This window comes from Archocentrus centrarchus, chromosome 12 (assembly GCF_007364275.1).
Source record: "Archocentrus centrarchus isolate MPI-CPG fArcCen1 chromosome 12, fArcCen1, whole genome shotgun sequence".
Lineage (NCBI taxonomy): Eukaryota > Metazoa > Chordata > Actinopteri > Cichliformes > Cichlidae > Archocentrus > Archocentrus centrarchus.
In genome coordinates, this window is record NC_044357.1 from 19,028,146 (window position 1) to 19,315,860 (window position 287,715).

At 40.4% G+C, this 287,715-nt stretch overlaps 14 protein-coding genes across 23 annotated transcripts; 7 read left to right on the forward strand and 7 right to left on the reverse strand.

The window, feature by feature from the left end:
* Positions 1-9,757: 9,757 nt before the first annotated feature.
* On the reverse strand, positions 9,758-11,462 carry LOC115789746 (heat shock protein 30-like). The gene is made up of 3 exons (XM_030743259.1): positions 11,458-11,462; positions 11,007-11,312; positions 9,758-10,037 (listed from the first exon to the last, which is right to left on the reverse strand). The coding sequence occupies exons 1-3, from the start codon at positions 11,460-11,462 to the stop codon at positions 9,758-9,760; spliced, it is 591 nt and encodes a 196-aa protein (XP_030599119.1).
* Positions 11,463-13,324: 1,862 nt separating this feature from the next.
* Positions 13,325-13,772, reverse strand: LOC115789611 (heat shock protein 30-like). The gene has a single exon (XM_030743092.1). The coding sequence runs from the start codon at positions 13,680-13,682 to the stop codon at positions 13,326-13,328; it is 357 nt and encodes a 118-aa protein (XP_030598952.1). The 5' UTR covers positions 13,683-13,772; the 3' UTR covers position 13,325.
* A 618-nt stretch (positions 13,773-14,390) lies between these two features.
* On the forward strand, positions 14,391-18,988 carry stbd1 (starch binding domain 1). Its single transcript, XM_030742709.1, has 4 exons — positions 14,391-14,557; positions 14,656-14,950; positions 16,137-16,420; positions 16,826-18,988. The coding sequence occupies exons 2-4, from the start codon at positions 14,662-14,664 to the stop codon at positions 18,755-18,757; spliced, it is 2,505 nt and encodes an 834-aa protein (XP_030598569.1). The 5' UTR covers positions 14,391-14,557; positions 14,656-14,661; the 3' UTR covers positions 18,758-18,988.
* A 6,107-nt stretch (positions 18,989-25,095) lies between these two features.
* LOC115789747 (phospholipid-transporting ATPase ID-like) lies at positions 25,096-32,843 on the reverse strand. The gene is made up of 16 exons (XM_030743261.1): positions 32,606-32,843; positions 32,463-32,506; positions 32,208-32,373; positions 31,694-31,882; positions 31,452-31,567; positions 31,232-31,364; positions 30,917-31,030; positions 30,530-30,635; positions 30,280-30,430; positions 29,019-29,202; positions 28,683-28,906; positions 26,450-26,533; positions 26,090-26,335; positions 25,812-25,950; positions 25,502-25,632; positions 25,096-25,353 (listed from the first exon to the last, which is right to left on the reverse strand). Exons 1-16 carry the CDS (start codon positions 32,841-32,843, stop codon positions 25,096-25,098), a joined length of 2,523 nt encoding a protein of 840 aa, XP_030599121.1.
* A 57-nt stretch (positions 32,844-32,900) lies between these two features.
* LOC115789421 (phospholipid-transporting ATPase ID-like) lies at positions 32,901-36,919 on the reverse strand. Its single transcript, XM_030742826.1, has 11 exons — positions 36,839-36,919; positions 36,581-36,636; positions 36,088-36,201; positions 35,727-35,825; positions 35,489-35,550; positions 35,312-35,384; positions 35,170-35,240; positions 34,977-35,059; positions 33,580-33,738; positions 33,215-33,303; positions 32,901-33,098 (listed from the first exon to the last, which is right to left on the reverse strand). Exons 1-11 carry the CDS (start codon positions 36,891-36,893, stop codon positions 32,901-32,903), a joined length of 1,059 nt encoding a protein of 352 aa, XP_030598686.1. The 5' UTR covers positions 36,894-36,919.
* Positions 36,920-42,278: 5,359 nt separating this feature from the next.
* On the reverse strand, positions 42,279-56,974 carry LOC115789528 (phospholipid-transporting ATPase ID-like). Of its 3 annotated transcripts, XM_030742977.1 has the most exons (28): positions 56,730-56,974; positions 54,144-54,228; positions 53,852-53,910; positions 53,323-53,436; positions 52,824-52,922; positions 51,719-51,780; positions 51,544-51,616; positions 51,362-51,432; positions 51,060-51,142; positions 50,780-50,938; positions 49,955-50,043; positions 49,620-49,813; positions 49,290-49,498; positions 49,148-49,191; positions 48,893-49,058; positions 48,541-48,729; positions 48,313-48,428; positions 48,039-48,203; positions 47,715-47,826; positions 47,264-47,369; positions 46,260-46,410; positions 45,857-46,040; positions 45,547-45,770; positions 45,267-45,350; positions 44,908-45,153; positions 43,735-43,873; positions 43,367-43,497; positions 42,279-43,194 (listed from the first exon to the last, which is right to left on the reverse strand). In XM_030742977.1, the coding sequence occupies exons 2-28, from the start codon at positions 54,196-54,198 to the stop codon at positions 42,937-42,939; spliced, it is 3,582 nt and encodes a 1,193-aa protein (XP_030598837.1). In that variant the 5' UTR covers positions 54,199-54,228; positions 56,730-56,974; the 3' UTR covers positions 42,279-42,936. The 3 variants fall into 3 exon arrangements, with proteins under 3 accessions (XP_030598837.1, XP_030598839.1, XP_030598840.1); XM_030742979.1 differs by lacking the exons at positions 54,144-54,228; positions 56,730-56,974 and having other exon boundaries at positions 53,852-53,929; XM_030742980.1 differs by lacking the exons at positions 42,279-43,194; positions 43,367-43,497; positions 43,735-43,873; ... (11 more) ...; positions 49,148-49,191; positions 49,290-49,498 and having other exon boundaries at positions 49,616-49,813.
* Positions 56,975-61,096: 4,122 nt separating this feature from the next.
* Positions 61,097-137,946, reverse strand: unc13bb (unc-13 homolog Bb (C. elegans)). Its single transcript, XM_030742976.1, has 48 exons — positions 137,603-137,946; positions 127,251-127,280; positions 113,823-113,922; positions 111,040-111,157; positions 110,443-110,566; positions 108,013-108,086; positions 107,793-107,850; positions 107,492-107,521; positions 105,671-105,884; positions 92,730-93,023; positions 92,545-92,635; positions 80,392-80,438; positions 80,130-80,208; positions 79,820-79,825; positions 79,140-79,214; positions 77,486-77,705; positions 77,057-77,284; positions 76,821-76,962; positions 76,356-76,525; positions 74,623-74,738; positions 74,012-74,175; positions 73,356-73,506; positions 73,112-73,180; positions 72,791-72,880; positions 72,492-72,629; positions 72,234-72,364; positions 71,895-71,980; positions 70,571-70,697; positions 70,328-70,424; positions 70,001-70,144; positions 69,413-69,490; positions 69,206-69,283; positions 69,026-69,046; positions 68,552-68,596; positions 68,380-68,412; positions 66,387-66,401; positions 66,204-66,224; positions 66,042-66,068; positions 65,001-65,089; positions 64,674-64,820; positions 63,850-63,973; positions 63,705-63,758; positions 63,470-63,547; positions 63,089-63,236; positions 62,752-62,808; positions 62,419-62,511; positions 62,148-62,307; positions 61,097-61,882 (listed from the first exon to the last, which is right to left on the reverse strand). The coding sequence occupies exons 1-48, from the start codon at positions 137,622-137,624 to the stop codon at positions 61,597-61,599; spliced, it is 4,989 nt and encodes a 1,662-aa protein (XP_030598836.1). The 5' UTR covers positions 137,625-137,946; the 3' UTR covers positions 61,097-61,596.
* Positions 137,947-139,640: 1,694 nt separating this feature from the next.
* On the forward strand, positions 139,641-143,522 carry stoml2 (stomatin (EPB72)-like 2). Of its 3 annotated transcripts, none has more exons than XM_030742573.1 (10): positions 139,641-139,810; positions 140,014-140,166; positions 140,490-140,589; positions 140,706-140,764; positions 140,857-140,958; positions 141,044-141,178; positions 141,559-141,703; positions 141,809-141,888; positions 141,995-142,123; positions 142,250-143,522. In XM_030742573.1, exons 1-10 carry the CDS (start codon positions 139,769-139,771, stop codon positions 142,373-142,375), a joined length of 1,071 nt encoding a protein of 356 aa, XP_030598433.1. In that variant the 5' UTR covers positions 139,641-139,768; the 3' UTR covers positions 142,376-143,522. The 3 variants fall into 3 exon arrangements, with proteins under 3 accessions (XP_030598433.1, XP_030598435.1, XP_030598434.1); XM_030742575.1 differs by having other exon boundaries at positions 141,995-142,097; XM_030742574.1 differs by having other exon boundaries at positions 141,559-141,637.
* Positions 143,523-152,109: 8,587 nt separating this feature from the next.
* Positions 152,110-155,463, forward strand: LOC115789405 (stomatin-like protein 2, mitochondrial). 2 transcript variants are annotated; one of them, XM_030742805.1, is made up of 10 exons: positions 152,110-152,275; positions 152,450-152,602; positions 152,926-153,025; positions 153,142-153,200; positions 153,292-153,393; positions 153,479-153,613; positions 153,994-154,072; positions 154,157-154,236; positions 154,343-154,471; positions 154,604-155,463. In XM_030742805.1, exons 1-10 carry the CDS (start codon positions 152,234-152,236, stop codon positions 154,727-154,729), a joined length of 1,005 nt encoding a protein of 334 aa, XP_030598665.1. In that variant the 5' UTR covers positions 152,110-152,233; the 3' UTR covers positions 154,730-155,463. The 2 variants fall into 2 exon arrangements, with proteins under 2 accessions (XP_030598665.1, XP_030598666.1); XM_030742806.1 differs by having other exon boundaries at positions 154,343-154,445.
* A 388-nt stretch (positions 155,464-155,851) lies between these two features.
* pigo (phosphatidylinositol glycan anchor biosynthesis, class O) lies at positions 155,852-163,389 on the forward strand. Of its 3 annotated transcripts, none has more exons than XM_030742655.1 (11): positions 155,852-155,934; positions 156,326-156,804; positions 156,964-157,107; positions 157,301-157,424; positions 157,737-157,896; positions 159,217-159,399; positions 159,539-161,135; positions 161,225-161,428; positions 161,678-161,859; positions 161,984-162,054; positions 162,378-163,389. In XM_030742655.1, exons 2-11 carry the CDS (start codon positions 156,327-156,329, stop codon positions 162,505-162,507), a joined length of 3,273 nt encoding a protein of 1,090 aa, XP_030598515.1. In that variant the 5' UTR covers positions 155,852-155,934; position 156,326; the 3' UTR covers positions 162,508-163,389. The 3 variants fall into 3 exon arrangements, with proteins under 3 accessions (XP_030598515.1, XP_030598513.1, XP_030598516.1); XM_030742653.1 differs by having other exon boundaries at positions 155,855-156,040; XM_030742656.1 differs by lacking the exon at positions 155,852-155,934 and adding an exon at positions 156,065-156,211.
* A 41,416-nt stretch (positions 163,390-204,805) lies between these two features.
* phf24 (PHD finger protein 24) lies at positions 204,806-233,779 on the forward strand. Of its 2 annotated transcripts, XM_030743056.1 has the most exons (9): positions 204,806-205,247; positions 214,618-215,039; positions 217,883-218,068; positions 222,779-222,857; positions 224,962-225,164; positions 226,039-226,205; positions 230,016-230,048; positions 231,320-231,397; positions 232,413-233,779. In XM_030743056.1, exons 2-9 carry the CDS (start codon positions 214,620-214,622, stop codon positions 232,507-232,509), a joined length of 1,263 nt encoding a protein of 420 aa, XP_030598916.1. In that variant the 5' UTR covers positions 204,806-205,247; positions 214,618-214,619; the 3' UTR covers positions 232,510-233,779. The 2 variants fall into 2 exon arrangements, with proteins under 2 accessions (XP_030598916.1, XP_030598917.1); XM_030743057.1 differs by lacking the exon at positions 230,016-230,048 and having other exon boundaries at positions 204,815-205,247.
* A 5,978-nt stretch (positions 233,780-239,757) lies between these two features.
* prkab1a (protein kinase, AMP-activated, beta 1 non-catalytic subunit, a) lies at positions 239,758-248,138 on the forward strand. Of its 2 annotated transcripts, XR_004020678.1 has the most exons (9): positions 239,758-239,861; positions 241,508-241,690; positions 241,789-241,958; positions 242,255-242,348; positions 242,901-243,015; positions 243,258-243,391; positions 243,529-243,597; positions 244,530-245,788; positions 245,819-248,138. XR_004020678.1 is itself a non-coding variant. In XM_030742430.1 (8 exons), the coding sequence occupies exons 2-8, from the start codon at positions 241,541-241,543 to the stop codon at positions 244,605-244,607; spliced, it is 810 nt and encodes a 269-aa protein (XP_030598290.1). In that variant the 5' UTR covers positions 239,758-239,861; positions 241,508-241,540; the 3' UTR covers positions 244,608-248,138. The 2 variants fall into 2 exon arrangements, 1 of the variants encoding a protein (XP_030598290.1); XM_030742430.1 differs by having other exon boundaries at positions 244,530-248,138.
* Positions 248,139-249,460: 1,322 nt separating this feature from the next.
* LOC115789601 (phospholipase A2-like) lies at positions 249,461-250,316 on the forward strand. The gene is made up of 4 exons (XM_030743082.1): positions 249,461-249,590; positions 249,677-249,824; positions 249,914-250,047; positions 250,147-250,316. The coding sequence occupies exons 1-4, from the start codon at positions 249,542-249,544 to the stop codon at positions 250,263-250,265; spliced, it is 450 nt and encodes a 149-aa protein (XP_030598942.1). The 5' UTR covers positions 249,461-249,541; the 3' UTR covers positions 250,266-250,316.
* Positions 250,317-254,567: 4,251 nt separating this feature from the next.
* Positions 254,568-256,285, reverse strand: ppp1r3c2a (protein phosphatase 1 regulatory subunit 3C2, duplicate a). Its single transcript, XM_030743043.1, has 3 exons — positions 256,120-256,285; positions 255,867-255,951; positions 254,568-255,725 (listed from the first exon to the last, which is right to left on the reverse strand). Exons 2-3 carry the CDS (start codon positions 255,878-255,880, stop codon positions 254,699-254,701), a joined length of 1,041 nt encoding a protein of 346 aa, XP_030598903.1. The 5' UTR covers positions 255,881-255,951; positions 256,120-256,285; the 3' UTR covers positions 254,568-254,698.
* Positions 256,286-287,715: the final 31,430 nt, after the last annotated feature.

The following is a 287,715-nucleotide window of genomic DNA, read 5'->3' on the forward strand; positions in this document are numbered from 1 at the left end:
TTCCTCTCTTCTCTTTCATTTTCCACTGCCACCTGCCCACCCTCACTCACAGTTTGTCTTTCTCAGAGAGAGCACCCCCATCTGTTTGAATCACCAGTATGACACAGTACCACTATGATATTATCCAAGTAACCGGTATGATAGGATAACCATTATATGGTGGAGTGATTGTAGGTCTGCCTAAGTTTCATTTCATAAATCAACTTTATGCACATTAGACTGTCTGAGGCTATAATGTCTGATGGTTATAGTTGTCAGTGTATCAGTTACTCTAGGCATGTCTTTCTTTCCTCTCTCTTTCATCTTCCTAGTCATATGTACCATGTAATATTACTCTTCCTCCATTAATGATTTGCTATTCTGCCAGAGATTATATAAAATGACTGATAATTAATAACCAAACAGAGCACAGTGGGGCTTTGTACCTAATTTTATAACAAATGGTAGCCAAAACTTTAATGTCCTCTATTAGCAGGCATATATGTAAAAAAAATAAAAAAAAATAAAAAAAATGACTTCACCTTTTCCGTAGGTGGGCCACATAACACTGGAAGATGTAATTAAACTGATTTAGGTCCCAGCTCCCAGTTGTAGTATCATGGGGGGGCAGAGAGAGACACAGAGAAACTTGAAAAGTGAGTTGTGTATGAGTTAGACTACAGAGTGGAAAACCGGGGTTTTGGAAACATGATTTCCTGTGGAAACAGTGATGTAATGTGTCTTTCACAGTCTCATATGGACACACACACAGACACACACACACAGGCCTTTTCTGTGTAAATCGGTTTCTTCTTGCAGACACTCTGTTAATGTCATTAACATAGCTGTTTTTGTCAACTGAGCTGTATAGTGCATTGGTTTATGGTGGGATTTTGGACTTTACTACAGTGGTTATGGAAAAAAGTTTGTCAGCACAATTCATTTGAGACTGATAAATCACAGCAGCAAATTCTCACTAATCTTATAAATCTGTTACGCGTTTTTTTTTTTTTTTGTGAAATACTTAACACAATTTTTTTATTCTTTTCTTAATTGTCGACCCTTCAGTTATTTTTATTTTTATTTATTTATTTTGGCTTGCATAGCTAATTGCTACTGTGTCACAAGGTGTGCAGTGAGATTGTGAGGACCCAAATGCGGGATGCATGAGGCAATGGCAATGTTATTTATATAGTACATTTCATTACATGTAAATTCAATGTGCTTTACATGAAAGATAAAAACATAAAAACCTATGTAATTCTACAATGAAGAATTAAAGCAAACTAGTACACACATACAAACACACATGCACACACACACACACACAAACAGAATAATTAAATGTAAGCCTGTGAAAATTAAACACGTTTTGTGTCTGTTTATGAATGTAGACAATTTTAATTGACCTGGGGTCAGCAGGCAGCTTGTTCCAAAGAACAGGACCACAGTAACTGAAAGCACCCTCAGCACACTGAGGTCAAATTCTAGGAATAGTTAAAAGATCTGCACCTGATGACCTGAGAGGTCTAATAGGGTTATAGACACCAAACAGTCAAACATGTATTGGAGGGCCAAACCAGTGAAAGCTTTATGAACTAATAGAAGGATTTTAAAGGTTACTGAAAACTGGGAGCCAATGAAGTGACTTCAGTACTGGGGTAATAAGTTCAAATTTCTATGTACATGCAAGGAATCTGCCTGCTGCATTCTGAAAAGTTAAAGTTGTCCTACTGATAATCTGGTTAATTCTGCAAATAGAACATTAAAGTAGTCTAACCTGCTTGATATGAATGCATGGACCAGTTTCTTAGACTGCATTTGAAATAAGAACTTTCTAATTTTTTATATATTTTTAAATAGTAGAGAGCGGTTCTGGTAACCTTGTTATGTCTATCAAATCTTAGAACACTGTCCAAAATAATGCCAAGATTACTGATTTCCTCACTATGTTTCAGAGAAAAGGATGATAGATATCAACAGATTTTCTGTCTCTGACATTTTGGCTCTGTTCAGTTTCAAGAAGTTTCTAGACAGCAGTTAATGTCATCAGTACAGCTCGTTAGTTTGTTAACAGGGGTTAGAGAACACTAGGTACAGATATGTATCATATGCATAAGAATGGTAGGCTATATAATTTTTTATAATAGTACCATTTCTGCAGATCTAAAACTACTAATTGAAACATGAAAACTCTTAAGTAATGATGAAAACTAAATAATGGTGGCTGGCCTCTCCCTTAGAGACAGGGTGTGGAGTGCAGCCATTTGGGAGGGGCTCAAAGTAGAGCCGCTGCTCCTCCATATCGAAAGGAGCCAGTTGAGGTGGTTTGGGCATCTGATTAGGATTCCTCCTGGGCACCTCTTGGGTGAGGTGATCCGGGCATGTCCTACCAAGGAGAGGTGCCGGGGCAGACCCAGGACATGCTGGAGAGATTATATCTCTCAGCTGGCCTGGGAACACCTTGGGTTCCCCCCAGATGAGCTGGAGGAGGTGGCTACAGATAGGGAGATCTGGGCGACCTGGCCCCGGATAAGCGGAAGAAAATGGTTGGATGGATGGATGGATGGATGGATGGATGGATGGACAACAATAAGAAACTGACCTGTTAAACCAGTGGTTCGCAAATCCAGGCCTCATGGCCCAGTGTCCTGCAGGTTTTAGATGTGTCCCTGATCCAACACACCTGAATCAAATGGCTGAATTACCTTCTCAGTATGCAGTCAAGTTCTCCAGAGTCCTGCTAATGACGTCTATATTTGACTCAGGTGTGTTGAAGCAGAGACACATCTAAAACCTGCAGGACACTGGGCCACGAGGCCTGGATTTGAGAACCACTGTGTTAAACCAACTGAATCATGTCACCTTTTAATTAAAAAACAGAAAACTTCAATAACAAAAAGGTGTATCTTTAAATATAAACAGAAAGTCTACAAGCTGCTGAAACAACAAGCCAAATCACAAGGGAGCTGAACAGCAATGCCCACAGGGAGCAGACATGGAGAACTTAACAAGGAATCATAACAGATGCCATGACAAAGGACAACTGAACACTGAGTTGATTACAGGAAACAGGAAGGAGAGAAACACAGGTGAGCACACTTAACCACAGGTGAAAACAACCAAAGAATATCACAAGGCAAGAAATAAAACTAAAACACTACATGAAGGACAAACAAACTTCAGAGTAAAACAGGAAATAACTGAAAGAGACTAAACTTAACCCTAATACCTATACTTGACAAGATGAACAGGATGAGGAAAGACAAAGAGACTGAGGCATCAATACAGAACAAAACAGAGGGAGGAACTAAACACAAATAACAAGCTCAATGTAGGCACTGAAACAAAATACATATCAAGAGTACAGAACTAACACCAATGTAAACAGGCATCCAAAACTCCATAAAAAATAGATAACAGAAATCAAAAATTCAAGCTCATCATTCTACAACAGCAATGGAAACATGAACCAAAACACAGGATCACAAAATGACAACTTATTACTAGGAAACCCAGAAATCAGCAACTCAACAATATCACAAGTAATCAAACTCTGAGAAAACCAAAATCAAACCAGGAATCCATAAACTAATGACTAGAACTTAAATACAAAAGCAAATGCTCAGGAGTGTAACTAAATATCCAAAACTCCAACAAGAGTCTAGAAAAACTGAGGATAAGGAGCCACAATGAGAAAAAAAAAAGCATCCACAGAATCTGATTCTTTCATCTCCTCTGATGTACTGGTGAAAAAAAAAAAAAAAAAGTTAATGTAGATTTCACAGTGGGTTGTCACAAAAGCAGGAAGGAGGATCTACTGAGACCAGGCACATAGGAACAGTTTTATGTGGGGGTTTACTGATGAATACAAAAACAGGAGCTCACAGACAACATAAAATGTTGGCAAGTTGACCAGTAGGCCTGCCAATAGAATTAGGACAAGCATAAAAAAAGAAGAAAAAAAAAAAAAACAGCCAAGCCAACAGCCAAAAAAAAACACGGCAAGAATTCTCAATTCTCAGCTGGAGTGGATCTGGAGAGCTCTTGTAAGGTTAATGAGGGAAAAGGTCAGCTTACTGGGTGACTGAGGGAACTGAGGCAGTTGAGGGCACACCTGGAGTCCCATTCTGACCACTTCACACCAACAACAGACTCCTCTCTGCAACACACATATGGCCATCATGCTATTGGTGATGTTGATGGATACAATGTCAGACATGCCAGACTGGCCTAAAACAATGCCTAAAACACTGTAGGTGCTGTTATAGAAGTACCTGGACTGAAGCCACAGTCTGCATGCTTTGACTATGTTCTTAGCCAAGAAGGTGAACTCAGTCAAATAGGTATTCTGCCTCCCAGACTGGGTTGGAAAAATAACTGCAGAGACACAATTACTTTTTAGTATATAATGATAGTACTGAATAATTGTGCACATTAAATGAAAGGAGCTGGGACCCAGGCCCTGGTTGCTTTTCCAACAACGTAAAACTTTAAACTAGATCAGCTTTCAACTGACCTAATTGAATAAACTGCATGTAGACAATGGATGTAGCTAACATGGCTTCACCCAGTAGTTTTAAAGACTTCAGTTTAGCATATTGCTTGTCACCATCTATTTTTTTTGTAGACAGCACAATGGTGGGTGGTTAGGACCTCACAGTGAGAAGGCCCTGGGTTCAAATCCACCGGCTGGCTTAAATCTTGTCCCCATGCTTCTGTGGGTTCTGTGGGTTCTCCTTGGTACTCTGGCTCCCCTGGTACTCTGGCTTGCTCCCACAGTACAAAGATGCCCGAGTTAATTGGCAATTCTAAATTGGTTGTAGGTGTGAATGGTTTTCTGTCTCTGTGTTGGCGCCATGACAGAATGGCAGCCTGTCCAGGGTGTAACCTGCCCCTCACTGGGATGACTGGGGTAGGCTGCCACAACTCCGAATTGGATAAGTGGAAGAAAATGAATGGATGGATAATGATGTAGCATATTTTATCCTGACAGGCCAGTGATGTTTCTATCAAATATTTCTCAAAATCTCAGTTGTGGAAATTTTTCAAAACAACAAATGCAAACAACACACTCAATCTTCCACAGCTGTTAGGCACTATAAATCCACCATGCTGAGAATGTTGAGATATTTTCAGTCTCAGTGAACATTTTGGAGCCAAATGTTATCATGGTTAGATGGTTATTCTACTAGTCTGAGGCTTTCTGCTGGTTTTTCTGACAATTTTCTTCTTCCTTTTGCCCCAAGGCAAATGCAGGTCTGCTACTGGAAACATGTTCATATGCTGTATGAAAAGATATTTTTTTTGGAAAAGATATTTGCTCTTGAGAACAACTAATGTAAAATCTTTTTATGACCTTATTATAGCTTTCAAACACATAGTTGATCCCTCTGCTGCAAGGTTAAAGAAAATGTTTGGCTTCAAATGGCCCCTGGACAGCTGTCTGTGGCTATGCTTTATTGATATCCCGTTTCAACCTCTGATCTGATCGAGTTCAAATTTAACCTGATTTGTATGTTTGAATGTCACATCAACTCGAGTGAAATAATTCCACATTTCATTGCCCATATTGTGCAGTTTTCCTTTTGCTAACTTGCCAAGCAGCAAAAAAATGACTCTTTCTTCCTGTTTTCAAATCCCAGGTCATTTATTTAAGCTTGATGGGTAGCTGTTCAGACCACATTTATGTAAGAAAAGGATAAAAATGGGTATTTTCATTTTGATGTCTGTGGGTGGTGTGAATAATTTATTCCTCCCCTACTCACACTGCCTCTAGCTTTCATTCTGCCTTACTGGCATAAATTCAGCTCACAGTCCATGACCTCTCCGTCTGTTTCTTTTCCTGCTCCCTGGTTTTTTTTTTTTTTTCACCAGTTTCTTTCCATATCACTGTACTTGCTGTCTCTCCACATACATTTCACACACTTCTTTTCTCTTCTGTTTATCCATTTCATATATATACTGATTTTATTTAATTTGTCTTAATTACAAATGTGCTTATCTTGGTCCTCGTGTTCCTCACTATATTTCATCTTAACTTATGACATCTTCTTCATTTCACTTTCCTCGTGTTTTTCGATGTAGTTCTCAAATTTCTTCTCTTCTGTTTTCATGTTTTCTCTCTTTCTGCTGCCCACCTCTCCTCGTGCTTTGACCTCAGCAATTCATCTCGCCTTTTATTTTCTTGATGTCTTACTGTTACTAAAACACACGCTTACAGACACACAGGGGAAAGTAAAGAATGTGAACTCTGAAGTGCTGCCACGATATGCTATAAGACAAAACATTTCCCATCTGAGAGCTGGCTCTTCACACTTCATGCACGAATATGATTTTCAAAACTCATTTCCACACTCATGTGTGACATGTTTTGCATAACAGAAGCTTCAAAAATGCCCTAGTTGTAGTTGATAAAATTAATGTATGTGTAGTGAATGTCCTGGGAGAGTAACACTAGTTCACTCTTACTTCCACCTCATCTGAAAACAACATACACTAACAGCTTTGTGACTGTGGGTTTTTATGTGTGTTTATGTGGCCTGGATGCTGACCACATATGTAACTGTGTGTGTGTGTGAGTGTTTGTGCTCTGTATATGTGTGTGCGCATGTGTTCAGAGTGTACAGACTATGATTGTTCTCCCTGGGTGTTAGCTTTCGGAGCAGGAAGTGCACATTCGGGTCAGAAGGGAGGATCTAGGCACGCTTAGCCTGCCCACATCTGTTCAAATACCAAAGACCCTTGATATACAGGAAATGTGTGTGACCGTGCGTGTGCGCACATGCTATAGAAGTCTTTCTTTGTGAGCTGAATTTATAGAATTATTTTGACCTTTCCCTGCATAACAGGTTTCCATAATAAGTAATTGAGGGAAATTTATCCAGATGATTTTTTTTTCAGAGAAGGCTATGCATATTTCAGCAAGACAATGCTGAACTGCACACTGCATATATGACAACAGCAAGGCTTCATAGTAGGAGAGGCCAGGTGCTGCACTGGCCTGCCTGCAATCCAGACCTTCAACCAACTGAGAACATTTGGTGCATCATATTCATAATATTTCAAATGATGAGGATCTTGATATGTCCCACATCAACATATAAGTTCTTCAGAATATTGGGTTACAAATACCAGCCCAACCATGACCATGGATGGATGGAAGATACTCATCATTTGAAAAACACAAAGCAAAGCCTTGTGGGAGGGGGGGGGGTTAAGCTACCTTATTGAAATCATTAACATTATCTCTTTTATTTTGGTTGTTTTAATGTTATTTATTGATATTTTTATGGATATTAACCATTTTGCTAGAATCATTGTATAGTGATTACCAGTATTTTTTCAGGGCTGTCAAGATACATATTTAAAAAGACTGGTCAAGGTCATTTCTCAAATGTGCGGGAGAACGCTAACACCTTCTGCCCATGCCCTGTTTTTGGGATTTTCCCCTCAGAAATTAGAGTCACTAAAACAGAAACTAAAGCGATAGCTTTTGCCTCTTTAATGGCTCGCAGACTCATTCTTCTCCAGTGGAAGTCTAATAAACCCCCTACTTTTGAAAGTTGGATTAAAGAGATGCTATCCATGCTGCAGCTAGGAAAAAATTAGGTACAGCAAAATGGGATGCCATGAAAAATTTACAGAGATCTGGTCTTTGTTTACTGAGTTTGTAAAAAACACAAACATTTCATAAATCTATAGAAACATTTCTAAGACGAATTAGTTGTCTTGACTAATTTAGTGGTTGCCCATACCTATGCATGCACTATGGAGGTACCTGCCCCTGCCCCTTCCCCTTTTCACCCTCCCCACCCTTTTTTTTTTCTCTCTGTTTAATCACAGCTACATATGTATACACATTCACGTATCTCATTAACTTTCTGTTTCTTCTGGTTTCTTCCTTTCTACTTGGGTTTCATTCTCTCTCGAAGAGTCTGAATATGGGATTGCTCTGTTTAAGTTCTGTAAATATGCTGATTGTATTCATCACATTTCTGTATGTTAAATCAAAATTATGCAAATAAAGTTATAAAAAAATAAAAATTAAAAACAAAGACTGGTCAAAATCCTTCTAGCCATTGCTTTCTGTCCAGCAGAAACTCTGCATTTCCCAGAATGCTCCTTGATAGCATCTTGCATTAGATACTGTCTCTTTGTTAAATGCACATCCTCAGTGCCTGCCAGTCCATCTTGTATCACTTTAAAAATCACAAAACACATTTAGGAAACTTATACAGCTCTTAAATATATATATTTTTTTATTTGTGTTTTAGGGAGCTGCAACATTACAATAAACACCCGCTTTTTAATGTGATTTTTTATTGAGGTACCTTGTTGTATTGAAGCTGTGTGGCGTGTTTCTGTTGTGGTGTTTGCATCACTTTTCCCATATAGACACAAAATGGATTCACTGGCTTTTGTCATGGCAATAAAAGCTGTCTGCTTCAAACACACCCAGTCAATTAAGAGTCAGTTAAAGTGTCGGCAACAAGAGGGAAAATAATGAAAGGGTTACAAGGGGAAAATATGGAATGTGAGAAAGAAAAGGAGGACAGGGATGATAGAGGAGTGTGGTGGGACTGGATGGGGGGAAAAGGAAGAAAAGAGAAAAGGGGAGAATTAATAAAGAGTTGGTAAAAGTTCTCATGTGCTGCCAAAGCTTTGTAAAGGAGAGTAAAAGGGTATAATGGATGTGCATCACCTGTCACAGAGGAGAGGAGAGGAAAGGAGGAGACCTGATCAGATGGAAGCGATAGTAAATCCTGAAGACCAGACGAGAAATGAGGATATAACTGGAGAAGAGATGAAAGAAACACGTAAGAAGGAATGATTATGAGAACAGACCCCTTGATATATAAAGATCTTTTGACTAAATATTATGTCAACACTGGCCTGAAAAACAAAGGGCAGCTCCACAAATAGAAAAGCTGAGTAAGTCCCCAAAGTATTTTCTCTGCTCCTCCACCCCTTTTTTGCCACGTTTATGGGGACTCAATCTAATCTTAGAAAAGAAAGGCCCTGACAGTCAGACTGGAGCCAGGGAGAGAGAAAATACCCAAGGTAATAGGTGACATTAACTAACAATACAAGGGAAAAGCACTAAAGTTACTTCATTGTTCTATGTTACTACTTTGGCTAAAATTAGGACGATGGGAGAGAAAACCAGGGAGGGTTGGACGATATGAAATTCAAACCTCTTGATAGTATAATTCTGCTCATGATTAACATGATTACAAGAATGAGAGCAGAAAATATCAGCATGTTATACTCTATACTGTGGGTGGACTTTTCAAGGTGACCTGTTTCTTGAGACTGGAGTCTTAAAAATGTGTTTTAAACAACCTGTTGGCATACTTTAAAACTCACAAAGAGGGGTCAAAAATGGGTGCTCCCATGCAGATCACCCTGTGGTCAACTCAACCATTTGTTTTGGAAGGAAACTTCATGTTGCGTACAGGGACAATTGCCCAGTGGTAATCATTGGTCTACATATGACATCTAGTGGATATTCCCTTATATCAATCTGTTTTAAAAAATATTCCATGTATTTATTTATTTATTACCAAAACATGGGCTATGTGCATTGAACGGTGTTTGTAGTTATCAATGAGACACAAATACAGAAAAAAATACAAAAGAGCATGTGATTGTACATGGAAACATGTATGTGAAGCTCTAAGACTAAGTTACAAAAATAAAAAAAAATAAAAAAATACATGTACTAGTATTGAACACATGTATTCAATTATCTTCTTCACATTGGCATAAACAATAATCAGTCCATGTTTTCAGGTTTGTCCTGTGTGCTGTTGTGTGTCTCTGTCCTGCTCTCTCCTGCCTGTGAACACACACTCTGCTGTGTTTCATCCTCTGAGCTCCTCTTGATAGTCAGCTCTCTCTCTGCCTCTTCAGCACATGGAGCTTTGGCTGCCTGGATGCGGAGCTTTCCGTCTGGGGACAAGTGGCAGGTGACGGCTTCAGGGTTCAGCCCTTCAGGCAGATCAAACTCCTGTCTGAACTCCTGCAGTCTGTAAGAGTAGGAGCTTTTCCTAAATCTTAATGAAAGCAAAACCGAGGTCATATGCTTTGGTAAATTTGACCCCTCAAGCTACTCCTCTGGCACTCTGAGTCATTTGGCTCCTCACTGTCGTGATGCTGTGAAAAATCTGGGTGTCATTTTAGATAGTAGTTTTAAAATGGAGAAGCAAGTAAGTGCTGTTACCAAAATCAGTTTTTACCAACTCAGAGTCATTGCCAAGGTAAAACCTTATCTCCCGCAGCAGGACCTGGAAAAAGTTATTCATGCTTTTATTACTTCCCGCCTGGACTACTGTAATTCTCTGTACTTTGGCATAGATCAATCATCTGTGCGCCGCCTGCAGGTAGTCCAGAATGCGGCAGCTCGTCTTTTAACCGGTTTAAAAAAGCATGAACACATTACCCCAGTCCTGTCATCCCTTCACTGGCTCCCTGTCCGTTTTAGAATCGATTTTAAGATTTTATTGCTTACTTTTAAAGCCTTAAATGGACTGGCACCTTTGTATCTGTCTGAGCTGCTTCACTGTCACACCCCTGTAAGAGCTCTGAGGTCATCGAACCAGCTGCTCTTACAGAGGCCTAAAACTAGACTAAAACAGAGAGGTGATCGAGCTTTTGCAGCAGCAGCACCAAAGCTATGGAACGATCTACCTCTCCATATCCGCACAGCTCAGACGATACACACATTTAAATCTCTATTAAAAACACATTTCTTTTCTTTGGCATTTGGCTGCAGTGCTACCTCCTTTTAGATGATTGTTTTATGGTATTTTATGGTACTTGTTTTAAACGTTTTAATTTTTAATTTTCTTATGTTATTTATTGTTCTTAATGTTTTTATTTATTTATTTTTATTTTATTATTTTATTTATTTATTTATATATTTTTATTTTTATTTAGTATAGTCCTTGGGGTTACAGATCTTGTACAGCACTTTGGTCAACGTCGTTGTTTTAAATGTGCTTTATAAATAAACTTGACTTGACTTGACTTGACTTTTCCCGTCCTCCTGCTTCTCCTCTGTCTTCCCACTGACTCTCAGCTTCCTGCCCACCTGCCTGACACACAGCTCCTCTGGGGAGAAGCCTCGAGTCTCCAGCGTCAGACCAAAGTTCTCTCTCTCTTTCTCCAGCTGGTAGGAGACTGGCTGCACAGCCTTGCTGGTTTGGAAAGGCTCTGTCTCCTCCAGGATCTTGTGTTGAAGTTTATCCATCAGCTTCAGACTGCTGCGCAGCTCGTGCAGGTTTCTCTGCACGGTGTCTGTTTTCTTCTCTTGTTGCTTGTCTTGCTTTCTGTCTCAGCAGTGAGAATGTCCCAGTTTATATACACTAACTGGAGAAGGTCCAGTCTTCAGGAACTTTCTGGTCTTTGCCACAGATCTCCACTGGGTGGAGCTGTTTCACAGGACTCATGACATCACTAACGAATTGTGAATACTTCATGTCTGACTTTCTTCTCTTAAAATATTTGATAAACTATTCACAGGTTGTTATAATGATCTATGTAGGCTGTGTTATTCAAAAAAAACTGTAATAAGCTTTGACTTCCGATCATAGGTGAATGTTTCTATTTTACTGCAATACTCAGGTGTGGATATCTGTAGATATTGCAGTAAAATAGAGTGATGACTTTACTGAATTATTCCTGTTTGATCTGAAGACTATATTATTTATAGTTATTACATTTAATTTATGCAGGTAATTGTAAGATATACAATGTATCCTCATCATTAAATTCTAAAAGTCAAATCATCTGGCTTAAAAAATGATATTTTCTCTCCCACCGATGGGTGGAGGGAGGTGATGTTTACAACCCTGTTTGTTTGTTTCTCTGTGTGACTGTTAGCAATGTAACTCAAAATGGTTTTGAACCAAAATTGATGAAACTTTGTGGAAATATTCCCGCGAGGCCCAAGATCTTATGATTTCATTTTGAGGCCAAAACTTTTAAGCAGTTAAAAAAATCCCTGTCTGAATATCAGCGAAATTCTCAAATTCACATCTCAGTGAATGTTTCTTCTATAGCGATGAAATTTGGTACTCAGGTAAAAACAGTTACTGTTGATTATTCATTGTCTTTTCCTATTTTAAACTTAAACACTTACAGTAATGCAAAATAAATTACAAACCCTGCAAAATATCACATACACAATTCAGAACTCAGCAAATGTTTTTCCTTTTGTTTCATTTGTTTTTCCTTTTTTGCGAATGCTATTATTTTACATAAACTGACTAAAATATATTGAGCAATATATCTGTCATTATCTCTTAATGTGGATCTAATTTTTCAAATTAAATATGAAATCATATTTTACAGTTTTTAAAAGGCAATAAAATAAATTTCTAATCTTTGTGATCTAGTAATTTATGATGGAGTTTGACAGCATTGGCTGGTTTCAATCACAGTATAGTATCAGCACATAGAAAATTTAGGATGGGGGAGGGATGCACTCTACTGAGTTCCTTTCTAGTATCAGCATTTTTTTATTCTTCATTTTTGCTTGAATGTTGCAGTAATTTAATTCTCCAACCAGCTTTTTAATTTCCAATAGCAAAATCCATACTGGGCCCTGCAACAGGCTGGCGACCTGTTCAGGGTGTACCCCGCCTCTCGCCCTATGACAGCTGGGATAGGTTCCAGCCCCCCCGCGACCCTGAACAGGATGAGCGGAAGCGAATGGATGGATGGATGGATGGAAAATCCATACTGATCTTTTATAAACTAATCAGTTTTTGGTTTCTTTTAATTGAACTGATGAGACTTCTTTTTTCGTGCATTCTCACTTTCATGACAAATAAGAGAACACAAACAATTAAAAGAAAAAGAAAAACTTTATCTGGACAGTGTTAAAAGAAATAATGTCACCAGTGCACTCAAAGAACCCATCAGGTGTTGACAGAAATTCCACTTTTGATGAATATTATTAAATTATGGAAATATTTATTCTGCTTTGACTCAGAAGAGAAAATAATCCTACAATATAAATTTCAGTGTATGGTCAATTTATGTGAAAGACCTGCATGAAAAAAGAAAACAAGAAAAAAATTGTATCATTTGACGATCCTTAATGATTCTATTTTTACTGAAATGTCCGTTCTACCCATTCAGGCAGGTCATTTTTCATATATGACTTCAATAAAATACAGACAAAACATAGTTTAGCTCTGAAAATATTTATTCTTCATCAGATGTAATAATTACAAAAGCACATAGATGATAAATTTTCATTTTAATAAAAAGTAGTATTTTTTGTTTTGCTTGTTTTATTACTGGCATCAACATATGTCTCAGTCCATGTTCTCAGGTTAGTCCTGTGTGCTGTTGTGTGTCTCTGTCCTGCTCTCTCCTGCCTGTGAACACACACTCTGCTGTGTTTCATCCTCTGAGCTCCTCTTGATAGTCAGCTCTCTCTCTGCCTCTTCAGCACATGGAGCTTTGGCTGCCTGGATGTGGAGCTTCCCGTCTGGAGACAGGTGGCAGGTGACGGCTTCAGGGTTCAGCCCCTCAGGCAGATCAAACTCCTGTCTGAACTCCTGCAGTCTGTAAGAGTAGGAGCCTTTCCCGTCCTCCTGCTTCTCCTCTGTCTTCCCACTGACTCTCAGCTTCCTGCCCACCTGCCTGACACACAGCTCCTTTGGGGAGAAGCCTCGACTGTCCAGCATCAGACCAAAGTCCTCTTCTTGTGAGATGGAACACGGTTCAGCTTTGTATTTTATTCTCTGTAGCTTGTGTTGCTTTCTGTCTCAGCAGTGAGACTGTATCAGCTTTTTTAGTCTCACAGGAGAAGATCCAGTCTTCAGGAAATCTCTTGTCATTCATACATTTTTCCAGTAGGTGTAGCTGTTACTCACGATTGTTCAGGCAATATAATTTTCTTTCTTTTCTTTTCTTTCTTTTTCTTTTTTTTTTTTTTTTTGATAGATCGCTTGGAATTACGTTTTCATATTTTTAGATACGTTTACTTCCTTTGTTATTTGATGAGCTAGCTCGTGTTTTTTCCCCCCTCACTCTAACAATGACACCCGCAGCATACATACAGAACATGGTAGATATTTTTGGTCACTGATGACATCATGTAAGAAGATTAATAACTTCGGCCTGTAAGTTCCACAGTTTTTACTGTATATCGATCAAGGAGCTCATGCACCCTCGCTCACATATGGAAGATTGAGGTAAAGCTCAACAAATGATATGTCATGTGTCTTTTAAAACGGTTAAATCACACTGCCGGTAAACATTTACATTGTTTATGAAAGAGCAATCTTATCAAATATAGACCATAGGCTTTCCCCAGTCTTATCAAACAATATTGACTTTTTTTTCCCCCCAGTGTCACTACATCCTATCACATCTAATTTTCAGCACGCAGGAATGACTGCGTGCAAATGGCTTTCAGAAACTAGTTCATCTTCCTTTTATCGATGATTTCTGCGTTCCCGTGATCCAATCAGCCAATGAGCAGCTCGCACCTGCAGCCGTTCACAGCTTGGTAGCTTCAAGAGGTCACAACACTTTGAAACGTGCAAGGGAGAGTGTGGTGAGTCTTCAGCAGCGACAGCTCGCAGCAGGGCCTTCACACGCAGATAGACATTATTATAGCAGAGGCTCTTGTTCTTTTTTTTTTTTTAACTACAGGTTGTAATGCCGTCAAAAAATAGCAACTCGGTGGCTCTGGAGAGACGCGTGGATCTGGCCTCGCTCTTCTGTATGATCGGGCGGCACGGGCCCGCCGTGGCTCTGGCCGTGATAGCGATGGTGTCAGTGGTCGCGGGTTTCATCATCTACCGAACCGTGAGGGGGAAGCGGAGGAAGGCCACAGCCGGAGCCGCCGACACCGACGGCAACGACGCCGGAGCAGAGACGCTGATACCGCCGGATGAGGAGCCGGAGCTGAGCCTGGAGGAATTACGCAGCTCGGCGGAGTCAACAGGTAACAGATGCGTATATAACGTTATCAGCCGCGAGCTCCTGCAGTTTACAGGTGCAGAAATTCACAGATAATATGGGTCTGTAATATATATATATATATAATATTACTTTGTAGCTTGGTGGTAGATTCAGCTTAAGGTGCGTGTGCACAGGCGTCAAAAGCGAGCATGCACAGAATTCTTTCCTCCTGTGTTTCTTTAGGGAATGCAATACTGTAAGCACCTCATAGTGGAGAACTGCTGACGGTATACTCGCGTCTAGCCGTGTTACAGTCTCAGCGTTGGAGACAAATGGGAGAGGGGGGGGGATGAATAAACGCTCGCACGATTAAAAGCCGATCTCCTTAATTTCCTGCTCTTTGCTAACTCAAAAATAAAGGGCTCCTCGCATTGTTGCATTTGTAGCCTGTCAAGTAAAACCCGAAAGGGACCATAGAAAGTCTTTCCTGCTATCCCCTAGGTATATTTTGCTTTTAAAACCTCCTACACCTCTGCAGGAGCACATTTTCAGTGCGGGAATTTTAACTTGTCTTGGAGTTTGTGTGTTTTTTGCTTGTGTGTCTTGTTTTGTTTTCCTGCATATACTTCGGAGTTAGTTTGTCTGCCACCACAAACTGGTGATGGTTTTTCTTGTCTGAGAAAGCACCGTGATAACACAAAATGAATGGGGTGCAATAAATTTATGGTTTAATTAGAACACTGCAGCGGTTTGCAACAACTGGTATTCAGAAACATTGATATTAGATTTAATGCACTGAGATAAAATTGACTAATGGCCTTTTGCAAAAAGGCTTTGGCCAGATAAAGAAACCTAACAATTATTGGCTGCTGCTTACTTTAAAGACTGTCATTTCATGAAGAGAGAAAAATGGTTGACTGATTAAGGTGCCAACTATTTATTTAAAAAAAAGCCTGGCCTTTGTGTGACCTTTTTAGAAAATGAGTGCACATAAGCTACTCATTCTGCCAAATATTAATTGACCATTTTAATGAAATGACTGCTGGTGATTAGTAAGCACTAAAATATTTGGAGTGCTATAGTGTGGGGCACTTCTCATTCACTCTGACTAAAATGTATGAAGTGCTTCAAGTTAAAGTGCTTTAGATTACGCAAGCCAGACTCAGTATATTCTGGAAATAAAATTTGATCTTCAAAATAATATATTTTGTCCTCTTCTGATGTTGTAGGTGTGAGTGATGGAGGCTCGTTGGAGGATACGACTCTCAAAATCAGGCATCGCCGTGCTGCTGCTGAGAGACAACCTCCACCTTGCCGTCACTCCAACAGTGACTCGTTACAAGAGAATGAGCACAAGACTTCAGTGGAGCAGGTAGCAGAGGCGCATGCAGAAGAGGAAGAAGACACAGGTGCTGAAATCGATGTGGAAACTAATTTGACAAATGGCACTATAAAGGATGCTGAAGATGAAAGTGAAAACGAGGTGATACAGAGCCATAAAGGGGAACTCAAGGTAAGTAGCCATTTGGACAATGTTATGCATATTTTGGCATGGTTAATGGCTTGCAAAGCATCCTGGCTTCATTAATGGATCGATCCAGGGTGTAAACATGAACAGCTATTCTTGCACAAGCCATGAGATGGGCACAAGACACTACGATGAGGAGTAGAAAGCTATGCTGAAACCCTGAATATGCTTTACCACAGCAACATGATTGCCTAATGTTTCCTGTTTGAGTTGCTGTTGGCTCTCTGGGAGCAGAGCCAGAGGTTAGCTTGGTACAAAGATTTACGTATTAGTTTGTATCTAGTGCCAGTTTAGTCATACTCGTGGAACATTAACTGTCTGACTGAAACATTTAGACCAAAGATTAAAAAAATACTTTTTTTTTTTTTTTTTTTTTTTTAATGCATCTAGGTGTTAGAGGAAAAATTCCAGCAAGATGATCCTGTGCCTACTGAAACAAATGTGTCAAATGAGGAAATCAGCCAAGAGGAGGAAAACCTTGTTTCAAAGAGCACAGAGTTCAGTTTGGAAGAGCCTATCATTCATATCGAAGGCATCTGCTATGCCAAAGATGTGAAATGTGAGGAAAAGGATCTCCATGCAGATGGCACTGATTTCTCTGATTACAGCAACAATCATCCCTTTCCAGAGGAAGGGAAGAAAAGTGGTGGTGAGGAGTCACTAGATGACCAACTGACTTCTCAACAGGCTGAGATCAGTTCCACAGGGTTTGATCAAGTAACAGATCTGCAGGGTCAGTGTCATGCTTTTGATGAAGTGATGCTGTCCTTTCAGCAAGATGCAGATGAAGGCCATTTGAGTGACTCTACAGACATCAAATTCAAAGGCCACCTGCTGCAGTTGGCTGAACAAAAAAATAATGGTCTTGCCTGCAATCAAGACAATGTTGTAAAAAGGGAAATGCCCACTGGTGAGGACATTGCTTCCTGTGGTGAAGAAAATAATGGTTCAGCTGTGGTCCTGGACTCCACCCTGCCCTGTTTGAACCAGATTGTTGAGCCAGAAAAGCTTGATGATGGTGATGCTAGCCTGAGCAGTATAACAAATAATGCAACAGCTCAAAGCTCAGATATTGTGCAAATTCCTGTCTTGTCATCGGGTCATCTGCAACCACAAAGCAACGTGGATGAAGATGACATTGCCCAATCTGTGGGAGTCATCAGTGGGGCTGCTCCTGTCACCTCTGAGGACAGTAAACCCCCCATGCTTCAGATTCACCTGCCATCCTTTGAGCAAGTTGAGCTGACTTGGTCATCCTGCGGTCTCGGTGGTGAGAGTGGAATTTCAAGCATGACTGTCAGCCCTGATTTGCCAGATGTTATTAATGAGTGTGACCAGCCAAGTGAAAATGTGGCACTCCCAGGAAAAGATAATGATGCACAGTTTGAAGAGCAGATTGAGGTTCAGAACATCCTCCTTGCTGGTGATGTGGCTCTATCTGCTATTAATGAAGATCTAGAAAAGGTGGTGTCCAGGTCTTGCCTTTTGCATCTTTCCCAGCAGTCCCTCGGTGAGCAAATGGACTGGGCTATTGACAGATCTTTTGCAGCTAATGAGGACGTATTAGGACATGAAATTGAGGATAGTTACTATAGAGAGTTGGACCAGATTATGGCACAGATGGCAGCTAATGTTACCAGCGTAACCGATGAGCTCACAGTGAAGGCTGACGTCAAGGCTGTTAAAATCAAGCAGAAGATGGAAGGAGCAGAGAAGGAGGAAGAGGACTATGAAAAGACTGAAATCAGTATAATGGAGGCAACCATGGACAATAATGAATGGATCACAGATGGAAACTACCAAGTTCTTCCCTGGATGAACCAGCCTGTCTCTTTATTTGCCCCAAACCACACACAGCCTGACTCAGTTTCCCCTGAAGACCATCAAAGTGCTTCTTTTGCAGATGCTACTTGTATAGATGCAGATGTATCTCCTTCCAGTGAAGTCAGACAGACTAGATCGCTTTCCCCAGTTAATGAAAATGTGGAAAATGGCAAAAAGGTTGTGGCAGTCCAGCCCATGCCTCAGAGTGTCAATGTGACTTTCCGCATCCATTATCTCACCCACTCACCATACCAGAAGGTGGCCATCACAGGGAACCAGCAGGAGCTGGGGAACTGGAAGGAATTCATCCCGCTCGAGAGAGCCAAGGATGGGCATTGGGCCGCTGTGGTCAGCCTGCCTGCGGAGAGCCTTGTGGAGTGGAAGTTTGTGGTGCTCGACAAGGGTGAGGTGTGTCGTTGGGAAGAATGTGGCAACCGCCTCCTGGATACTGGCTTTGGAGCCGACCTCCTTGTGCACAAATGGTGGGGATTCTTGTAAGAATATTTAATGAAAATGCTGAAGATTGTGAGCAGCAGGTGCACCAGGCTTTCAGACTGTGTACTCAACCAGGTAAAGCTGCGTTTATTGTTTCGTCAGTAAATCCTGTTAAACAGTGATTAAATTTGGGGCACTAAAATATTGGTTTAAACTGGGCAGAAACAATAAATAATAAAGAACTTTTAGTACTAAATTAATTTAGTCTGTTAAAAAAAAAAAAAAAAAAAAAAGTGAAACCCTCTTTGGTTTTTTTTTTTTTTTTTTTTTTTTAAATTAAAATTGTCCAAGTAGACACTTTTTTTGCTTGCAAAACTAACTTTAGCCTTTTTTGCATAGAACAAAACTCACTCTTCAGAAAAGAAATGGCTTTGAATTCTAAAGTTTTAATTCATTTAAAGATCTGTTTTTACTAAAAACAATATGTTATAGACTTGGAAACATTACATTTCACCCAGATTTATCCCTGTGTAAACTTAGATGGAGTGTACAGCTGATGAAACTTTCCAATAACACAAATCCCTAATATTCCAGCTGATAAAGAACATCTGATGGGATTGCCTCATAGCCAGTAATTAGGTGTTTTTCAGGGAACAGGAAAGATTTTGAATAAAACACAGAACCATTACACAGGATGACTTACTTTTTTTTTTTTTTCCTGTTGCGGTACCACTGATTATGCAAACTGCTCCTCCCTAAGAGGATGATTTAATGCAAGTGTAAATGGAGACAATATACTGTCTATATGCTGCTTGAATATGCTAATCTATAAGAATAAATGCACATAATTCACTTTCACTACAGCAATAATTAAAGCAATAATTGTTCTGTACAACCGATGTTACGTCAGGTACTCTTAATGTGTTTACCACTAAACTGTGATTAGATGTAACTTTGATGCTGCTTTTATCTCATGGGGCTCTTTGCATGCAAGACGGTCCCATCGTTGTTCAATAAATAAATGTGCCTTGTGAACATAATTTTCTATTGATGTTGTAATCCATCAAAAGTGTCTTTTGAATAACTCAAGTTTGCTAATTATCAGGTTCAGCATTTGGTTAATTGGTGTAGACTATAGCCTCTGTGTCTGAGATTCTCATTGTATTATGATATGCAATTTTGTGGTGATGATGCTACTGAATGTTATTAAAGTGGAGATGGTTATTGAATAAACTTAAGTCTGTCATAGTTGGGAATATGTTTTCTTAAACATTTTAATTTATTGAAAATCATTAAGCACCCCCCCCCCTGTATTAACTGTATTATTTAACTGTAATATTTGACTAGATGTACTCATTTGAAGACAGCTCTTGGATAAAAATATGGCTAACTGTTGGTATTTGGTTTTGAGTTGATGCACCAAAATGGCCCTCTTTCAACTTTCAACCCCCCCCCCCCCCAAACTTCTGTTGTTCTAACCAATAGCCAAGACTGTGACCTTGTTTTGAGTCCAGCTGGCGCAGAGGTGGCTCATGCAGGGAAAGCATCATTAGCGGGCATTTTTTCATGCCAGCTTGTCAGCTCCATTCAGCACTGAGCTGAAGGTGACTCTGCTCTACAGTATTTGGAGAGAAATGTTTTTGATCTTAGTGTAGGAGCTATCCTGTTAATGATGGATTGCACTGCAGAGGATGGGTATGTTTTGAGAAATAATTTAAGAGGATGAAACCAGATGAAAGTGCTTCCAAAAATGGAAGCTGAAAATGCAATGTTGCAGAAGCATTAAGTGTTTTTTTTGTTCTTTTTTGTTTGTTTTTTTTTTCCCTCCCCCAATCTGTCAATTAGATTTTAATTGCTTGTTTATCAACAAATAGAATTCAGATTAAGTCATGCATGAGAATAAGAGAACTTAAAACAATTATTCACATGGGTATAAAGAACTTAATGTGAAATAAAAGGAAGCTCTCAAAGTAATCGAATTCCAGCCTTGATCATCAGCAGATCTGATGTTGACCTGCTGCTGTGCGCCATTTCACATGTAAATGTGTCTGTGAAATGTGATTCCACATTTATAGGTATCTCTTGTCAGTACAAAATGACTAATACTTGGATATTAAACCCTTTTGTAGGGTTAACATCATGTTTTTCATATTTGAACAAGGCCTTCACTGACCCACTGAACACGAGATCAATAGGACTCTGCCCAGCTCCGAGTCACGTGATTTCTGTTGTCTTTTCTATTTCAAAACATAGTTCAGAGACCTTTTGACTCTATGACCCAAATTTATCAGAACATAACGGACAGAGACTGAGTTCACACTGATACAGGTGTGTAATAAATACAGCAGGGGGCAGGGTTGACCTTTAACTTAAACCTTTTGGAATTAAATGTGATACATTTTATAACAGTTTGGAATAAAGGACAGCTACTTTAATGTTGAACATGATCATGACACATCTAGACATTGTTTTGTAATTTAAACCTTGTTGGCTTACAGAACATTCCTTGGGAAAAACTGTACCGTTAATACAAAAGCTAGTTTGAAGAAAAATCATCCATGTAGGTTTTGTGGACTGTAATTACAGCACACGCTCCTCACTCATGCTAATGTGCCAGCTGGGGGTTGGAGCCCATTTTAAGGTTGAAGGTAATCCTTTATTTAGACACAAGGCTCGCATGCGACACCACTTAACTCTTATAGATAACTCATGTCTCATTTTCTGTCTTTTCATGACTCTATACTCACATACTGTACATAAATATGCCATTTGTCAAATATCTAAACAGTTAAGCTACCATTAAACTATTGTTTGATCTCCTGTAAGGCCAGAGTCTTAACACTGGGTCATCAGTCTAATCTGGAAACACCGTCAGGCTCTTAACATATTTAGACTGCCTAGATTGAACAAAGCCTTCAAATCAGCACCCTCAATGACTGCTCAGCTGTTCTTTTAATGTTCCCCAGTAAAATGTAGTCATGTGACTTAAGTAAACCCTTTCAATTGATGAGACTAGGTGGGTCTCACTCTGGAATAACAGAAGTAAATAAGTAAAGAACTGATGGAAAAGCTCAGCGATTTTAAAATAGGTCATAAGCATTTTGATATTTGAGTATGAAAGCACAGGTTACTCAAATTCTGTCTGAAGCTCAACGTTTCCATCCAAGAGACATGTTTGTGGTTAGAAAATGTATATAATGCCTAGTTTGTCTTGGGTGAATTTGTCTTCAGACACTTAAAAGTTGTTCTTACCATAAACCAGGGCACTGTCTCTGTGGCCCTGCTGCATAACAATCCCAGTCCAAGTTGAACAACCAAGTGTGAAATTCTTTCTCTTGAATATGAGACTGCTGTCTCTTCTTACAGAAGCCAACCAGTAAGACCCAGGTTCTGCTTTCCACTTGAACTTTGACACGGGGGGATTGCATGATAATATCAGAGTATCCCCATGTCTCTGTGGGCGTCTGTTCTCATTTATAACTGACTGTCTTTCCCAGATTGGTTGAATATATGTACTTGCCTTTCACTTCCATTCACTTGTTTTTGTTTTTTTCTCCATTGATGCCAGTTTCTGTGTTCAGCAGACCGTTTTAAATCAACACCGCTGGCTATTCCTAGCCCAATAAATATTAATGAAATAAAGGATTTACCCTGCTTCGTTTGATCCTTTACCACACGCTTCTACTCTCACTTCAATGTTTAAAGATATGGGCCAAAGGGCAGGTCTCTAAAATGTGTAACAATCTGGCTGTTAATCTGAAATACAATACAAGTTATTCCAGAATGAAAGAGAGAGCAAAATAACAGTCATAATGCTATGTCACGGTTAGGGTGTGCCACACATGCAGACTATTAATACAACATGCAAGCCCTTCTCCTTCTCCCATACAGTGAGATCATGCAATGACTTTCACCGGACTGTCAAGCATGCTGACTGCGCTGCATGGCCGTGAAAGAAGGAGCAGTGAGTGTGGGTTAAAGTGGAGGGCGAGGAAGCTACACGATCAGCTTAAAACATCTGATTTCCAGTGGTAAAATACAATTTAACATGACAAGTTTTAATAGATTTTTTTTTTTTAAAGTTTTTAATTCTTCTGTTTCATCTCTTCAGGCTTATTTTATAAGCCTGGGTTTTTTAAATCTACTTATATTTGCCTGTGCAGTCCCTCTGTGTTTATAAAAGCCACACAGTTCTGCACAAAGTCACAAAATGTGGTACAAACAGACCTGTTTCTTTATTTTGTGAATCAGCAAGCCAACTAAAAGCTCTTCTGGATCTGTGCCATACTAGGACAGGCCTGCAGCAGTGAGGTCATTGCTCGCTGGACCAGAAGACACTGCAGTTGAATTTGTGTACGATATGTATGAGAAGCATGAGTGGAGTAAGTGACTATGAGGGGCAAAATGCACAAATGCATGCAAACTGCAAAATAATCTGTGTTAAGGCTTGGTAGACGAGGTCAGGTTATGATTTTTTTTTATATAATGACACATTTTTTTCCCTCATGCAAATCCTGACAACTCTGTTCCATGATATAACTGTGTGGATAGGATTATATTGTATTGCATGTGTGTTTCAATAAATCTACAGTACCTGGGTACTTAAACAGCCTTTAGGTTGTCATTTTATTTTGAAAGATAAAACTGAACACGTTTGTAACTTTGTTCTTTGTTTTTTCCCCTCAGTTGATCTTTCAAATACAGATTGGTGAAATTCAGTCACAGGCAACAAAATTTGTAATATGCACCAAGAAATATGCAGTAATGGAGAGCTTTTGGATTTTAGGAGTCATATGTGTTCTTTGGTGACCCTTGATCTGTCCCCAGTATGACACTTTAACCTTTAATAGCCATATTTGAGATATTATGAAAATGTGAACAGTTACAGAAACAACACTGACCCCTGGCGGTACTTGGAAGACACTGAGCTTAAACTGGTACCTCCACAATCAGGGACTGAAAGTTAAACGAACAAATAGACTATTAGGAAAAGAATATTTAAAAAATGTTCAAATATCTTTATTTAAAAATGCACGTTAACTAAAACTGCCTGCAAAAGGAAAAAAAAAACAGAAGAGATTTCAACTTCAAGTAAAAGCACAAATTTATCATTTTTCAAACTGACCGCGGTGTGACCAATGACATTTCACCTGAGGAAAAAAAATCAATTAAAGATAAATGGAAAGCAGAATGATAATCCAGTTTTTCCAGGTAAGTTGGTGATAAGTTTCACCTTTTTTTTAATGTAACTGAAAAGAAAACAACATAGGACAGAAACAAAGAAAGTGCCATCTGTTCACATAAAGTGATTTCTTGTTGGCTTAACATGTTTAGTGTTCACAAAATCTGCTTTTTGGAATACATGACTAGATGTTTCTATTCATGATTACAATATTTCAAAATGCCACATTATTTCTTTGCTTCTCTTTTTAATACATTTTGGTTCACCAGTGACACATTTTCAAACATAAAGGTTTCTCACTCAACCAACAACGACCCAATTAAGCCCTTTTAATCAATCACATGGTGTGTTTCTCAATAAAAAAAAATAAAGAAAATCAACCATTATGTGGTACTGAACCAGTATGCCTTGAAAATTCTTTTAAGTAGTCTTGACCAATAATTCTCCAGGCTTTCTAAAGATTTTTAAAATTTTTTTTGTTTGGTTTTTGTTAAGTTATTTAACGCTAATTTAAAAATCTTTCAAGCTTAATTCAAGGCATGAACCAGTGTTGTGTCTACATATAACAGACAATTTAGCCAAGAACCAATTTTAACCAATTTTATGTCTTTGGGCACACTTCCAGCAACCTGTCACAAAACACAGAATTTGTTCCAGTTTTTTTATTTGAATCTATAAAATATGTAACACAGTTTGGAAATAGTATTTTTGCACCAACAAGGTGAACAAGAAGCCAGTCTTAAGTGGAGTGGAGCCTCTGTCATGGTTTGTGGCTGCATTTCAGCCAGTGGTGTAGAGGATCTTATGAAAACTGATGGAATTATGAACATACAGAAGTACTGCCAGATTTTGACCCTCCATGATCCACCATTGGTGACAGCTTCGTTTTTTTTAAGCATGACAGTGATCCCAAACACACTGTCCATGCAGTGTGAAGAGCTTTGGACTTGTCCCTCAAGAAGCCTGGAGAACTATTGGTGAAGTCTGCTTAAAGAAATTATAAGTAAGCTTGCTTAAGAGAGTTTACGTTATGTAGAAGAATAAAAGTGGTCATACAAAATACTGACTTTCAAGCTTGTACTGTAGAAACTTTGTTTTTGTCTTCTAGACTGTATTTCCATGTATTTTTGCACATGTTTCAAAAAAAAAAAAAATTGTTAGACCCATTTCCGATTTTGTGGAAATATCTTAAGCGTTTCAGTCCCTGTGAACCTCCAGGCTAGGAGCTCTGTAACTCTGGCTCCTCAGCAATAGTGCGGTAGTGCTGTGGCTGATTTTGAAATACAGGAGAGTCGGTTTGGGTAAACAGAGCTAGTCTCCTCAGGGGGGATTTCAGCAGGAACTTCTGAGACATTACCAGATCACCATAGCCCTGGGAGTGAGAGAAGGCATAGCCTGACCGCCTGCTGATACGCCTCTTCACTGTGCGACGAGGAGCGGGTGCTGGCAACGCTTCTTGTCGTGCCCTATATCTCACCTAGAAAAGAATACATTTCTTAGTAAATTCCTGGCACTATATAAGAATCACTTCACATCCTTCATTATGGTCCACCAATTCCTACATGCAACAACATAGTGCATAAAAGACTAAATGACTTTAATGTCTGTGTCAAATGTTTCCTTACTTTGTCATTGATGGTAGGACGAAGCTGCATGAGAATGAAACGGAAAGCTACCACAGGCAGGATACAGAGGAGGGAACTCAGGAATATGGTGAGCCACACGTTAGGCTGGCTCAGTGAGTTCCTTGCTGTGCCTGAAATCCAAACAAACGTTGGACCAGCAATCAGAAACACAAAGTAAAAAGAATTTATTTTAATCAACTTACAGCAATATATATGGAAATAAGAGGTAAACACTAAATTGACAAAGTTAAAAAATGGACGATAAGACTCATATATGGAAACTCTGAAAAAATCTGACACTTCAACTGACCAATGAAGGGGAAAGAAGATGTGAATATCAGAAACATGCCGCTGCTGTACATGGTGAATGTGATGGCAAAGTAGACAGCCATGCTTCCCCAAACAAAGAATTGGTTCACTGCTGTCCAGTAGTAGGTGTCGAGACACAGCTGACAAAAATAAATAAATAAAAAATATAATTTTAATGCTTTTAAATGTGTTCAGTGACTGAGTGTTCAGTGACTTAAAAAAAAAAAAAGGCAATTTTCTTTCCATGCATTTTTGCACATGGTGAGCTGTATTTCTCACCTGTGCAAACACCACAATGAGCAGACAGGTCTGTGCCAGTAAAGCAAAGGACTGATAGTCGGCGATGTCTTTTCCATCATCTCTGACTGTGTCACGCACGGCAGCCCATGGGATAAAGAAGAGGATTAAGGAGCTGTAGCAGCTGTGCATCACACAGCTCGCAAAAGCTTTCTTATTGAAGTACCGGTTCTTCTGGCCTGGAGAGTAGAGCTGAGGATGCTGTAAACTCCAGCGGTCATTTACATCCTGCAGAAAAAGAGGTTCAGAGAAAGAGATGGGAAAGCCTGGCAGACACGGGAAAGTGAGAATTACATCCATAGAATTGCAACTAAACATGATGAAGAATTTTCTCCTATATACCTGTTCAAAGATGCTTAAGCCGATGATAGGAAGAGCTGTGTAAATTGTGTTGTAGCAGGTGATGAACCATTCATCGTACACAGTCTGTAAACAACAACAACAAACATATAAACATAACTTAAGAAAATTATATGATTATTTATATACATTTGTCCTGGAACAATTGGTGAGAAACTGTTTTTCACTCATGGAGATAGAGATTGTGCCCCCCCCCCCCCCCCCCCCCCCCCCTAAAAAAAAAAAGAAAACTAAAACTTTATGTCTCAGCACATTAAACTACACCAGCTCGGAGATAAATTATTAATGCACTGTGACTACAGAGTTTGATGTTTGTTTGAAGATTGTGCATAAAAAGTGCAGTTGCAGCTTTGTTATATGTTTGTTTTTGTTTATTTTTTTGTTTTTCTTCTTTTAAATTTTATTTAATTACAAATTCTCTTGTGATGTTTTGGGTCATTTTATATTATATGCAAGCAGCAAACCTCCAAGGCTTTATCAGCCTTGAACGGGGAAAAAAAAAAGAATCTTGAAGCTGGCTGATAAAAGTAAATCCCCATAGACTACCTTATTAAAATGCATTATGATATGTTACAAATAAAGAATTTTGGTGTTTATACCCTATGTCCGTCTTCACTCATAACAGTGCAGGATAGCATGAATTATGATAAAAAAAATTTTTTTTAAATCACCCATTTAAATTATTCTCAGGCATTCTTGGCTTTGTGGGTGGATGCTCCAAATAATGTTCAAGATCACTAAATGACTACAGACCTGTGGCACTCACTTCACTTGTAAACATTTGAAAGAATTGCAAAAGAAGCACTCTTGACTGTATGAATATAACACACCTGGATGCTGCTAACACTATGGTATGACTGCTATTTATTGACTTCTCATCTGCTTTTAATTGTATCCAGCCTCATAACTTAGCAAAAAGGCTGAAGACCCATAACATTAGTCTCAGACTAATATGTTGGTTGCTGGAGTTCAGTTGCTGAACAAATAGGTCACAGTGTGTGAGGGTCAGTGGTATCTTATCAAATGTTCTTTTATCATCCACTGAATCCCCCAAGAGTTCTGTTTCATTACCTCTTTTATTTGTTTTATATACAAATGGTTGTCAGAGCCGGGCATCACACAGTGAAATTTGCTGATGACTTTGTTGTCTTCTCTTTAGTGGGCCATGGCCCACTGGCTGAAGGTGTTATACAGTGGTATAAGTGTGAGACGATTGTAAATTTTGGTAAAAGAATCCTGTCATCATTTCTCCTGTAACCATTAACAACAAATTAGTTGTGGTTAATCAGTATAAGTACCTTGGGACCCTGATTGATGACAAACTCACGTTTGAGCCACAGGTTAAAGCAGTGTGCAAGCACATCAGAGAATTGTTTTTTAATCGCAAGCTCCACAATTTTAATGTTGACCATACTTTTATGAGGATATTTTATCTTTGTTTTATAGAATCTGTGTTAACCTTCTCCTTTATGTGTTGTGTGGGCTTTTACATCTGAATAACAAATATCACCTCCAGGGAATTGTTAAGTTATTCTCTGAACAACCTGGTGAATGTGCAAAAGGTCAGGACCCCAAGAAAAGCCCACTCTGTCCTGGCTGACTCCAGCCACCCTCATCATGACCACTTAAGGTTGCCCCCCTCAGGCTGCAGAAGTGTGGATCAAAAACTCTTGTTACTCTTGTTAATCACCTACATTAGGTGATTTTTTTTTTTATTTTTTAGTGTCATACTGTTTTTTTAACGTTACTGCTAGCTACAAAACTATTTGCTCCCTTAGGGATAATAAAGATTTCTTTGACCTTTGACCTTTGCCAACACAGGTGGCTGCAGTTGACAGCTCTTTGTTAGAGGTCACTTCCACTAATTTAAGACTCTGAATTTGACCTCTCATCCATGTCTGCCTTGTTGATATCTTTTGGGGCATTTTTAATGCAAGTATAATATAAGTATGTGTGCAATGCATCTATACAGTCTGTGGTCACTTCTGGCTCAAATAAAACAAAGTGTCTTCAAAACAGAACTTTAACAGCCAATCGGTGACTGGCAGACACATCTGCCTTTCTCTACAGTCTATCATTGTGTGATCTCTGCTATCAATTTTTTCTTATATAATAGTACAATTGAAGCAGACTGAAATATGAAAAATGGATCAATTCCATAAGTGAATATGCCCCACTGCTGTTCCTTTTTACATTTCCAGTGCATGTGGCTCACCTGTGCTGAGAAACCGCAAAAGAAGGCATACCAGAAATGCACAAGGGTGAAGGTGAAGTTCTTGTAAAAGAAATATCCTAGGAACTTGCACATGCGTATGTAGGACCAGCGGCCATGCACCAGCAGGAGGCGCTGAAGGTAACGGAACTGGGCAAAGGAAAAGTCGCTGGAGAGGACTGCCTGCATGCCTTCCTGCCCACTGATACCTACGCCGATATGAGCAGCTGAATGCCAGGCAGAAAAGAAATACACAAAATCAGCAACAGTACATATTTCCCAGCTGGTTAGCTGTACTGAAAATACAGCTTTGAGTATTAGTGAATTGGCATAGGCTACCCTTTATCATGCTGACATCATTGGCTCCATCCCCAATGGCAAGAGTGACAGCTTGCTTGTATTTCTTGACCAGCTGAACTACTTGAGCCTTCTGCAAAGGTGTAACCCTGCAGCAAATCACTGTTTGACACATGCTCGCTGTCCTCAGCAGCTCCAGCCTCATGTTCTTCTCCAGTGCAAAGGCCTGATGATGAAGAGAAGAAGAGATTACAGGGTTGTAATATGGTCATCTGTCAAGCCTCCCCAGTGGGACCTTACCACCTCAAAACAGTTAAACAAGACACAACAAAGAAACTCCCTAAAGGAAGTTACATTTGAATAAACATCCATCCATCCATCCATTCACTTCCACTTATCCTGTTCAGGGTCACAGGGGGGCTGGAGCCTATCCCAGCTGACACAGGGCGTGATGCAGGGTACACCCATATTAGAATAAAACTATTAAATACCAATGTATATGTATTATATACTAGTCAAAAAAGAAATTGATGTTGTTGTTGTTGTTGTTTTTTTAATAATGAAATACATTTTCAATCTTTGTTTTAAAACTTTTTTTTTAAATTTTATTCTCCAAAACATATTCTGTGAGCAGTTTTTGGTTCTGGCTGAACACAAATGAACTTACACATCTCAGGCTTGGATTAGTGTTCTGCATTCTGAAACCAGTCATCTCAGAACACAAAAAACTGTGTATACACATGTTATAATATTCTTTGGTGGAAATCTGACTGGACAGAAGCACCAAGATGAGGTCTTCCAACTAGTGCATGCGTCATTCATGCAGCAGCACCCTGCTCTGTGGTTGGGTTAGCAAGACAATGCCCGCGCCCACATTGCGAATGTACCACAGGCTGCTCTGGATCACAAGCGCATCCAGAAAATTGCTTGGCCAGCATTTTATCCTGATATGTCACCTACTGAACATGCCTGGAACATGCTGGGTGGATGTTCATCAGAGGCAGCCACAACCAATCACAACTGCACAGCTGCAGGCTGCACTCATCCAGGCATGGAGAGCAATTCCTCAGCAGCAGATCCAGATACCATTCAGTCCATGTATAGACGGATAACTTACATCACATCCAGAAGAGGCCCTATTTCATATTAAACTTGTATATACATATAAAATCTATTTAAAATACATAATTGAGTTTCTTTTTATGATTAGTATATGTATGCAAGGACAAATGAGAAGGGGCAATATGAAAAACAATTCTTGAGGAGCTCCCAGAAATATTAATACCTAAAAATACCTTCTTACCAGACTGTGTCCATTTATAATTAGGCCATAATCTCCATCCACATTCTCATCCTGCATGGTCTCCATTTTCTTAAGCCAAAACAGGCCTGCTCGAGACTTGATCACAGATGGCTCCTCTGCTGCGTCTGGACACATTTTCCTTCGGGCATTCCTGAAAACATGAAGACAGAGGACTTATTAACATCACTTGATAAAAAACAACAAAAAGCCTCAAACGTGTGCCAGTTTGTGTTGCTTCTAAGAGACTCACTGTAGCTCCTCTTTGACTCCTTCAGCAGTGTTGGCTGACACAATGAAGACATCCTTCATCTCCTCTCTCAGCATGTTGCAGGAATAGCCGATGTTTTCTGCTGTCTCTGTTTAAAAAAAAAAAAAAAAAAAAAGGAAATAAATACTTTCACATGGGTGAAAATCACCTGACATTAGTCTTCTAGGGTTAAATAACTCTCAGCGCATTTACAGATTTTGACATTAGATCTGTCACTTAAAACCATGAAAACCCATTACTGACTGTTGGTATACTGAGACAGTTTATAGATTAATGAGTTCAGGAGTGTGGGCATGTATTACACGTTGTGTTGCAGTCTTCATGTATTCTGAAATGTGTATTTTAAAAAGAATGTAAAGCGATACAGACCTTGCTTATCTCCAGTTAACACCCAGATTTTGATGTCAGCTTTAGCCAGTTGCTCAATGGTCTGTGGCACACCATCTTGCAGCTTGTCCTCCACAGCTGTCGCTCCCAGCAGCTAAAACCACACATGTGATTTAAACTGATGCTGCATAAAACAAAGCAATGAAGCCATCCTATGCTTTCATCACAAGTGATGATTAAACAATGTTGATTTAATTGTAATTCTAGTGCAGGATGAAGTATAATTTGTCTGACCATCTGACAATTTTTTTTTTGGTGGACTAACCATCATGTCTTTCTCTATCTCTTCATAAATTTCATCAAGTTTTTCATCACGTCCCTCCATGGCAATGCTGGCCTCATGGTGGCGCTGTGTCCACTCCTTGACATATCTCTCGTCTAAGTCCTTGTAGGCCAGAGCCAGTGTACGGAGGCCATCACCTGCATACTCCTGATTTTGAGGGGAATAATTGAATGCAGTTAAAAAATAGTATTAACATGAGTTTCAGGCTGCAGGTATATGCTTTGGATCACTCACGTTGAGGTGATTAGTGGTCACTTCCATCAGTTTGTTACAGGAGGGATGTAGCCTTTCATAGATGATGGTGTCTGCACCTTTGCAGTATAGAGTCAGCTTGCCCTCTGGGCCACGCACTGGAAATCACAGGGAAAGTCACAAAAATGTTATGCAGAAATGAGAAGTTGCGGACCTTCTGAAGCATGGCCTCTGATAAAAAGCTATGATCACTGGGGAGGAAAAAAATCACTACTTCCTCTCACCTATCACTGACATCCTCTTCCGCACATTATTGAAGTCTAGAATAGCCAGAAGTTCATAGATGACTTGTCTGCCCATCTCTATGACTGTGATGGACTCTGGTGTGCGTGAACGGAACACAAATCCAAAGTTTCTTGCAGCGGTCACCAGAGCGCCCTCATCAGGAGACTGAGCCTGATAGTTGAGCTCCCCTGACACATAAACATTACAAGCCAGTGAAACAGTGGATGTGAAAATGTGAACATTTGAGCATCAGATTTCTTGCAATTCTTACACATTGTGACTTTACTAATGTGTACACAGGCCTACACATATAATTAGGAGTTTAATTTTACATAAGGATTCCTAAATGAAGTGAAGACTTAAAAAGAAGAAGAAAAAAAAGAAGTTAAAAAGGAGGGGATTCATTATTATTCAGGACTGAGGTCTATCAAGAAAACATATTTAATTATCAGGACATTAGCTGCAATGCAATTTCTGTGTTGAGTCCTCTGAAATGTTGTATTAAATAAAGACCTTCTTTCTTTTCCTCAGGCATGACTGTGTGACACAGGGATAGCAAGCGGAAGAACTCCTGGGCCTCAGGTTTTCCACTTCTCACCGTCTCCACCAGACTGTGGTCATGAAAGCTGAACTTTGGATCTGCCAGATGGTTCCAGGAGAAGTCCACTTTCTCTGTCCTCTGCAACAAAAAGGCAAAACAACAAACTTGGATTAACACAAACTTCAAACGATGTTCACGAACAGTGCAGTCATGTGTTTTCCTCTCACCTCTGTTATTTCCACCCTTTGTCCAGAGAAGTCATAGAGGTCCCCTGAATATTAAAAAAAAATGCAATGTTAAAATCAATCATTCAACCAATACTTGTGTTTCCATTTACAGCAATAATTTTTACAGAAGCAAAGCTGTTCACCGTAAGCTTTTCCATTAATGGAGCACTTGTTGAAAGTCATGATGTTCTGCGTCAGAGTGCCAGTCTTGTCACTGAAGATGTATTTAATCTGGCCAAGCTCCTCACTGAGTGTGGTGGTCCTTGCCTGTGCAGGAGTGTCATTCTTAGGATAATACATCTTTCTGTCCCAGTCTATGAAGAAGCTGTTCCCCAAACGGATGAGCTCCACACTGGCATTAAAGAACAAAGTATGGCACATAAGTATTCAAACAAACTTCTGATGCTTTCTGATTTTGTAATTTGCCTGTGCTGAAACTTACCTGACGTAGAGGGAAATCGGTACCACTGTGTTAAGGACGATGACATAAGACCAGAAGGTGAGGAACGAAGAGAGAGGAGCATCAATGCCCCGTTCACGAGGAAGAAACACAGTGAACACAGAGCCCTGTTTCACTTCCCAGACTGCATTGCAAATGGCCATAATGGCGCACATAGATGCCAGAAAACCAAAGATCTGGTAGAATAAACATATCACACATCTGCATCTGAGTAATGAATGTTTTTATGAAGGTAATATATATTATGAGTGATCTTGAAAGCCATTATAGCTGTGTGTGCGTATAAACTCACACATAGGACCAGGATATTCATCAGGTGATCAATGCTCGTCCGTTTGAACACTGACTTTCCGCTGTTCTGCATCAGTTTAGTGTCAGGACCTGGAGAGGTGAAATGTCATGTTGAGACACACTGACAATTATGCAAATACAGTTTTCAGTAGGTTTGCAGGCTGTCCAGTAGTATAATTTACAAAAATCTTTTACATGGACACTGTTGGTATCCCATTCATATGCAGTTTTTATTGCTTCTACACAACACACTTTAGGAGGAAGATACGCAAACATTATTATTGGAATACTTCATAAATTATAAACCCAGAGAGAATCTCACTCATTGCAAACCACACACAGTTTCAGTAGAAGCACCTAGCGTACCTCCAAAGATGACCAAACCGAAGCACCACTCAGTGTTCCTCAGAGTACAGCCTCTGAGCAGCATTTTGTCATTGTCCAAGGCGTAGATCTCACTGTTCACAGTCAGGGTCCCTTTGAACTTGTCCAGACGATTGTTGGGAGGTTCACATCGCACTTCACCTGAGACATAATGAGCAACATATTCTGAATGAACGTTCACAGGTTTCAGGAAGAACAAGATGGAGCATGGCTCACTCAAATCTGGTTGTTTGCAGAAATTTAAAAAATACTGTAAATATAGTACCTGTCAAATACTTGGACACACTGTCTAAATATCACAATACTTTGTACCTCTGACCTTTTCTTCAAGGTCAAACTTTCATAAAATGTATTTTATCTTTAAAACTACGCGTAAAGTTCTCCGGCCTTTGATTGTATTGGCAACATTTAGGAAATTATGCTGGGATATGGGGATTTGAAATATCACATTACAGTTTGCATCCAAGTATCATGTCATACTTGACCTCTGATTTCACTTTTACATTTCACATCTACCTTTCTTGCAAGGCAACTCAAAAATTTGTTATATCTTTAAAGAAAATAAAGCAAATGAATCCACATAAATAAACAATAATAAAAAAATAATTCAAAATTCTGTGAAGTTTATTAAAACAGGTTTCAAGAGGGCAAATAAAAGCCTGCACTTTGCACTTTTTTTTTTTTAACTTTACTGCAATCTCCTTAAAGTATGTTTAAGAAGAACAAAGAAAACAAAATGAATATATACAAAATAAAATAAATTCCCTTAAAAGACAGTGAGCTGCCTTTGCAGAGGTCTGTGCTCTCAGAGTGCTTCTTGTTTATTTATGCAATTCTGCATCTGTGCGTTAATAATTCCTAAATGCACTCAAAGCCATTGCTTGTAATTAATCAAAGGTTAGCGTAGCTGGTGTTTAATCATTAATGATCTTTTAGTCCAATGCTGGGACCTACATAATGAAATATACTAAGATACTGATGTAAATAAACAAAAGCAGAAATACAGAAATAATGAAAAGAACAAAAATAAAAATATAACCCCATTTCCAAAAAATGTTGGAGCAATAGAACATAGAAAACACCTCAGCAGTTTAAAATGAGAAAATGTACAATTTTAAGAAAAAAATAATGTCAATTTAAATTTGATGGCAGTTTAAACATTTGATATGTTTTCTGTGTTCTATTGGGACTAAAACATGGGTTTATGAGATTTGCAAATGATTGTATTCTGTTTTTATTTACATTTTACACAGTGCCACAGCTTTTGGGGGGAATTAGGGTTGTATAGATGTAGCCTTAAAACCTTTATTTATAGAAACATGCTCCATAGATTTCATTCAAGCCTTAATTTTGTGTGTTGTTTCATTTCAGCTTCTCACCTTTAAAGGCAGCCAGTGCCTCAATGTTGTCTTCCATCTCTCCAGTTGCAGTCAGAGCCTGTTTCACCTTCAGATTGGTTTCTCTGGGGGAGACCAAGAGGACAGGAAAGGTGTAGGGTAATGTAAGAAATTAACCATCAAACTAACATATATCAAAAGACACACAAGCTTTTACAGAGTAGTGCACACTCACCCGTCTAATTCAGCTGTTTCCACGTAAACTAAATTGAGAGGCTCACTGCTGGACAGCAACAGAAGGTCTGCCTAAGAGATGAAAGCATTATAAGTACAGCACAGTACACTTTTAATCTTTACTGTAACCTCCCCAGACTTACTGTGACAAACTCATTACTCTCCAGTTTGACTATGTCTCCAACCTGAACATTCATCCATTTTTCTTTTTTCAGTCTGTCAGAGAAAACAAAGGCAAGAAATACAGAAATGAATCCAAACACAGCAGTTCACAAAAAAGATGCTCAGTTTTTTTTTCATTTGTGTTTCCAAAGACTTACTGGCCATCGATGAGGACGTCCACCCTGCGGTTATTCACTTGTTTGTCACTTTTGTGTCTGTTCTGCACAGTCGACAGAGGAGAAAATATTGTTTGTTTACAAATATACTATTAATTCCTTATGTTTTGTTGTTTGCTTGTTTTTTTTGTTTTTTTTTTTTTTGTTTTTTTACATTGAGATTCCTATTTGCTTAGGTATGGGTTCAGTTCTCTTTTAAATTTTGAGAATTTCAGCTTACTATGTCATCGCTGGCATCTTTGGCAGCCGAAAGAGACAACACAAAAATCAAGGGGACAGCTGTGGTGAACCATGACAGAGAGGAGATTTGTGGGATTAACTGTCAATGCATACAAACACACACACACACACACACATACACACACACATACACACACACACACACACACACAGAGAGAGAGAGAGAGAGAGAGAGAGAAAGAGAGCGAGAGAGAGAGAGAGAGAGAGAAGAGTGTTAATACTTTGATCATTTAGCTTTTATGAATCTGGAAGCTAAATAAACCTAAAGCTCATTACTTATGGATATTTCATAGATATTTGAACAATGTGTAGTGAGGCATCTATGCTTTGTGTAGAGATACCTGAAGGATAAGGAGGAAGAGGAAGTAGGCATTAGCGAGCCTCCTGAACTGCTCAAAAAGATTAAGTGGCAGGAAAGTAACGATGTTGTATTTGGAGGTCTTGATGGCGTTGTTCTGAAGTGGAAGAAATTGACACATGTCAGTTGTACTTTAAAATGTAAATTTTTTCTAACCAAATCATCGAAACTCAGGTGACTTCGATGGGAGTGGGGGTGTCCTCACAACAGAAATCACCACACTGCCTGGTTTTGTTTCTCCTTTTTTATCCTTGTCTAAGTGTCTGGTTGCTGGGTTTCATTGAGATGGATTTTGCTGTCTTTGAAAGGTATGGATATTGGAGATACTGGATTTTTTAATTTAATTTTTTTTTTTTTTGAGGGGGGGGGTAAAATAAATAAATAAAGCAATCAAATAAAAGAAATTAAAATAACATAATGAGTTATATTCATGCTATCAGCTGAATGTTCACAGTGAGATTAGTTTATATACTTACAGCATAGCCATGAGATAGGTTGAAAGGTCTGTCATTTGCCCGCAAGCGTCTCTCCTCTTTATGAAAATAAAACATTGAGGGCAAGAAAGGGTTTATAATAAGTTACAGGAGCACTCTGTCTTACTCTAACTGATGCTTACGACTTACATTTACAAATGTTTCAATACCAGTAATCCAGCAATATTTTAAAATAAGAAAAATCTGATAGCAATACAGTTATTTAACATAAATATAAAGTCTGCATTCATCAGATCTCACCTTCGACTTTCCCTTTTCCACGGAACTGGTTGAAGTGTGACACCACAGAGCCCATCTTTAGCTCAGGTTTTCCATATTTTACAACCTGGGGAAAGCATGCATGTATTTTTATGACAGATACCTGGGCAAACCTGTTCCTTTGGAGCTAATATATATCGAGACAGCAACTGAAAGGGGAAAAGCAAGAGGGAAAAAGCAATAAATTAACTGGTTCCCTCTTGCTTTTGCAAGAGGGAACCAGTTAATTTATGGAAGATTGTGTTTGCATAGAATTGTGATTAAAAAAATAATTATATAGATATTTAAGAATCAGTAGAGAAAGACTAGAGTTGGTCAACATATAGACAACACCTGCTAAAACACATGAAATGAAATGAGATGAAGATAAAATAATAATTCAAAAGCTCTGACAACATGTGAACAAAGCTCAAATTTGTCCGCTCAGTCTGTTTACTGAGATTAGGTGAATGTTGCTGCTGACTGATGACAGAAACCATAATTTCACCAAAACAGCACAATGTTAGTGATGGTCGTAAAAAAAATTAGACTGACCATAATATGTAGAACTACTAGTATTAGTTCATTTTTATGTTATTTGGTTATTATCAAATAATACTACTAAATATAGAACTATAGTGGCAGGCAGTCACATACTGGACAACATTTACAGTACTGTGAAAAAGTATTTCCCTATCCTGATCTCTTAGATTTTTTGTTTGGTTTTTTGTTTGTTTGTTTTTTGTATATTTACAAATATATATATACACTTGCATGTTTCATATAATCAAATTATTATTTTTTTTTAATTAAAAAATGCAATTTTTAAATTATGAACCTTGCCATTAGTGGCTATCTCATCCAGGAAGACAAAAAAAAAAAAAAAAAAAAAAAAAAAAAAACCAGAACAACATGTAAAGAATTGCAGGTCTCAGCTGAGGTGAGGTTCATGATTCAACAGCAAGAACAAGAGTGGGCAAAAGTGGTATCCATGGGAAAGTTCCATGGAGAAAACCACTGCTGACCAAAGAGAACACAAAGGCTAATCTTGCATTTGTCAAAAAAAAGCATCTTAATGATCCCCAAGACTGTTGGCAAAATATTCTGTGGACTGGCAAGAAGTTCATCTTTTTTGGAAGCTTTGTGTCCCATTACATCTGGTGTAAAACTAGCACAGCATTTCATAAAAAGAGCATCATACCAATAGTCAAACAGCGTGGTGGCAACGTGATGTCTGGGGCTGCTTTGCTGTTTCAGAACCTAGACAACCTGCTGTAGCTGATGAAACACTAAATTCTGCTCTCTACCAGAAAACCTTGAAGGAGACTGTCCAGACATCAGTTTGTGCTTTGAAGCTCAAGTGCACTTAGGTTATGCAGCAGGAGAATCATCCAAGACACACCAGCATGTCCACCGCTGAATGATTTTGGAGCGGCCTGGTCAAAGTATGGACTTAAATCTGATTGAGGAGCTTTGGCATGACATTAAACAGGCCATTCATGCTCGAACACAATCAAGTGGTGCCGAATTAAAACAATAATGCAAAGAAGAGTGGGCTAAAATTCCTCCCAAGCAATGTAAAAGACTCACTGGCAGCTATCACAAATGGTTGATTGCAGTTCTCACTGCCAAGGGTGGCACAACCAGTTATTTACTGTAGGTTTAGGAGGCAATTACGTTTTCACACAGTGCCAGGTAGGTTTGGATAACTTTTTTTCCCTTAATAAATTAAATCATCATTTAAAAACTGCATTTTGTATTTACTTGGGTTATCTTTGTCCAAAATTCAAATTTGCTTGATGAGTTGAAACATATTAATGTGACAAATATACAAAAAATAGGAAGATATCATGAAGCAGACAAATACTTTTTCACAAAACTGTAAACCCGCTCTCTAGATTTTATTTGTGCAACGAAGCTGTAAAGATATAAAACCACCCCCATAAAATAATAATGAATGGACTCTGAGATGAATTAGACACTGAGCTCTAATGCTACCTAATTTGTGTATCGTTAAATGAATTTCAAGCATGAAAAGAAGTCAATAATCATTGTTTGGCAAGTTTCACTAAGTCCTTCTTGCCCTCAAAATATTATTAGGTCAGTCTGAACTATTCTAAAACAGAAATGATTAGGCGTGAAGTCATTAAAGTCTTTAACCTCCTGAGACCCTGCGTCCACATCTGAGGACATTTTTTTTTTTTTTTTTTTCACAAAAGTATGTAACAACCATGTAACAAAATACAGCTTCCTGTTCAAAGAGGAAGCTTAGTTTATATACATATCAGGTCCATCTAATCACAAATATCTAGGAGAAATTAAAAATGCATCGCAAACAGGAGCTCGGGTCTCAGGAGGTTAAAGGATTCAAAGCATGACTCCGTTTGTGATAACTGTTCATAAATTAAAGAACTCAAATACATTTCAAGAGTCTGAAATTAAAATGAGCCACATACCTCAAACAAAATTATGATTTCTTCTGTCGTCAAAGTCCTGCTCACACAGCGACACAGGCTGGAAAAAAGAGAGGGAAAATGCTACAGATTCCTTTTACCTTATATCTTTGATGCTAGGTACCAATCCAGGTACCAAGTGGTGGGAGAGGCGCCTGTAGTAGAGCTTTCAGATTCATCCAGGAAGAGCTCGGACACCCCCCCCCCCCCCCCCCCTCCCCCAACACACACCTAGCAACTCAGGGCTTGTTTGAACAGCACGTTGATCTTTGGACCCGGATGGTGAGTCAATATAGCAATAAATGTGAAGAAGTTCAGTCAGTCAGAGGTAACTTTATGGTTGTGGTTCTCAAGTCTACAACACACCCTGTGATGGATGCGCATGCTCAAACTGAGCAGTTGACTTAAATTCAGGTCATGTTTTGTCTCTTTCATGAGCATAATAAACACATATTGTTGTACTGAAAAAATATGAGCATGTTTTTACAGCAACTATAGCCTGCTAACATCAGACGTTTTTGAACTGTTGAGGCATTATACAGACTGAAAAGTGACTGTCAAGTTATGAGTAAAACTGAAGGGCCAGTTCTGTATGTGATCCAACATTTCCAGACAAAGAGGCTAATGATGAGGATGAAACCACATATGAGAAGCATTGTGATAAGGCTGATTTAATGGAAACCACAGGAGCAGAGAGATGATTCAGAACAGGTAGATGGGTTCTCAGTCAAGTCGTGTTTGCAGCCTATTTATTATGTCGCTCTGTACAGGCTAAAACACACCAAATAAAAAGAGGCTTCTCAAAGCAGCACCTAGCAGTTATTTCAAAGCAGGACATTTCTGTCTTAACATTTTCTCTGAAGCAGAACTAACTGTTCTTTGTGTAGTTTGTGACTCATATACAATTGGATATAGTATATAGTGGATAGAGTATAAAAGCGCTATAAGAATAAGAAAGTTACTGGTTTCACAGCTGTTCTCTATGATGGTTTCTGTTTTAATACCTTTTAATACAGATGGATGGATGAAACTGAGATGATTTTTTTTTTTTTTTTTTTGTTCCTGTGTTCAGGAGATTATTTTAAATCAAGTTGCTGGTTATTACTGACACAATATATATTAATACCGTAAATGATTTAACTGACTTGTTTTTCCAGTGTTTCTTTACCCCTTTTATTCTAATTTCTGTTTTTAAAGATAAGGTAATGTTACAGAGATAAGACTAATCCCTGGATGTACACCATGAACACTGACAGTTGCAGTATCAGGTTAAATTACACCTTCATTAAGGGTGGAATGTTAAAATATTACACTGTGTGCACAATTATTAGGGAAGTCTAATTTCTGAGGATTATCATTATTAATCACCAACTACAGTGCTCTTGGTTAATCCAAAATGTTAATAAACCTCAAACATGAATGTTTAAGAAAGTAAAAGTGAGGTTTTGGCTCTCTTAGGAGAATATCTATATGTGCACAATTACTGGGCAACTATTATTGTGCAGAATTATTATGCAGCTAAATGAAAAACACACATTTTCCCATCTCACTTTTTTATTTCATCTGTTCAAGTGAGAATTATAAACAAGCAACGCAAAACTTTCCAATAAACATTTCAAGTGACCAATGTAGCCACCCTTCTTTTCAATAACAGCGATAAGCCTCCATTCATGGAGTCTGTCAGTATTTTGATTTGTTGATGATCAACTTTTTGTGCAGCAGCAACCACAGCCTCCCAGACACTGTTCTGAGAGGTGTACTGTTTTCCTTCACTGTAAATCTCCCGTTTAAGAATTGGCCACAATTCTCAGTTGGGTTCAGGTCCAGTGAGGAAGGGGGCCATGTCATAAGTTTTTCCATCTTTAATACCTTTACTGGCTAGCCATGCAGAGGAGTACTTGGATGCATGTGATGGAGCATTGTCCTGCATGAAAATCATTGCCTTTTTGAAAGATGAAGACTTCTTCCTGTACCACTAAGTGTCTTCTAAAATTTGGCAGTAGGCTTGGGAGTTGAGTTTGAGTACATCTTCAACCCAAAAAGGTCCAACCAGCTCATCTTTAATAACATCAGCCCATAATATCAGGCCTTGCTGGCATCTGACTTGAAGTGGAGCTTTGTGCTCGTTACTGATCCAACCACAGGCCCATCCATCTGGTCCGCCAAGAGTCACTCTCATTTCATCAGTCCATAAAACCTTTGAAAAATCTGTCTTCAGATATTTCTTGGACCAGTCTAGACACTTCAGCTTATGTGTCTTGTTCAGTGGTGGTCGGGTTTCAGCCTTCCTTACCTTGGCCATGTATCTGAGCACTGAACATTTTGTACTTCTAGGTACTCCAGGTAGGTAGCAGTTCTGGAATATGACACACCAGGAAGATAATGGGTTCCTTGTAGCTTCATGCTTGATTCTTCTCAAATCCTTGGCAGTTAATTTGCCTCTTTTTTTTCTCAACACGTTTCCTGTGACCCTGTTGACTATTTGCAACAAAACGTTTGATGGTTCTGTGATCACGCCCCAATATCTTAGCAATTTCAAGAGTGCTGCATCCCTCTGAGAGACTTTTGGTAATTTTTGACTTTTCGTAGTGAGTTAAATCTCTTTTTTGGCCCATTTTGCCTAAAGATAATTATGATAATTATAATAATTATGCACACTTTAATATAGGGTGTTGACCTCCTTAGGCCACATCCTCCCTCATTACACAGATACACATCACTTGCTCTGCTTAAATCCATTAAGCATTCCAGTTTATCCAGCTTGGATTTAGAAAATATGCCTAAAAATGATAATATGGTCAAAATACTCACTCGCCTAATAATTGTGCACACAGTAGCCCCTTTACACTGTACAGAATTAATCTCATTGCAGCTGCATATTTTGTAAGTATAACTCATATAGTATCATGTGTCATTTCTCAAAGCTTTTTATTTTTATGTTTTCCCCTCCAGAATGATTCAGTTCTTTTCATCACTGCAGGAAACCATGTTGTGCAAAGTGATGAACCACTCATCGTACACAGGCTAAGAACAAGAGACAGATGTTTAATATGCAGATGTGAATATTGCCACCTTTATTTGGAGATGACTGTATGTAAGCTTTTTTAATCTCCTTAATGGTGTTCAGAGTTATATACTCCTCACATAACTTTGTATAAGATATATTTTGCATTACAATTTTAAGAATAATACTATTTTTTATAAGATAATACTTTTTTTTGGAATCAGAACCAGGCAATTAAACCAAGCATCCAAAACCAACATCATAACCTACAAGCTGATTACTGAAATCAAACCACCTGGCTCTATGTAAAAAAAACAAAACAAACAAACTTTAAGCCTGCTTGAAAATTGCAAGTAATAATTTAGACTGCAGGATATGAAAATTGTACTTATTAAGCACAAAAAATCAAAACCACCAATGCGCTCTCTGTTGCAAATTAAACATTTTTTGCAGAGATATCAAAATTATCATTATAAAATATCATTAGTTTTCATAATGATTCATTTTTCCACATAAAACCTTTAACTGGAAAGCACCCAGTAGTTAAATTCACCCTGTGTATCTTGTCTTCAGTGCCAGGTTGGCTCCAATGATATCAAAATAAAGTACAATCTGTTGTGTTTCAGTCTCTGTGTACTTCCAGGCTAGGGACTCGGTGACTCCTCTGACTCCTCGGTAATAGTGCGGTAGTGCTGTGGCTGATTTTGAAATATGGGAGAGTCTGTTTGGGGAAACAGAGGTGCTCTCTTCAGGGGGCGTTTCATCAGGAAGTTCTGAGACGTTATCAGCTCACCGTAGCCCTGGGAGTGTGAGAAGGCATAGCCTGACCGAGTACTACGTCTTCTCAGTAGGCGGCGAGGTGCAGGTGCTGGCAGCACCTCCTTTCGCATCTTATATCTCACCTAGAAAGCAAAAACAAGATTTTTTATTTAATGTAGTCTTCTTACTTTGGGTACATTTACTCATTTGAGGCAGTAAATTAAATTTAATTAACACCCTACTTTAGGGTGCACCTGACAAAAGAGCGCATAAAAGACCAGATGGCTTTAATGTCTGTCTCAGATGTTTCCTCACCTTATCATTGATGGTAGGACGAAGCTGTATGAGAATGAAACGGAAAGCTACCACAGGCAGAATACAGAGGAGGGAACTCAGGAATATGGTGAGCCACACATTAGGCTGGTTCAATGAGTTTCTTGCTGTGCCTGAAATCCAAAAAAAGGCAGAATCACAATTCACAAACTACAAAAATGAACAATGAAATTAATATATACAATCTCCAGATACAGCCATCACAAATCTAACCCATCTTGTGTTAATGTTAGCTTGCTTTCACCCTGTGTAAATCTAATCATGTCTCCTTAAGAGCACCAAAATTTTAGAATTAAAAAACAAAAAGATAAATTTAACATTAAAGTGGTCTCCTTACTAAATTTACTTACCAACGAAGGGGAAAGTAGACGTGAAGATGTAAAACATGCCGTTGCTGTACATGGTGAATGTGATGGCGAAGTAGGCAGCTATGCTTCCCCATACAAAAAAATGGTTCACTGCTGACCAGTAATAGGTGTCGAGACCCAGCTGAAAAACGGAAGATATTTTATTTACCTTGTGCACATGTTTATTTATACACATATTCAAATTTAATGAATGAGATGGGATGGAAATGTATTTGTTACAATAACAACAAGCGACAATAACTCAAATAACAACTCACAGTATGCAGAAGAGCACGTCTGAACACACAATGTGTCAAACCTTGGTGCAGATTAGCTAGAGCAGGAGAAGACCACACTGGGTGCCACTCCCCTTAGCTAAGAACAGGAACTTGAGGCTACAGTTTGAAGGGCTCACCAAAATTGGACAACAGAAGTTTGGAAAAATGTTGCCTGCTCTGATGAGTCTCAATTTCTGATGGAACATTTGGGTGGTAGGATCAGAATTTGGTGTAAACATGAAACCATGGATCCATCCTGGCTTGTATGAACAATTCAGGCTAGCGGTGGTGTAATGGTGCGGGGGATATTATATTGGCACACTTTGGGTCCCCGCATTGTTTAAATGCCACAGGTTACCTGACTACTGTTGCTGACCATGTCCATGCCTTCATGACCACAGTATACCTGTCTTCTGATGAGTGCTTCCAGCAGGATAAAGCACCAAAGCTCAAATCAACTTAAACTGGTTCTTTGAACATGACACTGACTGACACAATCACCAGATCTTAATCCAATAGATTCACATCGCAGCTGACAAATCTGCAGCAACTATGTGATGGGGTCACATATCAATATGGATCAAAATCTCTGAGGAGATTTCCATCACCTTGAATCTAATCAAAGAATAAAGGCAGTTCTGTAGGCAAAAATGGGTCCAAACTGATAGTAATAAGGTGTACCTAATGTAGTGTCCAGTGAGTGTACATGGTTTGTACTATAATATATGGTATAGATATGCATGAATAAAACTGTCAAATGAAATACTGCCAATACGACATTTTCACAAAACAGGGGATAAATAATGTAGCAAACTTCTGTCATTTTCTCTTTTCACAACAAAGATGTCATTACCAAACATGCTGTAACACCTCTGGTGACAAGAGCTGTATTTCTCACCTGTGTGAAGACCACAATGAGCAGACAGGTCTGCGTCAGTAAAGCAAAGGACTGATAGTTGGCAATGTCTTTTCCATCATCTCTGACGGTGTCACGCATGGCAGCCCATGGAATAAAGAAGAGGATTAAGGAGCTGTAGCAGCTGTGCATCACACAGCTCGCAAAAGCTTTCTTATTGAAGTACTGGTTCTTCTGGCCTGGACAGTAGAGCTGAGGATGCTGTAAACTCCAGCGGTCATTTACATCCTGCAGAAAAAGAGGTTCAGAGAAACAAAGAGAAAGCTCAGCAGACCTGGGTATGAAAATATCTGTCACATGTAAGAAAACCAAAAAATGAAGGCCCATTATAATCTATGTACCTGATCAAAGAGGCTCAAGCCAAGGACTGGAAGAGCTGTGTAAACCAAATTGTAGCAGGTGATGAACCACTCATCATACACAGTCTATGAACAACAACAAAATGCAGCATTAAGAAAATTATTTGAATTTATTTATATACGTATGTCCAAGATGATTTTGTTTTGCTTTTCACTCACTGAAATAGGGACTGCATAAAATTTTGGCAAACTAACACTTTATGTCCCACTACAACAGCTACTTACATTACATTATAGTATATTTACAATGCAAATGTCTCACCTGTGCAGAAAACCCACAAAAGAAGGAATACCAGAATTGCACAAGTGTGAATGTGAAGTTCTTGTAAAAGAAATATCCTAGGAACTTGCACATGCGTATGTAGGACCAGCGGCCATGCACCAGCAGGAGGCGCTGAAGGTAACGGAACTGGGCAAAGGAAAAGTCGCTGGAGAGGACTGCCTGCATGCCTTCCTGCCCACTGATACCTACGCCGATATGAGCAGCTGAATGCCAAGGCAGAAAAGAAATACACAAAATCAGTAACAGTACTTGTTTCTCAGTTGTGTGTTAGTGACTTGGCACAGGTTACCTTTTATCATGCTGACATCATTGGCGCCATCCCCAATAGCAAGAGTGACAGCCTGCTTGTATTTCTTTACCAGCTGAACCACTTGGGCCTTCTGCAAAGGGGTAACCCTGCAGCAAATCACCGTCTGACACATACATGCTGTCCTCAGCAGCTCCAGCCTCAAGTTCTTCTCCAGGGCAACAGCCTGATGATGAAGGGAAGAAGGGAGTACAGGGTTGCAGTGAGGTCATCTGTCAAGTCTCCCTCAGCAAAACTTTAAAATCTCAAAACAATTCCATTCATTTCTTTTTTGCTCTACATGCACATGCAAATCATGTTTTAAAAATATAATAAAATCAGTCTTTAAAGGACCAAAATTCAGCAGCTGCTGAAAATAGTCATATGTCTAAAGAAGCCTTCTTACCAGACTGTGTCCATTTATAATTAGGCCATAATCTCCATCCACCTTCTCATCCTGCACAGTTTTTGTTTTCTTAAGCCAAAACAGGCCTGCTCGAGACTTGATCACAGATGGCTCCTCTGCTGCTTCTGGACACATTTTCCTTCTGGCATTCCTGAAAACGTGAGGACAGAGGACTTACTAACATCACTTGATTAAAAGCTCACAATTTATTTGTTTACTACATTTTTTTTGTTAAAGACAGCAGTGAAGATACAAGATGAGCCCAGCACAGCCTAATCACTGATTTTAGACACATTTTTCCTTCACTGACCTCTCGCCTCTCTTTCTGAAAGGGTGTCAGAATAGCCTAATCAACCTTTTGAGGCTCTATTTGCACAAAAAGCGTGGTAGCTGGGATAGTGGTGGTGGTTTGGTTATATTTTAACCATCCATCCACAGCAGTCTAAGCAGAGATGTCCAAAGCTCCCTCTCCATAACCACCCGCTCCAGCTCTTCCAGGGGGATGCCAAAGCATTCACAAGCCAGCCAAGAGATGTAGCCTCTCCAGCATGTTCTGGGTTTCCCCAGGGCATCCTAGTCAAATGTCTGAACCACGTCAACTGGCTCCTTTTGATGTGGAGGAGTAGTGGTTGAACTGAGTCCCTCCCAAACTGACAGCGACAGTAGTCAGTTCATCTATGGTCACTAACTAGAAAAATGAAGACTGGTTGTTTTAGTTGATATAAGGACCAACTATTTCCAAAATGGCAATTACTGCAGATTAGTTTTATGCCAAGATAGTTGCAGTAAAAGTAAATAATGGGCAGGGCTTTGTGTAGGAAAAAAAAAGGAAAAGCATCAAAAATCATCTAATGTGTGTCAATTTCTGATTAGTTATTGGCTGCCTTTTTCTTGTTATTTTAAGTCATTATAAATTCATACTAACAAAATGTGTCTTTAATTCATGTCCTGAAACAGCCTTCAATCAGCAGACTGCAGTCATCTTCTGTTTCTAAGAGACTCACTGTAGCTCCTCTTTGACTCCTTCAGCAGTGTTGGCTGACACAATGAAGATATCCTTCATCTCCTCTCTCAGCATGTTGCAGGAATAGCCGATGTTTTCTGCTGTCTCTGATTTTTTTTAAAAAATAAATAAATAAACAATAATATTCTCAATTACCAGGGTGCAAAAAATCTTCAAAATCTGGGGGGGGGGGACACTAATGTGAGTTTTCATATGGGTGAAAATCACCTGACATTAGTGTTCTAGAGTTAAAGAACTCTCAGATCATTTGCAGATTTTGACATTAGATCTGTCACTTGAAACCATGGAAACCCATCACCCAAGACTGTTGACACACTGAGACAGTTTATAGATGAATGAGTTTAGGAACGTGGGCATGTATTACATGTCATGCTGCAGTCTCTATGCATTCTGAAATGTGTATTTTAAAAAGAATGTAAACTGATACAGACCTTGCTTATCTCCAGTTAACACCCAGATTTTGATGTCAGCTTTAGCCAGTTGCTCAATGGTCTGTGGCACACCATCTTGCAACTTGTCCTCCACAGCCGTCGCTCCCAGCAGCTAAAACCACACATGTGATTTAAACTGATGCTGCATAAAGCAAAGCAATGAAGCCATCCTATGCTTTTATCACAAGTGATGATTAAACAATGCTGGTTTCACTGTAACTTTAGTGTACAATATAAAGTATAATTTAAAGTATAATTTGGGTAGGCAATCAACCAGCAACTTGTTGACTCAGTCTGTCTGGCAATCTGAGCAACTGGACTAACCATCATGTCTTTCTCTATCTCTTCATAAAGTTCTTCAAGTTTTTCGTCACGTCCCTCCATGGCGATGCTAGCCTCATGGTGGCGCTGTGCCCACTTCATGACATATCTCTCATCTAAGTCCTTGTAGGCTAGAGCCAGTGTACGGAGGCCATCACCTGCATACTCCTGATTTTGAGGGGAATAATTGAAAGATTATTTTAAAAAGATTAAAAAAAAATAAAACATGTTGACATGTATTTGAATGCTTTACTTTCAAAGTGATATTATCACTCACATTGAGGTGATTAGTGGTTACTTCCATCAGTTTGTTACAGGAGGGATGTAGCCTTTCATAGATGATGGTGTCTGCACCTTTGCAGTATAGAGTCAGCTTGCCCTCTGGGCTACGCACTGGAAATCACAGGGAAAGTCACAATAATGTTATGCAGAAATGAGAAGTTGTTGACCTTCTGAAGTATGACCTCTGATAAAAAGCTATGATTATATTATTGCTTCCTCTCACCTATCACTGACATCCTCTTCCGCACATTATTGAAGTCCAGAACAGCCAGAAGTTCATAGATGACTTGTCTGCCCATCTCTATGACTGTGATGGACTCTGGTGTGCGTGATCGGAACACAAATCCAAAGTTTCTTGCAGCGATCACCAGAGCGCCCTCATCAGGAGACTGAGCCTGATAGTTGAGCTCCCCTACCAGATAAAACAGAGACGACAATTTAATTGCCATGTGAAATGTGAATGTCCCAAAATGTTAAAATTTGTATAGGGAAGCACATTACTGTGTACTATCATATTTTACTCATTGTGGTTAAACAAATAGATGATAATAAAGATGTCTTTTAGGGAGCCTCACCTTCTTTCTTTTCCTCAGGCATGACTGTGTGACACAGGGATAGCAAGCGGAAGAACTCCTGGGCCTCAGGTTTTCCACTTCTCACCGTCTCCACCAGACTGTGGTCATGAAAGCTGAACTTTGGATCTGCCAGATGGTTCCAGGAGAAGTCCACTTTCTCTGTCCTCTGCAACAAAAAGGCAAAACAACAAAGTTGGATTCATACAAGCTTTAAATAAAGTTCACGAACAGTGCAGTCATGTGTTTTCCTCTCACCTCTGTTACTTCCACCCTTTGTCCAGAGAAGTCATAGAGGTCCCCTGAATATAAAAAAAAATGCAATGTTAAAATCAATCATTCAACCAATACTTGTGTTTCCATTTACAGCAATAATTTTTACAGAAGCAAAGCTGTTCACCGTAAGCTTTTCCATTAATGGAGCACTTGTTGAAAGTCATGATGTTCTGCGTCAGAGTGCCAGTCTTGTCGCTGAAGATGTATTTAATCTGGCCTAGCTCCTCATTGAGTGTGGTGGTCCTTGCCTGTGCAGGAGTGTCATTCTTAGGATAATACATCTTTCTGTCCCAGTCTATGAAGAAGCTGTTCCCCAAACGGAAAATCTCCACACTGACGTTAAAACAAGAATAGGTAAAATGTCAAAATATGGCACATTCAAACACAAGTCTGAAGTGTTCAAACAAGCTTTTGATGCTTTCTGATTTTGTAATTTGTCTGTGCTGAAACTTACCTGACGTAGAGTGAAATCGGTACCACTGTGTTAAGGACGATGACATAAGACCAGAAGGTGAGGAACGAAGAGAGAGGAGCATCAATGCCCCGTTCACGAGGAAGAAACACAGTGAACACAGAGCCCTCGTTCGCTTCCCAGACTGCATTGCAAATGGCCATAATGGCGCACATAGATGCCAGAAAACCAAAGATCTGATGGAATAAACATATCATACATGATTATTTTTACCAATATTACTGTGATCATTAAGTTTAAAAACAAATCACCATCTATAAGTTATCTACAAAGTGAAAAAAATCCCTGAAATATACAGGTGACGTGTGTAAACTCACACACAGGACCAGGATATTCATCAGGTGATCAATGCTCGTCCGTTTGAACACTGACTTTCCGCTGTTCTGCATCAGTTTAGTGTCAGGACCTGGAAAGGTTCGATGTCATGTTGAGACACACTGATAATTATGCAAATACAGTTTTCAGAATGTTTACGGACTGTTTAGCCTTAGAAGGAGAATGGCCTAAATGAGACATCATTAATATGTCATTAGCATGAGATCCCTGTTTTAACAATTTCATACAATTATAGGTCTGAAATATGTAGCAATCTTCTGCACACCTTTGAATACTTTACTGCATCCCATATATGCTCTAGACTCTCATGTACAACTTCCCACATTATTGTCAGAGTAATCATCCATCCATCCATCCATCCATTCGCTTCCGCTTATCCTGGTCAGGGTCGCGGGGGGGCTGGAGCCTATCCCAGCTGTCACAGGGCGAGAGGCAGGGTACACCCTGAACAGGTCGCCAGCCTGTCACAGGGCCAACACAGAGAGACGAACAACCTTGCACACTCACATTCACACCTATGGGCAATTTAGAATAGCCAATTAACCTAACCCCAGTAAGTGCATGTCTTTGGAATGTGGGAGGAAACCGGAGTACCCGGAGGAAACCCACGCAAGCACGGGGAGAACATGCAAACTCCACACAGAGAGAGGGAGAGGCCTGGGCCAAGGTGGAATCGAACCCAGGCCTTCCAGATGGTATTCTATCTGTGAGGCAACAGCGCTAACCACTGCGCCACCGTGCTGCCCTGTCAGAGTAATCAATAAAGGCTAAATCCAACGTGTACACAGTTGCAATACACCAGGTACCTCCAAAGATGACAAGACCGAAGCACCAATCAGTGTTCCTCAGAGTACAGCCTCTGAGCAGCACTTTATCATTGTCCAAGGCGTAGCTTTGTCCATTTACAGACAGGATCCCTTTGAACTTGTCTAGACGGTTGTTGGGAGGTTCACATCGCACTTCACCTGAGAAACAGAGGTGGATGAAAGTTCAGAGGATAGATAGATAGATAGATAGATAGATAGATAGATAGATAGATAGATAGATAGATAGATAGATAGATAGATGTTTCATTCAGCTTCTCACCTTTAAAGGCAGCCAGTGCTTCAACGTTGTCTCCCATCGCTCCTGTTACAGTCAGAGCTTGTTTCACCTTTAGATTGGTTTCTCTGGGGCAGAAATTATGAAGTCCAAGACAGTGTGAGCAATTAGTTATTAACTTGTATTTTTGTTGTTGTTGTTGTTGTTGTTTGTTTTGTTTGGTTTGGTTTCTTTCCATTTACAATGCATTTTGTTTTATTTTATTTATATTTACATGCTTGAAATAAAAGAGTCAGACAGTCAGTCAACCTAATGTTCACACAAACACCACAGTAATGCACACTCACCCGTCTAATTCAGCTGTTTCCACGTAAACTAAATTGAGAGGCTCACTGCTGGACAGCAACAGAAGGTCTGCCTAAGAGATGAAAGCATTAAGTACAGCACAGTAGCCTGAAACTTCCTTTTTAATTGAATTGCTTTCCCTTGCATTCTCTTTTAATCTTTACTGTAGCCTCCCCAAACTTACTGTGACAAACTCATTATTCTCCAGTTTGACTATGTCTCCAACCTGAACATTCATCCATTTTTCATTTTTTAGTCTGTCAGAGAAAACAAATGCATAAAACACAGAAATGAATCCAAACACAACAGTTCACACAAAAGATGCTCTGTTTTTTTCATTTGTGTTTCCAAAGACTTACTGGCCATCGATGAGGACGTCCACCCTGCGGTTATTCACTTGTTTGTCACATTTGTGTCTGTTCTGCACAGTTGATACAAGAGAAAACATTGTTTGCTTACAATGTGTGATTCCTTCATTGTTATCTAAACTTCGCACAAAACATAAGAAAATTTGCGTTTGGGTGATTATTTCTTTGTTGTAACAATGCTTCTTGGAAATAAATCTCATACCACTGGAAAGCCTGTTTATTTCCCCTTAAATGGTCCTGGCTTTGTAAGGATAGCCACAGAATTTAGTATGTGGGTTGCGCCCATGAAAAGCTTGCCAAATGCCAGTGCCAAACAGCTTATTCTGCTATTGAATCTTGTTTGGTGTTGTTTGTTGGATTGGGTGATTGAAGTCTGAAGAAACAAGACAAATTTGCAATTTAACAATTTATTCATTTAACAAAAAGGGGCCTCAGTAGCATGTGGAAGAACCATACACAGCCTGGCACCTCCTCGTCCTTAGCTTGGTTACACACTGCTGTGGGATGGCATCCCATTCTTTAACCAGCATTTGCTGCAAGTCAGGCAGTGTGGCTGTGTTGGTCACTCTGGCACAAACAGCACACCCAAGCTGATCCCACAAGTGTTCAGTGGGGTTGAGGTCAGTGTTGCAGGCAGGCCATTCCATCATCCCCACTCCAAAATTCTGGAGGTAGTCTCTGATAAATCACATTCTGGTGGGGCGAGCATTGTGATCTTGGCGGATAGAGTTTGGTCCCAGACTGTGGAGATATGGGATTGTTGCTGGTTGCAGAATCTCATCTTGATAACTCTCTGCATTGAGATTGCCTTCAATGATGACAAGCCTGATTATTGGCACCTGGGGTACCAGAAGTTCAAAACAAGAGTGAATAGCAGAATAAGCTGTTTGGCATTGGCAGAGAAGATTTGGCTGTTTTTTTTATGGGCACAGCCCACAAACTCAACTCTGATGCTCAACCCACAAATACATTTTCCTTACAAATGTAGCACCATTTAAGGGAAATAAACAGGCTTTCCAACAGTATATAAATCATTGAGCATCACAAATTTCATTACTTTTTGTCTTTTTGTGCTAAATTTAGAATTTGATCTTACTATGTCATCACTGGCATCTTTGACTCCTGTCATAGACAGCACCAAAGCCAAGGGGACAGCTGTGGTGAACCATGCCAGAGAAGAGATTTGTGGGATTAACTGTCAACACACACACACACACACACACACACACACACACTGGTTTAATACATTGATCATGTAGCGTTTAAGAATCTGAAAGCTAAAAACTTCAAAGCTCATTTCAGTGTATGGTTTACATATTTGTTTTAAAAAAATATCTTTCAAATAAAAAAGCCAGAAAATAAAAAAAATCAAATTTTCCCATTTTCCCCCATCCTTTAATTTCTAATTTTGAAATTAAATTAAATTCTAAAAAATAGGTGTTCATCATTGAGATTGAACTCTTTTTGAAGCAGGTATTTGTGTTCCCATGATAATAGTAATGAAGACTAAATGTAAAATATTTTGCACCATGCAATTCATTCTGACAAGAATGGCAACATTAGATGCTGAGAAAAAAAAAAAGAATAATGTTTACCTGAAGGATAAGGAGGAAAAGGAAGTAGGCATTTGCGAGCCTCCTGAACTGCTCAAAAAGATTAAGTGGCAGAAAGGTGATGACATTGTATTTGGAGGTCTTGATGGTGTTGTTCTGAAGTAGAAGAAATTGACAGATATCAGTTGTGCTTTAATATGAATCAATATAATGTTTAAATTCATTTATTTTTTCAACGACAGAACATGGCAACACAAACTAAAAAGTTACAGTAGAAATCCTAAAAGCGTACATCTAAAATTTTGGGGATTGCACAAACATTAAAATGATCTGCTTTTCTCAACAAAAGTGTTCACTCAGCTACAATTTGTGTACAACTGCTGTTGTGTATCTCAAATACTTATAACATGCAAATATTTGCAACTTAATGTCCATTTAGTGGTAAGAGCAAACGGCTGTCTTTGTGGCATTTGACATTGTGACAGAGTAACCAGAGTGGCCTGGCCTGTAAAAGGATCTTTTTGTATTCTTGTTACCTGCTGAAAAGGCACAATAACATTTATCTACTCACAGCATAGCGGAAAGATAGGTTGAACGCTCTGTCATTAGCCCGCAAGCATCTATCCTTTTCTGTGAGAGAGTAAAACATTCATTACAAGAGTTTGTTTATGCTACTGTATACCAGAAACTATACTTCTACAATAATACTAAGACATGCTGACATTGCAGGCAAGCATACTTTATGCAAAAGTATCATTACCATTAGTCCTGTGAGATTCTGTAATATACTGTGCATATCACAAACATCAAGTAATTCAACAGTGCAGTGATGCACAGCAAAGTTTGCTTGCATGAGAGCTCACCTTCCTTTTTTCCTTGTCCACACAACTGGCCAAGGTATGACACTACAGATCCCATCTTTAGCACAGGTTCTCCATTCTTTACAACCTAGAAAAAGTCCACAGCTCAGTCCTAATTAGTGAGGCACAGAGTTTCATTTTAGGTGATCTATATCGAGATAGCAACTGAAAGGGGAAACTGTTGCAAAAGCAAGAGGGGACCGGTTAATTTCTGGAAGGTCGTGTTTGTGTAGAATTGTGATATAATATTTAAGAATGAAAGAAATGCAAAATATCCCAAAAATAATCACTCTGAGCTTTGACAAAGCCTAAAATATCTATCAGAACACCTTCACTACTCCACTCCAGTCAGGTAACATTAAATATTTAGACATAAATTTTTCTGCCAGACTCTCAGACTTGGTACAGTTGAATCACATCTCTCTACTAAAATCATGGCACACCATCACAAATAGATATAAAAACTCTACAAAAACCCAAACACAATGGTGATCTACAACTACCAAACCTTTATCACTATTTCTTAGCCAGTAGATTGCTGTATGTTTCAAAATGGATCAAACCCAGCTTGTTAGACAGCCCAAGGTTAGGCCTAGAACAAACACTCTGTGGAAGAGTAAAATGATCTGATCTGCCTTTCATTAGTTCCAATAATAGGCATTATGACTACTTTAAAACCTTAGCCCCTCCCTGACAACCTGGTGGGAATTTTTCAAAATGTCAAAAAAAAAAACTCTTCACTTATCCCATGTAAATTTATTACCCATTTTGAAACAATCCAGATATTTGTCAAAAGAAAATAATGAATTTTTCATCATGGCATGAGAAAGGGATAAAAAAATTAGAACATGTTATCCAAGACAGAAACTTTATTTCATTCAAAGAACAGATATCAAAATATTGAATCAGCAACAGTAAATTTCTTGAACGTCAGCTACTGAAGTCTATAATACAGGCAAGATTTGATCCCAATCAACAGAACTTATAAATACCTACATACTGTAGGTAACAGAATTTTTAAATTTCTGTCCCTCCAAATTGTTGTCAAATGTGTATAAGTTATTGTTAAAAACTGATGATTCTATCATGGGAAGGTTGTGCGGCACATGGGATAGGACCCCAGTGCAGGACTTGCAATACAAGACTGAACTCAAAACTCAGCTTTATTTTGCTGGTTAATTCAGGGAAACTGTACAGAATATATACTGGGCTGGTCAGGAGCTAGGAGTATGCAAACTATGAAGCAACTTGGAAACATGGAGCAAAGGAACATGCTGAACAGAAACCAATGAGGACACAACAAAGGACAAAACACAGATAACATATACACGCAGGGATAATTAGTGAAATGAGAAACACAAGGGTACAATGCTGGAAGCAATCAGGGAAAACAAGACAGAGGAAAAACTGAACACAAGAGACGAAAGACTAACAAAATAAAACAGGAAGTAACAGAACATGGGAGACACACAGATATGACTAAACACAGGAAACATAGGGAAGCCTGATTACTGTAACAACGCAAATGGCCGCAAACAATACCCAGATAACAAGAACTAAGAAGGCCTGATAAACTCAGTACTAAATACAAACAGAAACCAAACAAAGATATCAAGAAAGGACTGAACACAAAAGCACTGCCAGTCATGAGAACAAGGAGAACTGAATAGTAATGAAAACAACAAAGCTCGAAACTCAAACTCAAACTTAGATGCCAAAATACAAAATAAACATGAGTTCAAAAGTCCATACCCAAAACGCTGGGTTGCAGGCCCAGGATCATGACAGATTCAATTTACCTCCCAACTGCAAAATGGGAGGGAGATCTTCCCATCAACCAGAAAAAAACTTATGGACACAAATATGACTAAGGAGAGCAGTGCTTGCTGAGCCAGTTGGAGTCCGCCACCTCATGTCACATCTGTCCCCTAAATTTTAATTGCATTCTGGTTTTCACACAGTCATCATCAGAAACTCACATACACCAACACGTGCACCCAACACATCACCTTTAACACTGACTTTAAATCACTGGTGGTTCGAGGGCCAGGCTGGCTATCTTTGCTCCAAAGGTGTAAAGATATAGAGCCACTCCCTTTAAAGCCATTTGTACTAGAGTTAAATCTAAGGTGTAATAACATCTGACTACACAGATTATGATAATGATATACCCTTGACCATTTGGATTGTTCCATAATTTGCCTTTAGTCACAGTATAGTACGTGTATAGTGTATTTTCCTCACTTTTAGTGAGAAAATGTTTATTAATGGATCATGCAAAATAAGTAATGTCCACAAGGAAATCCATAACAATATAAAAATAATGAACTGCCCCCCTTTTCAAAGCTACACTCTACTGCTACTTAATTTGTCAAGAAGCAAAAACCCTCTTTTTTTGTATGCTTCATTTTATGCTTCTTCTTGCACTAAAAAATATGAAATTAGTCTGGATCATTGTAAACCTAAAGCAATTAGGCCATGTCAAATTTAAAGGGTCCAGAATGTGAGCTGGTTTGTGGTAACTTTTCATAACATTCAGGATTTCTAATAGTTTTTCAGTCTGAAAACAAATGAAAATCAGCCACATACCTCAAACAAAAATATGATTTCTTTTCTCCTCAGGCTCCTTCTTGCACACAGACACAGGTGTTCAAATAAAAACAGAGAGAAAATGCTAAAGGTTTGAACCCTCCTTTGATAAAGTTAATCCAGGTCTTTATCTATGCATTACATGGAAGCCCAGGTACAAGTTTAGTCCCAAACGGAGAAAGGTTCAACCGAGGCCTCCACCAGGATGAAAGACAACATGAACAAAAGGGGAAGTGTTGTAGTGGCCCCTACTGTAGAGAGTTCAGGTTCATGCAGGAAGAGCAGGGATCCCCCAGCACCTAACGGCTCAGAGCTTATCTAAACAGTGAAGTGATCTTTGGACTTGGATTGTGAGCAAGTGCAGGAGGGAAATGGCAGTAAAACAACAGCAAAGGTTAAAGGCTCCAGCCAATCAGAGGGAACAATATCACAGTCAGGTATGTAACACAACCTGTGGTGGCTGCACACTGTTCAGACTGAGCAGTTGTCCTCTCACATTTTTAATACCAGCTCCTTAAATTCAGTTAATTTGACCTCTTTTGCTGTCAAAAGAAAACCCCAGTTGGGTAGTTGTATTGATGAAAGATAAATATGTTTTTAGTTACTTACAACCAAGTTATTACAGCCTGAAATATAGTGATTTCATATCTGATGTGTGGATCCAGGTGCCTTCAGAAATAGAATTTAACACCTGGGCTTGGATACAAAAGAACACTCTTAATGAACCTGTGTGTGTGTGTGTATGCGCGCGCGCTTTCTCCTTGCAAACAGCAAACTGGATGAATGACAGGACATGCAAGCACATGTTTCTAAATGAGCAAGAACTGATGAATGATGTAAGAGGAAGTAATTTAAGCATGCCATGTGGGTGTGAAGAAACTTTACATTTCTGTGGCATGTTTGCGATAATACATTGCTTAGATTAAGTGGCAATTCCAACCTAATTAAGTATTTTTTGGCATGATTTATGGGCTTTTAATGATTTCTTATATGCACATTTGATATATATATAGAGAGACTAATATTTGGTTAAACGTCCCTTAGCAAGTTGCATCTTGACCAGATGCTTTGCTTTTGGTAGCCATCAACAAGCTCACATAATTTTGACTGGATATTTGACTACTCCTCTTGGCAGAGTTCCTTTAAATTGGTTGCTTTACTCACACAGACCCGGCTTGTGTGTAGTCCACAAATTTTCAATAGGTTTGAGGTTTGGGCTTTGGGAAGGCCATTCCAGAAGCCTAATTTTAGCCTGCTTGATCCACTTCAAAACCAGTTTTGTTGTGTGTTTGGGATCAACCATCTAGCTGTTGATTTCAGGTGAATTTGAATAATTTGGAGGTAGTCCTCTTTCATTATTCCATCCACTTTGTGCAGTGTACCAATACCACTGGCAGCAAAACAGCCCCAAAATGGTGTTCTTAGGTTTGAAAGCCTCACCTCCTCTGGGGTGTCTGGAGCTCAGGATGTAGCGCAAGTTATCTGCTAATTGGAATACCAGTGGTTCAGTTCCTGGCTGCTCTAGTCAGCATGCCAAGGTATCCTTGGGCAATATACTGAACCACAAGTTGGTCTTTGATATGTTCATTGAAGTGTGAACATTAGATAGAAAGCACTTGGGTGCAGAAAAAAGTGCTTGGGTAAATGAGGCGTGTTGCATAAAGTGCTTCGAGTGCTCAAGTAGAGTAGAAAAATGCTGTATCCTCAGTCCATTTACCAAACATATCTCTTGTCATTGTGGCCAAATAGTTCCATCTTTGTCTCTCTGACCATAAAACCTTTTGGCAGAAGCCATTTGGTTGTCCAAGTGGGCAGATGCAGATTTCAATCAAGCTTCAAGGTGCCAATTTTGGAGCGGGGGCTTCTTTCTTGGTCAGTACCCATCCATGGTGATGTAAAACTTGCTGTAAAACACCAGTGTCACTGTTGGCAGTGACACTGGTGTTCCTGCAATTTCCAGTTCATGCTAGGTTTGAGCCTTGGTGGTTCTTGAACATCCCAACCAATTTCCTCTCATCTAAGGGTGACAGTTTGGGTCTTCTTCCAGACCTTGGCAAAGTGGTGACACATTTGAATAACAGAAATGGCTCAAAGAGACCTTCCCAACTTGTGTAAATCTACAATTCTCCTTAGATCTTCTGTGCTGTCACACAAATGCTTTTTATGCTGGCAAAGAGAAACTACCAGTTGTAGTCAGTCATTATCATTGACAAAATAGACTTTGGCTTTGTCATGTTAAAATATTCATCTCTCAATTCTTGTTTTTTTTTTCTAAGTCATTATAGAGTATGCTGCACAATCATTCCACCCTGGAAAAAGAACAGTTAAAAGCAATCATTAAAAGCCCAACATTACCATCACATCCATGCTCATGATGACCACAACTGTACAACCCAAAGCTAAAACTACATGAAGAGATGAGCGTTACTACTCTGAGTTCAGCACTGATTCAAGAACAGGGGCCATTGTGTCCAGATGGTTTAAACAAGCCAGGTTAGACTTTATTCATGCATCTTGCAATGCTGTCATCATACACTTAAAGTGAAAACAAGTGTGTGTGTATGTGTGTGGTAATCAAAATTGCAGAGAACTTGCATGCTTGAATCCAACTGGGTAAAATGACAATACTGTTATATTGTAATGGGAGAAAAAGCAGGCAGGCACATTTATAGATAGTTATTCAATACTTTATACAAAATTCATTATTTGGAATGTTTACATGGCAACAACATTTTACAATAATGACAATACAAAGATAACACAAAATGTAATTACAGTGTGACATACCGCACTTGATAACTATAGAAGTGATTTACTGATAGCACAAGGGTTTAAAAATTTAGAAAACACAATAAAAAAATCAAAATAAACAGTAGCAACTTGGCACAAGGAACATATAGCTTAGAGAATGGCTGTGAAACATCTGCCCTTTTAAACCAATAATGTTAATTATTCACAGGTGTTATTACACTGTAACAAAAAGTAGCTTTGATTTGTGGTGTGCACAGAGTGTGACCAATTTCACAATGAGCACACACTTAAGTTTTTATAAATCAAGCAATACTCATCCTTTGTTTAGTCTAACATTCACATTTTTCCATCACTTAACAAGAAAGTCACTGACACACATCACTTCTGTTCACACAACTAAAAAAAAAAACAGCCTAATAAAATCAAGAGGATCAAGGGAAGCTTTTAGAAAACATCAGAAAAAAGAATGTAACACTAACTATAACATATTGCAAAGAAAACCTAACTGAGATGTGGTTACAATATTGCAACATCATATAAAAAAACAAAAAACAAAAAAAGAAATAAAATGATAAGGAAAATCACTTGGAAAATTTATTGTACATTTATATGGGCAAAAAAGTGGCTAGTCATCATTGCTGGAAGCCAAAGGAAATATAAAGTTTAAAAATTATTATTTAAAAAAAAAAAGATAAAAGAATATTGTCCTTTATTTAATTTGTTTTCATCAAAGTAAGGCCACTCCAAAGAGGAGAAGAAAACAGAGCAAGATGATATATGTAAACTTTCAATATTTGTCCAACTATTCAGATATTAGTTTTGGAAGAAAGTTCAACATCTACTATTTCTAAATGAACAATTCAACGTGATGGTTATCTCTTCAGTCAAGGACACACATGGTCATCAACTGCATGATAAACACTCGCTTATCACTTTAGTTTGAGGGTGTGCATTTCAACCCGTAATGAAGCTGCAATTTAGGCCCACAACTCTACATCAGCAGCTGAGACCAACCGCTGTGCAAATCCTCAGACACTGTTGTGGTAAATATGTCAATTGTCGTTGGTAAACAATATTTCCATCACAACATAAAAATAAATAAATAAATAAATAAAATGGTTACACCATCATGGTAACACTAGGTCATGTGAGCCAAATAGTTATGGCTCAAACAGGACTCTTGTTAAACACACACAGTGAATATTATGAGGTTTTGAGCTAAACTTTATTGTTGTTGATTTTATTCCTCAGGTTATGTATCAAGCTATTCCCTTTCCTGGGACTGGAAACTTGACATGGCAAGGCACACATGAAACTACTTAACCCTTCAAATCAGTCTCTGAAATTAGTAAAATTAAAGTTTATTACTTTAGGTACCTTCATTTGATAAAATATTTTAACATCTTCACTCCAGTAATTGACCAGGACTGTGCCCTAGCTAGCTGTCACTCATTCATCAAACAAAACACTCCTTTATGAGAGAAAACACATTTTCACATTTACCCAAACCATCACCAAGGACCTACAGAATATGGTATTAGAAGACCAATTTACATCACATATTCACAATTTGCAGAGTGTAAGGCATAAAAACACTTGGCCACGGTTTGGGGGGGGGGGGGGGGGGGGGGGGGTAAGGTGGGGTTATTGCACAATAACACAGGGAGGTGCAGAGACATGTTTGGCCCTTCAGCAGGACCTGGCATCATCTGTTCCCTTGAGGCGATGACAAAGGGGTGAAAAACAAAGTTAAATAGATGATCAAGTGGTTACTGACTTATGAAACAGCTGGTGAGTGTGAAGCTTGAGTGAGCCGGTGGCTATGCAGCTATTTGCTGAACAGTTATTATTAATAAAATAATAATATGATTGTTTGAGGAACACTGCAAAGTGACTGTTGGCCAAAATACCCAGAGTGAGAACATAACAGTGACATAAGAGAAATGGCAAGTCACCACCAAACAGTCAACAGCAGCTAAGACATATCAAAGAAAGAGTCCACATGGCCATCTACAATGAAAAATCTCTGCCTTCTGTCACATGCAATCCCTCCTTCATTCAGGAAATTAGAAGACGTCCCATCCTATTGCCTTTCCCTCTCGTTCTTCAGGTATCCTCATCTGCCCTCCTCTGCTGATCGAGTTTCTGACTTCAACCTCACAAACTCCTTGGCCACGTCATCATTGGACCTTTGAGAGAGGATTCGCAAGGCGGTGAGACCTGTGTCATCCATGTATATGCGTTGTCCCAGAGGGCACCACATGGCGCAGTTGCCTTTCTCCATGATGTCTCTTAACTGTATCACAACCAAACCCACCACTCGATCGGCACGGCCAAAACAATAATCTTTGACGCTGGCTTGCAACTCATAGCACTCAAAGCCATCTTGGTTACCCAGAACACTGTGGACAGAGAATAAAGAGTTGCATGCTTTGAGCAGCTTATTAGGATGTCTGTCAGCTTAAACCTGCAAAACACTTTCAGGTAGTGTCTCAACATCAGTGACATCACTGACCCAGTTTTGGATTTACTTTTCTAATAGAATTCTATTCAAACTGTAATGCGCAAGTTCCATAATGTACATATAAATTACATATATGCATTTGAATTAGATCTGACCTGCAGCCAAATAACTGTTAAATTCCAAACCAGCACTGCTACACTTACAAATGGAAGGTTTCGTTGAACTTGGGAGACCAGCTGTTGTTTTTGGACTTTGTCTGGAATTTCCGTTTCTTGTCGCCGAGGTGAGGACCGATCATGGTGATCTCCACAAAGGGTCTGAACATCCCAGACGTCTGCCATTTTACGTCACTGGCCCCCACAACTGTAGTAATAAATGTGTAAACCAGGTGATGTGGCCAACTGAAGAGTCAACAGTGCTTAAAATGCCACATTTTCAACATCGGTTTATTTAAAAAATTATCTAAAAACTGACCTTTAACAGTAACTTTCCGCTCTCCACTCTTTGGATGAGTGTAAAGCTCAACGTGGATACACACCTCTCCAATGGGCTTGTCCACACCTGAGCCTAGTTTCATGCAAACACAGATACATTAAGTGAGGCTACACATGGCTCTACACAGGCATTTAAAAGAAAAGAAAACCAGCTAATAAGGCAGGGTCAGGATGAGAGGAAAATGCAGGAGGAGAAGACGGGTTAGGAATGACCTACTAAAATGAGTTTCACAGAATGACAAAACCAAACTGTGCAAAGGGAGACTGTGTGGGGGAGAGAGGGAGGTTGGCAGATGATTTCAAAGAAACCTACCCCTGCTGGGTTGTATTTTTTCATTGGGAGTTAACCTAATACCCTTTCCATTGTGCACTGGCACAGAGGCAGCACAGGAGATAAAGAGAAGACAGGCATGATGTCAACAAGTTCCAGCATAAAAAAAAAAAAAAAAAACATTAAATACAAAAAGACAGAGCTGCAAAAAAAAAAAAAAACAACCCCTGCTCCCTCTAAAAAACAAACAAAAAGAAACAACAGGCAACAGTCAATGAAATGTCTTTCTTATCATTAGCACACAGCACCCTCTGCTGGTCTACATTTGGTAAGCCTTTTTTTTCTGTACATTTTACCATTACATAGCTTTATCAATTACCTTGTGCATGCTGTGTGGTCACAAACGTCTTGATAAGCGTGTCTGTTGTCTGAGTATAGAGGGAGAGAGCGTGGCGCAGTGAGGACAGCTCAGGACTCTTCTCCAGGAATGCCTTCTTAAGCCCGTTCCCTCCTGCATGGAAATATTGCTGCAAGGAAACAGAGGGTGAGTTAGGACATGAATATCTTTATGAACAATTGGAAGATTCCAATATTTTGTTCAGAATATTCTGAAATAATTTAGAGCAAAAAAAATTAAAAGAAGCTTTTAAATGTATGGCCACAAGCTTGCAGATACTTGATTAGTGGATAAATAGTTGATGAAGTTAATTTGAGCCATTTACCCTACATCCTGAAACCAGAACCTGCAGCACCAACTGACCTTAATTGTGTCCAGTGCCACATCCATGACAGCACACTGCCGGGGAGACAGGCTTTTAGCCTCCCCTGCCATGTGATCCTGCACAGCAAATGATGAGCAAGGAGGTGATTAAATCTCATAAAAATAGTTACACTAACTCTCAGTAAGAACTTTTTTGGTCCCTTCGTTAAATTAGGGTAACACCAAAGAACATTTCAGCACACTTATTGTAAAATATGTGAAGGCATTATGATACCTTGAGTTTGGAGAGCTGACCCAGTTCTTTTGCAGCTGAGAGAATCTGTGCTCCCTGGAAGATGAGAAAAATGAAGTTATTTATGTGTATAAAAAGTTAGGAATTTTGCAATAACCAGAAATAGGCAAAGACAATGCTGACTCACAAAGGTATCATTGCCCTGGGGCAGGACAATAGTTTTTTCCAGGCTGGTCATTACGATCCTCCAAAGCTCCTTGAGCACACGCTTCAATACGGTCTTCTCGCATACAGTGGCGAAGAGCGTCAGTCTGCAAAAACATGAATTCACACGCACGCAGAAATTCTTCACATACTCTCACAAAATGTTTTGCTGTATTTTGTTCAGTTTATTTTGAACATGTTAACAAAATACAGAAGTCATTTAGGAAAATAGAAAAGAAAAAATATATACAAAAATAAAACACTACAATATCACTTTACATTTGCTAAATTAGTTTACATATCTGAAAAGGATTGCAAAGAAGTGCAGACTTTTTTAATCCCAACCTTTCTCCATAAGTCATATTTACACAAAATTTATACACCATGTGAAATACAAAATAGCATCATCTATAGTTTTTATACTTCATAACTTTACATCCACACATCAACAACAAGTATCTCCAATTGCTTGAATGTTGACTGCAAAATCTGAATAAGCATGAGATAGCAATTAAATAAACAAACATTCAAACATCTTCCTCTTCTTTATACTGTACCACTTTTTTGAGCTGCTTTATGTTTGGACACATCTTCAGCCATTTCAGTTTCACTCCACACACAGAAACAAACTTTTTCCCCTAGTAATACGTTCATTAACAGCTTTGAAGCTGCAAAAACCCCTTCAATTATAATTTTGTTCTCTTACAGAAAACATACTTTGAATACTTCCCAGTTATAAAATCAGTCCAAAGGGAAGTGCAATGAATAAACAGAAAACACTGTAGTTTGGCTAACGCAACTACTCACTTTCCATCCAGGAAGTCCATGAGCGGCCGCAGCATGTTGTCAGAGTCAGCCTCGACCTGGTTTGTGTTGTTGGCATTGGCCGGTCCTTTGATCTGGTACAGCAAAGATGCCATCTGCCGCATACACTCATTGATGCGACTCTGAAAGCTGGAATGGAAAAAAAAAATATTATATATATATATATATATATATATATATATATATATATATATATATATATATATATATATATATATATATATATATATATATATATATATAAATCAGCACAAATGCGTGTGAGCTTTCAGTGTTGGCTGTATACATATATCAGTACAATGTACATACCTGTTCCCAAAGGTTCTGCTTAGATCATCCAGCACGTTGTTCAGCCTCACCTGCAGGTCATTCAGCAAGTCACAAGCTTCTGTGTCCATCTAAAGACAATCAAAGAGACACACGCCCAGGAAGGATAAAGAATCAGTTTGACTGAGGGTTATGTGTTGAATATAGGAGAGAGGAGGTTTAAAATACATTGTCAGAAAAAAATAAATAAATACAGACTCCTCAAAGATTTTCCAAACTTTGAAAATAAAGGAAAAAAAATGACAGTAGGTACCAGCTATCCCAGTGAACGGAGGTCGTGGAACCATTAAACAGCAGTTCAGAGTTTCAGTCTGATATTTGCAGCTTTTGGCCAAAATACCATGAATTACCTTTGAACTCCTAAAAGCTGCACTTCACAGTAAAAGCTTAAAAGCTGTGAATGGCAGCAAGATATTAACAAGAACTTCAATAGCATGTAGAGATGAAAAAAAAAATGTAGCTTCTCTTCAAATTGTAAAATGTCTGCATTCTATGCTCCTGCAGCAGAGTAATTTGAATCTGAGATGCCTTAAAAAGGAAGTAGAACAAATAATTACACATGCATAGATCACACTTTTTTCACAGCAGTCTCCAACTTTCAAGAGGTGGATGTTAAAAAAAATTGCAGTAGATATATTACAAGTAATAAGCCTTACAAGGACAATGATATGAGGGGGAAAAAGTAGGAAAAATCCATGAATTACTGTAACTCAAGTATACCTATCTCAGGTATACTGAGGCATCATCTAAATTAGCACAGCCTGGAGGGGAGCTAAGCCATATGGATGAAGCCATGGTGTGGCTCATTAAGTCAATGATTCAATGGCCTTTTGATTCATGGCCTGTCAGGGCTAGGTAGCACCATTAGTGAGAATAAACTGAGGGGTTTGTGCAGGGCACCATGAGAGGAGGCTGCAGGGAAGGAAAGGCAGCTAGGAATGAATTGATGCTGTGTGTGTTTTTTCAGCTTTTTGGTGCATATGGAAGCATTAATAATGGATGTGCCTGCGCACCTACACTCACCTTTTTGTCTTCAAATGAATTTTCAGTCTACATCAGCACAGAAAGGTGAAGATAACCACAGTTAACATTTCCCACTTGGAAATGGATTTTTATTTATATTAACTGGGAAACTACAAATACATTGACTTCACAAGGTGTTGCAGCAAAAGAACTGGTGCCTACCTTTTCTACTGGTGCATCCATCTTTGAATGATGGGAATGTTTGTTTGTTTTTTATTAGAGAAAAATAAAAATTGTCAAAAAAATTATTTTCAACAAGCCAACAACATGGTTTATTAAAATTTAAAGTAAATTATAAATACTGAAAGTTTTTCAATGTGAAAAATGTTTGATATTGATACCCACCTTCTCCACTTCAGACTATTGCATTAAAAAAAAAAAAAAAAAAAAATTATAAAGAAAAACACAAATTAAAGAAAGGGTATGGAAGAAGACTCAGAAATGCTTTAACGGGGAATGAGAGTAGGTTTGAGGAAGACCAGGTAAAATGCCACTGGAAGATGGTGGAAATTCCCACCCCAAATAATGACAAAGACGATCACAAGGAAGTGTTGTTTCAGTGGGACTGATTATGACTGCTGTTGTTCGGAGCAGGTACAATGCAATGGAGAAAAGGCGCGCAACAATGACTTCAAGTGAAGTTAAAACCATTCTGGACTGCAACAAACCTCAGCCTCTATTTTCTCCCCTAATTCCTCCTCCTCTTCCTCACTCTCCTCAAACTATGAGTGGTGGTAAAAAAGACAACACACAAAATATGTAAGGCTCATCATTACCAAAACCAACCATAATTTAAAAAAAACATTTGTCTTCCAAGTGAGAATATGCAGTCATGTGTTACTAAACATGTATGCATATACGCTGGACTTGCCTGCCAAGCTAGTGTAGAGTTGAGCTAGAAAAAAAAGAGGAAAACATCACTGTGACTTCACTCTGCCCTATGAAATATATAAATGAAGCTAACCAGTAAGAATGCAATGGGTAAAATAAGCTAAAACAAACAAACAAAGATTTATAATAAAATAAATGTATCTTTTTTCATACTGACTTTTGTGATCGTTTAGCTGCAAGCGAAACAGAAATACCTGTAATTTCTAGAAAAGATTGTGGATAATCATAATTCTGCTTATTATTGCTACCAAATGAAGTAGGCAAAGATGTTGAAAGGTCAGAGTTTGGTGGTAAATATGCATTAGAACAGGCAGTATCTGGAATATTAGGTCCCTCCCCTTCTCCCTGGATAGATATGATTTAAATATGATATATATTATATATATGGTGATTGGATTAAAGAACTAAGCAAAGTACAAAATGAAGGCACTACAACATTTTTGTCTGTAATACAGACAGGGAAAACTAAAAGGGGAAAAACCAAAACAAAAAATAAAAATCATACAACTAGTGTACATTAGATTGATAACAGGCAGCATACTATAACATGCACACTAGATACAGTATGCACCAAGCATTCTTGGTGTTGGCTGGCATGTCCTCCAATATGTCAGATTACAAGCCGGTCTGTGTTGTGCATGTGCAACACGCGCACAGCGGCACGGTCAAATAGTCAGGAACACACTCACAGCTACATGCTAACATGTTGTTTACATGGAGGATCTTGACTGTGAATAAAGACACAAAATTTTGCCGAGGGAATGAAAACATTCATAACAACAAACCTAATGAGACACCCAGATGAACAGGGACATTTTAAAGAAGCTAACAAAGGCAAGGTGGCTGAAGCTAAAGCTATCCAGAGCTCGGAGTCAGCCACAAACCTGCAGCCTCAGTATGACATTTGTTTTATTATATAAATCTGTTACATCTGTTTTTGTTTGGTAAGGTAAAATATGCCAAACAGTAGATGGACAGCAACTCATTTTCAGCTTATTATCTGTAACTCATTCCAGTGGTAGAGCACTCTATTTTCAGACTTGTTTAAAAGAGAGAAGATCCTGTAACATGCTGCAGTTTGGGGAAAACGGTAAAGTTTATTATTTTCTTTTATTATAAAAATAATATTCTGCATTGAAGAAAAGCTGGTTTTGATTTGTATATGCTGCCAATTATAGTTCTTAGCAAGAAAATAGGAATTGGGGCATCTAAATTTGGAAGCTAAACAAACTAAATCAAAACTACCACAGCTGACACACACAGAGGACACTACAGTAGCTCAGCTACCCAGCATGATAAATTAGAGTTGTTCACTACATTATGATGCTACTGGTCTTTAAGTGAATATTCCACAATGCGAGCTACAGAAGAGCAGACTATGATATACTACACTAAATTTTCCTATTGATTAGTTAGAGTCGTAACTGCTACTATCCACAATACCCACTGGAGGCTTGGCTTCATCCTCAGTTGCAACCTGCTATTCAAGCCACAGCAGAAAGGAAATAATCAATATGGAGCTCCACAGCGCACCATTAAATTAATTAAATTAGATTAGAACGATGTACATTTATATAGATAAATTATCCGCTCCTGAACAGACTCTGATGGAAACCTACCTCCTCTTCTGCCTCCTCCTCATCCTCTTCTATGATTTCATTTAGCTTTAATTGTAAAGTGAACACATTTGGTTGAAATGTTGAAATCATTCTACAATCACTACAATAATACCAAGAAAAGAAAAGGCTTCATTACAGCTAAAGTAGCTATGATACTGCACGCAGAAACGTAGTAGAGGATGAAAGCAGCGGGGAGGTCACAGCTGGGAGAAAAGTTATTGATTTTCAATGCTGTAGCTATGACTAAATCAAGTCTCTGCCTCAATACGTTCTATTAGGCAGCACTGGGCGAACCACTGTAACCACTGACCTATGGCTACACTATTATTGACAGCCTCACATCAAACATTAGGCATACAGACTTGAAACATTTACAGCATAAACAAATACCACTATGGCCCAATCTAAACAGATCCTAATCCAGTAATACCTGCCATCTACTATAAATGATCTAAATTGCTATACAGTACATACCTGCGCTTCTTCTGTTGCAATCTGACACGAGATACGTAAAATGCAACTGCTGCATAGCAAACTTTACAATTTCTGTTCGTCAATGACTTTTTTTCCCCTTCATATGAATGAAGCAACCAAGTTATTGACACTGGATACCATCATGCTGCATGTCTTCATATCCATCATCTTTAAACTCACCTGTTTGGCACCCATTGACTCAAACATCTTTTCCAGTTGGATCCTTAACTGCTGAACATTATTCATTAGGACACAGGGCTACAAGAAGACAAACAAAGAGGAAAGTTAAGAGTGCAAAAATGCCTTTTTTTTAATTATTGTGCATGGTGTCAGTTGTAACACATACTTTTACAAGATAAACTACTGCAGGATTAGCAAACAACTTACAATCTTCTCCTTGTCAATGTAAGAAGGAAAACTCTTGGTCAGAATGGCACTGTACTGCAGAAGAACTTTGGCAATTGTCTGCAAGAATGAGGCGAAGTCAAGGCATGCAGAAAAAAAAAAAAAGTTTAAAATCAAATTACTTGTGATAAAACTCTTCAATGCTTAGAGAGGGGATTATATTATACTTACAGGACTGCATCTATGGATTATTTCACAAACTAATATAAATATTCCAAAATGTTCCTTAATGTATTCTCTATCATGGAGACAAAACTCTGTGAAATTTTGTTCAGCCTCCTTTTCCACTGGGGGGGGAACTGTTAGACCTAATTCAACAATTCAATTTTAATGAGGCAATAAAAAATTCCTTTTTACAAAAAGTGTGAATATCCCTCAAGACAATGCTGTACGGTAGCAGTTCAGTAATTTTTTCCCTCATATGTCGTGGTGTTTCTAAGAAACTTTGGAAGTCAAAGACAAGTCAAGTCATTCACTCTAGAAATGTTATACAGAAATGCACACCGCATTTCAAGTAGGCCAATCAAGCTGGTTTTACTTTAGGTTTCAATATCCGGTGGAGCCGATTACCTTGGAAAAGCGGCGACTATACTGAGCCATGACGCTAGGATCAGGACATTCCAGTTTCTTGATGATCTCAAAGCTCTGGTTGAGCTGGGTGAAGATGTCCACCACAGAGCAGGAGAACAGAGCATGCTCAGATGTCTGCTGGAACTGAGATGAGTACACAAACAATATTTACTTTTTTATCGACACACTTATAGTAGATAAAACAACACCTACAAGCAACATGTAGGTGGTGAACAACAGGATATGAAGCAACTTTTTAATGTTTTTGTTAGAATTTTGATGGAATGGTAGCGGTTATATAAAAGGGGTAAATTCCAGTTTTCTTACTCCATCCTTTTTGTCTCTCTCCAGGGCTCCATGCATAAATTCCATAGAGACTTCCTCATTTTCGTCCAACCACTGCAGGACAAACTGCACAAACCATCTAAAAATGAGAAATAAAGATTAGCAAATGTCCCTTTTTATTTACAATGTTTCTTATTAGAGTTTTGATGCATAATCAAAGTCAAAAAATGGCAAAAACATTTGTCTTTACTTGCGCCTGTCACTGAACAAGTCAAATGCACTTACGATGGGTAGTCAGGAATAACGCCCTTAAAGACTGGCAGCTCCTTGACATATTCATTATAGAGCCACTTGACCTTGAAGTGCAGGTTCATGTAGTCTGTGCTCTTACATAGTCTGTGCTTCTCATGCTCTGCAGGTATAAAAACATAAGGAGGCGTGAGCCAAGTGAACCCCCCACCCCCCCTACAGGATTTGAGGATTAAACCCAAGGTCCCCATTTTAGCTAAACCTAATATTAGGGCTTTAGAGTCAAACGAATCAAATGAGTGCCTTTAAATGCTTTAAATTGCTGTTTATATTACAATTTACAGCCAGCCAAGTATAGAAAGGAGAAGCATTAATCGTACAAACAGTGATCATATGGTACATATGGGGATCTGGATATTGTGTCAAAACCTAAAAATCCCTTTTCTTAACTTAAATTCTAAGAATGAAGTTATGAAATAATTCTACAACATCCTCTTATTAAAAAAAAAAAAAATAGGCCTAATCCAAAGGCTTTCTTTGGGAAACATGTCCTCTGACAGTCTAATGCTCAACAAAGATGGAAGAACACACACACTAATCCCATCTCATAAATTTGCTCATTGTAGAATGTGGTGCAGCTGAATTTCCAGCTTGCTTTTGAAATTCTTTACTTTATTTATTTTAAATGTTTTTTTTTTCTTTTTTCATACTTTAACGAGATGCATTAAAGTCAAACAATGATCTGCTCAAACTGCTGCTATACTGATATAAGGTAGTAATACAATCATAAACAATGGTAACTTCTTTGTTTTTGCGTATTTATTGCTTAGCTTGAGAATTAGCAGATACTGGTTTCTTTTAATTGAACATAAGAGCAACAGAGTTAAACTGTAAGCACTGTAACTTTTCATATTAATTCTTCAAAAAAATGAAGGGGGCACCACACGTGTTTTGCTCTATTTTGTGAAACCGATATTTCACACTAGTCTCTGTAGGGGATTCATTTTGAGGACAAGGGCTAGAATAAAAGCCGAGTGCCCCCGAACACCAATAGCGCTGTGGAGTACAGTATAACAGAGAAAAAGTGCAGAGGGGCTCCAGGGACACATAAGCAGCTTTCAAATCCAGCCCATTTATTATATTTCCTCCAACTTCTTCAGTTCCATTGTGTCATTGCTACCCCAGTATTTCCTCTCCCCTTCTGGTCATTTCAAGTTTCCAGAGCCTCTTTTCTTATATACTTGTTACACTCTGACCCTCCAGCTTTTTCCTTTACTTCTAAGCAGACAAAATATACTGTACCGCCACAGTCTAACCCAGCAGAATAATCCTATATAGAGTGCAGAATACCAAGACCTACCTTCCATGGCATACTTCATATCCTGTGCAAACAGTGTCCACATGACCTCTGCTGACACCTTTCCTACACTGAGTTCTTGAGGGAACCTGAGAGAGATGAGACAAATGTGACAATGTGAAGCCTACTTTCTTCTGGGACCTAACAGACAAACAACAAATGCCTGAGTTTAATGAAGCACCCATACAAGTGTTCCAGACATCTGGAAAAAAAAAATCTCAAGACAGTGTTTAGCAAGTAAAACACTTTCTAAGCTCCTCTAGTTGAAGCAGAAACTAAAAGACCTGTGTGTTCCTTGCTATTTTAAGAGGGCAGAGATCAAGGAGTGGGGGAATGACTCACTGGTTCAGTACAGGTGTGTAGGAGTTTCTGTCCTCTTCAATGATGGAGACAATAAGCATGATGAGTTTGGGCCAGAAGTCCAAATTCTTGATGCTTGGACCTTGCTCCTCCAGAGGCAGCTCCTCCTTGTTCTGAATTAGAAAAAAAAAAAATGAACAGTTCACATCATAGTTGCCCCCTAATTAAAACATTTATTTACTTGCCTGCCGCTGCAAAGCACCAGTGTTGCACATTGCATGCTGCAGTTTTGTGACTCACTATGTCCACAGGCTGGTACTGTCTGCTGTATAACTCGTGGCAGTTATTGAAAATGTAGTCATATGTAGAGTTGAGACAAGCTTTGACACAATCCCTCACAACCTGACTGGCTCTGGGCGGAGACTGTAGCTCTTGGACCTGGACACAAGATGAAGATAGCAGCAGAGTCAGTCAATGACTGCACACAATCAGGGACATTTCATCAACCTGGCAATATCTGGCAACAACTTTAAAAAATAAAAATAAAAAAAAATCAAGTCGACAAAGTGATAAGCAGCATAAGAAAGTATGTTAGCTACCTTCATCCTGAAAAAGGTGATGCTGGTTAGAAGGTCCACAGTGGATTTCAGATCTTGCAGGCGATCCTTGCTGCTGGCAGGGAAGTGATTCTAAAGAGGAAAAACAAGTTTCATTTACAAGTTAATGTTATCACAGCATGGCGACATAATGCTTTGTACACTTTTAAAAACTGCTGTTACTGTTTGTACTTGCAGAAAAATGAATACTGAACAAAAAATGAAGAGAAGAGCTTTTTTTTTAACTGACACTAAATGTGTACAGTATAGCTATACATTCAAGAAAGACAGAATATTTAGATATGATAGTTATAGGAATCTTACCCTATAACTAGAAAGGTCAATGCGTAGGGAGTTGTGCAGCTGGTCTAAGAGCTTGACAAAACGTTCTTTCTGTATGGGGAGAAAAACAGGAAAAGTGTCAGATGGTATGTTTGTATTAGAAGGAAGAACGAGAAGATATGAGAATGCATTTGTGCATAAAATACAATACTGAAAAAAGGCAGAGAAACGAAGGGGAAAAAACAAGCCATTTTGCTGTGTGTGTGTGTGTTACAGTAGTACAAACCCCAAAATTGGAAGCGGCAAAGCGGTCGGAGGCGGACACATTGGTGGAGGCTGTTGTGTGGGCGTAGAAGGCATTGATATTGGCCAGCAGGGTACTCATCACCGCAGGAACTCCAGGACACATGTACTTAGAAGACAGACAAGCAAAGTGCCTGCAAAGAGAAGCAGATGCTAAGCTTGGTAAGTACTTGGGCAGAAAGCCACCTCTTTCCCAATGTGTACCTGCTCACACTTTGTTGCAGTAATGTCAGCATCCAGTGCTGACAATACTTTAAATGACCTTTATTTTGACATCCTATATCTTCTAAAGGCTCTTGTTTTCATGTGATAATTTCTATTAGAAATTGTCAGGCTACCTGCCCATCACCTACTTGACACATTTAGACTGAATAATAGCCCACTGAAGCATTCTTTCTGTGAATGATTGGCCTAGCTAATAGTCATCTGTATGGATGATGACATTGCATTGAGACAAATCCATCCTCAGCCTGTTTATAACTGACTCTCCTTCATCTGAAGGCCAGGGAATGACAATGGTATAAAGAGGCACTTTGATATGACTGCAAAAGGCAGAAAGACAGGGGAAGGAACAAGGGGATATAAGAGGTAACACACACTGACTGGTAAGCCCTATTCACTGTGACGTCTCAGACTCACGTCATGGCCTGGTAGATTGACTCAATCCCATAGCGCATGGCAAACTCATCCACTGTTTCTTGTCCCACATCATCGAAGTATACTTTCCAAGAATCGTCTCCACGAGCCTCTGGGATTTTTACCACACCTTGACCGAGCACATCGGTTGAATGGTGGAACACGTTCTGTAATGGATGGAAATGGACAGAGTTAATCTAATTCAAACAAACTTTAAAGTCTACTCTAAAGTTTGAGAAGTGATGGTGGGTTTTTAAAAATTTGAAACAAATATGATGGGGATGTTGCAATTTATGATTAATATTATTTTTACTGGATGTATGCTGGACACAGAATTTAAAACCTTTGGCTTTTCTGATTAAGGGATTTTCTGTTTCATAAGCACAGGTCCCTTAGGCCTGATTCAAAATTTGATTTGGTATTTCAGGAAAGAGGTTGGATTATGGAAGCATCACTGTGACTTTAATCCTGTTCAAATCTATCACATCTGCAGTCAATCTGTGCAACACACTGCAACAGCTACAATATTAGTTGCAAACATTGTTGCAAACCCTTTGTGTGCAGAATATCTGGTATTTTTAGATAATTAATTCAGTTTCTGTAGAATCATATACCTCATGCAAACAAGTGTATTGCATGTGATAAGGAGCCACTTTCTCCTCTCCTTTGATCTCCACATTGATTTGGAGGCGAATGGCACCTGAGACAGCTGATTTGTCTGTCCTCTTCTCTGTAATTAAGCACAAATACAGTCAATCAGACACACATCGGGACCATCTTGATTCATAGCTCTAGTACGCTAAACTAGGTCTGTCAACACAACACTAACGACAGACTATTAGCATGGCAGTTCTATTGAAAGGGCTTCTGTTTCTACGGCGTGATGGCAGTCCAGAGCCGGCAATGCTAATAAAGTCCTCCAGCTGATAGTGAGTGTAACAAAGGCAGTGGGCTGTATGGGTCTGTGTCTGATAACAGAAGACATTTGAGCTAGAGCTTTTCTGGAGGTGGAGTGCTTGGCGGCTCACCCCTGCTATTTGCCCTGACAGGCAAATCATTAGGGGTAATTTGTACATGTCGCTAGAGTGGTCGATTTCCGACTGGAGTGCTGCTACTTGATAATCACATATCAAGAGGTGAAAGGGGGAGAGTCAGAGAGGGAGGAAGACAGAGATAGTGAAAATGTTTTTCTTTTTTTCCCCCCTCTTTCTTATAAACTAGACATATTACAGCATTAATAATTAATTAAGCATTAAATTCTAATTAATAATAAAATCTCAGAACAAAAGAAATATTTAATGATATAGTTATGAGGGGGATATTAAACCAAGCAAGTCAAATCTTCCAGCTTAAAAAAATAAAAATAAACAAGCAAAAAAAAAAAACCCACTAGATTTATGGGCACATTCATATTCGGTGACATGCTGTTCCACTCGAAGATTTATTACTGCTGCCATTGAGTCAATTTTAGCAATTTAATCAAGCATGAACAAAAAATGTGCTTAAGAAGAGTGAACACCTCACCCTTACATGCAACACGAATGTGGAAATGTGACAGCGATTAAACCCATATGAAGAGATACTAAGATGCAAAGACAGTGATTCAGAAATATTATTCCAAAGACAATACTGTTTGTCCGAAAGACTGGGATTAGATTTGATCCTTAGAGGTATTCGGGCTACATTTATTCATGCAGTACAACTACTGTAGTGCTCATATAGACTAGAACAAGGGCCTGATAAATCACATCCTGTATACTTGTTAATTATTGTATTCAGGCATCATCCTACTAAAACACCCTGCATACACTGGGGGAGAGAACTGGGGGATTATGATGAAACTTTTTTTCCCCTTAAAATGTTCACAACCGCCTGCTAGAAGGCACAAACTCATTTAAAATGTAATCAAATAAGCCAGTATTGTCACGCAGCCCAACACAGGCCTTAGGGAAGCAACATGCCTGGATATAAATACGTTTGCTGCAGGGAAAGGAGATGTGACTAATGAGGTACAAACAACGGACTGGACTTGCTGAAAGCAGGACTCTTAGTGCCAAATAAAACAATATAGATGTGAAATTAATGTAAAAAGCAAATGAGATGCAGGTTATTGTGGAAGTTAGAGTTGGAGCATTAGACAAGAAGCCTAGCAAGTAAAACAGGCATGGTAACATGATACAAGGTGTTATCAAAAAGTTGGCCTTAAATCGTGAATTTTAGGGGAACTGGTCCATTTCAATTTGGCTGATCCACACTTCCTGTTATGACCACTTGCACTGTGCAGTCTTTCTTTCTCTGCATATACTGTACAGTTTTCTTCATAAAAAAGACAAGAAAGCCAACTGACCCAGGTTGTACCAGACATCCATTTCTCCGCTCAGCGTACGGACTTCAATGATACTCTGGCCCAGGAAATCATCAGACTCCCTCTTCAGACGCTGCTTCACCCTGGACTTGATGTCATCATCTTCGTCCCACACTCGCACTTTGATCCGGTCTGAAGAATTGTGGCACTCACTAACAAAGAAAAAGCAAAGGAACAACAACAACAACAAAAACATAAACTAAAAAATAATAAGCTACAAGATGATAGGTAATGTAGTAGAATGCAGTGAGGATTGAGGAAAGCGCTTGCAATGACAAGCCCTCAAAGAACATTTCACACTCTCTCTCTCTCTCACTCTCTCTCTCTCTCTCTCTCACACACACACACACACACACACACACACACACACACACACACACACACACACACACACACACACACACAAAGCGGTTTTGATTTCATAACCAAGAAATGTCGGTGACTCACAAGTGGAACTTTTCCTCCCAGACTGGATTGAGGTTGCCATAGATGGTCTTTGTTCTCTTTTTGGTCTTGCCCACCTGAACAGTGACATATGGATCACTGGATCCTGTCTTGTCTTTTGCCTGAAGTCCTTGGGCACAAACAACTAACAGAGATGCAAGAAACGATCAAAAATTACAATGTGTGCAGGTAACATACTGTAACTGCAAAGTTGTGGTTGACCTGTGAGGGTGGAATACCTGTGATGGTGATCTTGGCTGACCACTTTGAGGTCCCATCTAATACACTTTGTTTGATGGTCTTCATCTGCTGTGCATGAATGGCTTTGCTGATGGTAAACACTTCTCTGATCAGCTCAAAGATTTCTGGTTTGTTCCTCTCCCTGATCTTCATCCTGTCCTTCATGGCCATGATGATATTTTGAGTGCGGTCTTCAGCTCCATGTTTAGAGCTCTTTTCCGCAGCACCTAAATATTGTTTCCAAAATATATAAACAGCCTGAAATAAGTACTATGTCACTTCAGTGGTAACAGGTTCAAGCTTTTTCATGTGGGGAAATATGCTTAAACATTTGTGACAACATCGTGATGCATTAGCTGCCCATTAACATGAAAATGTTATTTTAGATCAATAGTGAAAACTTCCTTCAAAATTTCCCCAGTACTCACGCTGCAGACAGTCCGCATTGAGTAATTCTTGGCACTTTTCATGGCACTTGACCCCACACTCAGAGCAACGCATGCCTTGGCGTGCGATTCCCCACAGCAGCCCCTCACACTCGTAGCAGTATGTAGGTGTAGTTGCTGTCCACACCTCGAAGTTATGCGGTGTAGTGCAAGATATGGGGTAGATAAGAGCCTGCAGGGTCTTCTTGTACACATGATTTTTCTGCAGAGGTAAGAAGTTTTATTTATTTAATTGTTGATTCAGTTATAAGTAGAATGGCACTCAGCAGACTGCAGACCTCTCACACTCCAAATTTTCAATGCGCCGAAATACCACCCAATCTTGTCGTACTCCATCAAGTTCAGCTATATTTGGTGTTAGTTGCATGCCACTGGCTTTATTTCTTACTCTAGAGGAGTGAATTCTTTTTTTGACCCTATAATTTTCAGAATTGTGGATCATTAGATTTTATGGTCATGTTGCACCCTAATTCTTTTAGAGGATTCTGACTTATCATTATAAGATTAGATGTAAATATGTGAATGTTGTCCCTATCTCACAATAGTAAATAATCCATCCATCCATTTTCCTCCGTTTATCTGGGGCCAGGTCGCGGGGGCAGCAGCCTAAGCAGAAAAGCCCAGACTTCCCTCTCCCCAGCTACCTCCACTAGCTCATCCAGAGGGACACCAAGATGTTCCCAGGCTAGCCGTGGGATATTATATCTCCAGCGTGTCCTGGGTCTACCCTGGGGCTTCCTCCTGTTAGGACATGCCCAGAACACCTCACCCAGGAGGCGCCCAGGAGGCATCCTAGTCAGATGCCAAAACCACCTCAATTGGCTCCTTTTAAAGTGGAGGAGCAGCAGCCCTACTTTGAGCCCCTTGCAAACGGCTGCACTCCTCACCCTACCTCTTAAAGAGAGGCCAGCCACCCTTTGGAGGAAGCTCATTTCTGCTGCTTGTATTCCCGATCTTATTCTTTCGGTCACTATCCAAAGCTCATGACCACAGGTGAGGGTAGGGACGTAGAGCGACCTGTAAATCGACGGCTTTGCTTTCACGCTCAGCTCCCTCTTCACCACGACAGACTGGCGCAAGGTCCGCATCACTGCAGACGCAGCCCCAATCTGTCTGTCGATCTCTCGTTCCCTTCTCCTGTCACTCGGGAACAAGACCCCGAGATACTTAAACTCCTTCACCTGGGGGAGCAACTCGTCCCTGAGCCGGAGTGGGCACTCCACCCTTTTCTGGCTGAGGACTATGGCCTCAGACTTAGAGGTTGATTCTCATGCCAACCACTTCACACTCTGCTGCGAACCACTCCACTGCGAGCTGGGGGCAATGGGTCCGACTTATTGCCAGCTATACAGACCAAGCTCTTTTAAAAATCCTGTATCCAGATAGTGATCCAGATCACCACCATTTTAACAATTGTTCTGTGTACCAGCCCCAACAACACAGGAAATTTTCATTGAAACTTGTTCATAATTCATAACTTCCCTCCACCTATTGGTGGGCGAAGTAATGCCACGCTTTAGCTGGATTATAAACCGAAGGAGTCACAAACATGAAAAGTGTGTCACTGGACTTTTTTGCAACTGATATCATTATTCAAAATGCAAAGCAGAAGACTTTTTAAGAGTTTCATACTAACCAGTTCCTCGTCCTTGATTGATGATCGAGCAGCCATCGCAGATGCGATCCCTGCCTTCCTGGCTTGGACAAGGGACTGAACAACACATAACAAATACAAAGAAAAAAATTAGCAAACTTTGTATACAAAGTCAATACGACCCACAACCAAGCACAAGGGCAAAATATTACTGTAAAGGTAAGGTCAATATGGTTCAAAGGTTTGTGGGGTTGGTTATAAGGGTAGAGTTAGTAGAGTTACCGTTGTTTTGTTTTTTGTTTTTTTACTATGAACACGTACCATATGATAACAAACCCGTGTGAGTATTATTAGTATCAAGCCAGGTAGCCCAGTGCCAACATTATAAAACACCAACAGGCCTTTGTTAGTAGTGTATTCTATATGTTCTATCAGGTCAGTGTTATCACTCATTTGTTAATGGCTCAGCAAAGAATGAAAAAAAAAAAATAGCCCAAAAATAAAAGGTGAGGGAATGATTTCTTGTCAATGTATTTTAATGGGAATGTTAAGCAGGAAGAAAAGTAACCCAAGCCCAAAAGGATGCATGCATGTTTTCTTTGTAATTAACAGGAAGTATGGGAGAGATCAACATGCTATGATTGGTAACTACTGTTTTATCTGTCCTAATTTATTTTATACTTCAGCAGAAAAGGGAGTGTCAACTAGGTTCTATAACTTACCATAGCCTGACCAAGGAGAGTGAATGCATTCAAGAGAGTTGTGGGGAATAGTTTTGGGTTTAAAAGAGGAGGGAGAGAGAGATTAGCCGACTGATTTCATATTTTTCTCCATTCTGTGATAACAATCTCATCCCAAATTCAATGTAAAGAAAAAAAAAGAAAAAAAGAAAACTGACTTAGAGGGTGGGCTCACATACACAAAGATTCACAAAGACTCAGAGAAAGAACAAAACAAACACAATAAGATATGAAATACAGCATGTAGAGCAAAAAAAAGAAAAAAGAAAAGAAAAGATAAGTGAGTACTGACCACATCGCTGACCAATGGGATAGGCTTCTTTTTACGCAGATCTGGCATACTGTCAATTCCATACAGACCAGATCCTCCACTATGCACCAAGCAAAACAGTGTTGAAGTGAATACAGAGGCCCCAAATGGAATAACACAGCTGTATATAACACAAATTTTTCAGCAGAATCAAATTATTACAATTTTACACTAGTTTTAAAATACCAGTTTTTTGATGTAAATCTATCCAAACTTCACCAATACAACATTATGCATAACTTACCCTGCTTTGACCCACGCCTGTCGAGTACTGGGTTCGACATCTCGAACCTGAAAGTATTTGAAAGTATTCAAATGTGAGAATTTAGGCTGGTGGCTTACAAAGGCTGACATAAAGGACTATGTCATGAGAGGAGGAGGGGTTCATGGAAACGGACTTGGTTGAGTTTCACCTCTCTGATGTCACAGAACATGCAAAGTCAAAAAAAAAAAAAAGATAAGTCTTTAAAAGACAGGCTAAAATGAACTCTTTAATTATATATTATGTGAAATGAAACTGTTGATCAAGATTACAATATGCAGATGCAAACCCTCATAATGCATTTTAGTTCCAAATAGGACAAAAGCATTAATGGCAAAATTTTGTCTGGGAAACTACACATGCACATTAAAAATATAACCATCACTCATTTGTGAGTTGACAGTAGGGTTCCCTCTGGGGTTTGCTCTAATAGATAGATATTGTAGTATTTGAAAACATTATGGGGGGAAACATAAAGCAACAGCACAAAAACTAATACCGCAAACATTGGAAAGCTACAAAAAGCCCCTGATAAACTATTACATAACAGAATATGAAACAAATGTCTTACCAGAATAACAAAAATGCTTTCTGATCAAATATTACAAATCTGCACATATAATACAGTATATAATGTGTATTCAGTGCAATAAGCTTTGGAAACGGAGCATTTTTGTTGACAAAAAAAAAGCAAGAAAGGTATTATGTGGGGGGATGAACACAATTATCCCACAACAATAAAAAATAAATAAATAAAATATATGAAGCTAATATTGTTCAAGAACCTGATTATCTTCTCTCCAATAGTCTGCAAAGAAAAAAAAATGAGAGTATTTTAAATCAGGCTAAATAGCTGTAAATGAGCAAACACACACAGCACACTCAGAAAGCACAGCACCTAAGATAGACCACAAATCAGGGAATCACTCACAAATAAACGACAGTTTCGACATTACAATTATATAACTATATGAAATGCATTAGATCACTGTTAAAATACAAATTGAACAAATAAAATTACTGAAAAATACCTGATATAAACTCGTCTTGAGATTGAGATCCTTGGGATCCCTGGGATCCTTGAGAACCATGGGATCCCTGTGCCGATCTGGACAGTCTATGATGGGTTTGCCTCTTTTCCCTCAGAATACGTCGGAAATTCTCTATACGTTCTCTGTGACCGGCATCAGTCAGCCTGCCTTGATTTTCTTCATAAAGAATATGGTTTTCCTTTATGGGACTTAAGCGCACCTCATCTGGGTTACAAACTGGACCCAGTGGACTTTCACCCTGCTTTGCAGGACAGTGGTCTGGTGTTAGGTCAAAGTTGGACATTTCCTCATCTGTTGATTCTCCTTTTCCTTGTGACACCTCTACAGAGTGATACTCTGTTTGAGTGCCAGGAGAGGGGCTTGCTTTATGTGGAGATACTTGAAGGGAGCATGATAGATTCTCATGCATCTCAAGACAATCCATGTAGACTGAAGACTCACTGTCCTCCTTCAGAGTGGCAAAGTGAGGATAATTCTCCGTCAGGCTAACCTTTCTCTCTGTATAACCTACACTGCTCTGCTCATCCTTAGGTTCAGAGATTTGTCTAGCTAGGGGCGGCAATGCCTCAGATTCACTATCATCTTTTTCATCTTCAGTATTTGATCCTTCCAACTTTTTGAAAGCCCCTTTCAAAGCTGACCTGACGGTGAGTACAGCCTTGCTAAAACTTGTTGCATCAAAACCTACGTCAGCAGTCCTGGGTGTGTTCTCAGAATCTATTTCAGAAGACTCCACTGATAAAGTCTCTCCTAAATCCTCCCTGGAAATACTGTGATCTGTCCACTCCCTGTCCAAACTTTCGACAGAACCCAGATCAAGAGTGTCCCCAGATGATGGACAGTCATCACATGGTGAATGAGGCTCTAGGTAACCATCATCACAGTCTGTCAACAACACAGTGGAACAGCTCAGGCTCCTAGAGGGCCCACTCTCATGTTCATTTGCGCAGGCATCTGTGGTGTGGTATCCAGAACTACGTGAAAATGGACAGTTTGCAGCACAGTCACACTCCAGGTTTTCTCCCTCAACTTGCTGTCTCAGAGGCCTCCAATCCACCTGACTGGAAGAACTTGAAGGTGAATTATAATGGCTTCCAAACAACAATGAGAGATGTTCAGAGCTGTTATGAGAAGAATGACCTGATGTGCTACCTTGTGTGTCTTCTGTTGCACATCTGTTCCAAACACCTAAAAAGTTCTCTAGCTCTTCTCCACTGTTTGCACAAGAGGAGAGATCCTCTTCACTCCAGCCTCCTTCTCCACTAATACTGTGCTGAATATCAACAGATGGCCATCTGCCATACTCTGTGTCACCAGGAACAAAGCCTGCCTCTGGACAGTTGGAGCTCTGACATGATGACAAAGAACTAGTACTTTGGTAGTTGTGGCCACAATGAAGCTCCAGGTAGCAGAGGTCAGGCAAGTGCATGTCTGAGCTCTGCTCTGAGTACTCTTGATCTGTTTGATGGACTGATCTTCGAGTGGCTTGATCATCATGCCACTGTTTAGGGGATCTATGCGATGATACATATCCTGAATCTCTTCCATAATCTTTGCGATCCAAGAGAGGACTGGGGTCGCTCACATGAGGAGAGGAGATTGCGTTCTGTCTATCCAGACTTCCATGCCTGGTGTGAGGTGTTTGAGAAACAGGGCTAGGATGTGTTACAGCTGAAGCCCCAGAATATAGCTCACCTATTTCACTGAGCACTGCATCAACACAACAAGACACTTCATCCACTGAGCCTCGCACAGATGTTAGATACTGCCTCAGGTCAGAAATTTCCTCTTGGATCTTATTGATGCCTTTCAGCTCTTTCAGGATATGCTCTACTATGTTACTATGTTCTCCTTCCTCATCCTGCATCTTCTCCTTTCCTTCCTCATTTCTGATCCTTTCAAGGAGCCTGGGGATGGAATCCTCCACAACTCTACTGCCATGTTGGCAATCAGAATTTCTGTCTTTTTCAGATGTGGTGAGGTTAGCTTTTGTGATGGTTTTGTTGACTAATGACTGGTCATGAAAGGGATTATCTTCTGGCCCCTGTAGGCACTTCTGCAGCTTTTTACACAGGCTTTGCCCCACACTGGGGAGCTGCGATTTTTTCTTCTGCAGATCTCGTAGATCTCGCTTCTTGGGGGAGAGTGGAATTGGCTCAGATTCATGGGCTTCATCCTCTCCACTAAGGTGTCCTCTGGGGAACATCCCTGAGAAGTGGCACTTGTGATCAACTGTTCCCACACATGGACAAAACACTGCCTCTGTGACTCCTCCTCCTTAAGATAGGTCAAGTATGCCAGCATCTTAACCTGCATATGAGCAAGTATCTGCAAGTAAGTTATTTTGTTGAAAAAGCTATAAAAACCCATGTTTTACATCGGTCACATCTCGACTATTAAATTATAGCTAAACATGATCAAACTTTGGAACTATTAACTCATCTTACTTCAGACAATTACCTGGGGTATAGCTGCATAAATGAACAAGTATACACAAGTATAAGAAAGGCATTAACAGTAAAGTAGACACATTTTGAAAATAGTGATTTTGGATGTAAACTGAATGTTTTTTTTTATTCCCCAGAATGAGAAAGTAATTTCTGCATTTATTAAATTTATCTTTCATTTTTATTAAACTCGTGAAGTGAAACACTCAGATAAATGAAATGTGTGTTTACCTTTTTATGACCTCTAGACCAGATCAGAGTGGAGTTCTAACTGAGACCATGCACAATAATGCATTTCTTTTAAACATAGGACAGAAAGCTGCTTTACCTTCTGGGTGAAAGAGATGGTTGAATGCATTTGAGCACACATGGAATACCACTATGAGATACACTACTCTCAGTACAAATGTTGGATAGACATTGTTTTAACCAAGACTCAGTCAGAGTGGCAACTTCCAGTATGAACGCCATGCAGCTGCTTAGAGCTCTGTAATTAGGATGCTTTAGAAAGACAGCACAGTAATTAGATGACAGGTCAATTCTCTCTTCTGAGGCCATGCCATTCTTACACACCCTTACCAGCTGCGTGGCTTAATAGCTCTGATCCACTGGTACACACTGGAATAACAACTGAATTTCCCAACTCTAACATAAATCTGGTGATGGCATTAATTTATTCACAGAATACATTTTACATAGCTCTGTGATACTGTCTTCATCCACTGAGCAACCCTACTGAGATAATTACCAAATTATCAAAAATTTGGAAGATCTTGCAATGGTTCCAAGGTCAAGTTCTGTTAATCAGCCTACTTTGCTACCATCTGGAACACAAACTTAAGACTTGAATTTGGACAAGGCAGGATTTATAAGTACTACAGATATACTACTATGCAATTCTTTTGAGGCTTCTTAATGCTTCTTTTAAGAATTATAAAATTCACATTTGTCTCTTTTTATGGCGTTATCTCTTTGACTAACTATCTGATTGAAGCCTTAGCAAACCTTAGCTTCTAAAATATTAAATTACAACAAAATTACATATTTTACAAAATTGCTACACAATATAGTAATTGGAACGGCCTCAGATTAAAGTATGCTAATTTCTGAGGACTATGTTTTACAATAGCTTTTATTTTACACCATAATAAGATTGCATATCTTATATATGCCTTAGCTAAGTTTTAGGAAACTGAATTCCCTATTCTATTAGGTAAATAAGTAAGCAATCCAGAGATTATATAGTCTAATTGCTTACTACATTAACCCACCCCCGCACTTGAGGTCTCCAATAAGCACTTAAACACTGAAGGTGTGTGCTACCCTGATAAATGTTTAGTTGCCAGCAAAGTATAATCATCCAATCAGAACTGAATGTTTCAATCACAACTCTGAAAATGAAAATAAGCTGATGACCTTATCAGCTGAATGGAATCACCCTATCTAAAATTAACTGGCAGCATTGTGCTTCACATTAAAATTACATTTATAAATGTTCTGTCATTCTGGTGATCTTTTAGTCTACAAAATAAAAATAAGGAAAACTTGATATTTGATTTACAAACAATAAATTATGTTAGTTTTTAGAAACACTTCTGATGACTGTTTTTAAACAGGCAACCATAGTGAAATAAATGTGAGATGTTATTAATTAACTCACAGCCCAGGTTAAGAAAAAAATTATAAAAATTGAGGGGCTGCTCTTCCAAATGAGTCAACCTGCAGTAATCACTCTCTTTTTCTATCCATACTAACTGGCCCATGGCTTTCATTTAGAAGGAGACGAAGAGCAACAAGAAGAAGAGTTTGCATTAGATGGCTTCTCATCAAAGAGTGATATTTGGTTTAAACTTCAGATCAATTGAGTACTGAAAGAAGAGATGTTTTATTGACATTCGACACATTACTGGCAAAGCATGGTCCTATATCTCTGTACTATACTACTACAACACCTTCCACACAATAACTTATATAATATATATCATTAATCAAAATACACATGTGTTTAACAGAAATATATATATAAAAAATAAACCTTACCTTATATGAAAGAAAGAATAACCTGTAGATACCATTTTGTAAGACTGACTAAATCCAAAGGGTTGACCAGGAGCTCGATAATGACAATTCCCTGTTGGTTATGAAAATGTTTCCCCAGTTGTATTATTGAATATTGCTCAGTGTCAATCAAACCATTTTGGTTCAACTTCAAGAAAAATTAAAACCGCAAGCGGTGATATCGGGCCCTCGCACTCCGCGCGCGTCGACCTGTGGCGCTCGTCGACCCGTGCCGCACTCGGAGGTTTTGTGATCGTGATGGGTCTCTAGAAAGTTGAATTCTTTTATAGGAAAAGGTATCTTTTGCTCTCGGCATAGACGCAATGGAATATTTGGGGGTGTGGTCACGGCTCCAGCATGCAAAATAGGGCATGGGTCTGATTGACTTTTTTGATGGGCTGTTTGTCTAGATGATGTGGAGCCAATTTGGTCTCACTGGGTGAAATGCCCTAGGAGGAGTTCATTCAAATAGCAGGCCTGAAAATGGCAAAAATTGACACTTTCAATTGAAGATGCTGGACTTCCTGTAGGGTTTGGAGTATGGCTCCAAGAGACTTTTTTGTATGTCTTAGGATGTTACATGAGTGTGCAAAATTTCAGAGCTGTAGATAAAATGTAACTCAGGGGCTAGCTAAAAAACATGGTATATTATGATATTTAAAGCTGCCAGTAGGGGGCGCTCTAACGTTTATGGACTTTATGCATATCAATGTGTTCAGGGCAGGAGGCTTATCAAATAGATGAGGATTTTGTAAGGAATGGTGAAAGATATTTCATGTATTTCAGAGCAAAACTAATTCTGTGGACGGTCATACAAATTTTCATTTGCTTCTGTAGGGGGCGCTATTGCGCCTACAGTCTTGAATCTGTAGTTATGGATTCAGCCTGGGTGTGTACATGAGTGATTAAATTTTCAGCCTGATCAGACAAAGCATGTGCGAACAAGTGCACAAACAATTTTGGTGGTGAGGGAGAAAAACAAAGGCCAAATTTAATGGCCTGGTGTGACAAGGCCGTTTAATATTTTGTAAAGATTTCCACAATATTTGATGGGCTACTTGTGTAGATGATCTGGAGCCAATTTGGTGTCAGTGGGTGAAATGCCCTAGGACGAGTTCGTTCAAATAGCAGGCGTGGAAATCGCAAAAATTGACACCTTCAATTGAAGATGGCTGACTTCCTGTAGGGTTTGGGGTATGGGTCCAAGAGACTTTTTTGTACGTCTTAGGATGTTACATGAGCCTGTACATTTTCATACATGTAGATAAAACGTAGCTCCGGGGCTACTCAAAAAACATGCTATTTTAAGATATTCCGAGCTGCCACTAGGCGGCGCTCTAACGTTTATGGACTTTATGCATATGAGTGTGTTCAGGGCAGCATGCTTATCACACCACTGAAGTTTGAGCCAGATTGGGAAAGTTGGCTTTGAGTTACAGCCATTTTTGTGTTCATGGCGAATCATCGAACTTTGCCGTCCCATAAGGGTCACGCCCTTTTGTCAAAAAGTCACAGTTTTGAAAACACAGTAAGTCCAACTTCTTAAGGCTTTCCAGGTGAAATTTGAGATGGTTCTGCTAAACCACCTTGGAGCTGGACCTCCAAGTGTAAAATATGACATTTCCTGTTCCCACTAGGTGGCGCTGCGACTGATATTAAATATTGTCATATGTATGTGTTCAGGGGGGCACCCTCATCCTACTGGAGAAGTTTGATGCACATTGGATCATGTAGGTATGAATGAGAGGCAATCAAAATTTCATGGCGAATGATCAAAGTTCAAAGGGGCATAAGGACCCCTCCCCCTTGGCAAAAACTCACCATTTTCGAGATTTAGATTCCCCTGGGGGTGTAGGTTAGACAAACCAAATATGAAGATGATAACGTCTAAAACCTCTGAGTTATTAGAAAAAGTGTGAGGGCTGCAAATCGCCAAATTTGCATAATTAATTCAAAATGGCGGACTTCCTGTTGGGTTTAGGGCATGGCTCCCAGAGGATTTTTTGTGCGCCTGGACATGATATACATGTGTATGAAGTTTCATTCATGTACGTGAAACACAGCGGTGGGGCTCCAGTTTAGGGGGCGCTAGCGAGCCATTTGGGCGCGCCCTTGCCCGAGCCCATTAAAATACTTAAATTTTCACCAGGTGTGACGCATGTGCAAAGTTTCATGAGTTTTTGAATATGATAAAGCCCCCAAAAAGCCAATTCATTTGCCTGAATAATTAAAGCCGCAAGCGGCGATGAGCGGGCCCTCGCACCCGGCGCGCGTCGACCCGTGGCGCGCTCCAGCCAAGCCGCGCGTCGACCCGTGGCACGCTCCAGCCGAGCCGCGCTCGGAGGTTCTCGCAGACGAGAGAGTAGCGGGCTCACCCGGCTGCTGACAGCTCAGCAGGCTAGCCGTACTTCGCGTCGTTCCTCTCCCGCTTCCACTAGGTGGCATCGGTGAGTGCCCACTAATGAAAGTATCACAATGGTCTATGTAATGCCTGCAGCCATCAAATAAATTGCAATGATCATAGGATGAATATTATTAGCGTACTTCTGATTTCCTGTTGCCACTAGGTGGCGTTATGAGTGTGAAACAAAGGTGATAGATGGGTGTGTCCAGTCTCCCTTACCCTCCCATTAAGCCTGTGAAGTTTGAGGCACATGGGACAATGTATGTCAGAGATATAACAATTTGGTGTACTGTGGTTTATGAGTAAAATCCCACATTCAGAGGGTTGCTACGGCAACAGCATTCAATATTCTACAAAACCATGAATATCTTTTGATGGGCTACTTGTGTAGATGATCTGGAGCCATTTTGGTGTGACTGGATGAAAAGCTGTAGTAGAAGATGATTGAAATAGCAGGCCTGAAAAATGTGAAAAATGCTGCAAAAATGACACCTTAATTAGAACATGTCAGGCTTCCTGTTGGATTTCGGCTATCGGTCCAAGAGACTTTTTTGTACGTGTTAGGATGTTACTTCAGCATGCACGATTTCAGGTACACAGACCAAGCACTGCCCTGGGGCTGATGTTTAGAACCTATCTGGGCCTGAAATGGAAAAAAAGTCCAAATTCAGAGGGTTGCTACGGCAACACCGTTCAATATTCTACAAAACCATGAATATCTTTTGATGGGCTACTTGTGTGGATGATCTGGAGCCATTTTGGTCTCACTGGGTCAAATGCCCTAGGAGGAGTTGAGGCAAAAAGGCCTGAAAAAGGCGAAAAATGCTGCAAAAATGACACTTTAAAGTGAACGTGGCTGACTTCCTGTTGGGTTTCGGCTATCAGTCCAAGAGACTTTTTTGTAGATGTTAGCATTTTACATCAGCAGGCACATTTTCAGGTACATAGAGAAAGCACAGCCCAGGGGCTGATGTTTAGAATCTCTGTGAATTTGAAATTGAAAAAAGTCCAAATTCAGAGGGTTGCCATGGCAACACCGTTCAATATTCTACAAAACCCTGAATAACTTTTGATGGGCTACTTGTGTAGATGATCTGGAGCCAATTTGGTGTCACTGGGTGAAATGCCCTAGGACAAGTTCGTTCAAATAGCAGGCGTGGAAATCGCAAAAATTGACACCTTCAATTGAAGATGGCCGACTTCCTGTAGGGTTTAGGGTATGGGTCCAAGAGACTTTTTTGTACGTCTTAGTATGTTACATGAGCATGTACATTTTCATACATGTAGATAAAACGTAGCTCCGGGGCTACTCAAAAAACTTGCTATTTTAAGATATTCCGAGCTGCCAGTAGGCGGCGCTCTAACGTTTATGGACTTTATGCATATGAGTGTGTTCAGGGCAGCATGCTTATCACACCACTGAAGTTTGAGCCAGATTGGGCAAGTTGGCTTTGAGTTACAGCCATTTTTGTGTTCATGGCGAATCATCGAACTTTGCCGTCCCATAAGGGGCACGCCCTTTTGTCAAAAACTCACAGTTTTGAAAACACAGTAAGTCCAACTTCTTAAGGCTTTCCAGGTGAAATTTGAGATGGTTCTGCTAAACCACCTTGGAGCTGGACCTCCAAGTGTAAAATATGACATTTCCTGTTCCCACTAGGTGGCGCTGCGACTGATATTAAATATTGTCATATGTATGTGTTCAGGGGGGCACCCTCATCCTACTGGAGAAGTTTGATGCACATTGGATCATGTAGGTATGAATGAGAGGCAATCAAAATTTCATGGCGAATGATCAAAGTTCAAAGGGGCATAAGGACCCCTCCCCCTTGGCAAAAACTCACCATTTTCGAGATTTAGATTCCCCTGGGGGTGTAGGTTAGACAAACCAAATATGAAGATGATAACGTCTAAAACCTCTGAGTTATTAGAAAAAGTGTGAGGGCTGCAAATCGCCAAATTTGCATAATTAATTCAAAATGGCGGACTTCCTGTTGGGTTTAGGGCATGGCTCCAAGAGGATTTTTTGTGCGCCTGGACATGATATACATGTGTATGAAGTTTCATTCATGTACGTGAAACACAGCGGTGGGGCTCCAGTTTAGGGGGCGCTAGCGAGCCATTTGGGCGCGCCCTTGCCCGAGCCCATTAAAATACTTAAATTTTCACCAGGTGTGACGCATGTGCAAAGTTTCATGAGTTTTTGAATATGATAAAGCCCCCAAAAAGCCAATTCATTTGCCTGAATAATAAAAAAAAAAAAAAAAAAAAAATAATAATAATAATAAACGAAGCAATTACAATAGGGCCTTCGCACAGTTCGTGCTCGGGCCCTAAAAATATAGTCCGTTATTCCTGATTTCTACAACTGACACAGCCAGCACAACACAAGTAGACCACGATCACACAGCAGTTCACCCTCAGTTAAGTAGCCATCCCTATCTCCCCTCCCACCCTCTTGCATGCTTTCACTGCGCTCTCTCTCTCTCTGTCCTCTGGCAGAGTATTCCAGTGCAAAGCTAATCTGAGGTTCTACATCTACCAGCTTTCAACAGACCACATCCAGTGTAAATTGTCATCTGTCAAAATGTATTGTTTTGAAAACTTAAATTACTGAAACTAAACACATCAGCACCACTACTTTCCCTGCCCTCAGTGCCTAAATGGAAACGTATAAAGAGGAAGGATAATATGTTCAATCTGTTTCAATCTTTTCTTTGAAATTAAACAAGCATGTGAGGGTGTTTAGTATCAAATCTAACATCCATATTATGCTGGTCACTGTGACACTACTTGAAGACTTGACTCGATTAACAATCAATTAATTACAGTCTTTTTCAGCAGCTTTGTGTTAAGTATTTCCTTACATCGTTTAATAAATGGCACTTACACTGCTTTTAGTCTTGATTTATACTCGTGTCTTCAATCGGTCATTTATAGTTCATGTTCATTTCAACCACTCCACAGAAGCCATCATTATAACGGTGCCATGCAAGGGCTATATGCCCTACTCCTTCATTGCTATGCTGTTGAAGGCTTAGTCAAAGGGAAATACAGTTATGACAAAGAAATTCTTACACTGTCATTATGCGCACACGCTAAAGCTCAGTCTCTCTCACTGGTCTTAACTGATTAAATTCAATATCTAAATGCAAATTCTTCAGAAATACTAATGGAGATTAGACCAATATTAGGTTACAAAACTGTTGATTCAGAAAACAAAAGGGCAGAGATGACATATTAAAGACCAAAGTAATGCCACGATTGCCTTTTTAACAAAGGTCATTTGATGTGTCAAAAAAGACGTAGGCTACAAATTATACAGATCATGACCTTGCACTTGGTGTAAACTACCCTTGTCTAAAAAAATATACAGTATACCAACATGTGATATGGAAAAGAAAAACCCTAGACATTTGCGGTTATCAAAGGATCAAAGGCTTAGTGCACACAACAGAAAGATAGCTTCAGCTGCTCCCTTGCCACAGGGGGTCACCATAGCAGGTAACTCCGCATGCTTGATATGGCAGAGTTTTTCTGCTGGATGCCCTACCCAAAGTGGATTTGTGTCTCCAGCTAGAATCAAACCAGCAACCTTTCACATAAAAAACGAATGTGTGAACCACTAGACCATTTTATGGTACATTTAGTGCAGACAATATAACATGACAACAGCAGATATCCTTGGCAGCGGAACAAAGGAAGAACTGTGAGCAAACCACCCATTAGTACAACTATAGGTTCCTTGTGCAGTGAGTGACTGTCATAAATCAACAGTATTCTTCAGCCTCACAACTGTGAGTACCATGTGAAGAGAGAAACTTAAAACCAAACAGGACTAAGACTTAGTAAGATGGAGCAAAGTCAGAGAATGATGTAAACAGAACAGAGAGAAGGCAGAGATATTCGTAAGGTTTTGTAGAGGATTTGTAGGGTGCCTTTGATGAGACACCAAATTCTGAGAAGCAATGTCCCTTTAGTACATTTTAGTGCATCTGCTTAAACATTCAGAGAGGTTAAACTCAACCAGTTTCAAAGCACTGTGTTATCAATGTATGTGTATGCAAATGTATATCTGTGTGTGTAGGACAGGAACAAGAAGAAAACTGGACTGGACTGGAAAGGTTGATAACAGATAACACTGGTGGAGGAACTGAAGTTAAACAGCGCCTACCTCCCGGAGTTGAACTCTGACTTTAGTGATGGCCTTCATCCAATTGAGTCTGGACTGGGAAAAGGGTAATGGTGGTCCATCATCATGGAATCTAGGTTACACAGATTTAAGCATTAGAGGAAATCTCTCAGCTCCCAAGAATTTTCATTATATCACACAAAGTTAATTTCTAAGCAAAAATGTACCTTTGGAGTTTAGGGGATCCTCTCTCTGCTGGAGCATCAGTTTTCAAGCCATGTCCTACTTCAGGGGACAGCCTATCTGTCTCCCGCTCACTGACTGCAGAATGTCCATTGGTGGCGGGATGACTATTTGTGCGTGGCTGCCCATTAGTAGAAGGGTGAAAACCAGTACTATGGAAGGAGTGGAAGGACTCCTCCATTTCTGACCCTCCAGTGCTCTCGTGGCCAGTCTCACTAAGCTGGGAGCTGGTCTGGCTAAGGTTTCCTGATGACCCAAAGCGACTACTTTCCACTGGACTACATTGGTGAAAGAGGAGTGAAGAAAATATTCAAAATGGTGAAACAGTTTTTTTTTTTTTTTTAAAGTATTTCTGAATATTTTATAGTTTTATTTTAAAAGACCAAAATGGATTTATGAACTCTGATTACTACATACATGTAGTTGTAAACCATTTGCCAGATGGATTAAGGTGTTCATATCAAAGCAGAATTCCAGGATTAAACAAAAAAAAAAAATGTATAATGCTGTAAGCAATTCACTTAATTCCATTTTATTTATATAGCCCAATTTACAACAACAGTTGCCTCAAGGCACTTAATATTGGAGAGTAAAGACCCTACAATGTTACAAGTGTATGTATATTTGAGCCCATAATCATGCCTTTACATGCTAATAAAGAAATTAATTCTATAAACATCTGCATTTACATTAATCTAGTGCAAAATAATAGGGACTACAAGTGCAGAATAATAGGGACTACAAAATAAATTTCTAAAGTTTGAATACGCTGCAAATTCATGTGCAAAATTGAAGCTCTCTTTGAGAGTGGTAGGGAGGAATGATATATATCATATAGTAACATTTGGTTGTGTACATTCACTGCTAAACTGGGCACAGATAAGTAAATATGAAAATACTGTTATGGAATTCTGTTTTAAAATGACACATGAAATTACAGATACTAAACACAATATGCCCATATCAAACGAACACACACACACACAGACATAAAATAACTAAACTAGTGAAAATGGACTGCAGAGCTGAACAAGAAGGACATTTTTCCCAAACTCCCAATGCATCATAAATGGTAGGGGGAGGGAGGGTGCCATTTATTATGCTTTTACTAGCCTTTTTGTATTCAACAGATCCCTCTTGGACTGGTTGTCCAGCTGCACTCCAGAGTTAGGACCTGCAGAGGGGTGTATTTCTACAAGCCTTTCCTTCTCCTTTGGGGTCAGGGGTGCTGAAGGATCTACTTCAGGAGTGGAGATGTAAATCTGGGGAGTTGCTATATCATCTGTGGAACCTACCGGTTCAGTTTTTTGGGCTTCAGTTGTTTCAATCTTTTGTACAGTTTCACCACTTCTTGAACTGTTGTTAGTTTGGGGTTGAGAAGTGATAACTGGAACAGCTTGGGGCTTTGGTGGCTCTGCCTTCCAAGGAAAACTTTTATTTGCCCCAAATAATGAAGTGGTGGGTGGCCCTTGTTTTTCACCATTAGATTTTTCCTCTTGAAATATGCCTCCAGAAAGGGTTTTTAACCCTGCAATCAGACCACTGCCTCCTTCTGTTTGAGACAATGATGAAGCAAGTGATGGTGCCGATGACAACAGGGATCCAAGAGATTTTCCTGCATCACTCTGTGCTGATATAAAACCAAACATAGACTTAGCTTGAGATGACTCTGTATTGCTGGGCAACTGATCAGCATTAACATTAACTCCTGCTTCTTTGAGATCAGGTGGGACTGATTTGTCAGTTTCTTTACACTCTGGGTCACCTTTAATCACGATGGGCTTCTCATGTATCACCTCTCCCTCACAATCTGCCTTTTCTTTTTCAATGTTATCTACCTGGTGAATGATGTCATTTTTAGTATCTTTTGGTGCACTTGCAATAGCAGAGGATTCTGGACAAGCTGCTCCAGATTCCACAGCACTGTCACTTGTTAAGTTGCAAGACTTTACTTGATCTTTATCTTGCAGTGTTGAGTCCAGAATTTTATTTGCACTAGTTGCTGGTTTGGGTACAGCTGGCACAGATTCAGATGGCTTAGGTGGGTGTCCAATTGCCCCAAAGAAAGATCCTCCTATGCCACCAAGTAAAGCTGATGCTCCAGTTTGAGATCCTGCAGTTTGACCAGTGGCTCCTCCAAACATTCCTCCAAACAAAGAACCACCAGGCTGAGGTGTAACTCCAGACCCTCCAAACATTCCACCCAGTAATGATCCACCACTTTGAGGACCTGCAGATTTGGCACTAGGTCCTCCCCCAAACATCCCACCTAATACTGAACCTCCAGGGGTGGGGGGAGTAGCTTGAGTACTGGACTGAGGAGCAGACCCTTTAAATAAGCCTCCTAGTAATGATCCCCCTGTCTGGGGAGATGTTGCCTGGGCATTGGACCCTCCAAAAATACCCCCTAATATTGATGCACCAGTCTGATTGGGGGAAGGTTGGGGTGCTGTTCCTCCTGATCCAAAAGGCTTCTGCTGCTGCTGAGGTCCTTCAGTGGGAGTAGGTGTTGGTTTGAAAAGGGATGACATGAAGCCTGTAACTGTATCTGACTTATCTGGCAGTGGAGGTTTCTGTTGCTCTTGGACCAAAGAACTTCCTGACTGAGTGGGTGGCATTTCCTCCTTTGCTGTAGATGTTTTTGTATCTTGATTCAACTGGCCAATCATAATCTCTGAACTTGCAGTTTGCTCCACTGATGTACATGTTTCAAATTCTTTAGACTGAATTTCTTCAGGTAAAGCAATTTGCTTGCCAGTATCTTGGCAACTTGCTTCTTCAGTGAGACTGTCCTCACCTTTGGACAAGCTTGCAGCAAGACACTGAACTTTATTGTCAAGTTTATTTGGTGTTTTCATTTGATCATTGCTTGTGGAAAAAGTATTAATTTCCCCTGTATCACCACCAGTTGAAACTGTTTTACTGTCAGTGGCTTTTGGTGGATCAATTACAGTTGATGTAGTATTGTTAAGAGTGGTAGTTGATATTTTGTCATCATTAGTTGGTGTTGCAGCTGAAGCAGATCCTCCAAACACGGAAAACAAACTTTTACCAGGTGACTCATTAGGACCAGAAGCTCCAGGTAAAATACCAGCTAGAAGAGACGTACCAGTCTGTACATCAGCCATTTGAGAGGGTGAACTGCCCAAAATTCCTCCAAATATAGAGCTTTTATTTTGGGTCGTTGAAGTCGGAGCAGCCCCACCAAATATTCCACCTAAAGACCCAGTAGTCTGAGGCACAGTAGATGAAACTCCTGAGCCACCAAATATACCACCCAAAATAGACCCTCCAGTCTGAGATCCAGCAGCTTGGGGAGCAGATCCACCAAATAAGCCTCCAAGTAATGACCCTGACTGTGGTCCTGCAGTTTGAGGAACAGACCCTCCAGTCTTGTTGGGACTAGCTTGCGGAGCAGTTTGAGGTGTAGACCCTCCAAATAACCCACCTAGCAATGATGCTCCTGTTTGAGATGATGGTATTTGAGGTGAAGAACTTCCAAACATTGCCCCTAACAGAGAACTTCCAGTTTGTGAAGAGGGCTGAGGGGCAGAACCTCCAAACACTGAAAACAACCCCTTCACTGGTTGGTCCTTCAGGTCCGATGATCCAGGTGTAGACCCTGCAGGTGACGGATCTATTTTGGTAGCACTTGATTCAGTGCTGGGTGCAGAAAATAAAGAAAGCAAACCTTTTTCTGGTTGATCTGAAATTGATCCAGCTGATGATGGAGGATGTGAGTCTGATCCACTGATCACAGGTACCACACCAGAGGCTGATGGTTCTTTTGAAAGAGCAGAATCCTGAGGTGCACCCTCAGTGCTTGTTTCCTTATGCACAGTAACACATTCCGAATTTGATTCCTTAGATGCAACATCATTGGCTTTAATTGTGTCACTTTCTTTGCAAGTATTTGTGGCAGCTATAGTAATATCTGTGGATGGGGTAGCATGCACTTGACTAAAGTTACTATCAGGTTTGCTCCCTGAGAATTCAACAGAGATTTCAGTAGTAGGTGCATCTTTTAGAACATGGTCTTTTGAAGTAGATAATGTTTGGGAAGAACTCTGCTGCGAATTAATAGCTGGGGGCTCTTTGGTAGTGGTAACAACAGCAGATGAATTGAGAGTTTGTTGTGGTGTTGGTAAAACATCGTTAAAAATAGAACTCATACTCTTGCTAGTTTCTTTGGGGGCTGCAGTCCTAGGTGTGGAGGGCATATTTGTACCCCCACCAGCTCTTGGTGTTTGAGGGGTACTAGGACCACTAAACACAGAAAACAAAGTTTTTCTTGGACTTTCACTTGAGGAAGACAATCCACCAAATATACCCCCAAGAACAGAGGTGGCTGTCTGTCCTTGTGGTTGAGGTTGTTCTTGGGGTTTAGATTGCATCTGGGGTCTCCCTGGTTGCTGAGTTTGTGATTGGACTACTCGTTCTTGAGATGGAGTTGTTGATGACTGTGTTTGTGGAGGGCTGGGATCACCAAACACTGAAAACAGCCCCTTCACTGCACTCTCAGCTGAACTTGATGACCCAGGCAAAATCCCACCCAGAAAAGATCCTGTTTGGTTTTGAGACTGTTGGGTGCTGGGACCTCCAAACATTGAAAGGAATCCTGTAGCTGGAGAATCCTTTGGAGGAGCAGTTCCCCCCTGTGGTGCCTCAGTGTTGGGCTTGGTTTCATTAGAAGACGGATGAGGACTCGATGCTGAAAACATTGATAATAAACCTTTACCAGGTGTTTCTTGTTGAGGAGGCTGTGGAAGTGTACTTGGTGGGTGTGTTTGAGACAATGTCCCAGTTTTAGGTTCAGTCTGCTGAGTATTTGGCCCTGTAAACATTGAAAATATACTTTTACCAAGAGATTCTTCCTGTGGAGCCACAGGACCAGACTGGTTAGATGCTGCTGATCCAGCAAACATTTCTCCAATTGAAAATCCAAACAGCCCACCAGATGGTTTATTTTCTGCTTCCTGTTTTGTCTGTCCAGCAGGTGGCACAGATTTTGACTGGCTTGTTGCGGGGCCTGTGGAGATACTGGGAGTAGACACTTGTGAAATACTTTTATTTGGGGTTTGGCTCTGCACAGGCGTAGATAAGCCACTTTGGTCTAATGTTTGTTGTCTCTGTATACCCTTAGATCTAGATGTTGATGTTAGTGAATCCTCTGTAACACTAGGTTTCATTTGTTGTTTTTGTGGTGGAGGGGGCTCAGTGCTAAATAGATTACTTATTGATCCAAAGAGATTTGAAACTCCTGTAGTCTCTTTATTTGCAGTGGCACTGCCTGGTAAGGAACATGTGCTGCCACTTTTGCTCTGTTGATTTGGAGATGTGTCAGTTACGTTATTTTGAACAGGTTTGGTTTCCTCCATTCCTACTGCAGATTTTAAAAAGTTCATGAAGCCTGCCTGTGGTTGTTCAGATGATTTTTCCACTGGTGTATCTACTGGCTTATAAGATACAGGCTGTATAGGTGGTGCAGGTTTACTAAGAGAATCTTTTGATCCTAAAGGCACTGTGACATTGACGTTTGCTGGTGGAGTCACTTGTTGCACCATTGTAGTCTGCCGTGCAAGTTTAGGTTTTTGGGCTGTATGTGAGGGTGTCACAGGGTGAGTCACTTGAGCTACTGTTGGTACTGTAGGCAAAATTCTACCCTGTGTGGTAACTGGCTTATTCTCAATTTCCTGTTTAACACTTTCTGTCTGTGTCACAATTGCAGTAGATTCTTCTCCGATGATCTTAGACTTCAGACTCTGGAAACCTGATGAAAGGATGCTCTTAGAGTATTTGTCAGAGGCTTGCTCACATGTGGACTTACTAGAATTGTTCAATCCCACCTGTGGTCTTTTGTTGACAAAAGAGGATACTAGGGAAGAAATCTTCTTAACTTGACGATTAGGTTGTTGTTCTCCTGGAGACACTCTTTTCCTCCATTCTTCCTCTGACACATCATCCACATGTTTTACTGTAACAGCACTTGATGAACGCCGCCGTTGGCTAGGTTGGTAACAGCTGTAAAGTAGCTGTTGATTTGAATTTTCAGTAGGAGTAGAATTTAAGGAGACAGAAACTTTTTGAGCAAGAAATGTCTTCACTTCCTGATTGTTCCAATAAGGGCCAATGTGGTCTCTATTATGACATGAAAGGTCAATGACATCATTGTAATAATCTTGATATGCATAACTAGGCTGTCTTGGATCCATCCTAACTTTGTTTAATGTATAGCATGATAAATCCACCCCAGGTTGCCCTTGAGACAGAAATGAATTTTCAAACATTTGAGAAAACTGCTCAAGATTTAAATTCATAATCTCATTTCCTTTTCTGTAGGCAGCAGACAAATCTAGGGGGGCATTGAGAAGCTGAGAATCACTGCGATCTTGACCTGGAAGCCAAAGAAGCTCATCTTCATTGTAAAGTGGAATTTTAAAGCCACAGACTAAAACCATTTCATTTTGCAGCCATGCACAGGGAAAACTATCCAACTTCTGTGTATTTCCCCAAGATTCACCTTCAGGGGCACATGCATACACATATTCTCCCACTGCATCTGTAAGCAAGGCATAAATATACTCGTGATCTGTGTAAACAAAGTAGCCACAGTCACCATCTTCTGCTGGCCACCACATTCCTTGCTCCAAAAGAGCAAGCCACTGCTGATACCATTCAGTGTCTTCAAGGTACAGGGAGTCTTCGAGCTCTATATTGGCACTTGGAGGAAAGTTTGAATCTACTGGTCTATTCAAATTAAACTGACTATGATGGATCATACCGTTAGTATTTTCCATTTCATGTTGCCAGTTAGCTGAATAAGATAAGCTTGGAGCAGTTTCCTCATAATACCCCTCATGATATGAAACACCATTTAAGCTATAAGTGCTACCATCATTAAATGAATGCCACTTCCCAAACTTGGCATTACTCTGTTTAGTAGTTAAGTTCAACACACCTTCCTCATTGGGTGAATTTCCTATATTTCCCAAGTCTTCATAACTGTTCCATAATTTTCTCTTTGAATATGGATCATCATTTCTATGTCCTTCAAACTGATGAGGTTTATATTGTTCTTGGTGATAATCAACACCTTGCCATTGCAAAGCGTTCTGATTCTCAGATGCTGGTAATGTTGTACCTTCACAACTCAGGCTATATCCTTGATCCTCTACTGGGAAATTATAATTTAGTGATTCATCCTGAAATTGCTGCCATAGAGCACTTTCACGGATCCACTGGTTTTCATCATAAGAGGGACTTATTCCATATGCAGATGGCTGATCTTGATAAAGATTTTGACTTGTAGCTCCATACAAAGAGGGAGAGCTTCCACCAATATATTGATGAATGGTCATAATTGGTGAAGTTGCATGACTTTGTAAAAGGGAATGAATATTTCCAGTACTATAAGCTATTGTGTTACTTGGCCTAAATGAACTGTATAACTGAGACAAATTTTCTGTGCTGACTGAAGAGTACGTTTCCTGACTCTGAAGAGATCTTGCAAAAGTAGCTGATGTACGCAAATCCAAACTCTCAGTATCAACTGACACAGGTGCACTGATTAAAGCGTGTCTGCTCTGTCCTGGATTGACAGAAACTGGACTGTCTTTTCGCAAACTGTCCCTGCCAAAATTTGAGGTGACACTTTTTAATGTGCCTGAATAAGAATCTGCAAACGTAGTTGAGGGAATCTGTTCTGTTATTTGACTTGACATTCCTGCTTGTTTAGTACAGGGATGGTCAGTTATAGTTTTGCTAAACAATCCTGACAAAAACCCTTGCTGGCCAGTTTGTTGGGTCCTTTTCTCTTGCTCTGCTTTTTCTTGTGAGGACTGTTGTGTTATATTAGTGGATGACTGCTTTTGCAGTGGGCTTTTCATTGTGACTGTATAATTACTGGCCCTTTCTTGAGGTGGTTGTATTGTTGATGTTTGACAGGTTGTGTCAATACTTTCATTTGATTTTGTAAACTTGTTTAACAACCCTGAGAGTACTCCAGATTTACCTGCTGTTTCCACCTGTGTTGGTCCAGTCTGGCTCTGTGACATTTTGTTTTGCTGTTGAGTTTCATAGATGTTTTTGGGCTGCAGTCGTTGAGGTGGGTTTTCTGAAGATGATTTAAAAAGTCCAGAAAACAGACCACTTTTTTGGGTTGTGCTATTTTGTGGCTGATCTCGGTTAGAAACTTGAATATTTTTTGTCTTTTCTATTTGCTCATAGCTGGATTTACTTAGTGTTACTCCATGCTGATGAGCTGATGGTTGAGTTTGTGTGTTTATGTTGTCTGCTGAAGCAAATTTAAAAAGTCCAGACAGAAGACCACCATGCTGGGATGGTGCTTGCTGAAGAGGAACGGTCTGCTGTCGAGCAAATCCTGGCTTATTTGTCTCGTGTCGGACACCTTGCTGACTCTGTGGTACATTTTTGAGAGGAGGACCTCGGCTTGGACCTTGAGTACTCTGTTGGCTCAGACCTTGTTGATTGCTTTGCAGGTGAACTGTATGACTGCTTGAAATACTCTCAGAGGATTCACATTTTAGCAACCCATAGTGAGTGTGCCGAGCATGTGTTTGCTGAGTTCTGTGTGAAGACTGCTGCTGACCAAAGTGACTACCAGGAATGTTCCTCTGAGCTTCACTATCAGGTACTTGTCCTTTTTGTTGCAAGTTTTCTGTTGATGGAAATTTCAATAAACCTGAGAGAAAGCCCCCCATCTGTGGAGCTGAGGAATTTTGATCTGGAGCAGGGTGGTGTAAAGACTGTGTGGGGATATTGCTGTTGGATGGTTGAATGTTTGCATGCTGTGGTAAACTGCCAGATAAGTCAGTACTAGAGCTAAATTTAAGAATTCCAGATAGCAGTCCTTGTTTTGGTGGATTGGGAGTCTGCTGTTGCATTCCAGGTTTCTGATTTGATGTATGTTGGGCTTGTGAGGCAGATGGCATTTGCTGATTACTGATTATATTCTGGCTTGGACTAGAGGGTGCTGGGGTAGGGGTGAATATGCTAGAAAACCATCCTTTCTCACTGTTTTCCTGGTGCACAGGAGGAGTCTTGGTAAAGGTGGTGGAAGTTGTTGAAGATAAATCATGATGAGGATTCTGTGTTTTCACGGAGGCACCAATGTCTTCACTGGATGCAAATTTTAAAAAACCAGAAAGCATGCCTCCTTCTGCTTTGGGACGTTGCTGAGTGGAGACATTTTCAGATGAAGGGAAAGGTAATTTAACCTTATTAGTCAGTGATGGGTCCTCTACTGGTTTCTCCAGTTGGGGGTTTTCTGTGGTTCTAAACACTGGATAAACTGCCACCGGTGGAGCTCCATGGGGTGGAACAGGGGTAGCAGGTGTGATTAATGAACTTAATGACTTCTTAAAAGGGCTAAAGAAGCCAGTGTTTGCAGAATATGTTTGGTCAGTTGACCTTTCTGGCCCTGGAACAGGCAAATTTTCTTTATTCAAAATCACCGGAATTTGTCTCTCATATAAATTTTTATCATGATTTTGTCCTGAATGTTTCTCTTGCGACAGTCTTCTTAATTTTTCTGATTCCCTACCTCCTTTGTCAACCCATCTCTCCCCCCATTGTGTATGGCTCTGAGAACCCGTGGATTCTGATTTGTATTCAGCTGAGTTCACATTATCTGCTGAAAAAAGCTTTAAGGGATTCAATCTGCCCAAGACTGAGTTTTCTGGAGCACTCTGAGGTTTGGTTACAATCTCGGGTACATGTTCATTTGTACTCATTTGAGTCTGACACTTTTTGGGAGTTTTTATTTCTTGACCATGACTGTGTATTTTGGCATCATGTGGTGTCTGAGAAGGCAAAGAACCAAATGATTTTTCAGGAGAACTTTCTACTGGAGAGACAACAGCTACGGGAGCTGTGTTTTTTGATTTAGGAATGAAGGTAAACAATTTTGTGAATCCAGATTGTGAGGGTTGTGCGGATGATACTTGTGGAGATGGGGCAGGTTGTTTAGGGCCCCCACCAACTTTGTCAGTGAGCGAACTAAATAACGAGCTCATGGCATTTTTTACTCCTGAAATACCCTGATCAGAAGCTGCATGCGATTGGGATTCTTCTCTTGAATCCTTTGCATTTTGGTCGTCCCCAAATGAATCTGTTCTACTACCATTTGAAGAAAGCCTAGATTTGCTTGATTTAGGCAGAGATTCATACTTGTTAATTTCCTCCTCTTTTTCAGCTAGGTATTCAGAAACAGTTTCAACAAGACATTGAAGCTCATCCATAGGATCAACATATTCATCACTTGGTTCTTCTACAGGAGAGAGTACTGCCTCTGAAACCCATCCTCCTGATTTAAGTTTTCCATACTTCTTATCCCAAAGGCCCTGGGAATGTTCTATGTGGCCCTCACAGGAGAAAGTATAATTTCTTGTGTTCTCTGAGTGACATTCATCAGCCATAAAGGCAATGTCATTAATATCGTCCTCTGGTCCTATGGGGTTGTGCAGAGGACTCTCCGATTCAAAATCAAACCGTGCCCTCCTTCTAGCGTCTTGCTCTTTTTTGTATGCCACATAATTCTCAAAAGTACTGTCCAGCTCATTTTTAGCCCACATCCTAGTTTTGTAGAGAAGCCCATTCTTATATGGCCTTAGGTCTGACATCATACGCTCCTCCTCTTCCTGCATCTCTGCTACCTGCCGCATAAAAAGCTCCCCTCTTTTCTCACGGAGGAGTGCAAGGTCAGAGGGAAGGGTCTCTTCTCTCATTTTGTTTGCCTCTGGACTGAGAAACCCTCCTGGGTCTGTGATCTTTTTCTTTCGCCGCCGATCAATAGTATCATAACCCTCAGGATAGGTGCCAGGCAGTACACCTCCATGCTTTGTATTTTGATGGATAGTTGAATGTGATGGTGCAGGGTAGGGTTTTCCCATGCGAAAGATTACGCTGTCCTCATCATCTAGGAAGTCACTAAGCCGAGGCTTGGTTTGCCCCTTGTATTTGTTTTCCCAATCTTCAACCCCCATGCCAGAATCTACAGGTATAATTCTGACTCTTCCTTTCTGGTTTAAAGAGCTTTTTTTTTTTTTTTTTTTTTGGTTAAAGAATAAATTTAACAAGGGTATGGGAATGGATAAAGGGATGGAAAAGAGGCATACAAAAAGAAAAAATGCAAACAAAAACTTGTTAAACCACACAGTAAATGGAGAAATTACAGTATGACACAAATCTGAATCAATCTTGTGTAATGATGATATCAACTATAATATATAATAAGTAATATATAATATTACATTCTTAACCATGGCTACATGTTAAATAAAATTTTTACAGTTTTTGATGATCTTGTATAATTTGAAGACAATATTATTACATTGTCAACAAAAAACTAAACTGCCCAGAAGGCATACCAAAAAAACTAGAACAAAACATATTATACATTTCATACATTTGACACAGGTAATACAAGTCTTTGTATGCACATGTGCGATTGTGTGCATGTGGCCCTATGTTTGCACGTGCTTTACTAAATTCAGACTGTTGTAAATCCCCACTGCAACAGACGCTTATCAGCACTTCCACACTCAGTCTGTAAAAGTCTTAACAACAAATGTCTACTAAATCACCACCATGTGGCATTCATTGAACAGGTTTTTAAATCACCACTGAGGGGCATGCGTCCGTCACTGACCCACTTCCTCCAGAGGTGTAACAGAGGGATATCCTCTGTGATATAGCCAGAGCATTTCAAACTAACAGGAACTTTAAGCAACCCAACAGACTCAAGACAAAAAGAAACATGAACAATGAATGAGTTTTTTTTTTTCTGGCTGTAATCACATTTTTTTCTGATGTAGAATTATCCGGATCAACCCGCTATCAGTCTGCACAGGCAGATTTGTAGCAGTCTCAATGGTGCATATGCATGCTATGACGAGAGCACAAGATTAAAGTCCATGCACCAAAAACATTTGTTTTCTGGACCAATTATGTCCTGGCAGCATTGTGGCAACAATATTAATACGAATAGATGAAAATATATTATTTTTGTGGTAGAATTCCTTCATCTAATATTTTAATTCATATAATTATATATATATATATATATATATATATACTTTGTAACAATCACCAGATAAATGCTTTTTTACCAATTTCAAAAAATGGTGACTTGGGTAACAGTAAACAAACAAGTCTCATATTCTTCCTGATGTAGAGAAGACAAACATATTTGTGACCATCTAGAGCAAGGGCTGGCAATTAACTTTCCCAAGGGGCCACAAGGGACTGTTGTGGAACGCTGCACCAATAAGCTGAACTCAATTCTGCCCAATATGAATTTGATTTCTTTATAAACTGCAACTGGTAAGAGCAAATGTTACAATTAGGCCCTCATTGTGACCCCTTGGGAAAATGAATTATCCACCCCTGAGCTAGAGCAACAAACATGGGTTTTTGGTCAGGTAAACTATTCATAATAAAACAAATTAAGAGTAAAGGTAATTACCAATTCCTTCTTTGTCAAACAATCTTATCAAAAATAAACATTTCTGACTAGATTTTATAAAACCTAATTAAATGAAACCTTACAAGTGATATCATTATGGGACCAATTAAATGAGCTCTTTTTATCTTTATAATTTAATTGGTATTGATTTAACTTCTGAGGTCATAACGAGTAGTTGAGTAATTTTCCATGACGTTATTGCATTTCTAACTTTGCGCCTCATGTGAGAAAAAGGGATTTGGGTGGGGGGAAATTGGCCATTACCACAGTGATTATGCTGTAAACAAAAAAAACAAAAAAAAACCCAACAAAAAATCAAAACTAAATGTTGCAATGTAAGTCCACCACCATCAGGCTGCACTGCCTATATGTATGTGTGAGAGAGAGTGTGTGTTTGATCAGGAGTGACAAGTTAAGTTGTCTATGGGTAAGCCTGTATACCTGCTTCCTCTCTGGTCTCTGTAGTCCAGGTCAAAACTGTGGACAGAGTCTGTGCAGCCATCTGGGCGATGCTGTGGCCGAGGCCCCATCGGGTACTGGTGCATAGACGAGTTGGGTTGAGCAGTTGTGTGGTAACGTGGAGGCAAACTGTTACTGGTCTCACTGCGGTAATCGCTATCCCGGTCATCCACAGCACTGTCCTGGTCGTCCAAAGCTGCATGGGGCAAAAAGACAAGCTCTAAATATTCTATCCTGACACCTTGTAATTCTGTCGAAGTAAACATGTTTAGTCTGACAGCATTTTATTTTCTAGGAATCCTTGCTTATTATTTATGTAAAAGCAGTGGGCGCGTTCTTTTTGAATTTTCATTATCCATATAAAATGTAAAAAGCTGGATGTTTGTAGAATTAAAAAAGCTAACTATGTAACAGCCTGGGGTCATTTGCTGGTGATTTAATCAAAGTAAACACTGTCCAAGAACCCACAGAATGGCACTGAACGCTGGTACAGTCATTTCAAATCAGAAGCTATGAGTTTCATAACAAAATCTGTCCCTCTGTCTTTAGATAATCCGAAGGAGACAATTTCCCTATAAGATAAAAGCTGTAGACAACAAATTGTGTCAGGATCACTAATATTCATTTACAGATAAAAGCAGATTTTCCCTACCTTTCAGTGCAAAAATTATCACTTCTTGTGATCCTGAATAAGTTTGTTTATAAAATAATTGGTTATCATCAACAGCAGCAGTGTTACAGTGCAACACTAGACACATTTTCCAAGAAAACAACTTAATTCTTGCTGTTTTATTTCAATAATTCCCACCTGTGCACATGCAGTTAGGGAAATTCAAGGTCAAGATCATAAACATATCAAACCATAGCACTGCTTACACTGTTCATCACACCTCTAAGAGAATAGAGCACTGCGCATGCTCTCATGCTAAATGTATGGCAATGAGCTGCTGTTCATTTCTGTATCTGTATGATCCTATAGAGTCATCTACAGAATAAGTAAAGACCAGTAAATGCATTTTGTGTTTATGTTGTTAATGCAGATACGTCACTGTATTCATACATGAAAAACAAGACAATCATTTCACAAAGTAGGAACTTTGTGTTGGACTACCGGGGGAAGTTCACATCATGCAACTTCAAAATTATTTTTATAATAAAAAAGCACCAAAATAGACCAGTTCAATTGACCTTGCCAGCCCAAAGAAAACATCTTTCAAAAGCTAAGCAGAAGGCTGGTATTCACTGGAGGGGATAGCTGGGCTGGGGTTTATCTTTTCAGAGAGATAAAGCTGATAAAGATATACTGACTCTATTGATATCATTTAGAAAAGTGCAAGGGGGTGAAAAAGTGTTAAAGTGATTCACAGATATTTCTTGGTAAAGACTGCCACCTGTCATTTCTGTGGAAGAACTGCAATTCCCAACCTTAAAGATTTAAAGAGGGGGGGCCTTCCATTGTTTATCAGACTTACAGCAATATTTGTTTATGTATCAGAAGCTCATGTTTCCCGTCTCTTTTCCAGAATGTGTGCAATATAATGACAAATCATATGTGTTTTAAAACTGTTCTAACATTAGCACAGTGCATACTGTAGAAAACAAGAAAACAATAAAATGATAGGAAAAAAAATGCCAAAGGTGAATACAGTGAGGAAAAATTTAAGTGTTAGAATGAAATAATGTAAATTAACTAAAAGGAAACTTTATGGATTACATGTTATAGGGGGACATGGGGCATTATGACATGCAAAAGGGGACTGGGTATTGGCCAAGGGGAGAATTTTATCAAAGTGTGTTACATACTCAGTGAGTCGGCCCATCCGAAATAGTTGCCTGGTGAAAGTGCAGATGTAACAAGTGAGAGGCAAGTCAGAGGAAGCAGTGATAGTGAAAACAAACAAAAAAAATAAATAAATAAGTGTTCCTGTGCTATAAAAGTTGGACAGTGAGGGAATTCCATTAGTGGCTCTCAGAGGGGAAAACAAACATATAAACTGTCACAACAGCGAGCACAGGGTTAAAGAAAAAGAAAATGAGTAAGAGAGCTAAAAAGGTGGAGAATTGGCTCCATCTAGGGGTTGAGAAGAGTCTCGCAGGTACTCACAGCACTGGGAAGCTGCAAATGGTAATGGCTGACTCTGAACATCTTCCTGAAGAGGGTACTAGAGAAAAACAATCAGTGTTAGGAACCAAAGTGATTACAGAAGTTCTATGTATGTGCATTAGAAGGAGAACTCTTAAATGTGTATATAAAAGCATTTTTTTTTCCTAATTGACTCAAGCAATAAAACTATTTGAAATAAAAACTTTAAAATCCATTTTACCTCGTCATGGATTCCCATTCTGTTGATGCGCTCCAGCTTGCCTGTCCAATACTGCGCCTCATCATCTGGAATGTCTGATACCAAAATATGCACGGAAACAAACTTCAAGCTTCATTTCCATCATGTCATCATGATACATTTATGTCTGTTCAATTTTTCATGAACTGCCTGCCAATGAATAGTAAGTTAGCAGTTACATGCAAAATAAGTGTTAAGAGGTACAGTGTAGCAGGTTACAGGTTTCTTGAAACATTTTAATGCAAACTACAAATAAAAACAGACATATTAGTGTTCAATATGCTGTCAGGTACTCTCACTATGCCTACTTTAAAGGGAGATCTGAACTGCACTGCAGACAGATACACATTAAAGGGCACACATACAAAGGCCAGAGCTTCAAAGACGTCACAAACCCACGGCTTTAATGAACAGCTTTGGAAGCACAGAGTCATGATGGGCTCCTGCAACCTTAAAAGGGCTCCTCTTGAAACAGAGGACGAGGATCTCTCCCACTCAGTGGACACTCTGCTTTAACTTTGATGCATTTTGATCACAGGGCTTAAGCATTATATACTGAACAGAAGTGCAGTAGTAAAATAGTGTAGTGGTCAAGTACAAAACGTGAAAGGAGCACAAAGGACATTTTGTCATTTAGACACTAATTAATAAATACTTTTAATTGCTATTACAAAATAAATAAAACCCTGTCAATTATATTTATCAAGTAAATCAAACTGTTTACAATGCCTGCAAAACACCACAATATTTAGTCTATATTTACAGATGACCAAAAACACCAAGCTGGTGTTACTCTGAGTCTGCTAGATGATAGACATGTGACCACCAAAAATAAAACTCCAGGGCTGAAAAAATGAAGCCATATCACAAGTGCCAAAAACTGCAGTCAATTCCAATATTCAAGTCCAATTTTAAAATGCTTTACAGTAGAGATAAACATCTTCACAGCCTGGTATAAAGAAAACAGTTTGGTCTTTATTGCCAATTTCTTTCTTTACTACAGCCATTTCACTCCAATTTTTTTAATCTCACCTACAGTCCTGTAGTCTTGAGTTACACCTAATTTCTTTATATTCTGCTAGGAAAATGGGAAATGGGTGCAGTGATTTATTGAAACGTGCAAACATAAATTAAAATACAGTACATAAGGCAAAAAGAGAGTTTGTACAGCTCTAATCAGCTTGTAAGTCAATATTTGAGTTCATTCTTCTCCTTTATTCTTCAACACAGCCTGAAGTCTCTTAGGCAAGCTTTCTTGGAATTTCTTTAAGTAGCCTACGGGAATGGTTTCTCAGGAATCCTGAAGAACATTTCAAAGCTCTCTGTTGAATCTTGGCTGCCTGTTGTTCCATTCTCTATCAAGATGATCCCACACTGCTTCAATAAAGCTGAGGCCAATCCATGACTAACAGCATTCCATTGTGTTTTTTCTATCCAGGTATGCTTCTACTGCATTGGCAGCGTATTTGGGATCACTGTCATGCTGAAAAATGAATATGCTGCCAATCAGATTCTTTCCAGATGGTATTATGTGGTGGATCAATATCTGATGATACTTTTCAGTATCATCAGATATTGACTGACACACACACACACACACACACACACACACACACACACACACACACACACACACACACCCCTTAAACTCAGAATCATACTTTCCTCTTTTTCATGTTAGAAATATCCAAAAGCATACCAAATGGTTCCTTAATTCTGTTGGCCACAACGGAGCAACCTGGCAAAGGCTAAATTATATTTACAGAACCTAAATTAATAAAGGAAGGTCTGCTATTGTTGAGTCAGTGACCTCAGTTTACGCAGGAGAGAAACAGGCGCCTCACCCTCAGAGGCACCAGATACAGGATGTTACACTGTAATTCTAAGACAAATATGTGCCCTGCTTCTAGCCATTACATCCTTCTTAACTTCTTAAATCCACTTGAATTAAAGCTGAAGGTCTGCACTTTAATCACATATTGATTATTTGATTTAAAATCCACTGTGGTGGTGTACAGAGACAAAATTATAAAAGAAATTGTATGTCTTTGTCCAACAAATTATGGACCTAACTGTATGGCCCTTAGATTTTCTATTCAAAAGAGATCACTGCCAGGTACAGTATGTTTGCACAAGACAAAAGGATAGCAGGCTACACTATTATACAGTGCCCGAGGCTTAGCACATTTTTCTTGTTTCTGACATTTCAGCATTTTTGACCTTTGTGTAACTCTGTGGATCAGGTTTTGATTTGCCCTAAGGCAACCAGAATCACTAAATGTACCCATTACAAAACATTTTACATAAGACCTCGAACTTTATTCACAGGTGTGGTTTAATCAACTGAACAACTGCATGATTCAGATTCTGGAAGTCTATCATTTATCTAAAATTTTTTGCCTTTAATCTCACCAAAAGGCAGTTCGAAACGAGTATCCAGCAGGACTCGATGAGGCGTCGGGTTCTTGGTGCCATATATCTCATCAGCTTTCATCAGGACCTCTGCATCCAGGAAAAGCCACTCACCTGAGCCCTCCTGAAATTAGATATGGATATGCTCATTTATCTACATAGACAACACCTTTACATGTATTCTTCAATTTATGCTAATTTTTAAATTGTATTTCAGTTTTTTAGAGTAACATTGTCCGTATTTGTACTATTTTTAGCTCCAACAATGTATTTATCTATTGTAATTTTTTTTTTTTTTAAGTAAAATTAGAAAGGCTTCTCTGATGAGATCATTGTTTGTTGCACTAACTGGAATTACTAAAATATATAGTTTTAAGGGAAGAAATGCAGTTGAAATCTAAAGGAGTGGTATTCATGTAAAGGTATAAATTAGATTTTTTTTGTTAATATTACTAGATTGGCATTATTACATTTAAATATGGTTAAATACTGTATCATATTACTTGTAATGGACGGATTTCCAGTATTTTTTTCCCCCTCAGAGTTTGGACTGAAATTTACTTGTACTAGACTTTTTGTGTGGGTGTAAATTCTCACCTCCTCTGACTGTTGGATGCTTTTTAATGGAATCCATGCAGTTCCCACCATGGTGTCCCAGATGAGCCCTTTGTTCCACACTTCAACAATAAGGCCGAGGTCCAGCCGGTTGATCTCACTGTGGAATTTCAGGTAATAAGCGATGTCAATAAAAACCCTTCCTGACAAACAGTGTGGAAAATGTCATTGAATAAAAGAACAAAACAATAACTGTAGTAATGAAACTTTATCAGATTTTTTAAAAAGTGAAGAAAGCATATTCAATGAACCAGAAATTTCTACACGACTGCTATCAGGCCCTACCATTGCTTGATAACAAAAGCTACTTCCTCATTTTGTTGTGTAATAGCTGTCATAATAATTTCCAGCCTTGTTTTGTCATTCAACACGCTATTCAAAGGGCTCAAAAACAGCTTGATGGCTGTAATAAAATGGCACATGAATTTTAAAAACAGCCACACCATAAGGGCATTTGCATATTCTCATCTGTGGCACTTTACAACTACTGGCAGACCAAACAAAAGCAAGATCAGAGAAAAGATAATCAAAAAGAGCAGGGGAGAGCAGGGGAGGGCGCTGAGTTTCCAGGGAGCCCAGGTGCAGAGATAAAGGCCTCCTAAATCATTTGCTCATTGAAAACAGCCCAGAATAAATAAATAAAGCAAGGTGTTTAGCTGTGGCTAATTTTAACAGCGAGACTTAATGTTGTTCATGTTGCTGTTTAGATTCAGTTTTCCAGTCATGCCAATTTTTGTTTTATGTATTACACCTGTCTTTTTAAACATGCAAAATAAGGCAGTGAATCCACACTTGTTGAACTGCAATCTATTTCCAAATACTCACCTGGAAAAACATGCTTCTGCTTCACTCAAAATGAAATTAATTGAGCTTAATTCTAATGGAAAGCATCATTAGCAATTTCAGTCTAAAACAACAAGGTTGCAGTACTGCACACAAAGCATGCAACTGTGAGTAATGCTCACTAACTTTAAGCATTGCAGCAGATGTTTAAACCCATTACAAAATGTTTTACCCCTATTAATGGCCATTTTGCATATCAAACACATATAGATAGATAGCAATTCAACTTAAAATCAGAGCAGTCACTTAGGTATAATTGTTTGACTGCTCATTAAAGCAAACATCTAATCAGCCAGTCACATGGCAGTAACTCAATGCAAGTAGGTATTTCGACAAACTGAGATTCAGAATGTGAAAGAATGGTGATTTAAGTGACTCTGAAAGTGATTCTGAATGTGTTTTTGCCAGATGGGCTAATCTGAGAATTTCAGCCCATCCGAATTTCAGATTAGCCCATCTGGGAGCATTGGAGATTTCCCTGCACAATTATCTCTGGGGTTTACAGAGAATGGTCCAAAAAAGAGAAAATATCCAGCCAGTGGCAGCTCTCTGGGTGAAAACGCTTTGTTGATGCCAGAGGTCAGAGGACAATGGGAAGACTGCCCCAAGCTTTACCATATGGGCTGCATCAATTACATTTTATTTATATAGCGCCAAATCAAAACAGTCACCTCAAGGCAAATGGACCAAATAGTTTGGACCAAAATCTCATGAATGGAGTTTCAACAAGGTGTCAGAATATCTGCTGAATACTGCCACGAAGAATCAATGCACTTCTGAAGGGGAAAGGGGGTACAACCTGATATTAGCAAGGTGTACACAACAGTGTAAAAATGTCAGGTGAGCAGATATATTTTTGGCCACTCATGTTAACATTTAAAGAAAAACTCTTTGGGAAGGACTAAGTAAGCTAAAGTGTCACTTTATTGTTTTTTTTTCTTTAATTATTATTTTGGGGAAGGGGGGGGGGGGGGGGTCATAATCGTTGTTATGTGTCAGTTTGAAGCACTACCACCTACTTTAACTTCATCTGAAGTGAATGAGCCCATTTTTCTTATTTTGATATTTCTGTGTTATTTGTGTGATTTAAAAGACAAGTCAGCTGTCAAAAAATATAAAGTATTTTCAAATATTACATAATATAAATAAAACATTTTCAAAAAGTTTACCCGATGTGTAAGCAAACATGAAAAATATAAGAAGTTTGTTTTTGACTTGTTACATAAAGGAAAGGTGCAACTGAATGAACAACTGCACTTTTTAATTTCCCAAAGTGAGACAATCACTACCTAACAGCCCAGTGCTTATTTGTTTTGTTCAAATTATATCTTAGGCAGTATATTTAAAAGTTAACATAAAAATCCTACTAAATTTACTGCGTGGTACATGCTAAGATACGAAGTTAGAAAATGTATAAGTCACACTTTCTGTTTAAACTTGAGCTGTGTCGCTGTAACAGATGGTATTCAGCATTTGCTGGAAAGGCTGGTGAATGATGTGGAATTGCACCTGGTGACACATGGACAGCTGGAGGAAGAAGGTCTGGAAAAACAAACACTGTTGCAAAAGAGGGAGTTCACAAAAGACAAACAGTGGCACGCATGCTACAGAGTATTAGCTCTAGTATCGCCACAGACGCATTTCACTGGGAAAGGAAAACGGGGAAATTTAATCAATAAATTATAAGGAGGAAATGAACAACAGCCGTTTTACAATATACTGCCCTGGAAATGTGTGGTTTAAAGGCTGTAGCTTTTAAACATTAGGATGAATACAGAGTAGAAACAACTTAGAAATAGATAAAAGTATGGATGTGATATTTGTGGCCCAGAGAGATGCACTGTGTGTTTTTTTTCCATTTATTAAAATATTATTTTTTTTTTATGATGAATAGTGTGATGCATCTATGTTTAATGACTCACAACATGAAATCTTGCTCCCAGCAGGGCTGGTCCCCACGCACAGTGATAGTTGTGCTTTTAACATTCTGCACCTTCAGCGTCACATAGGTGTTGAACTTATCTGAAACAGAGGAAAAGAGAGATTACAACCTCAGTTATAATGAGGAGGCAGCAACACAGTGAGAACATATAGAGGAGAGAGAGAGAGCTATGCATGAGTTAGAAAAAGAAATATATGGGATTCATTAAGCAGTAATGAAGGTACATAGTTTAGTGATAAGAATCTGGAGGGTCTGCTGTTAGACAGAACATTGCTTCCACCTCAGCTTTGTGTGGAAGAAAACGACATCAAGCATATCAGTGAGAACAAGAACAGAGAAGTCTCCTCCCCCAACTATGTCAAGCCAAAGCCAGGATAGGTCAGCAAACCAACCCTATGAGAGCCAAACCCTCACAGCAGATAATAGTACATGATCCAAAAACATAATTCTCTAGTACAATATGAATTGCAGCTGTTTTTTTTGTTTTTTTTTAACTCTTATCATTTGTCCTCTAAACATACATGTCGCAAAGGAAGCATGCCTGCTGATGATGTAATTAAGCTGGAGTCACTCGTGACCTGTTACTATTGCAGAAAAGGTCTCTGCCACTCCTAATACCATCATAACATTTGAGGCAACAGTTGACTGTGGGATCTACAAGCAAAGCCAAAATAATCCCTGCTGGAAGTCTACTGCCTGCTAAAAGCACTGAGACATAGACTGAAATATATGTTAGTGTGTATACAACTTTCACACCCAGTTATCTCCATCATCCTCCTTCAGCCAATGGTGCAGATTTTCTACAACTGTATGCACCACCTGTCAGGGAGAGCGAACGGATGAGGGATTAAGTGACCCATGCTAAAACCACCAGCTTTTCATTTCCTGTTGTGGGGTTGGGAAGCATCAACACGTGTCTGTTGATGTGCTCGATTTCCCTCATGTCATTACCAGTCTGGCACAACTCGTGGTCCTCACTACAGCTCAACCCCCACACCCCCACCCCCACTTGCACACACAAGCTGAGTAAGAGGAGGACTGAAAGGGATGTCTGTTTCTGGCTGTTGAATAAAATACACTTTATCATATCATAAGCCTCACAGCATAATTGCCCAACTCATTTTTAGGCAATAATTGGCAATAATGGAGGGTGAATCTATAGTGTTAGCAAAGTAGAGTGAGGTAGATATCTCAATTTGTCCAGAATATGACTCAGGTAATTATGCTATGAGGTTAGCAACATATCATGCAATACTACTGAGTCGCAATCACCTGATTTAAGATTTCAAAAGGACACCTTGGTATAAGCAGTGTTTTTCCACCGTCTATATCAGTGAGAGCAGCAGAAGTAGCTACAGCCAACAAAATGACTAGCAGATCAAGCAGAAAATGATATTAAAATGTGACACAAATTATCAGATATTGTTTTGAAATTTTTAGCAAAAAAAAAAAATAGTGCAAATATGTTCATAATAATATCCGTATTATCTTTTTATAACCTGGCAGCACTATTATAGTTCTGAGATTCTGATTTTCTGGATGTTTCCACCCAGATACAGAAAACCAACAGTGTAAGCACACAGTACAAACACAAATGTCCCTGTTTAGTCTATGGGAAACAAAGACAAGGGATCAGCTGTTCCTGTATAGACCAATCACATGACCACACTAAACAAAGATTACCCTGGTTCCTCCAGCAACATACTGAAACATTTACCCAGCAGTAGTGTTTTAACATAGCAGCCAGATAAATAAAATCAACTCTTGACACAATGGGACTGCAAGCAGTTGACACAGGTGGATTCATACAACATAGAACATAAATAGATACTTAAGACTGCAAACCTAAACAGTGTACTGAAAGCACAGACAGAATCCCTTCAATGGTACTGAAAACACCATCCACAACTGACAGGACACAGACCTAATTAGTGTCCTGTGAAAACCGTAGCAACAAAACACACACGGTATTAAAGTTGCCTGGGGGATGCTGAAGCTTTTACCTAATTAGATATTCCTTGCCTTGTGCCACACTTGGGCCGGCTACCATGAATAGCAGAGATGAGATAAGGCAAGAGGATGTATGGATTAGATAAGAGCCACTTAGTGGTTGCCGGCCCTTTACAGCAGGCGTTTTCACTTGATACGGCTGACACTATGTCCAGTGTTGAGGAGGAAGCAGCATTATTGCTTGGGAAAAAATAAATAAAAATAATTATTCACCTGTACACCAGTGTCCCACCAATATAAGAGATAAGTCTTGATCAGTACTGTATAGTTTTGAGGATGACAAAAATGTGTAGAATACACATATTCTGTACTCCCATATCTTGATATCAGCCAGGGTCCCTATTAATGTAAAAAAAACTTACATATAGACTTAAGAATTATTAAAATATGTTGTGCTCACATTCTTGGAAATAGGATTGAAGTGTAGAGTGTAAAGAAAAAAAAAAAATCAAGCTGGGACAAAGGTAATGTGCCACTGTGGCATTCGCATAATCTGCAAAATGTGAAGGCAGCCCCATTCCCACCAAGTTTCAGTAACCTTTCCCCAGTGCTCCCTTGGTCACCTATGCTGGTGTGCACAAACAGGGCAAGATGCACTGAGTTCAATACCGCTAGGATCAAGGTAGTTGTCTGGACCAGTTGGAATGTGGAAAACATGGCTGCTCATGTGAGACAGAGAGGCTGGTTAAAGCAGCTAAGCCAGAATCAGAATCAGAATCAGAATCAGAAGGTTTTTATTGCCATATGGGTGAACAGGTTCACAGCATTAGGAAATTGCTGCGGTACTTCGTGCTTACAGAAAAAAACAAATAAGTATAAAAACTATAAGACAATATACAAGTATACAAATTGCAAATATACAGAGATATTAGAGCTATAACTATAGCACAATATTACAAAATTACAAAATATACAGTGCAGAGACTAATTAAAAGATAGAAGAATGTAGACTATATTCCACTAATATGTACATCAGTGCAGTCAGACAGGTGCATAGACATAGGGTCATCAGCGTTTGTGGAGGGTGGTGGTAACAGTCTTAGGGTAATTGTTCATGAGTCCAACAGCAGAGGGGAAGAAACTGTTCTTATGGCGGGAGGTTCTGGTCCGTATGGACCGTAGCCTCCTGCCTGAGGGGAGAGGGTCAAAAAGTCTGTGCCCAGGGTGAGAGTGGTCGGCTGTGATCCGACCTGCACGCCCCAGTGTCCTGGAGGTGTACAGGTCCTGGAGAGATGGGAGGTTACAGCCAATCACCTTCTCAGCAGAGTGCACAACGCGCTGTAGTCTCTGTTTGTCCCTAGTGGTGGCTCCAGCGTACCACACAGTGATGGAGGAGGTAAGGATGGACTCAATGATGGCAGTATAGAACTGCACCATGGTCCTTGCTGGCAAGTTGAATTTCTTCAACTGCCGCAGGAAGTACATCCTCTGCTGGGCCTTTTTGATGACAGAGGTGATGGTGGGCTCCCACTTGAGGTCCTGGGTGATGGTAGTTCCCAGGAAGCGAGAAGAGTCCACTGTGGTGATGGGGGTGTCAGTCAGGATGATGGAGGGTAGAGGGGCTGTGTGCTTCCTAAAGTCCACTATAATCTCCACTGTCTTCTGGGCGTTCAGTACCAGGTTATTGTGGCTGCACCAGGACGCCAGACGTTTGACCTCCATCCTGTAGGCCGACTCGTCCCCGTCTGAGATGAGTCCGATGAGAGTCATGTCGTCTGCAAACTTAATAAGCTTGACAGACTGGTGGTCAGAGGTGCAGCAGTTGGTATACAGGGAGAAGAGCAGAGGAGAGAGGACACAGCCCTGAGGAGTGCCAGTGCTGATGGTCCGGGAGTCCGAGACATTCTTCCCCAGCCTCACGTGCTGCTTCCTGTTCGTCAGGAAGTCAGTGATCCACCTGCAGATGGGATCAGGCACGTTCATCTGGGACAGCTTTTCTTGGAGGAGATCAGGGATAATGGTGTTGAAGGCAGAGCTGAAGTCCACAAACAGGATCCTGGCGTAGGTTCCCTGGGAGTCCAGATGCTGTAGGATGAAGTGCAGAGTCAGGTTGATGGCGTCGTCCACAGACCTGTTGGCTCTGTAGGCAAACTGCAGGGGGTCCAGAAGGGGGGCTGTGAGGGACTTGAGGTGGGACAGCACCAGACGCTCAAATGACTTCATGACCACAGAAGTCAGTGCCACAGGTCTGTAGTCATTTAGTCCAGTGATCCTTGGCTTCTTGGGGACAGGAACAATGGTAGCGGTTTTAAAGCAGACAGGCACGTGGCAAGCCTCCAGTGAGGAGTTGAAGATGTTCGTGAACAGTGGGGCAAGCTCGTTAGCACAGTGTCTCAGTGTGGCAGGTGAGACACCATCTGGGCCTGGAGCTTTGCGAGCTTTGACACTCCTGAACTGCTTTAGCACCTGGTCCTCCTGAATACAAAAGACTGTGGGGGTGGGGGAGGAGGGGGACTCTGGGGTGGGAGTCCTTGATGATGTGGGCTTCTCTGAGGTGTGGGGAGTGGGGGAGGTTGGGGGGTGAATATTTGTGTTGGCTGTATTGTAGTTGGGACTGGTGGAGGTGTGAAGGCTGCTGAACTGATCATCAAAACGACAATAGAACTCGTTCAGTCTATTTGCAGTTTGTAGGTCGTCTGTGGAGTGGGGGGTTTTAGGCTTGTAGTTGGTAATCTGCCTAAAACCTTTCCATACAGAGGCCGCGTCGTTCTCTGAGATCTGCTGCTGTATATTCTCAGAGTGATGTGATCTAGCAGTGGCCACTTCCTTGCTAAACCTGTACTTGGCCTCTTTGTAGCAGTCTTTGTCCCCACTTTTAAAAGCCTCCCTCTTCTCTATCCACAGCTGCTTCAGTTTGGGAGTAAACCAGGGTTTGTCACTGTTATAACACACCCTGGTGCGTGATGGCACAATGCTGTCCTCGCAGAAGTGGATATACGAGGTTACAGTGTCCGTGTAGTCATCCAGACTGTCACAGGCAGCCCTCATTGAGTCCCAGTCTGTAGTTTCGAAGCATGTGCGGAGCTCCTCCACAGCCTCACGGGTCCACTGCTTTGTTGTCCTCACCACAGGTTTTGAGAGCTTCAGCCTCTGTCTGTACGCGGGGATCAGGTGGATCATGTCGTGGTCAGAGAGGCCGAGTGCAGCGCGGGGCACTGCGTGATAAGCCCCGCTTATCGTGCTGTAGCAGTGGTCTAGTGTCTTCTCCTCTCTGGTCGGACATGTGATATATTGTTTATATTTGGGAAGTTCCTGTCTCAGGCTGGCTTTATTAAAGTCCCCAAGTACGATGATAAGAGAGTCCGGGTATGTCCGCTCCATGCACAGAATCTGCTCTGTGAGCGCGCACTGGGCCTCGTGCACGTCCGTGTCCGGCGGGATGTAAACAGCGGCCAGTATGAATGAAGCGAACTCCCGCGGAGAGTAAAACGGTTTACAGTGAATGAAAAGATATTCCAGTGAGGGAGAGCAGTGCTTAGCAATCACTGTCACATCCGTACACCAGCCACTGTTTATGTAGAAGCAGACTCCTCCACCTGTAGCCTTGCCGGAAAGCGCAGCTTGCCGGTCTGCGCGGAGGAGATGAAATCCCTCCAACTGGAGCGCGCAGTCCGGTATCTCCTCACACAGCCATGACTCCGTGAAGCATAACACACAGGATTTGGAAAAGTCTCTATTCATGCTCCTCATCAGTATCAGTTCGTCCATTTTGTTCCTAAGTGAACGCACGTTGGAGAGGAAAATCCCAGGTAAGGCTGTGCGTAATCCACGTCTCCTTAGCCTCACAAGCACGCCAGCGCGCTTCCCTCTCTTTCGGCGTCTCACTTTCTGGGCCAGAGTGTGTAATAAATCCGCCGCAGATGCGACAAAAACAGGAAATAAATCCGAAGGTGTTGTGGACCTAATGTTGAAAAGCTCTTCTCTGGTGTAAGAATACCCAGAAGAGTGTCCAGACACAGAAATAACGCACAAAAACAAACAAAACAGAGCGCACCGAAGTACCAGGGCATCCATTCGCGGCGCCATCTTGGATCGCCACAACAAATTCTTTGGAATGGATGGATAAGGTAAGAAGCTACATGTATGTGTGTGTGGAGAAGTTAAATGGCCTATTTAAGATCGCAATGACTGTTCAGAAATCTGTACTTTGTTTTGTCATATTTGTTAACCCCTTAACTGGCAAGGGCCCGGTGACGGGCTGTTTGTAGTCCCTTTTATATGGCAGGCTAGACCCTCCCATTTTTATTGACACGTCATTCGGCCAATCATGTAACTGGCTGCACCAAATCACCTGACAAAGCTACGTGACGCCCTCTGAGTATTATTGGCTCTGGGAAACCCATTTCTTAACATGATTGGCCGAATGAGGTGTCAGTCAAAATGGGCGGGTCTAGCCTGCCATATAAATGCACTTCATTCGGCCCGCGGACCAGACGCAGCCGATTAATAGGCTATGAAATGGGTTGTTCAGAGCCAATAATGACCAGAAGGCGTTATGTAGTTTTTGTCAGGTGATTTTTTTGCTGCCAGTTAAGGGGTTAAAGTTTGATGGCTGGGTTAGATGTTCAACAAGTTGCATCTTACTATCTAGCTAACTGGTATACCTTTAGTGATCTGTGGCATGAACACTTGATCTACAGTGCTGTTCAGTACATGCTTACGAAAAAACTGGAAATTTTAGAATGACAGAAGAGAGGAGAGAAATCGAGCATATTTATCTTGCAAAAGCAAACTTCCTAAATGATGATAAAGACATTAAAAATGAGAAGCAATAACTGAATTAGTAACTGAATTGAAATGATCGCCGATATTGATTTGACATTAACCCTGCATACCACACGGATAAACTCACTTCAGTGTAATTTGTGGATGTAGTTTTTGAAAAAGGGAAGGAAAGAGGAGTAAAGTTTACTTTACTAGAAGAATGTGGTTCAGATAGGATTATATGATATCAAATGATTAGTGAATCACACCCAACTATGTCAATGCTCTCATTCAGGATTGTTTGACTTTCACCTTCACTGTGGTTAACCTCAAATAAAGCAAAGGATGGAGGGCTGCCCTCATTATTTTTAGAGGCTTGGGACTCTCAGCCACTCCCCAGGTTTGTAGTCTGCACACATCTGCTGCTCTCCCCTCCTCCAGTGAATGATTTACTGTTGGGTGGGTACCTTTGCTAAATAAGTACATGAAAACTAAATGAAGACCACTAACACCAAACACAAGAGGATAGCAAGTCTCTCTGGTTGGATAGTAGATAACAGGGTGCAGACCACTACTAGTGGAGGGAGGTGTATAATATTGCAGTTGCTGTGAAGTCTACAACATCCAAACCTAGTGAGTGGGAGGTTGACTTACAACCCATTACCCTGAAAAGGATAAGTGGAAGAAAATGGATGGAAGTCAACTTGTTAAACCAGGATAAAACAAAAATAATAAATTTCAGGGAATTAATTTCTAGAACTGCTATAATATTTAACCCAAGTTCAACAAAGTTGTTATATGCCAAACACTATATGTTATTTGGTTATTTGCATTAGCACATTTACACCAGTTTTAACCATTAGTGTGGAGATTTAATGAGAACCCCCAGATGCTGGCAGAATGATTTTAAATAAGACATTATAGAGTAGTCTTCATTTGTACACCAAAAACCTTTATTTTGAAACTCTTTGGACAAAAAAAAAACTACAATGTTGATTCAAGTTGCCTAGCCCAGACTGCAGCTGACATATAAAGAAAGATTATATATTGTCCATGTTTGCACAAATTCAAACATGTGCATGTGCGCACACATACATTTGCTTTCCAATACACACACACGCACGCACGCACGCACGCACACGCACACACACACGCACGCACACACACACACACACACACACACACACACACACACAGTGAAAACAGTGAGGGCATGCCAGTCAATGTGCCGTCAAGCGGAAGAATCAGATGATCATGTGAACTGTGGGGCGATGTTTTGAGGCCTGGGAATCACCACTGGGCCCTCAGTCAAACGTTTTCATTCATTATTGATCAATGATGAGTTTTCTTAGTAATAAATTAGTCAGGAAAACGCAGGCAGCTGGAAGACTGACATTTCAACATCAGGACACTCATTAATATTGCATGCAACACAAAGCATAAATCTGTCAGAGGAATTTTAAACCATTGCTGGGACCTTCTCATGTGTAAGCTCTTTCTTCAAAAATAGTTCTCAATTGAATATAGTGCCCATTACTTAACTTGGAAGTCTATACTAGACTTTGTTAAAAGTGAACCCTGTGATTATAAAAAAAAAAAATACACATCTAACAGCACAAGCTTCTTATCAAGTTCTAGTTTCCTGTGGAAATCAGTGGATAGTAAGACAGTAGAGCTGGTCCAACTAAGTTCACCTTACAGTCTACAGTTAGAATATTCTCTAGAAACACTTCATGTAAATTTGCCAAAATAAGGCCTAAAAGCTATCCAACTGCAGGTGTGGTGAAGGCACAATACAAACATCCATCCGAGACCAGCCTTATGTAAACTTTGAATCCTCTTCCAATAAGTCACATGTCATCCTGAGACTGAGAAGTGATATGTTCAGTAATTATTGAATCAACCCTGTTCCTTCAGAGTCTGTTCCTTCCTGCTATTCACACAAAATAGAAATAGTGGCATAATGATCATACAATGGAGAAATCTGATATTGTTCCAAAGATGTCAGTGCTGCCACTATCCTAGTTGCTATGGGGGTTTGTCTGGAATATAGATACATAAATAAAAAGAATGAAACTCTGTTCCAGAGAAAGGACTGCAGTCTAAGAAATGGTAAACACACATTAAACCTGGCCTCAAAAAATTGTTGAATTCACAACAGCACCGCAGGAAGACAGATACAAACTGGCTGCTTTCAGTCTACAGTGGCATCAAACAAAGTTAATACATTTGGTGTTCTAAAGCTCTTGCAGGCCTGTGTTTCTCACTTTTTCATTTAATAAAAAGTGACTGGCGTTTACATTTTGCCTCTGAGAGATGCCTGGCTTAAGTGAATTACACTTAATGTTTGCGCTGAGACAGGTGTCACATGTTGTTTGGCCTAGAAGAGGGAGGAGGTCACAGACAAGGCCAACAAAGTCTCACAATCCCTCAAAAGTCTCAATGCTACGAAGCCCTTTGAAAATTGACAATACAAAAACCCCACAAAATGGTTAGTTTTATACCAAGTGAGGCATGAGTAACCTCCAACAGCCGCTTGACGCAGGCTACAACAGCAACTCAACTCCCGATTTGAAAAGGCAACAGCGTTAAAAAGTGAATGCATTGTCTGGAAGGTAATGCCTTTTTCTCCAAATTCTTTTTTTTTTTTTTAAATGCCTGTCATGTCTGGCAGTTTTTGAAATCTGAATCAATGGTGCCCTCAACTCACTGTGACATAGGTGTCACCACCCCTTTAAATGTTCTGGAAATTTTCCTTTTCAACTGTTTTCCCTATTTTAACCCATAGAGCCCTTAAGTGACACATGTTGAACAACCTGATGTGGTTACGTGACATGTCATGTGAGTTTATATTACCTTGACAACATTTCCAAGATGTCGGTGTGCCTGACTGGCACATGTCACAGAGCTAGCTAATTTATTTCAGTCTATATTTCATTACCATTTTATTTGTTTTTGTAGCATAAATAGCAAAAAACAGTACAGTGTTCAAGATGCACTAGCAGTCATTCAATGATGACAGTGAGTTTGAGGGGTGTGAAGCTAGCTCAGATAAAGACCCTGACTATACTTTCAGCAGCAAAGACATTGAAAATGATGAGTCTAGTGCAGGGGTGGGCAACTCCAGGCCTCGAGGGCCGGTGTCCTGCAGGTTTTAGATGTGCCCCTGATCCAACACACCTGAATCAAATGGCTGAATTACCTCCTCAGTATGCAGTCAAGTTCTCCAGAGTCCTGCTAATGACTTCTATATTTGACTCAGGTGTGTTGGATCAGGGACACAACTAAAACCTGCAGGACACCGGCCCTTGAGGCCTGGAGTTGCCCACCCCTGGTCTAGTGAGTCCTGTGATTCGGATGATAGTGTACCTTCAAAGGTCAGAGTGTCACACCTCCAGAAACTCCTCACACTCCTCTGCATTTCAGAAAGTTCATCACATCAGACATGCTTGAGTTACTGAAGGAACAAACAAATCTGTACAGTGTAAAAAAATCTGAAAATCACTAATGTAAACACCTCTGTCAAGGAACTGGAAATATTAATTGGCCTCTACCTACGCATGGGTCATTGTCAGCTGCCAGAGAATTGTGCATATTGGGAAAAGGACAAGATGCCTCATGGTGGCAGACAACATTTCACGCAACTGCCTTTAGACCCTGCTCGCATCCCTACATTTGACTGACAACACTGATATATCAAACAGGCATGCAGAAGATAAGTGTTGGAAGAACTGCCCCTGGATCAAGATGTTTCACAAACAATGCCTGGAAGTCTCCCTTGAGGAGCACAACTCTTTTGATGAGCAAATGGTATCCTTCAGGGGTACTCACAGGCCAATAAGGGAGTATGTGAAAGGCAAGTCCCCTTGAGGATTAAAAAACTGGGCCCTCTGCTCTTCATCTGGAATCCTCTGTGATTTTCTGGACTATGAAGGTGTAACTGGGAAGAAAATCTCACTTGGCATGGGAGATGATGTTGTGGTCAAGCTGTGTGAAACTCTGCCATCAAACCAAAACTACAAAGTGCAGACCACTTTTCCACTTTACCCGCACTAGTTCTTGAGCTTCTACAGTGACAGATCTACTTTGTAGAAACACTCAGAAGCAATCGCTTGGCTGGGTGTAAGGCTTGAGAATGAGAAAGGTCTTGCCAAGAGAGGCAGAGGGGCTGCTGAATAGAAAAAGAGGAAGGCATCGCCATTGTCAAGTGGTATGACAACAAATGCATTACCCTGATCACCTCTTAGTGTGCCATGGAACCTCAAGACAAAGCTCAATGCTGGAGCAAGTCAGACAAATCATTTGTGGAAGTCAACTGGCCACAAATTCTGAAAGAGTACAACACATACATGGGAGGGGTAGACCTCCTAGATGCATGTGTTGGTAGACACAACTACCACATGAGATCATGAAGGTGGTACCTGTACCTGTTCTGGTAGACCATAATGCTGGCCATGGTAAATGCATGGTTGCTATACCATTGTGACTATAAACTACTTGAAGTCAACAAGCCAGTGAAACAAAGGAGCTTCCAGACAAAGGTGGCATCAAGCTTAATTCTCTTGCACTCACAAAGGGGTCGACCAGCACAACATCTCCACCTCCACCATTAAGGAGAGTTCAAGCTGGAATTCCTGAAAATGTTCGCTTGGACCAGGTTTCACACTGCCCTGTGAAATGTGACAAGCGTGGCCGCTGCAAAATATGCAAGGTAAATGCAACCACGACCCTCTTTGCTTCACGGAGCCTTTGCTTTACGGCGTCTTTACTTCACGGAGGAAAGAAATTGTTTCAAGTGTTACCATTCAGCCTATGCTAGTGGCGCTAACAACAGTTCAAACATGATGCAGTTGACATAAAAGTTAATGTTTTTGCACTTTTAATGCACTTTGGTTTTGAGCAAGAGCAGTTTATCAGTCACTGTCTCAGTTTTGTTAACAGTTAGTTATTTGTGAAGACCTCTAGCGGTGTGCAAATTTTTGTGTTATAAAACAACTCTAAGGAGGATTTTGTTGTTGAACCCAAGAGATAAAGTTTTTATTTTGACACACTGTTGTGGAAATGATAATAAAAAGACAAAATAGTATGGGTAGCCTAGTGGTAAGCGTGCCGGACCCGGCAGCGGAAGGTCGGAGTTCGACTCCACCTTCTGGGAATACAAACCTAAATGGTCTCTCCAATCTCACTGTACATCCTGTGTAATGACAATAAAGGCATTCTGTTCTAAAATGTGTCACTAAGCAAGAAAACACTATTAAACAAAATCATTTTATTGAGGATAAAATTTACAATCAACACCCAACGTGTCTTATGAGTGACATTTCAGAGCTTTGACACTGGGTATGGCATTTTGATCTGTGATCTGTTCATTCAGAATTATAACCCCTATAATTTTCCTCCAAGGAGAAATGGGTGTGGGTTCTTATGGGTTAAGCATGCCATGTGCACAAATGCTGACTTTTGAATTTGAGTTTTCCACCTCAGTGCATCTTAAATCTCTTCTGACCTGAGTGTTTTTGGATCTTGCAGCAATGTATTAATTAACAGTAGTTTTCAGAAGTGCACTCCCACTACAGAATCACATCTGTTTTTAATGTAGCCGTGCCTAAGAGCCAGAAGATCACGTCCATTCTCTATTTTCAGCTTTGTGTAGAAGGTCAGAAACCAGAACTGAATGCTTTCCTAGAATCTTTTAATGATATTATGTATGGTTTCCCAGAATCTGATTATGACAAAAGTTTTCAATTTTGCACTGAGTCATGCTTAAATCACTGAACTATATTCCTATGCAGAATGATGAACCTCTCAATTTTTTATTTTTGAAAGACTCAGCCTTTCTGGAACGCTCTTTTCATACCCATTTCCCTACCTGATGTGTTGCTAATGAGCATAACTACTTGTGAAATAAAGGTGTTTCTTTAGCATTACACAACCTTTCCAGTCTTGTGCTGCCCCTCTATCATTTTTTAATTAACCTTAAGATTTTAAAAAGTTATAAAATAATTAATTCTGCTTAATTCACATTTTGCAAGAAGTCATAGCTTTCTCAAAAAAGGTTCATAACAAAATTTATAGAGGTCATTCAGGCACCAAATAAGTAAAATCTCACCGGTAAATCCAAAGCTAAGGTGACTTTGTATCGGTGCTCCTGCCTGCGCTTGCCAGAAATGTCAAGGGCTTAAAGGTAGGCGTGAGCCTGAACACCAGAGGGATTTACTTAGTTGGATGGTCTAAGGATTTGGACAGCACTGATCTATGTCCACCTGCATGGCATGGCACTGAAGGACCCAGGATTACGTAATGCAAAATCAATCCTAGCCTGCAGTGACTTGCCAGAATTTAAGCAATTAACCTACATAAGACAAATGGCATATTTCCAACAAGGCCTATAAGAAGCAATCTAGCACTAGTTCTAGCCAGCAAACTGTATATAAGTCTGAGTGTAAAAGTTTAAAATGGCCTCGTCATTGGGTAACTGGATAATTTCATTTACAGTTCAACACTGATCACAGTTCAGATATGCTGAAAACAAAAAAAACATAATCAAACAATCCCACACCTTTCATGGCACACTCGCTCCAGCTGGGCAGCTTCTCTGATATTTAAATGGGTGTTACAAATGTTAAAAATCTGAACAAGGATTAAGTAAAATAATCTGACAATGGGAAAGATTGTGAATAAAAACAGTTCTTACCTGGTGGTCCCTGGAGCTTGGCTTTTTTCACTGCAAAACACAGACATGCACAAAAAATATTAAGTCAGTGACAACAATTTAATTTGCACTTATTTAGAAAAAACATCTTACTATAAACACACAAAATCTCTGTGTTTACCCTCAAACTCCCCCCTACAGAATCAGGAGATGAGAAACCAAAACTGACACAGGTACATCTTAAGCCCCTGAAGGCTCCTATACTATGATGTCATTAAGTTGCCAAGCACACACCTACACCCACCAATGGCCTAAATGACCCATCTATAACGTTTATGCACCTTTAAGATCTTATAAAAGCATTGTATAATTTTAATTCCACGACAGTAACATTTGATTTACATCCAAAAAAAAATTCCATTATGCTTAAGAAATTATGATGTAATTTTGCTTCCTAGCAACCACAAACCAAACAATATTGCAGCATGGGCATATACTACTGTGATGTAATGCTCGTTTAGCAGAATTTTGTAATCTGATGGAGAAATAGAAATTCAAATACTGTTAATACACTGTTGAATCAAAAGATAATTAAAACAAAAAAAGATGAGCCTGAAATCCAAAACACCCATACATAAAATAATCAGCTCATGTTATTGGAAACTACCAAATTACTCAGTATGTAGGCAAGTAAGCCATGAGTTAGTGCAACATAGAACAAATGACAAATATAAACACATGTAACCCTTTTCCAGCTTGAACACAACAGAACTGTCTGAAAAAAAGAATCTTTACACCATTTATATATCTTAACTTCATTTATGAAATTATTATTTCATAGTCAGTAGTTTTGGTAAGTTCATAACCTCATGAATCAGATGCATAACAGCCGAGTTATAGTACAAATATACTTGTAAGTTTCATTTAGAATTATATTTCCAAATCTGTATTATATCAAAAACACACAACAGAAACCTTTAAGTTAAATCAATGAAAAACGGGTTAGGAAAGACTGGCACCTCAATTTTATTAGCACTGACAAATCTTTCTTTTATTGGATTGCAAAATCTGAACTTTGATATCATCATGAAGCATAAGCCTTGACAGCTGCATCACAGAACTTAACAGCTGGTGAACAAACAAACAAAAAACAAATAAAAATAAAACAAAGGAAAAATGGGACAGGCAGATGACTATTAAGATACAAAACAAAACAAAAATATTTGATAACAGCAGCCTCCAAAAATAATTTATGGGAAAAAACCATGTGCTGCTCGGTTTTGGTTCACTATTCGACCTGCCATCTTTAACCCCCAGAATGCATCTTTACAATAATGTTTATGGGATTGTGAAGCGATTTGGAAGGGATTAGTTGTGATTGCAGTGGCAGGGTTATGTGTGCAGGCATATAACCTACTAAACCTCTAAGGCCTGAGCTGACAGATGGGCAGAACGGGATGATGGAGGCACAAATGATGCTTTCATATTTTAATGTACCATCCCCTGTCTTCTTTCTGTGGACATTAAAACAAGGGTAAAGAGTTTTTGATTCCCTCCTGTCTAAATAAGAATAAGAATGCATATTGAAGTGGCATACATCAAACCTAACAAATATAACCACAAATGGAAACTGGAAGGACTAAAAGTCAAAGACTCCAAGAGTTCCCAGAATTATCCTTTAGGTTAACAATGGGGAAAAAAAACATTTGTCCTCCTCCAGTGTTTCCTATCTAGTACATACCTCATTGTGGAGCAGTGGAACATTTCCACAGCAGTGTAATTATTTTTTTCCACTAAGTCAAATGAGCTGGCGGTGGCCTTCTTTTCTAATTTGCATGACTTAATATTGACAAAGAGCAGGAGGGCATTAAACCAGAGAGAGGGGTGGAGGGGCATTATGGTGGAAACTGATGCTTATCATTTTCTCTCCATGCTCACTTTGATGGGTGTAGCTGATGTGTACCTACTGTTTTACAAACAGTTTCTTTCTTTCCTGTCATATTACCTGCTTGTGAACTTACTTTGTTTCAAATATATTTATGCAGTTCCATGCATACAGGGACACTGACCTTGTCGGTCATTGTCTGTGTGTGTCTATCAACTATGCATTAGTTTAGTGACTGCATAGTACATAATTATACTTTTGCACTGAGGAGAAAAAAATCCACAGACAGATGCATTACTACCTGTATGTCAGAAAAAGGTCACATGTGAGGCAGTTCTTCCTACAGTAAGTATACAACTTTGACATGATGACACAAACTAACTCACAAAGTAAAACCATCACCAGCTGCACTGTTTCAGATGGTAAATATTGAACACAGTCTCACAGCAGTTAATAAAATGGTCAAAAACTTTAATCTATTGATTCACATTTTTGGACATGAATTTCAATCTTTGTTCACGTTACTAAAGGCAAATTTCTCAGCATTATTTTCTGGTCATTGAACACCACTTCTCATCAATCTGGTCTCCTATGTCCATGGACTTGAAAAGAAAAATTTCCACTCTTAAAAGACCATAAAATTCAACATTTGGAGCTCGGAGAGGTTCATGGTGGAGCAAATTATCTTGCCACTCATGCCTGAGACCCAGGTTCAAGTCGTACAAGCCAGGTTTTTTGCATTTTTTTTTTTTTTTTTTTAAATATAAATCAGGGTCCTAGCCTGCGGTTGATCGCCTGGCGCTGCGTCATGCTGAGGTTGTCTTGCACCAGGCTGAGAATTTCACCAGTTCACTGTCGGAACTCTTCTATCACTGCAATTAGCAAGCGGGAACGAACCCCGCCCCGTCACTGATACCAGACTGATTTGTTTTCTCTCGCTAGATCGCTACACTATAGTATTATTTCACTGCAATTTGCAATCTACCACCAGGGACGGTCAGTTTTGTTCACAATGTGCACACGTGATCTTGCAATAATGCTGTTCATGCTTTGCTACAGAAAGCAAAAGGGCAACCAGCGTGAAGGCGAAGGGGAAGAAGCACAGACATACATAAGTCTGAAGGAGTGGGAAAGGGGAGCACTAACGGTAATTTCGAGCTTCCTATTAAACATTCATTCCCAGGAGCTCAGTGTTGCCAACTAAGCAACTTTGCTGCCATAGCTAATGACTTTTCAAACCCCCCAGGGGCTTTCTTTCCCAAAAAGTGACAAATTTAGCAACTTCGGTGACTTTTGTAGATAGCCCAGAAAGCTGAAATCCTCCACCAACACTGTGCTTTGTATAAACAACACTCATACCGCATCCCTTTGCTTCGGCATCATGCGGACTGCTGTATACACAGAGCACTTGTAATGTGACTATCTCATCATCACAAAATCCTGCAGCTTACTGAGTGACCTGAAATAAATGGCTAACAATGTTCAAACAGTTGTGATTTTTCTACTGTGAATTAAACTAGTGTTATCCAGATAACATAATTCAAGGAAAAAAAACAAACAAAAAAAACACTAATTTCAAAGGACCTACTCTGATTTTAATGTTGCAGTCTTATTACAATTCTGATGTTAAAAAAGCCATTGGCTAAATGACAGACTTTGGAGGTACTTCAACTCCCTGAAAACAGTCTCTATTCTTGCTTTCTTCTGTATAAAACATGACTGAAAACCAAATAATTTTACCGTTCAGAAATAATGTTTTTACCAAATTTTTATTGAGGGTTTAATGGTCACATATTCAGTTAATCTGTTTTTATTCAGCTCTGTAGGATTAGGTCACCGTCACTGACTACATAAACAAACAACCTACAATTGCCAAAAGGTCAGGTATAAATAATGAAACAATGTTTTAACTCTGAAAGAAAAACAGAAAAAAAGGACAATGTTAAACAACGGGAAACACAGGCACAAAGCAGGAAAATAGGAACAGGAAATGGCACCAGAGTCAAAGCAGTGGCATACTTCCGCTTTGTGTCAACTGTTGGATCTGATCACTTGGAGCCGAAGAGGGAGAGAGAGCAACAGATGGCCAGGGGATTACTCCCACAATCTCTAAGCGCTCTGTCTCACTCTGCCTTTCTCTCATAATTCCTCTACTCTGCTGCTTACTGCACTCAACCCCTCAGCTTCAAGTTCGGTCACTTTTATCTCTCTATTGCATCCTTTATATTATTACTTTTTTGGAATAACTCCTCAGTCACTCACTCAGCTGCAGGAAAAAAAAAAAATAAATAAAATCAGCCAAGCAGACTCAAAAAGCAAGCAGCACTGATGTAGTTGGGATGACTGGTGTAGTGCACTTATATAAACTTAATCTTTGAAACAACTGAATCACAGCAGTGTTTGTGTGATATAAAAAGCTACTTCCATCGCAGATTTCAACTGAGAGCCACGTCAGCACAAAAGGCTCCATATCCGGAGTGAACACCACTAACCTTGTAATAACACAAAAGTAACAACATACGAGGCACAGTCGATTCACCAGCACCAAACAAGTAGCTTTACGCTGATAATTATTGCTATGAAAATTGTTTCAAAATAATAATAAATAAATCCTCATGGAAATAAGCAAAACTGACAAAGGCCACCATTCCTGCTTGCCTGTAACAAGCCCAAAACATTACTCACACAGAACAAAGAGATGTGGTGCATTTGAGTGACATAAGGCCTCAGGCACACAGGACTAGAGACAAATTAGCCAAGACCTGGCAACCTCCAATCACTAGAAACAAACATGTATCCCCCAAGTGGTTGCAAGTGGTTGCTGTAGGTCGCTGGCAAAATTGGTCACAAAGAGGGTGCTGCACTGAAAACCTCCTTGCTTTGGTCACTATCAAATTGACATAGTTGCCATAGTTTGCATTAAAGGCATCAACTTGTCTGTAAACCTTTGCTAAGCTGTAATAAAACTTGAAAGAGTGACACACAAACTGGAAATGGAGAACTTTCGCCTTCAAAGTAAAAGCTGGATACAGCTGTCCCTAGGGACTAGTGGTTACCTGGTGATCACTGGTTAGTCTCAAGGTCTGAGTGAATAGGGCTTTAGCAATCAATTTCAACGCAGCTGCCAGAAAACACCTGCAACTGGTCTCTAGGCCTGTATGACTGGAGCCTAAGCTACTGTATCTATAATTTCTTGTTGGGAATAGTTTTTCATCTTGATTGAAAATCAGGATGTTGCACCATTCGAGACACTTAATACATGCAGGCCTTTACATGCCGTTGAGATCATGCTCAGGCTAATTTGGCTTGACTTGAATTCAGAATCACTTAAGTAATGCAACCCATATTTGCCTGCTGTTTATAAATGTACCTGCTTTAATGTTCAACATCTCAGTACACTGCTCCACAGTTTGATTAGTATCTTCATTTCCCAATTATCTCAGTGATGTTTCCCATTCCAAGGGGATCACCACAAAAGCTTTCTTTCAACAGCCATTTATAAGCTTTTACAGATTCCTCATCTGTCTTCAAAATGAATAAGATCTTTGTACTAGTACCAACTACAAAACATGTGTGACTGACTCAATCAGTCACATAATAGTTGTCAGTGTCAGGAACATCATACATGCACCTCCAGTACTGCAGCATCATGGCTTCCACGTGAGCCATGTGTCAACTCAGCCTTGACCTGATGCACAGTAAGAGTTTCCCCCAACATGTTCACTTGTAAGGGCAACCACTTATCTGTTGTATAAAGACATTGCCATGGTGATGAAGCATCTCAACTAGCAATAAATAGGCAAGACTGTCAAGCTGTGCTATCAAGGGATGAGTCACAACATCAGTTAATCACACAGCTTCTGCCCAAGCACCCTTTAGGCTAATCTGCTCTACTCTACCTCGTCCTCTACCCTTTAATCTATTGGCTGCAACTCCTACTAGCTTTAATTTCACTAATCAAAAAAATAATAGTCTGAAAGATTTACAAAGGTCCTCTTTAGTAGAATAACTGTTGATTTCCAGAGACACTGAGATAAACTTTTTCAAACAAGTGAGATCAAGCGCATTTCCTTCTTGTGACCTTTTCCTTGACAGAAGCTTTTGTCTTCCGCAGCCTGGTGCACAGGTGTCTGAATACCGCCCGAGGCTCACTGTTCCATTGTTTTTTGATATTTTCTTTTCCTTTTTTTTTTTTTTTTTTAAAACCAGAAAATACATTGATATTTAAACAGATCTCCTTTTGTTGGACATGTTATAATCTCCACACATACAAAAGTTGCCATACCTTTCTGCGGCATAACTGTGACAAAAAGATGATCCAAATATGCCAATCCACAATGAAATGGATGTGTGTTCCATTTGCACTGGTAATATAAATACCAGTGACTCCCGTAGTGCTAACATTGCTTGGAATAAAGCAGGGTTCTAGCTAGCAGTCGATGACCAGCCGATGTGCCAGGCTGAGGCACCGTCGTGCCGGCGGAGAATTTCAACTGTTAGATATTGGAACGGATCGCTATCACCACAGTTTGCAAGCGCAGGCATTGCTATAACTTCATGTTGCGTCTCCACATGTAACTGACACTTGTAACACAAACATTTGTGAAAGAATGGCTCGCTCTTAGGAGCTCAGTGAATTCCAGCGTGTTACCATGATAGGATGTCACCTGTGCAACAAGTCCAGTTGCGAAATTTGCTCATTATTAAAATATTCCACAGTCAACTGTTAATGGTATTCTAACAAAGTGGAAGTGATTGTGAATGACAGCAACTCAGCCACGAAGTGGTAGGCCACGTAAAATCACTGCACAATCACTGCTGGGGGCATAGTGCACAGAGGCTATTTTAGAGAGATTATTTTAGCAATCGAGTATTCTATTGATTATTCCATCGATTAATCAGCTCAGAAAAACTTTTGTTTTATTAATGAGCAATCATAAATTTTCAAGAGAAAAAAACACAGGTCTTTTAAAATGAACCCCCCATTGGTTTCCAGCAAAAAGAGTTCTGACAATTTTGTATTTTCTGGGGTACTTTTGTTCCTGAGGTAAATTTGTTGTGTGTCCATGTGTATGTGTTTTTGTGAGTGTGTGTGTGTCTGCATGTTTAAGTGTGCTAGTGAATGAGTCAGTATGCATAAAGAAAAGTGAGCATATCAACATTCTTGGAACTGGGGTTTGCCCTGTGCTTTGATGCAACATTTCCTGCAGCAAAAAAAAAAAAAAAAGAAAAATATCCGACATCCTGATGGTGTAGATATTAAATATTTATGTTAATAATTAATGTTAATAATAAATAAGTGTCCAACCCAACAACTCCGGGTCAGTGGCTTAAAGTTTTACTGGCACCATGTACATTTTTACTGGCTTGTGGGAGGAAAAGAAAATGTTATTTTTATATTTTTAAATATTAATATTTTATTTATACGTTATATGAATCTAAATGCTCAAAATAATGTTTCTAAAACCTTTAAATAAATATGGTCTAGTAAACCCCATGCTCCCCTTTAGACTCACCCCTGCTTGTTGCAGGTATCGCTACGATAGAAAACAGAACGGCTGCAGTCAGCCTTCAGCAAGCTGCCTAATTTAAACATTGTGTCAAACTAAGTTCATCTAAGTTAATAAGTTATTTTAACTTCTGTATCTTTACCATAGATTTTTGCTGTGGAAAACAAACAGCAATCGATGGGAGCAGCTACAAAGTTAGCTTTTCTTCAAACTGAACTTGAAGGCACTTGTTGAACAGGTGGTTTGATGAAGTCTCCCTGCAGCTTTGTCCCAGTAAAGGTTTTAATAGTGATTACAGGAACATACACTGCAGTTTTAGACACCAAAAAAAAAAAAGGGGGGGGGGGGGGGGGGGGGGGGGGGTCTGTTATTGTTTCACTACTAAAACACAATGCAACACAACATCCATCCATCCATTTTCTTCCGCTTATCCTTTTTCAGGGTCTTCAGAAAATAAAGCTGACAAAATAATCTTCTAATGAGCTTCATGAGAACAAAAGTAATCAGTATCTACGTATCACCTGAGAGGTATATCTTCATATGACTCTATTATCACCTCATGCTTATTTATTCCCAATATGTCACAATAATTGATTTTTTTAGCAGATTAGACCTGCGACCCTCCTGTTTACTGACAGCTGACAGGAGCTGGTGTTGTGCCAAAAAAAGTGACTAACGATGTTTCTGTGTGTTTATTATTATGTGTAATGCCTTTGCTCATATTGGTAAATAGACTGAAGGCAACAAGCTTTATAAAGACCTATATATATATATATATATATATATATATATAAATGTTTTGCAAGTATCTTTATAACTCAGCATTACTGCATCTACGGTCTAATCAATCCAGACATTTTTGGCCACTTAAAATATCTTTATAAAACTGTGACGTTATATTTCTTGACGTTTTTGATGCGTTCTTGGTCAGATCTCTACAAAAAAAATGTAATGTCAATGACACTTTTTACTATAATAAATAAATATACAAAAGTCACTTTGCCACAAAGTGATTGCAGCTTCTACCTTGTGACAGGAATGTTCCTTCTGGCTTGATATCATTCGTGAGAGATATGTTTGACATATGTTGCCAGACGATCACTTTTTGGAACAACACCAGCTAATCTACAACAGCTGGTTATCAGCTAACATTATGCTAGCTAATGTTAGGCTCAAATGTCCTAAAAAATGACACTTTCCCTCTGATAAACAGTTTGATTACATTCTCACGTCATATGAGAGTTTATTCGCCAAGTGTCCGAGTCGTCCACAACATTAGACCCACCTCGAAGAAAGTTCCCTGAACTGTGGCTTCTATACTGCAGTTATCGATTAATTCTGGTGAAGTGTTGCACCTCTAATAGAGGAGAGACTGCCAGAGTGTTTAAACAGTGCATGACTATATGGTGTCTGTTTCAGAAATTTCAAAAGAAAGGCTGGAGAGAAAACCTCAATTCACTCATAATGAATAATTAGGATTATTTTAAGCAAATATAATTTGGCGCTTTTGACATTATTGGACTAAACAAAATCCATCAAACTGAAGGTGTGAATGTAAATCCCATCTGGCAACAAAGTGGATTATGAGAAACGCTAAACACCGAAAGAAATGTGCCATTTGATGTGAACACAGTCACAGGCTTGAGGCCATCACTTCGAAGGTAAGGAATAAATAAATCACACTATCAGTAATATGTACTCAATAGAAACAATACAGTAAGACTATTGGCTTTCAGGTAAACTGTGTTCAAAGACTAATTTAAAAAGAAGAAAAATGCTATAATTTTTTCAGTCTCATTTTTATAAGCAGGGATTAATGCTTCATCACTTCCATAATGGATGCCATAAGTTTTACACTCCTCCACAAAGGATTTAGATGGTAATAAAACCACCACTGCAAAGTGCATATCAGATATGTGATATGTGTATACACACCTGCTATTATGATAGTTCATTACTTGCCTGACATTGTTTTATACAGTGTAGGGGCTTAGTAAGTATTTCAGCAGTCTGCAAGAGACTAATTTCTAAAAGAGTATGTGGGAAAAAAAAATAATCAAGTAGTTTGGTAGGGATGGCTCTGTTAGTGCACATGTGCGTGCATATGTAGTTAGCAGGACAAAAGCCTGCAGCTCTGTTTTTGGGCAGCTCTTAGCAGCAGTGGACCAAATTGTTTGGTGTCAGGCTTCTTGTTGCTGAATTGGATATTGCATAATGTGCTTTACTGCTGTAAAGGACTCTAAAGCAGGATTCTCCACCATAAGTCCAGCTGATTTGCTGCTGTCTTGTAGATGACATGCAAACATGGAAAGAGGACTGCAAGCTTGCTTAAAAACATTTGTTGACAAGACATGTTCTCTGATAATAAAGACTGCTTGTTTTTTTTCTCTCAGCATGGGCCCCTGAATGACAGTGTTGAAGCACTGTCAGTCTACAGGACTACAAAACTAATGTTGGGAGAGGATATTAAGGGGATAGTGAAAGCTTAATCATGCAATCATCAATTTAACTGAACAATGAGTACCCCAAGGGACAAGCAGGGCCCCTAATATTATTCGTAGACATCTTTGCATGCATCAAATGTTCATCTACCCCAGTCAGTGACAATCTTTGATAACAACTTAAGTGAAAAATGAAAACAAATGTAACAATAACCCCCTTATGGAGGACATAGTATATAATGTCTTTCTATCTATAGCTCCATATCTACAATGGGGGCCATGCTAAACTGATATTTATTTATTTAAAACATAAATGACAATGTAATGCGTCCATTGATAGAAAAATCAAACAAACTTTAAATTGTTTTTTTTTTGTTCCTTCTTCTTTTGCACGTCGGGATAAACGCACTTTTTCCAGATCCTACTTGAGGAGGACCGACTCCTGCTGGAAAACCTGTTCTGTAAGCTGTCACTGCCATCCTCACTTTGACTTTAGTACACTCACCAAACAAAGACAATATCGCTTATAAAGTACAAATAAAGAGAAAGGCTGCCTACCTCTGACGCACAGTAACGACATGACCGAGCACTTCCAGAGGCAATCCAGTAGTTTCACAGTTTGCAGAGCGGGCTCTCAGCGATTTACTGTGTGTGGTAACATTACAACAACCGTTAAACAGCTTTCCTTTTCTTTTTTTTTTCTTTTTTTTTTTTTTAAATTGCTGATAAATTCCTCTTGAATGTTTAAAGGTGGGTTTCCGGTCCCAGACCTGGGTAGAGCGCAGCTACCCCCGGCCGCTCCCACGCCATTATTAAAACTCTCATCACAGGTTTCCAGACCGAAGGACCGCCCGAGAGCAACAAGCCAGGAGAGGGGGAGGAGGCGGGGTCGGGACGCCTGTTACTGGCGTCTGATGCGACAAATGAGAATGCACATTTGCTAAAGTGCGGAGCCTTATGAAAGACATTTGGCCAATCGCCGAGAGGGACAAGCTGGCGGAACACAGGTGACGCTCACAGATTCAATGCAAAGTAAACATCCAGAACTTTGTATTCCACCATAGATTCATTCATTTCAAGCTCTTCCATAAATATAAATTTTAAGTAAAAATACACTAGTGCTTTCAAAAAAAAGAAATGTAGCTGTGAGATTCAGAAATGGTGCTGCCATTTAACTCTTTTTGTTTTTGTTTTTGTTCAGCGTCACGTTTTGTATTCATTTGCTTTTTTCTGTTGTTTTCTTTTTGTACTTTTGTTCACCTGCAGCATATATTTACCACCATCTTTCTTTTAACCAAACGGATGTTGTGTATTTGCACTTCTCCTTACACTACCACTTATCCCAGCCATAATTGTAATTAAAAGATGAGTAAATACAAATAATTAGGTACATTTGAAGTTTTCGCATATATATTTTTTTATGAATTAAAGTGGCATTTACTAGATCTCTATGCAGTTTGTCGTATTCAGTTTTTACACATCATGATTCTTTGTGTTTGTTTTTAGGAAAAAAATCTTTCTGAGGAGTGAAAAGTCCCAGTTTTAGATTTTGACTTGCTCATTTAAGTATTATTTAGTATATTCTTCCTCAGGGTACCCAGAGCACATTATTTAAACAAATAAATGCTAATTGATGTCAAGTCATATCCGGTTTCTCACTAGAGAGCTTTACAGAAGAGCAGACCACCGAAGTTCAACCTCATTTTCTTTCAAATGCATAATATTTTTCTTTCTACCAAGCCTAAGGTCTCCACTATTTGCCAAATCCCCACATTACCATTTCATATTTCTATGCACCCAATTAAATGAATGCATGTATTATTAATATATTCATATACACAACGTATAGTGTGTGTTCAACAGGTACCACATAAACCAAAGGACCCCAAAGGGCAATGAGTGAGTAAATCTGAGCCAAAAGGAAGCGAATAGCACCACCCTGTGAACTGTGACAGTCGTTACATTACAAATGGGAGCCTCTGGCTTCTGGGGGGCGTTGTTGCGGCTGTCCGCCCTTATTATTTTGTACATTTTGTGACAAAGACAGAGATATTCACACTGTCATACACACTCACGCAAACACACAAACAGGTTCATCAGCTGATGAGCCCTTGTGTTTTTCTATTTGTATTCTGTCATCTTGTCTTATCTCTTGTGTGTGTGTGTGTGTGTGTGTGTGTGTGTGTGTGTGTGTGTGTGTGTGTGTGTGTGTGTGTGTGTGTGTGTGTGTGTGTGTGTGTGTGTGTGTGATTTGCTATTTTCTCCCCTTTTTTGTTCTTTGTTTGGACATAATCACCCATTCATAATAAATGTTAAGTGTGTCCAATCTTTTGACTGATGTGTATATGTGGTGTGTGTGTATATGTGCGTGGTACTGTGTACTACTACTACTACTATATTCGTAGTAGTCTGATAGTAATTGTCGAGAAGAAATATTATTCTTAACTAGTAAGATTCAGTACACATAAGACATATGGCATTGTATGTATGTATTTTCATTTATTCAGTCTCTTTTTTTTTTTTTTTTTTTTTTGTGGCGGAACTGTCGTTTAAATTTGTGTTTCCCGCGCTGGCGGACTTTTTCAGCATTGCACCACTGATGTAACTTTCGTTTCCTGTGCGGCAAGGGTCATTCGCAACTCACGAGAGTGGATATTTTCAACAGAGTTCAGTTTACCAAACCGAATCTGGTATTTTTTACTATCACTTTGCAATATTTCAGTGATGCTACGGACGCTGTGCCGGACCGGCGGGGCCATTTTCCAGGTATCTGAAACTATTACAGTGTCATATTCGGCTTTCCTACTCGTGTTCATTTGTGACAAAACCAGTAAAAGGTCAAAGATAACTTAAACCAAGTAATTATATTTCAGCAACCTTACGTTCTACAGACTGTGGTCTACATATGAATCCTGGATCAAATCGCTGTAGTGATGCCACCCGTTTACATTTAACTGTATCCTCTGTAGCAGACCCAGCGCGCTGTGCCGAAGCTGTGTGTTAATCCAGTCCAGCAGCGATGGGCGTCCAGTCTTCCCATGAACACCGTGGTGCTGTTCGTGCCCCAGCAGGAAGCCTGGGTGGTGGAGAGGATGGGTCGCTTCCATCGGATCTTGGACCCGGTACACTTTGCCATATTTCAAAGATCTCAAACAGTCAAAAGCACAACACATAGATGGTGTTCTTCCCCAAATAACGTCCAGCATACCCAGTTCCCACATTATTAGGCAGTGATCCTAATAATATGACCACAGCTGTTGAAGCTTATTATGTAAATCACAAATTCACTCATTTCAGAGTGTAATTTATTTGGTTAAACAGCTAAAGAAACTTACTGGCTCTTTAGACAAGAGTCAGTTTAGTAACCATATTGTAATTCATTTTGTTTTATTTTCTTACCTAGTGTCATTACACACCCTAACATTGTCCCTTTTACTACCTATAGGGTTTGAACTTCCTAATACCCATACTTGATAAAATTCGCTATGTTCAAAGTCTCAAAGAAATTGTGATTGATGTCCCGGAGCAGGCTGCAGTGTCTCTTGGTAAGTAACAGTTTATTTTTCGTTACTCACAGGAGGATGAGCACGAAGGCAAATTTTCTTTGAAGATTATTGATAGTTTTCTTCAGAAAATCCTTCTACTTTCTTCAAACTTACAGATAATGTAACACTGCAGATTGATGGTGTGCTTTACTTGAGGATACTAGACCCCTTTAAGGTATGCTGGAAAATAATTAGAATAGATTCAAAGGCTGTGTTACTTGTTTTTGTTTTTTTTAAATTCACTTTATTGGTTTTGTTTGTTCACAGGCCAGCTACGGCGTCGAGGATCCAGAGTACGCTGTCACACAGTTGGCACAGACCACCATGCGTTCAGAACTGGGCAAACTCACACTGGACAAAGTGTTTCGGGTAAAGACAAACTGCTGTTGCATCTCATTTCTTTACTGTAATCCTGAAGGGATATGTTGTATTTATGCATCTATTTATTTATAAGGAAAGAGAGTCCCTCAATGCCAACATCGTCCACTCCATCAACCAAGCTTCAGACGAGTGGGGAATCCGTTGCCTTCGTTATGAAATCAAAGATATACATGTTCCACCTCGTGTCAAAGAGTCCATGCAGATGCAGGTGAGAGAAATGTTTTGGCTTTTTATAAGAATAAAAAGAGATCAAAGAAGCCACATATGCTAAGTTTGTAGTTTGTAAAGCATCTTATTTTGTTTTGATTTTATTGCACCTTCTTGTGGTACAAATTGCTATTACATTAAAGTGCAACCTGGCCATTGTTTAAATACAGTTGATATCTTCAACACAACAGATAGACTTTTTGAACATAGCTCTGGTTAGGTTTGGAAGGTTATACACTGTTTTCACTGAATTCACAATACCTTTAATAAATTATAGGGCTTTATGGACAAGGTCAGAAACATTTTATTTTTGTGTATATAGCTGTAAGGCTAAAATTACTTGAATTTACTCAACTTCCACACTTTATTCACCTTGTGTAGGTGGAAGCCGAGCGTAAAAAGAGAGCCACAGTGCTGGAGTCTGAAGGGACAAGAGAAGCAGCCATTAATGTTGCTGAGGGTCGTAAACAAGCTCAGATCCTGGCCTCAGAGGCTGAAAAAGAACAGCAGATCAATATAGCGGCTGGTAGGTCCATTTAGTTGGTTTATCTCTCCTGTTAACACAATTGATCTCACATCTTTTGCTTTTGGAGGCTGATATACTCCTTGTCACCTACTCTGCTCCCTCCAGGTCAGGCCCAAGCCGTTCTGGCCAAAGCTGAGGCAAAATCCAAAGCCATCCGTCTGCTGGCAGATGCTCTGACTGAGCAGGTAAATGTGCTTGTTTTTTTTTTTTTTTTTTTTTTTTTTTTTGCAGTCTGACTTACAAAAGAGATTTCATTGGTTAATCATATTTTTTTTTTCCTTTTAAATTCAGAATGGAAATGCTGCTGCTTCACTAAGTGTAGCTGAGCAGTATGTGTCTGCTTTCTCCAACCTCGCCAAAGAGTCAAATACCATCCTACTGCCCTCTAACACTGGTGATATTAGTGGAATGGTCTCGCAGGTATATATATATATATATATATACATGCATGAGCAGAGTCCCCACTATTGGATTTATGTTAACAGCCTTTAGATTATTGAGTTAATATGGTGTTAACGATGTTTATCTTGTTTTCTTGCCACTCAGGCTATGACTATTTACAGTACGCTGGCAAAGACGAGCCCAAGAGTATCGCCAGACGTTGTTGGGGAGAACAACGAGGTGGTTGAGAACCAGTCAGGATCGCCTCATGAACAGAGAACTCATGAATGAAATCAAACTACTTAATGACAGAGAAGAAGCAGTTCATGTTGAAGGTCCAAGGTTCGTGTTCATAGAAACCTTCAAATGACAGGACAGAAGGGGAAAAACTGCAAACTTCGTAAACTCTTCGGGAGTCTTGTCCTGGAGCCTGGGGGAGAGTTGCACCTTTTGTATGAGGACTTGTAATCTTCACTGAGTATTGTGTGATTATTGTCTGTTTGAGAAATTGACACCAGCCTCCAGGCAGCACATACCAGTGACTATCCAGCTGATATGGATGTCAGCACAGACAGACATGTAAAAATAAGTCTCCTGTGAGCAATTTGTTGTTATTGCATTTTTTTTTTTTTTTTTTTTTTTTATGTGTTGGGCCCTTTTGACCACTCTACCTAAAGTTTAAGGGAATTATACCATTCTGTTTTCTCACTTTGCAACCTATTTTCCATGACTGTATTCAGGTTCTTTCTGGTTATTAATATTCATGTAATAATCAAACCCACCTCCGGTGAAAATATATACATGGCTATTATTTATAGAGGTTTTGACAATTCTTCATCTACTTTTAGCAGGAATTTTAGGGACCACTGACTTTAAGTTGCTGCATATGATGTCAGGCTGGATTCCTCATGTTTCCAAAAGTGTAGGAAATTCACAATTTAGCCCTAGACTCTATTAAACCCCCTCTGAAAAGGTGAAGTGTTATATGTTATGTTGTTATATGTTCCTCTTCTCTGAGTATAAATGTTCACCTCTGAGGTCTAACCAGTTATATTTGTTAAATTTCAAGGTTCACTGCAAAGGCCTAAAATTTGTTATTTCTGATTTATATAAAATAATACTTGAATTGGTTAATCTGAGCATGTCTCAGTTCAGCCTGAGGAGACTTGAAAAGATTTGTAGTAGGTTTGTAGATGTAGTGACATGAGATATTGTGAGAAAAATGTTTAAAAATGTAAATATGTTAAAAATAGTCCAAGTTATTTTAAAAACAAACAAACAAAAATGTAGTCACTGAATATTTAGGGTGCAACACGGTGGCGTGGTGGTTAGCACTGCTGCCTCACAGTTAGAATACCATCTAGAAGGCCTGGGTTCGATTCCACCTTGGTCCGGGCCTCACTCTCTCTGTGTGAAGTTTGCGTGTTCTCCCTGTGTCTGTGTGGGTTTCCTCCCACAATCCAAAGACATGCACTTACTGGGGTTAGGTTAATTGGCTACTCTAAATTGTCCATAGGTGTGAGTGTGGATGGTTGTCTGTCTTTCCGTGTTGGCCCTGCGACAGGCTGGTGACCTGCACAGAGTGCACCCTGCCTCTCACCCCATGTCAGCTGGGATAGGCTCCAGCCCAACCCCCCCCCCCGGAACCCTCAACAGGATAAGCAGAAGTGAATCGATGGATGGATGAATATTTAGGGGTTTACCCACAGTTCCTTGAAGTCTTTGCAACCTTTCTCCACCTTGCCTTAAAGGGATCTACCTGCACAGAATGTCTGTTGTTGATAAAGGCAGTGCACAATGTATGTAGTAGAACCAGTCTGTGGGCTACTCTTGCTTGTAGTGCTGTTGGTCCATCAGTTCTAGCATACAAAGAGTAGAATAAAACAATAAAAAGTGTTCGCTGCAGCTACTGGCTGTACGTTCCATACTGTATTTTTATCTTTTATGTTTTTTCCATGCTTCTCACATTCCTAGTGAACTCTGCATTTCCCTATTCCTGCCCACTTGTTAACCAGTCGGCATTTGACCAGCGCCCAGTGTCATCCAAGTCCAGCAATGTACAGTTGGGATTTTGGTAGACAGCACAGGAGCATGTTTGCTTTGGATGAAAACGCTTCACTATACGCTCGGCATAGGGAAATGCATGCACAGAGACAAAATTACAGTACCGCAAATTATACATATACGCTATATTGCCAAAAGTATTTGCTCACACATATGGACTTGAGTGGCATCCCATTCTGAATCCACAGAGTTTAATATGGTGTCGGCCCACTCTTTGCAGCTATAACAGCTTCAACTCTTCTGGGAAGGCTTTCCACAAGGTTTAGGAGTGTTTATGGGAATTTTTGACCATTCTTCTAGAAGTGCTTTTGTGAGATCAGACACTGATGTTTCAAGACCTGGCTCGCAGTCTCCACTCTAATTTATCCCAAAACTGTGGTGGTTGAGGTCAGGACTCTGTGCAGGCCATTCAAGTTCTTCCACACCAACCTTACTCATCCATGTCTTTATGGACCTGCTTTGTGTAATAGTGTACAGTCAAGTTGGAACAGGTAGGGGCGAGCCCCAAACTGTTCCCACAAAGTTGGGAGCTTGAAATTGTCAAAAATGTCTTGGTATGCTGAAACATTAGGAGTTCCTTTCACTGGAACTAAGGGGCCTGAGCACAGTTCCTGGAAAACAACCCCACACCATAACCCCTGCTCCACCAAATTTTACACTAGGAGCAATGCAGTTAGACAAGTACTGTTCTTCTGGGAAGCACCAAACTGCAGAGTCAGTCATTACAGAGCTTCATGGAATGGGTTTCCATGGCCAAGCAGCTGCATCCAACCCCTACATAATCAATCGCAATGGATGCAGCTGCTGGGCTGTGGAAACCCATTCCATGAAGCTCTCTACACAATGTTCTTGAGCCAATCTGAAGGCCACATGAAGTTTGGAGGTTTGTAGCAACTGACTCTGCAGAAAGTTGGTGACCTCTGTGCATTATGCACCTCAGCATCTGCTGACTCTGCTATGATTTTACGTTGCTCACCTTTTCATGACTGAGTTACTGTCAATCACTTCCACTTTGCTATAATACCACCATCAGTTAACTGTGGAATATTTAGTAGTGAGGAAATTTCATGACTGGACTTGTTGCACACGTGGCATCCTATGGTATCATGTCAGAATTCACTGAACTCCTGAAAGCGACCCATTCTTTCACAAATGTTCATAGTAGCAGTCTGCATGCCTAAGTGCTTAGTTTTATACACCTGTGGCCATGGAAGTAATTGGAACACCTGAATTTAATGAGTTGGATGGGTGAGTGAATACTTTTAGCAATATTGTAGGAGTCGGTGGAAGGAGACACGAGCAGGTATGTAGTCTCAGCTTTATTCGTAAAACACACAACAACTAGAACTCCAAAATATAACTCCTCAAAAGGAGGAGTCAAGCCCTTTTATCCCAGGCCTCTCTCTCCCGCCTTTTCCCGATCTATTCCGGTCTCTCTCTCCGCAATAAGAGCTTGGGGCATTCTGGTGTGAAATGTGCATATATGTGGCCACCACACAGGCCCCCCCTGAACACACAGAATGGCAAACAATACAATAATAAAAACAGCAACCATTTTCAAGTCAACATAGCAAAAATAAAATACCACATTAAGAGTATCTCCTAGGGGGTTTAACAAGGCGGCCGCCACGGCTGTGCTTGGCGACCACAGGTGGTGAAAACGAGGGAGGGGCATAGCCCCGACTACGGCGAGACTGCCCCCTCGCAGGGGAAAAAACAGCAGCTGGGGGCAGGTCCTCCGAGTGAGGCATAGAAACGGGAGGACGACCGCGGCGCGGAGGTTGGGCCAACTCAATAGGACCATCCGGAAACATGTGAGCAGGCTTAAGGCGATCCACCGAAACCCGCTCCTGACGACCTCCCAGCTCAACCAAAAAATCCTTAGGTCCCACCTCTAGCACACGGAATGGACCATCATAAGGAGGTCGAAGTGGAGAACGGTGCGCGTCATGGCGGATAAAAATGTACTTGGCAGACATCAGGTCCTTTGGCACATATGACTGTGGAAGGCAGTGATGCGCCGCTACTGGGGCCAAAAACCTATCATTCCCCGGGAAAACCGGCCCGCTCCTTTTGTCGGCCCCCGAAGCAGATGCACCAGGAAGGAATTCCCCTGGAACCCTCAAAGGCTGGCCCAGGACCAGCTCGGCTGAAGAAGACTGCAGGTCCTCCTTAGGTGTCGCACGCAGGCCCAGCAGGACCCAAGGAAGGCGGTCAACCCAGCTGCTGTCCACCAGCGCAGCCCGTAAGGCAGCCTTCATGGTACGGTGGAACCGCTCGCAAAGGCCATTGGCCTGCGGGTGGTACGCGGTAGTGCGATGGAGTCTGACGCCAAGGTTCTCCGCCACAGCAGTCCACAGCTCAGACGTGAACTGAGGACCCCTGTCAGATGTCAAGTCAAGCGGTACGCCAAACCGAGATACCCAGGAGGAGACGAACGCACGCGCAACATCTGCTGAGGTGGTTGACGCCAAAGGAACTGCTTCAGGCCACCGAGTCGTCCTGTCCACCATTGTCAGGAGATGGGTGAAACCCCGGGAAGGGGGAAATGGACCTACCAGGTCTACATGGACATGTTCGAACCTTCTCTGGGGTATGGGAAAGTGCTCCAGAGGGGATTTGGTGTGTCGTTGCACTTTGGCGCGCTGACAAGCAACACATGAGGAAGCCCACGCCCTGACCTCTTTCCGGAGGCCGGGCCACACAAACTTGGCCCCTACCAACTTAACTGAGGCTTTAACTCCTGGGTGCGAAAGAGAATGAACTGCCTCAAAAACCCGCCGACGCCAGCAAGCAGGAACCAAGGGGCGAGGCCTGCCCAATGAGACGTCGCAAAGTAGGGTTACGCCACTATCCTGAAATGAGACATCTTCCAAACGCAAACTGGACTCGGCCACCTTAAAAGCCTGAATCTCCGTATCCGTAAGTTGGTCGGCAGCCATGGCAGAGTAGTCCACTCCCAAATGCACAGAACTAACCTGCGCCCTGGACAGACAGTCAGCCACCCGATTACACTTGCCGGCGACGTGCTGAATGTCAGTGGTAAACTCTGAAATAGCAGAAAGCTGCCGTTGCTGCCGCGCAGTCCACGGTTCCGAAACCTTTGCCATGGCAAATGTGAGAGGTTTGTGGTCTACAAAAGCGGTAAAGTCACGGCCCTCAAGCAGGAACCGGAAATGACGCGTCGCGAGAAAAAGGGCAAGGAGCTCCCTGTCAAACGTACTGTACTTTCTCTCCGCATCCCGAAGCTTCCTGCTAAAAAAGGCGAGGGGCTGCCAAGCACCACCCACCCATTGTTCGCACACGGCCCCGACTGCAAAATCGGAGGCATCGGTAGTAAGGGCAACAGGCGCCTCGGGAGACGGGTGGGCCAGCAGGGCAGCGTTGGCAAGAGCAGCTTTGGCACTGTCAAATGCCTGCACCCGCTCAGGTGTCCACTCTATCTCTTGGTTGCCTTTCTTGCCCTTAAGTGCATTGTACAGAGGGTGCATGAGGTGAGCAGCCCGGGGGATGAAACGGTTATAAAAGTTCACCATCCCCAAAAACTCCTGCAGGGGCTTCACTGAGGAAGGGCGCGGAAAAGCAGAAACCGCCTCCACCTTAGCGGGCAGGGGAAACGCCCCTTGGGGCGAAACAAGGTGTCCCAAAAACTCTATGGCCGGCAGACCGAACTGGCATTTAGCTGGATTCACAATCAAACCGTGCTCACTGAGACGCTCAAACAACCGGCGGAGGTGCACTGAATGCTCCGCGGCGGAAGGGCTGGCAACCAGTATGTCATCCAGATAGACGAACAAAAATGGCATACCACGCAAAACGGAGTCCATGAGGCGCTGAAACGTCTGTGCCGCGCCCTTCAGACCGAAGGGCATTCGCAAAAACTCGAAAAGGCCAAAAGGAGTGATAACCGCGGTCTTGGGCACATCACGCGGATGGACAGGAACTTGATGGTATCCCCTCACCAAATCCACCTTTGAAAAAATAGTTGCCCCCGCAAGATGAACCGAAAAATCTTGAATGTGGGGAACCGGGTACCTGTCATTAGTCGTCGCATTATTAAGGCGCCTAAAATCCCCACAAGGGCGCCACCCACCGTCAGCTTTAGGGACCATGTGCAACGGGGACGCCCACGGGCTGTTTGAGCGGCGCACAATACCAAGGCGCTCCATGTTTGCAAACTCCTCCCTGGCTATCGCTAACTTCGCGGCATCGAGACGGCGTGCACGCGCAAAAACCGGCGGACCCACAGTGGTAATGTAATGCTCCACACCATGTTTAGCTACGGCTGCAGAGAAGGTGGGAACCGTGAGGGTGGGAAACTCGGCAAGCAAACGCTGGTACTCATCACCTGTGGCAAGCATGTTAGCGAGGGGCAGGGGGCCAGGACTACGAAGTGTACAGGGGTAGGTATCAAAAGACACAGCATCTATCAAGCACCTATTAGCTACATCGACCAACAACCTGAAAGCACACAAGAAATCAGCGCCGAGTATAGGTACTGACACAGACGCTATCACAAAGTCCCAGTTAAACTGACGTCCCTTGAAACACACAGTCACCAACCTCATTCCATATGTGCGAATGGGGGTACCGTTCGCCGCGTCCAGCAGGGGTCCGTGACATTGTCCCAAGGTGTCCGCAGCTGAAGCCGGCATGATGCTACGCTGAGCACCCGAGTCCACAAGCAGACGGCGTCCCGAAGCAGTGTCCTCAATGAAGAGCAGCTTGTCCGAGCTGCCAGCGCACACAGCTGCTAGTGAGCACCGGCCCTCTCGTTTCCCTGGTGCTGGAAGGTACACGGCGGAATGCAGCGCTTCGCCTTCACTCCGAACCGGCGATGATAGAAGCAGAGCACGCTCTCCTTCCTCCGGCGCTCTGCGACGGCGGCCACAGCACCAGCTTCTCTCGTCTCCGCTCCTTGTAGAGCCGCACTCGGTAAAAGTGCATGCACACCGGAATGCCTGGATGCCAGCAAAATCTTGTCCGCCTCTTCAGCTAGCCCGCGGTAATCCTTGGCCCGTATCAGAGCGGAGCTGGCTAGCGCGGTGCGCACGGGAGGGGGGAGCTGGCGCAGGAACAGATGCGTAAAGAGAAACGAAGCGTCGCCCGGGCCGAGCAGAGCCAGCATGTGCTCCATCAGCTCGGAGGGTTTACCATCTCCCAAGCCATTCAGGGACAACAGGCGATCAGCCCGCTCTTCGTCTGAAAGCTGATAAATCCGCAGCAGGTTCTCCTTCAGCGCTCCATACTTGTTAGCAGGCGGCGGGTCCCGGAGCAGTCCCATCAGCCGGCGGGTAGAAGCAGAGTCCAGCGCCGCGACGACATGGTAATACTTGGTGTCGTCTGAGGTGATCCCGCGGAGGTGAAACTGGGCCTCCACATGCTGGAACCAAGGCTCTGGATCGTGCTGCCAGAACTCCGGGAGCTTGACCGTGGCCGCAAAAATAGCGGGAGAAACGGCGGCGGCTGGTGAGGAAACAGCGGCCGCGGCCGTTGAGCTGTCGTCAGCAGACATGTTCTTTAGTCGGGGTCACCAATGTAGGAGTCGGTGGAAGGAGACACGAGCAGGTATGTAGTCTCAGCTTTATTCGTAAAACACACAACAACTAGAACTCCAAAATATAACTCCTCAAAAGGAGGAGTCAAGCCCTTTTATCCCAGGCCTCTCTCTCCCGCCTTTTCCCGATCTATTCCGGTCTCTCTCTCCGCAATAAGAGCTTGGGGCATTCTGGTGTGAAATGTGCATATATGTGGCCACCACAATATAATGTATAAAGATGCACATAGTTACCATGATGTCACTCATTTGTTTGTGAAATCCCATTTTTAAGTCTCAAGATGAGCATTTTCACCATTGCCATCTTGGTATTTTGAAGTGGAATGGGACGGATGGTGGATAGAGCAGACTGTGAAACCACACCCTCGCTGGCTAACAACTTGTCAATCAAAAGTTAGACCAATGAGCTGACCCTGGATATCCTGCATTTTGAACCTTAGATTGATCAAAATTTAATAAATGGACTTAATATTTTACTCAGTGTGACCCAAATGAGTAACTGAGTCCATAATCTTTTCAGGAAGTCTTCATAGAGGTAAGGTCCCAGGGACATTTTCCCCAGAGACTTCTACAGGAGCAGAGGGCTTTTTGCCCCTACAGGCACTGCCCCTTTGTGGCTACTAAAAACAATCCAGGTTAGAGAAACTTTTTTTTCCCCCCTTTTAAAGTAAAAAAAAAAAAAAAAGTTTAAGAAACTTAATTGCTGGCTTCACCTTTCACTAGCTACAGCTGTAGTAACGAATGGACCTGTCCAGGATTCACCCTGCCCCTGTCCCGATGATGGCTGGGATAGGTTTGAGAACCCCCAGTGACCTTTAATTGGGTAAGCAGTTAAGAAAATGGATGAATTGATGTATCAGTATCTTCAGGGAGGTGGTAAAGCTGTTATTTATTTATTTTTTTGTGTTTAACGGCCCAGAGTCAAATCTTTTGAAAAACAGATTCAGGTTGTTAGCCCACCTCTGGTCAGCAGGCACTGTGGCTCCTCCATTGTCCTTGAAGTGGCCAGAGATTTTATTCATGTTTCTCCAGACTTCTCGGACTTTGTTTTGTTGGACCTGTTCTACCGTTTAAGCTGTGCATGCTTTGGGAATGTCGTACACATACCACAAACTGTGGCAATGCATATGTACATCTGTGGGACTTCCTGGCTAAAATTTAGGTTTCATAATGATCAATAAAAAATCTATATCACAACTGTATTCTCATATTAGTCTCATTCATTTCAAGCTCTTCCATAAGTATAAGATTTAAGTAAAAATACACTTTGTTGCTTTCAAAAAAAGAAATTAAGCTATGAGATTCAGAAATGGTGCTGTCATTTAGATCTTTTTGTTTTTGTTCATCGTCACATTTTGTATTCATTTCCTTTTTGTACTTTTGTTCATCTGCCAGCACATCTTTGTTTTAACTAAATGGATATTATTTATTTGCACTTCCACTTATCCTATCACTTACCCCATCCTTAATTGTAATTACAAGAAGAAGAAACAGAAATAATTAGTTGAATTTGTACATTTTGTGACAAAGACAGACATTCACACTCTCTTCCTCACTCACACAAACAAACACACACCACAACACAAAAATATTGTTGGTTTTTGTAGCCGTGTTTTTTTTTTTTTTTTTTTACCAGGTAAAAACCAGTTCTCATTTACAAAAATGTTATATAAATATATATTATTTTTGTTCTCATATTAGTCTCATATTTTATATATATATATATATATATATATATATATAGTCGTTCCTCCTTATATCCCTTGTTATATCGCGGTTCACTTATTGGGGCTTCACTGTATCGCGGATTTAAAAAAAAAAAATATTACTAATTCTTTTCCGTGGAGTTTTCACTATATTAACGGGATTTTGCGGTATATAACTAATTTTTGTAACACATAACTATGTTCATCACTCGGACGAAGAGATCAGTTACGCCTACGCCAATAGTGGAAATAGAAGTTACGGCCGAGGGCGAAGATACTGCACCACCTTCATCGCCATCAGTACTGCACAGCTACATAATTCATCATCTTCATCATTGAAGTTGTAGTAAAAGAGTGGGAAAGGTTTATATGAGTGTGGGGATGGTTTATAAAGCCTTAAAATATATATAAATATTAAAATAAATATAACGCCGCTACTTCGCGGATTTTCACCTAATAGGTGAGGTAATAGGTGAGGGATCACTGTATATGTAGTACTAGTCTAATAGCAATTAGCTAGTAGAAGTACTATTATTCTTGACTAGTAAGATTCAATACACATAAGAAATATAGCACCATGGATTTTCATTCATTCAGTCTGTTTTTTGTTTTTTTTCGGAGGGGGGCGGGGCGGGGGTGGGCAGTCGTATGACTTTTTTTGCCCGCGCTTGCGGACTTTTTCAGCGTTGCACCACTGATGGAACTTTAATTTAATGATCGACAGGAGTCACTCGCATCTCACATGAGTGGATATTTTCAACAGAGTTCAGTTTAACAAACGAATCTTCTGTTTTTTTACTGTCACTTTGCAATATTTCAGTGATGCTACGTACACTGTGCCGGACCGGCGGGGCCATATTCCAGGTAACTTAAACTGTTACAGTATCATCTTCGGCTTAGCTGCTCGTGTTCATTTGTGACAAAACCAGTAAAAGGTCAAAGATAACTTAAACCAAGTAATTATATTTCAGGAACTCTAGGTTCTGGCTATGGTCTGTAGTGATGCCAACCATTTACATTTAACTGTATCCTCTGTAGCAGACCCAGCGCGCTGTGCCGAAGCTGTGTGTTAATCCAGTCCAGCAGCGATGGGCGTCCAGTCTTCCCATGAACACCGTGGTGCTGTTCGTGCCCCAGCAGGAAGCCTGGGTGGTGGAGAGGATGGGTCGCTTCCATCGGATCTTGGACCCGGTACACTTTGCCATATTTCAAAGATCTCAAACAGTCAAAAGCACAACACATAGATGGTGTTCTTCCCCAAATAACGTCCAGCATACCCAGTTCCCACATTATTAGGCAGTGATCCTAATAATATGACCACAGCTGTTGAAGCTTATTATGTAAACCACAAATTCACTCATTTCAGAGTGTAATTTATTTGGTTAAACAGCTAAAGAAACTTACTGGCTCTTTAGACAAGAGTCAGTTTAGTAACCATATTGTAATTCATTTTGTTTTATTTTCTTACCTAGTGTCATTACACACCCTAACATTGTCCCTTTTACTACCTATAGGGTTTGAACTTCCTAATACCCATACTTGATAGAATTCGCTACGTTCAAAGTCTCAAAGAAATTGTGATTGATGTCCCGGAGCAGGCTGCAGTGTCTCTTGGTAAGTAACAGTTTATTGTTCGTTACTCACAGGAGGATGAGCACGAAGGCAAATTTTCTTTGAAGATTATTGATAGTTTTCTTCAGAAAATCCTTCTACTTTCTTCAAACTTACAGATAATGTAACACTGCAGATTGATGGTGTGCTTTACTTCAGGAAACTAGACCCCTTTAAGGTATGCTGGAAAATAATTAGAATAGATTCAAAGGCTGTGTTACTTGTTTTTTTTTTTTTAAATTCACTTTATTGGTTTTGTTTGTTCACAGGCCAGCTACGGCGTCGAGGATCCAGAGTACGCTGTCACACAGTTGGCACAGACCACCATGCGTTCAGAACTGGGCAAACTCACACTGGACAGAGTGTTCCGAGTAACGACAAACTGCTGTTGCATCTCATTTCTTTACTGTAATCCTGAAGGGATATGTTGTATTTATGCATCTATTTATTTATAAGGAAAGAGAGTCCCTCAATGCCAACATCGTCCACTCCATCAACCAAGCTTCAGACGAGTGGGGAATCCGTTGCCTTCGTTATGAAATCAAAGATATACATGTTCCACCTCGTGTCAAAGAGTCCATGCAGATGCAGGTGAGAGAAATGTTTTGGCTTTTTATAAGAATAAAAAGAGATCAAAGAAGCCACATATGCTAAGTTTGTAGTTTGTAAAGCATCTTATTTTGTTTTGATTTTATTGCACCTTCTTGTGGTACAAATTGCTATTACATTAAAGTGCAACCTGGCCAATGTTTAAATACAGTTGATATCTTCAACACAACAGATAGACTTTTTGAACATAGCTCTGGTTAGGTTTGGAAGGTTATACACTGTTTTCACTGAATTCACAATACCTTTAATAAATTATAGGGCTTTATGGACAAGGTCAGAAACATTTTATTTTTGTGTATATAGCTGTAAGGCTAAAATTACTTGAATTTACTCAACTTCCACACTTTATTCACCTTGTGTAGGTGGAAGCCGAGCGTAAAAAGAGAGCCACAGTGCTGGAGTCTGAAGGGACAAGAGAAGCAGCCATTAATGTTGCTGAGGGTCTGTCCTGTTAACACAATTGATCTCACATCTTTTGCTTTTGGAGGCTGATATACTCCTTGTCACCTACTCTGCTCCCTCCAGGTCAGGCCCAAGCCGTTCTGGCCAAAGCTGAGGCAAAATCCAAAGCCATCCGTCTGCTGGCAGATGCTCTGACTGAGCAGGTAAATGTGCTTGTTCTTTTTTGTTTTTGTTTTTTTTTTTTTGCAGTCTGACTTACAAAAGAGATTTCATTGGTTAATCATATTTTTTTTTTCCTTTTAAATTCAGAATGGAAATGCTGCTGCTTCACTAAGTGTAGCTGAGCAGTACGTGTCTGCTTTCTCCAACCTCGCCAAAGAGTCAAATACCATCCTACTGCCCTCTAACACTGGTGATATTAGTGGAATGGTCTCGCAGGTATATATATATATATATATATATATATACATGCATGAGCAGAGTCCCCACTATTGGATTTATGTTAACAGCCTTTAGATTATTGAGTTAATATGGTGTTAACGATGTTTATCTTGTTTTCTTGCCAATCAGGCTATGACTATTTACAATACGCTGGCAAAGACGAGCCCAAGAGTATCGCCAGACATTGTTGGGGAGAACAACGAGGTGGTTGAGAACCAGTCAGGATCGCCTCATGAACAGAGAACTCATGAATGAAATCAAACTACTTAATGACAGAGAAGAAGCAGTTCATGTTGAAGGTCCAAGGTTCGTGTTCATAGAAACCTTCAAATGACAGGACAGAAGGGGAAAAACTGCCAACTTCGTAAACTCTTCGGGAGTCTTGTCCTGGAGCCTGGGGGAGAGTTGCACCTTTTGTATGAGGACTTGTAATCTTCACTGAGTATTGTGTGATTATTGTCTGTTTGAAAAATTGACACCAGCCTCCAGGCAGCACATACCAGTGACTATCCAGCTGATATGGATGTCAGCACAGACAGACATGTAAAAATAAGTCTCCTGTGAGCAATTTGTTGTTATTGCATTTTTTTTTTTTTTTTTTATGTGTTGGGCCCTTTTGACCACTCTACCTAAAGTTTAAGGGAATTATACCATTCTGTTTTCTAACTTTGTAACCTATTTTCCATGACTGTATTCAGGTTCTCTCTGGTTATTAATATTCATTATAGAGGTTTTGACAATTCTTCATCTACTTCTAGCAGGAATTTTAGGGACCACTGACTTTAAGTTGCTGCATATGATGTCAGGCTGGATTCCTCATGTTTCCAAAAGTGTAGGAAATTCACAATTTAGCCCTAGACTCTATTAAACCCCCTCTGAAAAGGTGAAGTGTTATATGTTATGCTGTTATATGTTCCTCTTCTCTGAGTATAAATGTTCACCTCTGAGGTCTAACCAGTTATATTTGTTAAATTTCAAGGTTCACTGCAAAGGCCTAAAATTTGTTATTTCTGATTTATATAAAATAATACTTGAATTGGTTATCAGAAAATTTTTATAAAATTAAAAAAAAAAAAAAAAAAGTTCAAGAAATTTCACTGCTGGCTTCACCTTCCACTCTCTACAGATGTAGTAGTGAATGGACCTGTCCAGGGTGCATCTTGCCCTTCTCCCAGTGATGGCTGCGGTAGGTTTTAGAACCTCCAGTGACCTTTAATTGGGTAAGCAGTTAAGAAAATGGATGGATTTATGTATTAGTATCTTCAGAGAGGCTTTTTTTTTCTTTCGGGTTTAAAAGGTTGCTAGAGCTGCACCTGTAAGTCGAAAAACGGGGCAAAATTATGTTTCGATGGTGTTACACAGAAAAGTGCCCGCCGTGAATTTTCTCCCGGTTCCTTCCAGGCTAAAGTTCCTACGAGTCACCAGCCATCTAATCTCATTGTACTGGAGTCCCAATGAAGGTGAGCGGTCTCTGTTTACCTGAGACACCTGTGCTCCTGTGTTGTTAATACACACATTTACGTCCGACGTCCGGCTGGGAGAGGACGAAAAACCAGCAGCTACAAGGTCAGTGACAAAAGGCGAAGCAGCTAGCCGCTGCTAACAGCGGTAACTTAACCGTCGTTTACCGTCATTAATGTTAGCTACCTGCGCTTCTCAACGCCAAAATCGGTTTTAGTTGGGACTTTAAATTTCTGTCAAGTTTCGCGTTACCAGAATTGTCTTCTCCTGTAACAGGTGTAGCTCCCAAACAGCTATTACTCTCACTTTTTTCTTAACCTTGATGTAAATCAGGTGTTCTTGTCTTTTACCGGTCCTGTTGCTCAGTCTTAATCTGATCTGTTCATGTAGGATGAAGGGGCTGCCTGTGTTGTCCCTGCTCCTCTGGATGTGTGCGGTGTTCTTCGTGGGCATCTACTTGTTCGTGGGTGGGTTCTTGCTGGTCAGGCTGGAGGTTAACAGGACCAGCACGTGTGGAGACGTGTTGGAGCCCGGAGAGGAGCCGGTGGACTTCTGTCGAGCTCAGCCGCGCTTCCGCAGGGTTGTCCTCCTCATCATCGACGCCCTGAAGATCGACTTCGCCAGGTATGACCCCCACAACGCGGCGCCGCGACCTTATGAGAATAAGCTACCTGTGCTGGAAGAGGCAGTGTCATCCAGGCCTTTACAAAGTCGCTTGTACCCCTTCCGTGCTGACCCACCTACGACCACCATGCAGAGGATCAAGGGTTTCACGACTGGATCTTTGCCGACCTTTGTAGATGTAGGTAACAACTTTGCATCCAGTGCCATCTTGGAGGACAATCTTATTCACCAGTTTGGACAAGCAGGTGAGTTGCTACAATTCTTCGATGGCTGAATTATTTGTGAACAGACATATGCTTTTCTGCCTAGCAACACCACAAATCTAGGACTTTTAAACGAGGTTATGAAGCTAGAAAACAAACTGTCTGATTTGTGCTCATATAAATCTGCTTATGTCTCAATAGGCAAACGAGTAGTGTTTATGGGCGATGACACTTGGGAGAGTCTTTTTCCTAAGAGATTCTACCGCTCTCTGCCCTTCCCTTCATTTAATGTCAAGGATCTGCACACTGTGGATAATGGAATCCTGCAGCACCTCTACAACACTAGTATGTATTTACTTAATATGCATCGATTGTGCCATTAAAGCTTACATTTAACATATATTCTGTGTTGCTAGTTATAACTGTGCAAAATTGCATGCTTTTGCAAACATTTGTTTAAAGAGGATAATTTGGCCGTGCTTCTGATGTACTCGTGTTTCATCTCTGTCCATATGTCGCTTGCTATTGATTTTAACAGTGGTGGGTGATGACTGGGACGTCCTAGTCGCTCATTTCCTTGGGGTGGATCACTGCGGTCACAGGTTTGGCCCGGACCACCCAGCCATGGCTGAGAAACTCACCCAGATGGATGGAGTCATCAGGTCAGGCAGTAGTACAGCTGCTACATGCTTGTTTCACAGCTTTATCCAGCTGCAGCTGCATCATCAGTTGCTGCCACTGTACACCTGTAGTGGTGTATGGTGTCCATATGTCACGACACCTACTGGCACTGTTATTGTAATATATTGACCCAGACAGTCATGGCAGTCGTGGAAAGCATGGAAATGAGATTTCTACTAGTACAAATTGCCTGAAGATAATCAAATCCATTGGTGGCATTTTTGGCCAGAACAAGCTTTTGATCATTTTTAAAAAATGGCTGGCATGACCTGTGAAAATGGTTTTCTCTCCAGGTCTGTGATTGAGCGTCTGCAGAACGACACCCTCTTGGTGGTGATGGGAGATCATGGAATGACAGATACTGGAGATCATGGTGGAGAAAGTCAGAAAGAGACTGATGCTGCCATCTTCCTCTACAGTCCTTCCCCCATCTTTTCTGGACCCCCATCACAGGTGGGTAGAATAGTACGCACTTTCAGACATTTTAAACATGAGGCAATCACAGCATGTTAGTAGGCTGAATTCCTATTTAAAACATAATTATAAAACACAGACTTTGTATGAAATATAAAAAAATAACAGCGCAAGACATACGATCATGATCAAAACAAATCATGAATCATGATCATAAGAAAAGAAAAGAAAAATGTAAAAAAGTGCAGTTGGCTTGGTCAGCAGTCCAACTACACCTCATCTTTCCAAACCACCGCCCTGGGGCCACCTCCCAGTTGGACACATCACCAAGGAGGTGATCAGGAGGCATCCTAGTCAGGTGCCTGAACCATCTTGCCTGGCTCCTTTTCATGAGGTTGGGAACTTGGATAAACTGACAGCTTTGCCTTCATGCCTTGCAGCTGCTGCTCTCAGCTCTGAACACTGCACCAGTTTGCAGCATCTGCTCCACTCTCACCTCACTCATGAACAAGACCCTGAGAAACTCCTCCACTTAGGGCAGCAACTCATTCAGATGAGCTCTGTTTCAGACCAAGAAGTTATGAGAGGACACTCATCATATAATGTTCCACTCGTGGACAGTCACATGTTTAGTGGTAGAAATAAACATTTCAATTCTGTTGCTTTTCTGAACATCATTGGTTCAGCCCAAAAATGAGTTAAAAAGGAAGAACAAAGTAAAGAAAACATGTAACTAACACAACTGTTTTCATCTATTTGTGTGTTTGTCTTTATTCTGTCAGCAAAGGCACATTTACATCATGTAAATCTCTCAGGATCACTGCTGTAACTAAAAACATGAAGCATTAAACCACTGATGCATGCAGATTTCTGCTCATGCTTGGCTGTGCAGTTCCCAGAATCCGTTAAATTGATGCTGGCAGGTGGTCTCCGCCTTTTTTCACAGATAATGGTGGATCTTGCACTATAAAAGAGAACTGAACTACTGATTTCCATAATTGCGGCATAACTGTAGAGCTTTATCGTATGCTGTGGAAAGTCATTAGTTGCAAGAGATAAATTACACTGCTATTAAAAAAGGCAGAACTTAGACACTTTTTTTTTCCAGGCATTTTTGCCAGTGCCAGAAAATATTTCCATCTCAGATCCAGCATAACCCTGATTTAAGAAAGGCTACAAGATAAAATACATCTATTGAATTTAACTGACAACTTAGCTGTGGAGCAGCCTCAGGTTATCTTGCTATGTGCTAAAAATATCACACATGATTATGAGGGTCAAAGCAGAAATTTAGATTGCAGTAATATGGAGTATTAATGTAATGTGGCACTTTTTTTTTTCCCTCCCCTATTTTTGCAGAATGAACCAGATGTGGTGCCACAGACTGATCTGGTGCCCACCCTGGCTCTGCTGCTGGGAGTTCCTATTCCATATAGTAATGTGGGGCAGGTTATCCTGCCTCTGTTTTCACCACATGGGCAGACAGAAGGTGCAGTTGGAAGCCTCAGCCAGCTGGAGGCACTGTGGATCAACACAAAACAGGTATGCTGCCCAGTGAAGAACTCTCTGGAACACTATGTTTCTACACAGAAAAGGTTTTTATTATACATCCTCGAGCCTTTTCAGGAGTTGTTGTTTTTATGGTTTGTGCGTGTGTTTCATTTTATCTCTGTTTCTGAAGGTCAACCGTTTCCTGGAGACTTACTCTGGCATGGCCAAAGACATCCCACCAGAGAGCCTCTCTCAGCTGAAGAATGAATTTGCCCTTCTCTCTTCTATATATCTCAACGCTGTTAGAGAGGGTCGCTCACCCTCCCCGGAGCTGGCCTCTTCTCTGCAGGCTTACCTCACCTCTGTCAGAGACACCTGCCGAGCCACCTGGGCCCGATTTAACCCACTGAAAATGGCAGCAGGTTTAGCCATCCTGGCGTTTGCTTGCCTGATGTGTTTCATCCTGTCCGAACTGTCCCTAGTGCTGATCGGGGAGAATGGTGTACGACTGAAGGCCCTAGTTGTTATGTCACTAACAGTAGGGGTTAGTGTGGCTGCTGCTCAGCTGCTCGCACAGGGCTACATTGAGGGGATGTGGTGCCTTGCAGCTGCTGCCTTCAGCTCTGAACTTCTTTTCCTCTGGCGTTCATGTCGACTGAGTACCCCTACAGTGTCAAAAAACGGAACTAAAGCTCCAAAGCGTGTTAGCTGGCTGATCCCGTGTCACGTCCTCGTCCCTTCTCTTTTGTTTCCACTCCTTCGCTGTGCCTCTCTGCTCTCGGACAGCTATGTAATTGCAGAAGGCCGGGTTGTGACATTTTTGGTGTTATCCCTGGCCCTATGTATTCCCATCCAACTCAACTGGGATGGCCTACTTTTCCCCCCAAGCCATGACCCGCTGAAGCCCGCCGGGTTGCTGCCTTCCCCAGCTTTGTCTTCATCGGCTGTGAGGAAGGAAAGCTGCACGCTTCTAGCCTGCTTAGGACTCCTTGTTGGCAGCCTCTACCTCTCCCTCTCATTCCACGGCTGTCGAGAAGAGCAGGGCTCCTGCCAGCCATCTGCTTTTCTTTCCCCTCTTTCCCGGTTGCAGGACAACCAGCTGAAGAACCTCCATTATGTCCTCTCTGTCATTTCTCTCGGATTGTGGACATATCTGCTAAGATGCTTTCTCTGCCACTATGGTAATCTGAACTCATCAGGCGGGACTGTGTTTACAGCCCGCTGGATCCTACCACTGCTGTCTGTGTGCCTGGGGCTCCACTGGGCTGTTAGTGCCACTCCGGAGGACAGCTTCAGGAATCTAGCTGAGCTGATCCGTTTGGCACAGCTGGCCCTTCCCAGGGGTGCCTTCTGTCTGCTGGGATTGGGGCTTTCCCTGATCTGGCTAGACCCTCTCACTGTGTTCGTGAAGACCAGGACTCCGGCTTCAGCCAAAAGTTTACATCTACCCCCACCCCGTTATCGAGCAAGCATTGGCATCAGCCCCCAAGCTGAGCTGCACCACCTTATCCCACAGATCTATCAGCGCATGCGTCGTTCCCTGGATGACGGAGAGCTGAGCGGGGCCAGTGAAGTGGACAGCAGACCTGCTGTGGAGGCCTATGGACTTGGAACAGTCTACTCTGCTCCTGTGCTGCTGTTTAGCGGCTTGCTGGGAATTGGTCTGCTGCTGCTGCACCCAGAGGGCATGGCTCTGTCTTTCCTCCTGCTGCTGTTGGAAATGGGAGCTCTGTTGCACATTCACGCCTCGTCTGCAGTGCTTAGTGGCCTGCATGGAAAATATTCTAGTAAGATGTTTGCATCACATCTTTTCATTTTGAATCCTGTCATGTTCCAGGTTGTAATCGGCTCACCAACCTCTCATTCTTCCCCTCAGGTGGTTTTAATGTGCCTTGGACTCCAGTAGTTCTCTGGGCCCTGGCTGCCACCCAGTTCTTCCACGCCACAGGTCATCTACCCACCTTCCCCTCTATCCAGTGGGGTGCTGCCTTTGTGGGATTCCCTGAAGGACACACGGGCACTGTACTGCCTGCCTCACTGGTTACCCTCAATACATTTTCTTCACACATTCTCTTTGCTGGTAGGTGCCAGAGAAGCAAAAATAAATGTTAATGTTTCAAGAAAAAAATAAATCACAATCCATTAGGAAAAGTAGGTTATTGCTCCTGCAAAACTAATAGGATTAAAGGATAAACAAACTTAAAACTTATTATTCAATTATAAAAAAAAATCTAAAAAGAAATAAAGTCAAGTTAAGCAGATTTTGTCTCCTTAGTGAATTGTGAACTTGTGACTTGCTGATTTGTTATTTTTCTTTCTTTGTCTCCAGTGAGTTGTCCATTATTACTGTTCTGGCCCCTGGTTTGTGAGGTGCGTGGGAGCAGAGGACAAGCCTGCGGGGATGAAGGAGAGGATGCTGTGATGGAGATGAGACTGAGGGAAAACCCTCAGCTGTTCAGCTCTGCTCTTCTACAACTCTCAACACGCTACCTCCTTATTCACGGAGCACAGGTCTGTCCACAGACCTAGAAATTCTTCATTTCATTTTTTAGTTCAGTTACACTTTTGGATGAGTAGCAGTATCACATCACATCACATCACATCACACCACTCAGTCTGTCTGCTCACTTCACAGGTCTTTGCCTCAGTCTGTGCAGCTGCTATACTCAGGAGACACCTAATGGTGTGGAAGGTTTTTGCACCCAAGTAAGTGCCTGAATGGATTTTTCCAGCTGATACAAATATGGATACAGGATAGCTGCTAACGCTGAACTTTTCAGTGAATGCACTTTAGTCAATGCAGGTTCATTTTTCTACATCTAGGTTTGAAACAAAATATTATTGCTAATATGAGCTCCTCTTTTTATAATAAGTTGGTAGCTAATTTAAATAAACTTGGTAGGTCTTGAAAAAAGTAGTAGTCTTGGGTTTTTTTATCCTGTGATCTGTTTAAGGTCTGAAAGAATTGTTGGCACTTGTTTTTAGACTTTTGTTTAAGCCTTTGTGTCTCTTCTGCGTTGTCCTTTCAGGTTAATGTTTGAGGCCTCAGGGTTCCTGGTGAGCAGCGTGTTTCTGCTAATTGGGGTCACATTAGTGCTGAGAGTAGATGTGGCTGTGGGCCGGTGGTTTAAAAGACTCATCCCAGATGCATCCAGGTAGCAAAGGCGCTGCTGCAGCTGCTTGCCCACCAGAGCCCACTAAAGCTCACTGTGCCACACAGGAAATGGACATGGTGGTCACTGAATTGGATTTTTTTTTTTAAAGAAAAATGTTGCCTTTGGCGATAAGGAAACCTATAAACATGTCATCTGGCATGTCATACTGTGATTCTTGAGGGCTATGTTGTGCAACACTGACCCTAAGGAACTTTAGTACATGGAATCTTAGGTTGGGTGAACATGGAGCATTTGGACCTTTTTATACTGCGGTTTGATTGAAATGACCCCACAAATGGGATGGAGAAGGACTTTGAGGCTCCTTTAAATTTGCATGTAGTTAGAGAGATAACATCTGATAGATGTTTTTGAATGTTTCTCTTCAACTTTTCTAATTTATGGATAAAACAGTCTTGCAAGTGATTCATAAGTGTTGGAAAAACTGCATCATATACATAGAGTTTACATACTCTGATTGCCTGGCCAGCTGATTTAAAAAAAAAATCCATCTGGTCCTTTTTAATATGTAATTCTTTTTTAAAGAAGTACATTTATATGCGGCGTAGTAGCAGCATTGACAGTCTGCTGTGATGGGAAAGCACCTTTGAAATGAAGAAATTTCTACTTGGTAAAATAACATTTAATTTTCATTTTTTTTTTCTACATTGTTGAGTGGGTGGATGTTCAGGTTTTTTATTTGCTTTGTGATTTTTAATATGTGGCTTTTCACATACTTTGAGACCACAAAGGTAAAACTGCTCGACTGTGTTTGGAGCTACTTTGTGATCACTTTGGAAGCAGGTTCTTTCTTGTTTTTTTTGTTTTTTTAATTAATATTTTTCAGTGCATTACAGCAGGTTGTTCACATGTCTGCTAAAATTAAATGTCTGTCTTGTTTTTTTTTTCTTTGTTTTGGGGGGGGGGGGGGGGGGGGGGGGTCGGGGTTGTATGTTATTATTCAATGCCATGAATTAACCAGTGTTTCTGGTTACTGCCAATTCATATATTTATAAATGTTTCTATTCAGTTCAGTGTTTAATTTTTTTGTAGGGTTTTGATTCCTAACTGTAATGCATGATTATAAATGTTTATTTTTTAATCACTGATGATATTTTTTTCTTATTTTGAATCATCTTTTGTTTTTACTTAGCTCTCATACACCTTTACCCCCACATAGGTGCCTAGCTTTAATGAATGCCTTTTTTTTTTTTAATGTGTGTATGATGTCATTAAAACCAAGACCTCCTGGAACAATTTCAATAAGTTTATTTCTGTACAGTATCGGAGTCAGTATTCAGTGTAAGATCTGTTACTGTACTGCAGCTATAGTCAGCTAACTAATGATACTGAAAGAATGTCAAGCTGCAAGACAACACTACTGAATCCCTCGTGCTGCTGCTGTATGAGAGTGATCTGCCCAAGCAATGGTTTGGTTTGGTTATATGATGGGGCACATCTTTATCTGTTTTTAAACTTTAATCTATAAATAACTGGTTAATTAAAAGGATTTTCCATTCTGTAAAAATTCTAATAAAATTTTTCTACTTGAAGACTTTGCCTGATTATAATTTAGACGTGAAAATATTGGAAGCCAGATTCGTCTCAGTTTATTCTCTGTTGTGATTTGTGATCCTTCATATCTCATCTTTGAGATTATTTATGGTAGAATTGGAAACAACTTATATTGTTCATATAAGTAGTATTTAATGACTGGTCTATTGAACCAAGGACTTGATGGAGGAGAAGGTTGCTGCCATATTTTACTGCCCACAAGTTAAGTTGCTTCATTCATTATTTACTGAGGCTTTCTGCATTTCCAGTTCCCATAACTCCTGAGTTGTTGAAATTCTCCCTTGTACACAATGTTTTTCTTTTTTCTCTCTCTCGTGAAGTTTCTATCATCCATTACCCTCCCTTTATTGGCATGGAGGACCAAAACGGTTATAATAATAAAAATAAAATAAAGGAATGCTTAATATATAAATGTGGCATTAAATGCACTGAAAGTTATATATAAAATGCTGAAGGTTTATCCACCACCATGTGGGCTGTTATTTTAGCTGCATATATTATTTCATCTAAATTACAGTACAGGTTGTAATTGTAGAGAAATTAGGCCACAACCACTTTTATTTTGAGAGTTTTCAATACTTTTAACCTTCCTAACATTTTTATAATGCCACCTGATGTTGATTATGAGATAATGTTTCCCAGTGTTGGGTTTTTCTTGGTTTTTGTTTGTTTTAAATCCACTGGACAGAGTTTAACATCCTCTCATCACAAAGTGCTCCTCAAAGGGAATTGAGTTCAAATTAAACTGCCCGAGTGACTAAAGAATTACTAACATTAAAAAAAAGACCTCAGGAACAGATTATATGTACAGCAAATTAAAAAGCACCTTCTCAAAGCCGAAAAAATCGAAACACCTCTCCAAGGTTACTACCAGGTTATTGGTATGGATCTACAGCTGTAGGACAGGCACTGCAAACTAGCTGAGGCTATGAATGTGTGGTGTGTTGCCTGATTCATGTAACATACTTGTCAGTAAGTAAAACTAACCTAACCTAAACTAAACTTTTAACCCACTATATCATGGTCATTTTGTGCTTTGGGCAGTGTAAAGCTCACTTACTGCAAACTTTAGATTTACGTTTCTATCCATATAGCTATTAAAAACTGAAGACTCCTATTTAACTATGATCCATGGGATGACACAGTTGCACTTGTGGCTGTAGCCATAGTTTTAGTTGTTGTGACTGGCTGTGACACCATAGCACCACATGCATGTGGCGCTTGTGTGCACGCACGCTGTAATGGTTATGCTGGCTGAGCATTGTATTGGAGCTCCAGTGTGGTGTACATATCTGCCATTTCTCAGAAATGGCAGATATGTTACAAGATCACAAGATCAAAAAAGGCTAGTTACAGCACAGCTAGCACCATGTCTTCAACAAAAAAGGCAGCTAAAATCCAACAATACCACCACCTTCAGCACAGCCAAGGAGAACAGCTGCAGCTGTGCTCACAGAAAATGGAAGTTTTCTGTTGTAGTTTGACTTTTTTGAAAGGAGGAAATAGCAGCATCACCTTTCTTTTATTGTAGGCCAGTGTATTTTAACTGGTCTGGATCCGCACCGAGTTTTCATATGGAATATAGGGAAGCACAATATACTGTGTAGGAACTCAAAAGTAGAAAGAAAATAAAGTTGCCCACAGTGATCCCAGAGGTTATGTAGTTCTCTTCTTAGATAAACAACTTTGTGCCAGATGAAACTATATTATGGGACCAGATACTGGTTTACTGTAACTGATTCTCCATAGCCATAAAATAAAGACCTGCTAATAAAGAACTACCAATCTGGGTGTGTTTTAGAATGAGTGTTCTGTCAAAGTTAATAGCAAATATCATGATTATGTGTGTGTGTGTTTTAATGTCTGTCCTTGTACATTTCAGCTCCAACCTCAACACAGGCTAGCAGCATTGCTGTGAACTGGAAGGTGAGCGCATAAGTCTTCTGTGCCAGATATAGTCTTTCATGCAGTGAGACCCACATGGTCCGGATATAGGATCCACCATGAGGTGGGAGACTGGGTAATCTGGGTACCTTGTGGCCCCAGGCAGAACCACAGGGTCTCAAAGGAGGCTTGGCCCCCAGATAAATGGCATGTGAGGCCCACCTGTGACATCCCCTGATGCCAACAAACCTAGTCCCGAGATGTGGGTAAATAGCTTCACTGCCTTGTGAATGACTTAAGAAAGCCAAATGGCTACAGAAAATCTGGAAAGATGCAAGTGGTGAGCAGGGTGATTGCAATCATCTATGGGTCCACCAGAGTGGAGATTTGGCGCAGGGTTAATGAGCCCATTTTAAGAAAAGAAAAAAAAAAAAAAACAATTACAGAAAGGACAACAGGCAATTTGAGACATAACTATTCATGATCTACTGGATGGCTCAAGCCATGAATACAACCAACATGGCAGTGTGAAACCCCAAATACTAGACTGTGACCCTGTTTAGGCCACAAAGAAGTGAAATGTCCAAGGAAACGCAGGAGTATGGAATAGATATTTTAGGCATAGGTGAGTGTCACTAGAATTGACTCTGAGCGCTGTCCACACAATACCATCCTCAGGACCCGAGCACAGCCACGTTAACAGTGTTGCTATTATCATGGCCTTATGGCCCAGTACAGAATGAAGAGGATGAGAAGAAGATAGTGTAATATTTGCAGTCAGTTTTGGCATCACTTAATCATTTTGGTGATGATGACTGATTGCCTGAAAAATGTATTCAGTTGTGGTATCAAAGTGTTGTGAGACTTTTCATGATTTAGTTATTTTGAATCCACCATCTAAAAATTGTCAGTGTATCAATAACTGGTCACAGGCATAAACAACTCAAAAAACACTTCACTGTAAGATCCATCATAACACTGCTGTAGATGTTAGAAGCTCACTATTATAGTTTTGAATGGGAAAAAACCATCATGGCCACACAGCTGCTGAGCATACTGCCAAGCTTTCATTCTAAGCATCACTACTTCTTTAATCATCCGTATCAGCTCTTTGGACAACAATAGTCACATTTCGGCTGGCATCAAATATTAAAGTCAGACCAAGTCGCATAATAAATCTTATAAATTTTCTAGCTGCCTTCTGATGTTTGTGTTCAAGGTTCAGAAAGAAGGACTTAAGCTTTTCCATGGGGGGTCAGACATAAAACTGTTCTGATGATATCATCATCACTTTCAGTAGCTCCTTTAATGAGGATGAAAAGGCTGCAGAGTTTCTGAAGTCGCTGAATGTAATGGAGGACCGTTCATGGCCATTATGCCACTTAGGATTCACTTACTAGATGTGTAGAGGTACACTTCTGCTTCTGCCAACAAGACTAGTGGACATAAAAAACACATATTTATAGTTCATGTATTTTATGTATTAAATGCCATTATTGTCACATTAAAATTTAAATGTAAAGACTTGAGGATTCAGCATCATCAGCTGTTAACAAACTAGTAACCCAGGTTTAGATGAAGCTATGTGGAGTGTCTTTGTTTCTGCTGCTGCAGGCATAGATGGAAACCCATCAACAAAAGGAAATGGGAGTTGGGAAAGAACAATGTGGTGTATGTCACCTCTGGGAGGAAATAAGCTTCCTGAACTGCCAGTGAACCACCGGTTACAACCCACGACTGAGAACTCTGCTGTTCGCCTGATTGATGCCGTGACGAAGGAGGAGGGACGCCTGAACAGAGACAGATTAGCAGAGTCAGAGACAGTGCAGTGAACGTGCATCAGCACGAGCAAAACAAACACAGGAAAGAGGAGCCATATATCTTCCTGAAAAGTAAAGGGGACTCAGTTATTTTGGAAAACTATAATGATGTGATATGTGTCAGTGAAACTGATGCAGCCAAAACACAGCAAGAGAGCATCATGTCCTTCCAAAGTTAGAGAGGCTGTTCTTGTGAAACAGGATCCTCCTGTGCAGGAAGGTCACTGGTCGCCTCCTGTCAGGCTACACTGTTAGAGTCTCTGCAGAATCAGAAGAACATTTAACTAACACTGACACATAGACAGCAAACTAAAATCCGAGCCTGTGGATTGTAGGCACTCCTCTGTGGTGAGCTCAGCTAGGGTGAGAAAGTCAGTGCCTGAATTAATAAAGTTAAGGTTTCATCAACTGAACCAATTGTATAGTTGCTCTATTTCTGAAATAAATTTTAAGACTCATAAAACAGTCCATTGTTATGTAATGTTATTTAATTTGATCACTGTGAGGCAGTCCCTTTCTGCACCTGTGTGCTGGTGTTTTCAGATGGACTCCTACCTGCTGACTCCTTCCTGATCAGTCATTTTTTAACATATGCTATATGTACAGTATGTCAGACTGAGTGCAGGCAGCACCGACACAGAATGAATAACAAACTCTGGATGTATCCTACTTGAGAGTTAATGACCTTGACTTAAACTAAATTGGAATCTGACATCCAGAACAAGTGAGTTTTATGCTTGAAGCAATATTTAGCAGTGGGTCAGGGCTTGGCCAATCAGATGGATTACAGCAACCCCTCTCACAACAAAGAAGTACTCAGAGGAGCTATAAGGCGTGATGCACATGACTGCACTTCTGTTGGCTTCAGACCTGAAGCATCTTTCTCAGTTTCTTTACCACATGGTGTATTAAATAAAGAAAACTATTTATTGAATGCACCGAGCAGACTTTTTTTTTTTTGATACAGAGATCATTAAACCCCATAAAATCTGACAACTTTGCAATCAAATGCCTTAAAAGGGATTTTGGGAAAGTTCAGCCTTTGTAGGCTTCTGCAAACAACTTTGTGGGAGTAAATATGTTGTTTACACAGTGTGCCTTACTTTGAAGAGACAATTTCCAAAGCTGCCTTAGGTCACATTTATTTTTGTAGGCTGACATCCCACACTGTGCAATTGTTCAGAATCCTTTTAGACAAAAATTCATCCTAAGCACCAAAAAGCATGCAAGCATGGGGTTAGCTGAGGTAAGATAAACCTATACCCACTTGTCACTCAGGTAGCCACGCCCTTCATTTTCCTTTATGTATAACAAAGTTTAAAGGAGTGACTTTTATCAAAATTCACCTCATGTCTGTATTCACAAACAGGGAAATTTGCTAGTGCTAGCGTTAGCTGCAAATATGTTTATTTCAGCTTTAAAACTGGCCCTTTCCACTTGGGGCTCTATGGATGCTGCCTCAAGGGGCCGATTGAGACACTGTTTGGAGTCTTGGCTTCAGTCCAGGGAACGGGTCATTTTTGTAAGTGTGTCACAGCTTTATCTGCTGCTTCCAAGTGGCCAAAGCTCAGTTAATATCCTTTTAAGTACACTAATGCTATGCTAGTACTTCATATGAGAGAAGGCACCCTGTAATTCACAGACAAACCAAGGTTGGAGTGAGAATGCTAATGCAGTGTGAATCTGATGTTACAGATGGTAAACACAGATGGGCAGATAGACTATAATACCCATGCTTTTGATTGCCTGTTTGACACCAAAGGCACACAAGGCCTTTGACTGCAGCCCGAAAATAAACAGTTGGAGGTTCTTCCTGGCATTCAAGCATCAAGGGGAAAAACTGCAAGTGATAGAAGTTGCCACTGGGAGAGGTAATGTGACAGTTAGTTTTGTGTACATATTTAACAAGTTCCTACCCCTCCAGTCAGTCACTTTCCTTTTTTTGTTCTCCCCACCTTATTTATTCTAAAATTATACCGTATTTGTGTATTTTTGTAGTAATGATAACAGATGTATTCTTATGGATTGTGCACAGTATCCACTATCTCTATAAATTGATTGTCCCAGGAGGATATCATCCTGAATAAAATACAAAAAGACTTACTGTACAAAAGGTTTGAGACTGGGCGAGCTGTTATGTCTCAGTCCATGTTTGTAGGCGTCTGAAGTGTGAAAGAGAAGTATTGGCTGTGATAAGATAGCAATCTCTTCCAACCTGTTTTTTTTTTTCCCCAAGGGGTGGGTTGGGGGGTACTGTAAATATGAAAGATGACTTCACTGTTGCTTTTTTTAAGCTGCTAAAGATTCATGTGATTGTGGGAGACAGCAGCTTGTATCTTGTCCATGTGCTGCCTTTTAAAAGGGCTATGAAGCCTTGGAGTTTTACTTGCATGCTGTGAAGACGAAGACCAGATAGATCAGTTGCTGCCATTACAATGACCTAGTGATTATTTGTGGATCCCCTTGAGGACAAAAGGTAACAGGGTAAAGATTGTTCTCAGGCCCAGCAAGCCCAACACAGCCTCCCTGCCTAATTGACTGCACATATTGAGTTTACTTCATCAAGTACATCTAAAGGAAGGGCTCGAAAGGGTTTGAAGTATAAAAAAAACAAGCTTGATTCCTATGAGTTTGTAGTGATCTGAGCAGTTTTCTTTTGTTTTATAAAACTGGGGATTAGGATTAATCCAGACCATTTCTAGCATACTCGCCTCTCCTGGTGCCCACTCTTGGTGGTATTGGACCTCACCAAATTTAATTTCAAGCTTGATTTGCTTATGACAAATGTGCTATTTCAAGGGCCATGTATTTCAAAGTAGTCAAATAGATTCATTTTTCTCTGAACAGCCATGCATGTTGGTTGGACAGCACTCCTTAGCAGGCTTTGACACAGATGATTCAGAAAGCTCTCAGGATATTCCTTACTCCTCACACCTTAGATAGAAGTACTGAGCTGCTCGCTTGTTTCCTTCAGGGCCTGCAGCAGTGCCTAAATTTGGTGTTGCATTGATATTGATGGATTTATGGGAAAGCAGGCTGTTTGTTAATGGAGATGAAATATCAGCACATTAAACAGGAAGTACTAATCTTTCAGTCTGTTACCACAACAATTTTGAAAAAGACAATCCATTTTCTGTAAAGTGTTTAGAAACAGAGAATCAACAGAGTGAAATTAATGGATGCTTTGAAAAGTGTTCATTATTATGAGGCTGCCATTTACTTCACCACAGTTGAGTTTTCAAGGGCTGTGTCATGACTCAGCAGAGACCACAGAGTAATACGTTTTGACTCACGGGCAGTAAGGTAAAAGGGAGGCCAGAATAGGCAATGTAGTTCAAAAAGGCATAAATAAGCAGACAGAAACTTAAAAGGACAGGGAAGGGACAAAACCAAGTTGCAAGAAAACAAGTCAACAAGACAGCAGCTGAGACAGCACAACAGACAAAGAGTAGTGGTTATAGGGCATTTGCAAAATAACAGGGAGCTGATTAATGAGTTGGGGACTTGTGTGCAGGTGGAAACCAGGTGATGGGAACAAGGAGGGAAAGACAGATTCCAAAATGGGCCTTTTTGTTTTACAGAAAATATTTTTTACAAGAACAGGTGTAAAGACCAAATTCAGGACTTTGCTTTTGTGTACTTGGAAAGAATCAATCCATTCTTTATGCTGAATTTCCTGCTATGACCAATCAAATTGCCTGCTGTAAAAGAGGCGTACAAGAGAAGACTTCAGTAATTGGCAGACAGTACACTGTACTCAGAAAAACTCATCTTCTTTGAATTCTGAAAATTATGCTGTATATGGCGCCCTCAAAAAGCCCTATATTCCTGTGTCCAGTTTCCTTTGTTCAGTCACAACAAACTATTTTACATGGAAAAAGGAGCACTTTGTTACTGATTTAATCATTCAGCAATATTAACATTCAGTTTAGTTATCTTTTAACTAATACTGATACTAGCATGGAAATAAGTCAGATGGTGGGTTCGGAGAAACTGATATAGTGTTACAATCCGGTATATTTACTAGACTTTGCTTGCACTGGATGATATCTATGGTTGCTTGAAAGGGATTCGATTAGATTACTCAGTTTGAGTCAGTCTGAAGTAGGCTTATTGACCGAACGAATGGACTACATTACCGCCCTAATCATTTTGGATGTATTGTTAGTAGCCTTAGTTTTACCAGACCAGTGAGTGGGCAGATAAGACTGCCTGTATTATATAATGCAGGGATGAGAGGAGGAACTTATAAAATGCACCCTCTGGAACTGTAACTTTTTGTATAGACAGTATTTGCACTGTCTGTTATTATTCTGATGAGTCTTAAAGCACAACAGTCTTAACTGATTCATGGGCATGCTCTTGTGTAAAGTACGAGAACAAATAAAGAATAAAATGCATTGTAATGTGCAGTCAGAAATATTAAACTTTATTTTTTATTATTAGATTTAGTTTCATCTTTTGAATCATCTGGATACAGACTATGCTTTTGTTATGAAATGGGTAGAAAATGGACCCAGATGCCGACTCAGAGATGGATTAAACTAACTGAAAGCTGACCTTTATTTAGGTAGCGGCAGGAAATCCACAATGCAGATGAAAACACAAGTTCAATAAGCCAAACCACAGCCTGAGAAACACAAGGGCAGACAAACAGCACAATGCGACAATGAATAAATGCAAACAGGGATTTAAATACACGCTGGGGTAATTGGGGAAATGGAAAGCGCCAGGGAACACAGCTAAAACTAATCAAGGGAAAACAAAACAGAGACAGCAAAACTAAACACCACACACAGAAGACGAAAGACTAACAAAATAAAAAAGGAAGCAACAAATCACAGAATCACAAACAGAGATGAAAACTTGACAAGAAGGCACTGGGAACACAGGGGAGGCCTGATAACTGAAGCAAGGGATTATAAATACAAAAGCAATAGCAGAGAACAGAACCCAGATGACTAAAACTAAGAAGGCCTGAGAATACCAATACCAAACACAGAAAGAAAACCAAACAACAATATCAAGAAACCAGAAAACTAAAGAGCAACGAAAACAACAAAAGTCAAACTATAACCAAAAAACTAATACCTCAGACACCAAAATATTAAATAAACACGAGTTCAAAAGTCCAAAACACAAACCACTGGGTTTCAAATCCAGGATCATGACATCTTTAATATGTCCCAATCATCCCAGAAGAGACTGGGTAAACAAAACCCAGCATTATCTGCAGTTATACTGTTACACTGTGACCAAACACAGCAGGCATGAGAAAAGTCATGTTCACATCTCCAATCATTAGGTTGTCTAAGCGCACACTATATCAATATTTCTTTTTAAGAGAAAAAAAAAATTGCTCACGTATTCCTCTATAAAACTATATCTGTTTTTATAGTTTTATGCATTTTTTCCCCCAGATTTTTAGGGCTTTGTATTCAATTGAAAGTATTACTTCAGACTTCAGGATTATTATTATAATAAATATAAAAATATATATATATTCTAAGCTACAATCTAATTGCAAACTTTAAGCTTAAACAGGATGGCCTGATTTACATTTCTTACCAGAGTTTGTGAGTTGAGGCTTACATTTAGTATGTAAGTACTTGCCTTTTTGTATAATGTGAGTCTTGGTTGAAGAAAAATTAAATTTAAAGAGGATGAGCACTGTTAAGTGATTAATTTACATATAAAATATTTGTTGGTTGTGGTGAAGAACTAACCATCATTTTCTACCCTTGGATTATCTCAGCTTGGTAAAAGCTGGTTTTGTAAGCCAGTCCAGTTATTTGTTAGGCGTTCCTATCCTACTGTATTTGAAATTTCTAGATTTGTGTATAATCACAGTTGCTGCTGTGACTCTAGAGTTTTAAGCATCTTGCCCAAGTAGTTTGGTAGAAAGGGAATATTCCAGCATGATGATGATACAAAGCAAACTGCATCAGGAACTTGTTGAAAACCGAGTGAAAAGCCCACGTATTCAAAGAACAGAGTGCAACCGTATATTTCACAATGTGGAAGATGTATGCCGAGGACAGGATGTTCCCCTTAATCTTTGCAGATTCATCTATGAATTGTGTGGAGATGTTTGCCTTTCATCCATGTACAGTTGTGGCCAGAAGTTTAAATACACTCATCAGAGGCATGAATGTAATTTTGAGCTTTTAATGATTTCACTGAACTGTTCTTTTTCCAAGGTGAAATAATTGTACAACACAGATCTTTAATGACATCACTTGGTGCACAAGTCTGAATTTATTTTGGATTTTCTTGAATCCACACAGGGTCAAAAGTATATGTATAGACTCAAATATATACATACACTCACTTAAATACTTTAAGAAGTGCTGCTAAAGGTTCTACAATGTCTTTTAACTTGAAAAAGCCAAGGCCTGTTAACCTCTCATTAGTAATCGTGATTGACTGCAACTGGTAGTTTGTCTTTGCCAGCTTAAAAAAGGATTTGTGTGACGGCACTCACTGGATTGACCGATACTCAGAACCATGGGAAAGTCCAAGGAACTCAGTAAAGATCTAAGAATGAGAATTGTAGATTTACACAAATTAGGAAGGTGTCTTTCAGCCATTTCTAAACAACTACAGATTCCAAGATCATCATTACTGTACGTAAGTGCAAGTTATTCAGGTACACCACCACTTTACTGAGGTCTGGAAAAAGACCCCAATTGTCACCCTCAGATGAGAGAAAATATCTAAGGATATTCGGGAACAACCCAGGAACCACCAAGGCTCAAGCTTGCCATGAACTGTAAACTGCTGGAACATCAGCATCACTGTCCACAGTGAAACAAGTTTTACATCGCCAAGAACTGAGAGGGTACTGATCGAGAAAGAAGCCCCAGTTCCAAAATCAACACCTTCAAGATTGACTGAAATTTGTAGCTGCCCACATGGACAAGCCAAATGCCTTGTAGAGAAAAGTTTAATGGTCAGAGAGACAAAGATTGAGCTATTTGGCCACAGTGATGAGGTATGGTTCTAGTCCATTACACAAAGTGGGCTAACATTAAGCTTCTGGAATGACCCTCCCAAAGCCCTGGCCTCAACCTTATTAAAAATTTGTGAACTATACTTAAGAGCTGGGTCCATGCCAGGAAACCAACCAGTTTAAATGAACTCTACCATTTCTGCCAAGAAAAGTGTTCAAATATTCAGCCAGAATTATGCCAGAAGCTTGTTGATGGCTACCAAAAGCACCTGGTTGAGGTGCAACTTCCTAGGGGCCATTTAACCAACTATTAGTGGGGGTGTACAGTATGCATATATTTGGGCCTATATGTATACCTTTGACCCTGTGTGGATTTGAGAAAATCCAAAAGAACTAAAATGCTGTGCACCCAGTTCTTGTTTTTTTAACAACTTTGAATATGGATGCTGTACAATCATTCCACCCTGGAAAAAGAACAGGTCAAAGAAATCATTAAAAGTCCAAAAATACCATGACATCCATGCCCCTCATGAGTGTATGTAAACTTCTGACCACAACTCTAGCTCAAAGTCTGAATTGTGTTGGAGTGCATGGCATGGGTCAGCGTGGCATTTGATCCAAATTGCATGGGGCTAATTGGACCCCTATGCAGTTGTAGGTGTATTATTGAATTCTTAAATCCATGTCTGAAAATGTTTTAGTTCTCTGAGTTTTTGGATGTCTATGAAATGAATTTCACCTTGTCAGTACAAGTAACCCTGGTGTTACCTTTGATGTTGAAATATTTTATCCCACACTGCAAAAACATGCAGGCGCGCGTGCGCACACACACACACACACACACACACACACACACAAATGTGAATCGCAAATGAAAGCAATTACACAGCAAAACTCTTAGGTTATTTGGGGTGCTACTTTTCCCCAGCTGCCAGGTAATCTGACAAATTAGTCTCAGCTGCTCCTTCTTCTTCTCTAGGGGAATATTTTTTTTCCCCCTCTGCGGCTGCTGAGATTTTTGGCTTCCTAGAGTGAGGACTCACACAGAGACACACGAAGCACACTGCAGATGGCTGTTCGTTACCTGGAGCATGCGAAGCGGCGATATCTTCAGTATAACAGATCCCTGATTTCAAACCAAATAAAACAATTTATTTATTTAGGTATGGCAAAGAAACGGACCCTAGGAGTATTAACATCAAAAAGTTTCATCTTGGGCAGCACGGTCAGGAGACATGCTTATGTAGGTAGTGGTGAAGGTGTTTTTCCACCTTATTAAAACATGAGTGTTGTTTGAATCTGACACTTGCCTAGAGCTGTACAAATATTTGATGCTTATCCAAGAAAAATCTTCCTCCCCTCACAAGTTTCGAAGGTGGTGACGGCAACAGATGAAGTGGTTTAATGAGGTTTCCGAGAATGAATTCCCTGAAGAGATTAAAAAATGTTTGGGGGCCCATTTCTCTCCCACCTGGAGCACTGGGTTATAATGAGATGCTGAACTAATGACACTCATTACTTTCAGACATTACACTATGTTCATGCATGCAGCTGGGATATTCGTATTGTAGCCTACACGTAGCTAAATAGCTACACTTGCATGCCACCATACTTTATTCAGTTACAGTGCAGTAAAAAAAAAAAAAAAAGTCATATTTGCATAAGACTACTAGTATTATCAGGGGATGTGAAATGTGCATGGGATTTAAAAAACACTTTCACCATGCATCTGTGTTTCCTGCAGCACATTTGCACAGCATAAGCAAAGTGTCGATATGGGGACAAATTTGAGCCTGTTACTGCCATGCATGACATCTTTCTCCTCAACTTTTAAAATTTTACTGTTCTGTTGGATTTTAAGCTTGCTCGTTCTATAAAGCGGGTCTCCGTGCTCCATGAGCCTGCTAATTTTTGCACACAGAATACTGTCTAAAAATTTTTTTTTTTTTTTTTTTTTTCCAACACAACTGGAAGAAAGCTGGCAGGAGAAAGCTGCATAAAAACCCATCCACCATGAAGTCAATGAATGCAGAATCACACGGGACTAATTTTATCACAGGATCTGCGTGTTTTGGGGAAATATAGTAAGATCTCAACCAACCTCTGGAGTTTTTACAAATTACTGGAGGTCCCCAAGTAACACAGGTCCTATGTGACTACAAACTAGTGGTACTTTGTAGCATGTCTTTTCCTTCATTAGAGCAGAAGTCAGTCAGTACACTGTATCTTCTGGGCGCCATGGCTATCATGTCAATTCATCTCATTACTCTTAACATATTTCAGTCTGGACCAAATGTGGACTGACAGACCAAATTGCTATAAAACACAATGATACATTACAGACAAATACATTTATTTGATATTAGAGCATACCATATCTGAAATTATATTATCAAGTTTATTTATTCATATCTGATTGACATTTTCAGTAAAATCAGGGTTATTCATCTGACATTCCAAGCTTCAGCAAGACAGTCTTTTTTATATATATATACTAAATGTGTGATGTCTCAGCCTTGCATAGCTAATCATCAAGTTTGCATATTTACAACCTGGAGCAGTGAGCTCTAGACCTTCCAGCTGCACTGACAGCTGTGAGGCATATGCTTCTGTGGATGCAGCAGAAGCCAGAAGGCGCAGCGACACGTCAGTATATGTAAATCCACTTTTTTAGAGGCAATGCCACAGCCTAGATTAGCATCCTGGCATCTTTAGCATCTTTAGTGAGCAGTGAAGTCTTTTATCTTCTGAGTACTTTGAAGCATGAGAAAGTGAACACGTACTATTGTTTACTAAGCAGAAATACCTTTAACAGAATGTGATATGTTGTGTTTGATCTTCCCCAAACAGAAAAGGCAGGTGAAAAGAAAAGAGCACATGACAAAGTAGTCATTAGAGCATTAAGGGTATTAGGTATTGAGTGGAAAAGAACGCATTAAGCTAATGGATGAAGCTCCTCTTAAGCCCCCACAGTCCCCAAACTCCATCTGCAACCTTTTCTAATGTATCATCCATCCATACAAGGTGTGCTAGAAAATTGCTATCCTCCCTAAGAGTTTATGCGGGATGATTTCTATGAGTGCATTTTGGACAAGAATGCTCTCATGAACAAGTTGGAGGTCTGAGGAAAGTTCATATCAGCAAGGAACTGAAGAAATACTGGAAAAAGAGATAATCAGTATATCCTGGCACGTTATCATCTGGTAACATGAAAGAATATACAGTACAAGTATGTGATATAATAAATATATTTTTAAAGGATCGCACACATCCAGGAACTGTGTGCCAAACACAGCAAAACATCCAAAGCAACTTATTAAACCACTCCTGCAGCACAACATGTTTCCTGGCTTTTGATCTGTTAGGCCCAGTTTGTGACTCACATACTGACCGTTACATCTGAGGCACAGAGCCAAGCATAAGATTTTTTTTTTTTTTCAGAAAAAATATCATTCAGTATAAGGTGATAGTACAAAACAATGCATTGTCGTTTTACTTCTGGTTTACAAAAAGGAGCAACAAGACCAATTCTGGATAAAATCCACTGAAATTTAATTTTTGCTTCAGATATAATATTTATATCCAAATCGAGGGCTATTTAAAAATACCATAAAAGCAGTGTTTTTCTGAAACACTTTTGGAAAACAGTTACTACATTTTCCAAAAGCATTTCAGAACAGAGCTTTGTCTATAGCGGTGCTTTTAGGCTTGTAGCCCTAATTCCACAAGAAAACTAAAACTTTCCAATAAGGGGGGAGATAATCCTCCCTCTCTGTAATGACAGGGAGAAGGGGAGCCTCATGAGGCATCATCGTTTTTCAGAGCTGAGATGTGACAGCAGAGGCTTTCTGTAAAAGTGAGCAGAATTATTAATGTGTGCTTAGTTTTGGTGACATACCCAGAGTGAAGGTACAGGTGGATTCACCTTGATTCAAGGTGAGCTGAGAGCTGGTTGGGGAACATATACTCCACTGAAGCAGCTTCAACCAAAAGCTGCACCATGAAAATCATTTTGTGGGTTTATGCAAGGCACATGCTTTCAGCTGTTTTCTGTTTAACTCATTTATGGCAACTTCTTACTTCCAGGAACATTTTTTTTCTCTCCCAGTTAACTTGTTTGGGAAGCAGTTGGGAATAGGTTCACAGATGACACACTAAAACAGGATTTTGAATCAGTGATAATGCTCGTCAGCTTTTAATGATGACACCAACATATATGACCCACAGTTTTAATGTAAATAATTAGCCATGACCCAACAGGACAGAATAACCAAAAAGACTGCTTCTGCTGCCCATCATGGCATCTCTTTTGTCAGCCTTCCAAAAGCACTTTCCTCATCCAGCTGGCATGTTGTTAGGCCTATCAGCTTTTAGAGTGATGCTAACTTCTTAAGAGCAACTAAATGCCTTACGCTTAAGACTCAAAGGTTTCAGGGGCAGACAACTTTAAGACACTTTCTTCGTTATCTCACATCTAGTGTGAGGAAAAAAATGGATACTAATGCAGTTGCTTATTTCTTCCTACCTCATTAAAGTGCTCTCTTAGAAGTCATGACAGAGTGTTAGCCGAGTTGATCTCAGTCTCACAATGTCTAAAAGGGCTGTAATCAAAATGACATCCAGACACTGGGGAGTCGGGCCAACATGGCCAGGAGTGGTCTGTAACATTCATAGTATTACTGCAGCTGTAGGCAGTCAACCAACAACACGGATGGCTGTGAGAGCAGCACAACGTTGTGGAGGCTCAGCCACTTATTTTCAGATGAAAGATATATATATATCCATGTTGTTGGTCGACTACCTACGGCTGTGGTAATAATGATAAAGGATTCTAAATATCACATTTGACATCTGTGTTTCTTTCAAGCTGACCTCCAAATGTGTTATATCTTTGAAGAAAGTATTGTCAAGAGAAAGAATGAATCCAGAGGGAAGAAAAAAAGATTATATATATATATAAAACCTTTCACAAAAGACACCCAACTGAAAGTAATTACAAAGCTGCATCTACAGGTCTCGATGATGTAGATTGCATGCATTTTTATAAATACTGTACAGGCCTTTGTGGGTTTTCTCAGTTGATACTTTATTTACCGTGGCATTTTAGACACACATTATTAGACTACTAAAAGAGACACAACTACACATCAGTGAAGGTGTCGCTAATTAGTTCAGGTCAAGCAACTAAATCAGCTTCTGAAGAAGAAATATTTCAGCCAGAGGAGTGAGAACATGTTACTAATGAGGATTTACAAAGTGTGATTCTTCAGCACATTCTACACACTCATCAAATAAGACTTGGCATTAAATCAGTAATTCATTCATTGCCATTTGTGACTCTTTCACATAACTGCTTAGTGTTTTTTTTTAATCAACAAATTGTGATAATTTTATTCTGTTTGTTTTTTTTTCTTCTTAATACTTGAAATGAAAATCCAGGGTCTTGTGTCTGTAACAGGATTTATGGAGCAGGACCTATGAGGACTTCAATCTGGCATTGAAATAGCCCTCAACAGCAGCCAATAAAAAGAAGCTTGGATGAAAAATTAATACATTTTATGTATATTTTGTTGCCAGTCCTGCAAATAGACCAAATCAAATAGTGAACTGATCCAAAACCTGATTCATTAGATTGGCTCGTTGATGTAAAATCCAACTGATTAACTCAGCTGACAGAGTTGTAAGCGGAAAAAAGAACCGAACAAGAGGGAGAATGGAAAGAAACAGAGTGAGCATAAAGATAATAAGTTCTGCTGAGCTTCAGTAGAAAAATGGTGAACATCAAATTACTTGACACGGGACAACAAAATCCCAACTGGCTCATGGCATCCAGCTTTTATTGTAAAAATACTGGCACAGTATGGATACTGCAGTACAACCTCACTGGAGAAAACTTATTTATCCACTGAGGGCTTATGCTCACTCGAATGCAAGTGTCAGGTTGTAGATGAATAATTTTCATTAGCTCATTTTTTATTTTTACCCAGCTTATATTTCCAAATAGACCCCCAAGTTGCTGACATAAAAGCAAACTGCAAAAGCAGAAAAATATGGGTTGTCATGTATATTCTGTTTTGGGCGATTGTACCTGATTTAAAGGCAACAAATGCCTACTGTGTTGGCCTGGTGACCTGTTCCGGGTATACCCTCCCTCTCATTCAAAGTCAGCAGGGACGGATGGAATATACACATAAAAGCAGGATGGGGGCATGCTCTGGGTGTAGCTTCAAGGTGATTTTGGTTTGTTGTGAAAAGTCAGCTTGAGAAATAATATAAGCAGGAATGAGTTGACTGACTCAGGATCTGTCATGTCCTGGGCCGTTGGCCCAGCGTTTTGTGTTAATAGTTTATTTCCTGAGTTTGTCCTCCCTGTATGTTTGTCATGTTCCCAGTGTTGTGACTTGTCTGCGTGTTCCTTGGTTTATCACTTCCTGTTTTATTTTGCCAATGTGATTTCCTTGTGCTTTGTGTTTAGCTTTGCTTCCCCTGTGTAATTAGTTTCATTTGCCTCACCTGTTGTTCCCTGCTGTTTCCTCTTGCCCTGATTACCCATTGTGTATTTAAGCCCTCAGTTTTCATTTTTTCTCTGTCGCGTCGTTGACGTTGTGTGTCCGTGTGTTCCTGTGTTCCTGTGTTCCCGTGTTCCCTGCGCCTGCCCTTCGTCTCCCTGTGCCTCCCTTCCAAGGTTTTTGTATTTTTGTGTTTCCCCAGTGGAATAAACGCCCTTTTAAGTTACCCCTGGAGTCCTGCGTTTTTGCCCTTCCTTGCCCGTTTCCTCCCCGGCCATGACAGAACGACGCGACCAAACTATGGACCCCGCAGATATAAGGACCCTCTCTGAGCAAGAAGAGAAGATCCAGGAGCTCAAGGATTTCTCCGAGAGAATTGTTCAGGCCCCCACCAGTCACCACCGGTTAATACAATTAGCTTTCTGTTGTGGACTTATTTCGTCCTCCACCTGGCTCCTCACCCATCCTGACACCGCTTCACTTGCCCATTCAATAATCATGCTCCGAAAGAACCTACAATATGAACTGCACAATATTGGCCGCCCAGTCCAGGGCAGGGACTCAAATTTTTTTCTTCAAGCCATCGCTAATGCACCTCTCCTGCAGCCAGACGGCTTATCCTCGTCTCCTCCTCTCCATGGCCCCTCATCGCCACTGGCGCTGCCTTGCTCTCAGGCCCTGCCATCTTCCATTCCACTCACCTCTCCCCAAGACCCGAGCGGTATAACGCCGCGGACATTGTCACCGCTTCACGCACAGGCCACCACCTCCGTGAGTACCACCGGGCTCGATATTATTGCGGCAAGTGCTGAGACTTTTTCCCACTCCACCGTCGCGCAGCCCGACCTCTGTTGGCTGCCGCAAGATGTAGAAATCATTGATTCTCCTCTGCTAGTGGACATTCTGGATGTAGAGAATCGTGCCTCCCACTCCAACAGAAAGCGGAGGAAGCAGCGCACCCGGTATCGTCACGCTCCCCCCCGGTCGCGCTCGCCCCTGTCTGCTGTGATGCCAGCTCGTCTCCAGGAGCCCCAGGTTCCGCCAGCCTCTGTGAAGCTCTCTGCACCCGTTCCTGTTCCGCGGGTGGGGGCAGCCACGGACGGGCTGTCCTCTGCACCCGTTCCTGTTCCGCGGGTGGGGGCAGCCACGGACGGGCTGACCTCTGCACCCGTTCCTGTTCCGCGGGTGGGGGCAGCCACGGACGGGCTGTCCTCTGCGCCCGTACCTGTTTCGCGGGGGGAGGCAGCCACGGACGGGCGGTCCTCTGCGCCCGTACCTGTTTCGCGGGGGGAGGCAGCCACGGACGGGCTGTCCTCTGCGCCCGTACCTGTTTCGCGGGGGGAGGCAGCCACGGACGGGCTGTCCTCTGCGCCCGTACCTGTTTCGCGGGGGGAGGCAGCCACGGACGGGCTGTCCTCTGCGCCCGTACCTGTTTCGCGGGGGGAGGCAGCCACGGACGGGCTGTCCTCTGCGCCCGTACCTGTTTCGCGGGGGGAGGCAGCCACGGACGGGCTGACCTCTGCGCCCGTTCCTGTTCCGCGGGGGGAGGCAGCCACGGACGGGCTGACCTCTGCGCCCGCTCCTGTTCCGCGGGTGGGGGCAGCCAGGTCCAAGCCTTCACAGCAGTTTTCAGTGTCGTCCACAGTGCCTCTTCAGTCTGTCTCCACGCAGTCAGCTCTCTCTAGCTCTCAGTCAGTCTCCACGCAGTCGGCTCTCCCTCAGTCTGCTCCCACGCAGCCAGCAGCTCTCCCTCGCCCTCAGTCAGCTCTAGCTCCAGTCGCTCTCCCTCGCCCTCAGTCAGCTCTAGCTCCAGTACCTCTTCCTCGGTCCCCAGTGTCAGCTGTTTCAGTGCCCTCTCAGTCAGTTCCCTCAGCCCCTGTCTTAGTTCCTTCGGTTTTGGTCCCAGTTCCCTCAGCTCCTGCTCCTTCTGTAGCTCCAGTTGTGTCAGCTCCCTCTCAGGCCCCAGTGTTAGCTAGCTCTCGGTCTGTTTCCACGCAGCCAGATCTCCCTAGCTCTCGGTCTGTTTCCACGCAGCCAGATCTCCCTAGCTCTCGGTCTGTTTCCACGCAGCCAGATCTCCCTAGCTCTCGGTCAGTTTCCACGCAGCCTGATTTCCCTAGCTCTCGGTCAGTTTCCACGCAGCCTGATTTCCCTAGCTCTCGGTCAGTTTCCACGCAGCCTGATTTCCCTAGCTCTCGGTCAGTTTCCACGCAGCCTGATTTCCCTAGCTCTCGGTCAGTTTCCACGCAGCCTGATTTCCCTAGCTCTCGGTCAGCTTCCACGCAGCCTGATTTCCCTAGCTCTCGGTCAGTTTCCACGCAGCCTGATTTCCCTAGCTCTCAGCCAGCCGCTCTCCCTCGTCCTCAGTCTGCTGTAGCTCCAGCCACCTCCCAGTCTCAGTCTGCTTCCACGCAGTTCGCTAGTGTAGCACTAGCTCGCCCTCAGTCAGCTCTCCTGTCACCCTCATCCTCACCATCTGACTCACCCGATCTATCTGCAAAGCAGCCCCAGTCGTCGGAGGAGACGGCTGCGTGCCCTGCAATGCAGCCAGGGAGTTCCGCTCAGTCCGAGCCGATGGGGGACTCCGCTCAGTCCGAGCCAGGGGGTCCCGCTCAGTCCGAGCCGATGGGGGTCTCCGCTCAGTCCGAGCGCTCCGCGCCAGAGGGTCCCGCTCAGTCCGAGCCGATGGGGGTCTCCGCTCAGTCCGAGCCGATGGGGGTCTCCGCTCAGTCCGAGCGCTCCGCGCCAGAGGGTCCCGCTCAGTCCGAGCCGATGGGGGTCTCCGCTCAGTCCGAGCCAGGGGGTCCCGCTCAGTCCGAGCACTCCGCGCCAGAGGGTCCCGCTCAGTCCGAGCCGATGGGGGTCTCCGCTCAGTCCGAGCGCTCCGCGCCGGAGAGTCCTGCTCAGTCCGAGCCGCCAGAGTCCTCAGAGTGTTCCGCTCAGTCCGAGCCGCCAGGGGGTCCCGCTCAGTCCGAGCCGCCAGGGGGTCCCGCTCAGTCCGAGCCGCCAGGGGGTCCCGCTCAGTCCGAGTCTTCGGAGTGTTCCGCTCAGTCCGAGCCGCCAGGGGGTCCCGCTCGGTTCGGACCTTCCGAGTTTCCTGTGTCCTTGACCGCCCTGGGCTCAGGGGAGTCCGGGCATGTTGCGGCTCTGGTGTGTCTTCGTCGTCGCCGCCGCCGCCGCTGGGGGCGCGGTCGGCCTCCAGTGTCTTCTCCTCGTCTCCGCCGCCGCCGCTGGGAGCGCGGTCGGCCTCCAGTGTCTTCTCCTCGTCTCCGCCGCCGCCGCTGGGAGCGCGGTCGGCCTCCAGTGTCTTCTCCTCGTCTCCGCCGCCGCCGCTGGGAGCGCGGTCGGCCTCCAGTGTCTTCTCCTCGTCTCCGCCGCCGCCGCTGGGAGCGCGGTGTGCCTCCAGTGACTCCCCCTCGTCGTCGCCGCCGCCGCTGGGAGCGCGGTCGGCCTCCAGTGACTCCCCCTCGTCCTCGTCGCCGCCGCCGCTGGGAGCGCGGTCGGCCTCCAGTGATTCCTTCTCGTCCTCGTCGCCGCCGCCGCTGGGAGCGCGGTCGGCCTCCAGTGATTCCTTCTCGTCCTCGTCGCCGCCGCCGCTGGGAGCGCGGTCGGCCTCCAGTGATTCCTTCTCGTCCTCGTCGCCGCCGCCGCTGGGAGCGCGGTCGGCCTCCCTCGTTGGGATTTTGCTTTGTGGCCCCTTGGCCCCTGCGGCCTCCTGACCTGTGTGTTTTTTGTTTTGGATTTCCCACTGACTCCCCTGAACTGTGGACTGTTTTTTCCCCTGCTGTTTTTGTTTTGTCATAGCTCCTGAACTGTTCCTTGTTTTGACCCCCTGTTTTGGACATTGGAGCTCTCCGGCCTTGTGCTGTCGCTTTTATTTCATCCGGTTGTTTTTTGTTTTCTCATCCCCATGTTTTTGCTCTGGTTTTTGGACTGTTATTCAGCTTGTGCCATTGCTTTTCTTTGTTCTGTTCCTTTTGCTTATTGTTTTTTGCCCTTGTGCTCTTCCCTTGCTCCAGTGCTTCCTTGTGTTTTTGGGTTTGTTCCTGACGTTGTTTGCTCCCTGGCTGTTTTTGTTTCGGGCCCTCCTTCCTGGTCCCCCGCCTCCCGCCCTTGTCTGGTTTTGTTTCTGGTTTTGGCCGTCGGGAGCCGGCCTTTGAGGGGGGGGTACTGTCATGTCCTGGGCCGTTGGCCCAGCGTTTTGTGTTAATAGTTTATTTCCTGAGTTTGTCCTCCCTGTATGTTTGTCATGTTCCCAGTGTTGTGACTTGTCTGCGTGTTCCTTGGTTTATCACTTCCTGTTTTATTTTGCCAATGTGATTTCCTTGTGCTTTGTGTTTAGCTTTGCTTCCCCTGTGTAATTAGTTTCATTTGCCTCACCTGTTGTTCCCTGCTGTTTCCTCTTGCCCTGATTACCCATTGTGTATTTAAGCCCTCAGTTTTCATTTTTTCTCTGTCGCGTCGTTGACGTTGTGTGTCCGTGTGTTCCTGTGTTCCTGTGTTCCCGTGTTCCCTGCGCCTGCCCTTCGTCTCCCTGTGCCTCCCTTCCAAGGTTTTTGTATTTTTGTGTTTCCCCAGTGGAATAAACGCCCTTTTAAGTTACCCCTGGAGTCCTGCGTTTTTGCCCTTCCTTGCCCGTTTCCTCCCCGGCCATGACAGGATCGACTGGTGTACTCCCACTTACAGTGTATCACAAAAGTGAGTACACTCCTCACATGTCTGCATATATTTAAGTATATCTTTTCATGGGAAAACACTGACAAAATGACACTTTGACACAATAAAAAGTAGTCTGTGTGCAGCTTGTATAACAGTCTTCATGTAGCGCAACAATTCATCTTTTAAGATCCTCAGAGAGTTCTTTGCCATGAGGTGCCATGTTGGAACTTTCAGTGACCAGTATGAGAGAGTGTGAGTATTACAAAATTAAACACACCTGCTCCCTATGCACACCTGAGACCTAGTAACACTAACGAGTCACATGACATTTTGGAGGTGAAATGACAAGCAGTGCTCAATTTGGACATTTACGGGTATAATCTCTTCGGGGTGTACTCACTTTTGTTGCAGCTGGTTTAGACATTATTGGCTGTATATTGAGTTATTTAGAGGGAAGAATAAATTTACACTGTTATATAAGCTGCACACAGACTACTTTTCATTGTGTCAAAGTGTCATTTTGTCAGTGTTGTCCCATGAAAAAATATACTTAAATATCTGCAGAAATGTGAGGGGTGTACTCGCTTTTGTGATACAGTGTAGATTTTATATTCAGCAGACCTGCACTGGTGCCTCACAGCAAGAATATCCTGGCTTCGATTCCACTTTGGCTGGGACCTTTCTGTGTGGAGTTTGTGTGTTCTCCCCATGTTTGTGTGGATTTTCTCCAGGTAATCTGGTTTCCTCCCACAGTCCAAAGATGTGCACTTAGTGGGGTTAGGTTAAACGGAGATTCTAAATTGCCCATAGGCGTCACGGCCGGTGGCCGAAGCTCAAAGTGTACCCAAATGCAGACGCAGGAGAGACGGCACTTTAAATAAATGGACAATTTCTTAGAAACAGGCACTGGAAGAGTTACAACAATAAACTATTTTCAACCAGGGCTTTAATAAGTTTTGTCAGAGAGCCCAATCCAAAAATACCACAGGCTCTGAGGTTGAAGAGTTCACAAATGAAGGGGTCATTCTAAACAGAGGGAGAAGCAGGGTTAGTTGTGTGTTTACAAATGATGAAAGTCCAGAAGTAGCCAGGGGTGAGTGGGTGATGTGAATGAAGCAGCTTACTTGAGGATGATGGCAGTGGAATCCAGAGAGGGGGAGGGGGAGTAATTGCAGTAACTCCAAGGTTTGTCCAGGAGGGCAGGCAGGCTGGAGAGGAATGAGGTTTTCCATAGTAAGTGGAGACGGCATCAGTTCTGACGGTCCGGGTAGTAACCAGGAGGCTGATCACCAAAACTACTCAAGTTAGCTGACACTCTGGCGAAGACAGGAGGCTAAAACTGGTCCTTAAATACAAGAGAGATAACCGGTAACAAGCCACAGGTGTGCAGGGCTACCGTGCATCAGCCTCCGTCTCTGCCCTGCAGAGGAGGAGAAACCAGCCTGCTACCCAGATCTATGACAATAGACAACCCTGAAAAGGATGAGTGGAAGAAAATGGATGGATGATCCCAAATGTTACTTCTGTTACTTCAAAAGCTCAGCAGGCTGGTCACCCATTCAACTTATTGGATCAACACAGCCACTTTCCCACACTATCACAGAAATAAGTTAGGATGGTCAGGAACAACCCAATAATGACAGGATTCCATGGAATATCATTCTTGCTGCCTACAATCAAGCAAGACTTACCTCATCATGGATTGATGAGCTTCTGTCCAAGAAAAACGTCCATGACCCAAATAAACCTCTAAAACCCCTAACTAATTTTTACAGCCGATGATCTCCACACAGAAAATGTTTCTTAAGGAAAGTTGGAAGGCTAGATGAGCTAAAGATTGAGTTTCTACAATAGCAACAGGTATGTTTGGATGGGTAAAGGTCAGCCATGCAATGCCATTTTTGCTGCCAGTGGAACTGACATAGAAAACAGAGCGGATGTAATAATGAATGAGGCAGACTTTTTAGCATAACCTTAAATTATCGGTGGAAACTTAGACACAATTGATTGTTTCAGCACAGCAAGAACCCCAAACACAAATCAAAGCTGGTTGTGGAATTAAAAAAAAAGCTTTTTGAATGGCCTTTACAAAGTTATGACTACAAACATATTGAAATTATGTGGACCACACTTAGAGGTCGGGTCTGTGCAAGGAATGCATGAATCTGAACCGAATTCATTCGCTTTTGCCCAGAAAAGGGGTCAAACGTCCAACCAAAATGGTGTCAGAAGCTTGCTGAAAAAAAGTCTGTGGTTAACGTGCAACTTAGAAGAGAACATTTAAATAAGTCTCAGATGTACTCTGTGTATTTTTATGTGTGCATAATTTGACCCTGTATTGACTTTAGAAAAAAAATCCCAAAAAAGTCAAAATTTATTAAACTGAATTTTTTTTCTTTTAGTAATGCTGTGTGTTGTATAATCCTTCAGCATCAGAAGAAGAGCTGTTTAGAGACATAACTGGAAGTCCAATATGTTGGACTGATGATGTATGCGAACTTTTGACCAGAACTGTGCGTGCTTGTGTGTGTGTGTGTGTGTGTGTGTGTGTGTGTGTGTGTGTGTGTGGTGTGTGTGTGTGTATGTTAAGATATTTTCCTAGTGAGTTTTCTTTCACCAGTAGCCACACATACTGTAACATGTAAACTCAATATTCAGATTGGCTACTTGTTAGTCAGTCTGAAAGCTTTCCATTTTGTAATAGTGATAACGGTCCCAGACAAATGCAGTACTGTGCAAAAGTCTTGAGTCACCACTCATTTCTTATTCATATTTCAGCCAGATTTTCTTGTAAACCTTAAAAGTGGTCTTGAGGCATTCTGATTCAATTTATATAGTGCCAATTCACAATAACAAGACCTCCCAATATTATAAAGAAACCCCAACAATCACACAATCCACTATGACTATATATATATATATCAGAATCAGAATCAGAATACTTTATTGATCCCAGAGGGAAATTTCTGTTGTTACAGCTGCAACCGTTTCATTTAAATGAATAAAACCAAAAACAAAATAACATACACTAAAGGCATAAAAATAGACTAAAGAGATAATTTGGTTATATACACATATAAATCTATACACATATAAAACTTGTGAGTGCAGTGTCTGTGACAGTAATACTTAAGTATTTATATCTGTTTTGCATATGTACATAATAAAATAGGTGTCATTATATATATATATATATATTTATATATATATATATATATATATATATATATACAGTCATTTTTTTTTTAATGTATAAGTGTATGTACAATGTATGTGGAACAATTTTATGTACAATTGCAGGCACACATACCAAATGAATACTGATAAATGAATACTGATAAATGAATACTGATAAATGAATGACACTGGTGAACCACAGCGTCACCTATTAAGGGAGGAGTTATAGAGTCTGATGGCCACAGGTCGAAATGACCTCCTGTACAGGAGGTCATTTGTGGCGCTCTGTGGTGCATTTTGGTGGGATAAGTCTTGCACTGAATGTGCTCCTGTGTACCATCACTGTGTTGTAGAGTGGGTGGGAGCCATTGTCCATAATGGCCCGCAGCTTAGACAGCATCCTCCTCTCCGACACTGCCATAAGCGAATCCAGCTCCACTCCCACCACATCACTAGCTTTGTGGATCAGTTTATTGAGTCTGTTGGCGTCTGCCACCCTCAGCCTGCTGCCCCAGGATGCAACAGCATAGAGGATGGCACTTGCTACCACAGACTCATAGAAGATCCTGAGCATAGTCCGGCAGATGTTGAAGGACCTCAGGCATCTCAGAAAATAGAGACGACTTTGGCCCTTCCTGTATAGGGCATCAGTGCTCTTAGCCCAGTCCAGTTTGTTGTCAATGTGTACTCCCAGATATTTGTAGTCCTCTACGGTGTCCACACTGACCCCCCCCCGATGGACATAGGGGCCACCGGTGCCTTGTCTTTCCTCAAGTCCACCACCAGTTCCTTTGTCTTTGTCACGCTGAGCTCTAGATGGTTCCGCTTGCACCATGTGACAAAGTCCTTCACTGTCCTCCTGTACTCATCCTCATCACCCCGGTTGATACATCCAACTAGTTGGATGTATCAGCAGGGGTGATATATATATATATATATATATATATATATATATATATATATATATATATATATATATATATATATATATATATATATATAGTCCCTATACAGTATAGGCACTTGGCAACAGTAGGAAGAAAAAACTCCCTTTAACAGGAAGAAACCTTGAGCAGAACAAGGCTCAGGGAGCGACCGCTATGACCACTTGGAGGTGAGAGGAAAGAGAAGAGAGAAGAGAGAGACATGACAAAAGGTAAATTATAGGAGAGAAAGCCAGATTAATCCAGCAAATCCTAACACAGGTCCTGAGTGATGCATCTGGCCCTTCAGTTGATCCATCTGCAGTTCACTGAAGCTTCAAGCTGTTTTTTGTCTTTCAGCTGTTCCCTTTAGGGGTCGCCACAGCGGATCATCTGCCTCCAACTCACCCTATTCCTAGCAATCTCCTCTGTCACACGAACCCTCTGCATGTCCTTCTTTCCCACATCTCTGTGCTCTTCCTCTTCTCCTCCTGCCTGGCAGCTCCGTCATCAGGATCCTTTGTATATCCACTATCCCTTCTCTCAACCTTGCCTCTCAACCTGAGTTGTCCCTCTCCTGTACTCATTTCTCAACTTGTCCTTCCTGGTCACTCCCAATTAAGATCTTAGCATTTTCAGCTCTGCCACCTCCAGCTCCATCGCCTGTCTTTTTTTGTTAGTGCCACCGTCTCCAAACCATGCATCATGGCAGGTCTGAGTACTGTCCTGTAAACCTTCCCTTTCACTCCTGCTGCTATCCTTCTGTAACAAATCATCCCTGACACTCATCTCCACCCACTCCACCCTGTCTGCACCATCTTCTTCACCTCTGTTGTACACTGTCTGTTGTTTTGGATGGTTAACCCCAGGCATTTAAACTCACTCAGCTCCACTACCTCTGCTTCAGACTGTGTTGAAGAATAAAGGTGGTCATAGCAAATATTGACTTTCAAGCCTGTTAGAATTCTACAAACTCTATTTTTGCCTTACATACTGTATTTCCATTTATGCTTGTCTATATTTCAAGGAACCCCTGCAGCTATTTCCAGTTTTCCCTGCAAAATATAAAGAAATGAGAGGTGACTCAAGACTTTGGCACAGTACTGTAAATCTAAAATTTATAACTTTCCATGTATCTACAAGCAAAGTAACATACAGTCTGCTGCCATTTCAGGAAAAGATATAGACAAGAAAAAGCAATGGGATGGGGAAATATAGCTTCCCAAATTGATGCCACTGAGAGTTTTATTCAAGTAGCTGTCCTCCACAATCCATTTTACAGCATTACACAGATGGATTACGTTGAGTTGGTGGGCACAGAAGATGACAGATTACACTGAGCAGCCGTGAAGCAGTTTTGGTAACGTATCAAATTAAACTTTTCAGGATGGAGTTAAGAAAAATGAACAATCCTTGCATACTCTTACCTCAAAAAAGTAGACTTGCTCTCTGATGGCCAAGCTGTCACAACACTGATGGAAGAGAAGCCCAAAGTTTGCCTGCTGGAGGTATAAAGCTGTGATCAGCAAACCACCACTATGGAAGATATTTCATATCCCAGTCAAAGGTAGGCTATTACTTTGTCAGCTTTCAATCTGATATATGCACATTTATATTAATCACATCCAATGTGTTGCGAGAGCCAGAAGTCTGACAGAAATGTGTCATAAGAATAAATTAAAAAAAAAAAAAGATTTAAAGGGAGTACGCAGGACTTCTTAATCACACAAACAGATTTTTTGTTATTGTTTTTCATTTTCAAACTGAGTCATCCAGGTTAGAAGGCAAAATGACATACAGGTGGATACAAACTCTGGTAAGGCCTTTTTTTTAATCAAATAAGTGCTCAGATTTTCAGCATATGACCTGATATACAATCCTTTTTATAAATCCACCTTCTTAAACTTTTGAGCATCATGAATCCACACTGGCAACAGTGAGAGAGGCTTAGCGCAAGAAACAAGACATCCATAACAGCGCATACGGGATAAGTGGCAGTCCATTTCCTTTCACATTAGGGCTCAGCTGAAGAGAATCTTTATTTTCCGGCTTCTCATTGTACACAACAGCATATCCGTCTTTCATCTAGCCCAGTGACTCAATTATGCATGCGAGCTAAGCACGCCTTTCTTGCTGAAGTACCTGAGAGCATCACGACTGATATTTTGATGTGGCGCCAAAGATGTTTTTGTATAATGACAAGGTGTCATTATTTCTTCTTCCCTTGTTTGTGGACATTAAACTCTTTTAAGTGTCACTATGAAGATCTATTTAGCCATCTGACATTTTGGCAAGAATTAAGCTTAAAATAGATCAAATAACTTTAAAAGCCATGCACGCTGAGACTGAAAAGACTGCAACAAAAGGATCTGAAAGTTGAATGCTTACAAGTAATTCTTAGAATTAATTATGTTAAAAGCCCTCAAAGCGTCTTTTGTGAATGAGTGTCTCACAGTAAATGCAAACATCTTCTGAAGAAGGATGATGAATTTATTTGACTGTATCTGTGTGTGTTTTTTGCAGAGAAGGGGTCTTTGGGACAAATTCACCTGCTTCATAAGAGTATAAAGGAGCAAATAAAGTCTAAACAAGAACATTTTAAAAAGGATAGGTATGACGGAATAAAAGCACAAAGCAAGCAGCCATACACATACACAAAACTTTTTAGCCAATGAGGCAGCTCCAAGAATCGGTTGCACATACAAAGCGGCTTTCAGGCCAGCCGTTAACCTAAATTGGCAAAGAAGAAAGGACATTGCTCAATAATGAGCATTTTCTTGCACTGAGTACTTGTTCTTATAGTAAATTTAAAATAACTTCATTTTCTGTGCAGGACTTTTTACATGTAGCAGAGTATTATTTTAGTCTTCATAGTTTTACTTGCACAGAGAGCAGTTGCTCCAGCCCTCTGTTGTCAATTTATTTATATCATTGATATGTGATTATTAACTATTAGTTTTCTAAATCTGTAAGCACCTCCAGAAAAGCATTTTTATTTTTATTTTTTTACTGGCTTTGATGAGATTTTAAAATAGCTGCAGGTATTTGCTCCCCTAAGGAACATAGCAGCTGATGTTGGGAGATTGAGCCTAGCTCACAGTTGGTGTTTCAGTTTAACCAAGATATACTGGATGGGGTGGAGGTCAGAGCTCTGCATGGGCCAGTTTTATTTATTCTTTCATGAATGACTGGTATTGCAAGCTAAATGAACATTTCTACTTTGTTAATGTTGGATTCTTTTAACTGGTATTTTCAAGCACTGTTTAGTTTTCAAGCACTTTTCAGTTAACATTTGCAGAGAAAGCAGAGGGGGACTGGTTATCATATCTGTGGAGAAATTAAAATATTTTTTTCAGAACTGTTCTCATCTTATAACTGTTGCACTTGCCCCCTCTTGGTTGGTTCTGTGGGGCAAAAGAGTGAGGAAAGCCCAATCAGTTGCTCAAGAGCTTCTGGGGCAAACCATTCTAACAAGCCAGGGGAGGACCTATGTGCAATTATTTAGAATTTATGTGCCATTAAATTATTTATGTGAATCTCTATGTATAAATATTTATTTGTATTATTAGTGTTGGGTTTACCTAGATATGTAGTTTTTCATACTATCTTGATACCAACCTCTCCCATCAGATCTGGCTCTTCTAGGTACTGGAGGCTTCAATGACTGGAGGCTTGCTGTGTGTTTCTATGCAGTCCTGCTATATATCAATAAATACCACAAGCAGGTGCTTGAATTCTACTTTATTCTCACGCTTCTTTCTCAAACACTGTTTTTTTTTGTTTTTTTTCTGGTTAAACTGACATATGCATAAGTTTGGGAAATATTTATTGTGGTAGCATGCCATATTTTTGCACGCTTTGTGTTTTAACAAAGAAATTTACCTTGAATGGCAGCTCAAAAATAAATACCCAGCAGACTCTAATAAACATCTTAGGACTCCACTGTTTGTCTAATTAACCAGGCTGCTCCATCAGTGACTTCTTTGTTAGTGGAATTGTAGCATGAGATATTTTACCTATTAACATACCCAGTGATTTGGGCAAGCAGCTGTACTGTAATTGTGGAGGATGTGCGGAAGAAAGTAATTAGATCATTGTGACGCTGTGTTTTGCCTGCAGCTGTCTGTTTTGCATCAATTTTCCTAAATGAGTTTGTCAGAGCCTCCTTCGTTGTCCATTCAAGAACACTATTACAATTTTATTTGTCTATTATAATTACTTACTAAGCACAGAATTATGACTTAGTATGCGTTCAGTAAAGTGTGCTCAGTGCCCAAAGGGGCACTTGAATAACTTGAATAAATAAATTGCATTCAAATTAAGAAGTGAAAGGACAGTGTGATATTAGATGATGATTTTGACTGATGGGGTGGGTTTCTTTCTGTGCCCTTTGTGACTTCAGTTAACAAACTGTCAATTATTTACCAAAGACAGCTTAGTTTACCGTCAAACTTCCTCCAGAAATGACGAATGACTCCAGTGGATGACTACTTGTTGTTGTTTTCTTGTTGTGTGTGACACCTTGCTGATCACATTCTGTTTTGTTGTGATCCTCTTCCATCAGCTGCATCTCAAATGCAATGTTTTCATTACAGCAAGGAGTCCTATAAAATATTAAATTGTGCTAAAATGCTCTTTTGGGCCGATGCCATGGAATTATGGATTGTCATTTCTACTCCAGATATTATCTATTTCTGATCAGGATGATGGTCTGCTAGTGAGAGAGGTGGGGAGTTGCTTCTAATGTGCATAGTTAATGGCTTTTCCTTTCATTACTGCCTTCCTTGGAGTGCACAGAAATGAACCTTCATATAGTACAAAAACTAAACAACAGAGCGAGACTTCTAAAACCTTCCAGGAGTTCTGTTCGTCAGTTCTCTGAAATTAGAAGTCTGTAGTCTCTTGTGGCTCAAGTTGCTTTTCAGTTTCTGTCACTTCCTGTATGTTTAATTAACCCCGCCAGCGCCTTTCTCAGCAGTCCTCGGGTGCATGAGTGGAAACTACTGGTAACAATACACAAAAGAAATTACACAGTCACAATAAATATAATCTGTGTGTATCTCTCCTTTACTTCTAAACAACTCTAACATTTAGTTTTTACTGTTTTTTTTTTTTAATTCTCCCATGTCATTATTTCTACTAACAGGCAGAAATAGGCAACAGTTGCTGTTTTTATTCAAGGCAGCAACATTATTTAGCATCAGTAAAATATGCATATGAGCAGGACTTGCTTACAGTTTTTGTAAACTTATAGTCTTTTCCTTTTATCAGGACATATCTGGGAAGCCACAGACGAGTCTCCATTTTTAGTTTCTGGAAGCAAATTTTTTTCAGAGCCTCCAGCGTAACAAGCAGTGTTGGGTCGTTACTCAAAAAATAGTAAGTACACATTACTCGTTGCTTTCCGTAAAAGTTATGCAGGACATAACTTAATTACTCATTGGAGAAAGAACGTCACTGCTACAGTCCTACTGTACGCTCTGGGTTCTATGCTAGCTTTGTGTTAGCATGCTGTCTTTGCAGATGCTTGCTGATGTTATGATAACAGCATCCAGTTGTTTCCGTCCTAGACACAGTTTGCACTTTACCATCGCACTCTTCACTCCTCAAAAGTTATAGCTCCCTTTTCCAGTGTCCTCCTCTCTGCACTCCAACCAAAACCAGTTGATTAGGAAGAAAAAGACACACTTGATATTTTTTGATCTTTTTTTTTTTTTTTTATCAGCCCAGGGTGCTGATAATAACTGAAGAACCTTAGTAACACAAGAAACAACATAATTGCAACTGTAAAACAAATAATACAATTAAATGTTCATCAGAAAGATAAGCAGCTATTACAGCACCTCTTTTTCATGTGGACGGTTTACCTACAACCCAAAGCCTGCTCAAAAATGATGGGTCAATAGAACTTGGACTTCAACTGGATAATAAACAGATAACAGAAATTAAGCATATTTGTAAGCAAATATCTGTTTATAGAGATTATATCAGGATAAACCCCTTGACATGAATCATGATGTTTTTAAGGTCTTGGTACTTAAAAAGACAAAGAACACTCATATATTAGCTTTTGATGGCTACACTAAACAAAACTACTCGTTAGCTCCAGCTTCATATTTAGTGCGATTGTAGAGTTATGGTTTTAATCTATCCAAATATAAACTATTCCTTCATGAGAGATGTAAATGAAACACAGCATGTTTATATTTCAAATAATTTTGGGGTTCTAAATTTCTAGCAAACTTTTAGGGAAGGCCATTTCCTGTCACAACATAATGCCTATGCACAATGGTCCATAAGGAAATGGTATGAAAGAGCTCTTACCTCAACCCTATCTGGAGTGAATTAGAACAGAATAAGCAAGGCGTTATCACCCAACATCAGTGTCTGACCCACTCAGCTAATGGGTTTGAGGATGAATGGGAACAAATCCCTGCAGCCGTGGTTTCAAAATCTCTGGGAAAGCCTGAAATCAAAAGAATAGGCGCCGCAGAGGGAGATTGCTTGGTTACCATATATGAGTGTCAGTGAACGTCAACACACATACATTTAGCCTCGCTTTGTCAGTACATGGTACTGAAAGATCATGAACCATGCACAGTGCACGTAATGTAGTCTTAAGTGGCTAAATGCATTCTAACCAAAATTCAGTTCTGCTAATTTATCCATTACTACTTATAGATGCTGTAAGCATGATTGACATCTCGAGGGAAACTTTTATCTACTCATGCCTTAACTTTGATCTGCAACCTTAATGCAACAAAAATAGATAAAGCACGACTCATTTCACAATCAAATGGCAGTACTTAGCAGTTCGCACAATACAAAACAAGACATGAATGATTATCAGTCCTCTGATATGTTATCCAGCTGTCTGCCTCAGTTGTTTAAAGGAAGCTAATACGTGTGCTGCCCTTGAATCTAATTGCATAATGTGTACTTTTTCGGCATAGACAGATTAGTGCTGTCAGAAAATAAAGGTCATTTCATTGCAAATGCTCAGACAAATTTAATATGGTTCCATAAATTCTACCTACAATTTATTATTGTCTGAGCAACTTAGTTTTGCTTTAGTTTGACTTGGCACCATGGATTCTGGTCATTTTTAATCACAAATATTAGATTTAAGCACCTGCTAAAAAATATTTTTCATACTTAAGCAATTTTTTTACATTGTTATTTGGATTTGGCAGGCGGATGTCATTCTACATCTTCCTTATCTTCTCACCAATTATCGATGTTCCAAGTCTGGCATCTTGTTAAAGCTACATCTTCAAATGCTTGCACAAAATATGCAGCTCTCTCATCACAGTGGGAAACAAATGAGGTAAATTCTCTTGCTGTGCCTGCAGGAGTTTCATACTGTCCTGTTACTCCATTGAGGCCATAAATAGGCAGAAACCTGTGACACATTTAATTAAATTCAAAAGCTCAAGCTGTCAGATGTTGCGTATGGCCCTCCCTTCTTTCAGTCTTAATGGATCCTTGAGGTCCATAATGCCTTGGTGCCAAATCCACTATATCAGCTCTGGGGAGTGACGCTGAATAATGGGGTGATGTCAGATCTGTAATAAATCTACATTGCCATGTGAAGATGTCAAATTGTCTGAGGAAAAGAACACATTTCCAACTCATTAAACAACCTCAAGAATTAAGGAAATGAGCATGTTTATGCAGATTTTAAATTAAATTAAGAAAAAGCTGAGATTGTGTAACACATGGTGGCTAATTTGTTAAACCTCAAAGTAAACAATGCTCAATCTGTCAGAGCAAACATTCTGATACAGTTTGATGAGGAGGAGAAAACACGGTGGTTTTGTTAAAACCTTCATTTTTTGGGAAGGCTAGAACAGCATCAGTTGGCAGGGAGCATCTGTATAAAATCTTACCTATTGTACTCAGGCAGAAGGTAAGCTACACACCACTGAAAGAGCTTGACAATGTAACAAAAAGCAGCTGTGCTCCAGAAGTAGCGCAGCTACCAGATTAGTCTGCATTCTTTGTCATACTGTTCTGCAGTGATGGACAGGTAGATAAGAGATTAGCATTTGGCAACACTATCGGATTTCAGTGTGAGGACGGAAATCCAATTACCACTTCTATCATATCACGCAGGGGTGTGCGAGTGCAGGATAAGCTACTCCAGAAAAGAGACGTTAAGAGTGGTCCTGAAGGGGACAAACACTCAATTTAGAGCAATGGCATGCATTCATTATTCACATTTAACTAAAAAAAAAAAAAATTATAGAGGATCTTGAGAGTTGAGTGAAAGAAGTGCACGAGCAGGAAGCTCAGGAATGTCTTGATCCAATTGTTTGGACATTTAATTTGATCACTCATGCAGCAAGGGAGGATTCTGTGGACATGGGCAGTGGTTCTTAGCTGTATGCCTCCATTTACTCAGCTGACCAATCCCAAACACTGCTGCTTATTATTTTAGCCAACATGTCAGTGCCTCTATAACAATAATTGCATTTCACTCTGATATATAATTTGAACACATCCTTTAATCATAGTAAACATAATTTGTTGTTGTTTTTTTAATATATATTAGAAAGATTGTACTTTGTGTACTTTTATGTACTTTAGAACTGTTTTAGCAAAATAAGTAACAGTCATTGATTGTTACAAGATAATATTGATTAACCTTCTGAAACCCTGCGTCCACATATGGGGACATTACATTTTGGCATTGCTGCACCTTATACTTCATTCTGCTCAATAGTGTTTTATACTTTGTTAAGTCATGTTGTTTTTAGAACTAGAGCTTAGAGTGCAGGAAGACATGGAAACAAAATTAACAGCATCATCACTCTTCTGATTTGTTGTTTCTGTGCTATCTGCTTCACGGCACATATCAAATATACTTTATTTGCAAGATATTTTACATGTAGTAGTGTGGTGTCTTCACCTGACCTGATCTGAGGCCAGTTTATAATGAAAAAGTCCCAACTGGAGAATATTAATGGCATCCTCTGTGCAAACAAGCGAATTGATGTATGTGTAGCTGCTACTCCATTCTTGTATTAATGTCACCAACTTATGCTAAGGCTGTCAGGCTGGTTAGAAAAGCAAACACATGCACCACACTGCATTTTAGTTTTGAACTATAAATATACGGCATGCTATAAAGCCTGAGATAAAACATATGAGCTTATATACTGTGACTAGTATGCACATGTGTGCTACACTTTGTGTTTGTCGCCTTAAAACAGCCCTTTTTTTTTTTCCCTGTAGTACAAAAAAAAAAGCATTTTAGTGAGTTAATATCAGGATCTGAATGTGGTTATGTTTTCTTTTACTAAATAACAGAATATTCCAGTTAGCATATTTAGTGTACTGACAGTTGGAATAACATTATAAAAGAGACGTGTGCACTCACTGAATCCTCAAAAGAAATTGATTTAAGTATTACATAACACCAAAGATGACATTTGACCCAAACTTGACTCCAAACAGCCAAAGAACTAAACCAAAGAGCTAAGGTTCTTGAGAGTTTTAATTGTATGGTGGCAGCATAGATTAGCATGGCGTTTGTTGCAAGATGACAAGGATTGCACTGTAGCTTTTTAAATGGATTAATCATCTGTCACACTGATGAGTTACCTAGCAACAGTGTCGGTACTGGCATCAACAGGTTTTACCAGCCTACACCTTGCTGAGGCTAAATGTGACAGCAGTAGGTATACAGCACAGATTTCTGATTAAAAAAGAAATACCATTATTACACTGGCCAAAAGTTATAATGCCTGGAAAGAAAACAAAAGAGGATTCTGTAAAGAAAATAAATGTGTTCAACATACTTTGAGGCAGTTTTAAAACATTTTTCCATCTATCTTATTTAATCCACTTTGTGTTCAGGTACGAGGCTGAGTTATCTCCCAGTTAATCCGATCAGGCATCAGAATGATGCATGAGCGTGCTTCCATCGAGCAAAGCTGAATTTCATCTACACCGTTCAGTCTGACTGATCCCAAACCCCTTCAGTCATAATCTTTCTATAAATTTTTAGACAACGTGACTTTGAGAATTTCTTATAAATTCCCCAAAGTAAGGCAACTTCACATTCTCAGCCGTTAACTGTTTTTAGGCAATGAGCAAGATTGACCTCTGTATGTCTGGCCCTCTGTGTTCTGCTTTTTGTTCAGAGATGTGAGCTGAATTAAAAAGGACAAAGGGATAAAGACTCAGACATGAATAAACATAATGGTCTAAAAGTGTATGATAATCAAAACAACGTAGGAGAAGACAGGGAAAACCTGCAATGATGAATGATTTGCTGAACCTGCCAAGCTTTCCAATTTCCTTCAGTAGCACAGAGATCAACTTACACTGATCTTGACACTGAGACGTTTAAATTATTAGACTAAGGAGGTTTCTGATTTTGATTTCAATGATTTTCATTTTATCTCTATTCAGTTCATTTACATAGCAAGCTGAAAAGGTGTAGGCTGAAGCTTAAGCTTATATAATGCCCACCCCCTGATACAGGTAAAGAAAATTAAATCAACAACAGCTTTAAATCTCAGAAATCATGACAAAAGAGGAAAAAGAGACTTAGTTTCAGTGTGATACACATTTTAATTATGTTTCAAAGTGTAACCTGAGCAACAGACGCACAGTGACATTTCATATTGGTCCTAACCTTGGGTTTTTCCAGAAATATAATTTCCTCTTTATTGGTATACGTTATCCCTCATTGTAACCAGCATCTGGTTATGTGAGTGATCTGAATTATATGTTATACAAAATCTTTGAAATCCAGTGAATTTAATTAATGTTCTTGTTGACTCATTTGTCATCATTCGTATGTTTTTTTTTCTTTTTTAGTAAAAACATTGACTTAATATTTGTCATGTGTTTCCCCACACTTCTACGCAGCAAGTAATATATGGAAACATATTGAATAATAATAACAAAGTACAATGATTTTTGGCATAACAGCTCTTTAACTTCAATCAATTTTGACATTTTAGTTTCGACATAATTTATATGCAATTTCCAGTTCAAGTTGTTATCAACAATAACTTCCAAGAACCTAGTTTCAAACACTTAGTCAAATATGACTTCATTTATTTAGCATTTTTATGGTTATTTAATGTGCAGTTTTATAATATTATACATTTTGTTTTTCCAAGGTGATGAGATCCTTTGTTAGAATCAAACCATTTAGAAACAACTAGTAGTTCACTTTCCACAGTATCCAGAATCTGTGTGCAACTTTCCAGACCACAATAAATAAATTAATTAAAATACACTTCAAATTTTTTAGCTGGTTACCCTCAGTTTTGTCACCTGAAATGACTGAATTTCCCAGCTAAGTAAGCTAATGTTAGCTTAGTGAGTCAAAGGACAAAGCTCCCATATTTTAAATGTTTCCTGGTGAAAAGGAAAACGTTTGCATACATGAATGTGCATAAATATTTGATAGCTGCTTATGCAAGTGTTGTGCTGAAAGACACCACTTTAAATGCTATAATAGGATGACTGCTAACTGCAAGGAGCTGTTGTGTATGCTGAATTGAATGCAGTGGAGGAAAAAAAATCATACAGAGTTTTAAAATATTTTTTGTGAATATTTAATCAATGCTGATTAAGTTTAGTGGAATCACTCTGGGCCTCCTAGATGTCTTACATGATATACAGGGTTACCTTGAAAGATTCTAATTGACCTCTTTTGTATGCTTAAGAGTCTTGGGATATTAATACAAATGCAGTGTAATCAGTGACATAGTGTCAAGAACTAAATGAAAAGACTGCAGCAGCCCACTTAGCCTTATTCCCTATCATTGTCTGACCTGTCCTTCAGTGTTCAGTAATACATTCAGCCTCTTTCATGTCAGCACATACTGTCAAAGAGGACATACAATGGCTGAACAGGATGCCTTGCATTAAATATCATACAGTACAGTGATTAGGGATAAGTATCATGCTGAAATAAGGGCTTTCCATGGAATCTGAAATACAAAGGCGCTTGCTACCTGATGCAGTGAGCTCCTGCAGAGGAAGAATATGTGCTCTAGGCTATGTAGATAAAAACCCATATTAATTCATGATTAATTTATGAGGAAACAGAAAGAAACAGTGTTTCAAATGAAATATTACAACAGCGTAAGATTACCAGACCTGAAGTGGATGGAGACCCTAGCATCCAGAAAGAAGTAAGAACAGATATAATTGAGAATAATGGTTGAAGCGCAAAACATGCTGAACAAATGGTAAAGCAGAGGGAAAAGTGCTATTGCATCATAACTTGACAGTATCACTTGCAATTTAAATATCATAATCTTTATATATTCACTAAGATCCACCTGCTTTTAAAGCTTTTATATGTAGCTTATTTAATTCATACACAAATATGGTTTTACATTTGGTTACCTTGCTGCCTACTTTTTGGCTGGGAACTGTGACATTCTGAAGTCTCCGCTGGAAGCAATTTGTTATGATTTGTGAACTTTAAAGGAGGTGGTTGGCAAATTCTGCCTTTAGCTATTGTCATCTTAGTATCATCACATATTTCCCAGAAAGGCCAAACAGTTTCTTTAACAGCTCAGCAAACATTAGTTTGCTGCAGAGCTGGAGCCTCAATAAAATCCATGGTGTAAGCAGTCTTTCAGTACTCTTTTAGCCAGAACATATGAATGGAATATTTTCAGTGAGCTCAAAGGCACAAAACTACTGATTCTGATAGTGACACTGATATTCAAAAATGCTCACTTGGCTTGAGGCTTTGTTGCTTAATAGTCTTCCTTTTTGTGCATGCTTAAAAATAGGGAAAGCATCTCCAAAGGCCCTGAGAGTAAATCTGTAACATTTTCAGAATCACTTACAACATATAATTTATCAAACTGGCATGCAGTATTACTTCCAAAAACCAGCAAAGAATTCCATGTTTTGTCCACATAGCTCAGGGTGAAAGGTATACTTAAAGGCATTATTTGTGACATGACAATTATTGCACTATTTGTATCACGACACACTATTGCACCAGTGAAATCTCTTCACCTCAAAAGCAGAGCAAGCGAAAGTATATGAAGAGGAAGGTGGGATTATTGCTCACTTAAACAGACCAATCAGGTGGCATCAGGTCAACTGTTCTCATTCGTGAGAGAAAGTAATTCAGTGCTGAAAAGACACTGATTGCAGTGCTCCAAAAGTCCAACTCTAAATCCATGGGAATGCTATTAAGAATGCAACTGGACTGTGAATGGACTGCTAATACTGGCAGACTGCTCCACAGAGGCCATTATCTATTCTGAAAAAAGTAACTGAGGCCATTACTATTTGTTTTCCCTGTCCAATTCTTCTTTTTAAAAAGCCTCCAAGCTTGGCGTTGCCTCTGCAGTTTGTCTTCATTTAGAGGGGCACTTATGTAAATGTATAATAATGAGCTCTTAATGCCAAGCTCAAAATATACAAGGTATCGGATTTTCATATAAATTCAAACAAAGATTCAGAAGACAGGACCAGTTGCTTGTGTGTAAATCCACCAAACATACCATCTGTATGTAAGAAAATGCAAACTGGAAAGATTTTTTATTTATTCATTTTCTAATGTTTTATTCTGCAAGCAACTACAGAAAAAAAAAAGAAAAAAAAAAGATCTCTCTGGAAGGTAGGTGAGGGGTCCGATTACCTTAGTAAAATACTACCATTTTCTCCTCCTCCCTCCCACAGAGAAAATAAGTTAAGCATCTCAAGACACGTGGGTCAGTGTGCACTTACATATTCATTAATATTGCATACTCTTCCATTTGAACCAGCAGGCTGTGGAACAACACAGTGAGGCATGGTGCACATAGTTGTTCATACATTAACCACATATGCTGCTGTGGAAAGGCAGTGGAGAACCTCCCTTTGAAACTGCTGTAATGATACTGACTCAGCTTTTACCTTTGTTCGCCATCACTCCAAATGTACGTGTGTTTTATCAGTGTGTGTACTTGGCTGTCTTGGATAGGGTGTTGTAGATCAAATCATTTCTTGACAATATTATAATGGATTTCCAAATTTAGTACTTGCCTTGTAAACAAGTGCTGATTTTGGAAGTACTGGTATTGTGCTACTTGGGTGTGAGCTCAATGAGTTCAGTGTCAGTATACCAATAACAATATGAGCAATTTAAAAAAAATCCTGATATCCAGCCATTATACTGAGAGTATTAGTAATGGTCAAACTGACAATACATTGCTGCGTCCCATCTGCCTTTATCATGTGTGAACTTACTGGCAAATTCAAAACAGTGATCAAAATTCAAAGTAATGGTAAAAACAATGTTTTTAAGAATAAAATAGTGACCATTACCATAAATATTGATTGCAGAGCCTGAGTCAGAAGTAGTTTACTTATTCCTATAATAAGGAAACTGATATATATACAGTATTTTTTGATAAATATATTTTAATGGCTATTTCCTGCTAGCGATGTGGAAAACATTTAAAATTTTACTGGATATAGTCATTATTACAGTGAGGATTGCTAATCAAATTTGAAAACGTGGTAAAATCATATGCATTTACAACCCTGCTTGTATCTTCATGTCACACATTATGCTAGATATGACTCAAATGGGACTCACACCTCCAATCTGCACTCTGATTCTCAAAATAAGCATCCATTACGTTTTAAATTTCTGTGTGAAATAATTGGTTACTGAGGAAGCATCTTTACCAACGTCATTTTTTTTTTTTTTTTTTTTTTTTTGAGAGGGGGGGACTGCAATGTCCTGGCGGTTCTGGCCAGTGGGTTCAAGCCTGGGTAAACTACAAGTTATTAACCTGAAGGATCAAGACTAAGTCATCGGGGCACTCGGGAAGGGGAGGGGGGCTGCGAGATGGTCATAAATTTGTGATTTAACTCCACTGGCCGTCTGTGAGTCTGCACCGAGCTCTCCTCCTGCCTAAACTGTGTCTCCTCAGATGCTGAGGGAGTAGCTCAGGAAGGAGGGTGGGTGAAAAAATAGGAAACAAGATTTCAGCACCGGAGCTGTCCACGGCTGTCTTGGGGAAGACTCTATTCCTGCTAAAAGGGAGAAGCTGCTTCCGACTGTAAATTCTCTCTGTGTGACTGTGAGGGCAACGGATAATAAACTGTTGTGCCATTAGTCTCCCTGCGGGGGTACCGACGGGCGAGTGAAGGCGCACATACTTCATACGAGCCAAGTCTTGCCATGCTGGACGGCCAGGCTTGAGACAGGAAGGAAAAAGTCCCCAGAAAGTCGCGGTAAACGCCAGCCTTTACCCTTTACGGTGAGTCCACAAATATATAAGCGGCTTTGCTTTTCCTATATTGTAAAATGTTGAAAAAAAAAATGGTAGCGTTGATTCAGGTTAATGCTGAAAAAAAGAAAAAAGAAAAAAAACGACCAGTGACTGAACTCGCTTAAGGTGGATTTGCTGGGAACCCTCAACACAGATGCTTGCATGGGAAGCATATTTGGGTCAGCATTCATATGGGTGTGGATGCACGCCGCGGTTGGCATCAAACTACAGACTTCTCATTGCAAAGCCTGGTAGCTCCGTCTGCTCATTTCATAACAGTGCACCATACGAAAAATCAGCGGAAACGCGAGCGAAAAAAGGGAAGTTCTTAGACTGTAGCTTATGCATGTAGTTCTATGACATTTAAAATATCATCTTATGATGGGAGATTCTGTAATAAACGGCACATTTAAGTCATTTGGAACTGATGCTTCTGTCTGCAGCAGACACTATAGTTTGCCCTCTTCAGTTGCTCCGTCCACTCTCCCCAGTATTGTCCCACGGAGGAGTGTTGCTGTCCATTAAGTTCTCCATCAGGCTTTGTTTACAAGCCCAATCGGTGTTATCGTTAAGCCCATACGTCCCACAACCCAAACAAGCCCGTTTCGGTATTAACCTGGGAGAGAGTACTGCCCCTCAGTCTGAGGCAGATCTCTGCAGCCTGAGCTGCTTCACTGCTGCCTGCTCTGTGCTCATTGTCAAAGTCTTTCAGAGCATTGAGCTGGCTAAGGCTCTCTGCCTGGCAGATCCTGAATGCCAACATGATGTCTCCCATGTAAGGATGCATTGAGATTTAAATTCTACCTCCATTCAGGCACCTCTCTCTCTCCCTCTTTTTTTTTTTGGTCCATTCACAAGCTGAATTTCAAACCCCTATATGCATTTGCTGAGGTATAAGCATGCTCTTTTTCTGGAGAATCTTGTAGAAGGAATGGAGAAGTATTTTTTAATTTTCTTTCTCTCTCTCTTTTTTTTAAGCACCTAGGGGTATATTTCTACTGAAAGCAACAAAGAATTTGATCAGGACAGGCCAGGGAAAAGCAACAAAACCAACCTTAAGCTCTTTGATTTGATTTAGGTTCCTTTGTATGTCCTAGTGCACGTACATCTGCGTGTTTTAGATGAGTGTTAATGATTCCACTCACTAGCTCTTACAGAGATCTGGGTGAACTCGTTAGTGTAATTAGTTCCAGGTCTTTGCTTCCCTGGTCTATGGGTGAGATCTTCAGCTAAAGGCGGATTCATTCCCACGAAAAGGCATGCTTTGTGGTGCTTCCATTGAAAAACTCTAAGCCCCCCCACCCCCCTTCTGAAACAAGGAATGAAAAGGAGGGCTGGTTGGGATTCTAATCAGCACATACCAGTGACATCCAACAGCTTTGGGAAGGGAATCATAGCACAAGAGAAATGCCACATACAGTGTAGCACCCTTGGCATGCCTTTATGATGTAGAATGTGCACACACACAATAAGGAGACAGAAAATGTGAAATGGTGTCTATTTTGTTTGATTTTGAGCTTTCAGAATTTCGTTAAATACTTAGGGGGAAAAAAAATCTCAACATTTTCTTTTATAAATTCTCTCCAGTTTTGCTATTTTCTAGTAAAGTACTGGATGTATTTACAGTTCTAAGTGTGCAACATGTCTCAAATGAGACAGTCAAGAACAAAAAAGAAAAGCAAAACCATTTGGCTGCTAAAAAGATACATCCACATTGCAGCTGCAATCTTTAAAGAACATCAGCAAATTGCTTCCTTTTGGGTTCCATCCCAAACAACTGAAAGCTTTGACACAAGTTATTAGATGCAATGTTGTCTTACTAAAATAATGCTTTTATATACCAAACATGGCAAACATGATTTGGAGAGTACATCCCTTATTATGAGTGGATTACATCCTGGCAAGCACCCCCCACCCCATTTAGCAAAATCATCCTATTTTTGTAGCCTTCTTAAGTGATTAAATGTCCTGGCAATGTGAATCAGCGCAGTTAAAGGGTTACTCTTTAAAGATGAAGTTGCTTCAGCTAAACTGCTGAACATGCCACACTGTCACGTAGCAAGCTGACCTAACTGGAGCTTGAAGCATGCTCTTGGGCTTTCTCAGAAAACATAACTAATCAAACCTCCTTGCAAGATACTCTATAACAGTCCAACTTACCTGACCAGTTTTAACTTAAAGAATAAGACCAGTTACATTTTAACACTGATATTTCTCAGCTTTAGCTGTAGACTATTTTCCTCAAGCTGGCTGCTCAGTGAGCTCGATAACCTACCCATGGTGACACTTGTATAGCAGAGGACTGAATAATCTTATAGACTTTAATGTTGGCCATTTGGCCTGTGCTTACAAGAGAAAATGGATTCAATTTCAAATAAAGATCCTAAAAACAATAACAGCGTCTGCAAATCGTATACTGTTGGGGCTGTGAGTGGATACTCTAGAAGAAGTTAGTGTGTTTTGCCCAACATGGTGTTGAATTAATTAATGACATGTGGCCACTAAAAAAAAAGACTCACTCAGAGGAGTAGAATAAAATCACAAGGATTTCAAGAGCACTTTGGTGCCACCTCCCACTGAAATTATCAATATTTAATTAAATCAAGATGCTCCTGAGAGAATCACTGCTTCAAGACTAGTCAAAGCCATTTGCCAACATGGATCAAGAGCAGAATTGCATAGTGGATCTTTCTAGGACTCAAATATACATAAAATAATAAAAAATGGGGAAGGAAAATGAACCATACACTTCTCTGCAAACCCCTCTAAAACTTTGTGTATGGATAAAGGAAGGATATGTCATGTAAAGGATAAGTATGACCAAATTGTGGCAATACTTCACTATCTCCAGAATATTCTCCCACAGTATAAGATTTCCTCTGACATATATGTCAAGTTCTGCCCCAAGGAGTGGCCCTGTTTCACTTCCCTTCGTCCAGATCTTTTTTTATCCAGGGGCATTTAAATCATTCAGAAGGGTCCAGGAAGGAGAGCAGAGCAGCCGAGGCAGCTGCTCCTGCAGGAGTCTAGTGATCGTCAAGCCTGAGGGAGTTTTATCCCGCTCTCCTCTGCTTGTATTGGCCATCAAATGTAATATAGAGGGTGAATGTGGGTGACTGCTAAGCCTTAGTGGAGCCACTTTTTAATACCGTTGGCACCTGAAGGGGGATTTAAAAAAAAAAAAAAAAGTGAATAGGGAAAGAAATGTAAGCAGGTGGATGAGCAAAAAGGTTGCAAGCAAGTTGGTGGAGCTCAGCAACATTATCTAAACAATTTTGTTTGGCGGTGTAACTATAAATGATAGCAAAGTAAATATGTGCTTAAAGCTACTTTATGGAAATCTTTTTATCATTTGCCTTCATTTTTGTCTTACACACATATTTTTAGCTACAAGCTCACCTTGGAGCCTAAAAAAACAGTATAACTCACAAGGATAGCTTCAAAAATGATTTGCTCTAGATATTTATAGGCAAGATGTCAAAGATGAAAAAAAAAGATCATCTATCTTGTGCGTATGATGTGTACGCAGGTGTCGAGCTGCACAAATCTAGCCGACAGCCAGGCAGGAAGAGGGCTGATCGGTTTGACAGGCTTGTGGTCAAACGCTTTGGGTTTTTTCGACTTGCAAGGTGAGCGAGTGGCAGGTTAGTCAGCTCGATCTAATGCACTAATGTATCAAAGTCAGGCACTGACCCATTTGTGTCAGAATCAACTTGCACATGGAGAACAAAAAAAAAAAAAAAAAATCAAAACCAAAAAACAAAACCCTTTTTAAAATTCACAAGTTAACCTGAAAATGACAGGGTCTTCTGTGTGCACATGCATTTCCTCATCAGCAGTGGCTTCACTTCTAGCAGTGTTTGGAGAATACAAATGCTGAAAATAAAGAACATGGCCTCTTCTTCCCTTAGGCATCATATAATTTGCACACAAGTGTAGAAACCTATTATTACCTTCCTAAAAAATGAATTGGGCTGTTTATTGATGAGGCTGCCAATGTAGAAACCATCGTTCTTTCTTTCTTTCTTTCTTTCTTTCTTTCTTTCTTTCTTTCTTTCTTTCTTTCTTTCTTTCTTTCTTTCTTAGTACAAACAGGCTTGACTGTTGTTAAATATTGTAATTATATGCGCTGTTTACAGATGGCATTGATTTGATAGAGTTCACAAAAAACTCGGGGCTTGTAATAGCCAGCCATTAAACAACAATTTGTTTTCTGTTGATTATGTCATTAAAAGAGGCAAGGCCCATTATCTGCACTGCACAGTAGCTGAAGATCCAGCTGAAGATCTAGCTGTGGTAGCAGCATTTAACCAATGTATCAACCATGGTGTGGTTATTTTAAGTCTTGTCCTCAAGCATGCAAAAGCTATTAAACTTTTTTTTTTTTTTTTCAGCAGCTTGCCTGGTCTTTGCAGGCATCGCTAGCATCTAAAAGCTGTCAGTGTCTAATGCTGGTGCCAGAGCTGCTCTGAGTCTGAGTGGAAAGGTCACTTCAGTGGATAATTAAATCCCCATAATAATCACGGTGCCTTCCTCTGTTATGATCACCACTTCTCCTCTATTATATGTGGTCTTTATGGGCAAGTTTCTTCTTCAAAAGACTTTAAGACAGTCAAGCTGTTCAAACAACATCTAAGCTACTGCTATTATGACTTTCTTGTTTGCATTTTTGCCCTCTGTTTTTGTTTTTTCTTTAGCTGTGAGGTAAAGTGTAACTATTTAAAGACTGTGAGGTAAATCTCCTTAATTCACCCCTAACCCTCACTAGGTAGATTTGTTTTCTGGTGATCTTTTACGTCTGTTTTCTTGGTTTTTGTCATTTTACTGATTTTTAGACATGAGGAGAGAAAGCTGAGGATCAGATGTAAGAAAGGCCTGGGCAGTGTTACAGAATAAATATGTCTATTACTTGTGATCATTTCAAAATGGTGTAGTACTGTTATCTTTACTCCAAAACAGACATGGGCAATGGATGTGCACACAATGTCTGTCTGCTGACAAAAGATGCATTTCCATCCACCAATTTTCAGCTTAAGAACAACAAAAAATAAAAAACAAAAAAACAAAACAACCTAGACTTAAAATGCTCAAAGGTTATTCTAAGGTGGAAAAGTAGGTGTATCAACAAAAAAGCAAAACAGAAACATGAATAAATCATGACATACATTATAAATTAAACAAGCAAACATGGCATATTTTCGTCACATTTTCTTAATTATTTTCCAGCATTTGAAGTTTGACTGATGTTGTTTTAAGTGCATCATCTTGTTGGATCCGCTTAATCATCCCTAAATGGAGAATCAACAGTCTCTTAACATTTGCACAAATACAAGCAGATGAAAACAAGCATTTTATTACTTCTTGTTCAGCCTTTTATGGAAATTTTTAAAATGCTAAGCTCACATTTTTTGTTCAGATCATAGATATAAATATAATCCATGCTTAAACACACATTTCTGCTCAAGGATCTTTATGGAGACCGATGTCTGGTGTGATTGTTAGAATCATGAGTTTTAAACCCTTTCCAACGTCACCACGCCCAGCTCACATCACATCCTGTCACCTGTCAATCTGTTGGACACACCCAGGAGTCTATATAACTCCACCCTTTTGGCCTGGTAGGCTTTTTATCTCCTGACTACAAGAATACGAGCAAACAACCTGTAAGTTAAGAAGACTTTGCTTAATTTATTCTTGATTTATTTAATCATTTAAGGCACTTGATAGTACTGTGACTTGATTTGAACTTTAATTGTAATTAATTGATGAAGTCTGCATACCATATACATTTGTCATAATTTTCAGTATGTTTGGTAATATGTGGAAAACTAATATCTACTGCAAGACATTTATTTCATAATGCAGTTTAATCTTAGTTTTCCTCATCCTAGACAGCATGGTTAGACTCCTGCACTGTTGCCATGCTGATTGGATAAGCAATTAAGAAAAATGCTGCCAAATGGCTGCTCTCAGGAAACTCACGAAAAAAAAAATCCCAACTGTTTAAAAAATGAAACTGGAAACACACTTTTCAGCCCAAGTCCATCTGTAGTAAAAGCCAGCCCACTGAGCTTATTGTTATCCCTGCAGTTATGGTGCTGGCTGTTGAGTATTCTATGTGCCAGCGGAGGATTTTAATGATTGTGTATTCTCAGCATGTTTCGGTCATTTATTGGGCTGGAGGAGGGCACTGTTACTAGAAAGGAGGCTCTTCTAAATGAAATACTTGTCCTTGAGGAAGGCAATCAATGTGTCCAAAAATCCCCCACTGAACTAAGGAGTCAATAAACATAAAATTTAAATTTCTAATAAAATAAGGTTTTCTGAGGTGGAGTGAAAGCCATTTCCCAACTGCCTACAGATTTTTCACTACTTGTACTCATCTGACCACCAATTCTATCCATTTTAGATTTTAGGTAGCAGAGATTTTGAGATTTTAAATTATACACAATTGTCACTTTCCTAGTGAAGACCCATAGTATATGCTAAAACACTATATTCTGGTGGGACACAGTTAATTAATTTCTGTAGGAATGCTGTGCCTCAGATGAAATGCCTTTCTCCAAGCCATCCAAAACAAAACTAAGTGTGCTTCTGTTTTTTTCTCTGTGAAAGCAAGCCAGACAGGGATAATCATTCAAGAAACCTGTTCATTTAAATGTGCTCCAACTTGGTTTGTCTTATTTTATTGTCTCTTTAAATGGTTTCAATGTATGGAACCAGAAAGAGTGCAGCTATGTCGAAATGTGCATAAGCAAAATGAGTGTAGTTTCTGCAGTCTATGAAGCATGAGTCCAGCAGCAGTCTGATGGCATAAGGTCTGACAGGCTATTAGAGTTGTAGCCTAGGAAGGAAGAAGGAGAGAATGACTCCATTTCACTTCAGATAAATGTGATTAAATTTCACACAAGCACTTAGTGTATGCGGGGCATGGTCGGATGGGATTGTGTTTCCGAGCAAAAACACATGTCCCTTAAGTACCTTGTAATCAACTTGAATCCACAATGCTTCCCCTCCCCAAATAATGCAATTCAAGGTTGCATCTTCTAAGTGTAAATGAGATCTGATTTTACTGAATGCTCTACCACATCTTACAGTTCATGATTTCACTTAATGTGTTTAGGAATTGAAAGTATTAAGTTTCCTGGAAATGCAGGAGTTGTAACGTTGTTCAGACTCGGACTGAGCTGCAGGATATGGAGGTCAGCCCAGATCTGAAAAAAAACAAAGGGAGCTTTATTAAAGTTTACAAAAAAAATCTGAGAACAAAAGCTACTGAAGAGAACTAGCAGGGACACTCAAAATACAGTAGGGGAAAAAAACTAAAAAAAGTTACAAAGGAGCAAGGAAATAAAAGCAAAGTCTGAATACAGGCAGGAGAACAGGTTGGGTAACAGGTGGGTAAACAGGAAGATTAACCCAGACTGAGGAAGAGACACCAAAGAAGACTAGACATGGATACCCCCCCCCTTCCCCCAATATTCTACTGCAAGGAGAAAAGAATCCAGTTTCCAAAAGTCATAGTTGTTAAAGTTAGTCGGGGTTCATCACGGTCACGATGTGCTCTGAACTGCAAGGCCTTATTCTCTTATTGGGTTTCAGGGCAAAGGCTATAGTCTGAAGATTTCTTTAATAATGGACAATCTCATTGAAAACCTGCCCAAGGAGTGAAGTGTATTTTTTTTTTTTTTTTCCCCTTTCTTCCCTTCTTGGGGATCAATAAAGTTCACCTTATCTTGTTTTGAATCATTTCAATTAATGAACACACTGAAGAGTAGTGATGTGAGAGATTTTCAGCTGGCTGAATTCAGTAGGTTTTGGTTATTTCTTTGTCTTTTGCTTGGAAAATGGGTGCAGCAATTTACTCAAATATGTGCAAACATACATGGAATGACAGCCTCTAAAGCCAAAACAGAGCTTTTACAAATATAACAAGATTGAGAAGTCAGTATTTGGTATGACCAGCTTTATTCTTCAATATAGCCTGAACTCTCTTAAGCATGCTTTCTTGCAGTTTCTTTAAGTCAGGGATCCTCAAATACAGGCCTCGAGGGCCGGTGTCCTGCAGGTTTTAGATGTGTCCCTGATCCAACACACCTGAATCAAATGGCTGAATTACCTCCTCAGTATGCAGTCAAGTTCGCCAGAGTCCTGCTAATGACTTCTGTATTTGACTCAGGTGTGTTGAAGCAGAGACACATATAAAACCTGCAGGACACCGGCCCTCGAGGCCTGGATTTGGGGATCCCTGCTTTAAGTAGTCTTCAGGAATGGTTCTTCAGACCTTCAAAGCTCTTCTTTGGATCTTGGCTGCCTTTTTAGTTCATTCTGTCAAGGTGATCCCACACTGCTTCAAGAATGAGGTCTGGGCTCTCAAAGGGTGTTTTTTTTTTTTTTTTTTTTTTAAATAAGGAAAAGCTGCACACCATGCTGAGAGATGCCAAGTTTTTGGCTAATGGCTCTTTAAGAATCACCTTCTTGATGCAAAAATACTATTTCTATGCCTGTCAACCTATTATCTGACTTTTTTTTTTTTTTTTTTTTTTTTTTTGGTAGATTACACTAAAGACCTTGGAAAAAATCATATTTTTCCAGTAAATTCTAGAACTATTACTCAAGCTCAAGACTCACACAGTACTGTATTTTATCCATTCATTCAAATGTCTTTCTCGGCATATTGATAGTTGCTTGTTAAAATGAACACCATCCTTGATATGAGGAGCTGTATAAATGGAGATCTGTAAAATCTTTCTGCACTGATATGAAGTAGACAGCATGTGAGTAAAGGCAGTGTAGATGTGCTTTGTCATGCACTGTCTAATGTGCCATCATTTCATGGGGCTGAAGGGCTTATTTGGGATTTGAATCCTCACTGTATAAAATATGCAGTGAACTATGGGATCTACTTTCGTCACCATTCTATTTATTTATTTGAATCATGTAAATAAAACCTCGCTCACATATCCACAGGGATTGAACTGTTTTTTTTTTTTTTTTTTTTTTTCCTTTTTGAACATCTAGCACCAATTCACAGAAATGTGGGAACAGGAGCAGATGGGCAGGGTTTACTAGTAATAAGGAAAGGAGTTCAGGGAAATTGCCGCTGATAGAATTAGATGTGGTGAGACTGAGCTGTTCTGTGCAAACAGAGTAAGTAAAGACATTCAGTGACAGACATGATGTGCACAGAGCAAATATTTCCATGGGTTGATTTTTGGCAAAAGTATGAATTGAAATCTAATGCCGGTTGTGGGCTTGTTGCTGGCACTGTCAGTCAAATGTGTCAGTTACAAGTCAGGATTTTGAAAAGTAGTACACTTTTGTAACAGTTCTTTCTTTTTTCTACATCTTCCTTTAGCAATGGGAGTGCTTATGTCAAAGAAGCAGCAGGTGGAGAAGGTGCAAAAATGCACCGCCGTCGTCTCTGCCTTCCAGGCGGGCCTTAAGGATCGTGCTGCCACAATGAAACAGACAGAAGGACAAGCGGAGGAAGGTGAAGGGCACAAAAAGCCCAATCCTGATGAGAGAAATGCTGAGGACTCGGTGCAAGAAGAGAATGACAATAGCGCAAGTCCATCAACCTCCCAGCAGGCCTCAGCTCCGATGAGAGATGAGTGTAAAGTCAACCAGGAGGCTTGGTCGAGGTTGCGGGATGGGAAAGGCGTGGAGCCGGAAGACCTTGAAAAGACTCATCAGCTCACACCGCCTGCTTTTGTGCGACCCAAGAGGGAACCTGATGATGACCAGCCCATAGAGGTGGATCTGTATAAGAAAGAGGAGGTAATAAATACATAAGAGTAGTAGCTAGTCCGTACGTCATGTTAAAACAAGAACATTTAAAATCACGCATGACATGGTTCATAGTTGTGGGATTAAAAAGATCAGTACAAGCCGTAAAGAATCTCCATGACAACAGCAGGTTATATCTGCTGATCGGCTTTCCTCCCGCATATTAGGCATTATGATTAAGCAGCACAGGTAAGCTGTAAAGGGACTCTTAAGCTTTGTCAAAACATCCTTGTTGAAGTTGAAAGTATGGGTTTGAAGTTGTTTGCTTCTGGGCCTTTTATAGCTGCACACACTGATGTATTGTTGCTGTGATGCTCTTCAGTGAGTATCCTGTAGGCGGGCTGCTTTGGCTGGCTCTGAGAGGTGGCCATATTCAGGGTGACTCTGACTAACAGAGCGTGGAGTTCACAGGAGTACTGACACAATCAGATTTTCTATTTAGAATAAACATTGCTTGGCAACTTACTGTACTGACAATGCTGCTCTAAGTATTTATCTTGCAATAGTAAAATGTCTTTTAGGAATGTTTCAGCTTTAATTTTAGGGGTTTAACAGAACTATGTTAACTATTCAGCAGTCAGCCTGTTTCATAGCCACCTTTTTATTGGCACAAATGTAACGATTATGATAATTTGACCAAAAATTTATATGGCCAGGTGAGGCCAGTTCTTGTTGTTCCGTGACAAATTAGCAGGTAAAAATTTGGGAGTTGATTCCAAGTACTGAACTTCTATTTGGTGGTAGTTCAGTGGAATTTTTAACAAGGTTCAAAGAGATGTCTATGGAAGGGAAGGAGGTCATTGTTAGGTTGATTTTGTTTTATGGTCTATCAGAGTAAAAACTTTAGGAATGTCAGCTGGTATATTTTAAAAAAGAAGGAATAATGCACTGACCAGCTCAACAATGAAAGACTTGGAGGACCGCAGAAGTCAACTTAAGTGGTAAATCTCAGGTCATTTCCTTCAGAGAAATTCTTCACAACATCTGGCAAAGTCTTGAGGAGATAGTCCTATGCCTATCAGTCTGCAGTCAAGAGATACCTTCATGACTGCAAGTACAGAGCGTTCACAACAAGAAATCCAGATTGGACTCTAGCAGAAAACCTCTCACTCAAAGAGTCTGCACAGATCGGGGGGGGGGATCCTTGGATAGATGAAACCAAGGTTAACTTGGGAAGAGAAGTATGCATCATGAGCTGTTCCTTTCCTTCAAAGTATACTATATAATCTATCAAGCATAGTTTAGGCAAACCTGTGGCATGGGCATGTATGACTGCTAATGGGACAGGGTTGTTAGTGTTTTGATGATGTGACTGCTGACGGAAGTAGCAGGAAATCTGGATGTACGAGGCCGTAGGCCCTGTTCAGATTCAGCCAGATGCTGCAAAACTGGCCAGGCAGTGCTTCACAGTGCAAATGGATAGTGACCCAAAGCATTCTGCAAAAGCAACTCAAGAGTTTCACAAGGCAAAGAAGTGGAATATTCTTCACTGGCCAAGTCGGTCCCCTCATCTCAACCCAATACAGCATACTTTTCAGATACTGAAAGACCCACAAGCAAGCAGCATCCAGGCAGTAAAGTCCCAGGAGTGTTTCTCAAGAGAAGAGAGGCAGAATTTTGGTGATGTCCATGGGTTCTAGACTTCAGGCAGTTATCCAAGTATTACAAACAATCCTTATGTTTTAAAATTTTGTTTGTCCAAATCATTTTGAGCCTCTGAAAATGGGGGAGTTATGCATAAAGATTCCTAAATGCTTAATATGATACGTTTGTTAAAACCCTCGCAATAAAACTGAAAGCCTGTCCTTCAATCATATTTTGATTGTTTGATTTAACAGTTCAATGAGGTGGCGTACAGAGGCAAATTCCAAAAAATGTCATACTCCAAATATTTATGGACCTAATTGGGTTTGTTGCAAACACACCGAGAAGTCATGTTAGATCAAAAGTATAATGTGCTGGTTTTGCCAGGCTACTGCTAGATGGGGTCATTTAATGGCCAATTTAATGGTGGCCAATTGCAAATGTCTTATTCCCCACACACCTTTTTTTTTTTTTTTTTTTTTTAATTCATTTCTCACCAATGTAAGAATCTTGTTTTCCATTAAATACTGTGTGCATTTGTCCAGCTCTTGCATTCAAGAAATATTCAAAAGTCATAACAATGTTGGCAAGGAATGTTGACCTTTTCCAGCACTTGTAGCCCCTACTAAAAGTCCACATCTTGCCTGGGACTATTTTGGAGGAAGCTTGCTGATGCGAAGGGAATCATCAGGTCACATAAGGTGCACTGTATAGATGATAAACTCTGAGCAACATGACATGAGGGATTTGTCTACCGCCCTGAAGCCAGTAGCATTTTTATAGATATATAAAACTAAGAAAACTTGCAGTGTCTTTCTGTGTTTAAACCAGCCAAGCATTCAGTAGTCACTTCCCCTGGCTTGACAGCAGAGTGCAGCCTGGCTGACTTTACAGGGAGGTTGAATAAAAACTGACACCGAACACATTAGACAGTGTCATAGGTAGTGATGTCTTTACTCGATTCTAAGGTAGACAGATAAGTGCTGTACAAACTACATTTTATAATCCCACTCCCACCACACTCCTACCACTAATGGACTGTTATTTATTTATTTATTTTTCCCCCTCCTAAAATGTTAGTTTTGGTTGATGGGCGACAAAGCAGTGCTCATGGAGTTTTAGAAATTGCATATCAACAACACAAAGTGATCACAAAAAAAAGGGGGGGGGGGCTACAATCCCATGGATAACATGCATACAAAACATTTTTTCTTTGTAAATCATCTGCTGTTTCACTCTTTCTCCTGCAGCCACGGAGTGATGAGATGTGTGACGTGTGCGAGGTGTGGACGGCTGACGACCTGTACCCTTGCAGGATCTGCACTCGGGTGTTTCATGATGGCTGCCTGAGGGAATTGGGCTACCTGCGTGCTGAGGCTTTGCAGGAGATGAGAGATACAGCCCACACTGTTACTGGCTGGAGCTGCTACTATTGTGTAAGTCAGGGCTTACTGCCACAATCACTGGACAACCAACATACAGTTTTCTCAGTAGTTCTAAATCAACTGAAATTAATTTTTGGGCCTACCTTATTTACATGAGGACTGTTCTACAAATGAAACTGTATTTATGTAAACATAATCATAATCACAAGCATAACTTGTTTTATATGAGTAGAATAAAATGAAATAAAAATGCATAAATTTGCACACTAAAGGCCAACCACAGTTCTTATTAGCCAGTCAGTTACATGAATGTGACCATTCATTTACTTAACTGCATGTCCAGTTTGGGGTCATGGAGGACCTGGAGCCTATCCCAGTTGTCATGGGGCGAGAGGCGGGGTGCACCCTGAACAGGTCGCCAGTCTGTCACAGGGCCGACACAAAGGGACAGAATGTTTGACATTCACACGTACAGCCAACTTATAATCACCAATTAACCCAACACCTCTCTGATGTCCTCACGCAGTCCCACAGACTTACTCCCACAGTCCAAAGACACATGTTGGGTTAACTGGAACATAAATTTTCATGAAATTTTATGGCATTGAAAAAGGGTCATATTTACTAATGAAGAATAATTGGGAGTAACAAATACAAACTGCTTAATCAGTTGTGAACCCATGTCAAGGCACATTGACTGCTTTTCACTGTAGCTGCTTAAGGTATCATTCTGACAGCAAACATGACTTGTCATATCTGGAAAAGCTCAGGTGGAACTAATGCAGTTAATGACAGCTCTGTTTCCTTTAAGTGTCACTGACTGTGACTTACTGGAATTAATTAACTACAGCTGAGTAAATTTGCCAGTTGTCATTAAAGCTGTTAACAACTGTTGCTGCCTTCAGCTTTTCAATTTCTTTCTGCTTGTTAATACAAGCCAGTTATGAGTTAAAACATTGGCTTTTGCCATGTCAAAATCAGTCTTGTGGTAGGTTTTCCACATGCAGTTAGGATGCATACAGTATATTCCACAGTTTAGTTTCATGAGAAAGCCTGTAAAGCGCATAGTCTAAAAGCACAGCTAGATTTCATATAAACTGAGGTATTATGTTGGCAGATTTTTCAGTGTTTTAAACAATAAAACAAATGGCCGCTTCTCATCAGAAATTCAGCACCAGCGCCAAACCCACGACTCTCTGGTGACCGTCACCCTGTGAGAGGCATAATGCAATCTGTTTTAATTCAAGCGTAAACGGCTGAAGAGTGCTTTCGCTGGAGGACCCTTCACAGCGGAGTAGGGGCTTCATAGCCCCGAGAAGCAAAATCACTTGCCAAAGTTGTGCGAGAGAGGGATGTTTTCGCACAATCTGCGAGAGGACACTGAAAGGTTTGCTCTCTTTGGCTGGCTTCTTCAGTGTGTGAGGAATGAGGGCGGAAGGAGACAATTCAGTGAGGGGGTGGGAGAAATGCTTTATTTAAATTGTAAATTCTTGTCCTCCTAGCTAAAGAAACCAGCTATTTTGTTAGTGCATGTCAGTCAGCTGTTTCAACCCCCCCCCACCCCCCCTTCTGTTGCATCTGACATTTAATTTCACACAAGCACTACAGGCTGCTGCTGGCAGATGGACTGAATTCCCTTGAAAGTGGATTTACAAGCAGTCTTCAAAGTAGACGACTGCAAGAATGGCTCAGTTTCAGCCACTCAGGATTGACTCATGCACACAACTGACCCCTCTTTATAGCACTTTCATGCTTGCAGCTGGGCACTTGTGGTCCCATAACTTTCCAAATTATGAAATATATTGCCTATTAAATATTATAGGGCTACCTACAGGATCCACATTTGTTCCTAAAGCATGAGTTGCATTCATTTACACATGTGGAACAACAGCAGTAACTTGATTAATCATTCATAAATTAAATGATTATTCATAAATTCTTCATGAATTCATAACTTCACCCTTTTCCAAGTACAATGGAGTAAGGAAAACTCTGTAGAGCAACTCTGATTCTAGAGCAATGTATTTTGGCTCCTGTTCTTGACTAGATGACACTGCCATGGCAATTTAACAAAGTAGAAAACTGAAGTCTGTGTGTATTATATTTAACCGTATTCATATAACCAGATTCAGTTATATTTTTCCACCTCCTGGCACCTCTTTCTCTGGGCTAATTCACCCGAATCTGGATGTTTGGTAATATTTCTCAGACTTTATTTTGCCTAATAAATTGATTGGATTACAGCAAGTGATCCTTTCACTTCAGTGGTAAGTCATTGCCAACAGAAACACTGTTAATCAGTGAGAATATTCATTTTATAACACTCTTTGGTACAAAGCTTGCTGGTTATTTAAAGCTATTTCCAATAACACATTTTATTTTTTTTTGAACAGGACGTCTCAAATAGCTATTTATGCGATCTGCCGACATATAAGATTAGAAAGTGTTATTTTTAAACCTTGTTCCCAAAGGGCTTTTTGTCTCCTAGAGAGCACATTTTTTTTCAGATGCTGCCAGTAGATGTTACATAAACCCTTAAGTCTATTTTAAACTTACTCTGAACATCAAATTGGATGAAAAATGTTGTAGACAGACGTGACACAATCATAAAGGCATCCGTAGCTGATGGGTAGTCTTATTGTTCAGCAGACAGCTGGTGCTACTGGAGGTACATAATACCTTACAGATGCACAAAAATGATGTCTGGAAGACAAATGAAGAAGCAGTTTCATGATGAAAGCACAATTTGTTTTGCCCCCCCGATTGACTCTTGGAATGACAGTGCAAATAAATGGCTACTAGATGAATTGTTGCCAGAAAGTGTTTTGTAAAATATCAGTACAATAAAAGTTAAGTGACTCTACGGCTCTTTCTTACATTTGCAGCTCTACATTAGTAGATAAAATAAAATTAGCGCAATAGACAACGCCTCCACTTGGCTAAAAGTGATCTGCTGCATTTCAGACTTGATATCTGATTCACTGTGCTGTAGAGGTGAGAATCTCAAGTCGAACTCAGATTGTCACCTTGGGCCTAATAAATTTTTGATTTTTCATGAGATTCAGAATTGGCTGTCATTTGTTGAAATATATCAGCACTGGACAACTGAATAGCTCATGCAACTGCACAAAAAAGCTGCATAGTGTCCACTGGAAGACTAGTACAAAACATTGTGGGAAGAAGCGCAGAAGGTTTTAACAATATGGCACCTGTGGGACTTTATTGTGTGGTGTGTGGCAATTGCTCTCTCAGCTCAGACACTTTGTAGTAATAGGTCTCCATTAAAATTATATACTGTGCCACAGGTTTAAGGAGAACAGTGTGTAGCAGACATTACTTTGAAATGGCCACCAGAGCCAGACAAGTGTAGGTTAGTACTGAATAAATGAGTGCAATGCGTGATCTATCAGTGGGATTAACATTGTAAGCAGAACCACCCACTTTCACCATGTAATTTCCATAGTATATATCTAAACAGTCCATACCGCCATCCATTTCCTTAACTAATTATCTAATTCAGGGTCATGAAGGGGCTGGGCGTCTATCCCAGCTGTCATGGGATGAAATGTCATTATGTACATTTGGTCTTTAAATACTACAGAGAATAAGGTGAAGGCAGTTATTTTGATCTGGATTACATCTAAGGTGTATTCTTCAGCGCAATGCACTTATCTTATTTATTCAATATTAGCATATGCTATTCTTACACTAATCATCCTATGTGTTACATGTGGGAAATCCAGATACTGGCAGGAGTGTTGGCGTCAGACTGACAGTGAAACTGAAACACGACACACTAGAACTCTGAAGCAAATGATATATGTAATAAAGGGAGATGGATAAAGTGCAATTTGCTAAGCTTAAGGCTATTTTTTTTTTCTTTTGTTTTGTTTTGTTTTTTCCTAAGTGTGGGTGGTTGTGAATTTTCATTTGGATTTCATAATGTGCCTTTTTGTGAAGCCCTGACAGATTGTAAGGGTGATCAAGGACCATGTAAACAAACTAGAATTGGCTTAGTGTATCTCAAAATCCCAATGAGTTCATTTAAGTTTCATTACATCACTTACATGATGTAGAAACGAAATGTAAATATTAAAATCAGTGTCTCTTGAGGTTTTCTGTGCCAGTGGATTTGTTAATATTTGAACCATGTGAAGAAACTTGTATATATAAATCTTAGGATAAAACATTTTTAATTTTTCTTTCAAACTGTTATTTACTGTGATCAATTTATTTGGTCACATTCTACTTTAATACTAAATATTTGGAATTTTTTTTTTTTTTTAAGTAAAAAATATTCATAACTCAGGCTCCACAATTAAAGCAGAATGGCTTTGCAGTTGACACATTGATTTTAACTGCTAAGAGTTTCTTTATTCACAGAGCAGTGGAAGTATAAATTCCTTATATGAAAATTTATATCACTCACTCTGAACCTAAAATCCGGTAAGTGTTCTTTTACTTCTAATTGATACTGTTATGGAGATGGTGAAATGGACATTACATGAATCACCCAGGAGACACTATAATTGAAATGGATTCATTATTCAAATCTACACACGTAGCTAATTGCAAGGACTAGCTTGAGCATACCATGTTCACCTATCAAGTAATGTGCCACTTGCATCACATTTTAAAGTGTAACAGTCTACCCTCATCTCACCTCCTGCAAAGACTAAGAAATTATCAGTGCGTCACTTGACTATAAAGAGTTTGAGCATCAGTTTAGGATTCATACTGTTCTCCTTTCACCTCTTGTAGGACAATCTCAATCTACTTCTAACAGAGGAAGAGATGTACAGCCTCATGGAAACCTTCGAGCAATGCAAGATCATCCCCGGTGAGCTACTGTCCATGCAAGCATTTTAGTACTTAGGATTTCATATGTAGACTGTATGGGATAGCAGTGCTGCTTTGGGCAAAGTCTGAGATCGGAAGATTTGAATATTAAAAAAAAAAAAAAAAAAAAAAGGTTTTGGTTGGATTATATTCACAAGATGGTAGGACACAAACAACCATGAGTCCCACATCAGTACTGCCTCTTTTGCTTTGCCACTTGTTGTACACGTCAGAAATGCAAGGCCATTAAAAACATACGAAAAGTAAATGCCTCCAATAAAATCTTGAGCATCTGTCTAGTCTGTGTTCACCTCAAAGAAGTCTGCTGCCAACACTGTTGTTCTTTGAGTTATCATATTTGCCCTCAACCCATTCTACACTGCTCAAAAAAAAATAAAGGGAACGCTTTAACACACTAACTCCAAGTAAATCAAACTTCTGTGAAATCAAATTGTCCACTTAGGAAGCAACACTGATTGACAATCAATTTCACATGCTGTTGTGCAAATGGAATAGACAACAGGTGGAAATTATTGGCAATTAGCAAGATACACTCAATAAAGGAGTGGTTCTGCAGGTGTGGACCACAGACCACTTCTCAGTATCTATGCTTTCTGGCTGATGATTTGGTCACTTTTGACTGTTGGTGGTGCTTTCACACTCGTGGTAGCATGAGACGGACTCTACAACCCACACAAGTGGCTCAGGTATTGCAGCTCATCCAGGATGGCACATCAATGCAAGCTGTGGCAAGAAGGTTTGCTGTGTCTGTCAGCGTAGTGCCCAGAGGCTGGAGGCGCTACCAGGAGACAGGCCAGTACACCAGGAGACGTGGAGGAGGCCGTAGGAGGGCAACAACCCAGCAGCAGGACCGCTACCTCCGCCTTTGTACAAGGAGGAACAGGAGGAGCACTGCCAGAGCCCTGGAAAATGACCTCCAGCATGCCACAAATGTGCATGTGTCTGTACAAATGGTTAGAAACCGACTCCATGAGGATGGTATGAGGGCCCGACGTCCACAGATGGGGGTTGTGCTCACAGCCCAACACCGTGCAGGATGCTTGGCATTTGCCAGAGAACATCAGGATTGGCAAATTCACCACTGGCGCCCTGTGCTCTTTATTGATGAAAGCAGGTTCACACTGAACACGTGTGACAGTCTGGAGACGCCGTGGAGAGCGATCTGCTGCCTGCAACATCCTTCAGCATGACTGGTTTGGCAGTGGGTCAGTAATGGTGTGGGGTGGCATTTCTTTGGAGGGCCGCACAGCCCTCCATGTGCTTGCCAGAGGTAGCATGACTGCCATTAGGTACCGAGATGAGATCCTCAGACCCCTTGTGAGACCATTTGCTGGTGCGGTTGGCCCTGGGTTCCTCCTAATGCAGGACAATGCTAGACCTCATGTGGCTGGAGTGTGTCAGCAGTTCCTGCAAGATGAAAGCATTGAAGCAATGGACTGGCCTGCCCGTTCCCCAGATCTGAATCTAATTGGGCACATCTGGGACATCACGTCTCGCTCCATCCACCAATGTCACGTTGCACCACAGACTGTCTGGGAGTTGGTGGATGCTTTAGTCCAGGTCTGGGAGGAGATCCCTCAGGAGACCATCTGCCACCTCATCAGGAGCATGCCCAGGAGTTGTAGGGATGTCATACAGGCACGTGGAGGCCAGACACAATGCTGAGCCTCATTTTGACTTGTTTTAAGGACACTGCATCAAAGTTGGATCAGCCTGTAGTGTGTTTTTCCACTTTAACTTTGTGCGTGACTCCAAATCCAGGCCTCCATTGGTTAAAAAATTTGATTTCCATTGATGATTTTTGTGATTTTTGTTGTCAGCACATTCAACTTTGTACAGAACACAGTATTCAATGAGAATATTTCATTCATTCAGATCTAGGATGTTTTGAGTGTGGCCTTTATTTTTTTTTTTTTTTTTTTTGAGCAGTATACTTTGAAATGTATACTATGCTGCTTTGGATGGCAGTCGGTGGGAGGGTGCTTTGGCTTTGTTGAAAATGACTCACCATAAGATAACATATCTTGAAGACTGCCAGGTGACTAATTAGGTCCTGTGTGATGAATTGTTTCCTGCTGCTGTAGAGTCATGCCTGGTGTCAGATGTGCTGCTGCAGTACCGCCACTTTGTATCCAAGCAGCAGTTTGATAAGGACCTGACTGATGAGCAAGAAGAGGAAGTCTTGGCCCAGTTTGCTGCGCTGGATCCTGAGAAGAAGGGGCACATCGAGTGGTCGGACTTTCTCTATTTTGAGTCACTGGCAGTATTAAGGAAATTTCGCACAGAGGTATAGTAGTGGATTAAGAAAAAAAGTTGAATGTATTAAAAATAATTAGGATAAAGCAGCTTATATACACTCACTGGCATCCATCACATGTTTACTCGGCCATGAACTGTCTTGTTTCACTACTGTGACTGTAATTTGGTTTGAAATGGATTTGTTTGCTCGCAGCCATGGTCTACATAGACCTGATGTGTCATGTTGAACATTTTTAATTATACCTCAAACATTGCAGTCAAAACTCTATTCCTTGTCATATAGAGAAAATGTTTACTTAGTGCATAAAATTACATTTAATTTAAGGGAGGGCATCTTTGAGCAATCTTTGTAGCTGTTGATGAATAATCTTATGGCTTGACTAATTTCTTTAAATGGGTATTTGAAGACTGTAGGCAAGGGATCTTTCCATTTGTAGATGGCTTGGAGTCCAAGTTCTATTAGCCAGTTATGTTTGAGCAGGATTATTCTGCAACACTGTGGAGGCCATAAGGTGGGTTATATTTCCCAAATGCAATCTTGAAACAATCAGTCACTGTATGTTAGTGTGTTTTTTTTTTTTTTTTTAATTTATGCATAAACAGCTAAGGATGGAGCAATAAGTGGTGAATGGAAATCCATTATCCCACCTAGATATCCCCCAGAGGCTGAGGCTGAAGACTTACTGATGGGTTTCCAGATTGTGGTTTGAGGGATTAAATTTGCAGTTTGAGAGAGACTTTGGGATAGCATGGGGTGAAACAGTGTTTGCAGAATGTGTCAGAAAGTGTAATTGAACATGATTGAGAATGATGTTAAGGTCAACCCTAAAATTACTAAATTATAGCAATTGAAATAATTAAAAGGTGAATACTTATCGCTCACCTATTTTAATTTTTCATAGAACTCACTGGTGCGTCTGTTAACTGCCAAGGAGAGAGATACTGCAAGGTCGGTGTTCCAGGGTCTGGATCTGGATAAAGATGGTGTAATCACACGAGCTGAATGCCGCCAAGCCCAGCAGTCTTGGTTTGACAAGCTCAAGAAAGACTCTCAGTCCTGCAATGTGAGGTGAGTAGACCAGGGAGGGAGTCATTTGTATGCAAACTGCAAATAGTAGAGGCAAAAAAGGTCTGGCTACTTAGGGAATAGAGATGGTGACAAAAAAGCAATATAACACAAATTAATGTGACTCAGTTGCCTTTTTTTTTTTTTTTTTTTTTTTTTTTTTTGACACCCACCTCTATTAACTAAAATCAGACTAAATGAAGTGTCTCTTGTCAAAATGCTCTGGAAACTTGTTTTCGAGGGTCACCTGTTAAGCAAGAGTGAATGGTGTTTCTTCAAAATGCAGTGCTAATCTTTCATCCTTAACATAACACTTTGAATTAAACTGCAGCTACTAATCTGTTTTCTTTAAATGTCCTGTCTTTTCCATCACACAACATATTTCATGATTTATGTTAATGCAACATGAGATTAAGCTTGATGTGTCTAATTTCAAATTAAACAATTCCCTAACAAATATTATTGCATACAATTTTAATGTAATTAACCAAAATTTCTTTCAAAATGGCTTTAAAAAGAGTTCCATTAGTGATATTTAGATGTGGACATACATAAGTACTTTCTTTTTTTCAGCATTCATCCAAAGCACTGTGCTGGGAGATCAACACAATGATCTCTCAGCACACTGACTTATGCCACTGCCACCCTTCCGACCTTTTCATGCAGACTGTTAGGTCTTGGCATGCGCTGTTGCCACCGCTGATCCACCAAGGCACAGATGCCAAAGCACAGCTTGTGTTTATTTCTGTGATTGCAGTTGTCAGACTGGCAATATTTGATGCCCTGGGATGAGAACATGTTGGTGAAAGGGGGTACCTTGTGGTGATGGACCCATAAAGAATCATCACCTGAATATGCAGCTCACCTCAGCTCTACAGAACTGTTTGCCAGCCAACTTTACTGTTTGGCTCACTCACTGCTCTGATAGCTCTGTATTATAGCAAATAGCTCTTACAGTGCTTGGAAACTACACAGAAATTGAATATTGAACTTGGACTCAACAGGTCGATACACACGACTCCCACAAATAAATGTTGCCATGCTTTTACTGCCCCCAAGTGATTAAAAATTGCTTTTCATCCATTTTGTTTAGATATAATGCTTTTACTTGCATGCCCTTTATACACTGTCAAATTCCCTCTGAGAAAAGCTTTTAATCCCAATCTGAACTATAACTCCAATTGCAAAAAAAAGCTGGCTTTCTGTGTAAAATGTAAATAAAATATAACTATGATTTGCTAATCTCATAAACTCATATTTTATTCACAGTAGAACATAGGAAACATATCAAATGAAACTGTACCCTTTAAGAGTTTTTGATGGCAGTAATACATCTCAAAAGTTGGGACAGGGGCAACAAAAGGCTAGAAAAGTGGGATTAAAAAGAATGGCTGGAAGAACATTTTGTAGCTAATTAGGTTACTTGACAACAGTAAAGTGATTGGGTATTAAAGAGAATTTTAGAATCTTGAACCTCTGCCCATCTTTACTTCTGAGAAACTGCCGATCTGCCAAAAATGGGTGTTGAACTGGCCTGCCTATAGTCCAGACCTTTCACCAACTGAAAACATTTAATGCATCATGAAATAAAAACAATATGGCAAAGCAGACTTGGGACTGTTGAGCACCTAGAATCCTCTATAAAACAAGATCTCCTCAGTTCCTCGACATTTATGAATGGTTGCTAAAGAGGGCATGTTGGTGGTAAACATGTACCAGCTTCTCTTGTTGTGTTGTTGTGTTGTGTTTTTGGGTGGGTGGGGGGGGGGTTGTATTTAGCTGACTGTCATAAATGTGTCCAAACCTCTCAAGGGGATAGTACAAACTGTGTCAAGACATTTACACTATAGGAAAGCTTTTCTAGTTGCATCATGAACAGTAATGTTAATCATGAGCATTTGCATAAAGATAATTGGTTATAATAACAGAGCTTCTCCAGAACAGTCTTTATATGCAAAACAGCAACAAGATTATGTTGACCTCAGAAATGGATGAGAAATATCAGCTAATGCAGACATACAGTACTCCTCCCACTGCGGCATTAGCTGATTGCATAATCTGCATATCATCATGCTTTGTTTCCAAGATAATGAAAAGGAGAATATTATCAAGTCACTAAAAATATAATACACTACTTTTACAACAAAAAAGCAGCACTGGTTGGAACTGGCTGGTGTTTGTGTTAGGGTGATGAGCATTTATTATGTAACATGTTCTCAGACCAGTGTACGAAATCTGCATAGACTGAAGATTCCTGAAATTTGTGCAGGGTCAAAATATTCTGTGGTTTGTTCTGATTACCATTCCTACAGTGAGTTGTACATTCTGCTTAGTTTTGTTCATGTTGTCACTGAAACTGCATGACAGCCAGTGTGGATTGTAACAAGACTGGGGTATTTTATTTATTTATTTATTTTTTTGTCCTGCTGTAGAAAATCTCTTCGGTTCAGTTTCCCTTCAGCTCAGTGGAAACTCAAGACTTCAAAGAAATGATTTTGGCACAGTGACCAATGCAGAATGCAATAACTGCTCACACCAGTGCAACACTGAAAAAGAAATGGCAAGAGTCCTTACAATCAAAATGCCCCAAGTCTCTTTTTCTTTTAAAAAAAAATCAAACAAGCACATTTAAATCATATTGCAAAGAAATGAAAAATGATAAGCAAATCTGGCAAGCTATTCCCTTTTATATTAAGGGCAGAGTAATGTTTCACTCCATTATGTATGCTATTTTCCACTCATATTAATACCAGACACTTTAAATGTGCCACTTTTGTCAGTATGACTAAATTCCTGCCGTTACTAAATCGTGTATTCTATTGGCTGAATTACTGACTCATGTGACTCTGGAAATGCTCGACTCTGACACCATACAGAACTGTTTACTATTTGCTCAATTAGGTTTCTAATCCTGGCATGGCTGAAAGTGACACCTATGGCAACAAGGTGACAGAATACTACCTTTTGCAAAGCTTTATTTGCATTAAAGGCAAGACAAAATATTAGATGTTTCACAACATCGTGCAATCTAGTGTAACACTACAAAGTGCAAGCTGACAAGGCTCTGACAAGGCCTTAACATAATCATAACCTTTAGACAAGCTCTTACCAGAATTGTTTGTGCTTGATTGAACTGTACAGCTGATGTTGCATCCATCCACTTTATACAGTGAGTTTCATTATGTTTACAATAAGTGAACTCCCATTAATTTCCCCAGTACATGGAATAATATCAGAACAAAAAATAATTTTCCCTTTTTAACAGTAATTTTTTCCTATAACCACAAACAGATCTCATCAAAGTAATGATGGAAGGAAAATTGTCTCTAATGGGGTTGCATTTGTTTGTCTTATAGTGTGTGTGTGCACACGCGCCGCAGTAGTAGTCGGGTCATTTTCACATGAAAAGTAGTACTAACTGCCGCATGCAGAAGTACTCCATTGCAGGCCAAAAAAAAAAGAAGCTGAAATATCAAAAGTAAAAGAATTTTGCTGTTGCATTGATGCAAGGCTTCATGCTTTGTAATCATGTTTATTTTAGTGCTGCTTCAGTGGACTGTCTGAAGAAAAAATAAATGTAGTGAGATAAAAAGGTACAAAAAATCCCTAGTGTCATGTTAGGAGTACAAGAATAAGGTATCATAGAACCGAAACACTGCAGTACACAAACCTCAGATCTGTATTGTAATAACTGCACTTTCCATCACTGCCACTGTGTGTTTGCATGTGCTTGTTTACCACTTTATCTCTTGTGCTGTCAAATCTCCTCTGCTGTACCATTTCATCCCTCACCTATCTGGCATTCCCCCACAGACTCATGGGATTCTGCTCTCCTATGAATTGTGGGTGAGTGTGATTCAGCACTGTGTGGCTTGTCTTTTTTCCTCATTTCAGCAGCACTACTCAGTCAAGTATTCTCACAGAACCCCTTACATCAAATTTAATGTGTAATTTAACCCTTGATTCATAAAGAGCCTGAGGGAGCGAGAAACTGCTCATCTCCAAAATGGCACTTTCTGGACTCAATGCAATCAAAGACACATGAACCTCTGAATGAAGTTTAATGAGGAGAATGTGAGATGATCAGGTCTTGTTATACAGACATGGGTAATATTCAGTCTGGCCTCTAATTATAGAATCCAAAAGAAAGCCTTTTGTTCTCTTTAGGAGCGTTTCTCTTTAAAAAGCCTTACTTCTCAGAGCATACAGTTTTGAGTGAGCATGCTGTGCAGGTCAACACAAAACACAAACTGAATGTATATGTGCTCATTAAAAAGTAAATGGATATTAAATGAGTCAGAAAATGCTGCTCCATTGGATTACAGAAATTCACAAGCTACATTGTAAAAGTGAAAATGAATTTTTTCATGAAGCCATCAAAGAGTTTATCAGAGGAGCTTCTGACACCAAAGTATTTAAAAAATGACTCATACTTGTGGGAGAGTCTCATAAAATGGGAACTTGATATCTTCATGAACCATATTTTTGTATAGCTTCACCCTAAAAAGAATTTGCTAAACTTCTGTCTTGAATTGAATCATATTTTTTTTTTTTGGCAAAGGTTTGTATTAACTACCTGATTTTTGGACAGAAAAGCTGCTGCATCAAACAAAGCTCTCTGCCTGAAAGACATGAAAATCATTCGCTGACTGGGAAAAGAGCCATTTACAATTTTAATATTTGATTAAATGTTAGATAAACCAGTCAAGCAAAAATTTATTTATTTATTTTTTGCCATTCATGTAAGCATATTTCTTACATTTTAGAGACAAAATGAAAAATCATCCATCAGCTTATCCAATCAAACCTTCCCCAGCTCCACACAGTCAATGATACACCTCGTACTGTATAGGTTGCCAGTCTATCACAGAATCAGTCAAGGAATAATATCCATATTAACTGATGAAAATTATTTTCAGCTACTGCTTTCAGACTTGAAATAATGCAGTAAGGCCAACGTGGGTTGTCATGTTCAAGTAAATATTATTTTAATAATTATGATGCATTTTCCATTGTTTGCCTTATTTCCTTTGTCTGGTAGGCAGCAGGGACTGTCTTGTTCTTCACTGACTGCTGCCTAATTTTTTGTCATTTTTATTCTTTGTTGTTTGGAGCAGTATAAGTCATGTTGGCCCCATATGTGAGAGCAGTCCAGCCAGCTCTGGGAGTGAAAGGAGCAAGAATGATGACAGCAGGTTTGTCCCCACTTTCTTTCGTGTTAAATATATATTTGTCAGTGCATGTGAGTCAAGGTGATCAGTTATTAGAAAGTATATAATAGACTTTAGCAGACACCAATTTCCACAGTTCTCATGGGAAAGCTTTAAAGGCCCGCGGTAAAAATTTTTACAGCAAGTACCTTCCTCATGCTTCTCCCATTGGACCAGCCTACACATGGCCATTGTGACCTTGGAGTGGTACTCAGTGAAAGTTTGTCTTGGACACCAACTATGGGATTAATTTTGAGTGAAACTAAACCCAGAAGGTCACAGCATGTATAATTGACTTGCCTGCTTCAGGCTTTGTTTACCATGCATATGACTTAAAATTCCCTTTATTAGCTGCCACCAAGAAGTTGTAGTGAATCTTCTTAGCCACGTCATGATTTTTGAGACCTTTGAGATGACATTTTGCACTAATTGTAGCCAATGTGTCACCCCTTCAGGCATTCAGTGTTTTAGGATAAATGCTAAGTAGCAGAGCTTTAGAGGTTTTATTAAGGCACATTATAGTAGAAGAGAAGCCAAATGCTTACTATAAAATTATAGCTTTATTCTCTTCAAAGGCAATGCTGTGTAAGATAATGCATCAAGTTAATAGGTACTCAAACTAGCAATGCATTTTCCATCATTGATGTATCAGATATCCTGTTAAGGACATAAAGGCTTTGAAAATGGGCCACATATTTACATAAAGCCTTTACCCGCTGGACATAGCAGTTTTGAGAAAGGACTGCAAAACTTCATGGTAGTACCAGGATAAAGTACATGCACTAGGACTGATACAAACTACAGACCCCATGTTCATTATAGTGAGGTACCAGTATGCCTACTATCCCAGTATAGCGTTATCTCATGGCATTTGTTTGCAGTTACAAAGATATTTTGAATGGAAATGTTATAACTGCAATATTATCAGTAATGATGTATTTGCATTTAAAAAAAAAAAACAACTTATTTTGATTAACAAAAACTGTTTTCTGTTCCACAGGCCGGTGACCTGGGCATTCTTTTTGAGGGAGAGTGCCATTTACATTTTGGCTGCACGGCCCAATAGTTCTGCCATGCACATCCGATTGCCTCTATAGTCCAGGATCCGTCACTGCACTCAGCAGAGAGAGAGAGAGAGAGAGACGTGAGGGTGTACCCTGTAGTCTACAGTTGAGTGAGGGAAGGATAGACATGCTTACACAATGACATGAGGATGGGAAGTGAGAGAACTGGATGAAGCAACGAGAGGTAGCAGATCAAGCCACTGACAGAATCTCTCCTCCTCTGCATCACCTCAACACCACAACACTGACAATACACGCTGACTGACACACCACAGATGCAAGTGACAGGAGCTGTCACAGGTCCCCACTCCAAAACCTGACAGCTTTCAACAAATGTGAGAACTAGAACAAGTAAGACGACAACCCACTCACAACTAGTAAGCTGGTGATATTTCTGAAACTTTAAGTGATCACGCACACAGTCAGATGAGCACCTAGGGTGGCCACAATGACTCAAGCTAGACTTCACGGCTTCATAAAACACCCGGGTGGGCAAATTAGTGTGATGGGCTTTTTACTCTTTCACGTGTTCTTTCCTTTGGGCCCCAAAATGTCCTAATTATAACGCCATACAACTGAAACAGGATTCTGTTATGCACCATTATAACTGTTAATCACGCCACATAGAAGCACATGCAAATTAATTTCTGGTACTGTTTATTTGTGGGAGATTAACCACACAGCTACATTAACAAACGTATACCAAACACCAATGAAAGCTATCTGCTTACATTATATCATAAGAACTGCTATACATGCCAGTATAAATTATCAAGCATTAAAATTGTATTTATTCCTATATTCTGATGTATCCTGTTTTCTCCATTTTCAAAGAATCTGTTTAATAAAATACTGTGAAAAAGGGATGTCAACTGAACGTTAAAGAAAGCTAAACCTGTAAGTGACATGTATATACTGCCATATAGTGCATTTTTGTGTTGTTGTTCTCAGAGCTGCACTATAACGAGGTGGAAAATGCCACTCCTATTCTAATGTCATTATTTGCACTGTGGGAATGAGATGTAGTTGGACTATTGTGACATAATCACTGTACTGAAGGACAATGTGTGATCTGGCGCAAATATTTGTCCTTTTTTAATATGCGGTAACACTTTAAAAACTATGGAGAATGAGATGAAATGATACCATGTAACCGATTACACAAGAATTTTAAGGCACGTGAACCTGCCCCTGGAATCACTAGAAACCTACTGTAATGACATTATGTAGTATTTTATGACATGTAATGAAGGTTTTACTCTGGGTTCTTTTGAAGTAAATAAAGTGTGGTAATTAAATCAAATTCAGTGGTCTGAGGGGTAATGTCAGCGCTGAAATAATTGTGTAGTATTTAGTCTATTTCTTGAAGATTTTTTTATTTTTATTTTGTCTGCTTTCAAAGTATGAATACACCTGTTCGATTTTAAAAAAAAAAAAAAAAAAAAAAAAAAAAAAAAAAAAAAAAAAAAACTGTCCTGTCCAGCAGCTTTAGCAAGCAGAACCAGTCAATGCACTGTGCTAAACACACTTGTTTTGCCTAGAGGAGCTCTATATGCTTGGCTTAGTTTCTTTTAATTTGTTTGTTTTGTGCAGCAATGGCAGAACTGACAGTTCTGGGGCGGGGGAGATTAGCAGGAAGGGGGGAAAAAAAAAACAGATAAGAATAAAGGACAAGCCACAAATGAAGCCTAACGGGTCACCAACTGCTGTATCTATAAGAAAACAGACAAAAGACAAACTATACCTGAAAGAGAAGGGGGTGGGTGGTGGTAATCCATAAACAGTCTTCAACTTCTTGACGCAAATATCTAATCGGCCAATCACATGGCAGCAACTCAGTACATTTGGGCATGGAAACACTGGGAAACTGAGCATATTTGACATGGTTGTGCCAGACAAACTAGTCATTTAGAAATCTGCTGGGATTTTCCCACACAACCATCTTTACGGAGACTGGTCCAAAAAAAGAATATTCAATGAAGTGAGCAGCAGTTTTCTGCAGGAAAAAAAATGCTTTGAGTAGAATGACCAGACTGCTTCATGCCGATAGGAAGGCAACAGTAACTCTTGAGGTTAGAACCAAGGTATGCAGAAGAGCGTGTCTGAATGCAGAGCATTTTGAGCCTTGACACAGAGGGGCTACAGCAACAAGACTACATGTGCTACCATTGCTGTCAGCTATGAACAGGAAACTAAGGCTATGTGGGCTCACCAAAATGGGACAATAAGATTGGAAAAATTGTTGCACCACCAGTGCTGCTGGTGGTGTAATGGGGAGGGGGATCTTTTTTTGGTATGCTTTGGCCCCTTAATACCAACTGAGCATTGTTTAAACACCACAACCTACGTGAGTATTGCTGACTGTGTCCATCCCTTTATGGCCAGTGTACCCAACTTCTGATGACTGCTTCTAGCAGGAGAATGCACCATGTCACAAAGCTCAAATCATCTGTCTGGTTTCTTGAATGAATGGAATGAGAGATTTGCATTATGGATCTGCAGCTGACAAATCTGCAGCAACTGTGTGATGCTATCATGTCAATATGGACCAAAATATCTGAGGGATGTTTCCAGCACCTAGTTGAATCTATGACACAAAGAATTAAGCACGTTCTGAAGGCAAAGGGCGTCCAACCCAGCACTAGCAAGGTGTACGTAATAGTATATACAACAATAATGCTTTGAATGAATGTGTCCTGGGTCCAATGTGGCCAATTCTATCTTACTAGACATTGTCCTACCCTGATACATTTAAGACAATATCCTGTATTTTTAGACCACCTTTAGAACAGATTTTTCCAAGAAAGCAGCAAAAAAAAAAAATATAGTGAGCTAAAACCAGATAGGTAAAATTATTAGAAGATGCAGTATTAGTGAATACAAAACTATGCTAGTTATATTTGATAAAATCTACCTGCTTTGGGCATGTTTACAACCATCAAAATCCACTGCTGTTGGTGAGAAATGAGACCGCTTTTGTTTACTTCTCTGTGAAATTGAATAGCCATTGTTGTGCCATGCTAGATCGAAAAGGTTGACAAGCATAACATAGCAATAGAGTAGCACTGAATTTACACTTAAAATTCACTTATCAGTACTGATTGCCTCATGCACTCTCTTCCAAGCAGCTGGAGCAGAATACATGACACAGTAGAACTGCTGCAACATCAGCTAAGCTATGACTGCACAGATTACACATTTCATGGAGTATAAAGAGGCTTTCCCTGAAAACCTCAACCATAAAATCTCAAACATACAGCATGGAGGTCAAGAAGGTAGAAAGCTCAGAAGTACCCCTTCACGGAGCAGTTAGAAGCTAAGTGTTGCCTTCAAGTGTATGGCCACTGGAACTTTCACCTGCACACAATTCAAATTAAAACAACTGCCTCTCATACCTACAAGAGGTTAGACCTTCTTCGTGCTAAGGGGCTTTCCAGATATTGACTGGACAGATAGTTCGTTTTGCCTTGAAAACCAAAACTGGTGAAAACAGAAAAAGAAAAATATACAGTGCAGTAGTTGTCCAACCCTGCAGGTCCCCAGCTGCCTGAAAGCTTGATACTTTTATCTGTTAGAGTCCAGCAGTTGCATTTGCCCAGATGTTAAACTGAAGGTCAAACTGTAGGAGAGAACCACACATGCAGTAGAAAGAGAGAAAAGGCAAAACGCAGAGAGCGTGTGGGAGTGAAATCATTTAGACGAGGATGTTATGTAATTGTTTCATAACAGATTCAGTGATGATCTTCTTGACCGGGCTAATTGCTACATTAAATGCTGAGTCAAATGTGAAACTTGAGCCCTGAATTAATTCAAGGTTATCCCGCCCAAATAGCCTCACAAATTACAGTGCTAATGAGAGAGATTGTTTGAAGGCCTTTCATGCAGACTTTGTGTCATTTGGGATATTCAGCTTATGATTAAGAACCTTTTATTCCTGTTGAAACAAAGGCTCAGATAACTTTGCTTTGTTGAAACAAAGTTTGAAAAGGGCTGAAAGCAACACAGAGTTGAAATTCTGACATCACTTTCTTTTAAGCATGAAACAGCAACCCGAGCAGTGAATGGTATAAAAATATCTATTTCTCCTTTAATCACTGTCATATTTGGTAGAAGCAGAAGAAGTATAAATAAATAAAAATGTGCATTGTAGTGGTCTGCGCTGTGGTTTGCTGCCAGCCTGTTCAGGGACTGCTGCTTTTCACCCATTGTCAGTTAAGTTAAACTTCTCTTAAACCATAACAAATGGTGACAAGATGCCATTTTACCAATCAGTTAACACAAGAGTGTAAAACGCGCAGACAAGCTACACTGACTCTTGCTTGATTACAGCGTCTTTTTTTTTTTCCAGTAACCTCTATACTGTTTTTATGACCTGGTTTTAATAAGTATGTCTTCAGCAGAAAACAGCTGCTGTTGTGGTTGTGGCAAAACAGGATTACATTTTACCCTTTAGTGATATTAAGGTGAGTCTCTGTCATCCTGTTTGAATTTTGGTAAAATAAAAGTAGTTCTTACTTACTAGTTCCAAGAGTGCCAAATGTGTGAGGCACAGATGTGAGCCTGTAAGAGTGCCAGGGAAACAACCATTATTATTATTTTTTGAGTCATCTCTCCCCATGTGTGATCCAGAGGAGCTCAGTACAAAGGTTATCTGGCGTGTCCTACAGGGAGTGTAACAGGGCCAGCTGCTGGCAGAGGTGCTGTGGTGTGGCCGGCTGCTGTTGTGCGATGGCTTCACTCAGCAGGGATGAGTAATGGTAAACAAGTGTGGCAGCTCTGGGGAAGCAATGCCAGAAGAGCTGCAGTAAAATGTCAGCACACAGTTTCTTCGTGGAGTTCAAGAGCTAGTTTGAGAGCCAATGCAGGATTTCTAAATAGGCTGTTAGTTCCAGTTTGGCTGTTAGTAGCTTTCATTTTTCTGATGATAATGAGCATCAGTGACAATGCCTCATGATAGAATTTGATTTGAAGACATGGTTATCTACATGCGTGGGAATACAGACACAAGACACTCCAGTCTCACAGAAAAACAAGACAAGACCTCAGTGGGAATGCTTGCCAACTCCTTTTCAACACATCAAAATCCATACCATCCAACTCTGTCTCTCCAATCCCATTTTTAGATCCTCCACATGCAAGCAAATAATTCAGATCCCACTTCCACCAGCACAGCCAACTTTTTCCTTGGAGTCCACTCAGTCTTTTGCAACTGGCACGAGCCAATTACAGTTGTCTGGTTCCAGGACAGCTCATTTGATGAAAGAATGAAGTACTCTGTTGCATTCGTTCACTGCACCAAAATATGCATTTAAAATGTTGGCTCATGCTTTTTTTGTTTTGCGACATATCCAAAAATATATAGCTGCGGAGAAACCAACAAAAGCTGGCTACAGCGAGGCATAAACTGTGAAGGGAAAATTTAAATCTCTAAACGAACTCCCCGTGTGGATCGACATCTGTGTGATACAGTCAAGGGTGACCGTGATGAGAATTTGGGGCCGTGTCTGCTGCAAGATAACGGGGCCTTGTGAAAATGTAAATTCCTCTATTTTAAAATGTTCCACTGAAACCCCACCTCCCCTCAGTTCAAACATCTCTACTGGACACTAAAAATATATAAATAAATAAAAAAAAAAAAAAAAAAAAACTTAGCTCCTCATTATGTGCCAAAAGGCTGCACAGCCTTCTCTACCTCCTGTGTCTGGAGGATGCTGTCATACCGTTGGGGGTGGACATCGTTAACTCTTTTAAATCTGTGTCAAACTTTGAGAAAAGGAGTTGGTATAGTTAGGGAATGTTGGTGAGGGGGACAAACAAACATTAAAGGATTTTTTTTTTTTAAAGCTGCTGCTGCAGTATTGTGTGACTCTGCTAACAGAAAATACTGTAACAGAAATGCACCCATGAGATAAAAGAACAAAAGGCAGGGGGAGAACACTGATAGCAAAAAGTACTGTAATTGCTGTTAAAAGCTCCACTTGTATTGCACAAGAAACAGAGCATAAAATGTGTAGCTAAAAACAATGATGACTATCCACTCGTGTCACAAATGCTGACAGTTTGCTATTACTGTATGATATATAATGCACTTTAGTATAGTTAAACCTGAATACTTTTTGATGTTATTAATTGCACTGTCACTGTCCCTGCTTTTTCTCTTTTATTATAACAGGCGCACGGACACCACAGCACTGCTCGGGGTGCTTGCCAACACAGCTGCTTAATGAGTTTTCACACTGTCCAATAGTTAGATTGGGCTGGTGACTTGCTGCTTTGTCTCTATCTCCTTATCTCTGCAGGGTGTTGATATTTTAATCATCTCAGAAGCAAGAATTTGAATTCAAACAATTATTTAGGTGACCGTATCAGGCATTCTCACTGCTGGACCTAGATTACATTTGCGAAATGTGTTAAAGGCAATTATGTTACAGAACAAATTCATAACAAATATCAAGGATAGGGTGAAGCTGTTGTGTTTTCTTGTTTTACCAATAGTCTAAATTTAGCCTCAAGTACTGTCACTGGCTGCAAGACATCAGTAGCCTAATTGGTGGCATGGCGTTGAGAACAAAGAATACACTATAGGCCTATCACATGTAGACCTACTGCAATATTCTTTCAATTTCTGCATCTATATTTATCTAGACCTGCTATGTCTGGTTTGGAGATGGTTGCACTAACAAAAAGACAGGAGGCCGAGCTGGAGTTGGCAGAGTTGAAGATGCTAAGATTTTCACTGGAGCTGACCAGGATGGACAGGATTAGAAATGAGTATATCAGAGGGACAGCTCAGATTGAGGCTGTAGTTTGGAAAAAGAGTTAGAGAGAGGTAAGGTCGAGATGGTTTGAAGAGCGGAAGAGCACAGAGAAGATTCATGGATGTAGTGGAGGAGGACATGTGTGATAGAGGAGGATGCTAGGGGTAGTGTGAGATGGAGGCAGACCTTCAGAGCTGCACAAGAATGACACAATTAGGGGAAAAAATCTCACCCTTCATTTAGCTCATTGAACAGAGCTATTCATTCTATTGATCCACATCTCAGGCTACTTGACCCACTCTTCCATCTAGTGTTGAGTACGTGACATTGCGTCTGTCATTACAGAGAGATGAATCGAAAGCGATTATAATCGTCAAACATTAAACGAAAAGATTTACTATGGATATGAGTAATTTATGAGACATTAAGTGAAGGCAGCAGTTGTGGATCTTGTTTATAGATTTCCACAAGGTCACGAGGCGCGTTAAATATTTTGCAGGTTGATGAAATGCGCATGCGCACACGGGACTTTGTTCCGCTAGCAGGACCAAATGTTTTTGTTTTCGTGTGGGATGGAAGGGAGCTGACAGGTCCACGTCGATAGATAAGACGACAAACGTTTCTCAGGTACAAAAACAAAGAAAAAAATGTCCACATTCCTTATCGGGTATTTGCATTTTTTTTTTAGTTGGTATCACTTTTAAGTCGAAGCAGGTAGCAGGTTTGGGCTACACATGAGGCTAGCTGTTATGTAGCCTCATGTTTGGTAACGGTATCTGTCATAGCTTCTCGGGTACATTTATCGTAAAATAAATAGCCTGACGTTTATTTATTGGAAGCGATTTAGAGTATGATATCACGGGAGCTGGTAACGGAGCTTAGTTGTTAGGATGAGCTGACATAACCGCAGCCTTTGACGCTAACATGTCAACACAGTTTTGATTACAGCAAAATACGCTGCGCATACACACCTGTTTCACGTCGTCTCATAAATATCACCATATTACAAGTGGTGCTTTGAACTCATTTGTCTTAAAATCTTACCACGATCCTGCAAAGCAAAGTGCTCGAACCATATCATTAGTAATGCGGTACTACTTCACCAGCCAAGTTATTGTAAGGTAACGCCGTTCAGTAAGAGGTTAGTTTGATTTTTATGGTCAGAAACTGATATGAGAATATTATCATGTTGCACATGAAACCCTACAGTATTCAGCTACCTTCCCATTCTATATTCTTTCTAAATGCAAGTCCATACTTTTCCTAAAGTAAAGTGAGTACATGTGTTAAAATTAACACATGCAATCACGATCGCATATTCTAACAGTAAATCAATAAGGTTTAGGGAAATTGTCATTCCAGTGTCACTTCTGGCAGTATTTCAAATACAGTTTTATTTCACTTTGTAACAGTAAGAGGTCATTTTCCACATAAGAGGCATATAAACAGTAATAAGTGATCCATTAAATGCTACATCTGCTGTTCTTCTGACAAGGTTATGTTACCTGTGCTTGTGCTTACTTTCTCAGCAGGCAGTGCAGATTTAGTTTTAAAGTCTACACTGCATTGCAGATACCATGGTGTTATTTTATAAGTAGAAAAAAGTAAAATAACAGCAAAAAATACAGTTGGTGTGTTCAGATTGGCAGACTTTTATCTCAAAATAAGGTTTCTAGTCTGTGTTTTTTTATGCCATTATTAAATGAAAGAAAATGAATAGAAGAAAAATTACAGTGCTACATGTATAGTCATATATTCTGTCCTATTGGCCTGCTGTAATGTTTAAAAAAATAATAAAGCACCTCAGAGGGAATGGTATATTCACGCAGATACAATGGCCCTTTAGAGGGGTGAGGTATCCTGCTGAAAGAAGCATTTTATTAGGATCACATTTAACCTAACGTAACAGAACAATTGAACTCTGACAGCACAGGTATTCATGTGGTCACTGAAAAATGTTTAAGATTGTTATTCATTTCCTATGTGCAGGAATTGTTGTACAGTCAGTAAAGGAACTCCTAGCTTTAACTCTTCAATGTGATGCACTGAGAAATGCAAAAGTTGTAGTCTGCCCACATGATTTGGTGTGTTCTACTGCAGAAGTCACTATAAATACTTTCAGTACCTAAAAATGTCTCTTTGAGAGGTGCAGGCTGAAAAAGCAGCATTTTTAGCAGGAAGCCTGTAGCAGTTATAAATAAACCTGTGAGGTGTTATGCAGTCTCTTCTGAGTTTACAGCTTTCTTTACAAGCTGACTCAACTCTACTTGCAGTGACCTTGTATCAGCCTACTCGAAGACAAAGCTATGGGGAATACAAGCAGTGAGAGGGCTGCAATGGGCCAGGGGGAGAAGGCTCAGCGGAGGGACAGTCGAGGTATCAAAGAGGGAGAGAGGCCAAAAATCCTAATGGATAGCCCAGAGGATGCTGATATTTTTCACGGAGAAGACATAAAGGTAAATTGCGCTGCTCTCTTTGGGCCCTGTAGATTTCTTCAAACTCCAGTCATTGTAAATAAACTATAGTCTTTCCTTGGTTATGATATGCATTTCAGGCACCTTTAGAGAAAGAGGAGTTCCTTGCTTGGCAGCAGGACTTAGAAACTGATGACAAAGCACTGACTCTGGAACGACCAACAGTCTTTCGCTGGAAAGGAGATGGGAAGGAGGTCTACCTTTCTGGATCCTTCAACAACTGGGCCAACAAGATTCCTCTTATTAGAAGGTGAGAGCATGTTCTAAACCCAATAAAATAATGTGTGTTACAGATGGACCTTGAATTTTTGACTGCTTCAATTCTGTTGTGGTTCCTTGTATTTATTTATTTATTTATTTTTTACTGTGAAAGGTTTACCATTTGTCATTTAAACTAGAGAGTTAATGTACTTCTATTACAATCTTTCTGTCTGCACATGAGAATGGTAGAACGTGTCAAGAAGGCAAATCTATATGTTACATGTGCTACAAGTGCTGTGTTAGCTTACCTGTGTGACAAATGTTTTTTTTTGTGATCTGTCAAAGTCAGAACACCTTTGTGGCAATTGTTGATCTACCTGAGGGGGAGCATCAGTACAAATTTTATGTGGATGGCCAGTGGACCCACGACCCAGCTGAGGTAAGCAGCTACTCTCACAGATACATATGCCTTGTTGTCAAACAAGCTTTTTCCTTCACCCAGAGCTCAATATAAACTTTCAGTTTTCAAAGGCATTGCAGCTCTGCCATAACTTTAAGGTCTGAGAAGACAAAAGCATATATTTGCTCTTGCAGTAATATTTACATTACATTATGAATAATAACTTGTGAGGGTGTAGGTTATATTAAGACCACTCGTGTAGGTTGTTTTCATTTCTGGCTGCAGGCATTTATCTGAGTGACCTTATCTGTTGTCATGCTTTAATAACAAACAGCATTGTGTCAAAGATTTAATCACACATGGTAAATTTGCCAAAGTGTGTGTGTGTGTGTGTTGGGGGGGGGGGCACGATTAGAGTGGTGTGCTGGTCATGCTCCTACATTATTTTGAGAAGCTTGAGTGGTTTGTTTCACATCACGATGCTTTTTTAAAGCAAACAGTGTCCTGCTGCTATATAAATGATATTATGTCTTTCTGGTTTAGACATTTGAGCTTCATTTGTGAGTTTTGTTGTGTCCTGTTTCCTAACAGCCTGTTGTAACCAGCCAGCTAGGCACAGTCAACAATATCATTCAGGTGAAGAAGACTGACTTTGAGGTTTTTGATGCACTTATGGTGGATTCACAGAAATGCTCTGACATGTCAGGTGAGTGCTGACAACCACTGCTTATTTGTACTTTGTTGACATTTACTGATCCAGACTATAGGTCTGGAAAGCAGGAATATAAAAGTGTGAAAAAAAAAAATCTAAATCTCTTAAAGTTCATTCATTTTAAAAGGTAATTGTTTGCTCCGCCTTTTTAAACTGACACAAGTATTTCTATTAATATCTACGTGTTTGAAAATTGCTTTGTGTTGTAGTTATGCAATCTGCCTTTTCTTCATCAGACCTCTCCAGCTCTCCTCCCGGGCCATATCATCAGGACGCTTATGTCCCTAAACAGGAAGAAAAGTTCAAATCTCCACCCATACTTCCACCTCACCTCCTACAAGTCATCCTTAACAAAGACACTGGAATTTCTGTAAGTAGCTGTAATGTGACTGCATTAGGCTGATTCCCAGTATCCCCTGCCAGTATTTCATAAAAATGCATCTACAGGAATAAAACGAGACAAAGAATTTATTTGAATTGTAGCTGTTTTGTTTCTGATTGTTTCAGTGCGACCCTGCACTGCTCCCAGAACCCAATCACGTCATGCTCAACCACCTCTATGCTCTTTCCATTAAGGTAAGGTTTCAGGGTGACTTCACGATACTGAGTAAGATTTTTGTGTTTGATGTGTTTGACGGCACCATGAAGGAAAATTTGAGCAGCTTTGTAAGCATTTTAACAGAGTGGGAGCTGCTGCTGCTTTTAGCAAGCTTGCATGAAGTCTGCACGGCAGATTGAATTTATGCAATGCATGAAATGATGAAAGGCTGATAAATGGGACAGAAGGACAGATAATTCTCCTTTTTTTAACACTGTGAAAGGAAAAACAAACTAAACGTGTATTTCAAGATAACCACAGCAAATGTCTATATTTAGGAATGGGAAACCAAAAATATCCCAAAAAACTTGATAGTATTTTCCATTTCAGTTGGCAGCAGATCAGATAAAATGCTGCCATGTTTAAATGGAAAGACATTTCTGAGTATCTTCGTGTTGACCGATGAGACCTGTGAGAAGAGCTTGCAGTTTGGGGACAATCTGAGTGGCCTCGGTGAAACTGTATTAGTTGTATCATTTTCTCATCTCCTTGCTGACTGTTGCTGACTAATGGTGCTGACGAGCGAACATGTATCAGGTTGTTTTTATTATGTCTCACAAGCGCTTGTTAATTTCCATTAACGAGGCTACATTTTTTTGTAGCTGCTTCAAAATAAAGGTCCTCCTTGGGTTTACTGGAGTAAGACATTTTAATGGACATGTTTGAGATTTGGACATTGCTGCAATGAAGCTACTTTAATTTAATTAATGCAACCACAAGGCAGTAATTCTGTTTTCATGTGTGTCTTAAAATAGTTCACAATCTTACCATATACAGTTTAACCAAACTGGCTTATAGTGAAACTGCACTGATGACACTGTTTCCACCTTAGCTGAAAGCATGCATTCTGATGTTTAGAAAGTGTGAGGTTTTAAGGTAACCCCCCCCAAATGTTGTGTTTTTCTCACAGGATGGAGTGATGGTACTCAGCGCGACACATCGCTATAAGAAGAAGTATGTCACCACCTTACTTTACAAGCCCATCTGACCGAAGCCTTCTTTTCTGAATTTGGAGCAGTTATTAATTGTACACTGAGTGTACAAAATGTTAGCTACACATTATTTTCTTTTTCTTTTTTAGACACTAGGTGAAGCTACTCTCGTATTCCTCACAGGTTTCACTAGTTAAATCCATTCTGACTTGAAGAAGCAGCTCGGAATAAGCACGAGGGAACAAATTAAATTTGTTGATTTGATTTCCAGAAAAAAAAAGAATTGGACTGAGAGGTCTAGTAAATGCTTTACAGTAATACACTAAAAGCAATACATAAAACAACATTAAATGATTCAGTTGGACAGCCACTTACAGGAAAACAGACAGAAAAGAGTCATTTTAAAGGAAGCCTGCTGTAAAAGATCATTTAAGTGATGACACTACTTTTCCCATCTGGTACATCACAGCTGATATTTGTGTCATATGTCAGTGCAACTAATTAATAGCTGGATTGGTTTGGTGGGTAAATGGGATCAGTCTGTTCACTTTAGCTCTGTGTTACTTGTGTTTACTGCATCAGACATATGTAATATATAACATAGACTTTAGTAATTACATAGGAAATTGTGGTTTTTGGACGTCCTCTAAAGGATACCCTGCTTTATCCCGAGTTTTACTCGTAAATGTGGCTGTGGTTTCTAAAATGAACATAATCCAGTATGACATAAGGTGACTGAGAGCATAAACTCATTTGGAAAGTGTTTATGGCGGTCATAAATCAATAGAAAAGTAGTCGTTTTTACTAATAGACCTCTATAAAATCTGACTTCTTTTTGCAACCAGTGGGCTTTTCCCCTGTTGGAAAGAATGGAGATTTACAGCACTACTGCTTTTAGTATAAAGTCTTTGGCCAGCAGCACCCATAAGTTTCATTTTGATAGAGCGAGAACTAACAAAGCATGCAGGGAGCCAGCAGTAAAGGGTAAGTGGAGGCATTTCATGCTTCCTAAGCCAGTAAGTTTGGTTGGTTTGTTTGTTTGCAGTGCTTTGTGGTTCAGTTGTGATTTGGTCAAGTAAGCTGATGACAGAAAAGTGCAGTTGGCGGTGCTGTCTCTGCCAGCTCATCTCATTTTGCATTTTGTTTGTTAGTATCTTTTGCTGCAAAGCTTTTATTGCACTTATAGACTATTTAAAAGTTGCTTTCTACTTAATTAAAGAGAAAAACAGTAGGTTATGTCACAGTTTGCTGAAATGAAGGAAATTAGGTAAACAGCATACACTGTTTTCTTATTTTTTTAATTTATTTCTTAATATTATAACTGTTAGTTTATTAAATAAGCTTGAATACCAATTCATTTCCAGTTTATGTATGCATACTATATACTACTAAACTATTTGGTGTGAGTTTGACTCCAGCCCTCAGAGGGTTGATGAGTTTGGTTTCCCCTGACTGTTGTTAGGTCATTTTGTTCTCAACAAATACACAATGTATGTCAGTAGAGATTTTTGACTTGAATATTTCATTCATCAAGATCTAATGTGTAATTTAATTGTGCCCTTATATATTTGTTAAATTTTGTTTTGCGAAGTTAGGAAAGGAATAATTGAGGCAAGTGCGCATTAATTGGTACTGTCTGATACCCAAAATGAGGGTGTCCATATCTGTATTTTGATTGAAAATGCTAGATTCTAGTAACCTGCATGAGATTAACCTTAAGCTCTGTGATTATCCACACTTTTTGTATATCCAGTTGTTGTGCACATCTGTTTAGTATGGTAAATGTCGCTCCATTGCCACTTAATCGGCCTTTCTTTGTTCCTGAGACTGCCCTTTGTAGTTTTCAACATTATCTTAGCAGAATTACAGAGGCAGTAATAATGGGGTAGAACACTAACGTGTTTGTAATTAAAATAGATAAAAACACAAGGACACGTAATGATTACTAATGCTGAGAAAACCTGACTGAAAGACCTCAGATAAGTACGTGCTGTACAGCAGTGCAATGAAGAATGTGAATGGTGAGGTCAAAGAAAGACAAAAGGCACTGGAGGAGTTCATAACTGTTTAGCTATTTATGTTGAAATTATTTATTTAGTGATGATTAAACTAAACACAGTCAATATTTTATATTAAGCATTCACCAATATATCTTTTTTTTTTCCTAAATTTTTTTTATTTGTTTTTTTCTGAAAACTGGTCTTAGTTGTAGCTGTGACCATTCCAGTCAAAACTTAGACAAGAGTAAAAACAGAAAATAAATTGTTAATGTAAGACACGTACTCCTAAAGCACAACAACGTTTGCTTATTTTTCTAGACATCTGTCTAGATTTATATGTAACATTGCTCATGTAACATATATTCTCGACTTTTATTGATGTATTTTATCAAGAGTGACACCGGATAGCTCCTCTCTACTGGTTTAGTTGATGCGTCATAGAGCACTGCGAATCTTCAGAAGCAGCGCCTGTTTCTGTCATATAATATTTCAGATTGTTTTATTTAAACAGGAACGAGCATGTTTGACAAAGACAAATGAGTAGATAAGACAGTCAAACATAACACTGATGAGGGGGAAGAGCAGGAGGTGGGATGAGAAACTGGTACTGCTTCCAAAGGTCTCTGTTATACTATGTAAGATTTTCTGCTGTTTATAATCTGTTGATTTCATAAGATCTGAAGAATTTAAATATTTTTAAAGCCGTATGACTTGAACCAGCATCAATTAATCATTTTATTATTTTTTATGTATGCATGATTTCCATAAAGAAATGATTATTTTTATTCTGCCCTGTAGGCCAGTAGAGGCTGAGGTCATGTTTGTTTGTGTTAATTCTACTTTGAGAATTAGCATGACATTGGGATGCTAACATGCTAGACATGCAAATCTATGTCATGTAGTCATTATAATCATTGCAAGTTGCAAACCTTTGAACCACATTTTGTCATTCTGAAACACATTTGTATTAAAGAATATGTTAAAAAATTGATATACTGTTTAATTTATAATCAGATTGTAGCCTTTTTGATCATTAGAGCTGAACCTTCAGTAACTGACTGACCTTTGCGCTCATGAGTCATTATTTATAAATTATTGCCTCCCAGTCATTTTAGGGTCCCTGAAGAATTTCTGAAAGCATTTTGTCATTTTCAGAGGACACCTCCTGCATAGGAAATGATACTAAAAGCAGCAGGAATTGTGAATCAAAATAAATAGTTTTATGCCTTTTGTAAACTATCTTTTTTGCATCCATACATGTTTTAGGTTTTCATACTAATTATTATATTCATTAACATCCAACCTCTAAATATATCCTAAATATCCCATATGCCCCCTCTTCAAGAAAGAACTTTCACTGTTAGTAATTCAGGAACATGCTGTAGAAACTTTCTCCTCTACAGATTGTTCAGTTTAAGCACTTTGCACCCAAACTGAGTAATCTGTGCAACATAAAAAAAGTGACTGTGAAATGTGTCATTTATCTGTCATGTTTTATTTTATTTCTCTGTTTTGTTTTTTGTTGAACTTCACATTGTTGCAGAATAATTTAAAAAGTGTGTCTAATAAATAAGCATTTTACATCGGCTGGCTGTGACATTATTTTTCATAGAATATGTTAAAAAAAAACAAAAAAAACTAACAAATGCTGCCATGACTGATGACCAACAGTGTTGGTTATGAAGTGATTCATTTTCTAAACTGCTATCTTGTGTGCATCAAGTGAATCATGGATATACAGAACTGTGCAAAAGTTTTGAGCCTTTATATTTTGATGCAGTGATTTATTGAAATGTGCAAACATGTGTAGACATATAGTATATGAAGCTAAAATAGAGTTTGTACAATTCTAACAAGCTTGAAAGTCATGTCATTTTTGTATGACCACCTTCATTCTTCAACGCAGCCTGTATGCTCTTAGGCAAGCTTTCTGGTAATTCCTTTAAGTAGTCTTCTGGAATAGTTCTCCAGGCTTCTTGAAGGACTGGCTCTTTGCTGGATGTCGGCTGCCTTTTGTTCTGTTCTCTGTTAAGATGATCCCACACTGCTTCAGTAATATTGAGGTCCAGGCCCTGGGGAGGCCAATTCATGACTGAAAATGTTTCATTCTTTGTGTTCTTCTATTCAGGCATGCTTTGACTGCATTGGCAGTGTATGCGAAGTGATGATTGTTCATACTTCCATATGTTCATAATTCCATAAATTTTGACAAGATCCCCAACACCACTGGCTGAAATCCAATATCACCTGACTATCCCTGTACATATTTATTATTTCAACCAAAAATGTCAGATTTGGATTTGTTAGTCCATAATATCTGCTACCACTGTCCAGTTCTTTTGTAATTTGGCATACCTCAGCCTGTTCTCGTTGCTCCTCTTCCGTAAGAATGACTTCTTGACAGCCACCCTTCCACTGAGACCATTTCTGATGAGGCTTCAGCGAACAGTAGATGGATGAACTGAAGGGCCTGATGCATCACTCGGGTCCTGTATCAGGGTTTTTGTTGAATGTTTTTCTATTTCCTCCTGCTTAACTGCTTAACAGACTGTGCATTAGATAATTTCTTTGGCATTAAATTTCCCACAGTTATACAAAAAACTACAGACCAAAAAGGACCTCAAAGTACATAGCACATAGTATTTAGGCCAAATGATATTTTAAACAATTACTGGACCTGCACAAAGGTCCAGTAATTGTCCAGTAAACAGAACTAAGGGTTTCACCAATATTCTAATCCTAAATAAATTTACATAACAGAAACCATAATTATTTAACTGAAGCAACCATAAACACATCTAATGAAATGTGAAGACAAGTTCACAGTGTGAGAAAAATGAGCCTCTTTGGCATATGTTGGTTCTTAATTCTCAGAGTCCATGTGACCCTGTGGTGTATGAACAGCTGACAGACAAGGTCTCATACCTGATCTATAAACAGGCTTGCTGTTAGGTGAGAGCTACTCTGGGATTGATCTTCTGGCTTACAAGATGAATACCCTCCAGACAGCGTTTCTCTTGGCTCTAGGTCTCTGTGTTGGTGAGTACAACTTGGCGGGTGCTGTTAAACTATATACATCATTAACAAGGTATAAACTATGGTTGTGCCCCATTCCTGTGTTTCAGCCCAGTCCTTGGATTACAGGGCACTCACCCAGTTCAGGGATATGATCCTGTGCCTACAGCCCAATAGCTGGCCTATTCTTGATTATGCTGATTATGGCTGCTATTGTGGAAAGGGAGGCTCTGGCACACCTGTGGATGATCTCGATAGGTAATGCCTTGGCCATTCTATTTTACATAAAAACCAAAAGCATAATCAGTTTGTTTCAGCATTCGCCATTTTCACTTTTTGACTTGTAGGTGCTGCGAGGTGCATGACCACTGTTACAGTGATGCTATGCAGCACCCTGAATGCTGGCCCATCCTGGACAATCCTTACACTGAGTTCTATGCCTTTAACTGTGATAAGCAAAATAAAAAGATCACTTGTGGCAGTGAGTACCCAGAAAAGCTGATTGAGATTTAACTTTATAGTAGTGCTTGTTGACCTTCTTGTAACTGCATAGTGACATTAGTACTTTCTTTTTCTTTAGGCAACAACGATGAATGTGAGATGTTCATCTGTGAGTGTGACAGAAAGGCTGCAGAGTGTTTTGCAAGATCATCTTGGAATCCTGATCATGAGCACCTACCCAGCGATCAGTGTCAATAAAGACCTGTATGGCATAAAGAATTAAAGTTTTCAGATGTCTTTGACTTTTCAGAGGTGTTGTAATGTTCTTTCAGTGCAGAAATATACTAATCTTAGAGTACACTATCTCATGCTTAACATGGGTAATCTGATTTAGTACGGGGCAAATACAGCTTCCTCCATTCTCTGAATCTCCCAGACTGGATTGTAGTTGTGATCCTGTGTGGTGTCTTTTGTCACTTGGTATTTGCTGATGTATAATCTTTAAAAAATATTGCCAATAGAGGGCACTGTGCTCTTACCAGTTTCCTTTTCTGCCCAGCAAGAAGCAATTGAGAAAATATTATTGACAGAGACTCACCTGATGTTTGTTGTGTGTCAGTTGCAGTCGGTATACTTCCTGTTACAGGCCTAGTTTGTGACAGACAAACTTAATCAAATAAAAAATGCATCTGTTTTTCAGTAATTCACTTACCATACAGTATCCTATCCTGAAAAAAAGACTGAATGATATTGCTCTGTTTTGCTAATAGCGTTCCATTCCATTTATTTAGAGAGAAAAGCTACCCAAACTTACCTGGCCCTGTGTGAAAAAGTAATGTTAAGTCATGAATTAACCATGATTAACCACATTTTTTGGAAAGCTATTTTCAATTTCACTAGTCACACCCAGGCTTGATTACTGCCAGACCTGCTGAATCAAGAAATCAATTAAATAGAACCTGTCTGACAAGGTACAGTAGGTCAGTCTTCTCAAAAGCAACATACTGTATCATGCCACAATTTAAAGAAACCCAAGAACAAATGAGAAACAAAATCATGAAATCTATCGGTCTGCAAGGGATTAAAAAGCAATTTCCAAGGCTATGGGACTCCAGTGAACCATCGAGCAGTGAATCTTCCCAGGAGAATCTTACCTACCAAAATTACTCCAGGCCTCACTTGCCTCAGTTAAGGTCAATGTTCATGATTCAACATTAAGAAAGTGACTGGGCATCCATGGGAGAGTTCCAAGGTAAAACTAAGTGCTGACCAAAGAGAACACAAAGGCTTGTCTCACATTTGCCAAAAAAACATCTCAATGATGTCCAAGACTTTTGGGAAAATACTCTGTAGACTGACGAGACAAACACCAAACCTTTTGGAAGGTTTGTGTTGCGTTACATCTAGCATGAAACTAAATCAACGTTTCATAAAAAGAACATCACACCAACAGTCAAACATGGTGGTGGTAGTGTGATGGTCTGGGACTGCTTTGCTGCTTCAGTACCTGGACGACTTGCCATAACTGATGGAACCATGAATTCAGCTCTGTATGAGAAAATCATGAAGAAGAATGTCCAGTTATCAGTTCTTGCCCTGAAGCTTAAGCACACTCGGGTTATGGAGCAGGCCAATGAGCCAAAGCACACCAGCATGTCTGAATGGCTCACAAAAACAAAATGAAGGTCTTGGAGAGGCCTAGTCAATGTGATGCTTTGGCACGAATGGGAGGCCATTCATACTCGACAACCCTCCAATGTGACTGAATTAAAACAATTCTGCAAAGAAGAGTTGGATAAAACTCCGCCACAGTGATATGAAAGATTCATTGCCGCCTTCTTACTTCAGCTGCTCCCTTTAGGGGTCACCACAGTGGATCATTTGGCTCCATGTCACTGTAACCCTGCCAAGCTGCCAAGCACTAGGTTTAGGGGGCAATTACTTTTTCACAGGTATAAGTTTGGATAGCTTGTTTTTTCCTTGATAAAATAAATCATCATTTAAAAATTGTCCTTTTCTTTGTCTAATGTTAAAATTTGTTTAATGATCTGAAACATATAAGTGTGACAAATATGCAAAACAGTAACAAGTCTGTAAATGTTTTTTACAGCACTGTATATGGTAGCATTTTTATTTATTTAAGAATGTATATGACACTCATAAGTGTTGGATCAACATTATAATAATAAACTGTAATGTACACATTTAATTCTCTACCTCTAGCCATTGTGAGTAAAGGAATTACTGTAGCTACTATAAATCAGCATGGTTTGTTGTTTTATTGTTGTTAGCAACAAAGTTATTTCTTTAGATTCTTCCTTTTCTAATAGTTGCAACTCTTTTGGATGACCTGTTTTTCTGGATTAAACAAATGCATTTATGATGTAACTATTATCTAAGTCACAAGTGCAACTGACCTGAACTAATAACACACAAGTATTTGTTATATGCTATGTATTTATATTTATTAAGGCCATTAATCCAGGTGTTGACATGCTTGTGTGACATAGTTTGACATAAATATAGAAAAAATATAGCTTATTTTAAGTAGTTCATACACTCTCTCGTTCCTGTTGCAGACAGAGTTTTAGCTAATTATGAGTCTATACTGTGTAAGGAAAAAAATAAATCTTCTCACTACAGCCTACTGTCTTGCTTTCAGCAAGCCGCTTCTGTTAGCTACCCAAAGCTCACCCTTTGTGCTCACAGCTGTGGCTGCAGCCCACTGGATCAGTCTTCAGGCTATTGTTCAGACAACATGAGCTTTAGCACTGTAATCACCAGCAGCTGGTAGCTGGCTTCTGGCCACCATCCAGCTGTGCCTACTGCTCTCTAAAAGATAAAATGAGAAAAAAAAAGCCTAGATATCGACCAGTGAAAAGCCTTTCTCAGACTTAATACCCTGCGTGGATGTCTGCGTACAGTGTTTTAGTATTTATGTGTTATTTACCGTTGTCATGGTTCCTATAGTGTTGATGGTCATGCCTTACTTTGACTTTTTATGTGAAATAGTGTCTGAATTGATGAACAGGACACCTTAATGCCCACACTGTTTCAGTTTTGGGATTTAGTATCTTGCCCAAGGACTGTACTCCAGGCGCCCCAGAGAGTAGACTGTGAATACTGTGCACGTTATACAATGCAAGGAGTCCTCAACGCTAAATGACAAATGAGGTTGTTTATCAGCAGCTTGCAAAATGACCAACGTACCAGTCCTACCGACAGGAAGTTATCATTTATCATTGTTGTTTTCATGTGGCAAAAAATACAAAATATAACATGCATCATTATCTTTTTTTTTTTTTTTTTTTGCTTTGTTTTTAGCTCAGATTTTCTATGGGACATATCTGAGGGTTTAAAACCATTTTTTTTGTGTGTGTCTAGCAGAGTTTTTGTGCAGAGCTTGTCTCTCCTTTTGGTTTAAGAGTGGATCTGCATATTTGATGGCTGCTTTATTTGGCTGAGGAGTCTTGTGGTGTTAACAAATGAAGCTGAACTAAAGGTAGAATGACAGAGCCTTTAACATATTAATCACTGCACTTATGCTGTACCTCTCTGACCAGGGCTGATGTACTGGCTACAGCTTCCCTCACACATGTTTGGGGCATGTGGTTTCAAATATGCACAATTAATTTTTAAGTATGAACATTTTTTTTTAAAATAATGAATTTGGAACCTTAATGCAGAGAATATACCTCAGTATTGAAGCAAAACAAACAAGCAAAAAAAACGTGACACTGTTCATTCTGTGTAACTTATCTTTCAGTAGGTGGAAAAGGTGGGATAACACTTGACACCAGCTGAACAATGTGACGTCAAATAAATAAATAGGTGTTTATGGTTACAGGGAGTGAAAACCTGCTTCATGTGTGAATGGCTCACATGCAGCTCCAGCTGATACCCTTCAGTTGTGACACTTCCCAGTGGTGTTTTTTTGGGAGCTGTCCTGTGAGAAAAGAAAAGATGAAGCAACAAACCCGAAGACTAGAATGAATAGTACAAGAGCAACAGTAACAGTGACTTTCTCCCTGTCGCTGCGATATCTAATAATGACTCCACCCTTGCGTGTAGACACAAGCCCGTACATTATCCAAAATACATGCTGGCTCTGATGCTGCCATGGTTACGTGGTATTTGCCACACCAGTCATGTGCAATACAAGAAGTAACAATTCCCAGGGTGTTTACATTTTGGAACAGGTGTTAGGGAGTGTTTGAACACAACGCCCCATGTGAAACTTGTGTGCCACTCTGCCCACAAGATCTGTCAGTTTGTCAGACTTGTTCTTTCTGGTACGTATGATACACTTGAGGGAAACACACACCAGAGCCAGAGTGGAGCCAGGAGCAATAATGTCTGTGTGAATATACATCAATGTTCATTCACTGCATTAGCTGTCATCAAAGAAAAGGTTCTTGGAATATTGCCTTGTCTACTCATCTTCTCTCAAACAAGTTCAGGTCTCGCATTTTTGCTTTTTCGCTACAATGAGCAGGTGTGCAATATTGCACAGTGTACCTTATCAAGGAGATGGACAAAAAAGAAAGGTTATTTTAAAATTGTTTTAATGAGAATATTAAGGCAGACAATTTATTCACATTTCAAGAGTGCAGTTGAGCTCACCCCTCCCTAAAAACACTGTGTCATAAATATAAGTTAAAATTATATTTCTTAAGTCCATTAAGATAGTTTCATTTTGGACATGGAGTTTTCCACTCTGCCCCGACTCTGCTTGATGAATTCCTCTGAACATACTTTGGATCAGCACAGTTCTTCATACCAGTGGACTCGTATAACGGCCACGATAGTGACCTGTGCTTTGGAAATGTGGGGTAACAACGGTTAGTGTTCCCTTGGTTGGCATGTGATCTTTCCTTTTCCATGCACACTCTGTAATTTTGTCCTCCGTTGTTATCCCAGTGTGGTGTAGCACCAGGCCCCGGTCTGAATGACACACAAAACTCAATTCTCTCCCTTGGATCCATGTTGTGAGTTAAGCTTAAGTCAAAGGTGAAAACATCCACATCAGAGCCCCCGCAGCGATGCTGGCGCAGGAACGTGCAAGGAATGTCATGATGGCTCCGCCACGAGTCAAAGGTCACTCTTATGCACACAGCACCTTTTTCAGCACCGACATGGGCAGCATACACTTTACCACTTAAGGAGCGCTCAGAAATGTTGCAGCTTTCCAGCTGTACTTTCATGTCTTGCAAACGTGCAAGAAAGGCTTTAGGGTCCTGGGTCGGCTGAGGGAATCCCAATCGCAGCTTGTAGTGATTCAGTTTGTCTGAGACTGACTGCTGGCCTTCCAGTTTGGCTGGAGAGGGTCTTATCACCAGGGTAGAAGTGGGAGATGAGGGCTCAGGAATAAATATACGCACAGCAGTAAGTGCCAGTCCTTTGGCGTCTGCAAACACAACATGCTTCTTGCTCACTCTGCTGATGTGCTTGCGTAAACAGCTCCGAAAGTTTTCTGATGTTAACTGAGAGGAGGACAGCGAAGGTGACGGTAAAGATGAGGTGGAAAACAGGGAGGGATGTGGAAAGGGATGGCCGGTCTTCACTGGATAGTCAGTCTGCTTGCAAAGACGCTTTGTAGGTTTCAGATACGACGTGGAAAGCAGTTCATAAAGCGGCTGCTGCTGGCTGACGCTCAGACACATCGCCATTTCAACTGGCTTCATAACTTGTTGGGGATGACTGAAGGCATAAAGAACTCTAAGAAAAAAAAAACATCATAGGTTGAAAATCAGATCTACTATTACATAGAGATAGAAAATATTAAATATTTGCATTCTCACTGTAAAAGGACATTCTGTGAGTGATTGGCATGTTAAATATATAACAACAGTTGCCTACCTAGTACAGCTCATTTTTCAGACTGTAGATGTTACACTGGAAGTCTCTTGGCTTTTCTTGAGGGCTGCAGCAAACTCAGTATAATCTATAAACACAAAACAGAGAATATAACAAATGAATCGTCTTAGTAAACCAAAGAGCAGTCAATAAATTGGCTATAAACACAGATGCATACAGCTCTACAGAAGAGTGGCAACTAAGTGAATAAAATGCAAGGTGATGTCATTTTTTTTTCAGTGCAAAATATACTTACAGGATATAAAGTATCATATGTTTAGTCAAATCAGTCACGGAGAAAGTGCAAGGGAGCACCTCAGATGCAGTGTGTTAGTGCTGTCTCTGGAGCTTCAGTGCTGAGTTTCAGAATGAGGCGGCACTTTCTATGACACCGTGTCTGCGTGTGGGTATAGGTGAGCCAATGAAGTCAAGCTGCTTCCTTTATATCCTGCCCCTAAAAAAAAAAAAGTTAAATGAAAAGTGTTCACAAAGTTTTCCTTTTATGGAATTCTTTTGTTATGACTAAAGGTTAAATGTGTTTAATGGTGAAGCTGAAATACAGTTTGACTTCAGCTTCACGTAGTGTAATCTCCTTTTTTACACTTAAGATTTGAAATTATGCTGGCAGACACAGGAAAGAGTCTCATCTTTGAGATTATGAAAGCGATATCTTACTAGAGAAAATGTATGTGAAGATGAAAATGAAGTGACCTTTGATGACCTTTTGATACGGTTGTTGGGAGAACAACATTGTCCCTATGCATGTGAGGTGATAGTTAAAAGTCCTACTCTTTGTCAGTTCAGCATACGTTACATTCTAATCTTCTCATGTGTTAAATAACTAAACTATAGAGAAGTAAGTTGTTGTCATTTATTGCATGTGAATTGATTACCTTTTAATGTAACTTTGGAACACCACAATCAAATAATTGCAGTACCTTTGGTGCAGCTTAAGGTGTAATGCACTTATCTTTCTTGGTTAATGATAAACCTGACATTTGGGGAAATGTTACAAAATGCTTTTTTTCTAATGAGAAGATCAGCTATGCACACTTGACAAAGGCTAGCCTGCTCTAACGTAAAGACTGTAACGTGGTCACAAGGTTAAAAAACAGGTTCAGAACAAGACAGGTGTGGGTGTAATCGCCTTATGCAACCACTGAATCAGAATCAGAATCAGAATCTTTATTGTCATTGTACACAGAAGTTGCACAACGAAATTTAAAATGCATTCCTTTTTTAGGTGCCTCAGACAATAAATAATAAAATAATAAAAATATGAGTGATAAAAATGATTACTAAAATACAGTGCACAATAGTAAATTGTGCACTGTAAATGCCATTGTTTCAGTAGGTAAGTTAAATGGGTAATTGGCAGAGACTAATGCTGAAAGAAACTAGTTAATTACGTTCAAGTTCAAACAAATCAAGTGCTGTGAAGTGAAAGTTTTGGATTCTAATAACTAGAGTACATACTGTTCTGGGATTGGCATTTGAGAACAATTGACTTTTAAAGACTTGGCACTCAATGTAGAATCTTCCTTTCATAATGTTATTTTATACTGATGAGTTGCGTACATTGACACACACACACGCACACATACACACACAAAACCTGTCTTGATGTGCAAGGCAGGTCACACGAGGCAATGCTCTTGATATCCAGCATGTTTTAACTTGCAGTAAGAGGCCGCCAAGAGACATCCAGCCTCTATGCTCTATAGACAGATCACTGAGTCACGAAGAAAGTATGTTCACAAAGAGCTGGTGCGCCCTTCACACAGACTTTCACAGGTGAGGTGAGATCATGAAAAACGATGTGTAATTCCACAGCATTTAGTTTATCTGCCTTTAGTCAGTGGCATAAAAGCTGCTTTCACACTTGTACTGGAACTTTTCTAGACTTTACCTGAGAGCGTTGGATGTAACAGTGCAAATATCTTAGCAGTCAGACATTAAATTGTTCATATTCTATGCCTTTACAGTATGGTTCAGGTCAGTTTTGACCCGGGTCCAGAATTCCCTCATAATAAGTGTCCACAACAGACAACAAACTGCAGATCTATTGAGAATGTACAAATAGCCTATCTGATATCAATAAATGGGTGATTAATACAGGGAGAGTGCATTTTTTAGTTTTCACAACACTCATTTTCATAGAAAAGCATCTACTATCTATCATGTCCTGTTTTGCCTAAGGCATGAAAACATAAAAGCCATGAAGAGTTGAAGATATCTGAAGCTGATCAGGCAATATCCCCGATATCAACTGAAGTTGCTCTGGACTCAAAGGCTAATATAGATCTGTAATTTATCTTGAGCATTTTTAAACAGCGCAATTTAAGTACTGCTCAGGCTGATGGCTCTGCTGTGTTTCCTCTCCAAAAACACATTCTGGGTCAGCATCATGACGCTCATATTTTCATGGTGTCTGTACCGAGTGAAAATCCTCACCACCTCAGGGTAATTCGAGGCTTCAAAAATGACATTATCCAAAATAATCAGATGAAACAAACTTTCATCTTCAAAAGAATCATGAGTGTTTGGGATTTGCATGTGTTTCCCACACTCACTGAAATGGTTGATTTCTTTCCAGTCTTGGGTCTGTGTCAAGGCACCATCTTCCAAGGCACCTCCTGACCTCCATTCCTTATTCACACATATATGATGACACCAGTGCTGTTTTACTATTATGCTATTTGGAGATTCTGCAGGTATAAATACAGGTCAAATTTGACCTGAAACGGCCTCAACGTACAATAATTTGTCGCATAAGTACAACAGTATAAATTTGTAAAATATTTTATTTTATTTTTTATTTGTATTTTGAGTCACTTTAGGAAAAGGAATCAATTTTCAGGCTAAAAAGAATGATATCTAGGGTATTTTTTTGCTGCTGTCAAATTTCAGAACAGGTCAAAGCTTCCTTATGCACATGATCCTTGCACCAACTTGCAGCAAACCCAACTGAATAGGGTATTCCCAGATGTTAGAATGTTTCAGGCTGTGTGCTACATGAGGGCATTTTCAGACAATAGCTCAACATTGCCCTAAGCCAGCGAGTGACACATGCTAATCAGGACTAATCATAAATAGCACAACTGATGTTGCCATGATCTAACCCAGACCAGGAACTGTCATCTGACTAATAGACTGTGATGAATGATAATATCTGAGAGGTTTGCTCTGACTTGCCAAATCACACATTCCATTACTCCATGCCACCCCCCCCTTTCAGGAAGTGTGTGTTTTTTGTTTCCCATTCCCCAAAAAGATCTACAATTTATAAAAAGGTAAAAGGCTTCTTAAAACGCACAAAAGGGAAAAGCTCCTCCATGCTACATGTTGGTGAAAGGGATAAACCAACTATTATGAGGTTTATGCTAAGTAACCTCATTTTATAAAGCCTTTTGTGGATTATCACACTACCAAAAGAAGCCAAGCATTTAAAGCATTCAAATACATTTATTGAATGTTTTGTGTTCATGACTCAAGATGTAATAAAGAACATTTTATGTGTGTTGGGGTTTAACTTACTTGCATACAAGCTGTCTATTCAGGCTATCTAAAAGTTCTTTCTTTCTTTTTCTTTTACAGATGCACACATTTCAGAACACTGAGCACTCAAGTCAGCTTATTCATATTTTGCTGCAATACCTGTTTAAACTGAAACATGTTCCCATTGAAAAAAAATTATTTTCTGCTCCAGCAAATAGGCCAGATATTTTAGCCTGGTCCTTTCCATCACCTTTCAGCAGTACTTGGCCCCCTGAGTACAAAGGGAATGAAATCAATGAACCCCTAGGTGCAAGTAATAAATAACCAAGGTGGGAAAAGAAGAGCTTGAGAAAATTCATGAAATGCTTACATTTGAAATTCAATTCACTAAACCAATTCAGTTTCAAAATCAATCTACACAGTTTCAGATTCTCACCATGAACTTCACCTCCTTATATGTTTAAATAATATATACTGTATTCACTCTGTTGCCTCAGATTATACAAACCCATAATGTCCTTCAGACATTATTTATGCAGCATGAAAAAAAAAATACAGATGCTTCATAGTTAAATGGATGTATTTGTTTTCCCTCTCTTGTACAAAACAATCTGACCACTTGTCTTGACATCTCATATAAATTCAGTCCTGTTTTGAATTTGAATGATCTAGTAGTATCACTGCACTTTCAAATTCTCACTATTTCAAGCATATGGGTCACTCTATATTCATCATTCAGAAAGTGTTGTCATAATGGAAATATTAATCATATCATTTTTTTATTAATGTTGTTGTTTTCACTTGTATTTATAATTGTGGCCATTTATTTTGCATTACAGTAGTTCATCAGCCCAACTGCAGACTCTCATTTATTAGCTCTTCTGTCTCCCTGAGGTTCACTCACCACACATGGATATTTTATGAAATGCAAATTAATTCAGTAAAGCACAATATACCCCCCCCCCCCCCCCCCCCCCATCCCCACACCCGCATGCGCACGCACACACACACACACACCTGACCACTATGAAAGTATTGCTAGAAGTTATGATACATGCCAACTGATTTGTGTGCGCTGCATGCAGATGTTCAGTGAGCTCACAAATGAACTCACAAAGAGTCATACAGTGCCTCATTAATCCCAGTTTTTATAATGTCTGTCTGTCTGTGTGTATTATTGGCTCTTTTGTCTGTCTAGAGTTCTTCTCGCATTATGGCAGGGTCTCACATGGATTTCTAGAAAAATTTGGGTTTTATTCTAGCATTTATTTATTTATTATTTAGGATGTTAGTGATTACCTTTGTAATTTCACCCCAGCACTCTTTTTATCTCATGAATATCCTTCCTGTCAGTAATTACCACATAATTAGGGGCGTTAGGGGTAAATGTGAGCTAAGCTGAGCTGTTTGTTCCAATACAAACACAGGGCTGTTTGAGGTTAGTTATTTAACCCTCAATTTCTTCTTTTTAAGCCATTCTTGGGGAGATTTACTGATGTGTTTAGGAATGTTATTATGTTGATAGTAAACACTCTTTTATATGATGCAGAACATATAGTTGAATGAATTAATGATGGCAATCTTCCCTGTCACTGAGGTAGTGAAGCAACCCCCAAATCAGGACATTTTGCCATTATGCTTAGCTGCTGATTTGAATTTGTTCTTGGTCCATGGCAAAGATTCACCAAACATGTCCAGTAACATGGCCCCACAACTCTTTATTTCATATTATTAGGATGTTTTTTTTTTTTTTTAAAAAAAACACCTTCCCTTACATGTAGCTCCTGGGCTACATGGGCCCAGCCACCAGATGCTCACCTTCGAGCCTCCACCCCAAGCCTGGCTCCAGGGTAGGCCCCCCACTAACCCTGTCCCAGGCAGGGTATACTGGACTCTTGGTTTTCATCTTGGCATAGGAGTTACACACACACACACACACACACACACACACACACACACACACACACACACACACACACACACACACACACACATAAGGGACGAAAGAGTAGAATGTGAGATTGACAGATGCTGTAATGATCTGTTGTGGTGGAGAGGGAGCTGAGCATAAAAGTAAACCTGTCACTTTACCGGTCAGTCTACGTTCCTACCCTCACCTTTAGTCACAAGCTTTGGGTAGTGACCGAAAGCATGAAGTCGCAGATTCAAGCGGTAGAAATGAATTTCCTTCGAAGTGTATCTGAGCTCTCCGTAGACATAGGGTGAGGAGCTCGGCCACTGCTCTGCCACATTGAAAGGAGTCAGTTGTGGTGGTTTGGGCATCTGACTAGGATGCCTTCTGGATGCCTCCGTCCCATTGGGAGGAGGACCCAGGTCAGACCCAGGACTTGCTGAAGAGATTATATTGCTCGGCTGGCTGGGGAATGACTCGGTGTCTCCCTGGATGAGCTGGGAGAGGTGGCTGGGGTGAGGGAAGTCTGGACTTCTCTTTTTAGACTGCTGCCCTTGTGACCTGGACCCAGATAAACAGAAGAAAATGGATGGATAGCTGGATGGATATACAATCATGTGATAAAGAAGGTTATCAGAAGACTTTATATAGTCCTGTGAAAAACTAAATACAACCTTATTGCTTCCATAGTGATTAAGAGGGTAAGTTCAGACAGGTTCTGCTTATCAAATGTATTTAATTAATTGTTCATTTGCAAGTGTAACTTATAAAACCAGAAATTTTGGCAGTTTGCTGGTCTGCAGCATTCGAGTGTATGCTAATGCAATGCCACAAGGAGTGGATGTCCCAGAAAATTCACACCAATGAACCTCAATGAACTGAAGCACAGACTGTATGTAAAAAAAAAGAAATGGGCCAAAATTCTACCACAGAAATGTGAGAGACTGATGAAGTCACACCGAAAACAATTACTTCAAGTTATTGCTCCTAAAGGTGGTTCCACATGCTACTATGATGGACAAAATCTTTACAAAACTATTTCTCACGCACTTGTTCAACACTGACATAACAAACAATCCATCCATCTATCCTCTCCTCATCTGCGAATTGTTTCTCATCATTGTTGTTTTAATCTTGCAGGTTAGTTTGGTTTGCAAAGCTGTCTTGGGAACACCCATACCAATGTGGATGTTTTGACAACTAAGCTGTATAATTAAGCTGTTGCATAAGCAACCTTTCAAATTCATGTCAAGTCTTGAAAGCCACTGCTGAGCTTTTCTTTTGTCCTTGGGCATTAGTTCAGCATGCACAATTTAATACAGACAGGACAAGGGAAAACAAGCAGTGGATGAAGCAAGAAGCTGGCTGCTACTGCGTAGTTGTGAGTGGTTCCATTGCAGTGAACTCTTGACTTGCATCTCACTTCAGTCACTTGTAAACAGTGCTTAATAAGAGATTTGCTATGTGTTTAACTAGTTAAGAATTCTTATTCATTTTTAATGATTTGATACATTTATAGTTCACATGTGCTGTACTGTTGCACTTTTTCTTCACTAAACATGCTTTCAACTGAAAAGCCCCACAAAATCATTGTTGCTTTCACCTGCAAATATAGATGTTTTGTTAAGATCAAGGCTACCCTTTTTGACATTTCACATTTTTTCGTTTTGTTTTAATTGAGGATCCCTGTAATGGACTAGTGACCTGTCCAGGGAGTGTCTGGCCTTTTGCCCTATGACAGCTGGCCACTTCTGAATTGGAAAAGCAGCAGGACATTGATGGATAGGTCTTTAACTCTAAGATAAGACAAAAAGGGAAAAGATTAATTTATCTGACTTTTATTAATAATAAACACGGCATGAATTACTTTTTGTTATAGTTTTTATTATATATAGTTATTTTTCAGTTTTAAGTTATTGAAATATGCATATTTAAGTGATTTCCCTAATTATACTGTATTTTAGTAGTCAAAATAACCATTCATATTTATTAGGCTTGCATATAAAATATATACAGTACCTAAATAAACCAGTTTGTCAGATGTTCTGCTTAAAACACTTTTGAAGTTTTAATTTTAATTCTGAAATGCCTCAGACACTTTTAAGGCTCAAGTCCATTCTGGGGAAATAAATAAATAAATGCAGCAGTAATAATAGCATCTTCAAAGCCGAAATTTTATTTCTTTGGGAAAAATAACATCTTCAAAGCCAAAACTATATTTCTGCTGGCAGAATGATTAGGAATCCGCTTTTAAGAGGAACGATGAGAGGGGTTGATGTAAGCTTGCAGGGGTAGAGTAGCAAATTGCACACTGTAACCCCATTACCACCCTTGGCTGACTGAAGATAGCACCCTGCAGGACCTCTATCATCATTTGTGCTAACTTCCTGTACATCCAGTGGGGAAAAAGGGAGGAGCGCCTTTCTGTGGGAAGGAGAGGGAGGACTCCTGTTCACTGTGAGAAGCAGACTAACTTTAGCATTTATGTAACACGGATCAATTAAGTGTCATGGTCAGATATTGCTGGGATAAAAGTAAAAAAGCGTTCTATCAAAGATGCCTGTGAGAAACTAGCATACTTTCCTTATTCAACAGGGCAGTTAAAAAAAAAAGTTTAATTCCAGTTTAAAGAGAAATATAGAGCACATATGGGTTTTTAAGCATTAGTTATAACTGTAATCAGAGTTTTCAAAACTGATAAGGTAAGCATAATGTCATCTGCAAAAAAGCTTAGTTTATTTTTTTTCAGACCTTTTTTCCAATTTTCTTATTAACTAGAAAAATATACAGTTGCTGGATTTGTGCTTTATAAAAACAAAAACAAACAAAAAAAAAAAAAACACATTATATATAAGACTAATTTAAAGTATGATGAGAATTTCTACAGTAATTTTATAGATTCTGTGTTTTGAAATATAACACATATTGGCAATCACTAAACCATTACAGAAATGGGCACATTCACAAGGCTAGGAACATCAGGAAATTACTTGCTATTTTCAGATTGTTTTACTAAAGTTAAGTCCTAAGAATCAGTATTAGCCCTCTATGGCATGATTTTGTTTTTTGTTTTTTTCAGAGAAAAAAATACTTCATCCTTTTTTTTTAAGAACTTGGGGATCCCAGTTGATATATTGACCAGAAAATCTGAACCACAACCACCCCAAGAAATTGGTTTGTTTCTTCAGGGCAACACTGTGGTGTAAGCTTACCAAAATGTCACAGTTTTCTACATATAGTTGTCATGTAGCAGATTTAGGAGAAAACAAGCAATTTCCAAATTTTCTTTTTTTTTAATTTTAATAAACATCAGGGTAATTTTCATATAAGCATTTGAACCAACAATCAAATAACTGTGTGTGTTTGTGTGCATATGTGTTCATGCATGCACTTGTTAGTCTTTATGTGTGATTGTTGGCATATATGTTTGTGTGCTTCAGAATGTGCCATTGACTTTTGTTTGTGGAACTTAATTATTATTATTGTGATCAGAAAAGTGGTCTAACTGCATAATGTTGCACTGACCCCCCCCCCAAAAAAATAAGTAGGTAAGTAAATAAATTAAATCAAAATCTGTCTTTAAACAGCCAAATATTCTTCTTCATATATAGATATATTGTTTTTTAAATATTGTTATTTTAATTTAAACACATATATACAGATTTGGTTTCTGAAAGGATTGTGTCACCTCCGAGTCTGCTCCTCGTTTTACTAAACAGTGATGTGTCTTGTGTCATTAAAAAAAAAAAAAAAAAAAGAATAAAACTTTTAAGATACAGTGCAATAACCAAAAATGTAGTTTCTTGAGGGCAACATCATGCCATCGGTGATTTTTGCACTGCTGTCTTACTACAACAGCTAAATGGCTTATTATTTAAGATAGAAAACTTTACATCTTTTTTGTATCTGACTTGTTTATGGTGTACCAAAGGATCTGCTTTCTGCCATATTTACTCTTGCCATCTGCAATTCAGTCCTAAAAGGAACTGAATTGAATTGAGCGCAGCTGTGGGTTTACCCTGTAGCCTTTGCCAGTCGTCCTCAGCATGGGTCAAGGCAGCAGCTGGGACACTTGAGACTAACTCAGGCATTATTGAAGCAGGAACTAAAAGCAGTACTGTGGAGTTACATTGTTCAGCTTCCACAGTCACATACAGTATTTTCCTATCAGTATCTTTGATCATTGTCATGGTGCATGGACGGACAAGACAAGTAGTGAAGAAAGTGTTACTCATTTGTATTTCCACAGGTGAATGACACTGTATTTATGGATCATTCAGTTTATCAACAGAAAAAATGTTAACCAAATAGGTGAAATGTAATTAAGAAAAATAATGTTGCTCACTTTTTACATCATCATCTTATAGTTCTCTGGAGCTCATTGTTTGCACCAAACAGATACAAGAAACCAGTTGTGAAATATTGTGGAAAAATTGGTTCTGAATGAGACTAAAAGCGATATACCAGTCATGAGGCAGTATTGCTAAATGGGACATAGTTGGCACAGATCGAAATGTTATCAACATGGAAGAACCATAACAACTGGAATGTAATGTGCACATAAAAATAAAGGCAATGAGGCACAAAGGGAAGATGATGTTTGGATTGTCTGACTGGTATAGCCTCCATAAAATGCCATAATGCCTCCAAGTGAAATGAATTTAAAAAGATTAAAGGCAGACTGATAAAACTCTGACACTAACCCTATGAGGACACAAAGCAGAGTTAACTATACTGGAATGATTGTAATGTCAACATATGAAATATCCACAAGTGCAATATCCACAGAGAAAACCATTAAAAATAATGTACCCAAGAAATAAACTTTTATATGTTAATGACTTTCTATAGAGTGGAACCTTTGATGGAATATAAAAAGTAGGCATTTGTATCATCTACTCACACAAGCCATATATGGCTACACAGTGCATAGGTGGAACAGTGAGGATGTAAATAATGTAGATGTGTGCACTTTGAAATAAATCTCCCACAAAATAATCATAGACCCCTGAAGGTGTGTTGTGGTATCTGGCAGCAAGATGTTAGCAACAGATCCTTCAAGTCCTGTAAGTTGTGAGGTGGGGCCTCCATGGATCAGACATGTTTGTCCAGCACATCCTGAGATGCTCTATTGTATTAGATCTGGGGAATTTGAAGGCCAAGTCAATGCCTCAAACCTGTTGTTGTGCTCCTCAAACCATTCCTGAACCATTTTTGCTTTGTGGCAGGGCGTATTATCCTGCTGAAAGAGGCCATCAGGGAATACCAAATGGATGGCAGGACCCAAGGTTCCCTAGCAGTACATTCCCCAAAGCATCACACACCTCCACAGGCTTGCCTTCTTCCTATTGTGCATCCTGGTGCCAGGTGTTCCCCAGGTAAGTGATGCACAGGCACCCAGCCATCCATGTGGTGTAAAAGACCAGGCCACCTTCTTCCATTGCTCCGTGGTTCAGCTCAGATGCCCATGCCCACAATGTGCCCATAATCTATGCTTTCAGAAGGTGACAGGGGTCAGCATGGGCACCCTGACTGGTCAGCAGTTATGTTGGATAGTTGGATAACCCTTCGCACCAGGGTTATAATAGTTTTGGATTTTACATTATAGTTGAGTTTTAGTTAGTTTTTACTTTTTTTTCTCTAATTCAGTTAGTTTTAATTAGTTTTCAGAGTGGTTTTTCTCGTTTTTATTAGTTTTTATTTTTGGTTTCATGCTTAGTTTTAGTTAGTTTTAGTTAGTTTCAGTATTAGTTTTAGTGCAAGATTCAAGGCGCAAAAGTGACTATTGTGTAATGAAAACTTGACAAAAGATACCATTTAAAGAAATATATTCAACAACCAACTGTTCACAAGACATGCTAAATTTGTGTAATATTAAGGACACACATGAACATCAGCAGGGAGAAACAAAGAAAAACATGAACTCCCAAACTCAATAAATTCTACAATAAACTCCACAATAAACTTCAGCATCAGTGCAGCAGATTAACAACACCTACATGTGGTGTTTGACAAAAACAAACTCTTTGAAGGAGTCAAAGCTCAAATCCAGCTGCATCCTGATGTTCTCACCACCTGAAGCTGCTTCTGTTTTGGAGCTAGCTTGGTTAGATGCTGCTAATTAAACTTGCAGGGTCTTTGCGGCCTCTGTACACAACCTACGGAAGTTGTCGACCTCATGTCCACATTTAGGCTTGTGTAGCTGGATTGTGTGTGTTAATTACCTTATGGTCGTGTGCAGGTGTTTGTACTCAAAGAACCTCCATACGGGACTCTGCTGCTTTCTCTGCAGACCGCAGCCATTACTTTGCGGACCAGCGCGGTGAGCGCACGCACATGCGCACTCACACAGTTGTCCTGTGGCGCTCCCAGCTTAAACTCGGGGAGCGGAAAAAATGATTTCATGTCAATCCACAAGGCTTAAAAAAAAAACAAAAAAACAAGTAAATGAAAGTCAGTTTATCGATAATTTCAGTTAGTTTTAGTTAGTTTTGTAAACTCACAATTCAGTTTTAATTAGTTATCGTTTTTTCCTTTTAATTATAGTTTTTATTTATTTCAGTTAACGACAATGTTTTTTCAATTTCAGTTTTCGTTATTTCGTTCGTTTTCGTTAACTATAATAACCCTCCTTCGCACCCGTAGCTGGTTCACCACTGCTCCCTCCTTGGACCACTTTTGATAGATACTGACCACTGCAGACAAGGAACACGCCATAAGAACTGAGATGTTGGAGATGTTCTCACCCAGTTGTATAGCCATCACAATTTGGTTGTTGTCATACTTGCTTGAATAATTCTGAACAATGTTACAGGCAGGAAAATGTTTTCTATGGCTTCTTCAGACCCTTTCATGTTTGCCATGTTTGAAAAACACAGGGAGTCAGTGGTGAAGCTGCCAATTCTGGTATTCGATGGCAAATGCCAACTAGGCTCCACGGTGCCAGGCAGTGAGCACAGGGCCCACTAGAGGACATGGGGGCCTCAGGACACCCTCATGAAGTCTGTTTCTGATTGTTTGGTCAGAGACATTCACATCAGTGGCCTGCTGGAGGTCATTTTGTAGGTCTCTGGCAGTGCTCATTCTCTTCCCCATTGCAAAAAGGAGCAGATACTGATCCTGCTGATCCTACTGGACTTCCCTTATCTCCTTCTCCTTCCTTCCCAGGGTCTGGCTTGTTTTTTTGTATGTAATTGAAATGCCAATTTGTCATTTTCAAGGAGAAATAAAAAAAAAACAAAACATCTGCCTTTCTTGATAAAAGTATGAAAAAAAAAACAAGAAAAGTAATTTAAGTAGCACTTCTAGGAACAGCCTCTCCATACATTCAAGGTCACTCGGACATTGTCTCTTCTGCCCTAATGGAGACTGAACAGCATGTTTTGAGAAATCTCAGTGCATTTGCAGAAGTAAGATGCACTGTATTCCAAAGCCAGATGTGCCTTAACACACTGCAGGACCATTTTGCTCAACATCTGTGAGAAGCAGAACATTTTCTACTGGGTGCACTCTACCAGCTGGGGAGGGCATGGACCAGTCAGGTGAATCCAGCTGAAAATTGCTAACCTTCATGGCTTTCACCTGCTATATTTAGTTGAATCATGATGGCAGATATGTGAATTATATAGGTAAGCCTGTCACTGCATTTTTGATCTCTTATATTCTAATAGTAAATAGTAAAAAAAAAACAAACAAAAAAACACACACATACATTTGTTTTCATTTTTCCATGCATATTTTATCTGCAGATTATCTGCTGCAGCTTGAATGACATTCAGTTGCAGACTCTTGCCTCTCCACTTGATGGCAGTGGAGTATCAATCATAATAATTACAAAACATTCCTTTTTATTCTGCATCATTAAGTGCCTACACAAAACTTAAGCACAATAAAAACTGTACCATAGCCTCTTTATTGTGACTACTACAGTCACACTGGCCTGTAGCCCACAGGTATGTTAGTGGCTTTGGCTCAATCACCCTGATAAAACCTCATGAAATGTTTTCCACAAACGCAAGCACTTCTGTAACCTTGGAGAGAATATCAGCAAATGATGTATGTTGCTGAGAACTTTAAGAACTGTAATAGCGCCTTTGCCAAACATGTACTGCCCTTTGGGTTGCCATCTGACACAAACACCACAAGGCATAAACACTGTTCCATTCAAAGAGTACCAAAAGAAAAGTTCCATTTTGTCCTCTTTCGTTCTGTTTTTATGTTTTTTGTTAATGCTCTGTGGATGTCCTTCACCTGACTGTGCTATATTAGAAAATATTAATTTAAATCTGAAAAGAGAAAACATTAATACATTATGGAATTATAGAAAATTATGCACAACAGAGAATGTCTCATGAGGTAGTATAAGACATTGCCGCTGGTGCTAAAGCACAATACGGAGTCTAAAGTGCATTTATATTTCTACTCCACTGCTGTAAATGTCACTATATAGTGTATAAGAGCAGCAATGAGAATGCACATACGCTATTTATTGTAAGTAAGAAAGAGAGTTCCCATGTGGTGCAAGTGATTGCAGGTAAATAATGGATTCTTGTTTAGTGGAGCACCGGGACGAACACAATGTCTCAAGTGCGATTGCTCATTTCGACCCATTTTGCAATTGCATGATACACTACATTGACCTTGCAGGGGACAGCTTGGGATAGCTTATTTCCTATAATGCGTGTCATGATCCCATAGGCATTGGAGGCTGAGTAGGGTAGTGATCAAGTTGATTTCTACATTATTAAAAGGTCTTACATCACGAGTCCCAACCGTGTTAACTGTAAGGAGGTCAGCTGCAATGCTTTTATCCTATTTTTGCATATATCTGCATGCACAAAGAACTTTGGCATCACATGACATATACATAAAAATAATCTGGATTTGACTAATCTGAGCTCAAATAAATGTTAATGCCAATCTGCAAGTTCTCAATCCAGTATTACCTACACTGTGTGTCTATAATCTGCAGCTTCTCACAAAATGACCTTAAAGAGGAAAAAAAAACCAAAAATATTTATTTTTCTAGAATATATCTTTCCATCATTTCACGACTGTAAATATAACATAACCCCAGGAAGGACGCTGCAGAGAGATGGAAGCAGCTGGGCACAAGTATGTTCTGAGCAGTAATGCAATCTGTTGAGCTAATATATCTGATATTACTGTTCTTCATGTCAGTGTGAGTAACTCACCCTTTGCCTTGATAAGATACAGTTGGATCCGAGCTGCTTTCAGCTGAAAGAGATGGCGAGTGAATTAGCCACGCATTCAGACAGGCAGGCCGAACTGTATTAAAAATTCTTCCTTACTTCCTCATTCCCTGTGATGCTGTTTGATCTTGTGCTTTTATTCTTTGTGCCACCATTCACCACCCCATCACTCCTTTTCTCTTTATATTTGAAAAAAAGAAACACACAGGCTTATTTTGCAGTCCCAGGGTTCACAAAGTGATTCTAATCATCCAAAGATCACACCTGAGGGGTGAGTTCCTGGCATACTGTATCTAGGATCTTTTTCAGTGGTAATGTCCAGGTATGAGTCATTATTCAAATGCATATGGAGAAATGTAATTGCAGTCTTGCCTGCTCTTGAAAAAAAATTGAACAAAGTGGTGAAAATGCTAATAAAGTTTTATAATTCTGTACCGTTCCAGCAGGAGTATATTATATTTGAAAGATTTAAAGAAATTATTTCCAGTCGGATTGTCATGGCCGGGGAGGAAACAGGCGAGGAATGGCTGACACGAAGGACTCCAGAAGTCAGCGTAACTTAAAAGGGATTTATTTAAGCAGGGGGAAAACAAATACAAAAATCTTGGAAGGGAGACGACGGTCAAACACAGGGAACACACGGGCACACAACATCAACGACGCGACAGAGAACAAAACAAAACTGAGGGCTTAAGTACACACTGGGTAATCAGGGCAAGAGGAAACAGCAGGGAACAACAGGTGAGGCAAATGAAACTAATTACACAGGGGAAGCAAAGCTGAACACAAAGCACAGGAAAACCAGACTGTCAAAATAAACAGGAAGTGACAAACCAAGGAACATACTGACTAAACACGGGGAACAGGCACAGACTCAGGACAGAGACGCAGACATATCACAACACTAGGAAATACACTAACACAAAACGCTGGGCCAACGGCCCAGGACATGACAGTACCCCCCCCTCAAAGGCCGGCTCCCGACGGCCAAAACCAGAAAACAAAACCAGACAAGGGCGGGAGGCGGGGGACCAGGAGGGAGGGCCCGAAACAAAAACCAAGACAGGGAGCAAAACAGAAATCACAGGGCGTGAACAAAACAAATCAAATCCGTACCGGAAGAAAACAAAAACACAGGACCAGAACAAAAGGCGACGGCACAAGGCCGGAGACAGTCCAAAACAGGGGGTCGAAACAAGGAACAGTCCAGGAGCTATGAAAAAACAAAAAACAGCAGGGGAAAAAACAGTCCACAGTTCAGGGGAGTCAGTGGGAAATCCAAAAACAAAAAACACACAGTTCAGGAGGCCGCAGAGGCCAAGGGGCCACAAAGCAAAATCCCAACGAGGGAGGCCGACCGCGCTCCCAGCGGCGGCGGCGACGAGGACGAGAAGGAATCACTGGAGGCCGACCGCGCTCCCAGCGGCGGCGGCGACGAGGAGGGGTCACTGGAGGCCGACCGCGCTCCCAGCGGCGGCGGCGACGAGGAGGGGTCACTGGAGGCCGACCGCGGGGCATGCGGCGGCGGAGAAGGGCGACCCCGGGCTCTGGTGGGGAACCCTCGGGTGACGTGGAGCGCTCGGACTGAGCAGAGACCCCCACCGGCTCGGACTGAGCGGGACCCCCTGGCTCGGAGCGCTCGGACTGAGCGGAGACCCCCATCGGCTCGGACTGAGCGGAGACCCCCATCGGCTCGGACTGAGCGGGACCCTCTGGCGCGGAGCGCTCGGACTGAGCGGAGACCCCCATCGGCTCGGACTGAGCGGGACCCTCTGGCGCGGAGCGCTCGGACTGAGCGGAGACCCCCATCGGCTCGGACTGAGCGGGACCCTCTGGCGCGGAGCGCTCGGACTGAGCGGGACCCTCTGGCGCGGAGCGCTCGGACTGAGCGGGACCCCCTGGCTCGGACTGAGCGGAGACCCCCATCGGCTCGGACTGAGCGGAGACCCCCATCGGCTCGGACTGAGCGGAGACCCCCATCGGCTCGGACTGAGCGGGACCCTCTGGCGCGGAGCGCTCGGACTGAGCGGAGACCCCCATCGGCTCGGACTGAGCGGGACCCCCTGGCTCGGACTGAGCGGAGACCCCCATCGGCTCGGACTGAGCGGGACCCCCTGGCTCGGACTGAGCGGAGACCCCCATCGGCTCGGACTGAGCGGGGCCCTCTGGCACGGAGCGCTCGGACTGAGCGGAGACCCCCATCGGCTCGGACTGAGCGGAGACCCCCAACGGCTCGGACTGAGCGGGACCCTCAGGCTCGGAGCGCTCGGACTGAGCGGAGACCCCCATCGGCTCGGACTGAGCGGAGACCCCCAACGGCTCGGACTGAGCGGGACCCTCAGGCTCGGAGCGCTCGGACTGAGCGGGACCCCCTGGCGGCTCGGACTGAGCTGAGCCCTTGGGCTGAACGGGGCCTACATGGTGAGGCTCCGGATGCGCAGGCTGGGACTGCGGAACAGGGCACACTGCTGCTTTATTGAGCAGCAGGGGCCGCTCGGGGAATAGCCAAGGTGCAGGGGACTGCATGGGAGCTGACGCTATGGGCTGCGTGGAAGCAGGCCGGGAGACGACTGGCTGCGTGGAAGCAGGCCGGGAGACGACTGGCTGCGTGGAAGCAGGCCGGGAGACGACTGGCTGCGTGGAAGCAGGCCGGGAGACGACTGGCTGCGTGGAAGCAGGCCGGGAGACGACTGGCTGCGTGGAAGCAGGCCGGGAGACGACTGGCTGCGTGGAAGCAGGCCGGGAGACGACTGGCTGCGTGGAAGCAGGCCGGGAGACGACTGGCTGCGTGGAAGCAGGCCGGGAGACGACTGGCTGCGTGGAAGCAGGCCGGGAGACGACTGGCTGCGTGGAAGCAGGCCGGGAGACGACTGGCTGCGTGGAAGCAGGCCGGGAGACGACTGGCTGCGTGGAAGCAGGCCGGGAGACGACTGGCTGCGTGGAAGCAGACTGCGAGCTAGGGAGAGCAGACTGCGAGCTAGGGAGAGCAGACTGCGAGCTAGGGAGAGCAGACTGCGTGGAGGCAGACTGCGAGCTAGAGCATGCCGACTGCGTGGAACCCGACTGAGAGCTAGGGAGAGCAGACTGCGAGCTAGGGAGAGCAGACTGCAAGCTAGGGAGAGCAGACTGCGAGCTAGGGAGAGCAGACTGCGTGGAGGCAGACTGCGAGCTAGAGCATGCCGACTGCGTGGAACCCGACTGAGAGCTAGGGAGAGCAGACTGCGAGCTAGGGAGAGCAGACTGCAAGCTAGGGAGAGCAGACTGCAAGCTAGGGAGAGCAGACTGCGAGCTAGGGAGAGCAGACTGCGTGGAGGCAGACTGCGAGCTAGAGCATGCCGACTGCGTGGAAACTGACCGAGAGCTAGGGAGAGCTGGCTGCGTGGAAACTGACCGAGAGCTAGGGAGATCTGGCTGCGTGGAAACTGACCGAGAGCTAGGGAAATCTGGCTGCGTGGAAACTGACCGAGAGCTAGGGAGATCTGGCTGCGTGGAAACTGACCGAGAGCTAGGGAAATCTGGCTGCGTGGAAACTGACCGAGAGCTAGGGAGATCTGGCTGCGTGGAAGCTGACTGAACGCTACGGGGAGCAGTCTGCGTGGAGACTGACTGAGAGCTAGGAAGAGCTGACACTGGGCAAGCTGTCATTACTGGAGCTACCGAGGGAGCCGGAGCTGACTGAAGGCGAGGGGGAGCGACTGGAGCTAGAGCTGACTGAAGGCGAGGGGGAGCGACTGGAGCTAGAGCTGACTGAAGGCGAGGGGGAGCGACTGGAGCTAGAGCTGACTGAAGGCGAGGGGGAGCGACTGGAGCTAGAGCTGACTGAAGGCGAGAGGGAGCGACTGGAGCTAGAGCTGACTGAAGGCGAGGGGGAGCGACTGGAGCTAGAGCTGACTGAGACCCTGCTGCTGCAGCTAACGCAGAAAACCGATGCGAAGGCTTGGGTCTGGCTGCCCCCACCCGCGGAACAGGTGCGGGTGCAGAGGTCAGCCCGTCCGTGGCTGCCCCCACCCGCGGAACAGGTGCGGGTGCAGAGGTCAGCCCGTCCGTGGCTGCCCCCACCCGCGGAACAGGTGCGGGTGCAGGGGAAGATGGAGCTAAGGGAGCTGGAGCAGAGGGAGCTGGAGCTAACTGACGAGAGAGAGAAGCTACAGCTGACTGGGAACACGGTGACCGAGGAGGAGCTGGAGCCACAGCTGACTGGGAACACTGCGACCGAGGAGGAGCTGGAGCCACAGCTGACTGGGAACACTGCGACCGAGGAGGAGCTGGAGCCACAGCTGACTGGGAACACTGCGACTGAGAGCTAGGGAGAGCTGCGGCTGACTGGGAAGGCTGAGACTGAGCTGGCACGACAGCTGTCTGGGGAAACTGAGAATGAGCTGGCGCTACGGCTAACTGGGGAAACGGAGAATGAGCTGGCGCTACAGCTGACTGAGGCGAGAGTGACCGTCTCCGCGGCGTTATACCGCTCTGCTCCCGCGGCGATTCTCTCTGATGCTGCCGGGAGCTTGGTCTTCCTCCGTCAGCAGCAGGCAGTGGTGACGCGGAAGTGGTGGGAGGCCAGGGACCCCTGTGACCCAGGAATCGGAAAAATGACTCCTCTGGAGTCATTCCGGGCGCTGGCTCCAGGAAAACGTCTCTCCGCTTCCTCCGGTATCTCGTCCTCCGTGGCTGCGGCGACTGCTGAGGACAGGAGGGGCCAGCGAGCGGAGTGACAGGTGAGGGAGCGGCCGGCGCCAAAAACAGTCCGCCCACGCGGCAGACCTGCGGTTTAGGCGGGGGCGGTGAGCGGCGTCGCCGGGGACCGTTCAAAAAAGCTGGTCCCCCCAGCGCCAGGCGAGTGCCATTGTAGCGGCCGGAGCTTGCAGGGTCTTTAGTATGGTCGCGTCGTTCTGTCATGGCCGGGGAGGAAACAGGCGAGGAATGGCTGACACGAAGGACTCCAGAAGTCAGCGTAACTTAAAAGGGATTTATTTAAGCAGGGGGAAAACAAATACAAAAATCTTGGAAGGGAGACGACGGTCAAACACAGGGAACACACGGGCACACAACATCAACGACGCGACAGAGAACAAAACAAAACTGAGGGCTTAAGTACACACTGGGTAATCAGGGCAAGAGGAAACAGCAGGGAACAACAGGTGAGGCAAATGAAACTAATTACACAGGGGAAGCAAAGCTGAACACAAAGCACAGGAAAACCAGACTGTCAAAATAAACAGGAAGTGACAAACCAAGGAACATACTGACTAAACACGGGGAACAGGCACAGACTCAGGACAGAGACGCAGACATATCACAACACTAGGAAATACACTAACACAAAACGCTGGGCCAACGGCCCAGGACATGACACGGATGAATTATCTCATATTTGTAGCTGAATTAAAAGCCATCAACTAAGTATTAATCCCATTACCACTCATTACTATATTTTCTTATAATATGAAACCTTAATACCGGCTTTAACATTGGAAAGAAAGAGCATTTATGATCCGTATTTATTTATATGAAATTATAAACTTTAGTATAAAAGTGAGAAATAACTTCTTTGCAAAGTGAACTCCTCAGTGAAATGAATTTTCTAAAGATGTTATTATATGAGGAACTGCAGACAGTGTTCATGACCTGAAGGTACAGTGTTTTCTGTAAGATAACACTGTTATTTTCAAAGAAACCTTTACTGTTCCCGCCCTTATATCCGCTCAATCCAAACAAATTAACTGTGAATATCTGCACTTACTGCCATCAAAGGATGAGTCATTTTGAAACTACCTCTTTGTTAGGCTTTGGACAGCACTCGTACACACTGATGAGAAAGTGAAATTTGAACTGGGAAACTAAAAAGATACTTCAGTAAATCAGAGCTAAAAATAAGTAGTGATGCTCAGCTACTGTTTCTATGTTTTAACCCCTGGAGCCTAGAAATAACTTGAATCCTTATGTAAGATTTTATAAGTATAATATGAAAATAAGTGTGAAATGTCACCCTTGGCATTTTTAAAGAAGAAAAAGACATTATACCACAATGTTAACTTATTTTTCTCAAAACAGTCATTGTGTGCACTTTAAAACTTATTTAACATCCTAATCGCACCCATATGGGTTAAGTAATTTCAGATACAGTAAATTTATACTATATTCGTATGGTTACACCTAGCAGGATAAATATAATCATATAACAAGAGACTGAATGCATATGCATTTATTCAAAGATTGTTTCATTTTATTTATCTTCTTGAGCATAGAGTAACTGAATGATATAAGGTTGATTAACTATATGGAGCTGCCATACATTCATATTTTTAACCAACACTCATTAAAGAAGAAAGAAACAGAAATACAAATATTACTATATAACTATATAAATAGTTATAATATAACTACAGACATTCTTTAAATAACGGACAGGTTTTTATATAGCGCTTTTCTACTCTGAGCACTCAAAGTACTTTATACAACATGCCTCATTCACCCATCTACTGTAGGATCTCAGAATAATTTAACCCAGTTGTTCTGGCTACTCTTCCCACTGGAAACTGGGGAGAACAGCTAGCCTTGCTAAAGGTAATAAAAGCCAGAAATTCTGCTCCACTGCTAGCAAAAAAAATTTGCCAAAAAAAAAAATCCAGAATTGTTAAAGGGTTAAATTAATTCAGTATCATCCTCAACTACAGTACCACACTTGTGTGTGTCCAAACCCTAAACTGGTACTGTACCTGGAAAACCTTGAAACCTAAAGTAACATATTAAAATACCTGAGACAAAGTATTTTCTAATTATTCTCAGTTTAAAAAAAAAAAATACCAAATAAAAAAAAGATACCAAACCAATTACCAACAAATTCTACTCATTAATATGTTATTTAATCATGTACTTGCAGTAGATTGGGGTTATCATAAGGCTGGTGCAGATAAGAGACCCAGAAAATAGTCAAGTGACAACTTGCACAATATTTTTAGTGTTCATCACTTATTACATAATTATAAATACTGGGATATAATGGCACCTAACATTGTGATTCATCACAGTTCACTGAAGTGAAAGACTCATTATAAATAATACTACGTACAGGTATGGTACACACATCTAATCTTAAAGTTACTCTATTTTGCAAATTGGCTTGATATAAAAGAAAATGGCAAGTCTCATATATAACAGCTTTTGCTCGATCATAGAATCGGGTCTGAAAATCTTATCTCACTTTCAATTTTTCCATGGCATATTGGCGTAAGTTAATTCCATGCCTCCTTCTTTTCTCCATCTGAATTTCATTGTGTCTGCCTAATCAGCCAGAAGCAGAAATGATCTGCTAACATTTCATTTCTCCATGAATATTTGATTGTCAAAAATTGTCCTAAGGGAACGAACTGGGCTCAAGGTTCGGTTTTGATTTGCGATTAAACTATCAAGAAATCAATTTCATCTGCTTTGAATAATTCAGGGTTTAATGGAATGAGAAATGGCAAAAGGGGCATGGGTTATGAGATGGTCTGAAGGAGGTGTGTGTGTGTGTGTGTGTGTGTGTGTGTGTGTGTGTGTGTGGGGGGGGGGGGGGGGGGGGGGGGGGGGGGGGGGGTAGTGTTGCTCAAATGAAATAAGGGGCCCCGCACTGCACTGTGGTGCAGAGAGGCTGGGAAGCTACTGTCATTTCACCTGTACTGCTGGTGCAGAATGCCAATAAGGTGTCTGTGTCAGTAATTTGATGATCACAGCAAGTCCAGTGGCCATACTTTGGATCACTTACTTGGACAGATGCGTTAATAGACTCCTGATTTGTTGCCTTCTCTTTTCAGAATTAAAATAGGAAAGTGCAAAATGTAGATGGAACATTTTCTGTTAATTTTACGCTTTAATTGGTCTCATAAAAGCTTTCATGTTCTGCAGTCCACTAGTCACTGATCATTTTTTCACTCCTGTTGATGATTCCTAACTGGTGTTATTAGCCCCAAGTTAAGATTCTAGTAAGAAATATGGCCGAAGAAGAAAAGAAATGGGTTAAGCTACTTCAAGGGCTGTGAGAAGTTCTTTATAGAGCATATTTAGTTCGTCTTCCTAATGAACACGTAATGACAAAGATTCCAAAACACACTTTGATGTCTTCCGGCTGCTTAGAACGATTCGCTGTGACGTGCACAAACATGTCATCTCCTCTTGTCAGTTTAAACAGAATGGTGGTGCTGATGTTTCTTGACGAGACACAAATAAATGGAGCTGCACCGACTACATGCAGCCTGACCTGACAGGTGAATTAAAAAGGTGGCTGTGTTGTCAAAAGGCTAAGACATCTCATACCAGACTGGAGCCAAAAGCCTTACCTCCTGTGGAGCTTGTCAAAATGTTCTGTGTTTTATTTGAAAAAAAGTTAGTAAGCTAACTCTAGAAGGCCAACTTTAGCTACTCTTTGTCACACTTCCTTATATTCAACTGATCTTGTGCTTATATCTATATAAGGTTTTCCTGAATTTAGTTTGATAGGGCTGACAAATTATGATAATGTTGAGAGAACGAGGATTCTTTGAACGGAAGTTCCCAAGGTGTCCCATTTCAGGGCTAATCACTTGCTAGATACATAGCAGCTCAGCAAAAGATGACAAAGACTAGAGAAATATTTTGGAAACATCATCATTAGTGGGATTAACTTATAAGACTCCAAAGAATCTGAAGGCTATATTTGGTTTTTGACAGGAAGAAGGTCACAGCAACACATCTTATATGAAGTGGGAGGTGATGATCCTGCAATTAGGATGGCCATATGGAAAGCTTAATGGCATCAGACTGCCTTTATTTATATTTTATTTTAGTTGAGGTAAAAAAAAAAAAGTTTGCAAGAGGAAAACATGTCTCAATAAGTTTGTTTTTTTTTCTTGCCTCAGATCTCTAGAGATCTCCTAACTGGAGGCAGCCAGTTGGGAGACAGATTCAGTGGCGATACAGATCAAACATCGACCTTACAAACTCTCCCCTCATTTGCATAATGAAGTAGAAATGCAAAGTGAAAGTCATGCATAAGTAAAAACATACATTTAAAAATTAATCAATTTAAAAATAAAATGGATAATCGAAAAAGAAAGTAAACAAATGCGGGTATTACTACACAGAAATTCATGCTTGCTCTTACTCCTTTTTTTTTCACTGTATTTATTGTCAATTCTGTGTTAATCTTTGTTCAAGACAAACTTGGTCCTTGGGCAACACACTGAATTCATATCTGCTGGCCTCTGACCTTCCAGTAAAGAGCAATATCATAAATGAATAAAGTATCAAAAAAGTTTGAAGCCCACATTTTTTTTTCTTGCTATGCCTCTGTAAATTTCTAAAGGACTTTTTAAAAAAAATTTTGAAAGCCTTATCTTGATGAATGTGAAGCCTTTTATGTCATAATAATATCATAGTTAATATCAGACAGAGAGAGAAAGACAGAGAGAGAAAGCACACACACACACACACACACACACGGGAAGAGAGTGAGAGATGGCGAGTTGAAGAATAATTAGTTGGCCTACTATGTGTGCTAAATATGTACTTTCTCTTCTATTTGACTTTTCCTACCCTTTTTGCAAATTACATTCTCAAAATTGTTTTGCTGTTTGACAGGTACATTACTGTATATCACCTGTAGTTTATTTCCTTCTCGCTCATATTTCTATCTCAAAAATTTCTACCATGCTTTTAAATTGCTCTGCCTCCACACCCGTCGTGATAAGGCAGCAATATGCATTTAAGTAGTCCATTTTGGGCATTTACTGTGGGAGGATAACTAGCAGAGTGGCTCATTAAAATTCACACTTTTGTAATATTTCATAGCTCGACTTCTGACCTCTTGTCAACAGTTTCTTCGCTCTTGATTGCCGAGACTACAATGATTAAAATTGAGGAGAGAGTGCAAGCTTTTATGGACGCCGAGTATGAATACAAAATTAGTGATGCAGCTCAAGAACAGTTTGGGAAATAGGACTGACAAGAAGTGTTGACACATCATCAAACTGAGACTGATTGCTTGAATAATTGGTTTGTACCTAATTATATTAGAGTGCCCTCTTGGGTGTGTGTATGGTTATGTATGTGGAGTTTTCTGTGTTCCTTGACTGCCTGTGTATGGTGAAACAGGCGGTGGCTGCAGGAGCTTCGCTCCGAGGAAAGCTTTCTAGTGGAGGCTTCGATCAAATTCACAAAGCAATTCTCCAGAACCTCAATTACATTTTAAAAGTTTACAATCATGTTAGGGAGCTGTAGAGAAAGAGGGAAGCGCTGGAAGAGCGACCTGGTGTTTTTGTTTTGAGCCTGTGATAAGAAGGCAGCCTCTAAGTGAGTTAAATGAGAAATAGCATTGGCACAGCTGTTGTTCTATTAAAGGCCCCCTAGGAGGCTTTAGAGGGGGTCTGAGAGGATCCAATACGGGCAATGAGCCAGCAGGCCTCACTGCTTCTGTTACCAGTTATTACTGTTGTGACACAAGTTTGTATTTGATGTGCGACTATGACCTATTTACTTACCAATTGTTGAACAGCTTAGAGTCATCTGTATTTCTTACCTTTGACATATAAGATAATGAGATGATTTTCTTATCAGTGCTTTTATTCATTTGTTTGAGCATTCATTTACCTTCTAATTGTTTTTGTTCAGCAGTACCTCAAAAGTAAGGAAGGACAAAAAAAAAGAAAAATTTCTATCTAGCATTTGTTGTATTAGATTGCAGATGGATATTGTTTCTTTGCCTATATGGAACTGTTGATCCTGTATAAGTGCAAGCTCCCGCAGGAAAATGGGAAGCTTTCCACTGCTGAGATGAGAGCTACACTGAAAAATGTGACCTGCATGGGAATGCTTACTCTTATGTTGATTTCCCCTGTGGAGTGATACTTCAGTACTGCTGATAATACCTAAAACCAAAAATAATCTAAAAAAAACAATGCTCGGATAGTTTTAATTGTATAATTCTGATAATGCATTTTAAATGATATCAGCAGATTTAAAAGTCTTTATCAGTTGTTATTCTCATAGACACTGTCTGTGCCAAATGCTCCTAGTAGTTAGTTAAGAATAGTAAGCAGTTATCATCTTATTCTGTGTGGTCATTAGACTCTACTGAATGAAAGTGTTTTGTATGTAATTACTATTCACTGTCCAGTTTTAGTAAGAGTTTGCAAAAAAAACCCAAAAAAGGTCAGATATTTCTCCAGGGAGTTAGCAGGAAAATATAAACAGAGCCCACAGGAAAGTGAAAAGTTTCATTTATCAAGAAGATAATGTTGCTCTTTAACAGCTGGAGATGCAAAAGGCTAAATGTGAACATGTTAAACTCGATGTTGAGAAAGATTTACAGCTTGTTTCTACCAGTCTGTCCTACAGATTTCCACATACTCTTTTTCTTATATTTCTTCTTCTTTTCTTACTTTTTTAAGGTTTTGTAACTAATAGTAATACTAAGAAGATAAAGAAAAAGGAAAGGAAACTGGCCTATGAATACTGGAGCATCTCTGTGATAAAGGAAAGTGAATGTTATGAGAAGTTAGTAGTTCTACTTTAACATTGTGTTCAAGCACAAAATTCTCCCCAGGGGTCAACTGCAAAAAAGCCTGAAATCCAACTCTTAGTCAGACTGCTAAAGATATCTATGTCAGAACCGTACTTATTTTTCCGCATACACATTCATATCTTGAACCCCTGTGACCATAAAACCATTCCGGCATGTAACAGGAATCTCTGCTTATGAGTAATTTCTTTGTGGGCTACTTATCTTGATTTCATGTCTGAATAAAACACTGTGCCTAGTGTAGAACATATCCCAATTGTAGAAATTATATCGGACTTGTCTGCCTAAACTCACCCCCCCCCCCCTCCCCCTCTTTAAGCTTATATCTGAAAGTGATAAAAAAAAAAAAAATCCCCCACCCTCAACCCTATTTCTGCATGGTTCACTTTCATTATTCCAATTCTGCCTTATTAAATCCAAGAGCTGTTCCGTGTTTTGTGTAGAGACGCGTAAGCAGCAATTATAATTTGTTTTCCAACTTCTGCATCGTTTTTGACAACTTGATAGCAACATGGTTCTTTCATCTGCAGACTTGTTTTTAGTCCCAACAAATGTGTACTGATGGTCACTTTTTTGTCATGCATATTGAATTTGTCTTGTTCCATCAGACCTTTTTGCATGAAGGCAAGCTTCATTTAGCTATATGTGTCAGAAATGAGTAGGACGCCAGCCCCGAGGGTCCGTTCTTTTCCTTTTTATTTAAAAAAGAAAGAAAAAAAACCCCTCCTGTATTCTTACAATTTTCTTGTTCTTTGTTTTTTTTAAAGCATACTCTCACATGTGGTGTCACATGTAGCATCCTCCTGTTCCAAAAAGTCCAGCAAACAAGCAAACTAACAGTGTCTGTAATTCAATTCAGTTCAACTTTATTTATATAGTGCCAAATCACAACAGCTTTATATTGTAAGGTAAAGATCCTACTACATTAGAGAGAAAACGCCAACAATCATCCATCCATTCTCATCCGCTTATCCTTGTCAGGGTCGCGGAAGCTGGAGCCTATCCCAGCTGTCATAGGGCAAAAGGCAGGGTACACCCTGTACAGGTTACCAGCCTGTCACAGGGCTAACACAGAGAGACAGACAACCATTCACACCTATGGGCAATTTAGAATCACAAATTAACCTAACCCCACTAACTGCATGTTTTTGGAGTGTGGGAGGAAACCAGAATACCTGGAGAAAACCCACACAGAAAGGCACGGGCCAAGGTAGATTAGAATCCAGACCTTCTAGCTGTGTAGCAACGGTGCTAACCACTACGCCACCATGCTGCCCCCACCAATCACAGCCCCATATGATCAAGCAGTGGCAACAGTGAGAAAGACAAACTACCTTTTAACAGCCTGCCTAGGCCTATTGCAGCTTAACTAAGAGAGGCTTCAGGGTCCAGCCCTAACTATAAACTATAACCTAGTCTTAGAAGTAAAGAGGGTGTCTGTCTCCCATATCTAAACTGGGAGCTGGTTCCACAGAAGAGGGGCCTGAAAGCTGAAGGCTCTGCCTCTCATTCTATTTTTAAGTACCCTAGGTACCACAAGTAAGCCTGAGGTCTGAGAACAAAGTGCTCCATTGGGGTGATGTGGCACTATGAGGTCTTTAAGAGAAGATGGGGCCTGATTATTCAAGACCTTGTATGTGAGGAGAAGGAAAAGCTAATATGGGAGAAGTATGCTCTCTGTTTCTGGTTCTTGTCAATAGTCTCACTTCAGCATTTTGGATTAACTGAAGGCTTTTCAGGGAGCTTTTAGAACAACCTGACAGTGAGACATGTAATTTCCGGCCATGTGTAAAAGCAAGTCTGGAGAATAAGAAAAAAAATACATGCTCAAAAAAAATGATAAAAGGAGTAATGGTTATTGGTTCAGGAGAAATGAAATTACTCAGTCTAACCATAATGCCTCCCAGAGTGAGGAGTATAGAGCGCACACTGCTGGGGATTAGCGTCTGCAATGGGGTTTTGAGGATAGTCAGGATTTCAGATCTGGGGCGATATGATGCCAGGGGTAAACACCATGCAAGGGACTAGAGGATTTAGCTAGCAAAGGCTTCCCTCTCCACGTGGACCGAGTATCACTGTGTTCTAAAGTACACTCATTTCCCACGGTCATTTACTCAAGTATCTCCACTGGGGATTCAGTTATCCTCTCTGAAAGGGCACAGCAATCTTATGATGCTGCCCCGGTACAAAACTGGGTGAGAGGAAGGGAGAAAGATAATGATTTTTTTGGGGAGAATAAAGATGAATGGAAAATGGCAAAGAGAGCAAGACAGAAAAAAAAAGAAAAGAAAAAGACAGCACTGAAGTATATTTGCTTAAAAATCTTCAGTTTTGAGAAGGTTATAGTAGTCCATGAATATTTAAATTTTAACTGAAAGCTAGAGTTAGGAGTTATTTTGCTGATATTTTTCAATAATATCCAGCTTAATAAAAGCTTAGAAAATGATGGTGAGTTCTTACCCTCCGGCTAAAGTGTCAAAATACTTCTTATGCATAAATGAATGAACAACATTGTTTCAATTTGTTTCTTAACACCGCATGACTTTTTGCACTCTAAGTAACACAGAGCCCAGGCCCTCTCTGTGTGGGACTGTTTACTGCAACCACATACTCTACTAGCCTTTTCACATTACTTTTAACTAAAGGAAAGAAGTGCTTTCTCTACCAGTGCAGTAAACTGCAGTGTTCAAAGACTGACCACTTCAGTTTTCTCAGCAGGGGGCACACCTCACCCTTGAGGTGCTGATGCTGTGTAATAGCCTGTGTTTGGGTCAAGATCACTAAAACCACAGTTCCCGCTTACAGAACTGCAGCAATCCAGCGGCTCACCAAGCAGCCATGCTTGGAGACAGATGGAATCAGAGAGTGTGTCTGGGCTGTTTATGATGAGCTTCACATCTGCCACTCACAAGGAATTGGGCTACAGACTGTGGGGGGATTACACAGTGGAAAAGATGGTGTCAGTAAGAATCCGAGTTCAACTTTGACCTCCCCGACCCAGAGGCAGAAAAGAGTCGAGCGGCAGGGTGGAAAAGCCGGAGAGACAAGTCAGGTTGTGAAATAAATGAATGCAACCATGCAAGAAAGGTGAGATGATGTTTGCGCAGACTGACCTAGATGAAGATAGATGCTGCATTTGTTGCTCACAAGGCTGTATTTAGTTAATTCAATTAATAAAACACACGCTAAACCACTGTAAATGACATTTTTTTCAAACTCATCTGCCATAACTAAATTTAATTAACACACTCTTCTTAAGCCATGTGTGGGGTATTGCAAAGCAGATGAGCAAATGAAATTGTGCTCAGTGTGCGTTCATAAGGGATGCTGAGGGCAAAGGATTTTATTTTTTTTTTTAATATCTTTTACTTTAATGGAGTGAGGAGATGTCACCTACACAGGTAAATGACAATGTGTGATGAGTTCAGTAGAAAGCAGGAAATGTTTTAATCGGGCAAAACATTGGGTTACAGGTATATTTACAGGCAGTAACACTTTAATGTGCATGGAGAAGTCTTCTGCTTGTTAAAGTGTCTTCAACAGAGCATAAAACAGAAAAAAAAAATGTCATACAGCCTCAAAATGATATTTTTATGTTTGTTATAGTGACAAACATTCACCTCTAAGTACTGCTTCTTCTCATTGTCTAATGTAGTGCACAATGATTTATGTAATCCAGAAACAGATTATGATTGTGCAAAAGGCAAGAAAATAATCATAGTAATAATATTAAAACTTTTGCACAACTGATCCCGACCCTTACAAAGAAAAACAATCCATGTGAAGTGATTTAAAAAATGCAAGACATCAAATATATTAAATAGATTAAGACGGCATGGCATAAACAATAATTACAATGTGAATTAACATGCATAAAAATACATACAACACATGAATAAAATACAACTTTTTTTTATAGCAACTAGGAGGTAAAATTATTTGAAAAAAAAAAAGTCACTGTGCAACATTTGGCACAAGAATGTAAAGCACATCTGAGTTTATATTTGGGACACCTGTGATCAAAAATGAAAGGAAGTGAATCATTTTCCTGTGCCTTTGTAAAAAAAGAAAGCTTTCCTGGTGCTCAGCAGAATACAACTCATTTCACTTTGAATTTAAAATTGCCCCACATGCAGAGCTATTTCCTCAAAGCTATTTCTGGTAAGCAACGGAAGCAGTCAATATTGTGCCAGGACTACTTGTCTGAAGAATAAACAGAATGCCACCCTGCAGAATTTCTCACCTAAACACATCTGGTTGATTGCTACTGAAAGCAGCCAGTGAAATAACTCAGGTGAAATAACAAAGGAACAAGGGATGCACCCCAAGACACCTCAAAGCTGAATATCACTAATGATGGTGCACAAATGGTCAGGATTGTGATTTTTACTGCTCGCGGTGTCATTTAGCAATGGGTGGTGACTGCTGCTTTTTAGGAGAAAATAATAGGGACAAATGCACACACACACACACACACACCTGGACCATTCACCCTCACATTCTTTCAGTGGAATCAAACCCAGGACCTTCTTGCTACAAAGCAACATTGCTAACCACTGCACCAGCGCTAGGTAGCTTGTAGTGCCTAAAACCTAATCAAGCAGTCTTAGTGCCTCAAAATAACCAGCACTGAAAAAGAAAGTAAAGTGCAAGTGTAACCAAAGCTAATCAGTGAGTGAAAACAGAGCAAAGCAAGCTGAAAAACACAAAGGTCCCAAGTGGGACACAATCTACTCTCCTGTTTGTCAGACCTATGACCTGCCAACCCTCCAACCACCTAATGCCACCTCTATCGCTCTTTACAAGAAGAACCTTATCTCTTGGCTTCCAATATCTTGATGGCTGGAGCATGAAGGCACAGCTACCAAAGGGCACTGTATATGTATTTCTGTGATGCCAGCAGCATCTGATAGAAGTGCTGTACTTTACATCCTGTAATGAAAAGCAGTTATATGAAAGTTATATGAAGACCAAGGGTAGGAGCCCAGAAAAAGCAAAATGTATCTGATGTATCAGCAAAAACTGAGGTTATTAATTTGAAGTAATCCAGATTTTAATAGTGCACATTTTTTTTTTTGCTCATGTATTTTTCATCGTCTTAACTGTTGTTCTAATTACCTAACTACATATCTTTTCTGTCTTTTCCACTTCCTTCACCTTGTAATTTTTACCTGTAATTTTTCTGCTGTGCAGAAAATATATTCTTGTCTGTTTTAATGTGTATTTTTCCATAGTGAAATTATTTGTATGAATTAAAAAGTTAGTTAAAATGGTTACAGATTTTTTTTTAAATTGATGTCAAATAGCTAATTTCAGAGTTAGCTGACAAACATATAAGAACACAAAACATATTTCAGTTGCTGATAATTCTTTTTGACATTCATATTTTATTCTGCATAAAAATCTAGACTGTGTATCCTTTAAGACTCAGCTCCATTAAGCTTCTAAACAGATCCTGGTCTCAAGGGAGTTCTCCCTCAAGACTAATATATGGCAAGCCGAGTGAAGGTCACCTCTGTATATCACACCAGTGACAGAAATGAGAATAATAAGAAATGAGCAGAATTGGCAGCCTGGGCACTGAATGGGTAGTTCAGAGCCACAAACACCTCCAAGCTCCCTATCCATATATCTTAACCCTTGGACAAACACTCTCATTAATGTATTTGAAAGATCTTACTGGTTCATTATCAG

What these genes read in the sequence shown, in the direction of transcription:
- stbd1 (XM_030742709.1), top strand. Translation starts at nt 14,662, where the DNA reads ATGCCGTCAAAAAATAGCAACTCGGTGGCTCTGGAGAGACGCGTGGAT. An exon ending in CAGCTCGGCGGAGTCAACAG is followed by an intron (nt 14,951 to 16,136) that starts GTAACAGATGCG and finishes CTGATGTTGTAG; the next exon opens with GTGTGAGTGATGGAGGCTCG. An exon ending in GCCATAAAGGGGAACTCAAG is followed by an intron (nt 16,421 to 16,825) that starts GTAAGTAGCCAT and finishes TAATGCATCTAG; the next exon opens with GTGTTAGAGGAAAAATTCCA.
- prkab1a (XM_030742430.1), top strand. Translation starts at nt 241,541, where the DNA reads ATGGGGAATACAAGCAGTGAGAGGGCTGCAATGGGCCAGGGGGAGAAG. An exon ending in GGACCCACGACCCAGCTGAG is followed by an intron (nt 242,349 to 242,900) that starts GTAAGCAGCTAC and finishes GTTTCCTAACAG; the next exon opens with CCTGTTGTAACCAGCCAGCT. An exon ending in ACAAAGACACTGGAATTTCT is followed by an intron (nt 243,392 to 243,528) that starts GTAAGTAGCTGT and finishes TGATTGTTTCAG; the next exon opens with TGCGACCCTGCACTGCTCCC.
- phf24 (XM_030743056.1), top strand. Translation starts at nt 214,620, where the DNA reads ATGGGAGTGCTTATGTCAAAGAAGCAGCAGGTGGAGAAGGTGCAAAAA. An exon ending in GCTGGAGCTGCTACTATTGT is followed by an intron (nt 218,069 to 222,778) that starts GTAAGTCAGGGC and finishes CACCTCTTGTAG; the next exon opens with GACAATCTCAATCTACTTCT. An exon ending in TCTCAGTCCTGCAATGTGAG is followed by an intron (nt 226,206 to 230,015) that starts GTGAGTAGACCA and finishes ATTCCCCCACAG; the next exon opens with ACTCATGGGATTCTGCTCTC.
- stoml2 (XM_030742573.1), top strand. Translation starts at nt 139,769, where the DNA reads ATGCTACGGACGCTGTGCCGGACCGGCGGGGCCATTTTCCAG. An exon ending in GCAGGCTGCAGTGTCTCTTG is followed by an intron (nt 140,590 to 140,705) that starts GTAAGTAACAGT and finishes TCAAACTTACAG; the next exon opens with ATAATGTAACACTGCAGATT. An exon ending in AAGAGTCCATGCAGATGCAG is followed by an intron (nt 141,179 to 141,558) that starts GTGAGAGAAATG and finishes CACCTTGTGTAG; the next exon opens with GTGGAAGCCGAGCGTAAAAA.
- LOC115789421 (XM_030742826.1), bottom strand. Translation starts at nt 36,893, where the DNA reads ATGGGCTCTGTGGTGTCACACTTCAACCAGTTCCGTGGAAAAGGGAAA. An exon ending in TGGAAAAGGGAAAGTCGAAG is followed by an intron (nt 36,637 to 36,838) that starts GTGAGATCTGAT and finishes ATTTTCATAAAG; the next exon opens with AGGAGAGACGCTTGCGGGCA. An exon ending in CGGTTTGGTCATCTTTGGAG is followed by an intron (nt 33,304 to 33,579) that starts GTACGCTAGGTG and finishes TCACCTCTCCAG; the next exon opens with GTCCTGACACTAAACTGATG.
- pigo (XM_030742655.1), top strand. Translation starts at nt 156,327, where the DNA reads ATGAAGGGGCTGCCTGTGTTGTCCCTGCTCCTCTGGATGTGTGCGGTG. An exon ending in TGTGGATCAACACAAAACAG is followed by an intron (nt 159,400 to 159,538) that starts GTATGCTGCCCA and finishes CTGTTTCTGAAG; the next exon opens with GTCAACCGTTTCCTGGAGAC. An exon ending in CCTGCATGGAAAATATTCTA is followed by an intron (nt 161,136 to 161,224) that starts GTAAGATGTTTG and finishes TCTTCCCCTCAG; the next exon opens with GTGGTTTTAATGTGCCTTGG.
- LOC115789405 (XM_030742805.1), top strand. Translation starts at nt 152,234, where the DNA reads ATGCTACGTACACTGTGCCGGACCGGCGGGGCCATATTCCAG. An exon ending in GCAGGCTGCAGTGTCTCTTG is followed by an intron (nt 153,026 to 153,141) that starts GTAAGTAACAGT and finishes TCAAACTTACAG; the next exon opens with ATAATGTAACACTGCAGATT. An exon ending in TTAGTGGAATGGTCTCGCAG is followed by an intron (nt 154,472 to 154,603) that starts GTATATATATAT and finishes CTTGCCAATCAG; the next exon opens with GCTATGACTATTTACAATAC.
- LOC115789611 (XM_030743092.1), bottom strand. Translation starts at nt 13,682, where the DNA reads ATGCTGGACAGTCGAGGCTTCTCCCCAAAGGAGCTGTGTGTCAGGCAG.
- unc13bb (XM_030742976.1), bottom strand. Translation starts at nt 137,624, where the DNA reads ATGTCGTTACTGTGCGTCAGAG. An exon ending in CAAGCTCCAGGGACCACCAG is followed by an intron (nt 113,923 to 127,250) that starts GTAAGAACTGTT and finishes CCTCTGTTTCAG; the next exon opens with ATAAGTTCAACACCTATGTG. An exon ending in TCAGAGTTCAACTCCGGGAG is followed by an intron (nt 80,439 to 92,544) that starts GTAGGCGCTGTT and finishes AAATACTTTCAG; the next exon opens with GTTCGAGATGTCGAACCCAG.
- LOC115789747 (XM_030743261.1), bottom strand. Translation starts at nt 32,843, where the DNA reads ATGTGCCATACTTTGTTCTTTAATGCCAGTGTGGAGCTCATCCGTTTG. An exon ending in GGAGTCAAAGAGGAGCTACA is followed by an intron (nt 30,431 to 30,529) that starts GTGAGTCTCTTA and finishes TCATGTTTTCAG; the next exon opens with GAATGCCCGAAGGAAAATGT. An exon ending in GCTTAAGCATCTTTGAACAG is followed by an intron (nt 26,336 to 26,449) that starts GTATATAGGAGA and finishes CTTTTTCTGCAG; the next exon opens with GATGTAAATGACCGCTGGAG.
- LOC115789601 (XM_030743082.1), top strand. Translation starts at nt 249,542, where the DNA reads ATGAATACCCTCCAGACAGCGTTTCTCTTGGCTCTAGGTCTCTGTGTT. An exon ending in CCTGTGGATGATCTCGATAG is followed by an intron (nt 249,825 to 249,913) that starts GTAATGCCTTGG and finishes TTTGACTTGTAG; the next exon opens with GTGCTGCGAGGTGCATGACC. An exon ending in TAAAAAGATCACTTGTGGCA is followed by an intron (nt 250,048 to 250,146) that starts GTGAGTACCCAG and finishes CTTTTTCTTTAG; the next exon opens with GCAACAACGATGAATGTGAG.
- LOC115789528 (XM_030742977.1), bottom strand. Translation starts at nt 54,198, where the DNA reads ATGGGATCTGTAGTGTCATACCTTGGCCAGTTGTGTGGACAAGGAAAA. An exon ending in CGGTCTTGTCATCTTTGGAG is followed by an intron (nt 50,044 to 50,779) that starts GTACCTGGTGTA and finishes GAACCTTTCCAG; the next exon opens with GTCCTGACACTAAACTGATG. An exon ending in GTTAACTGGAGATAAGCAAG is followed by an intron (nt 47,370 to 47,714) that starts GTCTGTATCAGT and finishes AAAAAAAATCAG; the next exon opens with AGACAGCAGAAAACATCGGC.
- LOC115789746 (XM_030743259.1), bottom strand. An exon ending in GACGGGAAAAGTCAAGTCAA is followed by an intron (nt 10,038 to 11,006) that starts GTCAAGTCAAGT and finishes GCTTTCATTAAG; the next exon opens with ATTTAGGAAAAGCTCCTACT.